The 228,925-nt window shown below is 47.0% G+C and overlaps 6 protein-coding genes, 2 long non-coding RNA genes and 2 pseudogenes across 11 annotated transcripts in view; 5 read left to right on the top strand and 5 right to left on the bottom strand.

Moving 5' to 3' along the window:
* Positions 1-17,462: 17,462 nt before the first annotated feature.
* LOC139273614 (uncharacterized) lies at positions 17,463-19,293 on the top strand. Its single transcript, XR_011595251.1, has 2 exons — positions 17,463-17,530; positions 18,784-19,293. It is a non-coding gene; the product is annotated as an uncharacterized lncRNA (long non-coding RNA).
* Positions 19,294-22,135: 2,842 nt separating this feature from the next.
* LOC139274123 (zinc finger protein 665-like) lies at positions 22,136-100,422 on the bottom strand. Its single transcript, XM_070891166.1, has 8 exons — positions 99,928-100,422; positions 84,867-85,778; positions 76,588-76,861; positions 62,389-62,581; positions 45,919-46,016; positions 42,333-42,454; positions 40,496-40,772; positions 22,136-26,819 (listed from the first exon to the last, which is right to left on the bottom strand). The coding sequence occupies exons 2-8, from the start codon at positions 85,437-85,439 to the stop codon at positions 25,942-25,944; spliced, it is 2,415 nt and encodes an 804-aa protein (XP_070747267.1). The 5' UTR covers positions 85,440-85,778; positions 99,928-100,422; the 3' UTR covers positions 22,136-25,941.
* On the bottom strand, positions 30,196-36,955 carry LOC139273695 (uncharacterized). Its single transcript, XR_011595303.1, has 3 exons — positions 36,896-36,955; positions 36,037-36,122; positions 30,196-30,231 (listed from the first exon to the last, which is right to left on the bottom strand). It is a non-coding gene; the product is annotated as an uncharacterized lncRNA (long non-coding RNA).
* LOC139273666 (histone H4-like) lies at positions 46,013-46,323 on the top strand (annotated as a pseudogene).
* On the top strand, positions 76,619-76,987 carry LOC139273659 (histone H4-like). The gene has a single exon (XM_070890697.1). It carries the CDS (start codon positions 76,673-76,675, stop codon positions 76,985-76,987), a length of 315 nt encoding a protein of 104 aa, XP_070746798.1. The 5' UTR covers positions 76,619-76,672.
* An 8,334-nt stretch (positions 100,423-108,756) lies between the features above and the next one.
* On the top strand, positions 108,757-179,095 carry LOC139273627 (gastrula zinc finger protein XlCGF57.1-like). 4 transcript variants are annotated; one of them, XR_011595259.1, is made up of 5 exons: positions 108,757-108,864; positions 116,178-117,019; positions 159,158-159,345; positions 174,935-176,345; positions 178,098-179,095. XR_011595259.1 is itself a non-coding variant. In XM_070890599.1 (4 exons), exon 4 carries the CDS (start codon positions 175,299-175,301, stop codon positions 176,082-176,084), a length of 786 nt encoding a protein of 261 aa, XP_070746700.1. In that variant the 5' UTR covers positions 108,757-108,864; positions 116,178-117,019; positions 159,158-159,345; positions 174,935-175,298; the 3' UTR covers positions 176,085-179,095. The 4 variants fall into 4 exon arrangements, 3 of the variants coding, with proteins under 3 accessions (XP_070746700.1, XP_070746701.1, XP_070746702.1); XM_070890599.1 differs by having other exon boundaries at positions 174,935-179,095; XM_070890600.1 differs by lacking the exons at positions 108,757-108,864; positions 116,178-117,019 and adding an exon at positions 142,651-142,706 and having other exon boundaries at positions 174,935-179,095.
* LOC139274122 (zinc finger protein 774-like) lies at positions 141,354-141,902 on the bottom strand. Its single transcript, XM_070891165.1, has one exon. It carries the CDS (start codon positions 141,900-141,902, stop codon positions 141,354-141,356), a length of 549 nt encoding a protein of 182 aa, XP_070747266.1.
* Positions 179,096-192,612: 13,517 nt separating the features above from the next.
* LOC139274121 (zinc finger protein 239-like) lies at positions 192,613-193,251 on the top strand (the record flags this gene model as incomplete). The annotated part of the gene is made up of 1 exon (XM_070891164.1): positions 192,613-193,251. A coding segment is annotated over one exon (597 nt), but the record flags the coding sequence as incomplete, so codon positions are not given.
* An 8,688-nt stretch (positions 193,252-201,939) lies between these two features.
* On the bottom strand, positions 201,940-212,617 carry LOC139273615 (histone acetyltransferase p300-like; annotated as a pseudogene).
* Positions 212,618-225,355: 12,738 nt separating this feature from the next.
* Positions 225,356-228,925, bottom strand: part of LOC139273645 (EEF1A lysine methyltransferase 3-like) — an 8,793-nt gene continuing 5,223 nt past the window's right edge. The window contains exons 3-4 of the mRNA XM_070890659.1: positions 225,977-226,357; positions 225,356-225,366 (exon numbers count right to left, since the gene is read on the bottom strand). Of these exons, the coding sequence (XP_070746760.1) occupies positions 225,356-225,366; positions 225,977-226,357 (392 nt within the window). The remainder of the gene's footprint in view (positions 225,367-225,976; positions 226,358-228,925) is intronic.

Genomic DNA, 228,925 nt, shown 5'->3' with positions numbered 1-228,925 from the left:
GGTAATAGGGCATTACGGACTAAGGAGACATCAAGGAAAAATAGAAGAAAGTCAAAGCTAAAGGCACTATATTTTAATGGACAAAGAATTCTCAACAGAATAGATGAATTAGTAGAACAGATAGAAATTAATAGGTTTGATCTAATAGCCATTACGGAGATGTGGTTGCAAAGTGACCACGGTTGGGAACTAAATATTTCAGGATACATAACTTTTAGAAGAGATGGCAAAATAGAAAAGGAGAAGAGGAAGCCCTGATAGTAAAGGATGGGATAAAGACAGTAGAGGGAAAGGATCTTAGCTCAGAAAATCAAGAATCAGTTTGGGTGGAGCTAAGAAACAGCAAGGGGCAGAAAACATTGGTCGGAGTTGTTTGTCGGCCCCCAAACCGTAGTGGTAATGTAGGGCACAGTATAAATCAGGAAATTAGAGGTGCATGTAACAAAGGTAATACAATAATCATGGGGGACTTTAATCTGCATATAGACTGGGGAAACCAAATTTGCAGTAATAGTGTGGAGGACGAATTCATGAAAAGTATACAAGATGGTTTTCTAGATCAGTATGTTGAGGAACCAACTAGAGAACAGGTTATTTTAGATCTAGTATTGTTCAATAAGAAAGGGTTAATTAATAACGTTATAGTAAAGGGGCCCTTAGGGAAGAGTGACTATAATATGATAGAATTTTACATTAAGTTTGAAAGTGATTTAGTTAAATCTGAAACTTGGGTCTTAAATCTAAACAAAGGAAATTATGTAGGTATGAGGGGAGAGTTGGTTAAGGTAGATTGGGAAACTACATTAAAAGGTATGATGGTAGAAAAGCAATGGCTATCACTTGAAGAATTAATACATAATTTACAACAAACACACATTCCTTTTTGGCACAAAAATCCCACAGGAATAGTCGTCCAACTGTGGCCAACAAGAGAAGTTAAAGATAGTATTAGATGACAGAAAGATGCTTAGAATGTTGCCAAAAAGAGCAGTAAGCCTGAGGATTGGGAAGATTTTGGAATTCAGCAAAGGAGGACCAGGAAATTGTTAAGAAAGGGAAAATAGAATATGAAAGTAAACTAGTGAGAGACAAAATAACAGACTTCAAATGCTTCTATGGGTATGTAAAAAGGAAAAGTTTAGTAAAAGTAAATGTGTTTCCCCTACAGGAGACAGGAGAAATTATAATGTGAACAAGGAAATGGCAGAGAAATTAAATGCATATTTTATGTCTGTCTTCATGGAAAGTGGTGCAAAAAACTTGCTGGATCTACTGGAGAACCCAGGGTCTAGCGAGAATGAGGAACTGAAAGAAATTAATATTCATCAAAAAATGGTACTGGAGAAATTAATGGGACTGGAAGCCGATAAAATCCCTGGACCTGATAGCCTACATCCTAGGGTATTGAAAAGGGTAGCTATAGAACTAGTGGATGCATTGGTTGTCATCTTCCAAAATTCCAGAGTCTAGAATGGTTCCTGTGGTTTGGAAGATAGCAAATGTAACTGAGCTATTTAAGAAAGGAGGGAAGAGAGAAAGCGGGGAACTACAGAGCAGTTAACCTGACATCAGTAGTATGGAAAATGCTCGATTCTATTATTAACAACATGGTAACATGCACTTAGAGAATAATAAGATTGGGCAGAGTCAACAATTCGGTAGGCTGCAGCGATCTTCCAGAGAAACATGGAGAGCCTACTCAAGTCGGTACCAAGCACGGTGGTTTTTCAGGACGAAATATTGGTCATGGGTCAGGACACCGTCGAGCACCTACAAAACCTGGAGGAGGTCCTCCAGCGACTGGATCGCGTAGGGCTGCAGCTGAAGAGGTCAAAATGCATCTTCATGGCAACAGAAGTCAGTTTTTGGGGAGAAAGATTGCGGCGGATGGCATTCGGCCCACATACGCCAAGACAGAGGCTATCAGAACATCACGGAGCTGCGGTCATTTCTGGGGCTCCTCAACTATTTTGGTAACTTCCTACCGGTGTTAAGCATCCTCTTAGACCCTCTACATGTGTTATTGCATAAAGGTGAGAATTGGATATGGGGAAAAAACAAGTAATTGCTTTTGAGAAAGCCAGAAACATTTTATGCTCCAACAAGCTGCTTGTACTGTATAACCCGTGTAAAAGACTTGTGCTAGCATGTGATGGGTCATCGTACGGAGTCGGGTGTGTATTACAACAAGCTAACGTTGCGGGCAAATTGCAAACAGTCGCATATGCCTCCAGGAGCTTGTCTAAGGACGAGAGGGCCTACAGCATGATTGAGAAAGAGGAATTAGCGTGTGTGTTCGAGGTAAAGAAAATGCATCAGTGGCAGTTTGGCCTCAAATTTGAGCTGGAAACCAATCACAAGCCCCTCATATCCCTGTTCGCTGAAAACAAGGAGATAAATACTAATGCCTCAGCCCACATACAAAGGTGGGCACTCACGCTATCAGCGTATAACTATACCATCCACCACAGGCCAGGCATCGAGAACTGTGCAGGTGTTCTCGGTTGGCTACCATTGTCCACCACGGGGGTGAAAATGGCGCAACCTGCAAACTTGTTGATGGTGGCGCAGCCCGCAGACTTGTTGATGGTCATGGAAGCGTTTGAAAATGATGAATCACCTGTCACATCCCGCCAGATTAGGACTTGGACCAGCCAAGATCCTCTGCTGTCCCTAGTAAAAAAAACTGTGTACTGCATGGGAGCTGGGCCAGCATCCCCGTTGAAATGCAAGAGCTAATCAAGCCATTCCAGCAACAAAAGGACAAGCTGCCCATTCAGCTTGTGGGGTAACCGCGTAGTGCTACCCAAAAAGGGCAGGGAGACGTTCATCTCGGATCTCCACAGCACACACCCGGGTATAGTAATGATGAAAGCGATAGCCAGATCCCACGTGTGGTGGCCCGGTATCGACTCTGACTTAGAGAACTATGTATGGCAATGCCGCATGTGTACTCAGTTGAACAACGTGCCCAGAGAGGCACCACTAAGTTTGTGGTCCTGACCCTCCAGGCCATGGTCGAGGATCCATGTCGACTATGCGGGCCCTTTTCTCGGTAAAACGTTCCTGGTGGTGGTGGATGCTTTTTAAAATGGATTGAATGTGAAATAATGTCGGGAAGCACTGCCACCGCCGCCATTGAAAGCCTGAGGCCCATGTTTGCCATCCACAGCGGGCCATGTTTCACCAGTGCCGAATTTAAAGAATTCATGACCTGCAATGGGATCAAACATGTCACCTGGGCCCTGTTTAAACCAGCCTCCAATGGGCAGGCAGAGCGGGCAGTACAAACAATCAAACAGAGCCTTAAACGAGTCACAGAAGGCTTACTCCAAACCCGCCTGTCCCAAGTACTGCTCAGCTACCGCACGAGACCCCACTCGCTCACGGGGGTGCCCCCGGCTGAGCTACTCAAGAAAAGGATACTTAAAACCAGACTCTCGCTGGTTCACCCCAACCTGCATGATCAGGTAGAGAGCAGACGGCAGCAACTAAATGTAAAAGATGGTCACGCCATTGTGTCACGGGAAATTGATCTGAATGACCCTGTGTATGTGCTAAACTATGGACATGGTCCCAAGTGGATCGCGGGCACAGTGATAGCCAAAGAAGGGAGCAGGGTGTTTGTAGTCAACTTAGACAATGGATAAATTTGCAGAAAGCACCTGGACCAAACGAGGCTGCGGTTCACAGACTGCTCTGAACAGCCCACATCAGGCACCACCTTTTTCGAGCCCACAACACACACCCAAAGGATCAACGACACCACCCCGGACCAGGAAATTGAACCCATCATGCCCAACAGCCCAGCAAGGCCAGGCTCACCCAGCAGCCCTGCAGGGCCAACAACATGCCAGCCCAGCGAGGGCACAGCCAACACACCAGAACAGACATTTGTACCGAGGCGGTCCACCAGGGAAAGAAAGGCTCCCGACCGCCTCACCTTGTAAATAGTTTTCACTTTGACTTTGGGGAGGAGTGATGTTGTATATCTGTAAAGCATGCACTCCCATGTTCCGCCACCAGGGAGTGCATCCCCTGAAATCCCAAGGGATCCCAGCATCCCTTTGGAGCACTGTATATAAGCCGGCCCCTAAGGCCTGTTCCTGAATCTGGAGTGTCTTAATAAAGACTGAGGTCACTGTTACTTTAACCTCCCTGTGTGCAGTCTCATCTATGTTAGGAAATGTTTAAGTGCACATCGAAGTATTTTTTAAATGTGGTGAGTGTTCCTGCCTCTACCACCCTTTCAGGCAGTGAGTTCCAGAGCCCCACCACCCTCTGGGCAAATCAATTTCCCCTCATATTTCCTCTAAACCTCATACCAATTACTTTAAATCTATGCCCCCTGGTTGTTGACCACCTCTGCCAAGGGAAACAGATCCTTCCTACCCACTCTATCCAGGCTCCAGATAATTTTATAAACCTCAATCAGGTCTCCCCTCAGCCTCCTCTGTTGCAAAGAAAACAGACCCAGCACCTCCAATATTTCCTCATAGCCAAAATTTTCCAGTCCAGGCAACATTCTTGTAAATCTTCTCCACATCCTTTCCAGTGCACTCACATCTTTCCTGTAATATGGGGCCCAAGTTTCGAGCTGGGCGCCTGTTTTTCGCGCCTAAAACGGCGCCTAAAAAAATCCCCGGTATTCTCCACCTACTTACAGGTCCTCTGGCCCTCGGCGCAGCCAGCATGAGCTGTGGGGGGGGGCGGAGCCAGGTCCCGGCGCTGAAAACAGTGCCGGGACCTCTGCATTTGCACGCTGCAGTCGGCACGCAAGTGCAGTAGCACCAGGCGCCGAACTGTGTGGGAGGGGCCCAAAGCACGCAGCCCCTAGCCCTGGCTGAATGGCCTCACTGGGGCTGCGTGAATGAGGCTCCTCCCACGGCCAGCTCCTGTTCCCCCCCCGACCAGACCCGACACCCACTCCCCCCCCGCCGACCAGACCCGACCCGACACCCGCTCCCCCCCCACCCCGCCGACCAGACCTGACCCGACACCCGCTCCCCGCCCCCCCGCCGACCAGGCACCCGATCCCCCCCGCCGATCAGACCCGACCCGACACCCGCTCCCTCCCCCCCGCCCCGACCCGAGACCCGCTAACCACCCCCCCCACCCTGACCCGAGACCCGACACCCACTCCCCCTCGCCCCGACCGATCGTCCTATCACGAGAGATTAAGTGGATTCGGCCGATATTATCTAGAGCTCAGAAGTATGAGAGGTGATTTCATTGAAACATACAAAATTCTTACAGGGTTTGACAGGGTAAACAACATACAAAATGAACTTACAGTCCGCAAGTGTGACCGAGCTTCCAGTCGCCTGTCACTTTAATTCTCCACTCCACTCCCACTCTGACCTCTCCATCCTTGGTCTCCAGCAAAGCTCAACGCAAGCTCGAGGAACAGCACCTCATCTTTCGTTGAGGCACTTTACAGCCCTCTGGACTTAACATCGAGTTCAACAATTTCACAGTGTAACCGCTGCCAATTTTTGGCTCCCTCCCACCTCCCCCCGTGCCCCACCCCCCACCCAGCCAGAGCCTGTTTTGTTTCCTTTCTCCTTGTCGCTGATTGGATTTTTTGAGGAGGTAACCAAGAGGGTTGATGAGGGTAGTGCATACGATGTAGTACATATGGACTTTAGCAAGGCATTTAATAAGGTCCCACATGGTATACTGGTCATGAAGGTTAAAGTCCATGGGATCCAGGACAAAGAAGCAAGTTGGATCCAAAATTGGCCACCCCGGCCGACAAAGAGCCGCACAGCCCTTGGGCAGCAGCCCTAAAGGTTACATATAAACCTATGAACAATGACAGAAAGGCAAAGAGTACCCAGCCCAATCAGTACACCTCACACAACTGCGCTATCTCTTATACTGAAACATTCCACACTCCACCCCCAACCGGAGCCATGCGATCTCCTGGGAGAGGTGAAAACCAGATAAAAATCCAGGCCAATTTAGGGAAAAAAAATGAGAAAATTCCTCTCCGACCGATCCAGGCGATCGAAACTAGTCCAGATCATCACCCTGGCAGTATTCTATTCCCTGCAGTACTTACCATTATATCTGCACCATCCAACAAAAGGTCATCCAGTGTAATCCCAATTACCAGCTCTAGGTCCGTAACCCTGCAGGTTACTGCACTTTAAGTGCCTATCCAACCATCTCTTAAAAGTGGTGAGGGTTTCTGCATCCACCATTCTTCCAGGCAACGAGTTCCAGATCCCCACAACCCTCTGTGTAAAGAAGCCCCCTCTCAAATCCCCTCCTAAAGCTTCCACTAACCACCTTAAAACTTTACCCTCTCATTATAGACTCCTCCACCAATGGAAATAGGCCCTTACTATCCACTATGTCCAGGCCTCTCAATATTTTGTACACCTCAATGAGGTCTGCTCTCAATCTCCTCTGTTCCAATGAGAACAAACCAACCCAGCCTATCCAATCTGTCCTCATAACTAAGATTCTCCATTCTAGGCAGCATCCTAGTAAATCTCCTCTGCTCCCTCTCTAGTGCAATCACATCCTTCCTATAACACGGCAACCAGAACTGCACGCAATACTCCAGCTGTGGCCTAATCAAAGTATTATACAATTTAAACATAACCTCCCTGCTCTTATATTCTGTGCCTCGACCAATAAAGGCAAGTATTCCATATGCCTTCTTAACCACCTTATCCACCTGGCCTGCTACTTTCAGGGATCTGTGGACCAATGGTGGAGCTTTGGAGGCGCGGCCTATTCAGTTGGAGCTCTGCTGTAGTGAGAGAAGGAACTCCCTGCTGAAGCTCCTGTCTGGAAGGCCTGGAGTGAGCCCTGAGACCAGCCCAGGAAGAGGAGGAAAGGGCTGGCTTACTGCAGTTCAACATCCAGAGGGAGAGGAGGAGAGCAGAAAAATTTATCAACTTTATTACTGCTACAAAGAGTTGGAGAGAGGGGGAAAAGAGCAACAACCTGTATGAAAGGAGGGAGATTCTACAACATTCTACAGGTGGGTGTTGGTGCATTCCCCGAAAGACATTGTTTTATTGGTGGGGGGAGAAAAGAAGATTTTCTTTGAGGCCCGGAACATCGCGGGGGTGTGTGTGTGGAAGTGTGTGGGGGTCTTGCTTACAGCTAGGCCCCACACACCACTGAAGCACCCCTCCCCCATTGCCTAGCCTGGGATAGCTGGAGCTACCTGGCTGAAGATTTACTAATCACCCTATTAAACATCGTTGGGAGTGTGTGCCTGGGTGGCTCCAGCTGTCCCAGGTGAAGACATCTTCTCCTCCCACCCGAAAACCATCCCATAAGACTGTGCCTTGCTTTGTTTTTCCATCATCTAGGGAGTGCGCCCCAGAAAAACACCCACCCATCGCTGTGAGGGGAGACCTGCCCTCACAGCTTCCCTCTCTCTCTGTCACTCTCTCTGTCTCTCCCCTCTCTCTCTGAGAGCCCTTTCCTCCTTAATTGGAAAAACAATTAAGACAACTGAGCAGAGGGAGCAAAGCCCCTCCCCAATTGTCAACTAGGGGAGAGGTGTGCCTCATTGAGAGCTCCTCTGCTCAGAAATTCAAACAAGGCCAATTTAAGACCATTAAGGCCTGTGACTCTGGGGTGGGTGTAGCCCTTAAAGGGACCCCATGATGGCAACTCCATCCACGCTGGTGGCAGGGCCAGCTAAGACTTATGCGCAGGCGGCGTCCACATCCACGGCGCCTCCTGCGCCTCCTGCTGCCCTGCCACCATTCAGACTAATTACTAAGAAACACAGGGTCAAGAGCTACACTCACCCCACAATGAGCATTGAGGAGTGCGTGCGGGCGATGGCTGGGGTAGTCGGCCCCTCGGCCATTGTCGCAGCCTCCAAGATGTCTGGGAAGGCTGTATTCTTCCTGAGGTCGGAGCAGGCGGTGTCCCTGGCCCTTGAAAAGGGGCTCACGGTGGGCGGGACATTCCTGCCGGTGGACCCTCTCGAGGCCACCGTGCAGAGGGTCATCATTTCAAACGTCCCGCCCTTTGTTCCCGCTGAGCTCCTCCTCCCTCACCTGCACCAACTGGGGGAGGTAAGGTTAGGGATCAACCCCATACCGCTCGGCCTCAGGGAGAACAGCCTGCGCCACATCTTCTCCTTCCACCGCCAGCTCTTTGTCCGGCTGGCGCGGGAGGAGACAACAGAGGGATCATTTAATGTGGTGCATGAGGGGACTGCCTACCGCGTCTTCTGGACGTCAGACAGCGTGCGGTGCCATGCCTGTAGGGAGGTGGGGCACGTTCGCAAGAACTGCCCCGCCTCCAAGGCCGCCAAATCACCGAAGGCGGCCAAGGCTGGCGCCGCCGCCACCCCTCCCCCTAGTAGCGTCCGCGTGCCTGGAGCCGTAGGTGCGCGGGCATCATCGGAGGTCTTTGTTTTCACGGCCTCTGGCGGGGGGGAGGGAGAGCGTCCGATCGGAAGGAAGGCACGGAGGAAGGCGAAACATCTTGAGGCGCGCCAGAAAGTTTGACCACCGCGCTCAGCCCAACCCAGTCATCGGCGAGCGCGGGGAGCCCTGAGCCCGTGCCCGAGCCCTTGACCAATACCGCAGAGGGGCTCTGGCGCGGGCAAGATAAGAAAAAGGGGGGTGGCGGAGCGGGAGGCCTCGGCAGACATGGAGGTCTCCCTGCCTCCGCGCACCCCCAGGAACAAAAGGAGGCACCGCTCCAATGAGGCGGAGGGGAAACAACATCCCTCCACGGAGGAGTCGGTGCCCGCCGCATGTCCCGCGTCCCCCACCAGCGCACCCAAACTGCGCCATAGACGGGAGGAATCTGTCCCCGGGGAGGGTGAGGCAGTCGAGGCTGCCCAGCCTCTGCCTCCCGGGGATGGCGTGGAGGATCTGCCTGTCGTGGGGGGCGTGGGGCCAGCGGAGGAATGCATTGCCGCCGGGTCGAGCGTCCCGGGGACTGAGGTGGGCGGGGCCAAAAAGGCCGAACCTGAGCCCGCCCAGCCTTTATCCAACTTCCCCCGGGATTTGCTCGACTTGGCAGAAATAAACAGTATTAACAATTTTAATGAATCTGTACACTGTACACGCTGGGCCGGGAGGTGGCGGCGGGGAGGGGGAAGAACCACAACCCTCGCCCCCGACTTTGGAGCTGGGGTACTTGGAGGACCTGGAACATTACTTTGGCCAGGTCTCTCCGTGTTCCCCGGCTCCTGGGGCGGAGGAGGAACCCCTTCCGCTGTCACTTCCTGACCCAGCACCATTTTTAAAAGAGCCCAGTGGGGACTCCTCTGTCGACGATCCTGGGGGTGGTGATCGGGGCAGAGCCAGGGCCGGATGGAGTGGCCGGGCTGTTTGCCGTACCTCGTGCGGTCGACGGGCCGGCTGCTAGCGGCGACCTCCCGGAGGAGGACGGGGACTCGGTGGAGGACGCGGGTGAAGATCTCGAGTCCGTCGCCAGTGAGGCGGTGGATCTCCTCGTGCCCGCCGCTGAGTCCCCCCTCATTCCCGTAGAGGAACTCCGGGACTTTCTGGTCCAGAGCCAGGGTCGCCGCAACCGAACCCATCTGGCCCGGGAAAGATGGTCCGAGCCGGGGCTGCTCATCGCTTCCGTCCGCGCCGCCGCTAAAACCATGGCCGCGGGCGGGCCCTTATCAAAGGCACAAGGCCTTGAGCTGCGCCGGCTCAAAAAGTTCCTCGCTGGGCTGCTGAAGGAGTGGAGGTCAACAAACGACTCCACTCCACCCCCCACAATAGGTTAGGTAGAGGTTGCACTATGCTCTAGTCATGAAGATAACCATAGCCAGCCTCAACATCAACGGCGGCAGAGAGGCACGCCGTAGATTTAACAATTTTTCGCTCCTGCGGGAGGGGAAATATGCGGTGTGCTTCCTGCAAGAAACCCACACCGTTCCGGGAGACGAAGCCACGTGGCTCCTGGAATGGCAAGGAGAGGTCCGCATGAGCCACCTCACTACCACTTCTTGTGGGGTGGCCATCTTGTTGGCCCCGCATTTTCAGCCGGAGATCTTGGGGGTCGAGGAGCCCATGCCAGGCCGCTTGCTGCACGTAATGGTTCGCCTGGGGGACGTGCCGCTCCATCTCATGAACGTGTGCGCCCCTCAGCCCGGACCGCAGCAAACGCGCTTCTTCGAAGAGGTGTCCGCTTTTCTTGGCTCCGTCGACGTCGGCGACTGCTTTGTCGTCGGGGGGGATTTTAACTGCACCCTCGAGGCGAGGGACCGCTCTGGTGCCCCGCAGAGCATGACGGCGATGGAGAAGTTGAGGGACCTGGTCGGGTCCTTCGACTTGGTGGACGTCTGGCGAAATCTCCATCCCGACTGCAGCGCCTTTACTTGGGTGAGGCCTGGAGTAGGATGGTCCAGAGTCGACCGCATTTACGTGTCTCGGGCGTACGTTTCCTGCATCCCAGCGGCCTCCATGCGGCCGGTGCCGTGTTCGGACCACCACCTGGTGTGGGCGGAGATCGCTTCGCTCCGCGTGAGGACGGGGTCCGCGTACTGGCATTTTAACAACCAGCTGCTGGAGGACGTACGGTTCCAGGACTCGTTCCATCGTTTCTGGGCCGACTGGAGTAGGAAGCAGGGGGGCTTCCCCTCCTTGAGGCTATGGTGGGACGTGGGCAAGGCTCACGTCCGCGTCTTCTGTCAAGAGTATGCGAGGGGGTCGACCAAGAGGCGGGCAGCCAGGGTCGGGCGCCTAGAAAAAGAGGTGCTCGAACTGGAGTCCCGTCTCAGTCAAGTCGTCGAGGACCCGGCCCTGTGGATGGTGTACAAAGCGAAGAAGGCCGCGCTGAAGGACCTGCAGCGCGTCGGGTCCCGAGGCGCATTCGTGAGGTCGCGGATCCGGTTCCTGCGGGATCTGGACCGCGGCTCCCCCTTCTTCTACCAGCTGGAAAAAAGACAGAGTGTCCGTAAGCAGCTCTTGATGCTGCTGGCCGACGACGGCTCTCTCGTCTCGGATCCGGAGGGCGTCAACAACAGGGCCCATGAATATTACGGGGCTCTGTTCTCTCCGGAGCCGTCCAGCGAGGAAGCGCGTAGAGTTTTGTGGGAGGACCTGCCGAAGGTCAGCCCGGAGGGCGCCGAAAATCTGGAAGCTCCGCTAAGCCTGGCGGAGCTGACCGGCGCCCTCGCCCGGCTCTCGAGGGGAAAAGCCCGGGGGCTGGACGGGCTGACCGTGGAGTTCCACAGGGCGTTCTGGGATGTCCTGGGGGGCGACTACGCGTGGGTCCTGGGGGAAAGTCTGGCGACCGGGGAGATGCCCCTCTCTTGGCGCAGGGCAGTCATCGTCCTGCTGCCTAAGAAGGGCGATCTCCGCCTCCTTAAGAACTGGCGCCCGGTCTCCCTCCTCAGCACGGACTACAAAATTTTCGCCAGGGCGATGTCTGCTCGCCTTGGCGCCGTGCTGGACCACATGATCCACCCCGACCAGTCCTACACGGTCCCGGGCCGGACAATCCATGATAACATCCATCTGGTCCGGGACCTTATCCATCATTCCCAGGAGGCTAGTCTGTCGGCCGCCTTCCTATCTCTCGACCAAGAGAAGGCGTTCGACAGGGTGGATCACGACTATCTGTTCGGAAATCTGCGCGCTTTCGGGTTCGGGATGCATTTCGTCGCCCGGATCCGACTTTTGTACACCGCCGCGGAGTGTCTGATAAAGGTTAACGGGTCATTGACGGCGCCCCTTCACTTTGGGAGAGGGGTGCGCCAGGGCTACCCCATGTCCGGCCAGTTATATGCCATCTGCGTGGAGCCTTTCCTGCGCCTCCTGCAGATGAGGTTGACGGGACTGGCTCTGCAAGGGCCGGGCGTGGAGGTCGTCCTCTCGGCTTACGCCGATGACGTGCTCCTCGCGGTAGACGATCCCGCTGACCTGCGGAGGATGCGTGAGTGCCAGGAGATTTACTCGGCCGCATCCTCTGCCAGGATCAACTGGGAGAAATGTTCCGGACTCCTGGTGGGTCAGTGGCGGGTGGACTCCCTGCCGGAGGAGCTCAGGCCTTTTGCCTGGAGCATGACCCATCTCCTCTATCTGGGAGTCTACCTTAGCCCCGACGAGGAAGCCTGGCCAGCGAACTGGCAAGAGCTGGAGGCCAAGGTCGCCGCTCGCCTAGGGCGCTGGACAGGACTGCTCCGAGTGCTGTCCTGCAGGGGTCGAGCGCGAGTCATAAACCAGCTGGTGGCCACCATGTTGTGGTACCAGCTGGTCACTTTGACCCCTCCCCCTGCGTTTGTCACCAAGATACAGAAGAAGCTGGTGGACTTCTTCTGGAACAACAGGAAGCACTGGGTCTCTGCCACCGTCTTGAGTCTCCCGCTTGGGGAGGGCGGTTAGTCGTTGGTGTGCGTCAGCAGCCAGCTCGCGATATTCCATCTTCAGACCCTGCAGAGATACCTTTACGTTGAGCCCCCTCCTAGGTGGCGTGCTCTGGCGACGTATTTCTTCCGCCAGCAGCACGGTCTCAACTACGACACGCAGCTCCTGTTTGTGAGCTTGGGGGGCATCAGGACCGCCTTCCAGGAGCTGCCTGTCTTTTACCAGGAACTCACCAGGGTCTGGAACAAAGTCTCCACCAAGCGCAGCTCTCCACCGGCTGGAATGGCGGCTGTCCTGCAGGAGCCGCTGCTCGGGAATCCGTACCTCCACGACCGAGGTTTTAGGTGGCGGTCGGACGAGAGGGCTGTGGCTGGTGAGGTGACCAGAGTCAGGGACCTGCTCGATGGCGGAGGAGCGGGCTGGATGGCGCCAGACACGCTGGCGCAGCGCCTAAATTCCGCCAACGTCCGCCGCGCGGCCGATGCCATCGAGTCGCTAAAAACAGCTCTAGGCCCTGACTCTGTTAGGTGCATCGAGGAGGCTCATGCACGTGGGGAGATCCCGTCGGAACTGACCCCCGTCCGGACGGAATTCCTCATCGGCGCCAAACCCCGGAACCTCCCTCGGGAGCCGGCACCTCACAACTTGAGCCGCCTCGAGGAAATCCCCTCCGTGCCTTTCAGTTCCGCGCGGAGGGGTTTCCTGTACGGGCTGCTCCTGCACACTCTCACCTTTGAAATCCTCGCCTGCCGTCCGGACACGCCATGGCATACCATCTTGCCGTCCGGAGGAGGCGGGGGTCCCCGATGAAGGGCACTCTACGCGGGAGTCCTCCCAGTATTTATCGGGGACTTGGCCTGGAGGGTGGTGCACGGAGCAGTGCCGTGCAATAAATTTTTAAGCCGGTTCACGGGCTCCCAGGCCGCCTGCAATTTCTGCGGTCTGGAAGAGTCCGTGTTCCATGTTTTTATTGAATGCATGAGGTTGCAGCCCCTGTTTTCTTATTTAAAGGGGCTGCTCCTGAAATTTTGGCTGCACTTCAGTCCCACACTCCTGATCTTTGGGCACCCTGTGCGGAGGGGAGCGGGTAGGTCCGAGGGCCTCCTCGTAGGACTGCTCCTGGGCACGGCCAAGGGTGCCATCAGCCTGTCCAGGCAGCGGGCGGTCGAGAGGGTCGTTCAACCTGACTGCCTGCCTCTCTTCCGCACGTACATCCGCGCCAGGGTGTCCTTGGAGATGGAGCACGCGGTGTCCACCGGTACGCTCGCGGCCTTCCGCGAGAGGTGGGCACCGGAGGGACTGCAGTGCATCATCACGCCCGGCAACCAAATTTTAATTTGACTTTATGTTTTAAAGTTTAATTTGTTTTAATTGCCGGTGTTTTTAGTGTCCCCTCCCTTTTTGTAGGGGGCACTTGTAGGGAAAAATATATATGATTTTAGTGCCCAAAAAAAAACTTTAAAAAAAAAAAAGAAACAAAAAAAAATACAAAAAACAAAAAAGAAGGACCTTGTAAATGTCTGGTGCGTCCCCCAGATCGGGGGGCCACGATTTACTGTTTTCGTTTCCCCCAAAAAAGAGTTCTGTGGACAAGCACTCCAAGGTCCCTTTGTTCATCTACACTATTAAGTGGCCTACCGCTTAATGTTTATAGCCTGTTTATAGAATAAAAGGAAAAGGAGGTGGGGTAGCATTGCTGGTTAAGGAGGAAATTAAAGCAATAGTTCAGAAGGACAATAGCATGGATGATGTGGAATCTATATGGGTAGAGCTGCAGAACACCAAAGGGCAAAAAATGTTAGTGGGAGTTGTGTACAGACCTCCAAACAGTAGTAGTGATGTTGGGGAGGGCATCAAACATGAAATTAGGGGTGCATGCAATAAAGGTGCAGCAGTTATAATGGGTGACTTTAATATGCACATAGATTGGGTTAACCAAACTGGAAGCAATACGGTGGAGGAGGATTTCCTGGAGTACATAAGGGATGGTTTTTTAGACCAATATGTCGAGGAACCAACTAGGGGGGAGGCCATCTTAGACTGGGTGTTGTGTAATGAGAGACGATTAATTAGCAATCTCGTGCGAGGCCCCTTGGGGAAGAGTGACCATAATATGGTGGAATTCTGCATTAGGATGGAGAATGAAACAGTTAATTCAGAGACCATGGTCCAGAAGTTAAAGAAGGGTAACTTTGAAGGTATGAGGTGTGAATTGGCTAGGATAGATTGGCGAATGATACTTAAGGGGTTGACTGTGGATGGGCAATGACAGACATTTAGAGACCACATGGATGAACTACAACAATTGTACATTCCTGTCTGGCGTAAAAATAAAAAAGGTAAGGTGGCTCAACCGTGGCTATCAAGGGAAATCAGGGATAGTATTAAAGCCAAGGAAGTGGCATACAAATTGGCCAGAAATAGCAGCGAACCCGGGGACTGGGAGAAATTTAGAACTCAGCAGAGGAGGACAAAGGGTTTGATTAGGGCAGGGAAAATGGAGTACGAGAAGAAGCTTGCAGGGAACATTAAGGCGGATTGCAAAAGTTTCTATAGATATGTAAAGAGAAAAAGGTTAGTAAAGACAAACATAGGTACCCTGCAGTCAGAATCAGGGGAAGTCATAACGGGGAACAAAGAAATGGCGGACCAATTGAACAAGTACTTTGGTTCGGTATTCACTAAGGAGGACACAAACAACCTTCCGGATAGAAAAGAGGTCAGAGGGTCTAGTAAGGAGGAGGAACTGAGGGAAATCCTTATTAGTCGGGAAATTGTGTTGGGGAAATTGATGGGATTGAAGGCCGATAAATCCCCAGGGCCTGATGGACTGCATCCCAGGGTACTTAAGGAGGTGGCCTTGGAAATAGTGGATGCATTGACAGTCATTTTCCAACATTCTATTGACTCTGGATCAGTTCCTATGGAGTGGAGGGTAGCCAATGTAACCCCACTTATTAAAAAAGGAGGGAGAGAAATAACAGGGAATTATAGACCGGTCAGCCTGACATCGGTAGTGGGTAAAATGATGGAATCAATTATTAAGGATGTCATAGCAGTGCATTTGGAAAGAGGTGACATGAAAGGTCCAAGTCAGCATGGATTTGTGAAAGGGAAATCATGCTTGACAAATCTTCTGGAAATTTTTGAGGATGTTTCCAGTAGAGTGGACAAGGGAGAACCAGTTGATGTGGTATATTTGGACTTTCAGAAGGCTTTCGACAAGGTCCCAAACAAGAGATTAATGTACAAAGTTAAAGCACATAGGATTGGGGGTAGTGTACTGACATGGATTGAGAACTGGTTGTCAGACAGGAAGCAAAGAGTAGGAGTAAATGGGGACTTTTCAGAATGGCAGGCGGTGACTAGTCGGGTACCGCAAGGTTCTGTGCTGGGGCCCTAGCTGTTTACACTGTACATTAATGATTTAGATGAGGGGATTAAATGTAGTATCTCCAAATTTGCGGATGACACTAAGTTGGGTGGCAGTGTGAGCTGCGAGGAGGATGCTATGAGGCTGCAGAGTGACTTGGATAGGTTAGGTGAGTGGGCAAATGCATGGCAGATGAAGTATAATGTGGATAAATGTAAGGTTATCCACTTTGGTGGTAAAAACAGAGAGACAGACTATTATCTGAATGGTGACAGATTAGGAAAAGGGGAGGTGCAAAGAGACCTGGGTGTCATGGTACATCAGTCATTGAAGGTTGGTATGCAGGTACAGCAGGCGGTTAAGAAAGCAAATGGCATGTTGGCCTTCATATCGAGGGGATTTGAGTACAGGGGCAGGGAGGTGTTGCTACAGTTGTACAGGGCCTTGGTGAGGCCACACCTGCAGTATTGTATACAGTTTTGGTCTCCTAACCTGAGGAAGGACATTCTTGCTATTGAGGGAGTGCAGCGAAGGTTCACCAGACTGATTCCCAGGATGGTGGGACTGACCTATCAAGAAAGACTGGATCAACTGGGCTTGTATTCACTGGAGTTCAGAAGAATGAGAGGGAACCTCATAGAAACGTTTAAAATTCTGACGGGGTTAGACAGGTTAGATGCAGGAAGAATGTTCCCAATGTTGGGGAAGTCCAGAACCAGGGGACACAGTCTAAGGATAAGGGGTAAGCCATTTAGGACCGAGATGAGGAGGAATTTCTTCATCCAGAGAGTGGTGAACCTGTGGAATTCTCTACCACAGAAAGTTGTTGAGGCCAATTCACTAAATATATTCAAAAAGGAGTTGGATGAAGACCTTACCACTAGGGGGATCAAGGGGTATGGCGAGAAAGCAGGAATGGGGTACTGAAGTTGCATGTTCAGCCATGAACTCATTGAATGGCGGTGCAGGCTAGAAGGGCCGAATGGCCTACTCCTGCACCTATTTTCTATGTTTCTATGTTTCCTTATTAGCCCTCCAAAAGTACATCACCTCACACTTCTCTGAATTAAATTCCATTTGCCACTGCTCTGCCCACCTGACCAGTAGATTGATATCCTCCTGCAGCCCATGACATTCCTCTTCATTATAACCACACAGCCAATTTTAGTGTTGTCTGCAAACTTCTTAATCATACTCCCTATATTCAAATCTAAATCGTTGATATATAAAGCACAAAAAGCAAGGGACCCAGTACTGAGCCTTGCGAAACCCCACTGGAAACATCATTCCAGTCACAAAAACATCCATCAATCATTACCCTTTGCCACTGGACCAAGACCTAGCTCTGTCAAGCCCGTGTGGTGGCTGGTGTGCAACGTTCAGCACACGTTAATCCACACACAGGCATCTTCCACCCCCTCAATTGGAGTTCAGGACTGGAACATCGGGTCCTTCGTTGAAACATCTGTGACCTCGTGTGGAAGCAAGTTATCCTGGTTCAAGGGACCGCCTATGATGATGATGAAAGGAAAGCTCCGGGTCTGTATGGTGCCATTGTGACACATCGAGACGTACCGCGCATGCGCGTCCATCTGTGCGCAACAACAATGTCTTCCCCGCCCGCGCATGCTCAGACAGTGAGGGAGATCCGGGCTCAGCCCTGCCCACTGGGAGCTGCAAGCTCCGCCCCTCACACACTCCGATTGGTTGGAGGACCACCCGCGCGCTCGGTCCTCCAGTCCCATCCCCGCTCTTCCCATTGGTTGGGAGCTGCCGTCAATCACCCGGGCAGTGTGAGTTGAGCATGTGCGGGCTGCGGGAGGTGGAGTGGCGACAGCGGGTGAGAGATGGGCGGAGGGAGGGAGCAGGTTAATAAACTCCACGGGCTTCACATACACCGAGTGTGGGCCCAGGCCCGAGAGACAACACTCTGCATTATCCGCTTCACACACACCCGGTGCTGGCCTCAGGCCCCGAACAAGAACCTGCGGCTCCGGCCTTTCCCCGAGCGGGGTCCCCGGCAGTTGCGGGGCTTTCTCCCGGTGACAGGCTCCGGGGGGGGCAGCAGGGCGCATGCGCGGCCTTTCCCTGGGCCAGGAACCAGGAGGAGAGAATGTTGAGAGTCTCTATCCTGGACTCTCAGTCAGGGCTTTTGTAAACTGCTGTTCCAGGCTGGGGTTTAACATTCTGCATAAATAGCCGATTGTCTTATCGGGCCGCAGTGTTTGTTTCAGAACCGCTGTCTGATCTGTCCCCTTAATCAAGGGATGGGTGGGGATTAAAAAGAAGATATTCGTGTGGAGGCAGAGGGCATGGTTGAGGTTTTAAATGAGTACATTGCTTCTGTCTTCACTACAGAAGAGGATTCTGCCAATGTAGCAGCAAACAAGATAGTATCGATATTACTTGGGATAAAAATTATCAGATTGTGGGTGCAGGGGATGGATTGGTCCTGTGGGTGGGTTTAGAAGCTTTATAAACACCTGGTGTGGGCCTGAGGTGCCAAATAAGAGCCCACAGGCCCCGTGTTTGCCCCCCGGTGACGGGCCCTGTGAGTGACCGCCCGGGGGAGCGGGCTCACAGGCCGCCAGCCTGGACAGGGCGAGGCTCACTGCGACTGCGCAGTACTTTGGGCAGGAACAAAGAGTGGGCGGGGCTTCAGGATCTCTGTCACTTTGATTGGACGACATGTTTCTCCCCATATTAGTGGCCCCTGAAAGGAAGCCTTGTTCTGATTCTTGTCTGGTGACCCTGGGGCAACACAGTATCACTCTATTGGTCCATGAAAATAAGCCCAGTGTCCAGGAGAGAAAATCATCAGTTCATTGCTTTTATTCTCATTCTGCACACAGGAGCTTTAAGCTGAATCCAGCCAGAGTAGAGCGAGGGAGAAAACTGGGAGCGGAGGATAAAATGATGGAGATGGTGCGATGGGTGTGGAGTTTAGCACAGGGAGGAGGGAGAGTGTGTGGGATGGGGATTTACAGCTTTGGGGGAACAAGAGAGTAAAAAATGTTCTATAGAAACTAAAATTATCTGTTCTGAATTTCTATCAATAATTACAGTGATGTATTTTGTAAACTCCCTTTACAGAGAATCAGAACGGGATGATTTGCAAACGAGAAACACAAACCAAACATCACCTCATGTTCTGACCGAGTCACTCGATTCATCAAGACCTGACTATCATCAGACTTTGCATGTGGAAGAATAAATGGTTGTCTGTGGGAAAAGATTTCAAAGATCAGTGTGACTGGAAAAGCACCGAGACACACATACCCGAGTGAGAGTGTTCCAGTGCACTGACTGTGGAAGGAGCTTTTACCAGTTACACAGCCTGAAAAACAGCGCACCATTTACAGCGGGAGAAACTGTACACGTGTTGTGTGTGTGGACGAGGCTTCAACTGATCGTCCAACCTGAGACACAAGGACACCCGCACCACGGAGAAACCGTGGAAATGTGGGGACCGTGGGAAGGGATTCAATTAACAAAACGCTGAAAACTAGGGAGAGGCTGTTCAACTGCCCTTATGTTGAATGTGATTCAATTGTCTAGCATGCTGACATGCCAGCGAGCTCGCAATAAAGACCATTTACCTGCTCCGTGTGTGGGAAGAGATTCACTTGTTCATCCCAACTCACTACAGACCAACTTGATCACACTGATGAGAGACCTTTTAAATGTTCTGACTGTGGGCACTCCACTTTCCTGCCTGCTCCTCATAACCCTTGATTCCTCTATCGTTCAGAAATATGTCTATCTCAATCTTAAATATATTCAATGACCCAGCCTCCACAGTTCTCTGGGGCAGAGAATTCCAAAGATTCAAGACCCTCAGAGAAGAAATTCCTCCCCATCTCTGTTTCAAATATCCGACCCCTTACTCTGAAACTATGCCCCTTAGTTCTAGATTCCCTACGAGGGAAAACATTTTGTGAAGCCCCCTCAGAATCTTATATGGTTCAATAAGATCACCTCTCATTCTTCTAATCTTCAATGAGTATAAACCCAACCTGCCCAACATTTCATCATAAGACAATCCCTTCATCTCGGGAATTAACCTAGTGAACCTTGTCTGAATTGCCTCCAATGCAAGTATATCCCTCCTTAAATAAGGAGACTAAAACCGTACACAGTACTGCAGGTGTGGTCTCACCAATGCCCTATACAGTTGTAGCAGGACTTCCGTGCTTTTATACTCCATCCCCTTGCAATAAAGGTGAACATTCCATTTGCCTTCCGAATTAATTGCTGTATCTGCAGGTGAGCTTTTTGTGTTTCATGTAGAAGGACCTCCAGATCCCTCTGTACCGCTGCATTTTGTAGTCTCCATTAAAATAATAATTTTTATTCTTCCGACCAAAGTGGATAACTTCACATTTTCCCACATTATACCCCAGCTGCCAAATTTTTGCCCACTCACTTAACCTATCTATATCCCTTTGCAGATTCTTTGTGTCCTCTTCACAACTTGCTTTCCCACCTGTCTTTGTATCATCGTCAAATTTGGCTACATTACACACGGTCCCTTCATCCAAGTCATTAACATAAAGTGTAAATAGTTGAGCTCCCAGCAGTGATCCCTGTGGCACTCCACGAGTTACAATTTGCCCATCTGAAAATGACCCATTTATCTGGACTATTCTGGGGTGAGGGGGTACACTGACCACGAATAGATTCTGCTAACTATAATGAGGTTTGTTTACTCTTTACAGTGTTTTGAATTGTGTGTTTAACTGAAGTCAGACGTTGAGTGCAGTTACCCGCGGGCACTGGGCTGTTTCTGGTGAATGAATGTGGACAGTGTTAGTGGGGAATAGATTTGTGTGGGATCATTCTGTGCTAAACGCTTTGCTGGGCTGTGGGTTTGCCTCAGTCCCAGTGAAGAAGTGCTGTTGAATCACAAACCCGCCAGAGATTTAAACCCTATGGTCAATCTGTGTGACGTCATTGTGGCTGGGGGAAAGATTCCTTCTAGTCTGTCTAGGACCACTTACACTGAGACACAACATCCAGGGACCACTTACACTGAGACACAAAATCCAGGGACCACTTACACTGAGACACCAAATCCAGGGACCACTTACACTGAGACACCAAATCGAGGACCACTTAACTGAGACACCAAATCGAGGACCACTTACACTGAGACACCAAATCGAGGACCACTTACACTGAGACACCAAATCGAGGACCACTTAACTGAGACACCAAATCGAGGACCACTTAACTGAGACACTAAATCCAGGGACCACTTACACAGACACCAAATCCAGGGACCACTTACACTGAGACACCAAATCCAGGGACCACTTACACTGAGACACCAAATCCAGGACCACTTACAGTGAGACACCAAATCCAGGGACCACTTACACTGAGACACCAAATCCAGGGACCACTTACACAGAGACACCAAATCCAGGGACCACTTACACAGACTACAAAATGGGAATGGGAGAGCCTCAGTATGGGGAATGGTTGTGGTTGTGAATCCAGCTGTAGTGAGGGCGGAAGGTGGGTAATGGACGAAGTTGTGACGGTGGAATTAGACGGGGACTGGTGGGGCCTGGTGACAGGTTATTGTCAGAAGCCCTTTTCAGACAGGCCAATAATTGGATGTAACCAGCACAACATCTGGATCTGACTGTTCTTGTCCCAAAATCCCAAAGTCTAATGTCCCTGATGTTTTTTTCTGTCGGAAATGTTGAGATGTGAAAGAATTGGAGGAAAGTGGACTCGGTCAGAAAGAAGGTTCCTGGAATGAACAATTCATGAGGCTGTTTTGTGACTTGTCTGCGTGTGGTTTAAAAAAAATGAAATTAAAATCGACGCGTCTAGTAACACGGTGTTGTCAATTGTAGTTTCTAACCTTAATCACTAACTCATAAACCGAACATCGTATTGACTATCCACAAATAGCCCCAACCACTAACCCTAAACCTACACCCAAACCCCAGCCTGAACCAAAGTTTATTGACATGGGTCAATGGAGGATCTAATGAACTGATAAAGGAAGTATTTGAAACAATGATCTTGATTAAAGAAATAGTGCAAGGTATGTTAGCAACAAGAGATTCAATCAACGAGATCAGCAATGAGAGTTACAAAGATCAGAACATTTCAAAGGGTCTCACATGCAATATGTGTGGAGGAGTTTAAAAAAAAATCAGATCCAAAAAGGGTTAAATGGTACAGAAAATAACAGATTTAAAATCTTATGCAAGATAGGTCTATAAAGGATGGGTCAACAGAACTTCAGAGAAGTGTAAAGTGAGACACTACATCACACCCACAACAAGCTTGGGATTTGATGTGGTAGAATGAGAACTAGATGAGAACTGAAATAATCTAGAGTAAGAAAAGGCCCAAAAATGGAACAGTGGGTAACAGAACATCAATTAGTCTCTTATCATGGAGAAATCAAATATTCAACACACTGTGTTTGAAAAAAAGCTGATTTATTTAATATTTATCCAGAATATTAAACTCAAGCCCAGTTATAGGGGTTATTAATATCAGCAGAAATAAAGCATGATTTCCATAGTGAACATGATTCAGTCCAGGATGTGGTTAACAGCAGCAAAAACAGCAGAATCCAAAATGCTGCAGTTAGTTGTGAACTCGCTGGTGTCTCAGCAGAGAGCATGTTTGAGTGAATCCCTTCCCACACTCAGTGCAGGTGAACAGTCTCCTCCGCGTGAATTCGCTGGTGTCTGAACAGAGAGCATGACTGAGTGAATCCTTTCCCACACTCTGCAGGTGAATGGTCTCTTCAGTGTGAGTACGTGGTGCGTCAGCTGATCCTTTGTGCTTTTAAAGCTCTTCTCACAGTCAGAACATTGAAATGAAGTCTCAACAGTGTGAATAAGTTGGTGTGTCAGAAGATGGGATGATTGAAGTCATCCCTTCCCACACTCAATGCATGTGATCGGTCTCTCCCCCATGTGAACTCGCTTGTGCGTCTGGAGCTTGGATAACAGAGTGAATCCCTTCCTGCACATGGACCAAGTGAGTGGCCTCTCCCCAGTGTGAATACGTCACTGAATATCCAGCTGGGATGGGTAATTAAATCCCTTTCCACATTCCCACGGTTTCCCTGTGGTACGGGAGTCCTTGTCTCCAGATTGGATGATCAGTTGAAGCCTCATTTTTGTCAGGCTGCGTAACTGGTTAAAGCTCTTTCCACAGTCAGTGCATTGGAACAATCTCACTCGGTGCTTTTCCAGTCACACTGATGTTTGAAATTTTTTGCCATGGACAGAACAGGCAAACATTTCTCCTTCCACATTCAAAGACCGATAATGTTCAGGTCCTGCTCAATGGAGTGACTGTCAGATCTTGACGTGATGTTTGGTTTGATTGTAGCTAATACCATGTTTAGTTAATTAGTAGGTTTGAGACTGTCAGCAACATTAATACCTTATTAAGAAATATAAGATGAACAGATTCTCTGTCCTCTTCCATATCTTATATTGATCCATCAATCAGAGTAAACATGCAAGTCCCGCATGTCCACAGTAACTGACACGAGGTCAGCCCACTGGATGGAACCTCGGGCGCCCTGAGCTTGATCTCTGGTGTCTCCAGTCCTGACTGCTCCCTTACATCAGTCTCCCCTCACTTTTATACCCTGCAATGATCCATCTCTGGCACCGGACTCTTCTGTGTCTTCTCTGCTGGGTTTTGGCAGGAAGCTGGGAAAGGACAGCTGGAACTTCTCTAATCTGTGATTTGCAAGGACATTTCCCTGGTTCCCAGCAGTTACTTTTCTTCAGTAATTTTCTCATTAACCCTAAACTACTCTGCCTGCTGTTAGTTGTTATTTCTTATAGTTTCACAATTATAGATCTACACATCACACATTCTAATCTAACCTATTCTATTCCTCACTCTGGCTTAAGCTTATATTGTGGTTACTAACAGACAGACCTGTTCTTTCCCCTGATCTGATTACAGATTCCAACAAATGGGTTCAGTAAATGGAATGTCTTATCAGTGTTGCCATGGTGACCTGTCTTCAGTGAATCGATTGTTTGAGTTTCTAACTTAGACTAAACTTCTCTTTCCTATAATACATATTTAAGTCAATGTATTTTAGCCATTTTATGTTGATAAAGTGGTTAAAAAAGCACATGATCCTAGGTTTTATACATAAGGGTGTAGTGTATAAATGGGCAGAGGATATGTAAACCTGAACAAATCATTGGTTAGGCTGCAGTTGGAATATTGTGTTAGCTTTTGGACATCTTATACCAGAGGGATGACGAGGCCATGGAGAGGATGCCGAGAGATTCACTGAGATGTTACCAGGGAAGAGAGGCTTTAGTTATCGGGAGAGATTGGAGAAACTGGGATCTTTTCATTAGAACAAAGGTTACTCTCATGTACAAAGCCCAGCTCCCCATACCTTCCCAGAGTGCCTCTCCTAGCCTTGGTATCCAGGAAAGGTATTGGTAACAAGTCCCTGATAACTAAATAACTTAATTTGTGATCTGAGGGAGGTGTTCAAGATGTAATCAGGTAAATGAGGAAAAACTATTTCCACCAGTCGGTGAGTCAGTAACTCGAGGGCATCAAATTCAAATCATCACCAAAAGGCTCAGACCCAGGGAGGAACTATCGAGCACACTGTACAACAATGTTCGGGACACTCACTGTTCCTCCGGATCTGTGTCCGGGGGAGGAACTGATGGGTTTCTCTTATCTTTGGGTTAAATGATGTTCTCATCGAGGTGGTGGATATCAGCATTGGAGATTGGGGTATTCTGAGCACCTAGTGTCTGCCTGAGGCACTCTCCAGTCAGGTACAGCATGGGGTAGATACAGATTAAAGCTCCCTTTACACTGTCTCATCAAACACTCCCAGGGCAGGTACAGCACGGGTTAGATACATAGTAAAGCTCCCTTCACACTGTCTCATCAAACACTCCCAGGGCAGGTACAGCAAGAGTTAGATACAGAGTAAAGCTCCCTCAACACTGTCCCATCAAATACTCCCAGGGCAGGTATAGCATGGGTTAGATACAGAGTAAAGCTCCCTCCACACTGTCTCATCAAGCACTCCCAGGGCGGGTACAGCACGGGTTAGATACAGATAAAGTTCCCTCTATACTGTCCCATCAAACACTCCCAGGGCAGGTATAGCATGGGTTAGATACAGAGTAAAGCTCCCTCCACACTGTCTCATCAAGCACTCCCAGGGCGGGTACAGCACGGGTTAGATACAGATAAAGTTCCCTCTATACTGTCCCATCAAACACTCCCAGGGCAGGTACAGCACGGGTTAGATACAGAGTAAAGCTCCCTCCACACTGTCTCATCAAGCACTCCCAGGGCGGGTACAGCACGGGTTAGATACAGATAAAGTTCCCTCTATACTGTCCCATCAAACACTCCCAGGGCAGGTACAGCACGGGTTAGATACAGAGTAAAGATCCCTCCACACTGTCCCATCAAACACTCCCAGGGCAGGTACCTGGATGTCTTACCGATACCTTCCCTGGATACCAAGGCTAGGAGTGACAATCTGAAAGATATAGAAATCTAGGGTTTGTCCATGAGAGTAACCGAAGGAATGCGAACTGAAATAATCGTGAGTAATGATCGGGTGTCAGTTGTGGCTCAGTGGTAGCACTCTCATCTCTGAGTCAGTAGGTTGTGGGTTCAAGTCCACCTGTAGATACTTGAGCACAAAATCTAGGCTGACATTCCAATGCAGTACTGAGGGATTGCTGCACTGTCTGTGTTGCCATCTTTTAGATGAATCGCTCAATTGAGGCTCCATCATCCCTCAACCAATATCACTAAAACAGATTATCTGGCCAGTATCACATCGCTGTTCGTGGCAGCTTGCTGTGTGCAAATTGTCTGCTGCACTTCCTACATTGCAACAGTGAATGCACTTCAAATGTACTTTGACGTTGTTGTATCCTATTGGCTGTAAAGCACGAGGTCCTGAGGTCATGTGAGGTGCTACATAAGGACAAGTCTTTATTGAACAAAGGAGATAAGGCCCAAAAATGGAACAGTCGGTAACAGGATATCGATTAGTCTCCTCTTATCTTGGAGACATCAAGGAATCAGCACAATGTGTGCTTGAACCAAAGCTGATTTATTTGTCAGATATCCATAAAATTAACCTCCAGCTCAGTTACAGGGAAAACAAAGCCCAACAATCAGAATGAACATGGTTCAGTCCTGGATGTGATTAACAGCTGCAGTAAGAGCAGAATCCAACCCCTGCAGTCACTTGTGAACTCGCTGGTGTCTCAGTAGGTGGGACGATCGAGCGAATCCCTTCCCACACATGGAGCAGGTGAATGGCCTCTCTCCAGTGTGAGTGCGTTTGTGTCTCATCAGATCATTTCTGCTTTTAAATCTCTTCTCACAGTCAGAACATTTAAACGGTCTCTCATTGGTGTGAACAACTTGGTGTGCAGTGAGGCTGGCTGCCACAGAGAATCCCTTCCCACACACAGAGCAGGTGAACGGCCTCTCCCCAGTGTGAGTGCGTTGGTGGGTCAGCAGGTTGGATGAACTAGTAAATCCCTTCCCACACATGGAGCAGGTGAACGGCCTCTCCCCAGTGTGAATGCGTTGGTGTACCATCAGATAATTTCTGCTTTTAAAGCTCTTCTCACAGACAGAACATTTAAACGGTCTCCTATTGGTGTGAACAAGTTGGTGTGCAGTGAAGTGGGATGACTGAGTGAATCCCTTCCCACACTCAGAGCAGGTAAACGGCCTCTCGACAGTGTGAACTCGCTGGTGAGCCAGAAGGTGGGGTGAATTAGTGAATCCCTTTCCACACACGGAGCCGGTGAATGGCCTCTCGACAGTGTGAGTGCGCTGGTGTCTCAGGTGGTGAGATGATTTCATGAATCCTTTCCCACACACAGAGCAGACGAACGGTCTCTCTCTGGCGTGATCTCGCTGGTGATCAGTGAGGTGAGATGAACAAGTGAATCCCTTCCCACACATGGAGCAGGTGAACGGCCTCTCCCCAGTGTGACTGCGTCGATGAATTTCCAGTTGAGATGGGTAATGGAATTCCTTCCCACAATCCCCACATTTCCACAGTTTCTCTGTGGTGCGGATGACCTTGTGTCTCTCCAGGTTGGATGATCAGTTGAAGCCTTTCACACACAGAACACGTGTACGGTTTCTTCCCGCTATGAATGGTGTGATATTTTTTCAGGCTGTGTAACTAGTTAAAGCTCTACAGTCAGTGCACTGGAACACTCTCACTCGGTTGTGTGCGTCTCGGTGCTTTTCCAGTCACACTGATGTTTGAAATCTTTTCCCACAGACAGAACAGACAAACATTTCTCCTTCCACATTCAAAGGATGATGATATTCAGGTTGTGGTGAATCGAGTGACTGTTACATCTTGATGTGATGCTTGGTTCGAGTTTCCCATCTGCAAACCCTCCCCTTCTAATACCTTGTAAAAGGAGTTTCCAAAATCATCACTAAGGACAGGATAGAAATTCAGATCGGACAATTCTAGTTTCTATGGTACACACATTCCTCTCTGGTTTCTCCACAGCTGTAAATCACCGTCTCACACTCTCCCTACTCCCTGTGCTAAAATTCAAACCCATTATACCACCTCCAACATTTTTTCCTTCTCACTGAAGATGCTGACTCTGGCTGGGTTCAGTTCTACACTCACTGGTTCCCCTCCATCGCCCTCTCCTCCCTTGAAAGTGCTGACTCTGGCTGGGTTCAGTTCTACACTCACTGGTTCCCCTCCCTCTCCTCCCCTGAAGGTGCTGACTCTGGCTGGGTTCAGTTCTACACTCACTGGTTCCCCTCCCTCTCCTCCCCTGAAGGTGCTGACTCTGGCTGGGTTCAGTTCTACACTCACTGGTTCCCCTCCCTCTCCTCCCCTGAAGGTGCTGACTCTGGCTGGGTTCAGTTCTACACTCACTGGTTCCCCTCCCTCTCCTCCCCTGAAGGTGCTGACTCTGGCTGGGTTCAGTTCTACACTCACTGGTTCCCCTCCCCTGAAGGTGCTGACAGTGGCTGGGCTCAGTTCTACACTCACTGATTCCCCTCCCTCTCCTCCCCTGAAGGCGCTGACTCTGGCTGGGTTCAGTTTTACACTCACCAGTTTCTCTCAAATATGTGACCCATGTGCCCAATCTCTACGCGTGAACCTCGACAGTGAGTGTCGACGGGCTATTCCACTGTCCTCACCCGAGGCCTCACACGTGCATTTTCCAGCAGGGTAACTGGAGCCTACTCCCAATGACTCAGTGGGTAAAGGCACCGCCCAATGTGACTGAGTCCTAGGAACAGGAAGGACCCAGGTTTAATCCTGTCTGCATATCCTCCCCTTCCAAAAAGCTGTTTGCAAAAGTCATCACTGTAAGTAGGAACATAGGAACAGGAATAGGCCATTCAGCCCCTGGAGCATGTTCCACCATTCAATTCGATCGTGGCTGATCAGTATTTTAACTCCGTCTACCTGCCTTGGTTCCATCGCCCTTAATACCCTTGCCTAAGAAGAATTCATCAATCTCAGTTTTGGAATTTTCAACTGGCCCCCAGCCTCAATTTTAGGGGAACAGAGTTCCGGATTTCCACTACCCTTTAAGAACATAAGAAATAAGGGAAAGAGTAGGCAATATGGCCCCTCGAGCCAACTCTATCAGTCAATAAGATCAAGGCCGACCTTCGACCTCAACTCTACTTTCCCGCACTATTCCCAGATCCCTTGATTCCTTTAAAATCATAGAACCTTACAGCATGGAACGAGGCCATTTCGGCCCATCGTGTTTGTGCTGGCCAACAAGAGGCTATCCAGCCTAATCCCACTTTCCAGCTCTAGGTCTGCAGGTTACGGCACTTCAAGTGCACATCCAAGTACTTTTTAAATGTGGTGAGGGTTTCTGCCTCTACCATTCTTTCAGGCAGTGAGTTCCAGACCCCCACAACCCTCTGCGGGAAGAAATTTACCCTCAAATCCCCTCTAAACCTTCTAGCAATTACGTTAAATTTATGCCCCCTGGATGTTGACCACTGCCAAGGGAAATAGGCCCTTTTAATGCACTATATCGAGTCCCCTCATAATTTTATACATCTCAATGAGGTCTCCCCTCAGCATCCTCTGTTCCAAGGAAAACAAATCCAGCCTATCCAATCTGTCCTCATAGCTAAGATTCTCCACTCCCAGCAACATCCTCGTAAATCTCCTCTGTACCCTCTCCAGTGCAATCACATCCTTCCTGTAATGTGGTGACCAGAACTGCACGCAGTACTCCAACTGTGGCCTAACTAGTGTTTTATACAGTTCAAGCATAACCCCGTTCTTGTACTCTGTGCCTCGGCTAATAAAGGCAAGCATTCCGTATGCCTTCTTAACTGCCTTATCTACCTGGCCTGCTACTTTCAGGGATCTGTGGACATGCACTCCCAGGTCTCTTTGTTCCTCTACACTTCTCAGTGTCCTACCATTTAATGCGTATTCCCTTTCCTTGCTAGCCCTCCCCAAATGTATTACCTCACACTTCTCTGGATTAAATTCCATTTGCCACTGTTCTGCCCACCTGACCAGTTGATTGATATCTTCCTGCAGTCTGCAGCTTTCTTCTTCATTATCAGCCACACGGCCGATTTTAGTATCATCTGCAAACTTCTTAATCATATCCCCTATATTCAAGTCTAGATCATTGATGTATACCACAAAAATGAAGGGATCTAGTGCTGAGCCCTGGGAGTCCCACATGAAACATCCTTCCAGTCACAAAAACTCCCATCAACCATTACCCTTTGCTTCCTGCCTCTGAGCCAATTTGGATCCAACTTGCCACTTTTCCCTGAATCCCATGGGCTTTTACTTTCATGACTAGTCTGCCATGTGGGACCTTATCAAAGTGTCAAAATGTCTATTGATCTCAGCCCTGTTAATACTCAAAGACTGAGCATCCACAGCCCTCTGGGATAGAGAATTCCAAAGATTCACAGTGAAGAAATTCCTCCTCATCTCAATCTTAAATGACCGACTCCTTATCCTGAGACTATGACCCCCTAGTTCGAGACTCTTCAGTCAGGAGAAACATTTGTGTGAGGAAGTGCTTCATGGCATCACCCTTGATTGGCCTAGCTCTAATTTTAAGGTTCTGTCCCTTTCACCAGAGGAAATCGTTTCTCTATCTACCCTGTTAACTGAACATAAAGGAAATAAATGACTTTTAAACACCTGGTCCACATGGCACTGAAGTGTCTGAAACTCATGATAGGAACTCCAGGAAAACAAAATACTGACAAATGTTAAACTGTTTTGTTCACAAAAGAAATCTCAATTTAACTATTAAAAGATAAATTGTTTAACAGGGGTTCACACTGACTCACCTGTCAGGCCGCCCCTCGAGCACCACGATTAGTTGCAGAACACACCGCTCCCTGAGCCCTCCGGCCTCTGAGCTCTCTTCCTGTTGGTTCCCAGGGCAATCAATCACCCCTCACCAACATTACGCCGCCAGATGAAGTTGAGGGGCTCAGAGGAAGAAATAAAACGAGGCCGTGAATCTGAGTTAATAAATAAATTAGAGAAGCATGACTACATTTATAAATTTAACGATTTAAAGTCAAGTCAAATGAATTGTTACAATTAATATATTCCTTTTGCACCAAGTGGGAAACAAGTGATGTGTGGGCTGTGCAGAGTGTCTGTGCCCAGTTACACAGTGTGTCCCTGTCTCATCGCTCCAAATACACATGTTTCAGCTCACATCCAACTGACTGGATAAACCTCGCCCGTCTAAACTCCATCACAGAAATACCAGCATTTGATGTTTAGTTATACTAAACCTTTATAAAACACTGGTTAGGCCTCAGCTGGCACATTGTGTTCGATTGTGGGCACCACACTTTCAGAAGGATGTATACACTTTAGAGAGGGTGCAGAAGAGATTTACTAGAATGGTACCAAGGATGAGGGACCTCAGTTATGTGGCAATACTGGAGAAGCTGCAGTTATTCTCCTCGGAGCAGAAAAGTTTAAGAGGAGATTTCATTAAAGTGTTCAAAATCATGAACAATTTTAACAAGGAGAAACTTTTCCAGTGGCAGAAGGGTTGGTAACCTGAGGAGACAGAATAAGGTGATTGGCAAAAGAAGCAGAGGCGACATGAGGAAACATTTTATAAGCAGCGAGTTGTTGCAATCTGGAATGCACTGCCTGAAAGGGTGGTGGACGCAGATTCAATAGTAACTTTCAAAAGTGAATTGGATAAATACTAAAGGGACAATATTTGCAGAGCTATTGGGAAAGATCAGGGGAGTGGAACTAACTGGATAGATCTGCCATAGAGGTAACTGGGAGGGTCGATGGGGGTAGTGCATTTGATGGAGTGTATATGTATTTTAACAAGGCTTTTGATGAGGTCCCACATGCCAGACTGGTCACCAAAATAAAAGCCCATGGGATCCAAGGCAAAGTTGGATCCAAAATTGGCTCAGAGGTAGAAAGCAAAGGGTAATGGGCTGCAGGAAGATATCAATGGACTGGTCAGGTGGGCAGAACAGTTACAAATGGAACTTAATCCGGAGAAGTGTGAGGTAGTGCATTTGGGGTGGGCTAACAAGACAAGGGAATTCACATTAATGGTAGGACATTGAGAAGTGTAGAGGAACAGACGGACTTTGGAGTGCATGTCCACAGATCCCTGAAGGTAGCAGCACAGGTGGATAAGCTGGTTAAGAAGGCATTTGCGATACTTGCCTTTATTAGCCTAGGCACAGAATGTAAGAGCAGGGAGGTTATGCTTGAACTGTATAAAATACTATTTAGGCTACAGCAAGAGTACTGCGTGCAGTTCAAGTCACCACATTACAGGAAAGATGTGATTGCACCAGAGAGGGTAAAAACATTTACGAGGATGTTGCCTGGACTGGAGAATTTTAGCTATGAGGAAAGATTGGATAGGCTGGGGTTGTTTTCTTTGGAACACAGGATGTAGAGGTGGAACCTCATTGAGGTGTATAAAATTATGAGGGGTATAAAATTATGAGGGGTCTGGATAGAGTGGATAGCAAGGACCTTTTTCCCTTAGCAGAGGATTCAGCCATGGCTCAGTGGGTAGCACTCTCACCTCTGAGTCAGAAGGTTGAGAGTTCAAGTCCCGCTCCAGGGACTTGAGCACAAAAATCTAGGCTGACACTCCAGTGCAGTGCTGAGGGAGTGCCGCACTGTTGGAGATGCTATCTTTCTGATGAGACATTAAACCAAGGCACCGCCTGTTATCTCTGGTGGACATAAAATATCCCATGGCACTATTTTGAAGGTATCCCCGTTGTCCTGGCAATATTTATCCATCAATCAACATAACAAAAACAGTTTATCTGGTAATTATCACATTAACAACATAAGAACAAGATAAGAAATAGGAGCAGGAGTAGGCCATTTGGCCCCTTGAGCCTGCTCTACCATTTAATAAGATCAAGGCTTTTCTGATCATGGACTCAGCTCCACTTCCCTGCCAGCTCCCCATAACCCTTTATTCCCTTATCGCTCTAAAATCTGTCTATCTCCGCCTTAAATATATTCAATGACCAAGCTTCCACAGCTCTCTGGGGCAAAGAATTCCACAGATTTGCAACCCTCAGACAAGAAATCCCTCCTTATCTCAGTTTTAAATGGGTGGCCTCTTATTCTGAAATTGTGAGTGGAATTATCCTCACTGCATCCACCTTGTCAAGCCCCCTCATTCTCTTATAAGTTTCAATAAGATCACCTCTCATCCGTCTGAACTCCAATGAGTACAGGCCCAACCTACTCAACCTATCTTCATAAGTCAACCCCCTCAGCTCCAGAATCAAACTAGTGAACCTTCTCTGAACTGCCTCCATTGCAAGTATAGCCTTGCTTCAATATGGAGACCAAAACTGTACGCAGTACTCCAGGTGTGGCCTTGTACAGATGTAGCAGGAATTATCTGGTGTACATTTATTGCAAGGGGAATACTATATTCCCCTTGCAATAAATGCCAACATTCCATTTGCCTTCCTGATTACTTGCTGTACCTGCATACTAACTTTTGTGTTTCATGCACAAGGATCCCTAGGTCTTTCTGTACTGCAGCACTTTGCAATTTTTCTCCATTTAAATTATAATTTGCTTTTCTATTTTTTCTGCCAAAATGGATAACCTCATTTCCCACATTATACTCCATCTGCCAAATTTTTGCCCACTCACTTAGCCTGTCCATATCCCTTTGCAGATTTTATGTGTACTCCTCACAACTTGCTTTCCCACCCATTTTTATATCATCAGCAGCAAACTTGGCTACATTGCACTCGGTCTCTTCATCCAAGTCATTAATATAGATTGTAAATAGTTGAGTGTGGGATTAATCATGCTTTAATCGGTATTTGCCACTTAAGGTAAGTGTTGACTTCGTTCAATGTCTGTCAGCTTCTGGTATAGTTTGTGAAGGTGGGCTCATTCTGTATCTCTCAGTCTCCGGTACAGTTTATGGAAGTGGTATTGATTCTGTAACTCTCATTCTCTGGTACGGTGAGTGAGTGTGGGAGTCTCTCTGTATCTCTCAGTATCTGGTACAGTGAGTCTGGGATTCATTCTGTATCTCTCAGTCTCTGGTACAGTGAGTGAGTCTGGGATTCACTCTGTATCTCTCAGTCTCTGGTACAGTTTATGGAGGTGGTATTGATTCTGTAACTCTCAGTCTCTGATACAGTGCATGAGTCTGGGATTCATTCTGTATCTCTCAGTCTCTGATACAGTGAGTGAGTCTGAGATTCATTCTGTATCTCTCAGTCTCTGGTACGGTGAGTGCGGGATTCATTCTGTATTTCTCAGTCTCTGGTACAGTGAGTGAGTCTGAGATTCACTCTGTATCTCTCAGTCTCTGGTACAGTGAGTGAGTCTGGGATTCATTCTGTATCTCAGTCTCTGGTAAGTTAGTGATTGCGGGATACATTCTGTATCTTTCAGTGTCTGGTACAGTGAGTGTGGGATTCACTCTGTATCTATCAGTCTCTGGTACAGTGAGTGTGGGATTCACTCTGTATCTATCAGTCTCTGGTACAGTGAGTGTGGGATTCACTCTGTATCTATCAGTCTCTGGTACAGTGAGTGTGGGATTCACTCTGTATCTATCAGTCTCTGGTACAGTGAGTGTGGGATTCACTCTGTATCGATCAGTCTCTGGTACAGTGAGTGTGGGATTCACTCTGTATCGATCAGTCTCTGGTACAGTGAGTGTGGGATTCACTCTGTATCTCTCAGTCTCTGGTACAGTGAGTGTGGGATTCACTCTGTATCTCTCAGTCTCTGGTACTGTTAGTGATTGCGGGATACATTCTATATCTTTCAGTCTGAACTTTATGATGTGGATTTATTCTATACCTTTCAGATACTATTTGTCTATTCTCTCTGATAGTTAATTTGTCACTATGGCTGCACTATTGTGAGATTAACATTGTGCCTTTCCAGCTGATAATGGGTGTGTATTTTGACTGGGATTGATGTATCTACCTGTGAACAGTACTGAGTTATGGTGAAATGTTAACAACTTCTGTTTGATTGCTGGATTGAAAATGTATATCTGGAAATTGGGATCATTGCGGGACTGACCACTTCTGCTGTCTATGAGTGTGGAATTGATATTAAGAACATAAGAAATAGGAGCAGGAGTAGGCCATGCGGCCCTTCGAGCCTGCTCCACCATTTAATACGATCATGGCTGATCCGATCATGGATTCAGGTCCACTTCCCTGCCCGTGCCCATAACCCCTTATTTCCTTATCGGTTAAGTAACTGTCCATCTCTGTCTTAAATGTATTCAATGACCCAGCTTCCACAGCTCTCTGAGGCAGCAAATTCCATAGATTTATAACCCTCAGAGAAGAAATTTCTCCTCATCTGAGTTTTAAATGGGTGGCCCCTTATTCTAAGATTATGCCCCCTAGTTCTAGTCTCCCCTATCAGTGGAACCATCTTCTCTGCCCCCTCATAATCTTAGATGTTTCGATAAGATCACCTAAATTCCAATGAGTAGAGGCAAACCTACTCAACTATCCTCATAAGTCAATGCCCTCATCTTTGGAATCAACCCAGTGAACTTTCTCTGAACTGCCTCCAAAGCAAGTATATCCTTTCTTAGATATGGAAACCAAAATTGTACACAGTATTCCAGGTATGGCCTCACCACTACCCTGTATAACTGTAGCAAAACTTCACTGCATTTATACTCCATCCCCTTTGCAATAAAGGCCAAGATCCCATTGGCCTTCCTGATCACTTGCTGTACCTACATACTAACCTTGTGTTTCATGCACCAGATCCTGCTGTACTGCAGCACTTTGCAATTGTTCCCCATTTAAATAATAACTTGCTGTTTGATTTTTTTTTGCTAAAGTGCATAACTTCACACTTTCCAACATTATACTCCATCTGCCCAATTTTTGCCCACTCACATAGCCTGTCTATGTCCTCCTCATGCATTGCTTTTCCTCCCATCTTTGTATCATCATCAAACTTGGCTACGTTATATCCAGTCCCTTCTTCCAAGTCGTTAATATAGATTGTAAAAAGTTGGGGTCCCAGCACTGATCCCTGCGGCACCCCACTAATTACGGGTTGCCAACCAGAGAATGACCACTTATCCCAACTCTCACTTTTTTGTTAGTTAGCCAATCCTCTATCCATGCTAATATATTTCCCCCAATCCCATGAACTTTTATCTTGTGCAGTAACCTTTTATGTGGCATCTTGTCAAGTGCCTTCTGGAAGTCCAAATACACCACATCCACTGGTTTCCCTTTATCCACCCTGTTCGTTGCATCCTCAAAGAACTCCAACAAATGTTTCAAACATGACTTCCCCTTCATAAATCCATGCTGACTCTGCCTGACTGAATTATGCTTTTCCAAATGTCCTGGTACTGCTTTAATAATGGACTCCAACATTTTCCCAACCACAGATGTTAGGCTAACTGGTCTACAGTTTCCTGCTTTTTGTCTGCCTCCTTTTTCAAAAAGGGGTGTTACATTTTCAGTTTTCCAATCTGCTGGGACCTCCCCAGAATCCAGGGAATTTTGGTAAATTACAACCAATGAATACACTATCCCTGCCACTACTTCTCTCAAGACCCTAGGATGCAAGCCATCAGGTCTAGGGCATTTACCACCTCATTAGTGATTGTGATATGGCCCCCACCCCCCATAACCCCTTGACTATCCACTGGTGGGATATTTTTTGTCTCTTCTACCATAAAGACTGATGCAAAATATTTGGTCAGAGTTTCTGCCATCTCCATGTACCCCATCACCAATTCCCTGGTTTCGTCCTCTGAGTAATACCGTACCTACTGTGTGTACAAGGAGCCAGTTGCACTGTTCCTTATGTCTCAGGTGGCAGAAACTTCACATTTGTTCCTGTACCTTCAATTCCTTACCTGTAGGAAGAAATGGTATCTCTGATCATTCAAGAACAGGAGAAGTAGAAAATACTAAAGTGATGAATGTAATTGTTCAATTAATATTCGTTCTGAACATTCACAAAGAAAAGCCAGCGATACAAACAGTGTCAGTGTCTGACTCCACTGCAGCACTCAGCTTCTGCACACCAAGTGTGTTGGGCAGATTTACAGCAATTTACTGACATCCAGACACAACCCAACCCCTGCCCTGCTTCAGGAATGGGACTATCCGATGGAGCACGGACTTTTACACAGCTCAGATTGCTACTCCCCTTTCCCAGGGCACTAACCGTTCAACCAGAAACAAAGAGCCGCTGTTTAAAACGTGTCTTTCACATTTCTCACCCAGTGCCTGCAATAGATGCTCCTTGTATAAATCCTCAGTGTCCGGCTCTGCTTCCACTGCTCACTGTCCAATGACAACAAACACGGTGAGACTGGAACTAAAGCAGGAACGTTCACTACTGGTTTACAGGGAGAAAGCAGCAATGACTGTAAACAGCAGATCCTTCCCATTCTGTCTCCCTTACCCGGGACACACGCTGTCCACACACAGCCCGAGAATGGCCTCTCCCTTCCCCCACTCACTCCACGCACTGAGACCAGTTCTTGCTCCACTCCGCCTGTTACACACAGACCCCGACTCCGCCTGAACTTCCCCCGGACTCAGTGCTGATCTCTGAGCCCATCTGCGGACACGCTCCCAAAGCGAGGTGCTGCTGTAAGGAGGCTGCTGCTCGCTGCCTTACCCCGGGGCCGCGGTGTCTCCATTCCCGGCTGTTTAAACCATCTTTCTCCGCTCACTGAGTGAATGGCGCTCACAGGCAGGGCTGGGGGAGGGGAGGGCGCATGCGCTCTTCTGCTCACTGGAAATCGACACGGGGGCGGGGCTTAACCGCGCTTGCACAGCTCTCTGCAATAATTCAGCCTTTAAAAATCAAAGTGAACTTTTCCCGATTTACTTTTATCAGAATCTGAGCAAAGGAACTGGGCCTGGGGGGGGCAAGGACAGAGAATGTTTAAAGCTGGGGGCCTTGCCCCTTTGAGATGCTCAATTTGGGATCATTCCGTGCAGGGTGTTTTTCTCTTCGTGAGCCCGTCCTCACAAAATAATCCTGCAGAAACATCGGAGGGACGGGGGAGTAGGAGTGTTTGCTGGAACTGTGCAGGAGTTAATATCTGACAGAAACTGTCCCAGTTTAATTTAATCAGAGTGAAACATTCGGTCACTGAGAGTAATAACGAACGGCCCTGAGCTGCAAGATTACAGAGAGTACAACAGGCGAACGAGGGTTAAATGTGGGACCTTGTTTCTCTCACTCTCTGACACTGTCCCGCAGTGTGGATTAGTAATGTGTCTGTCTGTGGTACAATATCAGTGAGAGAGGGGACTGCATCTTCTGTCTCTCCAGTTGGATCTTTCAGGATAAAACCGGAGCTCACAGGTCAGTCTGGAACTGATACTGTGCATGTTTCTGTGTCTCACCGCCCTGCCTCGCGCTCCCCTGTCTCTCACTCAGTCCTCTGCCCCACCCCCCGCTCTCCCCACTCCCCCCTCTCCCCATCTCTCTCTGTGTTGCTATCCCCCTTTCTCTTGTACTGCTTGGAAAGGCGGTATACTGTTATTTAGCGTGATGTGGGAACACTATTGGAAGTACAACCCTGATACTGTCTCTATTCTCTCCCTGGTGCTATACATGACAGTGTGGCACTGTTACTGAGTGTAAGACGGGGATACCAATACAAAGTGTAAGATTGATACTGTGCCTGTCTCTCTCTATCTTTCGCTGATACGGTACATGAATGCGTGATACAAGTATTGAGCGTATATGGAGACACAGTTCGCGTATTTAGAGTGTCTATATCTGTCGTTCTCTCAGATAGCAATCTCTGGGTGATAAGGATGGGATGGATAGGGCACCAGTTACTGTTAAATGTCTCTCAGTTTAGGAGAGAGAGTGGGGCAGTGAGCACATAATATATATTTTCAGAAAAATCAAACATATTTCTGCATGCGAACACTATAACAACTTAAAGCAGATATGAGTTTAGCCAGCCTCTGTGGTGATTGTTCCCCAGATTCAGGGGCAGGAACCAAACACTGTAAGGAATGCAAGCCTCAGAGTGTTTAACATTTACTGAGCTGGGAAACTACAACTAACCCCGAGAATCGGCAGCACAAGCTGAGCGGAGAGGAAACCCTGTGCTGGGAGCTGTAAATCTGGGACAGTTTGTGTTACGAATGTGCAGATGTGAACATTGTGTGAGTGATAGTGTGTGTCTACTGTATATGGTCCACGTCTCTGAGCCACACAGGAGGGCGGGTATCACTACAGTCCTGCAGACCATGAGTTTGGTGGCAGATTTGAGGGCCTGATCTTTGAACACTCTTTCCCTCAGGCGGCTGAAGGCTGCACTGGCGCACTGCAGGCGGTGTTGAATCTTGTTGTCAATGTCTGCCCTTGCTGATAATAGGCTCCCAAGGTATGGAAAGCGGTCCACATTGTCCAGTGCTGGACCATTGATCTTGATGGAAATCGCTGGAGAAATGCCACCAATGTCTCCACAAGATCCTGCAAATCCCCTGGGAGGACAGATGCATCAGTGTTAGCGTCCTCGATCAGGCCAACATCCCCAGCATCGAAGCAATGACCACACTCGACCAGCTCCGCTGGGCAGGCTGTTAAGTCCTGACTCTAATGTACTGACTTGCACAAGACATATGCTGAAGTCAAGGTCACTCAATAACCTGCACCTTTAATTCACAGCTCTCCAGTGCTGCACTTGCCTGAGACCTCCCTTTATATACCTCAGTGGGACAGGTATGGAGTGTCTCCTTCAAGTGCACCCCTAGTGGTAAGGTATGCTTATTGTTACAGGTCATATCCAGTTACAGTCATGAATAGCATGGTAAGATACAGTTATATACAGTAATGTGAGATACATGACATCACCCTCCCCCAAGGTCTTATTGCCTTTATAGATTCAGTCTCTCAGGTGGTCTGCACTCTCGCGTGGAGCGTCTTAGTTGTGGTTCAGTTGTTTGCCTTGGTGCCTGTGTTCGTTAGGTGTGATTGCTGGTATCTCGCCTGGGCTGTCTGTTTCATTCGGCGTGATTGCTGGTATCTCACCTGGGCTGTCTGTTCAGACTGTCCTTTCCTCAGGTTGTTCCACCTGTCTGTCCACTAGGTGTGGTGTGAGTTCCACATTGTAGTCTGCCTCTGGTTCTTCAGTGTTATCAGTGAATCTACTTTTTACTTGGTCAACATGCCTCTGGCAGGTTTGGCCATTGTCCATTTGTACAACCAGCAGCCTGTTTCCCTCTTTTTCTGTTACTGTCCCTGCAAGCCATTTGGGACCCCGGCCATAGTTTAGCACAAACACTTTGTCCCCTATCTCATTCCACCTCCCCCTCGAATTTCGGTCATGGTACTCAGTTAGCTTTTGATGCTCAGCCTCAACAATTTCATGCATGTCTGGGAGGACTAACGAGAGCCTGGTCTTTAAGGGTCATTTCATCAATAGTTGCACGAGGGGAACCCCAGTCAACGAATGCGGATGAGATCTGTATGCCAGCAGCAGTCACGACAGGTGGCTCTGCAGCATGGCACCTTGGATTCTGAGCATGCCTTATTTAATGATCTGCACTGCGCACTCCACCTAGCCATTGGAGGCTGGCTTGAAAGGTGCCATCTTAACGTGATTTATACCGTGGTCAACTATAAAATTGTGAAATTCTGTACTGGTGAAGCACAGACCATTATCACTGACCAATATGTCAGGAATGCCGTGCATTACAAACATGGTTCTAAGGCTCTCCACAATGGTGGAGTTGGTGCTCGAGTTTAAAATGGTGCACTCGATCCATTTTGAAAATGCATCAACGACTACAAGGAACATTTTGCCCATGAATGGGCCTGCATAGTCCACATGCACCCGTGACCACGGTTTGGTGGGCCAGGGGCTAAGGGGGGCCTCCTTGGGGGCATTACAGAGTTGGGCACAAATGGTGCACCAACGGACGCAGAGCTCCAAGTCTGCATCAATGCCAGGCCACCAGACATGAGATCTGGCTATGGCCTTCATAAGGACGATCCCCGGGTGTTCACGATGGAGCTCCTGGACAAATGCCTCCCTGCCTCGTAAGGGCATAACTACTCAGCTGCCCCACATCAGGCAGTCTGCCTGTAGTGAGAGTTCATGCATGCGCCTATGGAAGGGTTTGACCTCCTCAGGGCAGGCATCGTGAGCCTCTGCCCAGTCACCAATTAAAACGCATCTTTTAACTAGACATAACGTGGGGTCGCTGGTCGTCTAGGCTCTGATTTGACGAGCCATCATGGGCGAACCTGTGGATTCAAAGGCATTGATTGCCATGACCATCTCACAGTCCTGTGCGTCGGACCCTTCTATGGTCGCCAGGGGTAGCCTGCTAAGCGTGTCGGCACAGTTGTCTGTGCCTGGTCTGTGCCTTATTGTGTAGTCGTAAGCCGTCAGCATGAGTGCCCACCGCTGAATGCGCACCAAGGCGTTGGCGTTGATTGCCTTGTACTCAAATAGTAGGGACTTGAAGGGTTTGTGGTCGGTTTCTAATGCAAACTTGGCCCCGAAAAGGTATTGATGTATCTTTTTGACACCGTACATGCACGCGAGCACCTCCTTCTCAACCATACCATACCCGCGCTCCGCCCGCGAAAGTGACCTGGAGGCATAAGCAACGGGCTGCAAATTATCCGCATCATTGACATGCTGTAAAAATGTACCCGACCCCGTACGCTGATGCATCACAAGTAAGGACTAACTTTTTACCTGGGTCAAAAAAAGCTAAAACACTCTTGGAACATAGAAGGTTGTGTGCCTTATTGAAGGCACGTTCTTGGGTGTCCCCCCAAAACCAATCGCACCCCTTTCTGAGTAGCACATGGAGAGGCTCCAGCAGTGTGCTCAAGTTCTGCATAAAGTTCCCAAAGTAATTGAGTAGCCCAGAAAGGCGCGCAGTTCTGAGATATTCCGGGGCCTGGGTACCAGGTGAATCACTTCGGTTTTGGATTCGGTTGGGCAGATTCCATCAGCGGCAATCCTTCTGCCCAAAAATTCAACCTCAGGTGTGAGAAACAGACACTTGGGTTTCTTAACTCTTAGGCCTAGCTGATCCAATCAACTTAGTACTTCCTCAAGATTGCGGAGATGAGAGTCGGTGTCCCTGCCCGTGATGAGTATGTCATCTTGAAACACAACCGTCCCCGGGATGGACTTGCGCAGACTCTCCATGTTGCGCTGGAATATAGCAACTGCTGACCTGATGCCGAATGGGCATCGATTGTACCCAAAAAGGCCTCGATGTGTGTTGATGGTGGTGAGTAACCTAGACTCTTCGGTCAGTTCTTGTGTCATATACGCAGATGTGAGGGCAAGTTTCGAGAAAAGTTTTCCTCCAGCCAACGTGGCAAATAGGTCCTCCGCTCTGGGAAGTGGGTTTTGGTCCTGTACGGAGACTTTGTTTATGGTAGACTTGTAATCCCCACAGATTCACACGGATCCATCAGGCTTCATGACGGGGATGATGGGGCTTGCCCAGTCGCTGAATTCCACAGGAGAAATTATGCCTTCCCGCAGAAGCTGGTCCAGGTCATTTTCAATCTTTTCCCTCATCACATAAGGTACAGTTCTAGCCTTGTGATGGACCAGTCTGGCATTCTGTGTGATGTAGATTCTAACTTTAGCCCCTTTGAAGGTGCCCACACCCGGCTGAAAGAGATGTTCAAAACGGCTTAGAACTGTTGAGCAGGAGGTTCGTTCCTCTGACGACATGGCGTGAACATCATCCCATTTCCAATTAAGTTCTGCTAGCCAGCTTCTCCCTAACAAGGCTGGGAGATCCCCGGGGACAATCCACTGGGAAAGTCGGTTCACCATCCCTTTGTGTGTGACCGAGTGCATGGCGCTGGAAAGGACTGGGATGATTTCTTTACAATAGGTCCTTAGTTTGGTGTCGATCTTTGTGAGTTTTGGTCTGTTGCTTTTGTGTGGCCACAGCTGTTCAAATTGTTGAACGCTCATGAGGGACTGACTGGCCCCTGTGTCCAGCTCCATGTTGACGGGTATCCCGTTGAGTAGAACCCTCATCGTAATTGGAGGCAACTTGGTGTAAGAACAGTGGACATTGATCGTGTTAACCCGCTGTACCTCGGTGTCCCGTGCACTGTTCCAACCATCTTCTGGTCTGCTTTTCGACTCTTCCGATTCGTATACCAGCTGAGCTGCTGTTTTTCTGACATGCGAGCCAATGCCCTGTGTAGTTGCAGTTTCTGAAAACGGCATGCTGAAATCGACACATCCTGGTTGAGTGCCTTCCCCCACATCTCCAACACAGACCGTTTCCATTGTTTCTGAAGGATGAGCTGCGTCTGGCTGATCTCCCTTGAGCTTCTCTCAATCTGTTGTTGATTGCTTGCATTGTGGGTTGATGAGGTGTGATCGGCCGTTCAAGTGGCCCTTGATTTTGATGGCTTCTGGCACCACTGTCTGCTGTTGAAGACCTACTCTCATGCCTTTGTGTGTGGGGGTAGCGGTTTGTTTCACAATGTGAATCCCTTGTTCCGATGCCTCGTTGGTTGTACTACCCGAAGTATAGATCAGCTTTGTTTCTTCTTCGCCTGCCAACAATGTCTATGAGACCAGTGTTGCTGCCTCTAGAGTCAAGTTCTTAGTCTCTATAAGCTTTCGGAATATGCCTGCATGGCCTATTCCTTCAATAAAAAAGTCTCTCAGTACTTCTCTCCTTAGTTCATCAGGGAACTCACATGAACTAGCCAGCCTCCGAAGTTCCGCCATCAAGTCGGGTATGTTTTGGTCCACACAGCATCTGTAGTTGTAGAACCTGTGTCTGGCCATGTGTAGGCTGCTCGCTGGCTTCAGGTGGTCTCGCACCAGTGTGCTCAACTCCTCAAACAACTTGCTTGCTGGTTTCTTGGGTGCCAGCAGGTTTTTCATTAAAGCATATGTTTTCGAGCCACAGCTGGTCAAGAGATGGGCTCTTCTCTTGTCTGCCTTATCGTCGCCCAGCCAGTCTTTGGTCACAAAGCTTTGCTGGAGCCTTCTATAAAGTCATCCCAATTGTCTCCAGCATTGTATTTCTCATCTGAGCTGTTGGTAGCCATTCTGTGGATTCTGTGATCCCGTAACTCATCGCCACTGTTAAGTCCTGACTCTAATGTATTGACTTGTACGAGACGCATGCTAAAGCCAAGATCACTCAGGACCTGCACCTTTAATTCACAGCTCTCCAGTGCTGCACATGCCTGAGACCTCCCTTTATATACCTCAGTGGGACAGGTATGGAGTGTCTCCTGCAAGTGCACCCCTGGTGGTAAGGTATGCTTATTGTTACAGGTCATATCCAGTTACAGTCATGTATAGCATGGTAAGATACAGTTATATACAGTAATGTGAGATACATGACAGAGGCCACATTGTTCGCATGCCTGACACAAGACTCCCAAAGCAAGCGCTCTACTCAGAACTCCTACACGGCAAGCAAGCCCAAGGTGGGCAGAAGAAACGTTACAAGGACACCCTCAAAACCTCTCTGATAAAGTGCAACATCCCCACCGACACCTGGGAGTCCCTGGCCAAAGACCGCCCTAAGTTGAGGAAGTGCATCCGGGAGGGCGCTGAGCGGTCGAGTCTCATCGCCGAGAGCGTGCAGAAAATAAGCGCAGGCAGCGGAAAGAGCGTGCGGCAAACTAGTCCCACCCTCCCTTACCGTCAAAGACTAACTGTCCCACCTGTGACAGAGACTGTAATTCCCGTATTGGACTGTTCAGTCACCTAACAACTCACTTTCAGAGTGTGATGAGAGTGTGTTAAAGGGGCGGGCCGGGTGAGACTAATGTCACTGTGTTTGTGTGTCCGTCTCATCCCCGGATTCCAGAGTCCCTCTTGTGTAAAATTCAAAGATTTCCCTGTCACAGGATCGCCCTGCTCCCCTGCTCAGGTCTAAAATGGGAATTAAACGTCAAGTTTGATGTGATTTCAAATTTTAGTCGAAAAACAGAGAAAATGTCCGCGATCGGGTGAGAGAGCGCGATCAGTGCAGCAATGAAACCGGTTTAAATCCAAATTGCTGCCTTCAATTCGGATGAAACTTTCTCGACAGCAAACATCCCGGTGTTCGGGACAGAAAGAGGCCAGTCTGGGAATCTGGAGGGCCCGGATTGAATTAGAATCGGACAGTTAATGAGGAGAGAGAAACACAGAGAGGCTGGAGGGGCGGGGAGCTGATAGCAGGATGTCTCCGCCCCGTCCGCTCGCTGCCTTTAAGTTGCTCTGTGCCGCCGCTTCCCGTTTCATTTCTGACTGAGCTCTGACTGTCAGAGAGATTTTCCACAGAGTCGCCGACATGACTGACACTGCAGCCGCCGAAACGGCTCCTCCTGCCGCCGCCGCTCAAACCAAGGCTCACAGTAAGAAAAAGGCGGCGGCTCCCCGCTCCAAGCCAGCCGGCCCCACGTTGGGCGAATAGATCCTTAAGGTTGTGGCCGATGGCAGCGATCGCAAGGGGATGTCTCTGGCCGCGATAAAGAAGGCTCTGGCGGCCAAAGGCGTGGATGTGGAGAAGCGCAGGTCCCAGATCAGGTTCAGTATCAAGAGGAATGTGACAAATGGCTTCCTGGTGCAGACCAAAGGCACGGGCGCCTCGGGCTCCTTCAAAGTCGCTAAGAAGGAAAACCAGGGGAAAGTGGGAAGCGAGGTGAAGAAACCAGCAGTCAAGAAATCTCCAGCTAAGAAACCATCAGTCAAGACATCTCTGACCAAGAAACCAGCAGCCAAGAAATCTCCCGCCAAGAAAACGAGCACCAAGAAGGCGCCAACAGTAAAAAAGACAGCGAAAGCGGCGGCTGGGAAGAAGGCAGCGGCGCAGAAGCCCAAGGGCCCCAAGAAGGCCTCGGGCGCAAAGGTGAAGGCGGCCAAAAAGGTGAAAAAACCGAGGGCCAAGGCCAAATCAGCAAAACCCAAGAAAGCAGCATCCAAAAAGTAAATAAAAAGTGCAACTTGTAAACACCTGGACCCAAAGGCTCTTCTCAGAGCCACCCACGCCTCTCAGAAAAGAGTTGATCCCCGAATCAAATGCTCCCTGTCCCGGGGCCGGGCTCAGATTTCAGACAGAAGTCATTGAACATGAAGCCAGGATCCCTTTTGACCCGCTGACATTGGCTGCACCCACCCCTCCCCCAGTGTCTGCAATAAAACACACAGAGAATGGGATGTCCGGCCCGGGCCTCACTGTAACTGGGGATGTGTTCAGCTCCAGTCTCAGTTCCTGGTCATTGTTATTTCACAGATTTAGGGGGAGAGTCTGTGAGACGGTGATACTGGCGGAGATACCCCGCCTCACAACTCAAACCCCAAACACCACATTCTCCAAATCAGCTGGAATACGGTGTTTGTAAACTGCTGAACCTGTGAGAGGAAGTGTGGGGAGATGATACAAGGTCTGAGATTAACAGGGAAGGGTCTGTATATAGGCGGGAATATTCGTGATTGTTAATTGTAACTGGACATTTAAAAGCTTCTGATTCATGGAAGCCTTGAAGATGAATTCCGAGTCTGTAAGAGTTTGTGCGGAGCGCTGTGTTTCGGTTCTATTGTCGGAAAACGGATTGAAATTGGCGGCTGCAGAAAGCTGGAGGCGGAGCTGGAAGATCAGAGGCTGCTCTCTGCTCTGTCTGTCAATCTTAACTCTGTCTCCTCCCCTTCCCGCCTCTCTCACTCTGCGCGTTCTCAGTCAGGTCGGCTCCGGCTCTAAAAAAAAGAGCCGGGAGCAGCTCCGTCTTATTCAGCGGCTGTTTAAGTGAAGAATCATTATGTCTGGTCGAGGTAAAGGAGGCAAAGGATTGGGTAAAGGCGGAGCCAAACGTCACCGTAAAGTGCTCCGTGATAACATCCAGGGCATCACCAAACCAGCTATCCGCCGCCTGGCTCGCCGTGGCGGTGTCAAGCGGATCTCAGGCCTGATCTACGAGGAGACCCGCGGGGTGTTAAAAGTTTTCCTGAGAATGTGATCAGGGATGCGGTCACCTACACTGAGCACGCCAAGCGCAAGACGGTCACTGCCATGGATGTGGTGTACGCTCTGAAACGGCAGGGCCGCACACTCTATGGATTCGGCGGCTGAATAACTTGACCCTTCCCCCAAACACAACACAAAGGCTCTTCTAAGAGCCACCCACCGCCTCACAGAGAGAGCAGCGACCTGGGGATGGGAGCGCGTACAGTTTGGTTGGGAAATGGTTTCGGCTGTTTAATTCATGGAAATAAATATTTGGATTTATATAGCGCCTTTCACGACCACCGAACGTCTCAAGACCAATGAAGTACTTTTGGAGTGTAGTCGCTGTAGGAATATGGGAATTATTAAATATTTTACAACTATTGTAAATATGAGAGATCAAAAACTCCGGCTGACAGTCACAATTACCACCGGGCGGGATACACCGTCCCCTTTACCCAAACATTACAGTCTCCCCTCACAGATAATTCCTGTCATGTTGTGAGGTTCGGTTAAACGGGACTCTGGCGGGATCAATGCGGGAATTTGTGTTCACAGGAAGCAGTGACCGGAGATTTATTCCCGCCTGGTACAGACCGATCAGGGAATGGAACAGAATTCAAACCGGAATGTTGCAGAGAGTGGGATTGGTGACTTATAATGGGGCACAATCGCCGTTATAAAGAGCGGATTTTTAAATTGCTGGCGGGAAATTAGAGTTTCTTTAATCTCTGTTGGTTGATATTCTGAAATTGGCGGGCTTTTTGAAATTGACCAACTGTCAGTTTCAGTTCAGCCAATCAGGGCCCAGTAATCCCTGCCCTTCATTTTCACTCTCGGTGCTTGGTTCAAACTTGATTGGCGCCGGGCTGCAGCCAATCACAGCCCCGGGGCGGACCCTCACACACTTTAAAAGGAGGCCCCAGAGGAGTCTCCGCATTAACAATCCGTGTGTCCTAGATTGTGTTGAGATCCGTTTAGATAATGGCCAGGACCAAACAGACAGCGCGCAAATCCACCGGAGGGAAAGCTCCTCGCAAACAGCTGGCGACTAAAGCGGCCCGGAAGAGCGCTCCGGCCACGGGCGGAGTGAAGAAGCCTCATCGCTACCGACCCGGCACCGTGGCTCTGAGGGAGATCCGCCGCTACCAGAAATCCACCGAGCTGCTGATCCGCAAACTGCCCTTCCAGCGCCTGGTGCGGGAGATCGCTCAGGACTTCAAGACCGACCTGCGCTTCCAGAGCTCCGCCGTCATGGCCCTGCAGGAGGCCAGTGAGGCTTACCTGGTGGGGCTCTTTGAGGACACCAACCTGTGCGCCATCCACGCCAAGCGAGTCACCATCATGCCGAAAGACATCCAGCTGGCCCGCCGCATCCGCGGGGAGCGCGCCTAGACTTCCCCTGCCCCGATTCGAAGCTTCAGCACCAAGTGCAACAACGGCTCTTTTCAGAGCCACCAAATCAGCAAAGGAAAGAGCTGCGATCTCCTGTAACCAGAGCTTCGTGTTGTTCATTAACCCATTGTAGGGACGGGCAGGTGTGTGGGACTGATTACTGATCGTGTGTTCATATACCAGCTCCGTTCACATGGGAGTTATTGACTAGTGAGCCCTTTAATATTTTCAGAAACTGACATCGGCTTTGCGTCGCTCTGACCCCAAATTCCCCGGGGCAGAGCACAGATTTCCCCATTCGGTGTTGTCGGAGAATGGGGGCAGGCAGATCTGGGAAGCACTGCAATGGATCCGGGTCCTGTGTGTGTACATCGCTCGCTGATGCAATGCGGTCTGAACTGGCTGGCTTAGCAGAGATATATACAGCCTGGGAACAGAAGCAGCATTCAAATTATATCAAACCAGACCAGAATTAAACTAGGCTCTTTGATTACTATATTAATTCATCACCGCCAACTCTCTAGTTTTCATAGACAGATTAAAGAACATTTAAGGAACCTGTGGCGGTATTTATACAATTGTTGAGTGACAACTGTAGTTCAGTTATTCGCTGTTAACTGGAAGAGTGTATGTGTGAGCAGAGAACCGTAATGCAGAGAACGGGAACTGAAAACTCCCCCATACGGATAAGGGGTAAGCCATTTGGGACTGAGATGAGGAGAAACTTCTTCACTCAAGAGTTGTTAACCTGTGGAATTCCCTACGGCAGAGTTGTTGATGCCAGTTCGTTAGATATATACAAGAGGGAGTTCGATGTGGCCCTTATGGCTAAAGAGATCAAGGGTGTGGAGAGAAAGCAGGAAAAGGGTACTGAGGTGAAAGATCAGCCATGATCTTACTGAATGGTGGTGCAGGCTCGAAGGGCCGAATGGCTTACTCCTGTACCTATTTTCTATGTTTACAGGTCTGAAATAAGCCAATCTATCGGTACATGAATTCAAGGGCTCTGACTCAATTAAGTCAGTAAGCAGCCCTTCCACAGATACTGTGGTCGGCTCTGAAAAGAGCCTTTGGGTTATTAGATTAAATCTTGTCCGCTTTACTTGCTCTTGGACGAAGTGGTGGTTTTCTTGGGCAGCAGCACAGCCTGGATATTCGGCAGCACCCCGCCCTGATCGATGGTCACCTTTCCCAGCAGCTTATTGAGCTCCTCGTCGTTGCGGATGGCCAGCTGCAGGTATCTGGGGATGATGCGGGTCTTCTTGTTGTCGCGGGCCGCATTGCCGGCCAGCTCCAGGATTTCAGCGGTCAGATACTCGAGTACAGCAGCCATGTAGACCGGGGCTCCGGCACCCACACGCTGAGCGTAGTTCCCCTTTCGCAGGAGTCTGTGAACACGGCCCACAGGGAACTGCAGTCCGGCCCGGGAGGAACGAGCCTTGGCCCGAGCTTTACCGCCGGTTTTTCCTCTTCCAGACATTTCCACAATCCACAGGTTCAGAAAAAGAATGCAAAACTCCTCCTTCATCTGCTCTTCTTATACATTCTGGAGGGATACAGGGAGTGAACTTGTGATTGGTCGCTCTGCGGTGCATTTCATTGGTCTTTTCCGATGACCAATCACCATCTGCTTAGCCTGCCACTGAAAAGAGGGCGAAAATTATTGTTCGATTTCCAACGAATCTTCAATTTCAAAAACCCCGCCAATAATTTTTACAATGCGGATTATGTTAATAAATTCATCATTAGCCAAAGATTTCCAAACACATTTTATTCCATATTGCCTTCCAAATTCCAGGATGTTACAATCAGGATTAAATTAGGGTTCACTTTCAAACATTCTGTTACGGGACACATTCCAGCTCATTCTTTGTACAATTTGGGAATCACAGATCATGGATCGATCCTCCGCACAGGCGGGAGTGAGACCAGAACTGGAAGTCCTTCTGTGAAAAGAGAAGAGGGACAGAGTGTTCCAACTGCCCCGTTCTGGTCTCTGTAAGAACTTCCATTCTGAGTTGTTGCACACGCAGGCTCCGGGTAATAAGCGGGTTGACTAACTAGATTTTTTTTTTGAAAAGGGCTTGAGAGAGAATGAGGTGAGTAAAGTCTAAAACAAGACCATAATTCGTCGGCAGGCGACCAGGGAGTGTTTATATTTTACTGGGAGGGAACTTCATCAACGAAGCTAAGGCTGAACCGGACAGTAAAACCGATTATCTGAAAATTCGTATCTAAATCTACCCTGGATCTTTAAATGTTGTCAAAAACACTTGCTCAGGAAATAATTACAGTAAATTGAGATTAAAGGATGACGCGTTTGTGCAGCTTTTTCAGAGAGGTTGTGGGTGGCTCTTAAAAGAGCCGTTGTGTTTGGGGTTTGTTTCGTCAGCGTTTTACTTGGAGCTGGTGTACTTGGTCACCGCCTTTGTCCCTTCCGACACGGCGTGCTTGGCCAGCTCCCCGGGCAGCAGCAGGCGCACGGCGGTCTGGATTTCCCGGGAGCTGATGGTGCAGCGCTTATTGTAATGGGCCAGGCGGGAAGCCTCACCCGCGATGCGCTCGAAAATATCGTTCACAAACGAGTTCATGATGCCCATAGCCTTGGAGGAGATACCGGTGTCGGGATGAACCTGCTTCATCACTTTGTAGATGTAGATGGAGTAACTCTCCTTCCTCGACTTTCTGCGCCTCTTGCCGCCCTTCGGTGGTGTTTTCTTGATCACTTTCTTGGCGCCTTTCTTGGCAGTAAGTGATTTCTTCTCTTCAGGCATCGTCTTGTTCAATCCGACCCAAACATGACGTAAACTCAGCTCGGAGCTCGTATTATATAGGCAGCCCCACACTCCGCCCACAGCCCTATGCTAATGAGGGATGGGTGAAGGCAACGATTGTGATTGGTGCATTCGCTGTGTTGTCAATTTCCATTGTTCTGTAATTCTCTGATTGGTCTCTTTAAATATCCAATCAGATTTACTGCTCGCCACAATCTCAAATTCTTGAATTAGGTCATCAGTTACATCCCCTCCCGAGCCATACTCTGTTCTTTATCGATCGAGATATCTACATGTTCGACAGACATTGACCGGTTTGTATCCGAGATTGCCTGAGGGTCATTTCTAGTCAGGACTTGGAGTCCTTCTGTGAGGGCAAAAGACCCTCACTGACCTTCCGCCCTGATGCTGCCTTCCTCCCACCGTTTAATTCAACATCTTTCTTATCTGTCACTGCTATAACTACATTAGTTGTTTCAGTGTTACCTTCACTGGAATATGCTGTACCTTCTGTGCCGTAAACGGCCTATTTCCCTTAGCACAGGGGACAGAAATTTAAAGTAATTGGCAGAAGGTTTAGAGGGGAAATTTCTTCACGCAGAGGGTGGGGGTCTGGAACTCACTGCCTGAATGGGTGGTCGAAGCAGAACCCCTCCCCCCCGAAGACCACCTAATAAGACTGTTATTTTGCCATCTGGGGAGTGCACCCCAGCAAAACACCCACCCAGCACTGTGAGGGGAGACCTGCCCTCACAGCTTCCATCTTTCCCACCCCCCCATCTCTCTCTCTCTCTCTGTCACTCTCTCTGTCTCTCCCCTCTCTCCCTGAGAGCTCTTTCCTCCTAATTAAAAAATCAAGACAACTGAGCAGAGGGAGCAAGGCCCCTCCCCAGTCGTTAACTAGGGGAGAGGTGTGCCTCATTAAGAGCTCCCTCTGCTCCCACATTTAACGAGGCCTATTAAGACCATTAAGGCCTGTGACTTTGGGGTGAGTGTAACCCTTAAAGGGACCCCGTGATGGCGACCACATCTATGTCGGTGGCAGGGCCAGTTAAGACTTACGCGCAGGCGGCTTCCACAGCCACTGCGCCTCCTGCTGCCCTGCTACCATTTAGATTAATAACTAAAAAACACGGGGTCAAGAGCTACACTCACCTCACTATGAGCATCAAGGACTGCGTGTGGGCAATGGCTGGGGTATTCGGCCCCTCGGCTATTGTCGTGGCCTTCAAGATGTCCAAGAAGGCTGTGTTCTTCCTGGGGTTGGAGCGGGTGGTGTCCCTGGCCCTTGAAAAGGGGCTCACGGTGGGCGGGACATTCCAGCCGGTGGACCCTCTCGAGGCCACCACGCATAGGATCATTCTTTCGAATGTCCCACCCTTTGTTCCCGCTGAGCTCCTGCTCCCCCACCTATATCAACTGGGGGAGGTAAGGTCGGGGATTAACCAGATACCGCTCGGTCTCAGGGAGACCAGCCTGCATCATGTGTTCTCCTTCCATCGCCAGCTTTTTGTCCGGCTGGCGCGGGAGGAGATGACAGAGGGCACCTTTAACGTGATGCAGGAGGGGACGTTGGACGGCGTGCGGTGCCATGCCTGTAGGGAGGTGGGGCATTTTCGTAAGAACTGCCCCACCTCCAAGGCCACCAAAACACCAAAGGCTGCCAAGGCTGGCACCGTCGCCACCCCTCCCCCTAGTAGCATCCACGTGGATGCGCGGACATTGTTGGAGGCCTTTGTCTTCATGGCCTCCGGCGGTGAGGAGGGAGAGCATCCGGGTGGAAGGAAGGCGAAATACCTCGAGGCGGGTCCCCTGAGCACCGGACAGCCCCATCACCACACCCGGCCTACCTCTGTCACCTGCCCTGAGCCCGTGCCCAAGCCCTCGACCAATACAGCAGAGGGGCTCGGGCGTGGGCAAGAAAAACAAAAGGGGGGAGTGGAGTGGGAGGCCTCGGCAGTCATGGAGGTCTCCCTGTCTCTGCGCCCCCTCCCCCAGACAAAAAAGGAGGCACCGCTCCAATGAGGTGGAGGGGGAACAATATCGCTCCACGGAGGAGTTGGTGCCTGCCACATGTCCCGCATCCCCCACCAGCACCCCCAAACCACGCCGTAGGTGGGGGGGAATCTGTCCCCGGGGAGGGTCAGACAGTCGAGGCTGCCCAGCCTCTGCCTCCCGGGGATGGCGAGGAAGATCTGCCTGTTGTGGGGGGCGTGGGGCCGGCGGAGGAATGCGTCGCCGCCGGGTCGGGCATCCCAGGGACTGAGGTGGGCAGGGCTGAAATGGCCGAACCTGAGCCCGCTCAGCCAATATACAACATCTCCCGGGATCTGCTTGATCTGGCAGATAAATAAAATTTTAATAATTTTAAAGAACCGACACACACTGGGCTGGGGGGTGGCGGCGGGAACGGGGAAGAACACCAACCCTCGCCCCCAACTTTGGAGGTGGGGGACTTGGAGGACCTGGAGCAGTTCTTCGACCAGGTCTCTCCATGTTCCCCGGTGCCTGGGGCTGAGGAGGAACCCCTTCCGCTGCTGCTTCCTGACCCAGCACCACAATTAAAATAGCCCAGTGGGGACTCGTCTGCCGACGATCATGGTGGTGGGATCGGGGCAGAGCCAGGGCCGGATGGAGTGCCGGGCCGTTTGTCGCACCTCGGGTGGTCGATGGACCGGCTGCTAGCGGTGAACTCCCGGAGGGGGATGGGGACTCGGTGGAGGGTGCGGGAGAAGATCTGGAGTCCATCGCCAGTGAGGCGGTGGATCTCCTCGTGCCCGCTGCTGAGTCCCCCCTCATTCCTGTAAAGGAACTCCGGGACTTTATGGTCCAGAGCCAGGGTCGCCACAACTGAGCCCATCTGGCCCTGGAAAAATGGTCCGAGCCGGCGCTCCTCATCAGGTCCATCTGCGCTGCCACTAAAACCATGGCCGCGGGTGGTCCCTTATCAAAGGCGTAAAGCCTTGAGCTGCGTCGGCTCAAAACATTGCTCGCTGGGTTGCTGAGGGAGTGGAGGTCAACAAACGACTCCACTCCCCCCCCCCCCCACAATAGGTTAAGTAGAGGTTGTCATGAAGATAACCATAGCCAGGCTCAACATCAACGGCGGCAGAGAGGCACGCCGTAGATTTAACAATTTTTTGCTCCTGCGGGAGGGGAAATACGCGGTGTGCTTCCTGCAAGAAACCCACACCGTTCCGGGAGACGAACGTGGCTCCTGGAATGGTAAGGAGAGGTCCGCATGAGTCACCACACTGCCACTTCTTGTGGGGTGGCCATTTTGCCGCTTGCTGCACGTCACGGTTCACCTGGGGGACGTGCCGCTCCATCTCATGAATGTGTACGCACCTCAGCCCGGCCCGCAGCAAACGCTCTTCTTGGTTCTGTCGCTGTCGGCAACTGCATTGTCCTCAGAGGGGATTTCAACTGCACCCTCGAGGTGAGGGACCGCTCCGGTGCCCCGCAGAGCATGACGGTGATCGAGAAGTTGAGGGACCTGGTCGGGTCCTTCGACTTGGTGGACGTCTGGCGAAATCGCCATCCCAACTCCAGCGCCTTTACTTGGGTGAGGCCTGGAAGAGGATGGTCCAGAATCGACTGCCTTTACGTGTCTCGGGCATACGTTTCCTGTGTTCCGGCGGCCTCCATGTGGCTGGTGCTGTGTTCAGACCAGCACCTGGTGTGGGCAGAGCTCGCTTCGCTCCATGCGAGGACGGGATCTGCGTACTGGCATTTTAACAACCAGCTGCTGGAGGACGAGTGGTTCCAGGACTTGTTCCGTCATTTCTGGGCCGACTGGAGAAGGAAGCAGGGGGACTTCCCCTCCTTGAGGTTATGGTGGGACATGGGCAAGGTTCACGTCCGTGTCTTCTACCAAGAGTATGCGAGGGGGTCGACCAAGGTGCGGGCAGCTAGGGTCGGGCACCTAGAAAAAGAGGTGCTCGACCTGGAATCCCGTCTCAGTCAAGTCGTCGAGGACCTGGCCCTGCGGATGGTGTACGAAGCGTAGAAGGCCGCGCTGAAGGACTGCAGTTCGTCAGGTCCCGAGGCGCATTCGTGAGGTCGCGGATCCGGTTCCTGCGGGATCTGGACCGTGGCTCCCCCTTCTTCTACTCGCTGGAAAAAAGACAGGGTGTCCGTAAGCAGCTCTTGATGTTGCTGGCCGATGACGGCTCTCTGTCTCAGATCTGGAGGGCGTCAGCAACGGGGCCCGAGGATATTATGGGGCTCTGTTCTCTCCGGAGCCGTCCAGCTAGGAAGTGCGTAGAGTTTTGTGGGAGGACCTACCGAAGGTCGGCCCGGAGGGCGCCGAAAATCTGGAAGCTCCGCTAAGCCTGGCGCCCTCCACTGGCTATCGAGGGGAAAAGCCCCAGGGCTGGACGGGCTGACCCATGGAGTTCCACAGGGCATTCTGGGACGTCCTGGGGGGTGACAACGTGCGGGTCCTGGGGGAAAGTCTGGCAACCGGGGAGATGCAGGGCAGTCATCGTCCTGCTGCCTAAGAAGGGCGATCTCCGCCTACTTAAGAACTGGCGCTCAGTCTCCCTCCTCAGCACGGACTACAAAATCTTTGGCAGGGTGATGTCTGCTCGCCTGGGCACTGTGCTGGACCACATGATCCACCCCGACCAGTCCTACACAGTCCCGGGCCGGACAATCCACGATAACATCCATCTGGTCCGGGACCTCATCCATCATTCCCAGGAGGCTGGTCTGTCGGTCGCCTTCCTATCTCTCGACCAAGAGAAGGCGTTCGACAGGGTGGATCACGACTATCTGTTCGGAACTCTGCGCGCTTTCGGGTTCGGGACGCATTTCGTCGTCCGGATCCGACTTTTGTATGCCACCGCAGAGTGTCTGATTAAGGTTAATGGGTCCTTGATGGCGCCCCTTCGCTTTAGGAGTAGGGTGCGCCAGGGATGCCCCATGTCCAGCCAGTTATATGCCATCTGCGTGGAGCCTTTTCTGTGCCTCCTGCGGACGAGGTTGACAGGACTGGCTCTGCAAGGGCTGGGCATGGAGGTCGTCCTCTCGGCTTACGCCGATGATGTGCTCCTCACGGTAGAGGATCCCACTGACCTGCGGAGGATGCGTGAGTGCCAGCAGATTTACTCACCCGCATCCTTCGCCAGTATCAACTGGGAGAAATGTTCCGGACTCCTGGTGGGTCAGTGGTGAGTGGACTCCCTGCCAGAGGAGCTCAGGCCTTTTGCCTGGAGCACGACCCATCTCCTCTATCTGGAAGTCTACCTGAGCCCTGACGAGGAAGCCTGACCAGCGAACTGGCAAGAGCTGGAGGCCAAGGTCGCCGTTCGCCTCGGGCGCTGGACAGGACTGCTCGAAGTGCTATCCTACAGCGGTCGAGTGCCAGCTGGTGGCCGCTATGCTGTGGTACCGGCTGGTCACTTTGCCCCCTCCCCCTGCGTTTGTCGCCAAGATACAGAAGAAGCTGGTGGACTTCTTCTGGAACAACAGGAAGCACTGGGTCTCTGCGGCGGTCTTGAGTCTCCCGCTTAGGGAGGGCGGTCAGTTGTTGGTGTGCGTCAGCACCCAGCTAGCGACTTTCCGTCTTCAGACCCTGCAGAGATACCTTTACGTTGAGCCCCCTCCCAGGTGCCGTGCACTGGTGACGCATTTCTTCCGCCAGCAGCACAGCCTCAACTACGACATGCAGCTCCTGTTTGTGAGCTTGGGGGGCATCAGGACCACCGTCGAGGGGCTGCCTGTCTTTTACCAGGAGCTCATCAGGGTCTGGAACAAAGTCTCCACCAAGCGCAGCTCTCCACCGGCTGGAGTGGCAGCTGTCCTGCAGGAGCCGCTGCTCAGGAATCCGTACCTCCACGACCGAGGTTTCAGGTGGCAGTCGAACGAGAGGGCTGCAGCTGGCGAGGTGACCAGGGTCAGGGACCTGCTCAATGATGGAGGAGCAGGCTGGATGACGCCAGACATGCTGGCTTGGCACCTAAATTCGGCCGAAGTCCGCCGCATGGCCAATGCCATTGAGTCGCTAAAAACAGCTCTGGGCCCTGACTCCATTAGGTGTGTCGAGGCGGCTCAAGCACGTGAGGAGATCCCGTCCGAACTGCCCCCCGTCCGGACAGAATTCCTCATCGGTGCCAAACCGCGGAACCTCCCTTGGGAGCCGGCGCCTCACAACTTGAGCCACCTCGGGGAAATCCCCTCCGTGCCTTTCAGTTCTGCATGGAGGGGTTTCCTGTACAGGCTGCTCCTGCACACTCTCAACTTTGCCATCCTCGTCTGCCATCCGGACACGCCATGGCGTACCATCTTGCCATCTGGTGGAGGCGGGGGTCCCCGATGGAATGCACTCTATGCGGGAGTTCTCCCATTATTTATCGGGGACTTGGCCTGGAAGGTGGTACACGGAGCAGTCCCATGCAATAAATGTTTAAGTTGGTTCACGGGCTCCCAGGCCGCCTGCAATTTCTGCGGTCTGGAAGAGTCCGTGTTCCACGTTTTTAGTGAATGTACAAGGTTGCACCCCCTGTTCCATTATTTAAAGGGGCTGCTCCTCAATTTCTGGCTGCACTTCAGTCCCACATTCCTGATCTTTGGGCACCCTGTGCGGAGGGGAGCGGGTAGGTCCGAAGGCCTTCTTGTAGGACTGCTCCTGGGCACGGTCAAGGGTGCCATCAGCCGGTCCAGGCAGCGGGCGGTCGAGGGGGTCGTTCAGCCTGACCGCCTGCCTTTCTTCCGTGCTTACATCCGGGCCATGGTGTCCCTAGAGATGGAGCACGCGGTGTCCACCGGTACGCTCGCGGCCTTCTGAGAGAGGTAGGTGCCGGAGGGACTGGAGTGCATTGTCACCCCCGGCACCAAATTTTAATATGATTTTATATGTTTTGAAGTTTGATTTGTTTTAATTGCTGGGTTTTAGTGTCCCCCTTCCCTTTTATAGGGGACACTTGTAAATTATGGTTTTTCTGCCCCAAAAAAACCCCACAAAAATAACCAAAAAAAAAATGGCACAGAAAAGTGTTTGGAGTGTCTCCCAGATCTGGGGGCACTTGGATTAATTTATTATGTTTTCCCCAAAAGAGTTGTGCCGTAAAGGGCCTATTTCCCTTAGCACAGGGGACAGAAATTTAAAGTAATTGGCAGAAGGTTTAGAGGGGAAATTTCTTCACGCAGAGGGTGGGGGTCTGGAACTCACTGCCTGAATGGGTGGTCGAGGCAGAAACCCTCACCACATTTAAAACTACTTGGATGTGCACTTGAAGTGCCATAACCTGCAGGGTTACGGACCTAGAGCTGGAAAGTGGGATTAGGCTGGATAACCTTTTGTTGGCTGGCACGGACACGATAGGCCGAAGTGGCATCCTTCCGTCCTGGAAGCTTCGATGATAAATGTCTATAATTCTGAACTAAAAGGATATACCATCCATCGTGCATATGCTGATTTAAAACATATAGACCTTGGCGAAAATATCTATCTATACAGAACAAAATATAAATTAACGATATCTCCCTCCAGCTCCCCGCCCCTCCCCCACTCCCTGTGAGGCGGTGGTTGGCACTGAGACGAGCCTTTGCTTTGTGCTTGGGGGAGAGGGTCGCGTTGAATCCATAGAAAGTGCGGCCCTGCCGTTTCAGAGTGTACACCACATCCATGGCAGTGACCGTCTTGCGCTTGGCTGCTCAGTGTAGGTCTAAACTGGCCGGCTAAGGAAGAGAAATACACAGCCCGGGAACGGCCGGAGCTCCCGGGAACAGAACCTGCATTCAAACTCTCAAACCAGACCATAATTAAACTAGGCCCTTTTAATAACAGCCGACTCTCTTCATACAGCTTTCATTGATAGACTAAAGAATATTTAAGGAACCAGTTGCAGTATTTATACAAGTTTTGAGGCTCTGACAACTGTAGTTTAATTATTAGCTGCTAACTCGAACAGTTTGGGTGAGCAGAGAACCGTAATGCAGATACCAGGAACTGAAAACTCCCGCACACAGGTCTGAAACAGACCAATTTATCGGTACCTGAACTGAAGGTCTCCAATAATACAGTAAGCAGCCCTTTCAGATACTGTGAGTGGCTCTGAAAAAAGCCTTTGGGTTATTAGATTAAATCTTATCCGCTTTACTTGCTCTTGGACGAAGTGGTGGCTTTCTTGGGCAGCAGCACAGCCTGGATACTAGGCAGCACCCCACCCTGAGCGATGGTCACCTTTCCCAGCAGCTTGTTGAGCTCCTCGTCGTTGCAGGTGTCTGGGGATGATGCGGGTCTTCTCGTTGTCGCGGGCCGCGTTGCCGGCCAGCTCCAGGATTTCAGCGGTCAGATACTCGAGCACAGCAGCCATGTAGACCGGGGCTCCGGCACCCACACGCTGAGCGTAGTTCCCCTTTCGCAGGAGCCTGTGAACACGGCCCACAGGGAACTGCAGTCCGGCCCGGGAGGAGCGAGACTTGGCTTTGGCCCGAGCTTTACCACTGGTTTTTCCTCTTCCAGACATTTCCACAATCCGCAGGTTCAGACAAGGAATGAGAAACTCCTCCCATATCTGCCCTTCTTATACCTTCTGGAGGGATGCAGGGAGCCAACTTGTGATTGGTCACTCTGTCGTGGATTTCATTGGCCGTTTCCGATGACCAATCACAGCCTGTTTAGTCCACCAATGAAAGGAGGGCGGAAATTACTGCTTCCCAACAATCAGAATCTAACGATTTTTAAAATTCAAAAATCCCGCCAATAATTGTTAAAATTGCGGATTATGTTAGTAACTTCACCGTTAGCCATATATTTCTAAACAATTTGTTTCCTTTTGTCTTATTCCATGTTTGCCTTGCAAATTCCAGCCTGTTACAATCAAGATTAAATTCGGCTTCAGCTTCAAACTGTCTGTAACGGGCGGGACTCAGTCCCCACTGATTCTGCAACGGGACACATTCCAGCTCCATCTTTGTAAAAGTGAACTTGTTTTCACAGGAGCTGCTGTGGGGGTGAGACCAGAACGGAGAGTCCTTCTGTGAAAAAAGAGGGACAGAGTGTTCAAACTGCCCCTGTTCTAGTCTCTAAGAACTCCCATTCTGGGTTGTTACACTGCGGGGAGTCTCGGGTTAATAAACAGACTGAGCGCAATGGAATAAAACAAAACGTGAAAAGGGCTTGAGTGAGAATGTGACTGAAATCGGAGTTTCCTCGCCCCCCCAAAATAAATTCGTCGGCAGGCGCTGTTAATGAACGGGTCTGAGAACAAAGTGAAAGCGACCAGGAACGTGTTTGTAGTTGACTCTGCAGGAAATTCCAGCGACACCAAGGTCGAACCCCTCAGTGAAGCTGCTTATGAGAATTCAAAACTAAATCTACAGCTGGAACTGTAAAGGTTCTCATACACAGTTGTTCGGGAAATAATTATAGTAAATTCAGTCTAAAGGGAGATGTATTTGTGCAGCTCTTTCAATGATGTTGTGGGTGGCTCTTAAAAGAGCCGTTGTGTTTGGGGTTTGTTCTGTCAGGACAGCGTGGAGTTTTACTTGGAGCTGGTGTATTTGGTCACCGCCTTTGTCCCTTCCGACACGGCGTGCTTGGCCAGCTCCCCGGGCAGCAGCAGGCGCACGGCGGTCTGGATCTCCCGGGAGCTGATGGTGCGGCGCTTGTTGTAATGGGCCAGGCGGGAAGCCTCACCCGCGATGCGCTCGAAAATATCGTTCACAAACGAGTTCATAATGCCCATGGCCTTGGAGGAGATGCCGGTGTCGGGATGAACCTGCTTCATCACTTTGTAGATGTAGATGGAGTAACTCTCCTTCCTCGACTTTCGGCGCTTCTTGCCGCCCTTTGGTGGTGTTTTCTTGATAACTTTCTTGGCACCCTTTTTTGAAGCTGGTTTCTTTTCCTCAGGCATCGTCTTGTTCAGTTGGGCACAGATATGAAGCAAATTCTGCTCCAAGCTAGCATTATATAGGCAGCCCCACACTCCGCCCACAGCCCTATGCTAATGAGGGATTGGTGAAGGCAATGACTATGATTGGTTCATTGGCTGCGTTGTCAATTTCCATTGTTCTGTATCTCTCTGATTGGTCTCTTTAAACATCCAATCAGATTTATTGCTCGCCACAATCTCAAATTCTTAAATGAGGTCATCAATTGCATCCCCTCCCGATTTGTACTCTGTTCTTTATGTTTCTGTTCTGCTCTCAGGTAAAAATGGTTAATGACGGCCGGACTTATGAGCAAGTTTCATTCACATTTTTTCCTATATATATATCTGAACAGCAAACTCGCTGCTGTGTTTGTCGATCTAGATTTTTATATGTTCGAGACATTGACCGGTTTGTAACCGAGATTGCCTGAGGGTCACTTCTGATCAGGACTTGGGAGTCCTTCTCTGAGGGCAAGGGGCCCTCACTGTCTTTCCGCCCTGATGCTACCTTTCTCCCATCGTTTAATTCAACACCTTTCTTATCTGCCACTGCTGTAACATGGATGTAACAGCACGAATTTATGAAGGGGAAGTCATGTTGGACAAATTTGCTGCAATTCTTTGAGGATGTAACGAACAGGGTGGATAAAGGAGAAGCAGTAGATGAAGTGTATTTGGACTTCCAGAAGGCATTTGGCAAGGTGCCACATAAAAGGTTACTCACTGCACAAGATAAAAGTTCATGGGGTTGGGGGTAATATATTAGCATGGATAGAGGATTGGCTAACGAACAGAAACCAGAGAGTCGGGCTAAATGGTTCATTCTCACGTTGGCAATCAGTACCCAATGGGATGCCACAGGGATCAGTGCTGGGACCCCATCTATTTATGATCTATATTAACGACTTGGAAGAAGGGACCGAGTGTAACACAGCCAAGTTTGCTGATGATACATAGATGGGAGGAAAAGCAATGTGTGAGGACACAAACATTCTGCAAAAGGACATAGACAGGCTAAGTGAGTGAGCAAGAATTTGGCAGATGGAGTATAATATTGGAAAGTGTGAGGTCATGCACTTTGGCAGAAAAAAATCAAAGAGCAAGTTATTATTTCAATGGCAAAAGATTGCAAAGTGCTGCAGTACAGCAGGATCTGGGGGTACTTGTGCATGAAACACAAAAGGTCAGTATGCAGGTACAGCAAGTGATCAGGAAGGCCAATGGAATCTTGGCTTTTATTGCAAATGGGATGGAGTATAAAAGCAGGGAAGTCTTGCTACAGTTGTACAGGGTATTGGTGAGGCTACACCTGGAATACTGCATGCAATTTTGGTTTCCATATTTACAAAAGGATATACTTGCTTTGGAGGCAGTTCAGAGAAGGTTCACAAGGTTGATTCCGGAATGAGGGAGTTGACTTTTGGGGAAAGGTTGAGTAGGTTGGGCCTCGACTCATTGGAATTCAGAAGATTGAGAGGTGATCTTATCGAAACATATAAGATTATGAGGGGGCTTGACAAGGTGAACGAGAGAGGACGTTCCCACTGCTAGGGGAGACTAGAACTAGAGGTCTTTATCTTAGAATAAGAGGCCGCCCATTTAAAACTGAGATGAGGAGAAATTTCTTCTCTGAGGGTTGTGAATCTGTGGAATTCGCTGCCTCAGAGAGCTGTGGAAGCTGAAACATTGAATAAATTTAAGACAGAAACAGACAGTTTCTTAAACGATAAGTGAATAAGGGTTTATGGGGCAGGGAAGTAGTCCATGATCGTATTAAATGACGGAGCAGGTTCGAGGGGCCGTATGGCCTACACCTGCTCCTATTTCTTATGTTTTTATGTTCTTATATTCTAACTACATTAGTTGTTTCAGTATTACCTTCATCTGGAATGCCCCGTAAATGTCTATGATTCGAAAACTAAAAGGACATTCTGTCCATCGTGTATATGCTGATTTAAAACACCTAACACCACAATATCGATTTTGGCAAAAAAACATATCTATGCAGAATAAAATGTAAATCAACTATCTCGCCCCCGTTCCCCGGGTCACTGCTCTCTCTGTGAGGCGGTGGGTGGCTCTGAGAAGAGCCTTTGTGTTGTGCTTGGGGGAAAGGTCGCGTTGTTCAGCCGCCGAACCCATCGAGAGTGGGGCCCTGCTGTTTCAGAGCGTAGACCACATCCATGGCAGTGACCGTCTTGCGCTTGGCGTGCTCAGTGTCGGTGACCGCATCGCGGATCACATTCTCCAGGAAAACCTTCAGTATCACGCGGGTCTTCTCGTAGATCAGGCCCGAGATTCGCTTGACTTTGCCTTTACCCAATCCTTTGCCTCCTCATCCAGTCATGGTGATTCTTTACTCAAACCGCCGCTGAATATTAATCTCTCGCCTTACCCATTGTCAGTTGAGACCACCAATGAAACGAGGGCGGAAATTCCTGTCAACAGTCAGGCCTCGAACGATTTTTAATTTCAAAAACACCGCCAATAATTTTTTTAAGTGCGGATTATGTTAATAAATTCACCATTAACCAAAGGTTTACAAACAGGTTTTACTTCCTTTTATTTTATTCCATATTTCCCTGACAAATTCCAGGCTGTTCCAATCAGGATTAAATTCGCGTTCACTGTCAATCTGTCTGTAACGGACGGCAATCAATCCCCACTGACTCTGTAACGGGACACATTCCAGCTCAAACTGTGTAAAAGTTGGGAATCACAGATCATGGATCGATCCTCCGCACAGGGGGAAGTGAGACCAGAACTGGAAGTCCTTCTGTGAAAAGGGAAGAGGGACAGTGTTCACACTGCTCCCGTTCTGGTCTCTGTACGAACTCCCATTCTCGGTTTTTACACTGCGGGGAGTCCCGGGTTAATACACGGATTGACCTGCAACAGGAATTGAAAAATAAATTCGAAAGGGGCTTGCGAATGAGGTGACTGAAATGTGAGTCTCATCCCCTAAACAAGCTCCTAATTCCTCGACAGGCGCTGTAAATGGGAACGAGCGACAAGGAACCGTGTTTGTAGCTTGAATGGCGTGAAATTCAACAGCGGCCTAACGTCGAACCGGACAGTGAAGCTGCTTATGAGAAATCAAAACTAAATCCACAGCTGGAACTGCAAAGGTTCTCAAACACACATGTTCAGGAAATAATTACAGTAAATTGAGTCTAAAGGGTGATGCGCTTGTGCAGCTCTTTCAGAGAGGCTGTGGGTGGCTCTTAAAAGAGCCGTTGTGTTTGGGGTTTGTTCTGTCAGGACAGCGTGGAGTTTTACTTGGAGCTGGTGTACTTGGTCACCGCCTTTGTCCCTTCCGACACGGCGTGCTTGACCAGCTCCCCGGGCAGCAGCAGGCGCACGGCGGTCTGGATCTCCCGGGAACTGATGGTGTCAGATTCTGGTATGTGAGTGTGTATTTAATTCTGTACCTATCTATCTCTGGTATATGAGTGTGGCGTTTAATCTGTACCCGTCAGTTACTGGTATATGATTGTGGGGGTTATTCTGTACCTCTCAGTTTCGGTTATGTGATTGTGGGTTTTAATCGATACCTGTCACTCTCTAATATGAGTGTGGTGTTTATTCTGTACCTTGTACATGGCCTTCTTCGACCTTACAAAGGCCTTTGACAATATCAACCACGAGGGTCTATGGAGCGTCCTCCTTTGTTTCGGATGCCCCCAAAAGTTAGTCACCATCCTCTGTCTGCTCCACGGCGAGATGCAGGCCGTGATCCTTACCAACAGATCCATCACAGAGCCAATCCATGTCCAAACTGGGGTCAAACAGGGCTGGGACTTCAACCCAACCCTCTTCTCAATCTTTCTCGCTGCCATGCTCCACCTCACAGTCAACAAGCTTACCACTAGAGTGGAACTAAACTACAGAACCAGTGGGAACCTGTTCAACCTTCGTCGACTCCAGGTCAGGTCCAACATAAGAATTAGGAACAGGAGTCGGCCATCTAGCCCTTCGAGCCTGCTCCGCCATTCAACAAGATCATGGCTGATCTGGCCGTGGACTCAGCTCCACTTACCCGCCCGCTTCCCATAACCCTTAATTCCCTTATTGTTTAAAAATCTATCTATCTGTGATTTGAATACATTCAATGAGCTAGCCTCAACTGCTTCCTTGGGCAAAGAATTCCACAGATTCACAACCCTCTGGGAGAAGAAATTCCTTCTCCCAGAGGGTTGTGAATCTGTGGAATTCTGTGTCTGGCATGCGAATCCAAGATCACCCCAACCTCTGTCATCAAGCTACAGTACGCAGACGACGCCTGCATCTGCGTACATACAGAGGCTGAACTCCAGGACATAGTCGACGTATTCACTGAGGAGTACGAAAGTATGGGCCTTACACTAAACATCCGTAAGACAAAAGGTCCTCCACCAACCTGTCCCCACTGCACATCACTGCCCCTCAGTCATCAAGATCTACGGTGTGACCCTGGACAACATGGACCATTTCCCATACCTCGGAAGCCTCATATCAACAAGAGTAGACATTGACGATGAGATTCAACACCGTCTCCAGTGCACCCATGCAGCCTTCGGCTGTCTGAAGAAGAGTGTTCAAAGACCAGGCCCTCAAATCTGCCACAAAGCTCATGGTCTACAGGGCTGTAGTAATACCTGCCCTCCTGTATGGCTCAGAGACATGGACCATGTACAGTAGACACCTCAAGTCGCTGGAGAAATATCGCCAACTATGTCTCCACAAGATCCTGCAGGTCCCCTGGGAGGACAGACTCACCAACGTTAATGTCCTTGACTGGGCCAATATCCCCAGCATTGAAGCACTGACCACACTTTATCAGCTCCGCTGGGCAGGCCACATTGTTCGCATGCCAGACACAAGATTCCCAAAGCAAGCGCTCTACTCAGAATGTCTTCATGGCAAACGAGCCAAAGGCGGACAAAGGGAACATTACAAGGACACCCTCAAAGCCTCCCTGATAAAGTGCAACATCCCCACTGACACCTGGGAGTCCCTGGCCAAAGACGGCCCTAAGTGGAGTACCTCGAGTCTCATCGCCGAGAGCATGCAGAAATCAAGCGCAGGCAGCGGAAAGAGCATGTGGCAAACCAGTCCCATCCATCGTTTCCCACAATGACTATCTGTCCCACCTGTGACAGGGACTGTGGTTCTCGTATTGTATTGTTCAGTCACCTAAGGACACATTTTTAGAGTGGAAGCAAGTCTTCTTCGATTCCGAGGGACTGCCTATGAATAAATATTCTGTACCTGTTAGTCTCTGGTATGGCTGTGGGGTTAATCTGCACCTGTCAGCTGCTTTGTGAGTGTGGATTTTATTCTGTTCCTCTTGGTTCTGGTATATGAATGTGGGTTTAATATCTAACTGTCAGTTTTTGATATGTGAATGTGAGATTTAATCTATACATATCAGTTTCTGGTATGCGAGTGTGGTCTTTAATCTGTACCTGTCAATTTCTGATGTATGACTGTGGGGTTAATCTGGAACTGTCAGTTTCTGGTATGTGAGTGTGGGTTTCTATTCTGCAACTGTCGGTTTCTGCCATATGTGTGTGGGTTTAATCTGTACCTGTCAGTATCTGATGTGTGAGTGTAGGTTTTAACCTGTACTTGTCAGTGTCTGGTATGTGAGTGTGGGGTGTAATCTGTACATATCAGATTCTAATATGCGAGTGGGTATTTTAATCTGTACCTGTCAGTTTCTGGTATATGAGTGTAGGGTGTAATCTGTACCTGTCAGTATCTGCTATATGAGTGTGGGTTACTATTCTGTACCCGTCAGTTTCTGGTATATGAGTGCGTGTTTGTTCTGTACCTGTCAGTTTCTGATATATTAATGTGTATTTTATTCTGTACCTGTCAGTCTCTGGTATGTGAGTGTGTTCTTTTTTTCTGTAACTGTCAGTTTATGATATGTGAGTGTGCATTTTATTCTATACATTTCAATCTCTGGTATGTGAGTGTGGGGTTTAATCTGTACCTACCAGTTTCTGGTATGCGAGTGTGTATTTTATTCTGTACCTGTCAGTTTCTGGTATATGAGTGTGTATTTTATTACCTGCCCATCTCTGGGATGTGAGTGTGTGTTTAATCTATACCTGTCAGTTTCTGGTATGTGAGTGTGTGTTTTAATTTGGACCTGTCAGTTTCTGGAATATGTATGTGTATTTTATTCGATACCTGTCAGTTTCTGATATGAGTGTGAGGTTTAATCTGTACCTGGCAGTTTCTGTATGTGAGTGTGCATGATATTCTGTACCTGTCAGTTTCTGATATATGAATGTGGGTTTAACCTGTACCTGTCAGTTTTTGGTAAATGAGTGTGTGTTTAATCTGTACCTGTCAGTTTCTGGTATATGAGTGTGGGTCTAACCTGTACCTGTCAGTTTCTGGTATACGAGTGTGGGTTTAATCTGTACCTGTCATTTCTGTATATGAGTGTGGGTTTTATTCTGTATCTGTCAGTTTCTGGTAAAAAAAAATGTGGGATTAATCTGTACCTGTTAGTTTCTGGTATTGGAGTGTTGGTTTTATCCCATAGCTGTCAGTTTCTGGTATATGAGTGTGGGTTTAATATGTAACCATCAGTTTCTGCTAAAAAGTGTGTGGTTTAATCTGTACCTGACAGTTTCTGGTCTATGAGTGTGGGTTTTAATCTATACCTATCAGCTTCTGGTGTGCAAGTGTGGGTTTTATTCTGTATATTTCAGTATCTCATATATGAATCTGATCTGTTTCAATGGTGAAACAGCGTTGGATCCGACCGCTCCAGTGGCCGTAAGATTCACAATGTAACTCAGCCACTTCGGATCACTGTTGGAGTGACAGCTTCTGCTGCCTGTGATAATAGGATTGAGGCCAGTTCTGTGCCTCTGCGCTCTGTGAATGATAATGCACTCACTGTGAGAAGGAGCTGCTTGTACTTTTCCTTGTATTCCAGGTGAAGGAAATATCAGATTTATACTGGCTCAATGAAGTATTTTGCTTTGTGAATAATAATACCAGAAAAATATTAGTTATGATATGGACGACTGAGGCAGAGAATATAAAATAAAGTTGTAATGAATGGAAATGTTTATAATAAAGTAAAGTATCTGGAGAGAGGAAACCATGATACAAACAGTGTCCTTGTCACAGTTAACTCAGAGACTAGGGTCCTGAACTTAAAGATAGGTAACTTCGATGGTATGAGACGTGAATTGGCTAGGATAGACTGGCAAATGATACTTAAAGGGTTGACGGTGGATAGGCAATGGCAGACACTTAAAGATCACATGGATGACCTTCAACAGTTGTACATCCCTGTCTAGCATAAATATAAAATGGGGAAGGTGGCTCAACCGTGGCTAACAAGGGAAATTAGGGATAGTTTTAAAACCAAGGAAGAGGCATATAAATTGGCCAGAAAAAGCAGCAAACCTGAGGACTGGGAAAAATTTAGAATTCAGCAGAGAAGGACAAAGGGTTTAATTAGGAGGGGGAAAATAGAGTATGAGAGTAAGCTTGCTGGGAACATAAAAAGTGACTGAAAAAGCTTCTATAGATATGTGAAGAGAAAAAGATTAATGAAGACAAATGTAAGTCCCTTGCAGTCAGAATCAGGTGAATTTATAATGGGGAACAAAGAAATGGCAGAACAATTGACCAAATACTTTGGTTCTGTCTTCACTGAGGAAGACACAAATAACCTTTCGGAAATACTGGGGGACCGAGGGTCTAGCAAGAAAGAGGAACTGAAGTAAATCCTGTACCATGTGGGAACTCAGGGACACTTCCGGTGTCCCTGGCGACTACGTGTGCAGGAAGTGTATCCGCCTCGAGCTCCTGACGGTCCGCGTTGCGGAATTGGAGCTGAGGGTGGATTCACTCTGGAGCATCCACGATGCTGAGAATGACGTGAGTATCACGTGTAGTGAGTTGGTCTTACCGCAGGAGAAGGGTCCACAGCCAGATAGGGAATGGAAGACCAGCAGGAAGAGTAGTGCAAGGAAGGTGGTGCAGGGGTCCCCTGTGGTCATCCCCCTGCAAAACAGATACACCGCTTTGAGTACTGTTGGGGGGGATGACTCATCAGGGGAGGGCAGCAGCAGCAGCCAAGTTCATGGCACCGTGGCTGGCTCTGCTGCACAGGAAGGCAGGAAAAAGAGTAGGAGCGCGATAGTGATAGGGGATTCAATGGTGAGGGGAATAGATAGACGTTTCTGCGGCCGCAACCGAGACTCCAGGATGGTATGTTGCCTCCCTGGTGCAAGGGTCAAGGATGTCTTGGAGCGGGTGCAGGACATTCTGAAATGGGAGGGAGAACAGCCAGTTGTCGTGGTGCACATTGGTACCAACGACATAGGTAAAAAAAGGGATGAGGTCCTACGAAACGAATTTAAGGAGCTAGGAGCTAAATTAAAAAGTAGGACCTCAAAAGTAGTAATCTCGGGATTGCTACCAGTGCCACGTGCTAGTCAGAGTAGGAATCGCAGGATAGCGCAGAAGAATACGTGGCTTGAGCAGTGGTGCAGCAGGGAGGGATTCAAATTCCTGGGGCATTGGATCCGGTTCTGGGGGAGGTGGGACCAGTACAAACCGGACGGTCTGCGCCTGGGCAGGACCGGAACCAATGTCCTAGGGGGAGTGTTTGCTAGTGCTGTTGGGGAGGAGTTAAACTAAGATGGCAGGGGGATGGGAACCAATGCAGTGAGACAAAAAGGAGGCAAAAGCAAAAGACAGAAAGGAGATGAGGAAAAGTGGAGGGCAGAAAAGCCTAAGGCAAAGAACAAAAAGGGCCACTGTACAGCAAAATTCTAAAAGGACAAAGGGTGTTAAAAAAACAAGCCTGAAGGCTTTCTGTCTTAATGCAAGGAGTATCCGCAATAAGGTGGATGAATTAACTGTGCAAGTAGACGTTAACAAATATGATGTGATTGGGATTACGGAGACGTGGCTCCAGGATGATCAGGGCTGGGAACTCAACAACCAGGGTATTCAACATTCAGGAAGGATAGAATAAAAGGAACAGGAGGTGGGGTAGCATTGCTGGTTAAAGAGGAGATTAATGCAATAGTTAGGAAAGACATTAGCTTGGATGATGTGGAATCTATATGGGTAGAGCTGCAGAACACCAAAGGGCAAAAAACGTTAGTGGGAGTTGTGTACAGACCTCCAAACAGTAGTAGTGATGTTGGGGAGGGCATCAAACAGGAAATTAGGGGTGCATGCAATAAAGGTGTAGCAGTTATAATGGGTGACTTTAATATGCACATAGATTGGGCTAGCCAAACTGGAAGCAATACGGTGGAGGAGGCTTTCCTGGAGTGCATAAGGGATGGTTTTCTAGACCAATATGTCGAGGAACCAACTAGGGGGGAGGCCATCTTAGACTGGGTGTTGTGTAATGAGAGAGGATTCATTAGCAATCTCATTGTGCGAGGCCCCTTGGGGAAGAGTGACCATAATATGGTGGAATTCTGCATTAGGATGGAGAATGAAACAGTTAATTCAGAGACCATGGTCCAGAACTTAAAGAAGGGTAACTTTGAAGCTATGAGGCGTGAATTGGCTAGGATAGATTGGCGAATGATACTTAAGGGGTTGACTGTGGATGGGCAATGGCAGACATTTAGAGACCGCATGGATGAATTACAACAATTGTGCATTCCTGTCTGGCGTAAAAATAAAAAAGGGAAGGTGCCTCAACCGTGGCTATCAAGGGAAATCAGGGATAGTATTAAAGCCAAGGAAGTGGCATACAAATTGGCCAGAAATAGCAGCGAACCCGGGGACTGGGAGAAATTTAGAACTCAGCAGAGGAGGATAAAGGGTTTGATTAGGGCAGGGAAAATGGAGTACGAGAAGAAGCTTGCAGCGAACATTAAGGCGGATTGCAAAAGTTTCTATAGGTATGTAAAGAGAAAAAGGTTAGTAAAGACAAACGTAGGTCCCCTGCAGTCAGAATCAGGGGACGTCATAACGGGGAACAAAGAAATGGCAGACCAATCGAACAAGTACTTTGGTTCAGTATTCACTAAGGAGGACACAAACAACCTTCCGGATATAAAAGGGGTCAGAGGGTCTAGTAAGGAGGAGGAACTGAGGGAAATCTTTATTAGTCGGGAAATTGTGTTGGGGAAATTGATGGGATTGAAGGCCGATAAATCCCCAGGGCCTGATGGACTGCATCCCAGAGTACTTAAGGAGGTGGCCTTGGAAATAGCGGATGCATTGAGTCATTTCCCAACATTCCATTGACTCTGGATCAGTTCCTATCGAGTGGAGGGTAGCCAATGTAACCCCACTTTTTAAAAAAGGAGGGAGAGAGAAAACAGGGAATTATAGACCGGTCAGCCTGACCTCAGTAGTGGGTAAAATGATGGAATCAATTATTAAGGATGTCATAGCAGCGCATTTGGAAAATGGTGACATGATAGGTCCAAGTCAGCATGGATTTGTGAAAGGGAAATCATGCTTGACAAATCTTCTGGAATTTTTTGAGGATGTTTCCAGTAAAGTAGACAAAGGAGAACCAGTTGATGTTGTATATTTGGACTTTCAGAAGGCTTTCGACAAGGTCCCACACAAGAGATTAATGTGCAAAGTTAAAGCACATGGGATTGGGGGTAGTGTGCTGACGTGGATTGAGAACTGGTTGTCAGACAGGAAGCAAAGAGTAGGAGTAAATGGGTACTTTTCAGAATGGCAGGCAGTGACTAGTGGGGTAACGCAAGGTTCTGTGCTGGGGCCCCAACTGTTTACATTGTACATTAATGATTTAGACGAGGGGATTAAATGTAGTATCTCCAAATTTGCGGATGACACTAAGTTGGGTGGCAGTGTGAGCTGCGAGGAGGATGCTATGAGGCTGCAGAGTGACTTGGACAGGTTAGGTGAGTGGGCAAATGCATGGCAGATGAAGTATAATGTGGATAAATGTGAGGTTATACACTTTGGTGGTAAAAACAGAGAGACAGACTATTATCTGAATGGTGACAGATTAGGAAAAGGGAAGGTGCAACGAGACCTGGGTGTCATGGTACATCATTCATTGAAGGTTGGCATGCAGGTACAGCAGGCGGTTAAGAAAGCAAATGGCATGTTGGCCTTCATAGCGAGGGGATTTGAGTACAGAGGCAGGGAGGTGTTGCTACAGTTGTACAGGGCCTTGGTGAGGCCACACCTGGAGTATTGTGTACAGTTTTGGTCTCCTAACTTGAGGAAGGACATTCTTGCTATTGAGGGAGTGCAGCAAAGATTCACCAGACTGATTCCCGGGATGGTGGGACTGACCTATCAAGAAAGACTGGATCAACTGGGCTTGTATTCACTGGAGTTCAGAAGAATGAGAGGGGACCTCATAGAAATGTTTAAAATTCTGACGGGTTTAGACAGGTTAGATGCAGAAAGAATGTTCCCAATGTTGGGGAAGTCCAGAACCAGGGGTCACAGTCTGAGGATAAGGGGTAAGCCATTTCGGACCGAGATGAGGAGAAACTTCTTCACCCAGAGAGTGGTGAACCTGTGGAATTCTCTACCACAGAAAGTAGTTGAGGCCAATTCACTAAATATATTCAAAAGGGAGTTAGATGAAGTCCTTACTACTCGAGGGATCAAGGGGTATGGCGAGAAAGCAGGAGGCGGGTACTGAAGTTTCATGTTCAGCCATGAACTCGTTGAATGGTGGTGCAGGCTGGAGGGACTGAATGGCCTACTCCTGCACCTATTTTCTATGTTTCTATGTTTCTAGTCAGGAAATTGTGTTAGGGAAATTGATGGGATTGAAGGCCGAGAAATCCCCAGGGCCTGATAATCTGCATCCCAGAGTACTGAAGGAAATGGCCCTAGAAATAGTGGATGCATTGGTGGTCATTTTCCAACATTTTATAGACTCTCAATCAGTTCCTATGGATTGGAGGGTAGCTAATGTAACCCCAATTTTTAAAAAAGGAGGGAGAGAGAAAACACGGAATTATAGACCGGTTAGCCTGACATCGGTAGTGGGGAAAATGTTGAAATCAATTATTAAAGACGTAATAGCAGCGCATTTCAAAGCAGTGACAGGATCGGTCCAAGACAGCATGGATTTATGAAAGGGAAATCAGGCTTGACAAATCTTCTAGAATTTTTTGAGGATGTAACTAGTAGAGTGGACAAGGGAGAACCAGTGGATATGGTGTATTTGGACTTTCAAAAAGCTTTTGACAAGGTCCCATACAAGAGATTAGTGTGCAAAATTAAAGCACATTGTATTGGGGCTAATATATTGACATGATAGAGAACTGGTTTGCAGACAGGAAGCAAAGAGTAGGAATGAACGGGTCCTTTTCAGAATGGCAGGCAGTGACAAGTGGGGTACCGCAAAGTTCAGTGCTGGGACCCCAGCTATTTACAATATACATTAATGATTTGGACGAAGGAATTGAATGTAATATCTCCACGTTTCCAGATGACACTAAGCTGGGTGGCAGTGTGAGCTTTGAGGCGGAAGCTAAGAGGCTGCAGGGTGACTTGGACAGGTTAGGTGAGTGGGCAAAATAATGCAGTAGAATGTAGATAAATGTGAAGTTATCCACTTTGGTGGCAAAAACAGGAAGGCAGAATATTATTTGAATGGTGACAGATTAGGAAAAGGGGAGGTGCAACGAGACCTGAGTGTCATGGTGCATCAGTCATTGAAAGTTGGCATGCAGGTACAGCAGACGGTGAAGAAGGCAAATGGCATGTTAGCCTTCATAGCGAGAGGATTTGAGTATAGGAGCAGGGAGGTCTTACTGCAGTTGTACAGGGCCTTGGTGAGGCCACACCTTGGGGAGGGCATCAAACAGGAAATTAGGGGTGCATGCAATAAAGGTGCAGCAGTTATTATGGGTGACTTTGATATGCATATAGATTGGGCTAACCAAGCTGGAAGCAATACGATGGAGGAAGATTTCCTGGAGTGCATTAGGGATGGTTTTCTAGACCAATATGTCGAGGAACCAACTCGGGGGGGAGGCCATCTTAGACTGGGTGTTGTGCAATGAGAGAGGATTAATTAGCAATCTCGTTGTGCAGGGCCCCTCGGGGAAGAGTGACCATAATATGGTGGAATTCTACATTAGGATGGAGAATGAAACAGTTAATTCAGAGACTATGGTCCAGAACTTAAAGAAGGGTAACTTTGAAGGTATGAGGCGTGAATTGTATAGGATAGATTGGCGAATGATACTTAAGGGGTTGACAGTGGATGGGCAATGACAGACATTTAGAGACCGCATGGATGAACTACAACAATTGTACATTCCTGTCTGGCGTAAAAATAAAAAAGGGAAGGTGGCTCAACCGTGGCTATCAAGGGAAATCAGGGATAGTATTAAAGCCAAGGAAGTGGCATACAAATTGGCCAGAATAGCAGCGAACCCGGGGACTGGGAGAAATTTAGAACTCAGCAGAGGAGGACAAAGGGTTTGATTAGGGGAGGGAAAATAGAGTACGAGAGGAAGCTTGCAGGGAACATTAAAATGGACTGCAAAAGCTTCTATAGATATGTAAAGAGAAAAAGGTTAGTAAAGACAAACGTAGGTCCCCTGCAGTCAGAATCAGGGGAAGTCATAACGGGGAACAAAGAAATGGCAGACCAATTGAACAAGTACTTTGGTTCGGTATTCACTAAGGAGGACACAAACAAACTTCTGGATATAAAAGGGGTCAGAGGGTCTAGTAAGAAGGAGGAACTGAGGGAAATCCTTATTAGTCGGGAAATTTGGTTGGGGAAATTGATGGGATTAAAGGTCGATAAATCCCCAGGGCCTGATGGTCTGCATCCTAGAGTACTTAAGGAGGTGGCCTTGGAAATAGCAGATGCATTGACAGTCATTTTCCAACTCTCCATGGAGTCTGGATCAGTTCCGATGGAGTGGAGGGTAGCCAATGTAACCCCACTTTTTAAAAAAGGAGGGAGAGAGAAAACAGAGATTTATAGACCGGTCAGCCTGACATCGGTAGTGGGTAAAATGATGGAATCAATTATTAAGGATGTCATAGCAGCGCATTTGGAAAGAGGTGACATGATAGGTCCAAGTCAGCATGGATTTGTGAAAGGGAAATCATGCTTGACAAATCTTCTGGAATTTTTTGAGGATGTTTCCAGTAGAGTGGACAAGGGAGAACCAGTTGATGTGGTGTATTTGGACTTTCAGAAGGCTTTCGACAAGGTCCCACACAAGAGATTAATATACAAAGTTAAAGCACATGGGATTGGGGGTAGTATGCTGACGTGGAATGAGAACTGATTGGCAGACAGGAAGCAAAGAGTAGGAGTAAATGGGTACTTTTCAGAATGGCAGGCAGTGACTAGTGGGACACCGCAAGATTCTGTTCTGGGGCCCCAGCTGTTTACATTGTACATTAATAATTTAGACGAGGGGATTAAATGTAGCATCTCCAAATTTGCGGATGACACTAAGTTGGGTGGCAGTGTGAGCTGCGAGGAGGATGCTATGAGGCTGCAGAGTGACTTGGATAGGTTAGGTGAGTGGGCAAATGCATGGCAGATGAAGTATAATGTGGATAAATGTTTGTTTTTACCACCAAAAGTGGATAACCTAAGAGACAGTCTATTATCTGAATGGTTACAGATTAAGAAAAGGGAAGGTGCAATGAGACCTGGGAGTCATGGTACATCAGTCATTGAAGGTTGGCATGCAGGTACAGCAGGCAGTTAAGAAAGCAAATGGCATGTTGGCCTTCATAGTGAGGGGATTTGAGTACGGGGCAGGGAGGTGTTACTACAGTTGTACAGGGCCTTGGTGAGGCCACACCTGGTGTATTGTGTACAGTTTTGGTCTCCTAACTTGAGGAAGGACATTCTTGCTATTGAGGGAGTGCAGCGAAGGTTCACCAAACTGATTCCCGGGATGGCAGAACTGACATATGAAGAAAGACTGGACCGACTAGGTATTCACTGGAATTTAAAGAATGAGAGGGGATCTCATAGAAACATATAAAATTCTGACAGGATTGGACAGGTTAGATGCAGGAAGAATATTTCTGATGCTGGGGAAGTCCAGAACCAGGGGTCACAGTCTCAGGATTAGGGATAAGCCATTTAGGACTGAGAAGAGAACTTCTTCGCTCAGAGAATTGTGAACCTGTGGAATTCTCTACCACAGAAAGTTGTTGAGGCCAGTTCGTTCGATATATTCAAAAGGGAGTTAGATGTGGCCCTTACGGCTAAAGGGATCAAGGGGTATGGAGAGAAAGCAGGAATGGGGTACTGAAGTTGCATGATCAGACTTGATCATATTGAATGGCGGTGCAGGCTCGAAGGACCGTATGGCCTACTCCTGCACCTACTTTCTATGTTTCTATGTTTCTGACCTCACTGCAGTACAGCGGCACTCAGATTTTCCACACCAGTTGTGTAGGGTAGTTTTATAGAAAGTTTTCAGCATCCAGTCACAATACAAATCCGGCACTGGTTCATGAATGGGATCACCCGATTGATACAGTCGAGATTTATAACTTCCTCTCCCACAGGGCAACCTGTAAAATTCTGAATCGCTTTCTGGATTATATCCACAGGTACCTGGGCTGTACCACAATTGTTCTCAGTCTATGAGAACCAAGTTAAGGGCCTGTTCTCGATCACCTTCAACACTGTTCTGGAGAGCTCAATGCACCGAAACAAAATTACCAAATTTGAAATGTCCACTTTCACACTTCTGTCTTGGTGCCTTCAATAGATGCACTTTGTGACACTCCTCACATCCTCACTGTCAAGCTGTGTTTCCACTGTTCAATGTCCAAGAGCAGACACGGTGAGATTGGGAATCAGGAACATTTACTACTGATTTGTGAAAGAAAGCAGCAATGACGTGAAAGAGTGCGGTGATTAACTTTCTCTGTTGCCTTGCACTGTACACACACAACCCGGGATATCTCCGCTCCCTTCCCCCACTCATTCCATGTTCCCAAACTACTTCCTGCTCCACTCTGCCTCTTACAAACAGCCCCCGATACCCCGACACAAAGCCCATTTATGGACATAGTCTCAATGTGATGAGCTGCTGGAAGGAGGCTGCTGTTTGCTCTCTTACTCGGGCCCAGGATATCTCCGCTCCCTGATGTGTTCAACGATCATCAGCCAAGCACAGAGGAAACGGCAGCCGCTGGCAGAGCTGGGGGAGGGGAGGTCACAAGGGCCCTTCCCGTCGGGTTAAACACTGGGCGGGGAGAGGGTGCCGGGAAGGAGCAGGCAAGTATTTCAATGCTGGAGCGTGAAGTCTGGAGGCAGATCTGGAAGTTCAGAGGCTGCTGTCTCTGCTCAACCTGTCACCCTGATTCTGGTTCCTCCTTGCCTCTCTCACACTCGCCTTCCTCAACCAGGTCTGGGCTGGCTTCATAAACACATCTGGATGGCGAGAGTTTATCATTCAATTTATGTTCCTGTGAAGAATTATGATGTCTGGCCGAGGTAAAGGAGGCAAAGGACTGGGTAAAGGCGGAGCCAAACACCACTGTAAAGTGCTCAGTGATAACATCCAGGGCATCACCAAACCTGCCATCTGCCACCTGGCTCGCCGTGGCGGTGTCAAGTGGATCTCGGGCCTGATCTACGAGGAGACCCGCGGGGTGCTGAAGGTTTTCCTGGAGAATGTGATTAGGGATGTGGTCACCTACACTGAGCACACCAAACGCAAAATGGTCACAGCCATGGATATGGTGTACGCTCTGAAGCGGCAGGGCCGCACTCTCTATGGATTCGGCGGCTGAACAACGTGACCCTGGGGCAGTTTGACTATTTTTCTGATCATTTACTCACCAGATTGACGCACATAGAATCATGGAAATTTACAGCACGGAAGGAGGCCATGTCCATGCCAGCCAACAGGAGGCTATCCGACCTAATCCCACTTCCCAGCTCTAGGTCCGCAAGTTACAGCGCCTCAAGTGCTGTTTAAAAACGTGGTGAGGGTTTCTGCCTCAGCCACCCTTTCAGGCAGTGAGCTCCAGACCCCCAACACCGTCTGGGTGGAGAAATCTCCCCTCAAATCACCTCTAAACCTTCTACCAATTACTTTAAATTTATGCACCTAGTTGTTGACCCCTCTGCTCGGAAATAGGCCCTTTCTATTCACTATATCTAGGGCCCTCATAATTTTATACACCTCAGTCTCCTCTGTTTCAAGGAAAACAAACCCAGTCTATCCAATCTGTCCTCATAGCTAAGATTCTCCACTCCTGGCAACATCCTCGTAAATCTCCTCTGTACTCTCTCCAGTGCAATCACATCCTTCCTGTAATGCGGTGACCAGAACTGCACGCAGTACTCTAACTGTGGCCTAACTAGTATTTTATACAGTTCAAGCATAATCATCTCTGCTCTTGTATTCTATGCCTCAGCTAATAAAAACAAGCATTCCGTATGCCTTCTTATCCACCTTATCTACCTGGCCTGCCAGCTTCAGGGATTTGTGGACATGCACTTGCTTTGTTCTTCTACACTTTTCAGTGACCTACCATTTAATGTGTATTCCCTTTTCTTGTTAGCCCTCCCCAAATGTATTACCTCACACTTCTCTGGATGGAATTCCATTTGCCACTGTTGTGCTCACCTGTGCTCAATAAGATCACCTCACATTCTTCTAAACTCCAATGAATATAGGCCTAAACTGCTCAACCTTTCTTCATAACCCCCTCATCTCACGAATCAACCTCGTGAACCTTCTCTGAACTGCCTCCAATGCAAAGAGACCAAAACTGTATAAAGTACTCCAGGTGTGGTGTCACCAACACCCTGTACAGTTGTAGCAGGTCTTCCCTACTTTTATATTCCATCCCCCTTGCAAAAGAGGCCAACATTCCATTTGCCTTCTTAATTACTTGCTGTACCTGCATGCTAACTTTTTGTGTTTCATGTACAAGGACGCGCAGATCCCTCTGTACTGCAGCATTTTCTAATCTTTCCCCATTTATATTTTTCATTTGCTTTTATATTTTTCATACCAAAGTGGATAACCTCACATTTTCCCACATTATACTCCATCTCCCAAATTTTTGCTCACTCACTTAGCTTATCCATATCCCTTTGTAGATTCTTTGCGTCCTCCTCACAAATTGCTTTTCCACCTATCTTTGTATAATCAGCAAATTAAACTACATTACTCTCGGTCCCTTCATCCAAGTCATTAATATAGATTGTAAATAGTTGAGGTCCCAGCACTGATCCCTGTGGCACCCCACTAGTTAGTTTGACAACCTGAAAATAACCTATTTATCCCAATTCTGTTTTCTGTTAGTTAGCCAATCCTCTATCCATGCCAATATATTACTTCCAATTCCGTGAGCTCTTATCTTGTGCAGTAACCTTTTATGTGGCACCTTATTGAATGCCTTCTAGAAATCCAAATACATGACACCTATTGGTTCCCCTTTATCCACCCTGCTCATTACATCCTCAAAGAACACCAATAAATTTGTCAAGCATGATTTCCCTTTCATAAAACCATACTGACTCTGCTTGACTGTACCATGATCTTCTAAATGTCCTGCTGCTACTTCATCAATAATGGACTCCAGCATTTTCCCAATAACTGATGTTAGGCTAACAGTTTCCTGCTTTCTGTCTCCCTCCTTTCTTAAATAGGGGAATTACATTTGCTGTTTTCCAATCAAAAATCCAGGATCCAGGGATTTTTGGCAGATTACAACCAATGTAGCTACCATCTCTGTAACCACTTCTTTTAATACCATAGGATGCAGGCCATTAGGTCTAGGGGACTTGTCCATCTTGTCCCCTCCCATAGCCCCTTGATTATCAATTATTGGGATGCTTTTAGTGTCTTCTACAGTGAAGACCGATACAAAATATTTGTTCAAATTCTCTGCCACTTCCGTTTTCCATTATTAATTCACCGGTCTCATCCTCTAAGGGACCAACTTAGCTACTCTCTTCCTTTTTATATACCTATAGAATCTCTTACTGTCTCTTTTTATATTTCTTGCTAGTTTACTCTCAATCTATCTCCTTTCCCTTTTTTAGTCGTCTTTTGCTCTTTTCTAAAAAGTTCCCAATCTTCTGGCCTTCCACTAATCTTCGCAACATTGTATGCTTTTGTTTTCAATTTGATGCCATCCATTACTTCTTAGAAACATAGAAAATAGGTGCAGGAGTAGACCATTCAGCCCTTCGAGCCTGCACCACCATTCGATAAGATCATGGCTGATCATTCACCTCAGTACCCTTGTCCTGCTTTCTCTCCATACCCCTTGATCCCTTTAGTCGTAAGGGCCATATCTAACTCCCTCTTGAATATATCCAATGAACTGGCATCAACAACTCTGCAGTAGGGAATTCCACAGGTTAACAACTCTCTGAGTGAAGAAGTTTATCCTCATCTCAGTCTTAAATGGCTTACCCCTTATCCGTAGACTATGTCCCCTGGTCCTGGACTTCCCCAACATCTGGAACATTCTTCCTTCATCCAACCTGTCCAGTCCAATCAGACTGTTATATGTTTCTATGAGATCCCCTCTCATCCTTCTAAACTCCAGTGAATACAGGCCCAGTCGATCCAGTATCTTCTCATATGTCAGTCCAGCTATCCCGGGAATCAGTCTGGTGAACCTTCGCTGCACTCCCGCAATAGCAAGAACGTCCTTTCTCAGATTAGGAGACCAAAACTGAATACAATATTCCAGGTGAGGCATCACTAAGGCCCTGTACAACTGCAGTAAGACCTCCCTGCTCCTATACTCAAACCCCCTAGCTATGAAGGCCAACATACCATTTGCCTTCTTCAGCACCTGCTGTACCTGCATGCCAACTTTCAATGACTGATGTACCATGACACCCAGGTCTCGTTGCACCTCCCCTTTTCCTAATCTGCCGCCATTCAGATAATATTCTGCCTTCGTGTTTTTGCCACCAAAGTGGATAACCTCACATTTATCCACATTATACTGCATCTGCCACGCGTTTGCCCACTCACCTAACCTGTCCAAGTCACCCTGCAGCCTTTTAGCGTCCTCCTCACAGCTCACACTGCCACCCAGCTTAGTGTCATTTGCAAACTTGGAGATATTACACTCAATTCCCCCATCTAAATCATTAATTTATACTGTAAATAGCTGGAGTCCCAGTATTGAGCCCTGCGGCACACCACTAGTCACTGCCTGCCATTCTGAAAAGGACCCGTTTATCCCAACTCTCTGCTACCTGTCTACCAACCAGTCCTCTATCCACGTCAGTATATTACCCCCAATACCATGTGCTTTAATTTTGCACACCAGTCTCTTGTGTGGGATTTGTCAAAAGCCTTTTGAAAGTCCAAATACACCACATCCACTGGTTCTCCCTTGTCCACTCTACCAGTTACATCCTCAAAAAACTCTTAGTTCGTCATGGCTGGTTCTTCTTTAGAGTCTTTCTTTCTCACTGGAATATATCTTTGCTGAGAGTTATAAAATATCTCCTTAAATGTCTGTCACTGCTTATCTACCATCTTACCCTTCCTTTGTAATTGCCTTTATTTAAGTTCAGGGCACGAGTACGAGACCCAAGTTTCTCAGCCTCAAACTGAATTTGAAATTATACCATGTTATGATCACTCTTCCCAAGAGGATCCTTTATTACGAGATCATTAATTACACATTACCAGATCTAAAATAGTCTGCTCCCTGGTTGGCTCCACATCATATTGTTCTAAGAACATCCCGAATACACTCTATGAACTCTTCCTTAAGGCTATCTTTGCCAATTTGATTTGTCCAATCAAAAGATTTAAATCGCCCATGATTATTGCAGTATTTCTTACAAGCCTCCATGTGTTGTTGATTTATATGCTGTCCTGCAGTGTAGCTACTGTTAGGGGGCCTATACACTACTCCCACCAGTGATTTATTTCCCTTATTATTTCTTATCTTGACACAAACTGATTCTACATCTTGATCTTCTGAGAAGAAAAGGCTGGTGTTTACAACCATCTTCAGCCAGACGTGCCGTGAGGATGATCCACATCGGCCTCCTCCTAAGGAAGCCAGTCTTCAGCCAATTCGATTCACTCCATGTGATGTCAAGAAACAGCTGAATGCATTGGATACAGCAAAGGCTATGGGTTCCGACAACACACCGGCTGTTGTACTGAAGACTTGTGCTCCAGAACTAGCCGCGCCTCTAGCCAGGCTGTTCGAGTACAGTTAGAACACTGGCATCGATGCGACAATGTGGAAAACTGCCACAAAAAGCAGGACAAATCCAATCTGGTCAATTACCGCCCCATCAGTCTATTCTCAATCATTAGCAAAGTGATGGAAGTTATCACCAACAGTGGTATCAAGCGGCACTTACTCACCAATAACCTGCTCACCGATACCCAGTTTGGGTTCCGCCAGGACCACTCAGCTCCAGACCGCATCACATCCTTGGTCCAAACATGGTCAAAAGAGCTCAATTCCAGAGGCAAAGTGAGAGTGACTGCCCTCGACATCAGGGCAGCATTTGACCGAGTGCGGCATCAAGGAGCTGTAGTAAAACTGAAGTCAATGGGAATCTGGGGGAAAACTCTACGCTGGCTGGAGTCATACCTAGCACAAAGGAAGATAGTTGTGGTAGTTGGAGGTCAATCATCACAGCCCCAGGACATCGCTGCAGGAGTTCCTCAGGGCAGTGTCCTCGGCCCAACCATCTTCAGTTGCTTCATCAATGACCTTCCTTCCATTATAAGGTCAGAAGTGGGAATGTTCGCTGATGACTGCACAGTGTTCAGTTCCATTCGCAACTCCTCAGATAATGGAGCAGTCCATGCCTGCGTACAGCAAGACCTGGACAACATTCAGGCTTGGGCTGATAAGTGGCAAGTAACATTCACGCCACAAGTGCCAGGCAATGACTATCTCCAACAAGCAAGAGTCTAACCACCACCCCATAACATTCAATGGCATTACCATAACCGAATCCCCTACCATCAACATCCTTGGGGTTACCATTGACCAGAAACTTAACTGGAACAGCCACATAAATACTGTGGCAACAAGAGCAAGTCAGAGGCTGGGTATTGTATGGTGAGTGTCTCACCTCCTGACTCCCCAGAGCCTTTCCACCATCTACAAGGCATAAGTCAGGAGTGTGATGGAATACTCTCCACTTGCTTGGATGAATGCAACTGCGACAACACTCAAGAAGCTCGACACCATCCATGACAAAGCAGCCCGCTTTATTGGCACCCATCCACCACCTTAAACATCCACTCCCTCCCATCATCAACGTACCGTGGCTGTAGTGTTTACCATGTACAAGATACACTGCAGCAACTCACCAAGGCTTCTTCGGCAGTACCTCCCAAACCCACGACCTCTACCAACTAGAAGGACAGGGCAGCAGGTGCATGGGAACACCACCACCTCCACGTTTCCTTCCAAGTCACACACTATCCTGGTTTGGAAGCATATCGCCATTCCTTCATTATCACTGGGTCAAAATCCTGGAACTCCCTCCCTAACAATACTGTGGGAGTACCATCACCACACGCACTGCAGCAGTTCAAGAAGATGGCTCCCCCCCATCTTCTCAAGGGCAATTATGGATGGACAATAAATTCTGGCCTTACCAGCGACGCCCACATTCCGTGAATGAATGAAAAAAAAGAATCAGAACCATCTGACCTCTCAAGTTGGCGTTAAAGAGTCCATGATGTTATTTCGAAGAAAAGCGAGATCTCCGGTGTCCTGGCTAACATTTATCCCTCAACCAGGGATAGACAAGATAGAGGCAGAGAGGCTGTTTCCACTGGTCGGGGAGACTAGAACTAGGGGGCACAGCCTCAAAATATGGGGGAGCCAATTTAAAACTGAGTTGAGAAGCAATTTCTTCTCCCAGAGGGTTGTGAATCTGTGGAATTCTCTGCCCAAGGAAGCAGTTGAGGCTAGCTCATTGAACGTATTCAAGTCACAGATAGACAGATTTTTAACCAATAAGGGAATTAAGGGTTACGGGGAGCGGGCGGGTAAGTGGAGCTGAGTCCACGGCCAGATCAGTCACGATCTTGTTAAATGGCAGAGCAGGCTCGAGGGGCTAGATGGCCTACTTCTGTTCCTAATTCTTATGTTCTTAACCAACATCACTAAAACAGAAGCCGTGAAAAGGCTCAAAAATGGAACAGTCGGTAAAAGGACATCAATTAGTCTCCTCTTGGAGAAATCAAGGAATCGACTCATTGTATGTAGGAAACAAAGCTGATTTATTTGACAGAGGGTACAGAAAAGATTTACAAGAATGATTCCAGGGATGAGGGACTTCAGTTACAATGGATAGAATGGTGAAGCTGGGGTTGTTCTTCTTAGAACAGAGAAGGTTGAGAGGAGATTTGATAGAGGTGCTCTAAAATCATGAGGGATCTGGAGAGTAGAGAGAAAATATTCGCATTCGCGGAAGGGTTGAGAACCAGAGGACACAAATTCAAGGTGATTGGCAAAAGAACCAAAGGTGACATGAGAAAAAACTTTTCTTTAAGCAGCGAGTGGTTAGGATCTGGAATGCACGGCCTGAAAGGGTGGTGGAGGCAGATTCAATTGTGGCTTTTAAAAAGGGAATTGATAAGTACATGAAATAAAACATTTGCAGGGCCACGGGGAAAGGGCGGGGATTGGGACTATTTACAATCTATATTAACGACTTGGAAGAAGGGACTGAGTGTAATGTAGCCAAGTTTGCCGATGATACAAAGATGAGAGGAAAAGCAATGTGTGAGGAGGACACAAAAAATTTGCAAAAGGAATAGACAGGCTAAGTGAGTGGGCAAAAATTTGGCAGATGGAGTGTAATGTTGGAAAGTGTGAGGTCATGCACTTTGGCAGAAAAAAATCAAAGAGCAAGTTATTATTTAAATGGAGAAAGATTGCAAAGTGCTGCAGTACAGCAGGACCTATGGGTACTTTGGAGGCAGTTCAGCGAAGTTTCACTAAGTTGATTCCGGAGATGAGGGGATTGACTTATGAGGAAAGGTTGAGTAGGTTGGGTCTCCACTTATTGGAATTCAGACGAATGAGAGGTGATCTTATCAAAACGTATATGAGGGGGCTTGACAAGGTGGATGCAGAGAGGATGTTTCCACTGATGCGGGAGACTAGAACTAGAGGCCACCGATTTAAAACAGAGATGAGGAGAAATTTCTTCTCTCAGAGGGTTGTAAACCTGTGGACTTCGCTGCCTCAGAGAGATGTGGAAGCTGGGACATTGAATAAATTTAAGACAGAAATAGACAGTTTCTTAAACGATAAAGGGTTATGGAGAGTGGGCAGGGAAGTGGAGCTGAGTCCATGATCAGACCAGCCATGATCTTATTGAATGGCGGAGCAGACTCGAGGGGTGGTGTGGACTACTCCTGCTCCTATTTCTTATGTTCTTATGACTAGCTGAAGTGCTCTTGCAGAGAGCCGGCATGGGTTCGATGGTCCAAAAGGCCTCCTACTGTGCTGTGACCATTCTATGATTCAATGATATCCAGAAAATTAAACTCCAGCCCAGTTATAGGGATTAATTATACCAGCGGCAACAAACCCCAACAGTCTGAGTGAACATGGTTCAGTCCTGGACGTGATGAACGGCAACAATAACAGCAGAGTCCAACCCCTGCAGTCATTTGTGAATTCATTGGTGTTTCAGCAAGCTGGATGACTGAGTGAATCCCTTCCCACACTCAGGGCAGGTGAACGGTCTCTCCCCAGTGTGAATGCATTGGTGTGTCAGCAGGTTGGATGACTGAGTGAATCCCTTCCCACACTCAGGGCAGGTGAACGGCCTCTCCCCAGTGTGAACTCGCTGGTGTGTCAGCAGGTGGGATGATCGAGTGAAATGCTTCTCACACTCGGAGCAGGTGAACAGCCTCTCCCCAATGTGAACTCGCTGGTGTGCTAGTAGGTAAGATGATCGAGTGAAACCCTTCCCACAATCAGAGCAGATGAACAGCCTCTCCCCAGTATGAATGCGTTGGTGTGCCAGCAGGTGGGATGATCGAGTGAAACCCTTCCCACATTCAGAGCAGATGAATATTCTCTCCCCAGTGTGAATTCGCTTGTGTACCAGCAAGTTGGATGACTGAGTGAATCCCTTCCCACACATGGGGCAGGTGAATGGCCTCTCTCCGTTGTGATGCCGTCGATGAGTTTCCAGCGCAGAGGGGCAATTGAATCTCTTCCCACAGTCTCCACATTCCCACGGTTTCTCCATGGTGTGGGTGTCCTTGTGTCTCTCCAGGTTGGATGATCAATTGAAACTTCACCCACATACACAGTATGTGAACGGTTTCTCCCCGCTGTGAATGGTGCGATGTTTTTTCAGGCTGTGTAACTGGTTAAAGCTCTTTCCACAGTCAGTGCACTGGAACACTCTCACTCGGGTGTGTGTGTCTCGGTGCTTTACCAGTCACACTAATGTTTAATATCTTTTCTCACAGACAGAACAGACAACCGTTTCTCCTTCCACATTCAAAGGCTGATGATTACAGGTGAATCGAGTGACTGTGATTGGTTCGAGTTTCCCATCTGTAAATCCTCCTTTTCTAATATTCTGTTAAAGGAGTTTACAAAAGTCAGCACTGAGGACAGACAATCCTAGTTTCTATGGAGCATTCTTTCCTCTTTTGTTCCCCAAAGCTGTAAATTCTCATCCCACACACTCTCCCTCCACCCTGTGCTGAAATCCAAACTCATCACACCACCTCTATCATTTCTTTCCTCCATATGCAGTTTTCTCACTCTCTCTTCTCTGGTTGAGTTCAGTTCTACATCCCTAGTGCGCACTGAGAATAAACAAGGAAATTATTTTCTCTCCTGGTCACTGGGACCCTAAACCCCACCCACCCTCTGCTCCTGTACCAAGATGGCCACACAGGCGCCCTGATCCTGTCCAAGAATTCAGCTAGTTACCCCGAGTGGTCGGGTCTCTCACCGCGGGTCAAACATGGAGCCTGCAGGCTCATATTTGGGGCCTGAGGCCTACACCAGGTGTTTATGAAGCTGCCCAGCCCACCCAGGGGTCCAATTCGACTGCTGAGCCCACAAGCTCCTACCGACTCGTGGAACGTCTCTTCTGCCTCAGACCACCTCCACCACTGGCACTGCGCCTGCTCAGAGCACAGCCTGGTCCCGTGTCTGGGCTCCTGGTGTCATTGATAGAGCGCTTTACCCCTGCGTGGGGGATTTTAACTTCAGAAGTAAACATTGCAACATTTGGTAGTGATTCAGGACAGACAGCAGGGATTATTGCAGGAAATAACACAGTGCAGTGAGAAAGGAAATACAGTGGATGTTGTGCAGATGGATTGTCAAAAGGTGTATGATAAGGTGCCGGACAGGAGGCTTGTTGATCAAATTAAGGCTCACGGTATTAAAGGGAGTGGGGCCGCGTGGAGAGGAAGTTGGGTAAAGGGCAGAAAACAGAGAGTAGTGGTTAATGGATGTTCTTCAGACTGGAGGGATGTAAACAGTGGTGTCCCCAGGGTCAGTGTTGGGACCATTGCTCTTAATATAAAGACAGGATCTGGGCTAGGGAATAAGCACATAAGAATTAGAAACAGGAGTAGGCCATTTGGCCCCTCGAGCCTTCTCCGCCATTCAATAAAATCATATTGATTCATCAATTGATCCACCGCTATGAAAAACAATAAGAATAAAACCGGACGGACCACCCGGCATCGACCTCCGCACCCAGCCCAGTCTTTCTCACCAACATCTGGGGACTTGTGCCAAAATTGGGAGAGATGTCCCAGACTAGTCAAGCAACAGCCTGACATAGTCATACTCACAGAATCATACCTTTCAGCCAATGTCCCAAACTCCTCCATCACCATCCCTGGGTATGTCCTGTCCCACCGGTGGCGATACAGTAGTATACAGTCGGGAGAGTGTGGCCCTGGGAGTTCTCAATACTGACTCCGGACCCCATGAAGTCTCCTGGCTTCAGGTCAAGCATGGACAAGGAAACCTCCTGTTGATTACCACTTAGCGCCCTCACTCAGCTGATGAATCAGTGCTCCTCCATGTTGAACACCACTTGGAAGAAGCACTGAGAGTAGCAAGGTGCACAGAATGTACTCTGGGTGGGGGACTTCAATGTCCATCAAGACTGTCTCGGTAGCACCACTACTAATCGATCTGGCAAAGTCCTGAAGGACATAGCTGCCAGACTGGGCCTGCAGCAGGTAGTGAGAGAACCAACGCGTGGGGAAAAACCTACTTGCGCCCATCCCTTCGGAAAGGGCGCGAGAGCGGGAGCAGCGGCAAGCCTACAAAGGACATGAGTCAGCCGAGCAGCGGGACTCGGAAAGGGTGCGAGAGCGGGAGCAGCGGTAAGCCTACAAAGGGCGTGAGTCAGCCGAGCAGCGGGACTTCGGAAAGGGCGCGAGAGCGGGAGCAGCGGCAATCCTACAAAGGGCGTGAGTCAGCCGAGCAGACAGCCGAAACAGCACCAAGTGACCTGGGAGGATAAGAAGTAAAAAGATTCAAAATGTGATGTCACAGGAAAGCAGGGAAATGATTGGTTATAGAAACATAGAAAATAGGTGCAGGAGTAGGCCATTCGGCCCTTCGAGCCGGCACCGCCATTCAATAAGATCATGGCTGATCATTCCCTCAGTACCCCTTTCCTGAACGTATCTTCCATTGCTTGGCCTGGAGCAGGAAGAGGGAGTTCGGCTACAGTGGGTACACTTGTCCTCACAGCCAACCAAGTCCAGATGAATGGTAACACCCTCGCTGCGTATTAACTAGGGGCCTTAACAAATTCAGGAAAACCCATTGTATCTTTACAGATCGCTTGTAACTGACCAGATCTTGATTAACCCGATGGCGACAATGCATACAAGACCGTAAACACTGCCAAGCATCAGCCAGTAACGGGGGACCCCCTGACTTGGGGGACCCGCTGAAACCATGCGCAAGGAGGCTGGAGAAATTAAAACCCCTGGAGAGGCTGCCACACAGAGACCCGGGAGTGGGGGGTATCACTTTTACCAAACTCGCCGGGCAGGAATCACCACGGGATGGGATGGGACGCCATTATTACCCCACTCCCGATACTGACTCCAGGCTGTAAAGTCAGCGCTGGCCCCCCATTCACCCATCCCGGCAGTTCCCTGCGTGGGTAGGGCGGCTCAGGATAAAGTTGCCCCCCCCCCCCCCCACACTGTTCAAAGTCTTGTCAGGCTATGTCACCAATTGCTTTGGTAATCAATATGAGAACAATTCATGGGAAAATACTCCAGCAGATCAAAGGGGCTGTATTAACTTTGGGGCAGTTTTTGGGATCGGCTCCTCTAAACAGTCTGTTGCCAAAACTGTTGCCGTCACAGTCGACATCTCTCCAGTTCCATCAAAGGTTAGTCGTAAAGACAAATATGTCAGTATGGCACTGACTGGGTCATCAAGGACCCTTAGGTCGACACAGTGACAAACCTTAAATCTCTTACCTGGCATTACTCAATTGGGCACATTCAAAGCCTTACTTCCAACTGGCAGGGTGGGGGGGGAAAGAGAGCCAAACAGTTCTTTAGCTCAGAGTAAGTGCTACGCAAGCATTAACATTTGACACAGATCACACATGGCATAATTCTGTTCAGGAACTATGGTTACAAGCTGCCCTGGCTGTAAGTAGCTAGGTAACGCTAATGACCCCTCTCCTCAAACATTCACATTCCATCCTGGCCAAGTTTAGAACTGTTTCAAAAAAATTCATTCACGGGATGTGGGCGTCGCCGGCAAGGTTTCTCTCTTTTCTTGGGCATTGGTTTAAATTAAGAGCTAGCATTAAAAATTAATTAAATACATTAGAGATGTCAGGGCAAGCGATGTATAAACATAGAAAATAGGTGCAGGAGTAGGCCAATCGGCCCTTCGAGCCTGCACCACCATTCAATAAGATCATGGCTGAACATTCCTTCAGTACCCCGTTCCTGCTTTCTCTCCATACCCCTTGATCCCTTTAGATGCAAGGGCCATATCTAACTCCCTCTTGAATATATCCAATGAACTGACATCAACAACTCTCTGCGGTAAGGAATTCCATAGGTTAATAACTCTCTGAGTGAAGAAGTTCCTCCTCATCTCAGTCCTAAATGGCTTACCCCTTATCCTTAAGACTGTGACCCCTGGTTCTGGACTTCATCAACATTGGGAACATTCTTCCTGCATCTAACCTGTCCAGTCCTGTCGGAATTTTACATGTTTCTATGAGATCCCCTCTCATTCTTCTAAACTCCAGTGAATACAGGCCCAGTCGATCCAGTATCTCCTCATATGTCAGTCCTGCCATCCCAGGAATCAATCTGGTGAACCTTCGCTGCACTCCCTCAATAGCAAGAATGTCCTTCCTCTGATTAGGAGACCAAAACTGAACACAATATTCCAGGTGGGGCCTCACCAAGGCCCTGTACAACTGCAGTAAGACTTCCCTGCTCCTCTACTCAAATCCCCTAGCTCTGAAGGCCAACATACAATTTGCCTTCTTCACCGCCTGCTGTACCTGCATGCTAACATTCAATGACTGATGAATCATGACACCCAGGTCTCGCTGTACCTCCCCTTTTCCTAATCTGCCGCCATTCAGATAATATTCTGCCTTCGTGTTTTTATCCCCAAAGTTGATAACCTCACATTTATCCACATTATCCGCATCTGCCATGTATTTGCCCACTCGCTTAACCTGTCCAAATCACCCTGCAGCCTCTTAGCATCCTCTTCACAGCTCACACCGCCACTCAGTTTAGTGTCATCTGCAAACTTGGAGATATTACACTCAATTCCATGATCCAAATCATTAATATACATTGTAAAGAGCTGGGGTCCCAGCACTGAGCCCTGCGGAATTCCACTAGTCACTGCCTGCCATTCTGAAAAGGACCCATTAATCCCGACTCTCTGCTTCCTGTCTGCCAACCAGTTCTCTATCCATGTCAGTACATTACCCACAATACAATGTGCTTTAATTTTGCACACCAATCTCTTGTGTGGGACATTGTCAAAAGCCTTTTGAAAGTCCAAATATACCACATCCACTGGTTCTCCCCTGTCCACTCTACTAGTTACATCCTCAAAAAAGTCCAGAAGATTTGTCAAGCATGATTTCCCCTTCATAAATCCATGCTGACTTGGACCAATCCTATCACTGCTTTTCAAATGTGCTGCTATTTCATCCTTAATGATTGATTCCAACATTTTCCCCACTACTGATGTCAGGCTAACTGGTCTATAATTACCCATTTTCTCTCTCCCTCCTTTTTTAAAAAGTGGTGTTACATTAGCAACTCTCCAGTCCATAGGAACTCATCCAGAGTCGATAGACTGCTGGAAAATGATCACCAATGCATCCACTATATCTAGGGCCACTTCCTTAAATACTCTGGGATGCAGACGATCAGGCCCTGGGGATTTATCGGCCCTTCAATCCCATCAATTTTCCTACCACAATTTCCCCACCTAATAAGGATATCCTTCAGTTCCTCCTTCTCACTAGACCTTCGGACCCCTAGTACATCCGGAAGCTTATTTGTGTCTTCCTTTGTGAAGGCAGAACCAAAGTTCTTGTTCAATTGATCTGCCATTTCTTTGTTCCCCATTATAAATTCACCTGAATCTGACTGTGTTACTGCTGCTGCAGGTGGGAGCTGGTTGACCCCATTGAGGTCCACGGCGACCACATCTGCAGCAAGTGTTGGCTGCTCGAGGAACTTCGGCTCCACGTTGATGAACTGGAGTCCGAGCTGCAGACACTGCGACACATCAGGGAGGGGCAGAGTTACCTGGACGCTGTGTTCCAGGAGGCAGTCACACCCCTTAGATTAATTCATTCAAATTTGGTCCGTGGTTAGGGACAGGAGTGTGTGACTACGAGCGAGGCAGCTGTGGGGACCTAGGAGGTAGTGATGGAGGAGCTTCAGCTCTTGCAATTGCCCAACAGGTACGAGATTCGTGCTCCCTGCTTGGACGCGGGCAGGGACTGCAAGGAGGATGAACAAACTGACCACAGCGCCGTGCTACAGGAGGCCATTCAAGTGGGGGGGAAGGGAGTAAAAAGAAATGTTGTAGTGGTAAGAAACAGTCTTGGTTCGGAGACAGATACTGTTTTCTGCAGCCGAGAGCGTGAGTCCGCAAGGCTGTGATGCCTGCGAATTGCCAAGTTTCAGGACATCTCCTCTGGGCTGGAGAGGAACTTGGAGTGGGAGGGGGAAGATCCAGTTGTCGTGGGCCACGTAGTTACCAATGACATAGGTAGAACAAAGAAAGAGGTTCTGTTGAGGGAGTTTGAGTAGCTAGGGGCTAAATTAAAAAGCAGAACCACGAAGGCAATAATCTCTGGATTACTACATGAGCCACGGGCAAATGTGCATAGGGTAAATAAGATCAGAAAGATGAACACATGGCTCAAAAATTGGTGTGGGAGAAATGGGTTTCGATTCATGGGGCACTGGCACCAGTACTGGGGCAAGAGGGAGCTGAACTGTTGGGACGGGCTTCACTTGAACCAGGCTGGTGCTAGTGCCCTGGCGAAGCGAATAACTAGGGCTGTAAAGAGGGCTTTAAACTAAATAGTGGGTGGTTGGCGGGGAGCGGGGGGGGGGAGGGTTCAGGTGAGAGGAAATTTAAAAAGTCAAAGAGCAAAGAGAAGGCAATAGAGCAGGGTTGCACTGTGGGAAATGAGAATCAGACTGTATGTATAAAAATAAGAGTGTAACAGAAAGTAGGGTCAAAGCAGGGAAAAATGGTAAAAAGTCAAAATTAAAAGTTCTTTATCTGAATGCACGCAGCAGTCGTAACAAGATAGATGAGTTGACGGCACAAATAGATACAAATGGGTATGATCTGATAGCCATTACAGAGACGTGGTTGCAAGGTGACCAAGGCGGGGAACTAAATATTCAGGGGTATTTAACAATTCAGAAGGATAGACAGAAAGGAAAAGGTGGGATAGTTTTGTTAATAACCAATGAGATCAGTGCAGTGGTGAGAAATGATTTTGGCTCAGAAGATCAAGATGTAGAATCAGTTTGGGTGAAGATAAGAATTAATAAGGGGAAGAAGTCACTGGTGGGTGTAGTCTATAGGCCCCCTAACAGTAGCTACACTGTTGGATGGAGTATAAATCAAGAAACAATGGAGGCTTGTAAGAAAGGTACGGCAATAATCATGGGCGATTTTAAGCTTCATATTGATTAGACAAATCAAATTGGCCAAGGTAGACTTGAGGAAGAGTTTATAAGAGTGTATCTGGGATGGTCTCCTTGAACAGTACGTTGCAGAACCAACCAGGGAGCAGGCTATCTTAGATCTGGTATTGTGTAATGAGAGAAGATTAATAAATGACCTCATAGTGAAGGATCCTCTAGGAAAAAGTGAACATAACATGGTTGAATTTCAAATTCAGTTGGAGAGTGAGAAAGTCAGATCTCAAACCAGTGTCCTGATTCTAAATAAAGGCGACTGAAAAACTATGAAAGCAGAACTAGGGATGTTCGCTGATGACGCCACAGTATTCAGTTCCATTTGCAACTCCTCAGATAATGCAGCAGTCCATGCCCGCTTACAGCAAGACCTGGACAACATTCAGGCTGGGGCTAATAAGTGACACAGAAACATAGAAAATAGGTGCAGGAGTAGACCATTCGGCCCTTCGAGCCTGCACCACCATTCAATAAGATCATGGCTGATCATTCCCTCAGTACCCCTTTCCTGCTTTCTCTCCATACCCCTTGATCCCTTTAGCCGTAAGGGCCATATCTAACTCTCCCTTGAACATATCCAATGAACTGGCATCAATAACTCTCTGCGGTAGGGAATTCCACAGGTTAACGACTCTCTGAGTGAAGAAGTTTCTCCTCATCTCGGTCCTAAATGGCTTACCCCTTATCTTTAAGTCTGTGACCCCTGGTTCTGGACTTCCCCAACATCGGGAACATTCTTCCTGCATCTAACCTGTCCAATCGTCAGAATTTTATTTGCTTCAATGAGATCCCCTCTCATTCTTCTAAATTCCAGTGAATATAAGCCTAGTCGATCCAGTCTTTCTTCATACGTCAGTCCTACCATCCCGGTAATCAGTCTGGTGAACCTTCGCTGCACTCCCTCAATAGCAAGTATAAAAGAAGATAGCCATCCGTGGCTAACTAAAGAAATAAAGGACGGTATCCAACTAAAAACAAGGGCATACAAAGTGGCCAAAACTAGTGGGAGGACAGAAGACTGGGAAGCTTTTAAAAGTCAGCAAAGAATGATTAAACAATGATTAAGGAAGGGAAGATAGACTATGAAAGTAAACGAGCACAAACTATAAAAACAGTCTCTATTGGTATATAAAAAGGAAAAGAGTGGCTAAAGTAAATGTTGGTGCCTTAGAGGACGAGACCGGGGAATTAGTAATGGGGAACATGGAGATGGTAGAAACTTTGAACAGATATTTTCTATCAGTCTTTACGATAGAGGACACTAACAATATTCCAACAGTGGATAGTCAAGGAGCTATATGGGGGGAGGAACTTAACACAATCACAATCACTAAGAAGGTGGTACTCAGTAAGATAATGGGACTAAAGGCAGATAAATCCCCTGGACCTGATGGCTTGCATCTGTGGGTCTTAAGAGAAGTAGTGGCAGGGATTGTGGATGCATTGGTTGTAATTTACCAAAATTCCCTGGATTCTGGGGAGGTCCCAGCAGATTGAAAACTGCAAATGTAACACCCCTATTTGAAAAAGGAGGCAGACAAAAAGCAGGAAACTATAGACCAGTTAGCCTAACATCTGTGGTTAGGAAAATGTTGGAGTCCATTGTTAAAGAAGCAGTAGCAGTTCAGTTGGATGAGCAAAATTGGTCAGGCAGAATCAGCATGGATTTATGAAGGGGAAGTCATGTTTGACAAATTTGCTGGAGTAAGGAACAGGGTGGATAAAGGGGAACCAGTGGATGTGGTGTATTTGGACTTCCAGAAGGCATTTGACAAGGTGTCACGTAAAAAGTTACTGCACAAGATAAAAGTTCACGGTGTTGGGAGTAATATATTAGCATGGATAGAGGATTGGCTAACTAACAGAACAGAGTCAGGATAAATGGTTCATTCTCTGGTTGGCAACCAGTAACTAGTGGGGTGACACAGGGATCAGTGCTGTGACCCTAACTATTTACAATTTATATTAACGACTTGGAGGAAGGGATCGAGTGTAACGTAGCCAAGTTTGCTGACGATACAAAGATGGGAGGAAAAGCAACGTGTGAGGAGGACACAAAAAATCGGAGAAGGATATAGACAGGCTAAGTGAGTGGGCAAAAATTTGGCAGATGGAGTATAATGTTGAAAAGTGTGAGGTCATGCACTTTGGCAGAAAAAAAATCAAAGAGCAAGTTATTATTTAAATGGAGAAAGATTGCCAAGTGCCGCAGTATAGCGGGACCTGGGGATACTTGTGCATTAAACACAAAAGGGTAGTATGCAGGTACAGCAAGTGATCAGGAAGGCCAATGGTATCTTGGCCTTTATTGCAAAGGGGATGGAGTATAAAAGCAGGTAAGTCTTGCTACAGCTATACAAGGTATTGGTGAGGCCACACCTGGAATAGTGTGTGCAGTTTTGGTTTCCATATTTACGAAAGGATATACTTGCTTTGGAGGCAGTTCAGAGAAGGTTCACAAGGTTGATTGTGGGGCTGAGGGCGGGGGGGGGGGGGGGGGTTGACTTATGAGGAAAGGTTGAGTAGGTTGGGCCTCTACTCATTGGAGTTCAGAAGAATGAGAGGCGATCTTATCGAAACTTTTAAGACTTTGAGGGGGCTCGACAAGGTGGATGCACAGGGGATGTTTCCACTGATGGGGGAGACTAGAACTAGAGGTCATGATCTTAGAATAAGGGGCCGCCCATTTAAAAAGGAGATTAGGAGAAATTTGTTCTCTGAGGATTGTAAATCTGTGGAATTCGCTGCCTCAGAGAGCTGGGACATTGAATAAATTTAAGACAGAAATAGACAGTTCCTTAAACGATAAGGGGATAAGGGGTTATGGGGAGTAGGCGGGGAAGTGGGCGGGGAAGTGGAGCTGAGTCCATGATCAGATCAGCCATAATCTTATTGAATGGCGGAGCAGGCTCGAGGGGCCGTATGGCCTACTCCTGTTTCTATTTCTTATGTACACTGTCTAACGAAACGCTCCCAGGGCAGGTGCAGCATGGGTTAGATACAGAGTAAACCTCCACCTACACTGTCCCATCAGAGACTCCAAGGGCAGGTACAGCAAGTATTAAGTACAGAGCAAATTTCCCTCTACACTGTCCCATAAAACACTCCAAGGGCAGGAACATAAGAAATAGGAGCAGAGTAGACCATTTGACCCCTCGAGCCTGCTCCGCCATTCAATAAGATCATGGCTGATCAGATCCAGGCCTCAACTCCACTTCCCCGCCCACTCCCCATAATCCTTGACTCCCTTATCATTCAAAAATCTGTCTATCCCTATCTTAAATACATTCAATGACCCAGCCCCCACAGCTCTCTGAGGTAATGAATTCCAAAGATTCACAACCCTCAGAGAAAAAATTGCTCCTAATTTCCCTTTTAAATGAGCGACCCCTTATTCTGAAACTATGCCCCCTGGTGTTAGATTCCCCCATGTGGGGAAACATCCTCTCTGTATCTACCCTGTCAAGCCCCCTCAGAATCTTATACGTTTCAATAAGATCACCTCTACGTCTTCTAAACTCCAATGAGTACAGGCCCAACCTGCTCAATCTTTCTCATTATGACAACCCCTTCATCTCAGCAATCAACCTCGTGAACCTTCTCTGAACTGCCTCCAGTGCAAGTATATCCTTCCTGAAATAAGGAGACCAAAACTGTATGTAGTACTCCAAGTGTGGTCTTACCAATGCCATGTACATTTGCAGCAGGACTTCCCTACTTTTATATTCCATCCCCCTTGCAATAAAGGCCAACATTCCATTTGCCTTCCTAATTAATTGCTGTAACTGCATGCTAAATTCTTGTGTTTCATGTACAAGGATCCCCAGATCCCGCTGTACACGGCATTTTGTATTCTCTCCCCATTTAAATAATAATTAGCTTTTTTATTTCTCCCAGCAAAGTGAATAAGCTCACATTTTCCCACATTATACTCCATCTGCCAAAGTATTGCCCACTCACTGAGCCTATCTATATCCCTTTGTAGATTATTGGAGTCCTCGTCACAACTTGCTAGGTTAGCACAGTTTAGATACACAGTAAATCTCCGTCTACATTATCCCATCAAACACTCCCAGAGCAGGTACAGCACGGGTTAGTTACAGAGAAAAGCTCCCTCCAAACTGTTCCATCAAACACTCTCAGGGCAGGTAGAGCAAGAGTTAGATACAGTGTAAATCTCCCTCTAAACTGTCCCATCAAACACTCTCAGGGCAGGTAGAGCAAGAGTTAGATACAGTGTAAATCTCCCTCTAAACTGTCCCATCAAACACTCTCAGGGCAGGTACAGCACGGATTAGATAAATTGTAAAGTTCCCACTACACTCTCCCATCAAATACTCCCAAGGCAATTACAGTATGGGTTAGATACAGAGATACAAACTCTGCCTGAACAGGTACAACATGGGTTAGATACTGCGTAAAGCTCCCTTTACATTGTCCCGTCAAATACTCCCAGGGCAGGTATGGTACTGGTTAGATACAGAGTAAAGCTCCCTCTACACTGACCCAACAAACACTTCCAGGGGAGGTACAGCATAGGTTAGATACAGAGTAAAGCTCCCTATGCATTGTCCCATCAAACAGACCCAGGGGCAGGTACAGCACAGGACAAATACAGAGGAAATCTTCCTCTACACTGTCCCATCAAACACTCGCAGGGAAGGTACAGCATGGGTTAGATACACTGTAAATCTTCCTCTACACTGTCCCATCAAACACACCCAGGGCAGGTACAGCATGGGTTAGATACAAAGTAAAGTCCCCTCTGCACTGTCCCATCAAATACTTGCAGGACAGGTAAAGCACAGGTCAGATACAGAGTAAAACTCTATCGACATTATCCCATCAAACACTCCCAGGACAGGTACAGCACGGGTTAGATGCAGAGTAAATCTCCCTTATTACAACAGTGGCTACAATCCAAAAGTACTTCATTGGCTGTAAAGCGCTTTGAGAGGTCCGGTGGTCGTGAAATGCACCAAATAAATCCAAGTCTTTCTCCCTCTACACTGTCCCATCAGATGCTGCCAGCCCATAATGAGCTGGGGTCAGTGAGGTTAGTCGCTAGGCATTGCAGTGATGTCATAAAGCAGGGCCATTTAAAGGTGGAGAGCTGGGACATCCTGTCTCAACACACATCCCGCTGTTCATACTGAGAATCCCTGGGGAAGGGCCAGGGCCAGGGCCCAGAGTGTGGAACACAACCAAGGGGGAAAGAGGAGGAGACACGTTGCAGTGTGGGAGATGAGGGAGGAGTCTGCTCATTCCCAGGGCAGGTCAGACAAAGTGCTTTGAGTGGTGGGTCCAGCACTGAAACTGAAAACAAACCAAAGGGAATAAATAAAGATCCAATCCAAAGGAACAAGCAACGGGTCATTGGGCAGAAATCACAACCGGCCCAAAGTTATTCAATGGGCGAGCATCGATTGCTTATTGTGGGAAGTTCCACACTTCAACCATCCATTGAGTGAAGAAAGGTTTCCTAACATCTCTCTTGAATGGCCTGACTCTGATTTTAAGGTTATGTCCCTTGTCCTAGACACCCCAAGCAGCAGAATAAATTTCTCGCTATCTACCCTAGCAATTGCTTTCAAATTCACATTAAATTCCCAGAGACTAGGTGGAGTATGGGTTGGATACAAAGTAAGTTTCCTCTATACTGCCACTGGGCGAACTTCAGTGTCCACCCTGAGCGCACTGGGCAGCTTATCAATTAAAATTCAGCAGCAGTACAAAACTTTCCACCTGCAGCTCCTGATCAGTTTCAGGTTAAAGCTCCCTCTAAACTGTCCCAGGGCAGGGACAGCACGAATTAGATACACAGTAAATCTGTGTCAGAGGAACTGTACCCCAGTGAGAGTCAGTGCCAGAGGAAACTGTACCCCAGTGAGTCAGTGCCAGAGGCTAAACTGTACCCTAGTGAGAGTCATGACAATTCGAAATATCTTCAGTTATCAGCAACAAATTGCATTAATATCGTGCCTTAAAAGTAGTAAAATGTCCCAAGGCAATTCAAAGGACCGTTATCAAACAAAATTTGACATCCAGTCACGTAAGGAAATATTAGCACAAGTGACTAAAAGCTTGTTCAAAACGATAGGTATTAAGGAGTGTAATAAAGAGGTTTAGGGAGGGAATTCCAGAGCTTATGGCCTCAGCAGCTGAAGGTACGACCACCAATATTGGAGGTATGAAAATTGGGGCTGCTCAAGAGGCCAGAATTGGAGGATTGTAGGGTTGGAGGAGGTTACAGCAATAAGGAGGGACAAGGTCCTGGTCAGATGCCAAAACAAGGATTTGAATTTTGAAATTGAGGCACTGATGGAGCAGGAGCCAATGTAGTTCAGCGAGCTCAGGGGTGATGGGTGAAGGGAAATTGATACAAGTTGGGATGAGAGGGCTGAGGACAGATTGATTAGAATAGGCCTATATTCTCTGGAGTTTAGAAGAATGGAAGGTGATATCATTGAAACATAAAATTCTTAGAAGAATTGACAAGGGCCGGATAGTCTCGAACTAGGGATCGATCCTAGTATTAGGATGAGATCGCCTATTTAAGACTGAAATGAGAAGATATTTCTTCACTTAAGAGTTGTGAATCTTTGAAATTCTCTATCGAATAGAGATCTTACTATATGGCAGAGTAGATGGGAGGGGTCGTATGGCCTACGCCTGCTATTTCTTGTGTTCCTGAGTAAGGATACGGGCAGGAGTGTTTTTGATAAGATTAAGTTTACGGAGAGTACATGGTGTGAGGCCGATCAGGAGAATATTGGAATAGTCCAATGTCATGATAACAGAGGCATGGATGAGGAAGGGGCAGATACCGGCGATGTTATGGAGCTGGAAGTAAGTGTACTCGGTGATTGAGAGAATATGGGTTCAGAAGCTCATCTCGGGGTCAAGTTCAACGCCAATAAATAAATTGCAACTCTCCGTATCTCTATCTCACTATATTAGAATACTACATATCTCTAGTGATCAATTAATCGTAAATGCTTCAATATTAGTAGTTATCAATATATTTTCTTATAATTCTAAATGTTCATGAATGAATAATTGATTCTGTCAGTGATAGGCCGTGCTGGTATTTCAGATTGGTCTGTGCATCGTGATCTCTGAATTGACGACGTGCTTCCGGTTCAATCTTTCCATTGGCTTCCTCACCAGATGGGAAATATTTGAACATTGAGATCTGATGGTGTCGGTGTGAGTTCAGCCCCACCTAATGTACAGAGACTGGTCCATCTGCTGGGCTCTGCCTCAAACTGGAGTCACCTCTTAGATCAAAGCCCTTTACTCTAAAACACACACAAGATTCACTGTGATTGTGTGTTTACAGACAGAAAGTGATCTCACTTCACATCCCATTGCACGACCTCATGCTGGATAATTGTGCTCGGTGGTCAGACTCTCCCAGTCTCATTTCCTGTCTTACCTTGTAACCTGTGTGTACTGTCTACAGGACCGGTGTGTATCTGAGTAAATGGCACTTTCTCTTACCTTTCTCCCCAGTCGATCTATTGAAGCACTTTCAATCGGAAGGGGCTCCCTGGTTGGTGCTCTCACAATCCTGTGCTGGTTCACCTGCTGTTGTTCCTCAGTCCACAATCCCTGTTTCCTTCCAGCTGTGGAACTTTCTCAAACACTCCGCCATTTACTGGGAGATCTAATTATGACAGATCACAAAATTAGAAGAATATTAATGTTGTGAAGTGGAATGTAGTGTAAAGTGTTTTTCCAACGTTTCAGAAAAGTATATGTCCAGTATTTCTGTTTGATTTTATCCTTTTCCTCAAGATTCCTGAGCCGCCCGTCTGGACTGACAGAAAATCACCAGAATTCTCCCCGGCTTACACGCTGTCTGATATCACTGGGCCCCCAAGTTACACACTGTCTCATCCCACTGGACCCCCGGGTTACAGAGTCTGATCTCATTGAGCCTCCGGATTACACACTGAGCTAACTGGGCCCCCGGGTTACACACCGTCTGATCTCACTGGGCCCCCGGGTAACACACCGTCTGATCTCACTGGGCCCCCGGGTTACACACTGTCTGAGCTCACTGGGTCCCGGGTCACACACTGTCTGATCTCACTGGGCCCCCGGGTTACACACTGTCTGAGCTCACTGGGCCCCCGGGTCACACACTGTCTGATCTCACTGGGCCCCCGGGTCACACACTGTCTGATCTCACTGGGCCCCCGGGTTACACACTGTCTGATCTCACTGGGCCCCCGGGTTACACACTGTCTGATCTCACTGGGCCCCCGGGTTACACACTGTCTGATCTCACTGGGCCCCCGGGTTACACACTGTCTGATCTCACTGGGCCCCCGGGTTACACACTGTCTGAGCTCACTGGGCCCCCGGGTTACACACTGTCTGAGCTCACTGGAAGTTTCAGTCTATCTCCCGCATGTCCCCAAACCCTGAGCTCCGGGGCTGTGTTCAGTCCGGTGTTTTCCCTCACAGACTCACCGCACCCTCCCCGCCCGCCCGCCGGACGAGCGCTCTGCCCCGGCCCCAGCCGCCCACCAGTCCGGTTCCCCACATTGTCCAACCGCTCGTTACAGCAAACTGCTCAGCATCCGGGGACTGGGGGTGGGGAGTGCGGAGTGCGGCACCGAGCATGCGCACTGCGGAATTCGCGGCCGACTATTGGTTAAACGAAGCAGATTGCCAGCCACTCCCACCAGTAGGAGCCGGCAGCGCCTCAGAGCCCCGCCCACTGTGTTGAAGGGGCGGGCAGCTCGGGGGGCACGTGGCTCCTGATTTGAAAAGCATTCAACCGCCTCACCACGCGCCGGCCGGGTGACGTCACATCAGGCGTCGGTGGTGAGGGGCACGACTGCTCGCAGTGCGCCTGCGCCAGACTCCCTACTCTGTCAATCCCTCACTCCTGCAGTATTAACAATAACTTTTCTTTATAGAGCGCCTTTAACGTAGTAAAACGTCCCAAGGCGCTTCACAGCAGTGTTACAGGACACAACACATACATTTGACACCGAGCCACAAAAGCAGAAATTACGGCAGATGACCAAAAGCTGGGTCAAAGAGGTAGGTTTTAAGGAGGGTCTGAAAGTAGGAAAGAGGCGGAGAGGTTTAGGGAGGGAGTTCCAGAGCTCGGGGCCCAGGCAGCTGAAGGGCCGGACACCGATGGTGGAGCGATTATAATCAGGGATGGTCAAAAGGGCAGAATTTGAGGAGTGCAGACATCTTGTGGGCTGCAACAGATTCCAGAGATCGGGAGGGGCGAGGCCCTGGAGTGATTTGTAAAAAGTGATGTGTGATTATTAACAGCAACAACTTTTAACAGTGAGTCTTGTTTATTTTGTTTATTTGTACATGGGACGTGCTGGCAACGGAAGAATGACCATAATATGATAGAATGCTACATTAACTTTGAAAGTGATTTTGTTAAATCCAAAACTAGGATCTTAAATTTAAACAAAGCAAACTTTTTAGGTATGAGGGGTGAGTTGGCTAAGATAGATTAGGAAACTGCATTAAAAGGTATCAAGATAGATAAGCAATGGCTCGCTTTAAGAATGAATACACAATTTGCAACAATTAATACCTTTTAAGGCACAAAACCCCCACAGGAAAGATGGTCCAACCGTGGCTAACAAGTGAAGATAGCTTTAGATCAAAGGAAGAAGCTTATAATGTTGCCAAAAAGAGCAGTAAGCCTGGGGATTTGGAGCATTTTAGCATTCAGCAAAGGAGAACCAAGAAACTGATGAAGAAAGGGAAAATAGAAAATGAGAGTAAACTAGCGAGAGACATAAAAGCAGACAGTAAAAGCTTCTGTAGGTATGTTAAAAAGGAAAAATTAGCAAAAGTAAACATAAGTCCCCTACAGGCTGAGAAATTATAATGGGGAATAAGGAAATAGCGGAGAAATTAAACCAATACTTTGGGCGGAAATTTGCGGTTGGAAGCTTCTTTTGGGTGAACGCATCCGACCAGAATTTAAAAAAAAAAATTGCCTGATGGTTTCAGAGGAACATAGGATTGTGAGTCTGAGTTTCGTAGTGCAGTGTACAGGAACATGTCTTCCAGGTATGTATTCGTATCCTGGGATCACGTGGGCCTGGACCACCAATGAACATCTAGTATTCTCATTGGTAATAATGGGAGCTCCGGTTGTACGAGCTCCCATTGCTATCAACAGCAACAACTTTATTTATATACCGCTTTTAATGTAGTAAAATGTCCCAAGGCACTTCAGTGTTATGAGACAAAGCAAATAAATTTGACACCGAGCCACATAAGAAGAAATTACAGCAGATGACAAAGTTGGCCAAAGAGTAGCTTTAAGGGGCATCTTAAAGGGGGAAAGAAATGTGAGGCAGAGAGGTTTAGGGAGGGAGTTCCAGAGCTTCGGGCCCAGGCAGCTGAAGGCTGTTGAACAGTTCTAATCAGGAATGCTCAAGAGAGCTAATTTTGAAGAATGCAGACATCACATGGCATTATGAGGCTGAAAGAGATTACAGAGATAGGGAGGGGCAAGGCCATGGAGGGATTTGTAAACAAGGATGAGAATTTTGAAATCGAGATGTTGCTTAACTGGGAGCCAATGTAGGTCAGCGGGCACAGGGGTGATAGGTGATCGGGACTTGGTGCAAGTTAGGACATGGGCTGCTGAGTTTTGGATGACCTCAAATTTACATAAGAACATAAGAAATAGGAGCAAAAGTATGGCCATACGGCCCCTCGAGCCTGCTCCGCCATTTAATACGATCATGGCTGATCTGATCATGGACACAAGTCCACTTTCCAGCCCGCTCCCCATAACCCTTTATTGCCTTCTCAGTTAAGAAACTGTCTCTCTCTGTTTTAAATTTATTCAATGTCCCAGTTTTCACAGCTCTCTGAGGCAGTGAATTCTACAGATTTACAACCCTCTGAGAAGAAATTTCTCCTCATCTCAGTTTTAAATGAGTGGCCCCTTATTCTAAGGTTATGCCCCCTAGTTCTAGTCTTCCCTATCAGTGGAAACATCCTCTCTGCATCGATCTTGTCAAGCCCCCTCATAATCTTATTCGTTTCGATAAGATCACCTCTCAATCTTCTGAATTCCAATGCATCGAGGCTCAACCTATTCATCCTTTCCTCATAAGTCAGCCCCCTCATCTCCAGAATCAACCTCGTGCACCTTCTCTGAGCAGCCTCCAAAGCAAGTATATCCTTTCATAAATAAGGAAACCAAAACTGTACGCAGTATTCCAGGTGTGGCCTCACCAATAGCCTGTATAACTGTAGCAAGACTTCCCTGCTTTTGTACTCCATCCCCTTTGCAATAAAGGCCAAGATTTCAATGGCCTTCCTGATTACTTGCTGTGCCTGCATACTAACCTTTTGTGTTTCATGCACAAGTACCCCCAGGTCCTGCTGTACTGCAGCACTTTGCAATTTTTCTCCATTTATAAAATAACTTGCTCTTTGATTTTTTTTTCTGCTAAAGTGCATGACTTCACAAATTCCATCATTATACTCCATCTGCCAAATTTTTGCCCACTTACTTAGCCTGTCTATATCCTTTTGCAGATTTTTTGTGTCCTCCTCACACATTGCTTTTCCTCCCATCTTTGTATCATCAGCAAACTTGGCTTCGTTACACTTGGTCCTTTCTTCCAAGTTGTTAATATAGATTGTAAATAGTTGGGGTCCCAGCACTGATCCCTGCGGCACGCCACTGGTTACTGATTGCCAACCAGAGCATGAACTATTTATCCAACTCTCTGTTTTCTGTTAGTTAGCCAAGCCTCTATCCATGCTAATATATTACCCTCAACCCCGTGAACTTTTATCTTGTGCAGTAATGTTTTATGTGGCACCTTGTCAAATGCCTTCTGGAAGTCCAAATACATTACATCCACTGGTTCCCCTTAATCCAACCTTCTTGTTACATCCTCAAAGGATTCTAGCAAATTTGTCAAACATTACTTCCCCTTCATATATGCAAATATGTTTGATTAACGTGAAAATATAAATTGCGTTCAACGCCCTACTAGCCTCTCTTTGTCTGTCTCTCTCTCCTCCTAAACTGAGGGACATTTAACAGTGATCTATCCATCCCATCCTCATCACCCAGAGATGACTATCAGAGTGAGCGGCAGAGAGACAGGCATAGTATCAGCCTTAAACACCCTAACTGTGTCTGCATATTAGGGTCAATACTAGTATCACACATTCATGTATAACACCAATGGGGGGAGAGAGCACACACATTATCAGTCTTATACTTGGCATCAGTGTCTCCATATTACGCTGAGTAACAGTGCCTCACTGTCATGTATAGCACCAGAGAGAGAAACAGTGTCTGACATATCAAGAAAGACTGGATCAACTGGGCTTGTATTCACTGGAGTTCAGAAGAATGAGAAGGGATCTCATAGAAACGTTTAAAATTCTGACGGGTTTATACAGGTTAGATGGAGGAAGAATGTTCCCAATGTTGGGGAAGTCGAGAGCCAGGGGTCACAGGCTCAGGATAAGGGGTAAGCCATTTAGGACTGAGATGAGGAGAAACTTCTTCATTTAGAGAGTGGTGAACCTGTGGAATTCTCTACCACAGAAAGTTGTTCAGGCCAATTCACTAAATATATTCAAAAAGGAGTTAGCTGTAGTCCTTACTACCAGGGGGATTAAGGGGTATGGCGAGAAAGCAGGAATGGGGTACTGAAGTTGCATGTTCAGTCATGAACTCATTGAATGGCGGTGAAGGCTCGAAGGGCCGAATGGCCTACTCCTGCACCTATTTTCTTTGTTTCTATGTGCCAGTGTTGTACTCACAAGTGTGTCCACATCACGTGAAATAACAGTATCCCGCCTTCACAAACAGTAAGAGATCGAGAGAGAGAGATCGAGATCGAGGCAGGACGGTGAGACACAGAAACATGCACAGTATCAGTTCCAGACTGACCTGTGAAGTCTGCTTTTATCCTGAAAGTCCCCATTGGAGGGACAGAAGTTAAAGTCTCTCACTGATAATTGTACTACAGACAGACACATTATTAATCCCACACTGCAGGACAGTGTCAGAGAGTGAAAAAAACAACGTCTCACATTTAACCCTCGCTTGCCTGTTGTACTCTCTGCAATCTTGCAGCTCAGGGCCGTTCGGTATTACTCTGACCCAGTGTTTCACTCTGATTAAATTAATCTGGGACTGTGTCTGTCAGATATTAACTCCTGCACGGTCCCAGCAAACACTCCTACTCCCCCGTCCCTCCGATGTTTCTGCAGGATTGCTTTGTGAGGACAGGCTCATGAATGGAAAAACAATGTGCACGGAATGATCCCAAATTGAGCATCTCAAAGGGACTTTAAACAATCTCTATCCTTGCTCCCCAGGCCCAGTTCCTTTGCTCATATTCTTATTAAAGTGAATTGGGCAAGTTCACTTTGCTGATTATAAGACTGCGCATGTGCGGATCAGCCCCGTCCCTTGAGTGGATTTCCAGGAAGCAGAAGAGCACATGCGCCCTCCCCTCCTCCAGCCCTGCCTGTGAGCACCATTCACTCAGTGAGCGGAAGAAGATGGTTTAAACAACCGGAATGGAGACACCGCGGCCCCGGGGTAAGGCAGCGAGCAGCAGCCTCCTTACAGCAGCACATCGCTTTGGGAGCGTGTCCGCAGATGGGCTCAGAGATCGGCACTGAGTCCGGGGGAAGTTCAGGGGAGTCGGAGGTTGTGTGTAACAGGCGGAGTGGAGCAAGAACTGGTCTCAGTGTGTGGAGTGAGTGGGGGAAGGGAGAGGCCATTCTTGGGCTGTGTGTGGACAGCATGTGTCCCGGGTAAGGGAGACAGAATGGGAAGGATCTGCTGTTTACAATCATTGCTGCTTTCTCCCTGCAAACCAGTAGTGAACGTTCCTGCTTTAGTTCCAGTCTCAGTCTGTTTGTTGTCAGAGACTCTCAAAGCAAGTGCTCTACTCGGAACTCCTTCAACCCAAACGAACCAAAGGTGGGCAGCGGAAACATCACAAGTACACCCTCAAAGCCTCCCTGATAAAGTGCGATATCCCCACTGACACCTGGGAGGCCCTGGCCCAAGACCGTTCTAAGTGGAGGAAGTGCATCCGGGAGTGCACTGAGCACCTCGAGTCTCATTGCCAAGAGCCTTCAGAAATCACGCGCAGGCAGCGGAAAGAGAGTGCGGCAAACCAGTCCCGCCCCCCCCACCCCACTTCCCTCAACGACTATCTGCTCCATCTGTGACAGGGACTCTGGCTCTCGTATTGGACTGTTCAGCAACCAAAGAACTCACTTCAGGAGTGGAAGCAAGTCTTCCTCGATTCCGAGGGACTGCCTATGATGATGATCATTGGACAGTGAGCGGTGGAAGCAGAGCCGGACACAGGATTTATACAAGGAGCATCTATTGCAGGCACTGGGTGAGAAATGTGAAGGACATGTTTTAAACAGCGGCTCTTTGTTTTTGGTTGAACGGTTAGTGCCCTGGGAGAGTAGAGCAGCAATCTGAGCTGTGTAAAAGTCCGTGCTCCATCGGGTCGTCCCATTCCTGAAGCAGGGCAGGGGTTGAGTTGTGTCTGGATGTCAGTAAATTGCTGTAAATCTGCCCAACACACTTGGTGTGCAGAAGCTGAGTGCTGCAGTACTGCAGTGGAGTCAGACACTGACACTGTTTGTATCGCTGGCTTCCCTTTGTGAATGTTCATAATGATTACTAATTGAACGATTACATTCATCACTTTAGTCTTTTCTACCCCTCTTATTCTTGAATGATCAGAGATACCTTCTCCTCCGACAGGCAAGGAATTGAAGGAACCGGAGCAAATGTGAGGTTTCCACCACCTGAGACATCAGGAACAGTGCAACCAGCTCCTCCTCACACACAGTAGGTACGGTACCTATCACAGTGTGCGGATACACAGACAGGTTGTCCAAATTAAATATGTTTATGGTGCTGAATGGCTTCCTTCTATTCCTGTGTAACAGGCCTGAGGGGGCTGATGGCCACCTCCTGTTGCTAGTGTAACAGACTGGAGATACTGAGTAACCTTCTCGTGTTCTTAATGTAATAAACACGAGGTTCTTAAAGGCTTCCTCTTTCATATGTAACAAGCTCTCGGGGCAGAATGACCTTCCCCTGTACCTATGTATCAGGCTAGAATGGGATGGAATAGAATAGCCTCCTTTAGTTCTTATGTAACAGGTTCCAGGGGCTGAATAACCACTTCTATTCCTGTGTAACAGACTCCAGGGGCTGAATGGCCTCCTCCAGTTCCAATGTAACAAGCTCGAGGGGCTGAATGCCATTCTCCTGTTCCCATGAAACAGTCCCGGGGGATGAATGCCCTTGTCCTATTCCTAATGTAACAGACCTGAGGGGCAGAATTGCTTCCTCCTATTGCTTTCTAACTCCAATGGCTGAATGACTCTCTCCAGTTCCTAATGTAACAGGCTCAAGGAGCAGAATGGCCCTCTCCAGTTCCTAGAACTTTCTCGGAGGGGGTGAATAGCCTCCTCCAGTTCCTACGTAACATGCTTGAGGGTCTGAATGGCCTACTCCTGTTCCGATGTGAAAGGCTCGAGGTGGCTGAATGGCCTCCTCCTGTTCGAAAGTAAAAGGCTCCAGAGGATGAATGGCCTCCTCTATTCCTGTGTAACAGTATCCAGTCGATGCATTGCCACCACTAATTCCTTTTCGCAAGGCTGAGGTGCTGAATGCTCACCTCCTGTTTCAATGCAACAAATACGAGGGCTGAAGGGCCTCCTATTCATTTGTAACAGGTTTGAGGGGCTGAATGGTGTCCATCTATTCCTGTAAAGCAGACTCCAGGGCTGAATGGCCCACTCCAGTTCCTAATGTAACAGAGTCGAGGGGCAGAATGGCTGACTGTTCCTATGTAACAGGATCCAGGGACTGAACGGGCCTCCTCCTGTTCTGTATGTAACACGCTCGAAGGGATGATTTGCCTTTTTTTAATTTGTTCACTGGATGTCGGTGTTGCTGGTAAGGCCAGCATTTATTGCCCATCCCTAATTGCTCTGGAGAAGATGGTGGTGAGCCACCTTCATCAATGGCTGCAGTTCGTGTGATGATGGTACTCCCACAGTACTGTGAGGGAGGGAGTTCTGTTCCTCTAACAGATTCCATGTGCTGAAAGGCCTCCTCAAGTTCCCAGATCCAGGGACTGTTCTTCTCCGTTGTTTTGGAAATAGCATCGGCAGTAAACAGGAGCTCAATACTTCTTGTGCACCAGCTCTCTGATCGGCGCTCCTCGCGCTGATTATGTTTTATCATCTCGCTCAAATGTCCCAAAATGTTGCTTTCTTTTCCATCACCTCTTGGGTTATTAGCCAAGTTTGCATCAAGCAAATCGTGATCTCACCAGTAACAGCACTTTCCCGACTGTTATCCAAGAGGCTGCTTCTGACATTTTCTTCTGCTTAAATGTTAACCACGTAAGTAACTGAAAATCTTCATTTCTACAGCAACAACAAACACTAGCATTTATGTTAGATACAGAGTGAATCGAACACTCACTCACTGTACGACAGACTGACAGATACAGAGTGAATCCCACACTCACTGCATCACTGAGAGATATGGTTTATATTATGCACTAATAGCTCGTCTCTACTCCAAATGTTTCTGAATCGCATTCGTCCAATATAATGTGCAAAACTTTTGTCTGTTGGGGTCATCTCTGATCTGTAAATTTCACAAATATCGGATAAAACCCACTCTCTCATACCAGAAACTGACAGGTACAGAATAAATCCCACACTCTCATACCAGAAACTAACAGGTACAGAGGAAACACACACTCGCTTACCCCAGAATGAGAGATCCAGAATGAATCCCACATTCACATTGCACAAACTGACATGTAAAGGTAAAAATCCACACTCAGATACCAGAAACTGACACCCCACACATCTACCACAAACTGAGTACAGAAAAAAAAACACAATCACATCCCAGAAACTGACAGGTACATATTAATTCCTACACTCACACAGCAGGAACTGACAAGTACAGAATAAAACCCACATTCACAAAGCAGAAACTGACAGGTACAGAATACAATCAACACCCAGATTCCAGAAACTGACAGGTACAGAATGCAATCCTCACTTAGATACCAGAAAGTGACTGGTACAGATTAAAACCACAGTCACATATCAGAAACTGACAGGTACCGATTCAACCCCATACTCTCATACCGGAATCTGATAGGTACTGAATAAAATCCATACTCCAATCCGAAAAATTGACATACTGGTCAATATCCACTCACATACCAGAAGCTGATGATATAGGTTAAAGGACACACATAACAGAAACTGACAGGTACAGATAAAGATTCGCTTAGATACCAGAAACTGACAGATACAGAATAAAATCTACACTCCCATCAAAACTTGACAGGTACAGAATAAATCCCACATTCACATAGCAGAAACTGACAGGTACAGTATGAAACCCACACCCACGTATCTGAGCAATAATATGCAAGTAAAACCCATACTCGCCTATTGGAAACTGACAGGGAAACACACACGCACCAGAGACTGATGGAACGAGTAGAACAGTTTAGGCACCCTTTCTCCAGTGTCAGGCTCACACACTCGTTTTTTCAATGTGGCCCATTTAATTAGTGACAAAAGCAACTTGTGAAACAATCCCATTTTTGCTAATTTAATTTGTGACAAAAAGATGGTCTGAGCATGCGCTAAATACTCCTCCCCTCCGCACACAGTGTTTAAACTGACAGGAAGGGCCCATGCGAGCTCCCCTCCTCCAGCTCTGTCAGCGGCTGCCGTTTCCTCTGTGCTGGGCTGATGATCGTTGAACACATCAGGGAGCGGAGATATCCAAGCCCGAGTAAGGGAGCAAACAGCGGCCTCCTTACAGCAGCTCATCACATTGGAATTGTGTCCGCAGATGGGTTTTGAGTCGGGGTAAGTTCAGCGGCAGTCGGGGGCTGTTTGTAAGAGGCAGAGTGGAGTAGGAACTAGTTCTGGAACATGGAGTGAGTGGGGAAAGGGGGAGCCCATTCTCGGGCTGTGTGTGTACGGTGTAAGGTAACAGAGAAAGTAAATCACCTCGCTCTTTCAAATCATTGTTGCTTTCTTTCCCCAAATCAGTAGTGAATGTTCCTGATTCAGTTCCAATCTCACAGTGTCTGTTGTTCTTGGACATTGAACAGTGGAAACACAGCCTGAGAGTGAGGATGTGAGGAGTGTCACAAAGTGCATCTATTGCAGGCACCAGAAGAGGAATGTGATCGGAGACATTTCAAAAATGGGTTATTTTGTTTTGGTGCATTGAATTCTTCAGAACCATGTTGCTGGTGATCGAGCGATACTTTATCGCCCCCTCAGATACATCAGCATCTGGTAACTGTGACATTCTGCTAATGACACAGGCCGTTAACTCTGTTTCAATAGGCTGAGAACAATTGTTGTACAGCCCAGGTACCTGTGGTTATATTCCAGGAAGCAATTCAGAATTTTACAGGTAGTCCCATGGAAGCGGGAGATACCAACCTGAATTGTGCCCACCGGGTGGTCCCATTCATAGACCAGTGCTGGGTTTGGGTTGTGTCTGGATGCTGATAACTTTCTATAGAACTGTCCTATACACCTGGTGTGGGGAATCTGAGTGTCGCTGTACTGCAGTGAGATCAGACAATGACACTGTTTGTATCGCAGATTCCTCTCTCCAGATACTTTACTTTATTGAACACAAACACATGAATTATAACTTTATTTTTATATTCTCTCCATTGGCTGTCCATATCATAACTAATAGTGTTTTCCTATTATTATTCTCAGAGCAAAATACTTCACCAAGCCAGATTAAATTTGATCTTTTCTCAACCCGGAACACAAGGAACAGTGCAGGCAGCTCCTTCTCACACACAGAAAGTACATTATCACTCAGAGCGCAGAGACACAGAACTGACCTCAATCATATTGTCACAGGCAGCAGAAGCTGTCAGTCCCACAGTGATCCAAATTCCCAGAGTTATATTATGAATCCCACAGTCACTTGGAGCAGTACAATAAAGTGTTGTTTCAAAGTCCAATCATATCGCATTGAAAGGCAGATCCAATTTCACTCCCTTACACACACGAACGGCTAGACACTGACACAGTGTCAATTCACACTCGTGTCTAAACAATGACTCTCAAACCCAACAGCTCACATACAAGAACAGAGAAACGGAGGTAATGGACTGAACCAAATCTCCTTCTGAGACAGTCATCTATAATCGCAAACTATCATCCGCCTACAGCAGGTGGAGAAGGAACCAAATCCAACAGTCACACAGAGCAAGAATAGCTCAGTACAAGAGACTGTCAATTACATAATGAATCTCTCACTCACACACATCACCAGTCTAACAGATACATAATCAATCCCTCACTCACACATCACCAGTCTAACAGATACATAATCAATCCCACACTCTCACACATCACCAGTCGAACAGATACATAATCAATCCCACACTCACACATCACCAGTCTAACAGATACATAATCAATCCCACACTCACACATCACCAGTCTAACAGATACATCATCAATCCCACACTCGCACACATCACCAGCCTAACAGATACATCATCAATCCCACACTCAAACAGTACCAGAGACTGAGAGAAACATAATGATTCATATACTCAGACACATTGAATGACAGATTGAGAGAGAATCACAATCGCTTCCAGTACCTGAGATTGACTGACTGACTGACAGTGAAACCCGCACTCCCATACCAGGCCATTACAGCTACAGACAAATACTCACACTCACATACCAGAGACAGATAGTTAGAGAGTGAACTCCACAGTCACTCACCAGAAACTGACAGGTACAGAAAAAAAACACTTTTGCATTCCAGAGATTGATAGATAGAGTAATACCCACACTCACATTCCAGAGACTGATAGCTAGAGTAATACCCACACTCACATTCCAGAGACTGATAGATACAGAGTAATACCAACACTCACACTCCAGAGACTGACAAATACAGACTAAAAACCACACTCCTGTAACAGAATCTTACAGGTACTGATTAAAACTCTTACTCAAATATCAGAAACTGATAGATACAGAATGAAACCCACACTCACTTCTCAGAGACGGACAGATACAGAATAAAACACATATCAGAGAGTGACAGAGCAAAATCAACACTCACCTGAAAGTGACTGACTGATTCAATGTCAAACCCACAATACCACAGCTGTACCAGACACTTAAAGGCACAGAATGAAATCAACATTCATATAATAGCAACTGACGGGTACAGAAAACATACACACATTAACATACCAGTGGCAGACAGGTAGAATGTGGTAAACTGCACACTCACATAACAGAAACTGTGACATATAGAACATAACCCCACTCATAACAGAAACAGACACGTACAGCTAAAAAGTGCCACACTCACACACAAGAGACTGACAGGTACAGTGTGAAATCCACATTCACACACTTGAATAAAACGTTCACATAACAGAAACTGACAGGAGGAAACCCCACATACACATACCATAGACTGACATTCACAGAATAATACCCACACTCACATACCATAGACTGATGGATACAGAGAAAACCCCATACTCACACCAAAGACTAATAGATACAGAGTGAAGATCACACTCACATCCCAGAGAATGACCACTGTAGAGTAAAATCCACACGCTCATAAAAGTGAGTGACAGATAAAGATTAAAACCTGCACTCACATCCCAGAGAGTGAAAGAGTGAAAGATAGACAAAAAGACACAATCATGTTACCGAGATTGATACATACAGATAATACCCAAATACATATACCAGAAACTGACAGATATAGAGAAAAACCACACTCAAATCTCAGATACTGACAGATAAAGAATAAAACTCTCACACACATCCTCGAGAGTGATAGATACAGACTTAAATATGCACTCCCTTACCAGAAACTGGGAGTTATTGTACTGATTGAACACTTACTCATGTAACACAAACTGACAGGTACAGTGTAAAACCCCACACTCCCATTCCTGAAACTGACAGGTACAGCGCTAAAACCCACATTCACATCAGAGAAACTGAAAGTTGCAAAATGAAGCCCCACTCAAAAACCAGAAACAGACAGATACAGACAAAAGCCCACATTACCTGAAACTGACCGAGAGTAAAACCCACACTCGCCTTCCAGAGATTGAAATTTACAGATACAATCCACACATATGCCAGAGACTGAAAGGTAGAGAGTGAAAGCTACACACACACACACACACACACACACACACACACACCGGTAACTGACGGATACAGATTACAACCCATACTCACATATCAAACACTGACAAACAAAGAGTAAAACCGCACTCACGAAGAAAATCAACACTCAAATACCAAAAATTTACAGTGCTGGAGGAAAACCCACAATCACAGAGTTGAAACAGACATGAACAGAGTAAAATGCACACTCACATTTCAGAAACCGATGGGTACAGAATACAGCTCGCATTCACATAACAGAAACTGGGATAGAGAAATCGCAAACTAACATACCAGAGACTGACAAGTAGAGTGAAATCCACACACACACACCAAAAACTGTTATATACAGGGTAAAATTTACACTCATATACCAAAGAATGAAAGATACAGAATGAAACCCACACTCACTTACCAGTAATTGACAGGTACAGAGTGAAAACCTCTCTTCCATACCATAAACTTACAGGTATAAAGGAAAAGCCACACTCGCTAACCAAAGACTGACAGATACAGAATAAATACTACACTCACTGGTGGGTGTAGTCTATAGGCCCCCTAACAGTAGCTACACTGTTGGATGGAGTATAAATTAAGAAATAATGGAGGCTTGTAAAAAAGGAACAGGAATAATCATGGGCAATTTTAATCTTCATATTGATTGACCAAATCAAATTGGCCAAGGTAGCCTTGAGGAAGAATTCACAGTGTGTATCCGGGATAATTTCCTTGAACAGTACTTTGCAGAACCAACCAGGGAGCAGGCTATCTTAGATCTGGTACTGTGTGATGAGAACATAAGAAATAGGAGCACGCCATTTGGCCCCTCGAGCCTGCTCTGCCATTTAGTAAGAACGTGGCTGGTCTGATCATGGACTCACCTCCACTTCCCTGTCCGCTCCCCATAATCCTTTATTCCCTTAACGCTCAAAAGTCTGTCTATCTCCACCTTAAGTATATTTAATGGCCCAGCCGCCACAGCTCTCTGGGACAGAGAATTCCACAGATTTACAACCACCTGAGAGAATAAATTCCTCTCATCTCAGTTTTAAATGGGTGACCCCTTATTCTGAAACTATGTCCTATAGTTCTCGTTTCCCCCTATGAGTGGAAATAACCTCATTGCATCTACCTTGTCGAGCCCCCTCATTATCTTTTATGTTTCAATAAGACCGCCTCTCATTCTTCTGAATTCCAATGCGTATAGGCCCAACCTACTCAACCTATCTTCATAATCAACCCCCTCATCTCCGGAATAAACCTAGTGAACCTTCTCTGAACTGCCTCCAATCCTTCCTTAAATACAGAGGTTAAAACTGTATACAATACTCCAGGTGTAACCTCACCAATACCCTGTACAGTTGTAGCAGGACTTCTCTGCTTTTATACTTCAACCCCTTGCAATAAAGGCCAACATTCGATTTGCCTTCCTGATTACTTGCTGTACCTGCATGCTAACTTTTTGTGTTTCATGCACAAGTACCCCCAGGTCCCTCTGCACTGCAGCACTTTGCAATTTTTCTCCATTTAAATAATAATTTGCTTTTTTATTTTTTGCCAAAGTTGACAACCTCACATTTTCCCCACATTATATTAGGGATGGACTCCACTTGGAATGTGCTGGGGCTAGGGTCTTGGCGAACCGAATAACTGCGGCTGCAGAGAGAGCTTTAACTAATCAGGCGGGGGGAGGGGGTGGGGGCAGGGCGCGGTGGGGGGAGGGTTCAGGTGAGCAGAAACCTAAAAGCTTAAAGGACAAGGTGAAGGCAATAGAGCAGGGTAGCATTGGGGGAAATGAAAACCAAAGCGTGACGGGAAGGGACAGAATCTATAAACATAAGAGTGTATCCGGAAACTGGGGCCGTAGCAGGAGCAAAGCCATGCTGACTCTGCTTGACTGAATTATGCTTTTCCAAATGTCCTGCGACAGATGTTAGGGTAACTGGTCTTGTGACACTGTCGTGAAGCGCCTTGAGACATTGTACTATGTTAAAGCTGCTATATAAATAAAAATTATTATTATTAACAAAAGGAAAGCTGCAGGTTTGTGCGTCACCATCACGATTCATCGAGACGTAGAGTGCATGTATGGCCATCTTTGCAGAGGAGCAAAGTGTGGGCGTGGCTACAGGGTCCCACTGAACCCAGCCAGGGTCAGCACCTTCAAGGGAGGAGAGGGGGGAACCAGTGAGTGTAGAACTGAACCCAGCCAGAGGCAGCACCTTCAGGGGAGGTTAGGGGAACCAGTGAGTGTAGAACTGAACCTAGACAAAGTAGATGGTGAAAACTGGGAGCGGAGGACATGTTGTTTTCAGACGTACGATGTGTTTGAATTTCAGGACAGAGAGTGTATGGGACAGGGATTTACAGCTTTGGAGGAACGAGAGAGGAAAGAATGTTCCATGGAATCTAGAATTGTCTGTTTTGAATTTGTGTCTGGTATTTGCAGTAATGATTTTTGTAAACTCCTTTTGCAGGGTATAAGAAGGGCAGGATTTGCAGATGGGAAAATCAAACCAAACATCACGTCAAGATCTGACAGAATAACACGATTCCTCAGGACCTGAATGTCATCAGCCTTTGACTGTGCAAGGAGAAATGTTTGCCTGTTCTGTCTGTGGGAAAAGATTTCAAACATCAGTGTGACTGGAAAAGCACCGAGACACACACCCAAGTGAGAGTGTTCCAGTGCACTGCCTGTTGAAAGAGCTTTAACCAGTTACACAGCCTGAAAAAACATCGCACCATTCACAGCGGTGAGAAACCGTACACGTGTTGTGTGTGTGGACGAGGCTTCAATTGATCGTCCAACCTGGAGAGACACAAGGATAACCGCACCATGGAGAAACCGTGGGAATGTGGGGACTGTGGGAAGAGATTTAATTACCCTTCAGAGCTGGAAAAACATCAGCGAAGTCACACTGCGAAGAGGCTGTTCATCTGCTCCGTGTGTGGGGATCGATTCACTCAGTCAAGCCACCTGATGGGACACCAGCGAATTCACACCGGGGAGAGGCCGTACACTTGCACCGTGTGTGGGGAGGGATTCACTTGTTGTTCCAAGCTTCTAACTCACCAGCGAGTTCACACTGGGAACAGGCTGTTCACCTGCTCTGAATGTGGGGAGGAATTCACTTGTTCATCCAACCTTCTAACTCACCAGCGAGTTCACATTGGGAACAGGCTGTTCACCTGCTCTGTGTGTGGGGAGGGATTCGCTCGGTCATCCCATCTGCTAGTACACTAGCGAGTTCACACGAGGGAGAAGCCGTTCACCTGCTCTGTGTGTGGGAAGGGATACGCTCGGTCATCCAACCTGGTAAGACATCAGCGAGTTCACAAGTGACTGCAGGGTTTGGATTCTGCTGTTACCCTAGACTGAATCGTGTCCATTCTGACAGTTGGGGTTTCTTTCTGCTGATAGTGATTTCACCCTCTAACTGGGCTGGAGTTTAATATTCTGGATATTTGACCAATTAATCAATGGGAAAAGGGTCAGATAAAAATAATTCTAATTGTGTTTGCATCCATACTTAACTCTTTAAAGGGATTCTTCAAATACTGAAAGCTGCATCAAATGGAGCTAAATGTTGTTAACAATTGATAATAAAATGAATTGAATCTGCAGGTTGATTTTGGATTTCTCTGGGAGGTAGCCGGACGTGATGTGCCTTGAAATACCGCTGGTATCCAGTGAATGATGTGGTCCCTCCTATTAACTCCAACTGAGAGGAGCGTGACTGCCCCCTAGAGCAGGAGGAATGAGGGCAGCTCAGGGTCAGACACTGAAAATACTGCACCCCACAGGGGCATCACACACTGTCCCCACCTTGGGGCAGCTCAGAGTCAGACACTGAAAAACTGCATCCCACAGGGACATCACACACTTCCCCCACCCTGGGGCAGATCAGAGGCAGAACATGGAATGGAAAGGGGAGGTTCCAGTTGTTGTGGACCATGTAGGAACCAATGACATAGGTAGTACTAGGAATGAGGTTCTGCTGGAAAAAGATGGAGGTGTTGAGTTTCAAATGAAAAAGCTGAACCTGAAAGGTAATAATCTCTGGATTGTTACCTGAGCCCCATATCAATTGTTACAGGGATAAGAAGATTAGAACAGTAAATGCATGGCTCAAAGAGTGGTGTGGGAGGCAGGGGTTTTTCTTTACGGGCACTGGCACCAGCACTGGGCAAAGAGGGAGCTGTTCCCTTGCCATGGGCTCCACTTGAGCTGGGCAGGAACCAGTGTCCTGGCGAATCGAATAACTAGGACAGTAAACAGGGCTTTAAACTATTGAAGGCTGGGTGGAGAGATCCAGGAAAGTACAGCACGGTTTAGATAGAGAGAAAAAGCAACAAGAGACATGTCAAGGCTCTAGAGCAGAGTTTTGAATAAAAATAAGCAGAGTGGGTCAGGAAGGGACAGAGAGAGTAACAAAGGTAATAGGGCATTACTGACTAAGGAAAAATAGAAAAAAGCCAAAGCTAAAGGCACTATATCTGAGCGCATGAAGTATTTGCAAGAAAATAGATGAATTGATAGCGCAGATAGAAATTAATAGGTTTAATCTGATAACCATTATGGAGCTGTGGTTGCAAAGTGACCACGGTTGAGAACTAAGTATTACGGGATACATAACTTTTAGAAGAGATAGCAAAATTGAAAAGGAGAAGTGGTAGCCCTGATAAAGGATGGGATAAAGAATACTGTCTTAGCTCGGAAAATCAAGGAATAGGAGAAGTTTGGGTGAGGCTTAGAAACAGCAAGGGCAGAAAACATTGGTGGGAGTTGTTTATAGGCCCCTAAACTGTAGTGGTAATGTAAGGCACTGTATAAATCAAGGAATTAGAGGTGCATGTAACAAAGGTAATACAATAATTATGGGGGACTTTAATCTGCATATAGACTGGGCAAACCAAATTTACAGTAATAGTGTGGAGGACGAATTAATGGAAGGTATACAAGATGGTTTTCTAGATCAGTATTTTGAGGAACCAACGAGAGAACAGGCTATTTTTGATCTAGTATTGTGCAACAAGAAAGGATTAATTAATAATCATGTAGGAAAGTTGCCCTTGGGGAAGAGTAGCCATAACATGATAGAATTTTGCATTAAATTTGAAAGTGATTTAGTTAAATCAAAACTATGGTCTTACATCTAAACAAAGGAAACTATGTAGCTATGAGGGGAGAGATGGCTAAGTAGATTGGGAAACTATATCAAAAGGTATGATGGTAGAAAAGGAATGGCTAGCATTTAAAGAATTAAGTTATAATTTACAACAAACATACATTCATTTAAGGTACAAAAACCCCACAGGAATAGTTATCCAACCGTGGCCAACAAGAGAAGTTAAAGATAGTATTAAATGAAAGGAAGATGCTTATAATGTTGCCAAAAAGAGCAGTAAGCCTGGGAAGATTTTAGAATTCAGCAAAGGAGGACCAAGAAATTGATAAAGAAACGGAAACTAGAATATGAGAGTAAACTATCGAGACAAAATAACAGACTGCAAAAGCTTCCATAGGTCTGTGAAAAGGAAAAGATTAGCAAAAGTAAATGTGGGTCCCTTACAGGCCGAGACAGGAGAAATTATAATGGGAAACAATGAAATGGCAGAGAAATTAAATGCATACTTTGTGTCTGTCTTAATGGAAGAAAGCACAAAAAATTTGCCAGCACTACTGGAGAACCCAGGGTCCAGTGAGAATGAAGAACTGAAAGAAATTAGTGTTAGTAAAAAAAAAATGGTACTGGAGAAAATAATGAGACTGAAAGCCAATAAATCATTTGGACCTGATGGCCCACATCCGAGGGTATTGAAAAAGTTAGCTATAGAAATAGTGGATGCATTGGTTGTCACCTTCCAAAATTCCATAGATTCTACAATGGTTCCCGTGGTTTGGAAGGTGGCAAATGTAACTGGACTATTTAAGAAAGGAGGGAGAGAAAACGGTGAACTACAGAGCAGTTAGCCTGACATCAGTAGTAGGGAAAATGCACAATTCTATTATTAAGGATGTGGTAACAGGCACTCCGAGAAAAATAATAAGATTGGGCAGAGTCAACACTGCTTTATGAAAGGGAAATTATGTTTGACAAATCTGAGACTTTTTTGAGATTGTAACTAGCAGAATAGATAAGGAGGAATCAGTGGATGTGGTGTATTTAGATTTTCAGAAGGCATTCGATAAGGTGTCACACAAGGTTATTGAACAAAATTAGGGCTCAAGGGATTGGGGGTTAATATACTAGCATGGATTGAGGATTGGTTAATGGACTGAAAACAGAGTAGGAATAAACGGTTCATTTTCAGGTTGGCAGGCTGTACTGGTCGGGTACTCCAAGGATGGTGCTTGGGCCTCAGCTATTCACAATATATATCAGTGATTTGGATGAGGGGGCCAAATGTTATACAGTTGGACGTCTCTGGTCCGGCATCCTTGGGACCGGGCCGGTGCCAGACCAGAGAATTTTCCGGAACTCGGGAGGTCAGCTGCTGACAGCAACCCGGACATGTCCTGTGCATGCATGGGGAGAGAAATGGCGGGGAGGGGAGAGAAGCTGCGAGATAGGGAGAGAGCTCAGCCACAGAGACAGAGACAGAGACAGAGACAGAGACAGAGACAGAGACAGAGACAGAGACAGAGACAACTGATGCCGGACCAAGGTTGTTTCCAGACGAAAGAGACCCAGACTGGAGAGTACAACCTGTATATCTACATTTGCTAATGATACAAAGCTAGGTGGGAATACAATTTGTGAGGAGGGTACAAAGAGGCTTCAAGGGGATGTCGACAGGCTAAGTTAGTGGGCAAGAACATGATAAATGGAATATAGTGGAGAAATATGAAGATATCCAGTTTGGTAGGAAAAATAGAAAACAGAGGAAGGAGAGGGACCTGGGTACAAAAATCACAAAGTTAACATCAATTAACAAGCAATCAATTAAGAGAGCAAATTGTATGTTGGTCTTTATTACAAGATGATTAAAGTAGAAGAGGAAAGGCTTACTGCAGTTATATAGGGCCCTGGTGAGACCACACCTGGAGTATTGTGTACAGTTTTGATCTCTTTACCTAAAGACGGATATACTTACCATAGAAGGGGTGCAATGAAGGTTCATCAGACTGTTTCAGGGATGGGGGTGATTGTCCTATGAGAGATTGAGTAGACTAGGCCTACATTCTCTACAGTTTAGAAGAATGAAAGGTGATTGCATTGAAACCAGCAAAATTCTTACAGGGTTTGATAGGATAAATGTAGGGAGGATGTTTCCCCAGGCTCAGGAGTCTGGAACCAGGTGCCTTAGTCTCAGAACAAGGGGTCAGCTATTTAGAACTGAGATGAGGAGAAATTTCTTTGCTCAGAAAGTGGTGAATCTTTGGAATTCTCTCTCCCAGAGGGCTGTGGATGTTCAGAAGTTATGTATATTCAAGACAGACATCAATATATTTTTGGATATTAAGGGAATCGAGGGATTATGGGGATAGTGCAGAAAAATGAAGTTGAGGTAGAAGATCAGCCATGATCTCATTGAAGGCTCAAGGAGTCAAATGGCCTACTCCTGTTCCTATTTATTATCTTATGGTGACAGTAAGTAACAGGATAGGTCAAGTCAAACTGCAGGTGTACAGGTACAACCCAGGGGTCAGTCTGCCCAGTGACCAGAGGACACAGCAGGTTTACAGGTACAAACCCAGGGTCAGTCTGCCCAGTGACCAGAGGACACAGGTGGACATCACAAATTATCCATTCTGCCATCGACATCAGCATTGTGTTGGATCAATTGTTAAAAATGGTTCCTCATTGGTTATCTGTCAGAAATGGAAAACAAAAGCTATACCTGGTCATGAAATAGTCTGTGACTGATTCTATGGTGAAGTGCAGATCTCCACTCCCATTATATGAAGAGAGCTCGATGTGATGTAACCGAGTACTTTGAATCTCATTGATGCCACAATAGAAACAGTCTGTAATTTATAGAGAGCCAAAATGTGGAAGGAAAAAGATCTGGCTATTTCTATTTTTGTGTTTTCCATCCCTCCTGTCATCTCTCCTCGACACCTCCGCCCCTTCTCCCCCTCTATCTGCTTCCTTTGTTTTTTGTTCCTTTTTCTGATCAGCCAGCTCTCTCTGACAGTTATCCACTTTCTATCTATCTGTCCCCCTCTACCTTTCCTCCTTTCTCCCTATGGTCTCTCCCTAGCACGTGGCCCGATTTCTCTAACACAGCCATACCAGTCCACAGTCCCTCAAAAAGGCAATGCCAGGGCGGTGAGGGATCTTCCAAAAGAAACATAAGCAGGAGTAGGCCATTTAGCTCCTGGAGTCTGCTCCACCATTCAATACGATCATGGCTGATCTGATCTTGGGCTCAGCCTCACTTCCCTGCCTGCCCCCCCATAACCTTTTACTCCCTTATTGCTCAAAAATCTGTCTATCTCCGCCTTAAATATATTCAATGACCCAGCCTGCACAGGTCTCTGGGGCAGAGAATTCCACAAATTTACAACCCTCAGAGAAAAAATGTCTCCACATCTCAGTTTTAAATGGGCAGCCCCTTATTCTAAGACTATGTCCCCTAGTTTTAGTTTCCCCTATGAATGTAAATATCCTCTCTGCATCCACCTTGTCAAGCCCCTCGCTATCTTATAAGTTTCAGTAAGATCACCTCTCATTCTTCTGAACTCCAATGTGTATAGGCTCAACCGATCCTCATAAGTCAACCCCCTCATCTCTGGAATCGACCTAGTTAACCTTCTCTGAACAGCCTTCAATGCCAAGTATATCCTTCATTAAATACGGAGACCAAAACTGTACAGAGTGCTCCAGGTGTGGCCTCACCAATACCCTGTATAGTTGTAGCAGGACTTCTCTGCTTTTATACTCTATCCCTCTTGAAATAAAGGCCAACATTCCATTTGCCTTCCTGATTACTTGCTCTACCTGCATACTAACTTTTTGTGTTTCATGCACAAGGACTCCCAGATCTCTGTACTGCAGCACTTTGCAATTTTTCTCCGTTTAAAGGATAATTTGCTTTTCTATTATTTCTGCCAAAGTGGATAACCTCACATTTTCCTACATTATACTCCAGCTGCCAAATTTTTGCCCACTCACTTAGCCTGTCTATATCACTTTGCAGATTTTTTGTGTCCTCCTCACAATTTGCTTTCCCACCCATCTTTGTACCATCAGCAAACTTGGCTACATTACACTCTGTCCCTTCATCCAAGTCATTAATATAGATTGTAAGTAGTTGAGGACCCAGCACCGATCCCTGCAGAACACCACGAGTCACTGTTTGCCAATCCTCTATCCATGCTAATTATATTACCCCCAACCCCGTGAGCTTTTATCTTGTGCAGTAACTTTTTATGTGGCACCTTATCGAATGCCTTCTAGAAATCCAAATACACCACATCCACTGGTTCCCCCTTATCCACCCTGCTCGTTACATCCTCAAAGAACTCCAGCAAATTTGTCCAACATGATTACCTTTGCCATGCTCCTCCTTTGCTGTGTGGGAAATCGGGGACGCTTCCAGTGTCCCTGACTACGATGTGTGCAGGAAGTATGTCCAGCTGCAGCTCCTGACAGACCGCATTGCGGCACTGGAGCTGCGCATGGATTCACTCTGGAGCATCTGGAGCGATGCTGATGATGTCATGAATAGCATGTTGAGTGAGTTGGTCACACCGCAGGTAAAGGTTACACAGGCAGATAGGGAATGGGTGACCAGCTGGAAGAGCAGTGGAAGGAAGGTAGTGCAGGGATCCCCTGTGGTCATCTCTCTCCAAAACAGATATACCGTTTTGGGTACTGTTGGGGGAGATGGGGGGCTCATCAGGGGAAGGCAGCAGCAGCCAAGTTCATGGCACCATGGGTGGCTCTGCTGCACAGGAGGGCAAGAAAAAGAGTGGGAGAGCTATAGTGGTAGGGGATTCTATTGTAAGGGGAATAGATAGTGTTTCTGCGGCCACAATCGAGACTCCAGGATGGTATGTTGCCTCCTGGTGCAAGGGTCAAAGATGTCTTGAAGCGGCTGCAGGGCATTCTGGAGGGGGAGGGTGAACAGCCAGTTGTCGTGGTGCATATAGGTACCAACGATATAGGTAAAAAAACGCGATGAGGTCCTACAAGCTGAATTTAGGGAGCTAGGAGTTAAATTAAAAAGTAGGACCTCGAAGGTAGTAATCTCAGGATTGCTACCGGTGCCACGTGCTCGTCAGAGTAGGAATTACAGGATAGTTAAGATGAATACGTGGCTTGAGGAATGGTGCAAGAGGGAGTGATTCAAATTCCTGGGACATTGGAACTGGTTCTGGGGGAGGTGAGACCAGTACAAACCGGACTGCCTGCACCTGGGCAGGACCGGGGGAGTGTTTGCTCGGGGTGTTGGGGAGGAGTTAAACTAATATGTTAGGGGAATGGCAATCTGTGCAGGAAGACAGAGGGAAGTAAAATGGGGGCAGAACCAAAAGGTAGAAAGGAGATGAGGAAAAGTGGAGGGCAGAGAAATCAAAGGCAAAAATCAAAAAGGGCCACATTACAACATAATTCTAAAAGGACAAAGAGTGTTTTAAAAAAAAACAAGCCTGAAGGCTCTGTGTCTCAATGTGAGGAGCATTCGTAATAAGGTGGATGAATTAATTGCGCAGATGGCTGTTAACGGATATGATGTAATTGGAATTACGGAGACGATGCTCCAGGGTGACCAAGGCTGGGAACTCAACATCCAAGGGTATTCAATATTCAGGAAGGATTGACAGAAAGGAAAAGGAGGTGGGGTAGCATTGCTGGTTAAAGAGGAGATTAACACAATAGTAAGGAAGGACATTAGCTTGGATGATGTGGAATCTGTATGGGTAGAGCTGTGGAACGCCAAAGGGCAGAAAACACTAGTGGGAGTTGTGAATAGACTACCAAACAATAGTAGTGAGTTGGGGATGGCATCAAACAGGAAATTTGGGATGTGTGCAATAAAGCTACAGCAGTTATCATGGGTGGCTTTAATCTACATATAGATTGGGTTAACCAAACTGATAGCAATACGGTGGAGGAGGATTTCCTGGAGTGTATAAGGGATGGTTTTTGTTAGCGTGAATGTTTTTTCGGAAGAATCACTCTTCACTCAAAGTCGGTTCCAACGCCAATGCGGCCTTTATTTTCGCTAGTGGGGAGGAAGCCTCAGGACTGGATCCAGGCACTTGTCTCCGACGAACAAAGAAACTCATCGATATTTATATGTTTTACAATAGTTCTTTACAGTTACTCAGCCCACTTCGGCTGGACACAATCCAATCATAACGATTATAGATTACATATAGGTTTCTTTAACCCAATAGAATTCCCCTGATACCTCAGGGGCTGTATGTTCGGTTTTTGTCAGCTCGGGCTGATTAATGACCTCGTTATGTGAGGCAGGTTCTCCCCTTATCTCTATTCCTCGGGGTTCGGCTGTGTGAAGTCACTGATTATACCAGTGTACTATAATAGTTCGTTATAAGTATCTTGTATCCAAGGCATTCCTGATAGTGGGCCTCACAGGGTCATTGCTCGGTCATTGCTCGATCAGCCCCAGTTCATTACTTGACTAACGGGGTTCTCATCATGCTTGGGCAGCCATTTTATATGTGGCCACTTTAAACTTATATGAGTTTAGATATATTCAGCAGGTGCCTAATGCCGACAACAGTTTTCTAGACGAATATGTCAAGGAAACAACTAGAGAGCTGGCCATCCTGGACTGGGTCTTGTGCAATGAGAGAGGATCAATTAGCAATCTTGTTGTGCAAGGTCCCTTGGGGAAGAGTCACCATATTATGGTAGAATTCTTCATTAAGATGGAGAGTGACACAGTTAATTTAGAGACTAGGATCCTGAAGTTCAGGAAAGGTAACTTCGATGGTATGAGACGTGAATTGGCTAGGATAGACTGGTGAATGATACTTAAAGGGTTAATGGCGGATGGCAGTGGCAGACATTTAAAGATCACATGGATGAACTTCAATAATTGTACATCTCTGTCTGGCGTAAAAATAAAACTGGGAAGGTGGCTCAACCGTGGCTAACAAGGGAGATTAGGGACAGTGTTAAATCCAAGGAATAGGCATATAAATTGGCCAGAAAAAGCAGCAATCCTGAGGACTGGGAGAAATTTAGAATTTATTATAGGCGGACAAAGGGTTTAATTAGGAGGGGGAAATTAGAGTATGGGAGTAAGCTTGCAGGGAACATAAAAACTGACTGCAAAAGCTTCTATAGATATGTGAAGAGAGAAAGATTAGTCCCTTGCAGTCAGAATCAGGTGAATTTATAATGGGGAACAAAGAAATAGCTAACCAATTGAACAAATACTTTGGTTCTGTTTTCATTAATAAAGACACAAATAACCTTCCGGAAATACGAGGGGACCGAGGGTCTAGTGAGAAGGAGGAACTGAAGGAAATCCTTATTAGTCAGGAAATTGTTTTAGGGAAATTGATGGGATTGAAGGCTGATAAATCCTCTCGCTATGAAGGCCAACATATCATTTGCCGCCTTCACCGCCTGCTGAACCTGCATGCCTACTTTCAATGACTGATGAACCATGACACCCAGGTCTCATTTCACCTCCCCTTTTCCTAATCTGTCACCATTCAGATAATATTCTGCCTTCCTGTTTTTGCCACCAAAGTGGATAACCTCACATTTATCCACATTATACTGCATCCGCCATGCATTTGCCCACTCACCTAACCTGTCCAAGTAACCCTGCAGCCTCTTAACATTCTCCTCACAGCTCACTCTGTCACCCAGCTTAGTGTCATCTGCAAACTTGGAGATATTACTCAATTCCTTCATTCAAATCATTAATGTATATTGTAAATAGCTGGGGTCCCAGCACTGAGCCCTGCGGCACCCCACTAGTCACTGCCTGCTATTCTGAAAAGGACCCGTTTATCCCGACTCTCTGCTTCCTGTCTGCCAACCAGTTCTCTATCCACGTCAGTACATTACCCCCAATACCATGTGCTTTAATTTTGCACACCAATCTCTTGTGTGGAACCTTGTCAAAAGCCTTTTGAAAGTCCAAATACACCACATCCATTGGTTCCCCCTTGTCCCACTCTACTAGTTACATCCTCAAAAAATTTTAGAAGATTTGTCAAGCATGATTTCTCTTTCATAAATCCATGCTGACTTGGACCGATCCTGTCACTGCTTTCCAAATGTGCTGTTATTTCATCTTTAATAATTGATTCCAACATTTTCCCCACTAGTGATGTCAGGCTAACCAGTCTATAATTCCCCGTTTTCTCCCTCCTTTTTTAAAAAGTGGTGTTACATTAGCTACCCTCCAGTCCATAGGAACTGATCCAGTGTCGATAGACTGTTGGAAAATGATCACCAATGCATCCACTATTTCTAGGGCCACTTCCCTAAGTACTCTGGGACACAGACGATCAGACCCTGGGGAGTTATCGGCCTTCAATCCCATCAATTTCCCTAACACAATTTCCTGACTAATGAGGATTTCCTTCAGTTCCTCCTTTTCGCTAGACCCTCGGTCCCTTAGTACTTCCAGAAGGTTATTTGTGTCTTCCTTTGTGAAGACAGAACCAAAGTATTTGTTCAACTGGTCTGCCATTTCTTTGTTCCTCATTATAAATTCACCTGAATTTGACTGTAAGGGACCTATGTTTGTCTTCGCTAATCTTTTTCTCTTCACATATCTAAAGAAGCTTTTGCAGTCAGTTTTTATGTTCCCGGCAAGCTTCCCCTCCTAATTAAACCCGTTGTCCTCCTCTGCTGAATTCTAAATTTCTCGCAGTCCTCAGGTTTGCTGCTTTTTCTGGCCAATTTATATACCTCTTCCTTGGATTTAACAATATCCTAAATTTCCCTTGTTAGCCAAGGTTGAGCCACCTTCCCCGTTTTATTTTTACTCCAGACAGGGATGTACAATTGTTGAAAATCATCCATGTGATATTTAAATGTTTGCCATTGCCTATCCACCGTCAACACTTTAAGTATCATTTGCCAGTCTATTCTAGCCAATTCACGTCTCATACCATCGAAATTATCTTTCCTTAAGTTCGGGATCCTAGTCTCTGACTTAACTGTGTCACTCTCCATCTTAATAAAGAATTCTACCATATTATGATCACTCTTCCCAAAGAAGCCTCGCACAGCTAGATTGCTAATTATCCTCTCTCATTACACAACACCCAGTCTAGGATGGCCAGCCCTCTAGTTCGTTCCTTGATATATTGATCCAGAAAATCATCCCTAATACACTCCAGAAAATCCTCCTCCATCGTATTGTTACCAGTTTGGTTAGCCCAATCTATATGTAGATTAATTTCGTCCATGATAAATGCTCTTCCTTTATTGCACGCATCCCTAATTTCTTGTTTGATGCTGGCCGCAACCTCACTATTACTGTTTGGTGGTCTGTGCACAACTCCCACTAGCGTTTTCTGCCTCTTGGTATTCCGCAGCTCCATTCTTTGCCCTCCACTTTTACTTTTCTTCTTTCTATCTTTTGCTTCTGCCCCCATTCTACTTCCCTCTCTCTCCCTGCAGAGGTTCCCACCCACCTGCCATATTAGTTTAACCCCTCCCCAACTTCATTAGTACCTATAGCCCCTTGATTATCCACTATTGGGATGTTCTTCGTGTCTTCTACCATGAAGACCGATACAAAATATTTGTTCAACATCATTTCCCTATTCTCCATTATTAATTCCCCAATCTTATTCATTTATGGAATGAGGATATCGCTGGCAAGGCCAGCATTTATTGGCCATCCCTAATTGCCTGTTGTTGTGTATAGAAGAACTCCACGAGGCTGAGTACTGTGAGCTAAACTTAGTGTGGCCTTAGTCTTCTTTATTACAACTTCAGAATGCTTAAACAGTATGGCAACCAAGCCTTTATACTGGCCCTGCACGTATGTGCAGGTGACCATTAGAATGCCAACAGTCGCACCCTCTGATGGCAAGTATTACATTTACATATATAACATCACTCCCCCACCCCCCCGCCCCAAAAAGTCTTCAGTCAAGTTATATACAAGTTGAGGCGATCCTGAGCTCTTCGCTCCCTGGTTAATCATCTAAGTTCAAACCCTGGCGTGTGTGAGTTGGTCAGACCATTAACGCACTGCACTGTAGCTGGTCTGACCGGACTGTCAGGAATGGTGGATTCATCCTTGTGATTGACAGAGAGGTCGATTGCTGGTTGGGTGTGTGTTAGTGGAACTTCGCTGGTGATGTCCTCTTCATGTCGTTCCTGGTTGTCAGTAAATCGTAATTTGGTCTGATTTAAATGCTTTCTGCACGTTTGGCCATTTAACAGTTTGATTATAAACACCCTATTCCCTTCCTTGGCCAAAACAGTGCCAGCAACCCACTTGGGACCATGACCGTAATTCAGGACAAACACAAGGTCGTTGACATCAATGTCACGTGAAACAGCCGCGCGATCGTGGTACATGTTCTGCTGGTGGTCACTGGGTTTCCACATGATCATTAAGTTGTACAGGGCCTTGGTGAGGCCACACCTGGAGTATTGTGTACAGTTTTGGTCTCCTAACTTGAGGAAGGACATTCTTGCTATTGAGGGAGTGCAGCGAAGGTTCACAAGTCTGATTCCCGGGATGGTGGGACTGACCTATCAAGAAAGACTGGATCAACTGGGCTTGTATTCACTGGAGTTCAGAAGAATGAGAGGGTACTTCATAGAAACGTTTAAAATTCTGACGGGTTAAGACAGGTTAGATGCAGGAAGAATGTTCCCAATGTTGGGGAAGTTCAGAACCAGGGGTCACGGTCTAAGGATAAGGTGTAAGCCATTTAGGACCGAGATGAGGAGAAACTTCTTCACCCAGAGAGTGGTGAACCTGTGGAATTCTCTACCACAGAAAGTCGTTGAGGCCAATTCACTAAATATGTTCAAAAGGGAGTTAGATGAAGTCCTGACTACTAGGGGGGTTAAGAAGGAAGGGGGTACTGAATTTGCATGTTCAACCATGAACTCATTGAATGGCGGTGCAGGCTAGAAGGGCCGAATGGCCTACTCCTGCACCTATTTTCTATGTTTCTAAGATCCGGGAGAACAAGAGAGAGCCTGGTTTTGAGGGCTCTCTTCATTAACAATTCTGCCGGGGGAACCCCGGTAAGCAACTGATGTTGCGTCTGGTAACTGAGCAGAATGCGATACAAGCGGGTCTGCAGGGAACTGTCTGTCACGCGTTTCATGCTATGCTTGATTGTTTGGACTGCCCGCTCCGCTTGACCATTAGACGCGGGCTTAAACGGAGCAGACCTGACATGGTTGATGCCATTGCGGGTCATAAACTCATTGAATTCCAAGCTGGTGAAACATGGTCCATTGTCGCTGACAAGGACGTCTGGCAAGCCATGGGTGGCGATCATGGCCCAGAGGCTTTCAATGGTGGCTGTGGACGTGCTGGGTGACATGATTACGCATTCAATCCATTTGGAGTAAGCGTATACTACTACTAAAAACATCTTTCCTTGAAAGGGGCCGGCAAAATCTATGTGGGTTCTGGACCACGGTTTGGAGGGCCATGATCACAGACTCAGTGGAGCCTCCCTTGGTGCATTGCTCAGTTGTGAACAAGTGTTGCACTGATGCATGCATGACTCCAAGTCCAAGTCAATGCCGGGCCACCAAACATGCAACCTGGCAATTGCCTTCATCATGACAATGCCTGGGTGGGTACTGTGTAGGTCGCGTATAAACGTTTCTCTGCCTTTTTTGGGCAAAATTACGCGATTACCCCATACGAGACAATCCGACTGGCTTAATTTCATCTTGCATTTCCCTGGGAACGGCCGACCAGTTCCCATTTAGGATGCAACTCTTTACTAACGATAGCACAGGATCCTGGTGACCCCTCGCTCTCAAAAGCATCCATGACCAATAGTAAGTCTGTGGGCTGCGCCATTTCAACCCCAGTGGTGGGTAATGGTAGCCGGCTGAGAGCATTGGCACAGTTTTCAGTGCCTGGTCTGTGGTGGATAACATAGTCATAAGCAAATAATGTTAGTGCCCATCTTTGGATGCGGGACGAAGCATTGGTGTTTATACCTTTGCTCTCTGAAAACAGCGAAATGAGCAGCTTGTGGTTAGTTTCAAGCTCAAACCGAAGTCCAAATAGGTATTGGTGCATTTTCTTAACCCCATATACACATGCTAACACCTCTTTCTTGACCATACTATAGGCTCTCTCAGCCTTAAACGGAGTTCTAAACGTGTATGCAACCGGTTGGAGGTTGCCTGATACATTGGCTTCCTGTAACACACAGCCGACCCTGTACGATGAGGCGTCACAAGCTAGCACTAAACGTTTACATGGGTCATAGTGTACAAGTAACTTATTTGAACATAGCAGGTTCCTGGCCTTCTCAAAAGCTGTGTCTTGATTTTTGCCCCAAACCCAGTCATCACCCTTACATAGCCACATGTGCAAAGGTTCTAACAACGTGCTCAAGCCAGGTAGAAAGTTACTGAAATAGTTGAGGAGTCCCAGGAACGAACGCAGCTCCATCACATTCTGTAGTCTGGGTGCATTCTTGATGACCTCTGTCTTTGAGTCCGTGGATCTGATGCCGTCTACTGCAGTCTTTCTCCCCAAAAATTCGACTTCTGGCGCTAGGTAAACAAACTTGGAGCGTTTCAGCCTGAGTCCCACTCTGTCTAGGCGACTCAGAACATCTTCCAGGTTGTGTCGGTGTTCAATGGTGTCACGATCGGTGATCAACATTTCGTCTTGAAACACAACAGTGTGCGACACAGATTTCAGCAAACTCTCCATGTTTCTCTGGAAAATGGCTGCAGTTGAGCGAATCCTGAAAGGGCATCTGTGGTATATACACAGCCCTTTGTGTGTGTTGATGCACGTCAGTCTTTTCGAAGATTTAGCCAGCTCCTGTATCATGTAGGCAGAGGTTAGGTCCCCCCCTCCCCCGCTTAAGTTGCAAACAGGTCATCCGCCTAGGGCAGCGGCTACTGGTCCTGGAGTGAGATTCACTTATTCGTTACCTTGTAGTCTCCGCAAATTCTGACCGTGCCATCGTTTTTCAACACAGGAACAATTGGACTGGCTCACTCATTGAACTCGACTGCCGATATGATTCCATCGAGTTCGATCTCGACTTTCTCCCTCATCATGGATGGATCTGCCTGAGCCTTGTGATGGACGGGCCGTGCATTGGGGCCTAGATGGATTTGTACCTTGGAGCCTGTGAAGTTGCCGATGCCTGGTTCGAATAGCGACGGAAACTTGCTCAGCGTCATCCACTCAAGATAGTGCTTTGATGTCGTTCCAATTCCATCTAATCTTTTCTAGCCAGCTTCTGCCGTAGAGCGATGGGCCATTGCCTGGAATAATCCACAGTGATACGTCATGCGCAGCTCCATCATACGAGACCTTCACTGCCGCACTTCCAATTACTGGAATGAGCTCTTTGGTGTCGGTACGCAGCTTTGCATTAATCAGGCTCAGTTTGGGCCTTTGTGCCTTATTGTCCCACAGTTTCTCGAAAGCCTACTGGCTCATTATTGACTGACTTGCACCCGTGTCCAACTCCATAGATACTGGAACTCCATTTAATTTGACTTCCAGCATTATAGGAGGGCTCTTGGTGGTGAAGGTATGTACTCCATACACTTATTCCTTGGGTTGAGTTGCCTGTGCTGCGTGATCGGTGCCGGATCAATCATCATCTGCCACGTGGTGTGTCGCAGCACGTTTGCACATTTGCTGGAGGTGCCCCATTGTTGCGCAGCCTTTGCACACGTAGTGCTTGAACCGACATTGATGGGCCCGATGATTACCCCCGCAGCGCCAACACGGTGCTAATGGATTCACATTCACCCCCGATGGCAGACTCTGAGTCATCACGGGTGTTGCAGCCGCAGACGTATAGGCCCTGCCATATGCAGTTCAGCCTGCTGGCAACGTCATTTTATGCACTTGTCGGTGAGCTTCAATGTTGAGAAGATATCTGTTTGGTGTTATCGTCCATGGCCATGCATGCCTGGGCGATCGCGAAGGCCCTGCTCAGGTCTAGGGTTTCGGCAGCCAGCAGCTTTCGAAGAATGACCTCGTGGCTGGTGCCCAGCATGAAAAAGTCCCACAGCATTTCCCCCAACGCAGCTCCAAAATCGCAAGGTCCCGCGAGGCATCTCAGGTCGGCAACATAATCCACCACGTCCTGGCCCCCGGAGCGATGGTGCGTGTAAAAACGATACCTGGTCATGAGGATACTCTCCTTCGACTTGAGGTGGTCCCGAACTAGAGTGCACAACTCTGTATATTCCTCTCCGTTGGTTTTGTCGGTGCGAGCAGATTCTTGATGAGGCCGTATATTTTAGGCCCACAGCTGGTGAGGAGAACCGCCCTGCACTTCACCGCATTAGTGTCTCCTTCCAGCTCGTTGGCCATGAAGTACTGGTCGAGATGCTCGATGAGGGCTTCCCAATCATCACCCTCTATGAATCTCTCTAATATTCCAACGGCAGCCATGGTTGCGTGAAGGTTCGTATTCTATTACTTGTCGCCAATTGTGTAGAAGAACTCCACGAGGGTGAGTACTGTGAGCTAAACTTAGTGTGACCTTAGTCATCTTTATTACAACTCCAGCGTGCCTAAACAATATGGCAGCCAAACTTTTATACTGGCCCTGCTCATGTGTGCAGGTGACCATTAGGACTCCAACAGTCGCGCCCTCTGGTGGCAAGTATTACATAGTTACATACATAACACCGGTGAGAAGATGGTGGTGAGCCACCTCCTTGAACAACTGCAGTCCGTTTAGTGACCATATTCCCATAGTGCTGTTAGTTAGGGAGTTACAGGATTTTGAACCAGCGACCATGAAGGAACAGTGATCTATTTCCCAGTCAGAATGGTGTGAAACTTGGAGGAGATGATGTTCCCATGCGCCTGCTGCCCTTGTCCCTCTAGGTGCTGGAAGCCTTGGGTCGTTTCTGCATCTTGTAGATGGTACACACTGCAGCCAAGGTACACTGGTGGAATATTACCGAATAGAAAAAACTGGTCTGTTAAAACATTTAAACAGCAACCAACAACAATCCCAGTTTATAACTGATACGCTCATAATAAAGGATGAAACTGAGTACTTTGTATAATGACCTTAGCTCCTTTAATAAGACTCCAGAGTGCAGGTACCTCATGGGTGGCCTGCTTATATACCGTGCTCCCAAGGGATGCTGGGATCCCTTGGGACTCCAACAGGTAGGCCCTCTGGTGGTAGTGTAATACAGGTTACAAGGGGTTAAATACATAACATCGCTCCCCCCGTGAAGTCAACCCAGTCGCACGGCCTGCCTGACTAGGACCTCAGGCAGGCCGTGCATAGCAAACATGGGTTCGTAGGCTTTCAATAGTGGCGCTGGACGTGCTTGCAGACGTTATTGCACATTCAATCCATTTTGAGTAAGCGTCCATGACAACCAAAAACATTTTGCCTAGAAATGGGCCCGCATATTTCACATGGATCCTAGACCACAGTTTGGAGGGCCACGACCACAAACTTAGCGGTGCCTCTCTGGGTGCATTGCTCAGCTGAGAGCAAGTGTTGCACTGGCGCACACATGACTCTAAATCTGAGTCGATGCCAGACCACCACACATGGGATCTGGCTATGGTTTTCATCATTACAATGCCTGGGTGGGTGCTGTGCAGTTCACAAATGAACGTATCTGCCTTTCTTTGGCAAGACCACGCGATTGCCCCACAACAGACAGTCTGCCTGAAGGGACATTTCGTCTTTGCACCTGTGGAACGGCTTAATTGCTTCCTGCATCTCCGCTGAGATGCTGGACCAGCTCCCGTGGAGGACACAGTTTTTTTTACCAAGAACAGTAAAGGATCCTGGCTGGTCCTGGCTGGGACTTTTCATTTTCGAATGCATCCATTATCATGAGCAAGTCCGCAGGCTGTGCCATTTCCACCCCGGTGGTGGGCAATGGCAGCTGACTGAGAGCATCTGTGCAGTTCTCTGTGCCCGGTCTGTGTGAGCGGCATCTTTGGATGCGGGCAGAGGCATTGGTGTTAATCCCTTTGCTCTCAGAGAACAACGATATGAGCGGCTTGTGGTCAGTTTCAAGCTCAAACTTGACGCCAAATAAGTACTGGTGCATTTTCTTTATCCCATAAACGCACACCAGAGTCTCTTTCAATCATGCTGTAGGCCCTTTTGGCCTTGGACAAATTCCTGGACACATAAGCGACCGGTTGCAAAATCCCTGATTCATTAGACTGTTGTAACACACACCCGACCCCGTATGACGACGCATCGCAAGCAAGCACTAATCTTTTACAAGGGCCATACAGAACACAACAGATTTCTGGCTTTCTTAAAGGCAGCCTCTTGTGAATTCCCCCATACCCAGTCATTTCCCTAGCAGGGTGCTTAAACCAGGTCGGAAATTACTCAATTAATTAAGGAGTCCCAGGAACGATCGCAGCTCCATCACATTCTGTGGTCTCGGCGCGTTCTTGATGGCCTCCGTCTTGACGTCGGTGGGTCTGATGCCGTCTGCTGCGATTCTTCTTCCCAGGAAAACACACTTCGAGTGTTTCAACGTGAGCCCCACGCGATCCAACCGATTAAGAACCTCTTCCAGAATCTTCAAGTGCTCAATGGTGTCCCGGCCTGTAACCAGTATGTCACCTGATAGTCTGCATCCCAGAGTACTTAAGGAAGAGGCCCTAGAAATAGTGGCTGCATTGGTGATCATTTTCCAACAGTCTATCGACTCTGGATCAGTTCCTATGGACCGGAGGGTAGCTAATGTAACACCACTTTTTAAAAAGGGAGGGAGAAAGCGGGTAATTGTAGACCGGTTAGCTTGATATCAGTGGTGGGGAAAATGTTGGAATCAATCATTAAGGATGAAATAGCAGCGCATTTGGCAAGCAGTGACAGGATCGGTCCAAGTCAGCATGGATTTATGAAAGGGAAATCATACTCGACAAATCTTCTGGAATTTTTTGAGGATGTAACTAGTAGAGTGGACAAGGGAGAACCAATGGATGTGGTGTATTTGGACTTTCAAAAGGCTTTTGACAAGATCCCACACAAGAGATTGGTGTGCAAAATCAAAGCACATGGTATTGGGGGTAATATACTGATGTGGATAGAGAACTGGTTGGCAGACAAGAAGCAGAGACTCGGGATAAACGGATCCTTTTCAGAGTGACTAGTGGAGTGCCGCCGGGCTCAGTGCTGGGACCCCAGCTCTTTACAATATACATCAATGATTTGGATAAAGGAATTGAGTGTAATATCTCCAAGTTTGCAGATGACACTAAACGGGGTGGCGGTGTGAGCTGTGAGGGGGACGCTAAGAGGCTGCAGGGTGACTTAGACAGGTTAGGTGAGTGGGAAAATGCATGGCAGATGCAGTATAATGTGGATAAATGTGAGGTTATCCAATTTGGGGGCAAAAACGCAAAGACAGAATATTATCTGAATGGTGGCAGATTAGGAAAAGGGGAGGTGCAATGAGACCTGGGTGTCATGGTTCATTAGTCATTGAAAGTTGGCATGCAGGTTCAGCAAGCGGTAAAGAAGGCAAATGGTATGTTGGCCTTCATAACTAGGGATTTGAGTATATAAGCAGGGGGGTCTTACTGCAGCTGTTTCGGGCCTTGGTGAGGCATCACCTGGAATATTGTGTTCAATTTTGGTCTCCTAATCTGAGGAAGGATGTTCTTGCTATTGAGGGAGTGCAGCGAAGGTCCACCAGACTGATTCCCGGGATGGCCGGACTGACATATGAGGGGAGACTGGATCAACTGGGCCTTTATACATTGGAGTTTGGAAGGATGAGAGGGGATCTCATAGAAACATACAAAATTCTGATGGGACGGGACAGGTTAGATGCGGGTAGATTGTTCCCGATGTTGGAAGTCCAGAACCAGACGACACAGTCTTAGGATAAGGGGTAGGCTATTTAGAACTGATATGAGGAGAAACTTCTTCACTCAGAGAGTTGTTAACCTGTAGAATTCTCCAGTTCATTGGATATATTCAAGAGGGAGTTCGATATGGCCCTTACAGCTAAGGGGATCAACGAGTATGGAGAGAAAGCAGGAAAGGGGTACTGAGGGAATGATCAGCCATGATCTTATTGAATGGTGGTGCAGGCTCGAATGGCCAAATGGCCTACTCCTGCACTTATTTTCTATGTTTCTATGAGGCGCCTTAGTTTGGCGACATAGCTCGCCACTTCCTGGCCCTCTGCTCATTAACACATGTAGAACTGATATCTCGCATCAAAACGCTTTCCTTAGGATTTAGGTGCTCTCGGACCACCATACACAATTTTTCATAGGATTTAGCTGTTGGTTTTGCCGGTGCTAGGAGATTCTTCATGAGGCCATAGGTTGTTGTCCCACAGCCAGTTAGGAGGATCGCCCTTCGTTTGGCAGCGTTCTCGTCTCCTTCCAACTCGTTGGCCACAAAGTATTGGTCGAGTCTCTCCACGAAGACCTCCCAATCGTCCCGTTCTGAGTACTTCTCCAGGATACCAGTTGTTCCTTGCATTTTCACGCTGTTGTTCATTACCTCGTCGCCAATTGATACGTTTATAATAAAGGATGAAACTGAGTACTGTGTACAATGAGCAAGTGTGACCTTAGCTCTTTCAATAAAACTCCAGACTGCAGGTACTTCGTGAGTGGCCTGCTTATATACCGTGCTCCCAAGGGATGCTGGGATCCCTTGGGACTCCAACAGGTAGACCCTCGGGTGGTAGTGTAATACAGGTTACAAGGGGTTAAATACATAACAGTAATGGTTCACATTAAGAACACACATGAGATAATAACAAGGCATTGTTGTGTGTATTGTACCACATTGTAATGCCAGAATCCCGGAGAGTTTGGAGGGAACATGATGAATGGTCTGAGAATAATTGTGTTCAAGGCAGGAGGTTAAGAGTGACCAATGGCTATGCTCCCGGAAGTGCAAATACACCCCGCTAATACAGCTCTGCGGGACAGAGGGAACAGACAGAAGGGCAGACATAGATTGACAGACTTTCCAATCTGGTGTCCATTCCATTATAACCACATATCGCGACCGCTACTGCAGACCCGGGATCCCAGGATGGAGAAAATAACAACCTTCGCAAATAAATGAAGGGACACCTGATCAGTGAACTCCTGGTAAACTAGGGGAAGGAGTAAGAGCTGGAACTCCAAATAGAGAAATGCCACTGACTAAAAAGGATTACATTCCAGAACTTACTGTCCATAAAGTTAAACCTGTGGGCTGAGGACACAGGAGTTAATCTATCAGTAAATCTTTGATGGTTGTGATGGCCCCCGTGAGACACCACAGTGGATCCCAGCAGAGGATCCGGCTGTCGATCCACACAGACCATGCAGGGAGTGCAAGGTACGGATGAATTATTTCATGGCTCTTTAAAGAGAGGAAACATCCCCCTATCGCAGAGGACTTGTCGTGTTGTAATTATCTTTTTCTGTTGCATAGTGTCAGAAACAGAAATCAACGGGAGATGATGTCCCACTCTGTAAATGAACTCTTTGACACATTTCCATGCATTTCCTTTCTTAATTTACAAAGATCACAACTCCATTAGTCAACAGTCTGCCAGTTTTTAGTGAGGCTTGAAAGGTTTTACTGTGAAGCTACACTTGCCCATCTCTCTATGTGTCACTGTATTTGGATTGTGTTAAACAACAGTCCTAATATCTCGCCGACATCCATTATAATTTTTGAAATGTTAGATTGTACTTGAAAAAAGTTGAGTTTGAATCTGACAATTCTGAATTTGGGAGCTGTTAAATGATTTTTGTTTTGCACATAACTCTATGGTGATGTGATCAGTCATAGCAAATCAAAAGATGCTGCTATTTACTTAACACAACTAAATAATTCTACAAGGATGCTATCACAGTCTTCCTCATTATTAACTACACCACCCAATTTTGTGCCATCTGCAAATTTTGAAATTGTACCTCTGATTCTCAAGTCCAAATCAATTATGTAAATGGTGAACAGTGATCCTAGCAGCGATCCCTGTGGAACACCACTTCCCATCACCCGCCCATCTGAGTAAATATCTTTAACTCATCCCATTACTTCGACTGGACATAGAAACATAGAAACATAGAAAATAGGTGCAGGAGCAGGCCATTCAGCCTTTCTAGCCTGCACCGCCATTCAATGAGTTCATGGCTGAACATGAAACTTCAGTACCCACTTCCTGTTTTCACGCCATACCCCTTGATCCCCCGAGTAGTAAGGACTTCATCTAACTCCCTTTTGAATATATTTAGTGAATTGGCCTCAACTACTTCCTGTGGTAGAGAATTCCACAGGTTCACCACTCTCTGGGTGAAGAAGTTTCTCCTTATCTCGGTCCTAAATGGCTTACCCCTTATCCTTAGACTGTGACCCCTGGTTCTGGACTTCCCCAACATTGGGAACATTCTTCCTGCATCCAACCTGTCCAAACCCGTCAGAATTTTAAACGTTTCTATGAGGTCTCCTCTCACTCTTCTGAACTCCAGTGAATACAAGCCCAGTTGATCCAGTCTTTCTTGATAGGTCAGTCGCACCATCCCGGGAATCAGTCTGGTGAATCTTCGCTGCACTCCCTCAATAGCAAGTATGTCCTTCCTCAAGTTAGGAGACCAAAACTGTACACAATACTCCAGGTGTGGCCTCACCAAGGCCCTGTACAACTGTAGCAACACCTCCCTGCCCCTGTACTCAAATCCCCTCGCTATGAAGGCCAACATGCCATTTGCTTTCTTAACCGCCTGCTGTACCTGCATGCCAACCTTCAATGACTGATGTACCATGACACCCAGGTCTCGTTGCACCTTCCCTTTTCCTAATCTGTCACCATTCAGATAATAGTCTGTCTCTCTGTTTTTACCACCAAAATGGATAACCTCACATTTATCCACATTATACTTCATCTGCCACGCATTTGCCCACTCACCTAACCTATCCAAGTCACTCTGTAGCCTTATAGCATCCTCCTCGCAGCTCACACTGCCACCCAACTTAGTGTCATCCGCAAATTTGGAGATACTACATTTAATCCCCTCGTCTAAATCATTAATGTACAATGTAAACAGCTGGGGCCCCAGCACAGAACCCTGCGGTACCCCACTAGTCACTGCCTGCCATTCCGAAAAGTACCCATTTACTCCTACTCTTTGCTTCCTGTCTGACAACCAGTTCTCAATCCACGTCAGCACACTACCCCCAATTCCATGTGCTTTAACTTTGCACATTAATCTCCTGTGTGGGACCTTGTCGAAAGCCTTCTGAAAGTCCAAATATACCACATCAACTGGTACTCCTTTGTCCACTTTATTGGAAACATCCTCAAAAAATTCCAGAAGATTTGTCAAGCATGATCTCCCTTTCACAAATCCATGCTGACTTGGACCTATCATGTCACCATTTTCCAAATGCGCTGCTATGACATCCTTAATAATTGATTCCATCATTTTACCCACTGCTGAGGTCAGGCTGACCGGTCTATAATTCCCTGCTTTCTCTCTCCCTCCTTTTTTAAAAAGTGGGGTTACATTGGCTACCCTCCACTCGATAGGAACTGATCCAGAGTCAATGGAATGTTGGAAAATGACTGTCAATGCATCCGCTATTTCCAAGGCCACCTCCTTAAGTACTCTGGGATGCAGTCCATCAGGCCCTGGGGATTTATCGGCCTTCAATCCCATCAATTTCCCCAACACAATTTCCCGACTAATAAAGATTTCCCTCAGTTCCTCCTCCTTAATAGACCCTCTGACCACTTTTATATCCGGAAGGTTGTTTGTGTCCTCCTTAGTGAATACTGAACCAAAGTACTTGTTCAATTGGTCTGCCATTTCTTTGTTCCCCGTTATGACTTCCCCTGATTCTGACTGCAGGGGACCTACGTTTGTCTTTACTAACCTTTTTCTCTTTACATACCTATAGAAACTTTTGCAATCCGCCTTAATGTTCCCTGCAAGCTTCTTCTCGTACTCCATTTTCCCTGCCCTAATCAAACCCTTTGTCCTCCTCTGCTGAGTTCTAAATTTCTCCCAGTCCCCAGGTTCGCTGCTATTTCTGGCCAATTTGTATGCCATTCCCTTGGCTTTAATACTATCCCTGATTTCCCTAGATAGCCTTCATTCCCGTGCCAACAGGATTGCTGTACCAGACAGGAGGGGCAACACTTAAGGGTCTCTGATTCCCATTTCCCTTCTTTCTGGTGGATGATGGAGGTGCCACTGTGTGTAATGTGCATGTCAGTAAGAATTGTCTGCAAAGGATTAATCAGCACTTTCTCATTGGAGATGTTAATCAATGGAACCTTTTAGACACGGAATTATAGATTTTGTACCAAAGATCAATTTAGGATTGAAGTAAAAGGTCATAATTTTATTGTAAAATAATTCAGGGACTCTCATCAGAAATTACGGGGAAAGACCAGACAGTGGTTCTTAAAGGAACACAGCAGCCCGACAAGTCAAACAGCTATTTATCCAGAATATTAAACTCCAACCCAGTTATAAGGTTATTAATATCAGCAAAAACAAAACCCAACTGTCATAATGAAGATGGTTCAGTCTTGGATGTGACTAAGAGCAGAATCCAACCCCTGCAGACACAGGTGAACTCGCTGGTGTGTCAACAGGTTATATAATCGATTAAATCCCTTTTCACACACGGAGCAGGTGAACGGCCTCTCCCCAGTGTGAATTCGATGGTGGGCCAGCAGGTTCGATGATCGATTAAATCCCTTTTCACACACGGAGCAGGTGAACGGCCTCTCCCCAGTTTGAATTCGCTGGTGTTTGAGAAGGTCGGATGTACGAGTGAATCCCTTTCCACACACGGAGCAGGTGAATGGCCTCTCCCCAGTGTGAACTCGATGGTGTGTCAGAAGGTTGGATGAATGAGTGAATCCCTTCTGACACACGGAGCAGGTGAATGGCCTCTCCCCGATGTGAACTTGGTGGTGTGTCAGCAGGTGGGATGACCGAGTGAATCCCTTCCCACACACAGAGCAGATGAATGGCCTCTCCCCGGTGTGACTGCGTTGATGATTTATCAGGTCAGATGAATAATTAAATGCCTTTGCACAGTCCCCACATTCCCACGGTTTCTCCATGGTGCAGGTGTTCTTGTGTCTCTCCAGGTTGGACGATCAGTTGAAGCCTCGTCCACACACAGAACACGTGTACGGTTTCTCCCCGCTGTGAATGGTGCGATGTTTTTTCAGGCTGTGTAACTAGTTAAAGCTCTTTCCACAGTCAGTGCACTGGAACACTCTCACTCGAGTGTGTGTGTGTCTTGGTGCTTTTCCAGTCACACTGATGTTTGAAATCTTTTCCCACAGACACAACAGACAAACATTTCTCCTTCCACATTGAAAGGCCGATGATATTGGGTTCCTGATGAATGGAGTGAGTGTGTCAGACCTGGATGTGATGTTGGGTGTGAGTTTGCGGCCTGTAAATGCTGCCCGCCTTCTCTCACAGCCTGGAACAGCAGTTTACAAAAGCCCTGACTGTGAGTCCAGGATAGAAATTCACAACATTCTCTCCTCCTGGCCCAGGGAAAGTACCGCGCATGCGCCCTGCTGCCCCCTCAGCCTCCCAAGATGGCGGACGTCCCCCGGATTGTCACCGGGAGAAAGCCCCGCAGCTGCCCCCCCCCCGCCCGGGGAAAGGCCGGAGCCGCAGGTTCTTGTTCGGGGCCTGGGCCCGCACCGTCCGCGCATGCACAGCTCACACTGCCTGGGTGATTGACGGCAGCTCTCAACCAATAGGAAGAGCGGGGGCGGGACTGGAGGACCGAGCGGGCGGTGGGTCCTCCAACCAATCAGAGTGTGCGAGGGGCGGGGCTGAGCCCGGGTCTCCCTCACTGAGCATGCGCGGGCGGTGAAGACGGAGCTCGGTGCTTCCGGAAGGCGGTAGGAGATTATGGGCGCTGCGGGGAGATATGGACCCGGGGGTGGGCTGGGAATCTTCATAAACACCCGGTGTAGGCCTCAGGCGTAGAATCAGAGCCCGCAGCCCCCCTGTTTGTCCCGCAGTGACAGGCCCGGGTCAGCGGGGTCACTGGCCGCCATCTTCCACAGGCGGAGTTACGGCGCATGCGCGGCCCTTGGCCAGGAAGAATGAGTGGGCGGGGCTTCAGGGTTCCAGTCACGTCACAGACAGACCCTCGGAGCGAGGGAGACTTGGTCCACTCAGTGTGTTCTCACGTGACTGAACAGTCCAATCTGGGAATTACAGTCTCTGTCACAGGTGGGACAGACAGTGGGTGGGCAGTCTGGTTTGCCGCATACTGGTTCCGCTTGATTTCTGCATGCTCTCGGTGACGAGACTCGAGGTGCTCAGCGTCCTCCTAGATGCATAGAAAATAGGGTGCAGGAGTAGGCCATTTGACCCTTCGAGCCTGCATCACCATTCAATGTGATCATTCACCTCAGTACCCTTTTCCTGCTTTCACTCCATACCCCTTGATCCCTTTAGCAGTCGGGGCCACATCTAACTCCCTCTTGAATATATCCACTGAACTGGCATCAACAACTCTCTGCAGTAGAGAATTCCACAGGTTAACAACTCTCTGAGTGAAGAAGTTTCTCCTCATCTCACCCCTTATCCTTAGACTGTGTCCCCTGGTTCTGGACTTCCCCAACATCGGGAACATTCTTCCTGCATCTAACCTGTCCCGTCCCATCAGAATTTTACCTGTTTCTATGAGATCCCCTCTCATCCTTCTACACTCCAGTGAATACAGGCCCAGTCGATCCAGTCTCTCCTCATATGTCAGTCCTGTCATCCCGGGAATCAGTCTGATGACCATTCGCTGCACTCCCTGAATAGCAAGAACGTCCTTCCTCAGATTAGGAGACCAAAACTGGACACAATATTCCAGTTGAGGCCTCACCAAGGCCCTGTACAACTGCAGGAGGACCTCCTTGTTCCTATACACAAATTCTGTAGCTATAAAGGCCACCATGCCATTTGCCTTCTTCACCGCCTGCTGTACTTGCATGCCAAATTTCAATGACTGATGTACCATGTCACCCAGGTCTCGTACCTCCCCGTTTCCTAATCTACCGCCATTCGGGTAATATTCTGCCTTTGTGTTTTTGCCAGCAAAGTGGATAACCTCACATTTATCCACATTATACTGTATCTGCCATGCATTTGCCCACTCACCTAACCTGTCCAAGTCACTCTGCAGCTTCTTAGCATCCTCCCCACAGCTCACACCGCCACTCACTTAGGGTGGTCTTTGGCCAGGGACTCCCAGGTGTCGGTGGGGATGTTGCACTTTATCAGGGAGACTTTGAGGGTGTCCTTGAAACATTTCATCTGCCCACCTGGGGCTCGCTTGCTGTGTCGGAGTTCCGAGTAGAGCGCTTGCTTTGGAAGTGTTGTGTCAGGCATGCGAACAATGTGGTCTGCCCAAAGGAGCTGGTCGAGTGTGGTCATTGCTTCAATGCTGGGGATGTTGGCTTGATGGAGAAGACTGACATTGGTACGTCGGAAGGAAGCCAGCATCGCGAGACCTGAGCGGGCGCGGGAGCACAAAGGGCAGCGGCAGCTTGGAGCAGCGGCCAGCTGCAGCAGGGGCAGAAAGTAATAAAAGAAGTAAAAAGAAATCGAAGTGTGACATCACAGCCAAGCGCGTAAGTGATTGGTGATTGGCTGGTGGATTGGTGGGTAATTTATCTCTTTCTTTTCTTAAAAGTAGGTAACCTTTGGCATTGTTGCCAAATTAAGTTAATTTAAGGATTAAGGCATGGCAGGAGAGCCCAGACCCATGTCATGCTCCTCCTGTGCTATTTGGGAAATCAGGGACACTGGAAGTGCTCCCTGACTATGTGTGCGGGATGTGTATCCAGCTGAAGCTCCTATCAGACCGCATTGTGGCACTGGAGCTGCGTATGGATTCACTCTGGAGCATCTGCGATGCTGAGGATATCATGAATAGCACGTTTAGTGAGTTGGTCACATCACAGGTAAAGATTACAAAGGCAGATAGGAAATGGGTGACCATCAGGCAGAGCAGCAGTAGGAAGGTAGTACAGGGGTTCCCTGTGGTCATCTCCCTCCAAAACAGTACCACTTTGGATACTGTTGGGGGAGATGGCTCATCAGGGGAAGGCAGCAGCAGCCAAGTTCATGGCACCATGGGTGGCTCTGCTGCACAGGAGGGCAGGAAAAAGAGTGGGAGAGCTATAGTGGTAGGGGATACTATTGTAAGTGGAATAGATGGTCGTTTCTGCGGCCGCAATTGAGACTCCAGGATGGTATGTTGCCTCCCTGGTGCAAGAGTCAAGGATGTCTCGGAGCGACTGCAGGGCATGCTGGAGGGGGAGGATGAACAGCCAATTGTCGTGATGCATATAGGTACCAATGATATGGGTAAAAAAAACGGGATGAGGTCCTACAAGCTGAATTTAGGGAGCTAGGAGTTAAAACAAAAAGTAGGACCTCAACGGTAATAATCTCAGGATTGCTACCAGTACCACGTGCTAGTCAGAGTAGAAATAGCAGGACAGTTAAGATGAATACGTGGCTTGAGGAATGGTGTAAGAGGGAGGGATTCAAATTCCTATGACAGCGACACTGAAACCGGTTCTGAGGGAGCTGGGACCAGTACAAACCAGACAGTCTGCATCTGGGCAGGACTGGAACCGATGTTTGCTAGTGCTGTTGGGGAGGGCTTAAACTAATATGGCAGGAGGATGGGAATCTATGCAGGGAAACAGAGGGAAGTAAAATGGGGGCAGAAGCAAAAGGTCGAAGGGAGATAAGGAAAAGTGGAGGGCAGAGAAATCAAAGGCAAAAATCAAAAAGGGTCACAGTACAACATAATTCTAAAAAGGACAAAGTGTGTAAAAAAAAAAACAAGCCTGAAGGCTCTGTGTCTCAATGCGAGGAGCATTTGTAATAAGGTAGATGAATTAATTGCACAGATAGCTGTTAACGGATATGATGTAATTGGGATTACGGAGACATGGCTCCAGGGTGACCAAGGCTGGGAACTCAACAACCAGGGATATTCAATATTCAGGAAGGATAGACAGAAAGGAAAAGGAGGTAGAAACATAGAAAATAGGTGCAGGAGTAGGCCAATATGCCCTTCTAGCCTGCACCGCCATTCAATGAGTTCATGGCTGAACATGCAACTTCAGTACCCCATTTCTGCTTTCTCACCATACCCCTTGATCCCCTTAGTAGTAAGGACTACATCGAACTCTTTTTTGAATATATTTAGTGAATTGGCCTCAACAACTTTCTGTGGTAGAGAATTCCACAGGTTCACCACTCTCTGGGTGAAGAAGTTCCTCCTCATCTCGATCCTAAATGGTTTACCCCTTCTCCTTAGACTGTGACCCCTGGTTCTGGACTTCCCCAACATTGGGAACATTTTTCCTGCATCTAACCTGTCTAAACCCATCAGAATTTTAAACGTTTCTATGAGGTCCCCTATCATTCTTCTGAACTCCAGTGAATACAAGTCCAGTTGATCCAGTCTTTATTGATAGGTCAGTCCCGCCATCCTGGGAATCAGTCTGGTGAACCTTCGCTGCACTCCCTCAATAGCAAGAATGTCCTTCCTCAGGTTAGGAGACCAAAACTGTATACAATACTCCAGGTGTGGCCTCACCAATGCCCTGTACTCAAATCCCCTCGCTATGAAGGCCAACATGCCATTTGCTTTCTTAACCGCCTGCTGTACCTGCATGCCAACCTTCAATGACTGATGTACCATGACACCCAGGTCTTGTTGCACCTCCCCTTTTCCTAATCTGTCACCATTCAGATAATAGTCTGTCTCTCTGTTTTTACCACCAAAGTGGATAACCTCACATTTATCCACATTATACTTCATCTGCCATGCATTTGCCCACTCACCTAACCTATCCAAGTCGCTCTGCAGCCTCATAGCATCCTCCTCGCAGCTCACACTGCCACCTAACTTAGTGTCATCCGCAAATTTGGAGCTCCTACATTTAATCCTCTCGTCTAAATCATTAATGTACAGTGTAAACAGCTGGGGTCCCAGCACAGAACCATGCGGTACCCCACTAGTCACTGCCTGCCATTCTGAAAAGTACCCATTTACTACTACTCTTTGCTTCCTGTCTGACAACCAGTTCTCAATCCATGTCAGCACACTACCCCCAATCCCATGTGCTTTAACTTTGCACATTAATCTTTTGTGTGGGACCTTGTCGAAAGCCTTCTGAAAGTCCAAATATACCACATCAACTGGTTCTCCCTTGTCCTCAAAAAATTCTAGAAGATTTGTCAAGCATGATTTCCCTTTCACAAATCCATGTTGACTTGGACCTATCATGTCACCTCTTTCCAAATGCGCTGCTATGACATCCTTAATAATTGATTCCATCATCTTACCCACTACCGATGTCAGGCTTACCGGTCTATAATTCCCTGTTTCCTCTCTCCCTTTTTTAAAAAGTAGGGATACATTGGCTACCCTCCACTCAATAGGAACTGATCCAGAGTCAATGGAATGTTGGAAAATGACTGTCAATGCATCCGCTATTTCCAAGGCCACCTCCTTAAGTACTCTGGGATGCAGTCCATCAGGCCCTGGGGATTTATCGGCCTTCAATCTCATTAATTTCCCCAACACAATTTCCCGACTAAGAAGGATTTCCCTCAGTTCCTCCTCCTTACTAGACCCTCTGACCCCTCTTGTATCCGGAAGGTTGTTAGTGTCCTCCTTAGTGAATACCGAACCAAAGTACTTGTTCAATTGGTCCGCCATTTCTTTGTTCCCCGTTATGACTTCCCCTGATTCTGACTGCAGGGGACCTTTTTCTCTTTACTAACCTTTTTCTCTTTACATATCAATAGAAACTTTTGCAATCCGTCTTAATGTTCCCTGCAAGCTTCGTCTCGTACTCCATTTTCCCTGCCCTAATCAAACCCTTTATCCTCCTCTGCTAAATTTCTCCCAGTCTCCAGGTTCACTGCTATTTCTGGCCAATTTGTATGCCACTTCCTTGGCTTTAATACTATCCCTGATTTCCCTTGATTGCCACGGTTGATCCACCTTCCCTTTTTTATTTTTACGACAGACAGGAATGTACAATTGTTGTAGTTCATCCATGAGGTCTCTAAATGTCTGCCATTGCCCATCCACAGTCAACCCCTTAAGTATCATTCGCCAATCAATCCTTGCTAATTCACACCTCATACTTTCAAAGTTACCCTTCTTTAAGTTCTGGACCATGGTCTCTGAATTAACTGTTTCAATCTCCATCCTAATGCAGAATTCCACCATATTATGGTCACTCTTCCCCAAGGAGCCTCGCACAATGAGATTGCGAATTAATCATCTCTCATTACACAACACCCAGTCTAAGATGGCCTCCCCTCTAGTTGGTTCCTCGACATATTGGTCTAGAAAACCATCCCTTATGCACTCCAGGAAATCCTCCTCCACCGTATTGCTTCCAGTTTGGTTAGCCCAATCTATGTGCATATTAAAGTCACCCATTATAACTGCTGCACCCTTATTGCATGCACCCCTAATTTCCTGTTTGATGCCCTCCCCAACATTACTACTACTGTTTGGAGGTCTGTACACAACTCCCACTAACGTTTTTTTCCCTTTGGTGTTCTGCAGTTCTACCCATATAGATTCCACATCATCCAAGCTAATGTCCATTCTAACTATTGCATTAATCTCTTCTTTAACCAGCAATGCTACCCCACCTCCTTTTCCTTTTATTCTACCCTTCCTGAATGTTGAATACCCCTGGATGTTGAGTTCCCAGCCCTGATCATCCTGGAGCCACGTCTCCGTAATCCCAATCACATCATATTTGTTAACATCTATTTGCACAGTTAATTCATCCACCTTATTACGGATACTCCTTGCATTAAGACACAAAGCCTTCAGGCTTGTTTTTTTAACACCCTTTTTCCTTTTAGAATTTTGCTGTACAGTGGCCCTTTTTGTTTTTTGTCTTGGGTTTCTCTGCCCTCCACTTTTCCTCTTCTCCTTTCTGTCTTTTGCTTTTGTCTCCTTTTTGTTTCCCTCTGTCTCCCTGCATTGATTCCCATCCCCCTGCCATATTAGTTTAACTCCTCCCCAACAGCACTAGCAAACACTCCCCCTAGGACATTGGTTCCGGTCCTGCCCAGGTGCAGACCGTCCGCTTTGTACTGGTCCCACCTCCCCCAGAACCGGTTCCAATGCCCCAGGAATTTGAATCCCTCCCTGCTGCACCACTGCTCAAGCCATGTATTCATCTGCGCTATCCTGCGATTCCTACTCTGACTAGCACGTGGCACTGGTAGCAATCCCGAGATTACTACTTTTGAGGTCCTACTTTTTAATTTAGCTCCTAGCTCCTTAAATTCGTTTCGTAGGACCTCATCCCTTTTTTTTTACCTATGTCGTTGGTACCAATGTGCACCATGACAACTGGCTGTTCTCCCTCCTTTTTTACAATGTCCTGCACCCGCTCAGAGACATCCTTGACCCTTGCACCAGGGAGACAACATACCATCCTGGAGTCTCGGTTGCGGCCGCAGAAACGCCTATCTATTCCCCTTACAATTGAATCCCCTATCACTATCGCTCTCCCACTCTTCTTCCTCCCCTCCTGTTCAACAGAGCCAGCCACGGTGCCATGAACTTGGCTGCTGCTGCCCTCCCCTGATGAGTCATCCCCCTCAACAGTACTCAAAGCAGTGTATCTGTTTTGCAGGGGGATGACCACAGGGGACCCCTGCACTACCTTCCTTGCACTGTTCTTCCTGCTGGTCTTCCATTCCCTATCTGGCTGTGGACCCTTCACCTGCGGTAAGGCCAACTCGCTACACGTGCTACTCACGTCATTCTTAGCATCGTGGATGCTCCAGAGTGAATCCACCCTCGGCTCCAACTCCGCAATGCGGTCCGTCAGGAGCTGGAGGCGGACACACTTCCCACACACGTCGTCGTCAGGAACACTGGAGTCGTCCCTGAGTTCCCACATGTTACAGGAGGAGCATAACACACGACCAAGCTGTCCTGTCATGATTTAACCCTTAGATAGGCAACAACAATGCTAAAGTTTACTTACTGTTATAGAAGAGAAGAGAAGAAAAACTACTCACCAATCACCAGCCAATCATTTACCCCCTTGGCTGTGACATCACCTTTCTGTTTCTTTCTACTTCTTTTTTGCCTTCTCCCTGTAGCTGCACAAGTACGCCTCTCGCTGCCGCTGGGCCTTTTATAGGCCTCCGACCCCGGACTCGCGCCTCACCAACTGCCGCCGAATCTCGTGGGGTAGCGTTGCTGGTTAAAGAGTAGATTAATGCAATAGAGTAAGGAAGGACATTAGCTTGGATGATTTGGAATCTATAATGGGTAGAGCTGTGGAACACCAAAGGGCAGAAAACGCTAGTGGGAGTTGTGTATGGACCACCAAACGTAATAGTGAGGTTGGGGATGGCATCAAACAGGAAATTAGGGATGTGTGCAATAAAGGTACAGCAGTTATCATGGGTGACTTTAATCTACATATAGATTGGGCTAATCAAACTGGTAGCAATATGGTGGAGGAGGATTCCCTGGAGTGTATAAGGGATGGTTTTCTAGACCAATATATCAAGAGCCAACTAGAGAGCTGGCCACCCTGGACTGGGTGATGTGTAATGTGTAAAGAGACGGTCTGTGTATGGAGATGTAAAACAAGGAAACGGTGTCTGTGTGTGATAGAGACACAGCCATGTGGTCACAGTCAGAACAATGCACAGATATCCTGGTTATGGTTTGAGCAGGGTCAGATCATGAATGTAGTAAACATAAATATCACCAGTGTAGCCGCAGCTTGTTAGAACAGACCTGGGGAGCAGAGAGCTCTGAATTCACTGTATTATCCCCGTTCTCCGGATCAGGTAACTATACTGTCTGTATTTTGCAGTGCTGTTAATAACATCAGTAAAAGACAATCTATTATGAGCTTGATTATCTTGTGTCTGAAACCACAAGATTAAATATTTAGAGACAATAAGATGAACAAGTAAACACATCATGGCCCAATACTCCAGCTTTTTATTCACAGGAGAAAATTGTTTATCTAACTCCTCGAGTGGACAGAATAAAGAAAGATCCAAACTCTAAAAGCCCCTCGATGCATTTGTAAATATCTTTCAAATTCTGACAGATATCAATTGTCAGTATACGATCCATTCATGTCAATGGAAGACGAGAGAGGAGTTGGGGTGAGGGGGTTGGAGAGTAGGAGTGAATGAGGAGTTGGGGTGAGGGGGGGTTGGAGAGTAGGGGTGAATGAGGAGTTGGGGTGAAGGGTTCACTGCTCATGAATAGACTGTTGAACTATAATGAGGTTTGTTTTCTCTTTACAATGTTTTGAGTTGTGTGTTTAACTGAAGTCAGACACAGAGCTGCAATTACTCGCGGGCACTGGGCTGTTTCTAGTGAATGAATGTGGAAAGTGTTAGTGGGGAATAGATTTGTGTGGGATCATTCTGTGCTGAACACATTGCTGGGCTGCGAGTTTTTTATTCGATCATGGGATGTGGGTGTCACTGGCAAGGCCAGCATTTATTGCCCATCACTAATTGCCCTTGAGAAGATGGTGGTAAGCCACCTTCATGAACCGCTGCAGTCCGTGTGGTGAAGGTACTCCCACAGTGCTGTTAGGGAGGGAGTTCCAGGAATTTGACCCAGCGACAATCAAGGAATGGCAATATACTTCCAAATCAGGATGGTGTATGACTTGGAGGGGAACGTGGAGGTGGTGGTGTTCCCACGTGCTTGCTGCCCTTGTCCTTCTAGGTGGTAGAGTTCGCGGGTTTGGAAGGTGCTGCTGAAGAAGCCTTGGCGAGTTGCTGCAGTGTATCTTGTAGATGGTACACACTGCAGCCACGTTGCGCCGGTGGTGGAGGGAGTGGATGTTTAAAGTGGTGGATGGGGTGTCAATCAAGTGGGCTGCTTTGTCCTGGATGGTGTTGAGCTTCATTCATCCAGGCAAGTGGAGAGAATTCCATCACACTCCTGACTTATGCCTTGTAGATGATGGAGAGGCTTTGGGGAGTCAGGAGGTGAGACACTCACTGCAGAATACCCAGCCTCTTACCTGCTCTTGTTGTCACAGTATTTATGTGGCTGATCCAGTTAAGTTTCTGGTCAATGGTGACCCCCAGGATGTTAATGGTAGAGGATTCGGCGAGGGTAATGCCATTGAATGTTAAGGGGCGGTGGTTAGACTCTCGCTTGTTGGAGATAGTCATTGCCTGGCACTTGTGTGGCACAAATTTTATTTGCCACATATCAGCCCAAGCCTGAATGTTGTCCAGGTCTTGCTGTATGCGGGCATGGACTGCTCCATTATCTGAGGAGTTGCGAATGGAATTGAACACTCTGCAGTCATCAGCAAACATCCCCACTTCTGACCTTATGATGGAAGGAAGGTCATTGATGAAACAACTGATGATGGTTGGGCCTAGGACACTGCCCTGAGGAACTCCTGCAGCGATGTCCTGGGGCTGTGATGATTGACCTCCAACCACCACAACTATCTTCCTTCGTACTAGGTATGACTCCAGCCAGTGGAAAATGTTTCCCCTGATTCCCATTGACTTCAGTTTTACTAGGGCTCCTTGATGCCACACTCGGTCAAATGCCTTGACGTCGAGGGCAGTCACTCTCACCTCACCTTTGGAATTCAGCTCTTTTGTCCATGTTTGGACCAAGGCTGTAATGAGGTCTGGAACTGAGTGGTCTTGGCAGAACCCAAACTGGGTATCAGTGAGCAGGTTGTTGCTGAGTAAGTGCTGCTTGATAAAACTGTTGACACCTTCCATCACTTTGCTGATGATTGAGAGTAGACTGATGGGGCGGTAATTGGCTGGATTGGATTTGTCCTTTTTGTGGACCAGACATACCTGAGCAGTTTTCTATATGTTGGGTAAATGCCAGTGTTGTAGCTGTACTGGAACAGCTTGGCTAGAGTTGCAGCTCGTTCTGGAGCACGTCCTCAACACAACAGCCGGGATGTTGTCGGGGCCCATAACCTTTGCTGTATCAGTGCATTCAGCCGTTTCTTGATATCGTGGTGAATCGAATTGGCTGAAGACTGGCTTCTGTGATGGTGGGGACCTCGGGAGGAAGCCGATATGGATCACTTGACACTTCTGGCTGAAGATGGTTGTAAACACTTCAGCCTTTTTTCTTTTGCACTTATTTGCTAGGCTCCGCCATCATTGAGGATGGGGATATTCATGGAGCCTCCTCCTCCCGTTAACTGTTTAATGGACCACCACCATTCACGACTGGATGTGGCAGGACTAGAGCTTTTATCTGATCCGATGGTTGTGGGATTGCTTAGCCTTGTCTATAGTATGCTGCTTCTGCTTTTTAGCATGCATGTAGTCCTGTGTTGCAGCTTCCCCAGGTTGGCACCTTATTTTCAGGTGTGCCTGGTACTGTTCCTGGCATGCTCTTCTACACTCTTCATTGAACCAGGGTTGGTCCCCAGGCTTGATAGTAATGGTAGAGTGAGGGATATGCCGGGCCTTGAGGTTACAGATTGTGATGGAATACAATTCTGCTGCTGCTGATGGCCCACAGCGCCTCATGGATGCCCAGTTTTGAACTGCTAGATATGTTTTGCATCTATCCCATTTAGCACGGTGGTAGTGCCACACAACACAATGGAGGGTGTCCTCCGTATCTAGACGGGACTTCATCTCCACAATGACTCTGCAGTGGTCGCTGCTACCAGTGCTGTCATGGACAGATGCATCTGCAACAAGTAGATTGGTAAGGACGACATCAAGTAGGTTTTTCCTCTCGAGTTGGTTCTCACCATCTGCTGCAGGCCCAGTCGAGCAGTTATGTCCTTCAGGACTCGGCCAGCAGTGGTGCTACCGAGCCACTCGATGATGGACATTGAAGTCCCTCACCCAGAGTACATTCTGTGTCCTTGCTACTCTCAGTGCCTCTTCCACGTGGTGTTCAACATGGAGGAGTACCGATTCATCAGCTGAGGGAGGGCGGTAGGTGGTAATCAGAAGGATATTTCCTTATCCATGCTTGACCTGAAGCCATGAGACTTCATGGGGTCCGGAGTTTTATCTATTACTGATGTCAAACTGATGGGCCTATAGCTACCCGGGTCTGCATTGTCTCCTTTTTTAAAAATGGGGACTACATTAGTCTCCTTCCAATCTGTAGGAACCATTCCAGAGTGCAGTGAGCAATTAAAAATACAGGCAATTACCGATAATTAATCCCTGCCCGTCAGCTTGGTCCACTTGAACCCAGATCGCTTCAGCTATGCCTAATGAGGCAATATCAAGTCTCTCTAGCTGTTCGATTCTCACTGATTGAAATAGCAACCCCAGCTCCCCTTTGACCTACACTATCCTTTCTCAAACCATTGTAGACCTTTAGGTGAATGTCTGCCATCATTGTCATCTAGTCATGTCTCAGAAATACACAATACATCTAAATTCTCCAACACAGCACAGGATTACAATTCTAACAATTTGCTTCCAATACTCCTTGCATTTACATAAAGGCAATTTAAAAGTCTCCCATCTATTTCTTAGTTATTAATTCTTGTTTGCTTCCTAACTGGTTTAACTTCATGCTTTGCTTCTATGTAATTATCACGTGCAATAAGGCTAACTTTGAACTTATCTACACTATCCCCTTGCTGAACTCTGGGATAATTCAGCACCCTCTGCCAACCTTTTAGCTCCCAAGAAGTTAAGATGGAGGTTGTCTCTCCTAAACAACTTACCTTGTCCAGCGAAAACCTCCCAATTATTGATGAAGTGAAGCTGCTTCTTTTTGCAGAGGTCCTGAAGCCAGATGTTGAATCCCAAGGTTTTGGCTATTTCTCTCCATCGATCGGGACATGACTGGTAACGTAGAAACATAGAAAATAAGTGCAGGAGTAGGCCATTCGGCCCTTCGAGCCTGCACCACCATTCAATAAGATCATGGCTGATCATTCACCTCAGTACCCCTTTCCCCCCTCAGCCCGGAGACTACTAACCTTGCATCCCTTTGCTGAAGGACATTTATGAGGCTTTTGTAGGAATCCTGTATCACAAATGGACTTCTATCCATGATACCATTAGTTCCAATATGTAAACCTACTAAATATCTTGACATTCCCCTTTCATTAGTTCTTCCACACAATGCTGGAGATCAGTTACCTTGGTCTCTGGAAAACAGAAGACTGCTCTTGACAGAGCCTTACCTCTACATAGGCTGCTGCCTGTGTGCCTGATGGTGGAGTCCCCAATGAGGATTGCCCATTGCCTCTTGCTCTTGCTCTGGCTGTTCAAACAACGTCCTCTTGGACTTTTCAGCCTTCCTCTTACCTTTTCCAAGATGCTAATATTAGGATTGAGGTTTGGTATCACTGTTGCTGACCTCACTGCCTGTCGTGTTCTCCAAATCACAAAGCGGGGCATACCGGTTTGAAGTAATAAGAGAATCCAAAGAAACTGTCCCTTTAAATGGACACAGAGACTCTCTCCCTTTAAACAGGCACAGAGACTATGTGAAACTAAGAAAGAAGCATTATTGGCCAACTAAAAGTAAACCAGATGCTGGGGCCTGTAAGTAGCGCTCCACCAGCTGACATCCGACTGAAGCCCGACTGCTATCATCATCAGTGCCAGGCACAGGACCAGGGGGCGAGGGACAATTTTTGTTCCGGGGCACTGTGCATGATGATGACGTCAGCCTCACTGAGCACAGCAGAGCGGGGTGCAACGTCTTACCGTCGCTGCAAAACTCCCGGCAAATTTAGCGGAAAGCGCTGTTCTCACTGCGCCCAGTCGCAAACTCATTTGCATCCCATTTCACCAGCTGGGAATGTTAATGGGAGATACAAAGTAGCAAAATTTCACCCCCTCTCCCTTTAAACAGGCACAGATTCACTGCAAATTTAAACAAACGCAGATACACTTCCCCTTTAAACATGTACAGAGACACTGCCCATTTAAACAGGCACAGGGACACTGCACCTTTGTGAGTCTCAGAGACACTGCCCCTTTAAACCGTCCCAGGGACACCGCCTCTTTAAAAACAGGCAGTGACACCCTCAAAGCCTCATCAAGTGCATCATCATCATCATCATCATAGGCAGTCCCTCGAAATCGAGAAAGATTTGCTTCCACTCTAAAAGTGAGTTCTTAGATGACTGAACAGTCTAATATGGGTATTACAGTCTCTGTCACAGGTGGGACAGACAATCGTTGAAGGAATGGGTGGGTGGGACTGGTTTGCCGCACGTTCTTTCCGTTGCCCGAGTTTGTTTTCTGCATGCTCTAGGCGACGAGACTCGAGGTGCTCAGCACCCTCCCGGATGCACTTCCTCCACTTAGGATGGTCTTTGGCCAGAGACTCCCAGGTGTTGGTGGGGATGTTCCATTTTATCACGGAGGCTTTGAGGGTGTTACTGAAATGCTTCCTCTGCCCACCTGAGGCTCGCTTGCCATGTAGGAGTTCTGAGTAGAGCGCTTGCTTTGGGAGTCTTGTGTCAGGCATGTGAACGATGTGGCCCACGCAGCAGAGCTGGTCGAGTGTGGTCAGTGCTTCGATGCTGGGGATGTTGGCCTGATCGAGGACGCTAACGTTGGTGTGTCTGTCCTTCCAGGGGATTTGTAGGATCTTGCGGAGACATCGTTGGTGGTAATTCTCCAGCGATTTGAGATGTCTACTGAATACGGTCCACGTCTCAGCCATACAGGAGGGCAGGTATCACTATGGCCCTGTAGATCATGATCTTGATGACAGATTTGAGGGCATGATCTTCGAACACTCTTTTCCTCAGGCGCTCGAAGGCTGCGCTGGCGCACTGAAGGCGGTGTTGAATCTCATTGTCGGTGTCTGCCCTTGCTTCTAATAGGCTCCCGAGGTATGGAAAGTAAGTGGTCCATGTTGTCCAGGGCCGCACCATAGATCTTGATGACTGGGGGGGGGGCGGGGAGGGGCAGTGCTGTGTGGTGGGGTCACGTTGGTGGAGGACCTTTGTCTTACGGATGTTTCGTGTCAGGCCGATGCTTTCGTAGGCCTCAGTGAAGATGTTGACTATGACTTGGAGTTCAGTCTCTGAATGTGCGCCGATGCAGAACAAGTGCAACATCCCCCACCGACACCTGGGAATCCCTGGCCCAAGACCGCCCTAAGTGGAGGAAAAGCATCCGGGAAGACGCTGAGCACCTCGAGTCTCTTCGCCGGGAGCAAGCTGAAGCCAAGAGTCGACAGTGACACCCGTTCCTTCAACCACCATCTGTTCCCACCTGTGACAGGGACTGTAAGTCCCGCATTGGATTCTTCAGTCACCTGAGAATGTGGAAGCAAGTCATCCTCGACTCTGAGGAACTGCCTCAGAAGAGAAGCCCCAGCCCCTTTAAACAGGCACAGTGACCCTGCCCCTTTAAACAGGCACAGTGACCCTGCCCCTTTAAACAGGTTCTGCTCACACAATCAGAGAATGGAAGAAGCCCATTTAGCCCGTCGAGCCCGTGCCGGCTCCCAGCTCGTCCCACACTCTCACCCTTTCCCCCGATCTTTGCAAATGTTTTTCTTTCAGATACTTATCCAATTCCCTTTTGGAAGTTGTGATTGAGTCTGCCTCCACCACCCTTTCAGGCCGTGCATTCCAGATCCTAACCACTCTCTGCGTACAAAAGTTTTTTCTTGCATCGCCTTTGGTTCATTTGCCACTAAGGGTGGGGGGTGGCGGTGTTTGGGGTGTGTTGTGGTCTCTATGAGGGGGTCAGGTTCCCTTCTGACCAACTTGAGCAGTTTTGAATCGCTCCCTCTCTCTTGGGTTCTGTACTCTGGATTTATTTGGGGGTGTGACAAAAGTGCAGGGGACACTGGTTTGATGCAAAGAATTTTGGTTTTATTACAGTCCAGGTAATACAGGCTTATTACTCTAGTAAGAAAATACACAGCCAAACTTAACAATTACTCTAACAAAGAACAATACAAGGAAAGGTACAAGGTCAAACTTATAATCACTCTAATAAAGTACCTTACACTACACATTCAAAGGGGGCTGCAGTAAAATTATACCTCCCACCTCCCAATACCTAATTCTAGCTAGGTTAGACTCCAGGGCAGGGACTTATGCTTACCAATCCTTTTGATAGTTAATGGTAGATGGTGATGTTCTTCCTTCCTTCAGGACTTCAAGCCTTCGAGGCTGGAGAAGTTAGTTTTACAACTGTCATGTTGGTTTCGCTCCTTGTCTTGATGAGGTAGTAGCGAACACCCCTCTCCCCACCAACCTCTGTTGGAAACAGTGGCCAGTTATACGATTTCAGTGTTCTAATCTTGCCACCAAATCTCTTCACAATCCTTTGTATAATTTTGGCGGGCTTGGTTCTTCTTTGTAATATTTTGTCGGGCTTGTTAAAGTTGATATGTCTTGGGTGGGTTGATCTTCGAAAAACTGTTTCCTGATGGAAATATTAATTTGGTAATTGCAATGTCCTTTTGTGCTTAGTCTTTCGCATACAGGCTGGATTGGGCCTCTTTGTGATGTTTCTGCTGAAAATGGTTTGTCCAGACCCATGTTGATGGGGAGCTATCTCTGGGTGATACTGTGATGGTAATGTCTCTTGTGGAGGAAGATTTCCAAATACTCATTCATCCAGACAGGTTAACCCAGTCCTCACATCCAGACAGTCCCAATAATCAAGTGGGCTTCTTTAGTTCCCTAGGTCTGCCCACAGGCTTGAATTTGTCTTGTAAAAGTTCATAATTCTATTAAAGTTCGTAGTTTCTTCCATAAGCACTTTAGAATTCCAAACTTTTTGGCAGATAGTCCCAACTTAAATTTCCTTTCGAATGAGCCCAAACACAGGGAGGGAGGGGTTCTGGTGAATTTTGCTCTCTGCTGTCTCCTCAGTTTCTCTCTCTACCCTGTCCAGACCCCTCATGATTTTGAATACCTCAATCTAATCACCTCTTAACCTTTTCTGCTCCAAGGAGAACAACTCCAGTTTCTTTAGTCTACCCATGTAACTGAAATCCCTCATCTCGTGAATCATTCTTGTAAATCTTTTCCGCACCCTCTAAGGCCTTAACATCCTAATGTGCGATGCCCAGAATTGGACACAATACCCCAGTTGAGGCTGAACCAGTGTTTTATAAAGGTTCATCATAACCGCCTTGCTTTTGTACTCCATGATGCCCAGGATTCCGTAAGCTTTATTAACTGATTTCTCAACCACTCCTGTCACCTTCAGAGATTTGTGCACATATACCCGCAAATCTCACTGTTCATGCACCTCCTTTTGGATTGTACTCTTTAGTTTATTTTGCCTCTCCTCGTTCATTTAATCATGCTTCTCCAATTTTATTTCTCAGATTCACGGCCTCATTTTATTTCTTCCTCTGAGCACTTAACTCAATCTGGCAGCATGATGTTGGCGAGTGGTGATTAATTGCCCTGGAAACCAACAGGAAGAGAGCTCAGAGGCCGGAGGGCCCAGGGAGCAGAATGTTCTGCAACCAATCGCGGTGCTTGAGGGTTGGATCCTGAGTCAGCCAGTCAGGTGAGTCAGTGTGAACCCCTGTTAAACTATTTATCTTTTAAAAGTTAGATCGCAATTTCTTTTCTCAACAAAACAGTTTAACATTTGTCAGTATTTTGGGTCCCTCGAGTTCCTATTATGAGTTTCAGGTACTTCAGTGCCAAGTGGACTAGGTGTTTAAAGGTCATTCAATTCCCTCTTTCCACTTTGCTGTTAGTTAAATGTACAGTGATTGATTTCTTCTCATTATGCATTTGTAGTAGTTAAGGTAACATCCTTCCTGTTGGCAGTGAGTCACATTCTGTGCTGGGCGAGATGGCTGGTGGCACCAGCCTTTAAAATTGTCATCCTCTTGTTCAAATCTCTCCAGGGTCTCGCCCCTCCCTATCTCTGCAACCTCCTCCTGCCCACCAACCTGCTTAATAGGCTGGGTTTGTTTTCTTTGAAACAGAGGAGTATATGGGGAGAACTTAATGAGGTCTATAAAATTATGAGGGGCCTAGATAGAGCGGATAGGAAGGACCTGTTTCCCTCAGCACAGGGGTCAACAACGAGGGTGTATAGGGTTAAAGTAATTGGGGGGGAGGTTTAGAAGCGATTTGAGGGGAAATTTCTTCATCCAGAAGGTGGTGGGGGTCTGGAACTCACTGCCTGAAAGGGTGGTAGAAGCAAAAACCCTCACCACAGTGCGTCCGTGAGGCTGAGAACTTTGTTGATAGCATGTTTCGGGGGGTGTTCACCCTGCAGCTTAAGTGAGTGCAGGTATAGGAGGGAATGGGTGACCGCCAGACAGACAAGGAGGACCAGGCAGGTGGGGCAGGAGTCCCCTGACTCACTAACGGTTTTCAGTTCCGGATACTGGTGAGCCCGATGTTTGCACTGGGGAGTGCAACCAATGCCAAGTCCACAGTACCACGGGTTGCTCAGCTGCAGGCAGATTTTAGGGAGCTACGAAAGCGATTAAAAGCACGACCTCAAAGGTCATAATCTCTTGATTACTCCTGGTGCCACGTACTAGTGAGTACAGAAATAGGAAGATAGAACAGATGAATGCACAGCTGGAGAGATAGTGCAGGAGGGAAGTCTTTAGATTCCTGAGACTTTGGGACCATTTCTGGAGGAGATGGGACCTGTACGTGCCGGGCCGGTTGCCCCTCAACAGGACCGGGACTGATATCCTCACCGGGGATTTTGCTAATGTTTGGAAGGCAGAAGAAACAAAGGCTAGAAAATAGACAACAAGGGAGTTTGGCAGTGCTAAATGCCAGTGCCAGTATGTTTCAGTGAGATCGCCCCTCATTCTTCTAAACTCTAAAGTGTATAGGCCCATTCTACACACTCTCTAATCATAAGACAGCCCTCTTCAGAAACACTTCAATGCCAGTGCAAGGAGTCTAGGGAATGATGGCAGATGAGATGAGGGCACTGATGGACATGTGTGAGTATGATATTGTAGCTATTAGTGAGACATGGCTAAAAGAACTACAGGAATGACAGCTCAACATTCCTGGTTACAGCGTTGCCAGTGACACCCACATCCCATGAATGAATAATAACGATGAATTTGAAATATTAGATGAAATAAACAGGTCTAGTTGCACCTCCCCTTTTCCTAATCTGTCACCATTCAGATAATAGTCTGTCTCTCTGTTTTTACCACCAAAGTGGATAACCTCACATTTATCCACAAAGGGCCTCACACAACGAGATTGCTAATTAATCCTCTCTCATTACACAACACCCAGCCTAAGGTGGCCTCCCCACCCCCCCCCCCAGTTGGTTCCTCGACATATTGGTCCAGAAAACCATCCCTTACGCACTCCAGGAAATCCTCCTCCATCGTATTGCTTCCAGTTTGGTTAGCCCAATCGATATGCATGTTAAAGTCACCCATGATAACTGCTGCACCTTTATTGCACGCACCCCTAATTTCCTGTTTGATGCCCTCCCCAACATCACTACTACTGTTTGGAGGTCTGTACACAACTCCCACTAATGTTTTTTGCCCTTTGGTGTTCTGCAGCTCTACCCATATAGATTCCACATCATCCAAGCTAATGTCCTTCCTAACTATTGCATTAATTTCTTCTTTAACCAGCAATGCTACCCCACCTCCTTTTCCTTTTATTCTATCCTTCCTAAAGCAAGGCTTTTGATAAGGTCCTATTGGCAGACTGGTCACAAAAGTTAAAGCTCATGGGATCCAGAACATAGTGACAAGTTGCATCCAAAATTGGCTAAGGCAGGAAGCAAAGTGTAATGGTCGATGGGTGTTTTTGTGACTGGGAGGATGTTTCCAGTGGGATTTTACAGGGCTCTACTTTAGTCCTTTTCTTTTTGTGGTATATAATCAATGATTTGGACTTGAATGTAGGGGTTTTGATTAAGAAGCTTGCAGATGATATGAAAATTGGTCGTGTGGTTGATAATGAAGAAGAAAGCTGTAGACTGCAGGAAGATATCAATGGACTGGTCAGGTGGGCACAACAGTGGCAAATGGAATTCAATCTGCAGAAATGTGAGGTAATGCATTTGTGAAGGGCTAACTAGACAAGTAAATACACAATAAATGGTAGGATACTGAGAAGTGTAGAGGAACAGAGGGACCTTGGAGTGCATGTCCATAGATCCCTGAAGGAACTAGGACGGGTAGATAAGGTGGTTATTAGCCGAGGCATAGAATATAAAAGCAGGGAGGTTATGCTTGAACTATATAAAATTCCAGTTACGCCACAGTTAGAGTACTGCGTGCAGTTAGAGTCACCACATTACAGGAAAGATGTGCAGTAAAGAGGGTACAGAGGAGATTTACGAGGATGCTGCCTCAACTGGAGAATTTTAACTGAGGAAAGATTGGATAGGCTGGGGTTGTTGTCTTTGGAATAGAGGAGGCTGAGGGGAGCCCTATTTGAGGTCTATAGAATTAAGAAGGGCCTAGATAGAGTGGATATGAAGGACCTATTTCCCTTAGCAGAGTGGTCAATAACCAGGGGGCATAGATTTAAAGTAATTAGTAGAAGGTTCAGATGGGATTTGAGGAGACAATTTTTCACGCAGTGGGTGGTGGGGGTCTGGAACTCACGCCTGAAAGGGAGGCAGAAACACTCATCACATACTCAACGTACTTTGATGCGCACATAAAGTGCCGTAACCTATAAGGTTACGGACCAAGAACTGGAAAGTGGGATTAGGCGGACATGGCTTCCTTCTGTGCTGTAAATTTCTGTAATTCTATGATCCTGTACTTGCAGTGGTGACTTTTGTAAATTATGAGGACAGGTTGCACAGACTAGGCTTGTATTCCTTTGAATTTCGAAGATTAATGGTTGACCTAATTAAGATGTTTAAGATGATTAAAGGAAAAACTATTTCCTCTGGTGAGGGCGTCCACCGCAAGATGGTTCAGGGGTGATGTCAGGAAGCACTCCCTCACACAAATGCTGAGAGGCTGTTTCTCGTGGCTCGAGAGTCTAGAACTCGGGGTCAGAGGGGCCAATATTCCTCATTGCCTTTAATTCTTCCTGCATCTAACCTGTCCAATCCCGTCAGAATTTTATATGTTTCTATGAGATCCCCTCTCATCCTTATAAACTCCAGTGAATACAGTCGATCCAGTCTCTCCTCATATGTCAGTCCTTCCATCCCGGAAATCAGTCTGGTGAACCTTCGCTGCACTCCCTCAAGAGCAAGAATGTCCTTCCTCAGATTAGGTGACCAAAACTGAACACAATATTCCAGGTGAGACCTCACCAAGGCCCTGTACAACTGCAGTAAGACCTCCCTGCTCCTATACTCAAATGCCCTAGCAATGAAGGCCAACATACCTTTGCCGCCTTCACCACCTACTGTACCTGCATGCCAACTTTCAATGACTGACGTACCATAACACCCAGGTCTCGTTGCACCTCCCCTTTTCCGAATCTGCCACCATTCAGATAATATTCTGCCTTCGTGTTATTGCCACCAAAGTGGATAACCTCACATTTATCCACATTATACTGCATCTGCCATGCATTTGCCCACTCACCTAACCTGTCCAAGTCACCCTGCAGCCTCTTAGCATCCTCCTCACAGCTCACACCGCCACCCAGCTTAATGTCATCTGCAAACTTGGAGATATTACACTCAATTCCCTTGTCCAAATCATTAATGTATATTGTAAATAGCTGGGGTCCCATCACTGAGCCCTTCGGAACCCCACTAGTCACTGCCTGCCATTCTGAAAAGCACCCATTTATCCCGACTCTCTGCTTCCTGTCTGCCAACCAGTTCTCTATCACGTCAGTACATTACCCCCCAATACAATGTGCTTTAATTTTGCACACCAATCTCTTGTGTGGGACCTTGTCAAAAGCCTTTTGAAAGTTCAAATACACCACATCCACTTGTTTACTCTACCAGTTACATCCTCAAAAAAATCTAGATTTGTCAAGCAGGATTTCCCTTTCATAAATCCATGCTGACTTGGACCGATCCCGTCACTGCTTTCCAAATGTGCTGCTATTTCATCTTCAATAATTGATTCCAACATTTTCCCCACTACTGATGTCAGGCTAACTGGTCTATAATTACCCCTTTTCTCTCTCCCTCGTTTCTTAAAAAGCGGTGTTACATTAGCTACCTTCCAGTCCATAGGAACTGATCCAGAGTCGATAGACTGTTGGAAAATGATCATCAATGCATCCACTATTTCTAGGGCTACTTCCTTAAGTACTCTGGGATGCAGACCATCAGGCCCTGGGGACATATCGGCCTTCAATCCCATCAATTTCCCGCCTAATAAGAATTTCCTTCAGTTCCTCCTTCTCACTAGACCCTTGGTCCCCTAGTATTTCCAGAAGGTTATTTGTGTCTTCCTTCGTAAAGACAGAACCAAAGTATTTGTTTAACTGGTCCGCCATTTCTTTGTTCCCCATTCTAAATTCACCTGAATCTGACTGCAAGGGACCTACATTTGTTTTCACTAATCTTTTTCTCTTCACATATCTGTAGAAGGTTTTGCAGTCACTTTTTATGTTCCCAGCAAGCTTCTCTCATACTCTATTTTCCCCCTTCTAATTAAACCCTTTGTCCTCCTCTGCTGTATTATAACATTCTCCCAGTTCTCAGGTTTGCTGCTTTTTCTGGCCAATTTATATGCCTCTTCCTTGGATTTAACACAATCCTTAATTTCCTTTGTTAGCCACGGTTGAGCCACCTTCCCTGTTTTATTTTTACCCCATACAGGGATGTACAATTGTTGAAGTTCATCCATGTGGTCTTTAAATATTTGCCATTGCCTGTCCACCGTCAACCCTTTTTAAGTATCACTTGCCAGTCTATTCTAGCCAATTCACATCTCATACCATCGAAGTTACCGTTCCTTAAGTTCAGGACCCTAGTCTCTGAATTAACTGTGTCACTCTCCATCTTCATAAAGAATTCTACCATATTATGGTCACTCTTCCCCAAGGGGCCTCGCACAACAAGATTGCTAATTAGTCCTTTCTCATTACACATCACCCAGTCTAGGATGGCGAGCCCTCTAGTTGGTTCCTCAACATATTGGCCGAGAAAACCATCCCTAATACACTCCAGAAAATCCTTCTCCACCGCATTGCTACCAGTTTGGTTAGCCCAATCAATATGTAGGTTAAAGTCGCCCATGATGATTGCTGTACCTTTATTGCACACATCCCTAATTTCTTGTTTGATGCTGTCCCCAACCTCACTACTACTGTTTGGTGGTCTGTACACAACTCCCACTAGCGTCTTCTGCCCTTTGGTATTCCGTAGCTCCACCCATACCGATTCCATATCATCCAAGCTAATGTCCTTCCTTACTATTGCATTAATTTCCTCTTTAATCAACAATGCCACCCCACCTCCTTTTCCTTTCTGTCTATCCTTCCTGAATGTTGAATATCTCTGGATGTTGAGTTCCCAGCATTGGTCACCCTGGAGCCATGTCTCCGTGATCCCAAAATCTCTGCTCCTCCGCTTCTTTTAAAGTTTTACTATTTAATGTTCATTTCCTCCATTTTTCTTCCTGCCAAAATGTATCTCATCAGATTTCTCTGCACTAAATTTCATCTGACATCTACCTGCCCCATTTACAAACCTGTGCATTCAGACTGAACTCACTTACAGTCATCTTCACAGTTCCCCACGCTCCCCATTTTTGGCGTCATCTGGAGATCCGATCTTTTGCCCCATATACCCAAGTCCAGATCATTTCTCTCTATTGAGGAGCAATGGTCCCCACATTGACCCTGGGGGACACCACTGTTTACATCTCTCCAGTCTGAAGAACATCCATTAACCACTACTCTCTGTTTTCTGCTCTTTACCTAGCTTCCTCTCCACGTGGCCCTACTCCCTCTAATACTGTGAGCCTTAATTTGATCAACAAGCCTCCTGTACGGCATCTTATCAAACATTGTTTGACAATCCATCTACACAACATCCACTGCATTTCCTTTCTCACTGCACTGTGTTATTTCCTGAAATAATCCCTGCTGTGTGTCCTGAATGAACCCATTTCACTACCAAATGTTGCAATGTTTGCTCCACCCCAGAGTTCCATCTGTCTAAAGCCACAACAAAAGGTCCAATTTTTGCTGGAGTTTGACAGAAACCTGCTTTAAAAATGGGGCAGAGTTTCAGCAATCAGGGACGATCCAGCCTCAGCCCCGCCCACTGGATGTCACAAGCCCCGCCCCCTCACACTCCCATTGTTTGGAGGACCAGTCGCCCGCTCGGTCCTCCAGCCCCTCCCCCGCTCTTCCTATTGGTCTGGAGCTCCCGTCAATTACCCGGGCTGAATTAATGCTCAGTCTGGGGGTCTGGAGCTAATGTTGTGGTGTATTAAAAATATAACACTCACACGAAAGGGTTTTTGTAGAGAAAAGAGTTGTTTATTAAAAGCTGATTAATCAAGGGAGATCCGGCCTCATCAGTACCGTTACTGAGTGCTCTCAACGCCGATCTCACAGGACAAGCTGTGTAATTACATTTTTATACAGTTGATACAGTCAGCATGGTGGAACTACGTGGGGAAGTGTTCCATTGGTTAATACAGGTTACAACAATTTCATTGGGTGCAACAGTTACATTAATTTTATTGATTACAGTAATTTCTAATGATTCCATTGGTACATTCAGTTCTGACGACTGTTGCTAGGGAATAGCTGCCTACAGGTTATGTGTTACATTTCTAGGAACGTCTTCCCAGGCTAATTCTCAGACTAATGTCCTTGGCAGACATATGGCTACCCTCTGCTTAAAAGAGGCATTGTCCCTGTTATCTCCTGTGGTTGGAACATCGTGGCGGCCTCTCATTATTTCTGTGAGCTGTTTACATAAATCTTGTGGGTGTTCTTATCTCCTAAGAGAATTTCTCTGACCTTAGTGTTTCTGCCTAATTCAGCTATTCTACCATGAATGCATTTTAAACCTTACTCTCAGTCTTACTTTATTTTAATTACACCGAATTACTTTATCCCTAATTAAGGTTTTTTGCTCTTACAATCCCCCATTTGATCAGGTGGTAACCCCTAATACCCACCACGAACAACAATTTTCCTTTCCCTGCCTTTTCCTGTCTTGATTCGTGTGTCTCTCGCCTCGGTTTCGTTGATCAGGCGATAGGATTGGGACACTCACGACTCATATCAGGTATTCATGCCGTCTTTGTGTTTGATTACATCTTTTTGGATCTAACAAAGGCTTTCTGCGTTCTTGGTTACGGGCCTTGGCCAACGTCTTTGCTCTGCGTCTCTTGTATCTGCCTGCACATTCTCCCCGGAGTATCAGCACCACTATCAGCTGCACTCGGACTAACACATGGGATATAATTCTAATCCCTATCTTGTAACTTTGCTCGGGTATGCCTCTCCTGTTTTTGCATTTGTTACATAACATCACCAACCAACTCAAGGCTATTACTATCTACTGCCACTAGGGCATGTGAAAAGATCCTTATCCATGGATGTATAATCTCAAGTATCAAGGTGGGTTTTTCAGGTTATCCTTTATTTCACTGTCCAGTTCTTTGCCTTTATCCTTTAACTCATAATATCTTATAATGTAATTTCTTAACAGTCCTTTGAGCTCAGTTAAATCTTCAAGTAACGGGAATTGGTGGTGCTTGCTCTTCCATGTAATCATCAATATCTTGCTTAATCTCATCGCTTATATTGCCTTCCTGGCGTTTATATAGGTCATGTGTGCTCTTCCCACTACCACCGACACTCTGGGAGTAAAGCAAAAGTTAGGCATTGTAATGTTACAAGTCAAGCCTCCATCATCGTAAGTTCCCAGGCTAGTTACCACACAATATTCTCCTCACCCTTGATAGGCTTAATGTGTGGGTTCGGTTCGGGCAGGGCTTATTCCAATGACACATCCTTCTGTAGTATTGTCAAACCCACAGCTATCCTTGCTCCAGTCTCCCACTGGGTGAGTACATATAGTTAAGCTTCCTTCTCTCCGGCATCCGCATAAAGATATTCCCCTTATATTTCCATTCTTTTTGATCTCATACTGGTCCATCGCAGATGTACTCTTCCCCTCGTATTATGTTTGTTTCTCCTCCCATCCTCCTGTAACCGCATACACCCTAGTCATTCCTTTCAGGGTGCAGGCGTCTAATGGCCCAGTGTGCTGTACCATTTCTTTCAACTGGGTGCTATTTATCCAATCTGGAACTCGCCGCCCAGTTTGTATCTGATCCATATTGTGTCTCACCTGACCGATCATCCGTCTCCCATTGGCATGATGTGTCTCTTTTCCTGCCCTCGGCATCGTCCTCTCATTCCTGCTTATTTAGCTCGTTAATTGTTTGTGCATGGCCTTCCAATACGGATATACCCTCCAGCAGTATTTTGGATGTTTTAGATCCTAACTCTGAAGATTCTATCCCTATCCCGGCCTGTTTCCTCATCGTACCTCCATCGTTCTCCTCAAACTATCTGCTCCTGCTTGGATCACCTGTATAGCTAGTGCATCTACTAGCGAGGTCCCTGTACTTACTCCCTAAAGATGATCTCTGTCTTCCTCCTTTGTGTCTCAGCTGCTTATGATACTCCCTTGCTCCTGATGTGTCACTAGCTTTTCTCAGGATTGTGTCTAGCAATCGTGTGCACAGCACTTTAGTCTTGGGGCTAAACTTTTCTGGCAGGTATAGGTCTGTTAAATTTATGCTCACAGGTAACATTTCATGCTGCACATTGTCAAATAACAACATTCCCTCCGATCTCGTCACCAACCCGCCAGGCGGGCCTTCAGTAAGGGGATGTCAAGTAATTGGTGGTAGTGTTGTTGGTCCTGGGGTCGTGACTATTAATCATCACTGCTGGACCTGAATACTTTCTCTCTTCCTCACATATGACCTATTAACGAGGACGGCCCTAAGATCATGTCCCTCTCTGGGTCCAGACAATGTACTATTGCTTCTGTTCCAGGTTTAACTATCACGTGCTTTCCCAAGGTTAATTCGTTGGTTTACAATATTCAGGTAACATTTTATTACCCACTTATCTTGTGGCTTCAAGATAAACGTTCCTGCCACTCAGATGCCGCCCCCTAGGGGCTGCTTTATGTAGTTGTTGTACCCTCTGGTGTGAGTATATGCTTCTGGGCGCCCTAGGGGCAGCCTTGTAGCTTGTCCTTGTAGAATCGGAAGGACGGTGGTGATCACGTTTATATTCTGTTGATAAAACACATCCTGCATATTCCAGGTTTTTAGTTTGTCTTACCATTTCTATTTCAACTGGATTGTTTGCACCGTTTCTCCGGGCATGTGCCCTTTTCCAGATCCACTTTATTATAGCCAGTATCCCTAATATTGCAAATATACATCCTAATCCTCTTTAAAAAGTCCATCTATCGTACCTTTATATTCTTTCAGCTGAGACCAGTGTTTCCATCGACCCCTACTTTTCATATCAATGCAAGCACATGTATCTCCACTAATTAATACCTCATATCGTCCGCTCCCCTAGGTGCGAACCCTGGTTTCTCTGCCACTTCCTTAACCATTACCTTCGCCCCCACCTCAGGGATTATAGCCGAGGCGGCTATCTCACTGTCTTCGTCCTCCTCCTTCTGCCTTTCTCGGACCTCATGTCGCATACCTTTCAACTGCTCACTCAATTCCCTCACATACTTTCTGATTCTGTCTCGTAGGCGGCTTAATACCGAATATTCTACAAGTTTCTTTCATCACTTGATCCGTGAAATGAGTCCCTTGATCCAAGCCAATCATGTGGTAATAGGACTGCCTCCCATTTAGCATTTCCACCAGTGTGTGTTTTGTGTGCAGTATTATTTCTCCTATCATTATGACAGACTCACTAATTTTGACTGCCTAAGTGGCACAATCCAGTGCGGCCAGGCATCTGGACAGACCGGCAGCCGCTGGAGATTGCTGTGACGAGTAGTAAGCTACGGGTCTCATCCTATCCCCATGCATTTGTGTCACCGCGGCTCCATAGAAGCCTCCCTGGTTCTCACAATATATGTGGATCGGGAGATCCATGTTCGGGAGTCCCAGCCCTGGAGCTGACATTAGGGCTTCCTTCAGATTACCGTATGCTGCTTCTTGTTCGGGGCCCACTCTACAGTTTCTAAGGATGGTTTTCCCACTTTCACGAGCAGCTGTATTGGTTCTGCGATTGCCACAAAGTTAGGTACAAAATTCCTGCAAATAGTTAAAGAGCCCCAGTACCTTACGCACCCCTCGGACTGTTTTTGGTTGGGGCATAATCCTAATGGCCTCCTTCCTGTCAGTGAACATGGTCCTAGTTCCTTGGGATATTTCGTGTCCCAGGTACTATACCACAGCTTGTCCGATTTGTGCCTTTTTTGGGATTTACTTTGAATCCTGTGTCCTGCAGGACTTCCAGTATTTCTATACGTGCTCCTGTATGCCCCCTATCATCCTCGGATGTTATTAGTAAGATCATCTATGTATTGTAGTGTAGTACTCCTATACAGGGTTAAATCCACCTTTTCTATGGCTCAACTCATAGTCCGGTGGAATATAGCCGGGCTATTGTGGAACCCTTGTGGGACCCGTGTCCAGGTGTACTGATGGTCGCTGACTGTGAAGGCAAACTTATCTTGGGACTCTTTTGCCAGGGGTATGGACCAGAATCCATTGGCTATGTCTAATACAGTGAAGATCTTATGCTCTGGTTTTAATCCATTAAATGTGGTGGCTGGGCTGGCCACGATGGGATGTTGACGGGGAGTCACCTTATTGAGGGCAGTATAATCAATAGTTAACCGATATGATCCGTCCGGCTTTTGCATGGGCCAGACAGGGGCATTTGTTGTTCCCTCTACCTCTAAGTATACCGCTTTCCAGTAACTTCCTCCACTATCTGTCTCACAGCCTGTGCAGCTTCTGGTTTTATCAGGTAGTTGGACACTTCCCACATTAGCATGCCTGTCAAAATTACTCTGGTTCCCCCAAGGTATTTCTAGATTGTTTCCAAACCTTTTAGTTTTATTTCTTTTTTTAAGAGATCAGATTTAACATTTTATTTTGAATGTATCTCAGTATTTTGTTGTGCCTTCTCTTAACCCGTGGTACTTGAAACCTTCACAACAAAATGAGCTCTTCACTGTTCCCATCCTAATCTCTGCTCCCCTTTTGTAATATTTGTATTTATTGTTGGATTACAAAATGTCAAATATGGTAATACTGTGTTTTTTGATCGGACTTCTCATTTATGCTTATAGTGATTCACAGATCACAGAATGCAAAGTACTTGTTTTATAATTGTGTGCCCAATTTCTGTTTTAGAAGCTGAACATCAAAAACTCTAATCTTTTGCTCTGTAGCTTCAATTTTGTGATACAGTATTTCATAAATTACATCTTTTTAAGCTGCAGCTTCTGATGCAGTAGTTGTGTAATTTTATTAAAAAGGCTTCCAAACTCAAGATTTTCCAATACAACCAAAATGTTTATCAAGGAGAATCACCTGAAATATCTCAATCACAATTCAAATATTGTACTGCCAATCTTTTATTTAAAACTCTTTTTACTGAGCTAGAAGTTTTCATGTCAAGGTTTTATACAAAGGAAAATGGGAGCGTACTTCCCCAGTCCGCAGGCTTTTTTTGAAGGCATTACAATTTCCCTTCTCCGTTCTTTATCTCATTCCTAGACTAAATTTATTGTCTTTCAACCCAATGTAATCAATGATTATATGTTTCTTTTGACAAGTAAATGAGCGTGTCGAAATTCTTTTTAAAAACCAACGGGACCACGCATTTTTGAACTTTTGCTCAACAAACCTATCTTTTGTGAATTTCCTAGCTCTGTAACTTATCATCCGAATAAATCCGCACCTGTGCTTCTACCTTAAAATGTAATTCAATTCTAGGTTCACACTTTCTTAAAACTTCCCACATACAGGACAACACTACAAAGGGTTTAAAAAAAAAACTTTCACTGTCCGAAAAAGTGGGTGGAGCGAAAACAAACAGACAGCTCCACCATTTTTTCCAAACAGGCTTTCAGACACATGAAAAATTCATTAATTCCCACCTCAAATATTCCGCAGTCAAAAATCACACAAGCACTTTCATTCAAAGACAAACGTTCACCAAAGTCTCTCTTCATTCAACAAAGCTTATTAATTGTTTGGTCAGCTCTATTTTTGGATCTATACGTCACTTAAGATAGTCACTATCAGGTTTTTTATGGTCATCCGAAAAATATCCTAGCCCCCCATAAGAGAGCAGTGTCCAGCATATCTTTACACGTCATACTCAGTTTTTGATACGTCTACCCTTATATCGGTTTCACTGTATTCTCAGATGCTGACTGTCTTCCCACTTGTATCACCTAACCCCAGTGTCTACAGTCCCACTGACTTCTTATCGATTAAACTGTATTCTAGATACTGACTGTCCCTCCAGTCAGTTTCCCCTACCCCTAGAGCCTGCAATCCCATCGACACCTTATCGATTTATCTGTATTCTAGATACTAATGGTTCCTCTACCCGGTTCCCCTTGAACTTAGAGGCCATATCCACATCGATGCCTTCTGATAGTGTCTATCGTGACTTCCCAATTCGCCAAAGTCTTTAACACCATAACAGACTTTTCACAGATTCAAGTACCCCGGGCAAAAGACACGTCTCATAACGGCTCACGTCGGATTATGAGGTAGTTGAAGATACTCACTCATGATGGATTCGTATACGTTTGTCTGTCGGCTGCCCATTGTAACCCTGCTTGCAGCGCCATAATGTTGTGGGGTATTAAAAATATAACACTCACACAAAAGGTTTTTTTATAGAGAAAAGAGTTGTTTATTAAAACCTGATTAATCAAGGGCGATCTGGCCTCATCAGTACCGTTACTGAGTGCTCTCAACATCGATCTCATAGAACAAGCTGTGTAATTACATTTTTATACAGTTTAGATACAGTCAAAATGGTGGAACTACGCGGGGAAGTGTTCCATTGGTTAATACAGGTTACAACAATTTCATTGGGTGCTACAGTTACATTAATTTTATTGGTTTCAGTAATTTCTAATGATTCCATTGGTACAATCAGTTCTGACGACTGTTGCTAGAGAATAGCAGGTTACGTGTTACATTTCTGGGAACGTCTTCCCAGACTAATTCTCAGACTGATGTCCTTGGCAGACATATGGCTACCCTCTGCTTAAAAGAGGCATTGTCCCTGTTATCTCCTGTGGCTGGAACATTGTGGCCTCCTCTCATTATTTCTGTGAGCTGTCTACATAAATCTTGTGGGTGTTCTTATCTCCCAAGAGAATTTCTCTGACCTTAGTGTTTCTGCCTAATTCAGCTATTGTACCATGAACGCATTTTAAACCTTACTCTCAGTCTTTCTTACTTAATTTTAATTACAACGATTTACTTTACCCCTAATTAAAGTTTTTCGCTCTTACAAGCTGCATTTGGAAAATAAACATTAATTGAACCTGTCAGTTACGGCATTCATTAAATTGTAATTAATAAAAATCACCAGAAAAAATATCTTCTGGAGTTTACTCAATGGGGTGTGAGTCTCCGCTGAGGGTTTGTTACAGTTTTGGTCTCCAAATCCAATCAAAACGGCCTGATTTTGGTCAGCTTGAATAGTGAACATACTGCAGACCTGTCTGCTCACCGATTTTTAAAATAATTTATTAATATTATTTATTGTCCCTCTGCCCCCAATCTTGATGGGGTGACAAAATACAATTCATTTCCCCAAATTTGTCTTTCAATTATTGGAAAAAATCCTGAGGGACAGGATAAATTTTCATTCAGAAAGACACGAATTAATCAGGGACAGTCAGCATGGATTTGTTAAGGGAAGGTCGTGTCTGACTAACTTGATTGAAGTTTTTAAGAAGATAACATGGAGGGTTGATGAGGGTGGTGCGTTTGATGTAGTCTATAAGGATTTTAGCAAGGCTTTTGATAAGGTCCCACATGGCAGACTGGTCACGAAAGTAAAAGCCGATGGGATCCGAGGCAAAGTGGCAAGTTGATCCAAAATTGGCTGAGGCAGGAAGCAAAGGGTAATGGTTGATGGGTGTTTTTGTGACTGGAAGGCTGTTTCCAGTGGGGTTCCACAGGGCTCAGTACTTGGTCCCTTGCTTTTTGTGGTATATAATCAATGATGTAGACTTGAATGTAGGGGGTATGATTAAGAAGTTTGCAGATGATACAAAAATTGACTGTGTAGTTGATGAGACAAAGCTGCAGACTGCAGGAAGATATCAATGAACTGGTCAGGTGGTAGAACAGTGGCAAATGGAATTCAAGAAGTGTGAGGTAATGCAGTGAGGTAATGGGGAGGTCTAACAAGATGAGGGAATACACAATAAATGGTAGGACATTGAAGTGTAGAGGAACAGAGGGACATTGGTGTGCAAGTCCACAAATCCTTGAAGGAAGCAGGACAGATAGAATAAGGTGGTTAAAAGGCAGAAGGCATACGGAATACTTGCCGAGGCATGGAATACAAGAGCAGGGAGGTTGTGTTTGAAGTGTATAAAACACGAGTTAGGCCACAGCTAGAGTACTGCGTGCAGTTCTGGTCACCACATTACAGGAACGAGAGGGTACAGAAGAGATATGAGGATGTTGCCTGTACTGGTGAATTTTTAGCTATGAGGAAAGATTGGCTAGGCTGGGGTTGTTTTCTTTCGAACAGCGGAGGCTGAGGTGCATAAAATTGAGGGTTATAGATCGAGTGGCTAGGAGGGACCTATTCACCTTAGCAGAGGGAAAATAACCAGGAGGCATAGATTTAAAGTAATTGGTAGAAGGTATAGAGGGGATTTCAGGAGAATTTTTTCGCACAGGTTGGAGGGGGTCTGGAACACTCTGCCTGAAAAGGTGGAAGAGGCAGAAACCCTCATAGCATTTAAAACGTACTTGGATATGCACTTGAAATGCCATAACCTACAAGGCTACGGACCAAGAGCTGGAAAGTGGGATTAGACTGTACAGCTGTTTGTCAGCCAGCACACACACACTGGGTTGAATGGCCTCCTTCTGTGATGTAAATTTCTATGAAAACTAGAATTGTCTGTTCTGAATTTCTATCTTGCATTCAGTGATGGTTTTTCTAAACTCCTTTTACAGGGCTTTAGAAGGGAAGGATTTGCAGACGGGAAACTCAAACGAGATATCACATCAAGATCTGACAGAGTTACTCCATTCATCAGGACCTGAATATCATCTGCCTTTGAATGTGGAAGAAGAAATGTTTGTCTATTCTGTCTGTGGGAAATGATTTCAAACATCAGTGTGACTGGAAAAGCACCAGACACACACACACCCGAGTGAGAGTGTTCTAGTGAACTGCCTGTGGAAAGAGCTTTAACCAGTTACACAGCCTGAAAAACATCGCACCATTCACAGCAGGGAGAAACCGTACACGTCTTCTGTGTGTGGACGAGGCTTCAACTGATCGTCCAACCTGGAGAGACACAAGGACACCCACACCATGGAGAAACCATGGGAATGTGGGGACTGTGGGAAGAGATTCAATTCTCTGTCTGAGCTGGAAACTCATCGATGCAGTTACACTGGGGAGAAGCCGTTCAACTGCTCCGAGTGTGGGAAGGGATTCACACTGACATCCCACCTGCTGACACACCAGCGAGTTCACACTGGGGAGAGACCGTTCACCTGCACCGAGTGTGGGAAGGGATTCACTTACCCATCCCACCTGCTGACACACCAGCGAGTTCACACTGGGGAGAGGCCGTTCACCTGCTCCGTGTGTGGGAAGGGATTCGCTCAGTCATCCAACCTGCTGACACACCAGCGAATTCACACTGGGGAGAGACCGTTCACCTGCTCCGTGTGTGGGGAGGGATTCACTCAGTCATGCAATCTGCTGACACACCAGCGAATGCATACTGGGGAAAGACCGTTCACTTGCTCGGTGTGTGGGAAGGGATTCTCATTGTCGTCCCTACTGTTGAGACACCAGCGGGTTCACACCGGGGAGAGGCCGTTCAGCTGCTCAATGTGTGGGAAGAGATTCACTCAGTCATCCCACCTGTTGACACACCAGCGAGTTCACACCGGGGAGAGGCCGTTCAGCTGCTCTGACTGTGGGAAGGGATTCACTAATTCATCCTACCTGCTGAAACACCAGCGAGTTCACACTGGGGAGAGGCCGTTCATCTGCTCCGAATGTGGGAAGGGATTCACTGATTCATCCAACCTGCTGACACACCAATATACTCACCGGAGAAAGACTGTTCCCCTGCTCAGTGTGTGAGAAGAGATTGACTTGGTCATATACCCTGCGGAGACACCAGGGAGTTCACACCGGGGAGAGGCCGTTCACCTGCTCCCTGTGTGGGAAGATTGGACCTGTTCATCCCACCTGCTGAGACACCATCAAATTCACTGCAGGGGTTGGATTCTGCTGTTAATCACATCCAGGACTGAACCATGTTCATTCTGACAGTTGGAGTTTGTTTCTGCTGATGTTAATAACCCCAAAACTGGGCTGGAGTTTAATATTTTGATATGTCAAGTAAATCAGCTTTCTTTCAAACACACTGTCGAGCATTTGATATCTCCAAGATAAGAGAAAACTACCTGATGTCCGATTACAGACTGTTCCATTTTTGGGCCTTTCCTGCTTTCTAACTCTAGATTATTTCAGTTCTCACACCTTCGGTTACTCTCGGGGACATGTTCCAGCTTGTGTGATGAAGTGCTTCCTGTCATCACCATGAATGGCCTAGCTCTAATTTTAAGGTTATGACCTCTTGTTTTGGACTCCCCCACCATAGGAAATAGTTTCTTTATCTACCCTACCATCTCTTTTAATCATAAAACACCTCAATTAGATCACCCTTTAATCTTCTATATTCAAGGGAATACAAGCCTCGTCTCCACAACCTGCCCTCATAATTTACAAAAGTCATCACTAAGTACAGGGTAGAAATTCTGAACACAGTTCTAGTTTCTCTGAAACATTCTTTCGTTTCTAGTCCCTAAGCTGCAAGTCCCCCATCCAACGCACTCTCCTCGTCACATCCTCTCTGTTTGAAATCCAGATTCAATGCATGCTCTGATTTCTCCATTTCACTCCTGAAGGTGCTGCGTGATGTTGGGGTTCGGTCCCAGTCACTATTTGCCCTCAAACAGATACATAATGAGGGGAAATCAATCTCTACCTTTAACTCTCAGCGATATGGAAAGAGGGAAATGAATGATCTTTTAAACACCTGGTCCACTTGGCACTGAAGTGTCTGAAACTCCACTGCCTGTGGAAAGAGCTTTAACATCGCACCAGGGAAACAAAATAGTGACAAATGTTAAACTGTTTTATTGACAAAAGAAATCTTGCGTGAGTTTTTAAACCATAAATTGTTTAATGGCTTCACACTGACTCACCAGACTGTCCGACTCAGGTTACACCCCTCAAGCTCCACGATTGGTTGCAGAACATGCTGCTCCCTGGGACTCCGGCCTCTCTCCCTGTTGGTTCCCAGGGCAATCAATCACCACTCGCCAACATTATACTTCCAGATGAGGTTCAGGGGCTCAGAGGAAGGAAATAAATGAGGCTTTGAAACTGAGATGGGAAATGCAATTAGAGAAACGTGATTCAATATATTAACAAAACTATTTAAAATCAAATGAAATGAATTATAATTTCATGCCAAGTGGAAACAAGTGATGTCTGGACTGTGCAGGAGTGTTTGCGCCTGGTTACAGAATGTGTCACTGGCTCTCCGCTCCAAATGAAGTTCTTCCAGTTTTGCTAGAGTAAATAAGGAGCAACTGTTTCCATTGGCAGAATGATTGGTCTCCAGGGGACACAGATTTAAGGCGATTGGCAAAAGAACTAGAGACAACATGAGGAAACTTTCACACAGCGAGTTGTGATCTGGAATGCACTCATGATGGCTCAAGTGTCCACCTTCTGTGCTGTCCCATTCTATGATTATGGCGGATGTCCATACACAGAGTGCTCCACGTGGTGGAATATTCCCTATCTCCATCAGCTGGGTGGGGGTGGGGGGGTACAGTACTTCTGAGCCCAGTAGGACCACCAATTTCCCATGTGGGACTGTCGAGGGAGGTGGGTTCCCTTCCCTGAAGGACATTAGTGAACCAGTTGGGTTTTAAGACAATCCGGCAGCTTTCATGGTCACTTTTTCTAGTGCAGGCCCCACATATGACCAGATTCTTTCAGCTCAATTTCATAAACTGTCTATGCTTTTGTGGGTTCTCTCTCTCACTCCATTTTTCCTGTTTGGAATTCATTTTACAGGTATTAAAATGGGACAATTTGTGGACTGGAAGCTCAAATCAAACATCACATCGAGATCTGACGGTGTAACTCAATACATCAGGATCTGAATATCATTTGAACATGGAATCAAAAAGCACCATTCACAGCGGGAGAAACGGTACATGTGCTCTCTGTGGACAAGGCTTCAACCGATCCTCTGACCCGTCGAGACACCAACGAGTTCACACTGGGGAGAGACTGTTCACCTGCTCAGAGTGTGGGAAGTGATTCACTCGGTCATCCTCACTAAACACCAGCGAGTTCACACTTGAGAGAGGCTAGTCACCTGCTCAGAGTGTGGGAAGTGATTCACTCGGTCATCCTCACTAAACACCAACGAGTTCACACTGGGGAGAGACTGTTCACCTGCTCAGAGTGTGGGAAGTGATTCACTCGGTCATCCTCACTAAACACCAGCGAGTTCACACTGGGGAGAGATTGTTCACCTGCTCATGTAGAGTGTGGGAAGGGACTCACTCGGTTATCCTCACTAAACACCAGCGAGTTCACACTTGAGAGAGGCTAGTCACCTGCTCAGAGTGTGGGAAGGGATTCACTTGGTCATCCATCCTGCTGACACACCAGCGAGTTCACACTGTGGGGAGAGCCTTTTAAATGCCCGGATTGTGGGAGTGCGATAAAAGTTCCAGGGAACTGACGTGCCATCCACGTGTTCACACTGAATAGAGACTATTCAGGTGGGCTTTTATCTGACCTCACTGTACACCAGTGCACTCACTGGGAAGAGACCGTTCATCTGGTCCGAGTGTGGGAAGGGAGCCTCAGTGATCCAGCCTGCTGACTCACCAATGAGTTCACAAGTGATTGCAGGAGTTGGATTCTGCTGTTAATCAAATCCAGGATTGAATTGTGTTCATTCTGCCAGTTGGGGTTTGTTTCTGCTGATAATACTCCTGTAACTGGACTGGACTTTACTATTTGGGATATAGGTAAATAAATCAGTGTTACTTTCAACACATTGCTGCAGATTTTTGTCTTTCCCACCTGAGTGTTTAGCATCATCTGGTTGGAGCTCAGAGAGGACAATCTGGAGGGAGGATTGTACGCTGGGAACAGAGCTTCAGCCTGGACACAGTCCTTCAGGGCCACACTGAGAGGGGCAAATGGCACTTTGGTCCTTCTCGTCTTTCTTCACTGACAGCAAACTCTCTGTTTAGGTTAATCTTGATGTGTTTAAGGACCAGATGATATTCACTCAAGGGTGTTTAAAGAGATGGGACGCGTGCTCTGTGAACCCCTTGCCCATATCTTCAACAGCTCAATAGAGTCAGGGATTGTGCCCTGAGATTGGAAGGCAGCTCACGTAGCTCCCATTTTCCAGATTGGGAACAAATCCGAGCCAGGGAACTAAAGGCGCATCAATGTGACCTCGATCACTGGGAAGATGTTTGAAGGGATTCCAGGAGATGCTGTTTTCGATCATGGGGAACGGGAAGGGGCCCATTAGAGATACTGAACACGGCTTCCACAAAACAAGGTCACGTCTTACAAACTAGCTTGAGTTTGTAAAGAAGTTGTTAGGTTGGTGGATGGGGGGAATCCGGTTGACATTGTCGACCTCAGGGGTGTCAAACTCATTTCTTATGGTGGGTCTGATCCAATATCCTGGCACTTGGCGTGGGCCACATTCAACAAAAGTTATTAACATAGGAATAAATGGAGATAAACTATCGGAATTTACATTTAGATTTTATTTACTGCTGTTGCTCACAATCCCTGGCACCCCTTAGCTTGAGCATTTGTGTACTGACCCTGGTAAAACCATAACCACAAGGATATCTGTGCATTGCTCTGACTGTGACCACAAGGCTGTGTCACTATCCCACATACACATACCGTTGCCTTGTTTCACATCTCCATACAAACACCATCTCTTTACACATCCCCTTTCTATACAATTACAACAGACATGAACAAGGGCCTGAGGCTGATTAAAAGAAATAAGAACATAAGATAATAGGAGCAGGAGTAGGGCATTTGGCCCCTCGAGCCTGCTCCGCCATTCCACAAGATCCTGGCCTCAACTCCACTTCCCTGCCCGCTTCTGATAACCCTCGACACCTTTATTGTTCAAAAATCTGCCTATCTCCACCTTAAATACATTCAATGACCCAGCCTCCACAGCTCTCTGGGGCAGAGAATTCCAGATTCACGAGGCTCTGAGAAAAAATTCCTCCACATCTCAGTTCTAAATGGCCGACCCCTTATTCTGAAACTATGCCCCCTAGTTCTAGATTCCCCCACGAGGGAAAACATCCTCTCTGCATCTACCCTGTCAAGCCCCATCAGAATTTTATACGTTTCAATAAGATTACCTCTCAGTCTTCTAAACTCCAATGGGTAATAGGCCCAACTTGCTTAACCTATCTTCATAAGGCAACCCCTTCATCTCAGAAATCAACCTCGTGAACCTTCTCTGAACTGCTTCCAATGTAAGTATATCCTTCCTTAAATAAGGAGACCAAAACTGTACACAGTCAGGTTGAACCTTTCTTATCCAGGACTCCCTTATCCAGGTGGTGCATGCACAGAACACGACCCATTCACCCCGCCCCCCAGGTTTCCCATTCCTTTTTTTAGGCACAACGGTTATACCTTTCCTTTATGATTTAATTAAATCATTCACCTAAACAGAAAATCAACACACAAAAGCAAGTGATCAGCAGCAGCAGAAGCCCCTCAATATAGAACACCTCGGAGCCTACCTACAGCTCGGGGCCCGCTGGTCCCACTGGACACCTCTTGATCCGCCGACATCTCTGGGCCCGCTTGTCCCACCGACACCTCTGGGCCCGCTGATCACCGACACCTCTGGGCCCGCTGATCACCGACACCTCTGGGCCCGCTGATCACCGACACCTCTGGGTCCGCTGGATCCGCCGACACCTCTGGGCCCGCTGGATCCGCCGATGCCTCGTGGTATGCTCGGCTCACTGACACTTCAGTGCCCAACCTCGGGCAACCTCCTCCCCCCGACCTTGGGTGACTTCCTCCCATCCCTCGGGCCGATGACCTCCCCTTATCTGACAAAACCCCTCATCCGGCACAGGCCAGGTCCCAAGGATGCTGGATAAGGGAGGGTCCACCTGTACTCCAGGTGTGGCCTCACCAATGCCCTATACAGTTGTAGCAAGACTTCCTGACTTTTATCTCCCTTGCAATAAACGCCAATATTCCATTTGCCACACATTTCATTGCAGCAAAGGTTACACTGGGAGAAATGTTCAGTTAGTTTCCATTACAGGCAAAATGCAGAGCAAAAGAGCAGCACACTGGCATCTTAACAGTGTCTCATTGGCCTACAGGCTTTTGTTAAATACATTTGCTGAGTGGATATAAATGGAAACTAGCTTTGCAAGTGTGATGCTCTATTCACCCATCGAAGGTGAGAGAGATGCTGTTGGAGCACACGCTAAGTCCAGTAGCTGAAAGTGATTAACCGACTGGGTTTTATATTTTGTGATCCTGGATCTGTTACCAATACCAGCAAAATTAAAGCCCATGGAATATAATGGACAGTGGCAGCATGGATACGAAATTGGCTAAGTGACAGGAAACAGAGTAGTGGGGAAAGGTTGTTTTTCAGACTGTAGAAGGAATGCAGTGGTGTTCCCCAGGGGTCGGCACTAGGTACCACTGCTTTTCTTGATATATATTAATGACTTAGACTTGGGTCTAAGTCATTAATATATCCAAATTTGCAGATGACACAAAACTTGGAAGTATAGTGAATAGTGAGGAGGATAGTGAAAGACTTCAGGAAGACAGACAGGCTGGTGAAATGAACGGACACGTGACAGATGAAATTTAATGCAGAAAGGTTCAAAGTGATACATTTTGGTGGGAAGAACTAGGAGAGGAAATATAAATGAAAAGGTACAATTTTAAATGGGTGCATGAACAGAGAGACCTGGGGGTATACGTGCACAAATCTTTGAAGGTGGCAGCGTGGGTTGAGAATGCAGTTAAAGAAACTTACGGGATCTTGGGCTTCAAGAATAGAGGTATAGAGTACAATGACAGAGAATGGGACGAACTTGGATCTGGACTGAAGGCAATGGAGATTGAACAGTTTCCCGTTTGTTCTGTAGACTAGCTCCACTCCAGTGGGGAGCTTACTGAGGGTGTGATGCAGCTCTGCAGTAAGGAAGAACGAGAAGAACGAGAAGAGCGTTGGTGCGATGACACAGCCTTTCTTGACCCCGGTCCGAACGTGGATTGGGTCTGTGGTGGATCCGTTGGTCAGGACCACAGCTTGCATGTCATCATGGAGCAGGCAGAGGATGGTGACAAACTTGGAGGGCAGCTGAATTTGAGGAGGCACCTCCATAATACTTCACGGTTGACAGTATCGAAAGCATTTGTGAGGTCAAAGAAGGCCATGTACAGAGGTTGGTATTGTTTCCTGTATTTCTCTTGAATTTGACTCGCGGTGAAGATCACATTCCTTGTTCCCCTTAGTGGGCGGAATCTGCATTGCAACTCTGGGAGGAGCTCTTCAATCACAGGGAGAAGGCGATTGAGGAGGATACTTGTCATTGAATTACAGTACGCAGATGACGCTTGCATCTGCGCATACTCAGAGGCCGAACACCAAACCATCGCCAATGCCTTCACAGAAGAGTAGGGGAGCATTGGCCTTACACTAAACATCAGTAAGACAAAAGTCCTCTACCAACCTGCCCCCGATCACACAGTACTGCCCGCCCCCCCCCGCCCCCGATTATCAAAATCCACAATGAGGCCTTGGACAACGTGAACCATTTCCCATACTTTGGGAACCTACTGTCAACAAGGGCAGACATCGATGATAAAGTCCAACACTGCCTTCAGTGCGCCAGTGCAGCCTTCGGTCACCTGAGGAAAAGAATGTTTGAAGACAAGGACCTCTGTGCCGGCACAGAGATCATGGTTTACAGAGCAGTAGTGATACCCGCCCTCCTATATGCTTCAGAGACATGGACAATGTGCAGCAGGCCCCTCAAAGCATGAGAAAAGTATCACCAACGCTGCCTTCGCAAGATCCTGCAAATGTATTGGCAGGATAGGTGCACCAACATCAGTGTTCTCGCTCAGGCCAACGTCCCAAGCATCAAAGCATTGACTATGCTCAATCAGCTCTGATGGATGGACCACATTGTCTGCATGCCCGATACGAGACTCCTGAAACAAGCACTCTACTCAGATCTCTGACGTGGCAAGTGAGCCCCAAGTGGGCAGAGGAAATGCTTCAAGGACACCCTTAAAGCCTCCGAGAAAAGGTGAAACATCCCATGGACACCTGGGAATCCCTGGCACAAGACCGCTCAAAGTGGAGGAAAAACATCCGGGAAGGCGCCAAACACCTCGAGTCTCTTCGCCTGGAGCTAGAGGAAGACAAGCCCAAACAGCGGAAGGAGCGCACGACAACCCAAGCACCCCACCCACCTGTCCCTTCAAACAAAATCCCATCAACCACCATCTGCCCCACCTGTGACAGAGACTGTAGGTCCCGCATTGGACTCATAAGTCACCTGAGAACTCATTAGTGCAGAAGCAAGTCATCCTCGACTCCGAGGGACTGCCTAAGAAGAAGATAGCGTACAAAAGTGTGGATATTATGATGAACCTGTATAAAATACTGGTTCGGCCTCAACTGGAGTATTGTGTCCAAAGGCAACATAAGAAAAACATTTTTACGCAGTGAGTTGGTCCAGACCTGCAGTAATCACCGGGCAGTGTGAGCTGAGAGTGCGCTGTGGGGCAGCAGCGCCAGGCGGTAACACGGGAGGTGAGTGAGCTCCAGGGAGAGGGTTAGAGAAACTCTGGGAGAAAAGCACCGAGTGCGGCCCCGAGCCCCATTATCCACATTATCCACTTTACAAACATCTGGTGTGGTGGGCCTCAGCCCCGAACAAGATCCTACGGGTTCGGCGAGTTCACAAGTGACTGCAGGGGCTGTGTTCTACTGTTATTGCTGCTGTTAATTACATCGTGCTCATTTTGACAGTTGGGGATTGTTTCAGCTGATGTTAACAACCCCTATAACTGGGCAGGAGTTTAATATTTTGATATTTCAAATAACACAATGTGTTGGTATTTGATTTCACCAAGATAAGAGGAGACTAATTGATGTCCTGTTACCGACTGCTCCAATTTTAGGCCTTTTCTCCTTTCTAACGTGATATTATTTCTGTTCTCATACCTTGTAACTCACATGGACAAGTCCCAATTCCTCATTCCTTCCACAGTGCCTCTCCTCATCTTGGTATCCAGGGTTGGTATTGGTAACATGCCCAGAATCACTAAACACAGAACGCAGTCTGTTGATCACTTTCAGCTACTGGACTTAGCGTGTGCCTCACTCACAGCATCTCTCTCACCTTCGATGTGTCAACAGAGCATCACAACTGCAAACATGGTTTCAATTTAAATTTGATTCCACTCGGGAAATGTATTAAAAAAATAAAGACGTAAAAGTAAATTGATCACATCAAATAATTGGCAAAGGTTTAGAGTCATGAAGATGAACAAGTAAACACATCACGGCCCAATAACCCAGCTCTATATTCACAGGAGAATCTGTTATCAAACTCCTCAAGTGGACAGATTAGAGAACAATGCTAATTCTAAGAACATCTAAAATCTGTTGTAAATATCTTTCAAATCCTGACTGGTACAATCTGTCGGTTTCTTTTCAGTTGCAGTGAATGGAAGATTAGAGGGATGTTGGCATATGGAACTCGGTTAATTCAGCTTCTGAAAGGTGTTCATGTTAAGTTCATTTGACAGAGGGAAAATGTGGTTGGTATCATTAGAGAGAGGGAGAGAGAAAGAGAGAGAGACAGAGTTCACTGAGCAACAGTTGGTGTTTGCAACCAACTGGCTGTAGATATTTCCATCGTAGAATGTTTAGATTATAAATATTATGTTGGGATCAGAAATAGAAACATAGAAACATAGAAAATAGGTGCAGGAGTAGGCCATTCGGCCCTTCTAGCCTGCACCACCATTCAATGAGTTCATGGCTGAATATGCAACTTCAGTACCCCATTCCTGCTTTCTCACCATACCCCTTGATTCCCCTAGTAGTAAGGACTTCATCTAACTCCTTTTTGAATATATTTAGTGAATTGGCCTCAACAACTTTCTGTGGTAGAGAATTCCACAGGTTCACCACTCTCTGGGTGAAGAAATTCCTCATCATCTCGGTCCTAAATGGCTTCCCCCTTATCCTTAGACTGTGTCCCCTGGTTCTGGACTTCCCCAACATTGGGAACATTCTTCCTGCATCTAACCTGTCTAACCCCGTCAGAATTTTATATGTTTCTATGAGGTCCCCTCTCATTCTTCTGAACTCCAGTGAATACAAGCCCAGTTGATCCAGTCTTTCTTGATAGGTCAGTCCCGCCATCCCGGGAATCAGTCTGGTAAACCTTCGCTGCACTCCCTCAATAGCAAGAATGTCCTTCCTCAGGTTAGGAGACCAAAACTGTACACAATACTCCAGGTGTGGCCTCACCAAGGCCCTGTACAATTGTAGCAACACCTCCCTGCCCTTGTACTCAAATCCCCTCGCTATGAAGGCCAACATGCCATTTGCTTTCTTAACCGCCTGCTGTACCTGCATGCCAACCTTCAATGACTGATATACCATGACACCCAGGTCTCTTTGCACCTGCCCTTTTCCTAATCTGTCACCATTCAGATAATAGTCTGTCTCTCTGTTTTTACCACCAAAGTGGATAACCTCACATTTATCCACATTATACTTCATCTGCCATGCATTTGCCCACTCACCTAACCTATCCAAGTCGCTCTGCAGCCTCATAGAATCCTCCTTGCAGCTCACACTGCCACCCAACACTACATTTAATCCCCTCGTCTAAATCATTAATGTACAGTGTAAACAGCCGGGGCCCCAGCACAGAACCTTGCGGTACCCCACTAGTCACTGCCTGCCTTCTGAAAAGTCCCCATTTACTCCTACTCTTTGCTTCCTGTCTGACAACCAGTTCTCAATCCATGTCAGCACACTACCCCCAATCCCATGTGCTTTAACTTTGCACATTAATCTCCTGTGTGGGACCTTGTCAAAAGCCTTCTGAAAGTCCAAATATACCACATCAACTGGTTCTCCCTTGTCCACTCTACTGGAAACATCCTCAAAAAATTCCAGAAGATTTGTCAAGCATGATTTCCCTTTCACAAATCCATGCTGACTTGGACCTATCATGTCACCTCTTTCCAAATGCGCTGTGATGACATCCTTAATAATTGATTCCATCATTTTACCCACTACCGATGTCAGGCTGACCGGTCTGTAATTCCGTGTTTTCTCTCTCCCTCCTTTTTTAAAAAGTGGGGTTACATTGGCTACACTCCACTCCATAGGAACTGATCCAGAGTCAATGGAATGTTGGAAAATGACTGTCAATGCATCCACTATTTCCAAGGCCACCTCCTTAAGTACTCTGGGATGCAGTCCATCAGGCCCTGGGGATTTATCGGCCTTCAATCCCATCAATTTCCCCAACACAATTTCCCGACTAATAAGGATTTCCCTCAGTTCCTCCTCCTTACTAGACCCTCCGACCCCTTTTATATCCGGAAGGTTGTTTGTGTCCTCCTCAGTGAATGTCTAAAGACCAGTGGTTTGTGCCTGACACAGGAAGGCCACAATGTTTTTACTTGCTTCTAATATTGATGCATGTTGAAGAAAATGCAGACTTGTGTCTCTGGACTATGTAATAGCCAGGGACTACTATATTAGGTACTGCTCCAGTTTGATGAGAGGTTGATGGCATAGCAAGAGATCCAGCAGTTTTAAGAATTTATCTCCAGTTATCAGCAGACATCGAATGTCACAGCGTGTTGACAAAATTGAACACACGACTACTCTATTGGGTTAAATTATTGGGATCAATTGTTATAGAACTGTTACAGAATTGAATTCTTGTAGAATGGAAAAGTAGTGAAGTTATGCTTAACCTGTATCAAACATTGGTTAGGCTGTACTTAAGACTACTGAATACAAATCTAGTTGCCATATTAAAAAAAAGATATAGATGCCCTGGAGGGGGTCCAGCGAAGATTTACAAGGATAATAGCAGAAATGAGGGCATATCTATTCTATAAGGAGAGGCTGCGTCTCTTTTCTCTTCAAAGAAAAAGGCTGAATGGTGACCTAATAGAGTTCTTTAAAATGATGAAAGGTTTTGATAGAGTAGGTATAGAGTGAATGTTTCCACTTGTAGGGGAGAGCATAACTAGAGGCCATCATTATACGATAGTCACCAAGAAATCAAATAGGGAATTGAGAAGAAACCCTTTTACCCAAAGATTGGTGAGAATGTGGAACTCGCTACCACAGGAAGTGGTTTAAGCAAATAGTATAGATGTATTTAAGAGGAGACTAGTCAAGCATATGAGGGGGAAGGGAATAGAGAGTTATGCTGATAGAATTAGATGAGGACAGACGGGAGGAGGCTCAAGTGGAGTATAAACACCGGCATGGGCTGATGGGCGGAATGGTATGTTTTGGTGCCGTGTATCCCATGTAATCCTGTTTTCCAAGACACACTGCTTGAAGGTGGAGAAAAATGACTTGCATCAAAATGCAATTGTTACTTAGCTCTTCTTTGTAACATCACAAAGTCTGGGCATAATTTGTTTATGAAATTAAAATTGATGTGCTGTTCAAGCACATGAGGAGGGAAAGTTAGCTGAAATTTAAGGGGATATCAAGTTTGGTTTTTGAAAAGATCCAGTCTATGTGGTCTTGTCCAAACTACATATTCAGAAAGAAGTTTTTGGAGGGAGACTGTTGTGTTAAAAGTAACTAACATCCTTCATCTTGCAGACTGAATTGCTCTCTGGCATATTTTGGGGAATAAAAGGTCCAAGAAGAGTTAATTTAAAATGGTTAAATAAAATTAAACAAACAAAATGGGTTATAACTTGGAGCAAGTGGGAATGTTTGATCTATGTTTTAAAGATATTATAATATTGTATTAGACAGTAAAAATTCCTCTGGGGCTCATGAATGAAATGGTGACTACTGTATCAAAGTCATCGAGAGGAAGTGAGTGAAGATGTAAGATGAAAACAGGAAAATTACACCATCAATTTATATTTTTTCTAAAATCATTGTTCTTGGGTGAATTGGCATAAGTCATCTGGGTGCAATCTGGTATTAATGCAAATTCTTGTGAAAGTCAGGGAAGTGTAGTAAATTGTTAAGATTTCTCTTCAAGATGTTTGTGTCATTGCCTGTACTGAACAATAAGAAAACTGGATTTAATGGCCTGACCACTATGATGGGGTTTATTTTCTCTTTAAAATGTTTTGAATTGTGTGTTTCACTGAAGTTAGGCGCAGTGCTGCAGCTAATTGTGGGTGCTGAGCTGTTTCTGGTCAATTAATGTGGACTGTGTTAATTGGGAATAGATTTGTGTGGGATCATTCTGTGCTGAACACATTGTTGGGCTGAGGGTTTATCCTCAGTCCCAGTTAAGAAATGTTGACACCAAATCCAGGGACGACTTACATTATGACACTAAATCCAGAGTCCACTTATACTGTGACACCAAATGCAGGGACCACATGCATTGTGACACCAAATTCAGGAATCACTTACATTCAGACAGTAAAACCAGGGACCGCTTGCATTGTGATCTCAAATCCAGGGGGCACTTACCCTATGACACCAAATCCATGGACTACTTACACTGATAAACTAGATTCAGGGACCACTTACACCATGATACCAAATCCAGGGAGCACTTACCCTGTGACACCAAATCCATGGACCACTTTCACTGAGAAACTAAATTCAGGGACCACTCACACAGTGACACCAAATCCAGGGATTACCAATACTGTGACACAAAATCCAGGAACCAGTTGCACTGATGCACCAAATCCAGGGACCACTTACACTGAGACACCAATTTATTTAGCGCCTTTCACGACCACCGGACGTCTCAAAGTTTTTTTTAACAACCAATAAAGTACTTTTTGGAGTGTAGTCACTGTTGTAATGTGGGAAACTCGGCGGCCAATTTGCGCACAGCGAGCTCCCACAAACAGCATTGTGATAATGACCTGAAAATCTGTTTTTTTGTTATGTTGACTGAGGGATAAATATTGGCCAGGGCAACGGGGATAACTCCCCCGCTCTTCTTCGAAATAAATGTAGTATCACGGGATCTTTTAGCGCACTTGAAAGAGCAACCGGTGCCTCGGTTTACAGTGCAGTGCTCCCCCGACCTTCTGACTTAGAGGCGAGTGTGCTGCGCAGTGCTGACACTAAGACTACAAAATTACATAGGATATACGGCACATAAACGGGTCATTCGGACTATCCAGTCCATGCCGGCGTTTATGCTCCGCTCGGGAATTATAGAGCCTCAACATGAGGAATGGTAATCTTCAGCCCAAGTATAGGGGTTATCAAGATCAGAAAAAACAAACTCTAGCTGCCAGAATGAACATGGTTCCTGCTCAAAGCAATCACGATAAATCCAGGTCTATTCACGAACGTGGGTTTTCAATGGCGGGTCTTTTCCCCACAATTCACCGCGGGGTAGAATGTGCCGCACCCAGCCTACAGGAGCCCAGCGCGCAAGCGCAGGACCCGCTTTGGTTTGGAGCATGCGCGGTGCGTGTAATGGTGGATAGAGAGAGTATCGAGCGGCTGGGGACAACTCGGTAAGATTCAGCGGGGCGGAGGGGCGTAATGGATCCGCGAGTGGCCGGAGAGGCTTCCTAAACAACTGGTGTATGTCGCAAGCCCGGAATAATAACCTGATCGCCCCACATTTGCAGCTCGCGGCTTTCTCCAGGTCACAGGCCCAGGCTAACGGCCGCCATCTTTGTGCAGGAAGGCCGGTTCAGCGCTCCGCCATCTTGAGACAGTGAGTAACAACGCGCATGCGCGGCTCTCTTGGTACAAAGTGTGGGTGGGGCTTCAGTGTCTGGTCCCAACTGGGTCCCAGTGTCCGTGGAAAGAACGACAGCCTCAGTTACTTTTCTCCTACTCGCCACACATTGGATTTCTCGCCATCTCTCCTAAAGATGCTGCATCTCACACATTTGCAGCAAGAGCCCCAGAGATGGGTCCCCTTCTATAGTACGAGGGCTGGAATGCCCCGTCTACAGTCCCAGTATTAGAATCCCCATGTACAGTCCCAGGGTTAGAATCCCCATGGACAGTCCCAGAGTTAGAATCCGCATGTACAGTCCCAGGGTTAGAATCTCCATAACAGTCACAGGGGTAGAATCCCCATGTACAGTCCCAGGGTTTGAATCCCCATCTGTACAGTCCCAGGGTTTGAATCCCCATGTACAGCCCCTGGTTTGGAATCCCCATGTACAGTCCCAGGGTTAGAATCTCCATGTACAGTCCCAGAATGAGAACCTCCATGTACAGTCCCAGGGTTAGAATCCCCATGTACACTTCCAGGATTGGAATCCCCATGTACAGTCCCAGGATTAGGATCTCCATGTACAGTCCCAAGTTTAGAATTCCCATGTACAGTCCCAGGGTTAGAATGTCCATGTCCAGTCCCAGGTTTGGAATCCACATGTATAGTCCCAGGGTTGGAATCCCCATCTACAGTCCCAGGGTTAGAATCCCCATGTAGAGCCCCAGGGTTGGAATCCTGGGACTGTACACAAACAAAGAAAAAAAGAGAGGCCTTGAATCTGAGTTGGGAAAACAATCATAGAAACATGATTCAGTTTCTATACTAATATATTTGAAATCAAATCCAATGAATTGTTGCAAGCAACATATTCATTTCATGCCAAGTGGGAAACAAGTGATGCCTGGGATGTGCAGAGTGTTTGCGCCTGGTTACACAGTGTGTCTCATGCCCACTCCCCATAACCCCTTATCCCCTTATTGTTTAAGAAACTGTCTATTTCTGTCTTAAATTTATTCAATGTCCCAGCATCCACAGCTCTCTGAGGCAGCAAATTTCACAGATTTACAACCCTCTGAGAGAATAAATTTCTCCTCATCTCTGTTTTAAATGGGCAGCCCCTTATTCTAAGATCATGCCCTCTAGTTCTAGTCTCTCCCATCAGTGGAAACATCCTCTCTGCATCCACCTTGTCAAGCCCCCTCATAATCTTATACGTTTCGATAAGATCACCTCTCATTCTTCTTAATTCCAATGAGTAGAGGTTCAACCTAATCAACCTTTCCTCATAAGTCAACCCGCTCATCTCCGGAATCAACCTAGTGAACTTTCTCTGAACTGCCTCCAAAGCAAGGAGTGGATGAGGAACTTCAGTTATGTGGAGAGACTGGAGAATGTTTTTTTCCGGAGAGCAAAAAAGGATAAAAGGAGATTTGATACAGATGTACAAAAAGAATAAATATGGAGAAAGTGTTTCCAGTGGCAGAAGGGTAGGTAACCAGAGGAGTCAGACTTCAGATGATTGGAAAAAGAACCGGAGGTGAGATGTGGAATAATTTGTTACACAGTGACTAGTTGTGACTTGGAATGCTCTGCCTGAAAGGGTGGTGAAAGCAGATTCAATAGTAACTTTCCAAAGGGAATTGGATAAATATTTGAAGGGGAAAATATACCGTGCTACGGTTAAAGAGCAGAGGAGTGAGACTCGTTGAATAGTTTGACCAAAAGGCTGGCACAGACACGATGGGCTGAATGGTCTCCTTCTGTGCTGTACCACTCTCTGGCAATGGCGGATAGTCTTACCCAGGGTGCCCTGCATAGGGGAATATGTCCTATCTCCATCAGCAGGGGGAGCAGCGCACGGGAAGGGCTGATCCCAGAGAGTGCTTTCCTGCGCAGAGCGGCTCCCAGAGACTGAGCAGAGCGAGCGCGGTCTCAGCAACACCGAGTGCAGGTCTCAGACCCCGAGTCAGAGCCACAGGGCCTGGCAGACATGCGGCCAGGGCTCCGGCACCAGGCAGCCCCTGGGGGCAGCACCTCCCCCACACAAGGAAAACAACAACTTGCATTTATACAGCAGGCCGCTCTGTGTCGGGGTGGGCGCTCGATGCAGAGGTCGGTCCTGGGCCTCCTGTGTGGGTCTGTTTGTTGCATCAGTTTGAGCAGGAGTGGAGATGGAGGAGAAGTTGCTGGGTTTAACCCCCAGTACTTCTGAGCCCAATAATTTCCCATGCGAGACTGTCAAGAGAGGTAGGTTCCCTTCCCTGAAGGACATTAGTGACCAGTTGGGTTTTTAACGACAATCTGGCAGCTTTTATGGTGACATTTCTCCAGTGCCAGCCCTACAAATGACCAGATTCATTAAGCTCAATTTCACAACCTGTCTTTATGTTTTGGTAAGTTCTCTCTCAAGCTTCCTTTATTCCTGTTTGAAATTCATTTTACAGGATGTCAAAAGGGGAGGATTTGCAGACAGGAATCTCAAACCAAATGTCACATCAAGATCTCACAGAGTTACTCGATACATCGGGACGGAAATATGATCGGCCTTTGAACATGAAAGCTAAATCAGCGGGGAGAAATGGTACACATGCTCTGTGTGTGGACAAGGCTTCAGCCTATCGTCTAACCTGGAGAGACACAAGCGCAGTCACACTGGGGAGAGGCCATTCACCTGCTTCGTATGTGGGCAGGGTTTCATTCGGTCATCCAACCTGCTGACACACCAGCGAGTTCACACTGGGGAAAGACCATTTACCTGCACACTGTGTGAGAAGGGATTCACTCAGTCATACCACCTTGTAACTCACCAGCGAATTCACACTGGGGAGAGGCCGTTCACCTGCTCTGTGTGTGGCAAGGGATTCGCTCAGTCATCCGAACTGCTGACACACCAGAGAGTTCACAGTGGGAAGAGAGTGTTCAGTTGCTCTGACTGTGGGAAGGGATTCACTTGGTCATCTCACCTGCTGATACACCAGCGAATTCATACTGGGGAGAGGCCGTTCACCTGCTCTGAACGTGGAAAGGGATTCACTCAGTCATCCGACCTGCTGAGACACCAGCGAGTTCACACTGGGGAGAGACTGTTCACCTGCTCTGAGTGTGGGAAGGGGTTCAATCAGCCATCCCACATGCTGAAACACCAGCGAGTTCATAAGTGACTGCAAGGTTTGGATTCTGCTGTTGCTGCTGTTAATCACATCCTGGATTAAATCATGTTCATTCTGATGTTGGAGTTTGTTTCTGCTGGTGTTGATAATCTTTTAACTGAGGTGGAGTTTAATATTTTGATATTTCAAATAACACAGTTTGTCAATATTTAATGTCTCCAAGATAAGAGGTGACTAATTGATGTCCTGTTACTGACTGCTACATTTTTGGGCCTTTTCTCCTTTCTAACTCTACATTATTTCAGTTATCATACCTTCGGTTACTTCATGGAAAAGTCCCAGCTCCCCATACCTCCCAGTGTGCCTCTCCTAGCCTTGGGATGCAGCGATGATATCGGTAACATGCCTGGGATCATGAAACACAAAACCCAGCCTGTTAATCACTTTCAGCTACTGGACTTTGCGTTTGCCCCACAGCATCTCTCCCACCTTCGATGTGTCAATAGAGCATCATGCCTGCAAACCTCGTCTCGAATTTAAATCCACTCAGAAAATATATTTAACCAAATATAAACAAGTAAATACATCATGGCCCAATAATGCAACTTTATATTCACAGCAAGAAGTTTGTTATCTAACTCCTCGAGTAGATAAAATAAATATCCCAAATGTAAGAGCTCCTCAAATCCTTCAGTACCTTTCAAATCGTGACCCGTTCCTTCTTATTCTAGAATTCCCCATTCCTGTTGGAGTCGATAGTGATCAAAAACTGCTAATTGGAAATTTCTAACATGTTTTCTCTTTCTGGTGTTTAAAGCTGACCAGTTCCTTCTCTCACAGAATCTGCAAGGAGATTCTTTGATTTAAACACAGATCTCCCCTCTCTTATATCTGGGATTAGAGTTACTGGGAATTTGAAAACCTGACCACTCAAAAGGGCCCGTCAGTCATATGCAGACTGAACCGATCACACAGCTCGGTGTCAGTGTGAACTATTCCTCTCTCCAGCCTGTAACCGATGAAACTTGTAACACTGCGACTGAAATTCCACTTCTGTGTGCCAGGGGTGCAGGCAGTGCTGGGCACAGAGGGAGCAGCAAACTGGGTTCAGAGTGGGCACGCTGGTTTTGCCCTTTCCTGGGGTTTCCCCTGAGCATGTGCTGGGGCCCAGTGCGTTCACTGCTCTGGGGTATTTCTGGGCGTGTCCTCACTGCCCCTGGAATTCCCATGCATTGCCCCCTGAGTGTGAGGTCAGAGCTCTGTGCCTTTAAACACTGGAGTAAAGCCGAGTCCTGCAGGCACACAGTCACCAGGAGGAGTTTCTAACTGTCTAGACTGACCTTTTGGGGAAATTAATCCCACTTTTGGGCCAGTTGTGTTTTTTTCCCATTGTTCCGTTTCCTGTTCCTTTGGTTTAAATCTTTATTTGTTCCCTTTGATTTGATTTCACTTTCACTGCTGGGCCTCCCACTAAAAGCACTTTGTCTGAGATGCCCTTGGGAATTAGCAGACCCATGACAACACTGGTAAGACATTCTATTTCACAGAATCTGCTAGTTGGAAACTCTAATCAGATCAGGGTTTGTCTGTTATTGACCACAATATAAGCTTAAACCAGAGTGGGTAATAGATTAGATTTATAATGTGCGATGTTTATACCTATAATTGTGAAACTATAAGAAATAATATAATTAACAGTAGGCAGAGTATTTTAGGGATATTGAGAACATTACTGAAGAAGAGTATCTGCTGGGATCCAGGGAATGTGTTCAAGTTCCAGCTGTCTTTTCCTTGCTTCCTGCCAAAACCCAGCAAAGAAGAGTCCAGTGCCAGAGATGGATCACTGCAGTGTATAAAAGTGAAGGGAGTCTGATGTAAGGGGGCAGTCGGGACTGGAGACATCAGAGATCAAGCTCAGGGTGCCCGAGGTTCCATCCAGCGGGTTGACCTCGTGTCAGTTACTGTGGACATGCGGGACTTACCTGTTTACTCTGATTGATGGATCAATACAAGATACGGTACTGGGCAGAAAATCTGCTCATCTTATATTTCTTATTAAAGTTGCTGACACTGGATTCTCAAACCCGCTAATTAATATCACATGGCATTAGCTAGAATATGACATCTCTTTACTGTTCCACTCTACTCCTTTTACATTTTTACCATTAAATCTACTTTTCCGACTATTGTCTTCTCCCAAAATATATCACCTCATATTTCTCTGCATTAAATTTCATCTGACATCTACCGGACAAATTTACTAACCTGTGTATTCACACAGAAGTCACTTGCAGTCCTCACAGTTGGTCATGGTCCCAGATTTGGTGTCATCTGGAAAGTTTGATTGTGTGCCCCACATACCTAAGTCCAGATCCTGTCTCTTTATTAAGAGCAATGGTCCCAACACTGACCCTGGGGACACTACTGTTTACATCCCTCCAGTCTGAAGAACATCCATTAACCACTACTCTCTGTTTTCTGCCCTTTACCCAACTTCCTGTCCACACTGCCCCATTCCCTTTAATATCATGAGCCTTCATTTGATTAACAAGCCTCCTGTCCGGCATCTTATTAAACACGTTTTGCCAACCCATCTGCACAACATCCACTGCCTTTCCTTTCTCACTGCACTCTGTTATTTTCTGAAATAATCCCTGCTGTGTCTCCTGAATGAATCCATTTCACTACAAAATGTTGCAATAGGGTTTCATCTGCTTAAAGCCAAAACATAAAGGTCCACAAAGCATCCCCGCGGCAAACTCTAGGAAAGGGAGGAAATGAGCGTCTGTAAATGAAGGAGACCGTGAGGGAGTGTCTGTAAATGGAGAATTGTTGACTGGTCAGGGAGTGTCTGGAAATGGTGACTGGTGAGGGAGCATCTATAAATGAAGGAAAAATGGAAAACAGTCAGGGAGTGTCTGTAAATGGAGGAGAAATGGTGACTGGTCAGGGAGCGTCTGTAAATGAAGAAATGGGGACGGTTCAGGGAGCATCTGCAAATGAAGGAAGAATGGGGACTGGTTAGGGAGTGTCTAAATGAAGGAAAAGTCGTGACTGGACAGGGAGTGTCTGTAAATGAAAGAGAAATAGTGACTGGATTCAGTTGTGCACTCACTGGTTCCTCTCTCTAACCTGTCATATGCAATATTTGTGGAGGATTTTTACTAAATCAGATTAAAAAAATGATAAATGATACAGAAAGTAACTGATTTCACATCTTATGTCGAGGGCGCTTTACGCTGTATCTAGCCCGTGTTTTACCTGCCCTGGGAGTATTTGATAGGAGTTTGTAGAGGGACCTTTACCTGACCTGGGAGGGTTCCATGGGGCAGATTAGAGGGAGCTTTACTCAGTATCAATCTGGTGCTGGACTTGACGTGGGAGTGTTTTATGGCCACTTTAAATATGCTTTACACTGTATCTAACACATACTGTACCTGACGTGGGAGTTTTGATGCGTAGTTTAAATATGCTTTACACTGTATGTAAGCCAAGCTGTACATGACCTGGGAGTGTTTGATGGGACAGTGTAGAGCAGTGGTGGGCAAAATACGGTCCGTGGGCCATATCCTGCCCGCCAAGACATTCTATCCGTCCCGCTGAATGGGACAGAAATAGAACCGCGAGCCGGAGCTCGAGCTGCATATTCGTCTATTCACTTTCATTTCTCATGGGTCAGAGACAGAACCGAACTGCAGCCAAAGAAAAGGATCCATTCCGTGAGTCTGGGCCCCAATGGCGGATGCACGTACCCAGAATGCACTGCGTACTAGAATATGCCCTATCCAATTTAGAGTGGGGTCATGGCTGCTCATCTCCACAGATCTTTTACTGAAGAAAGTGACCGGCGCTGCATCTTTCCTCTCCCGGTATCCATAGTATGACGGCAGGGGAGTTCTCATCTGGCACCAATTGGGACGGCATTAGCAATCTTTGCAGAGGGATATGAGGATGACTGAGGTGGGAAATTGATGCTGACACAGGCTCTAAACAGGGTACAGTTCTATTTCACAGCACTGATTTACAGAGGTTGTGACGGTCTTGGATCTGGCCTGGAGACGAAGAAGGTTGAACAGGTTCCCACTGGTTCTGTAGTTTAGTTCCACTCCAGCGGGGAGCTTGTCGAGTGTGAGGTGGAGCATTGCAACGAAGAAGATGACGCAGCCCTGCTTGACCCCGGTGCGGACTTGGATTGGGTCTGTGATGGATCCGTTGGTCAGGATCATGTCATCGTGGAGCAGGTGGAGGATGGTGACAAACTTTTGGGGGCAGCCGAAGCGGAGGAGGATGCTCCATAGTCCCTTGCGGTTGACAGTGTCAAAGGCCTTTGAAAGGTCAAAGAAGGTCATGTACAAGGGCTGATGCTGTTTCCTGCATTCCTCTTGCAGCTGTCATCGCCAGCATCAAAGCACTGACCACACTCGACCGGCTCCGTTGGGTGGGCCATATTGTCTGCATGCCTGACACAGGACTCCCAAAGCAAACGCTCTACTCGGAATGCTTACACAGCAAGGGAGCCCAAGGTGGGCAGAGGAAACGTTTCAAGGACATCCTCAAAGCCTCCTTGATAAAATGCAACATCCCCACTGACACCAGGGAGTCCCTGGCCAAAGACCACCCTAAGTGAAGGAAGTGCATCTGGGAGGCCGCTGAGCATCTCGAGTCTCGTCGCCGAGAGCATGCAGAAACCAAGCGCAGGCAAACCAGTCCCACCCACCCTTTCCTTCAATGACTGCCTGTCTCACCTGTGACAGAGACTGTAATTCCCATATTGGACTGTTCAATTAGCTAAGAACTCACTTTTAGAGTGGTAACAAGTCTTTCTCGATTTCGAAGGACTGCCTATGATGATGATGATTTACAGAGATCAGAAGATACCACAACATTTTCAACTTTTATCTTTGATTCATTTCTAGGCGGTATCGACTACATGTTGTGTATGTAAGATAGCATCTGACTACTATCTGAATTTATGTTTATGCAATGTTCATGTTTATCAAATGTTCCCTCTAATTTTATTTCCACGCGTGGTCCCTTTAAATTTGCTACTTGACCACGAGGCAGTCATACATGCGCAGTGTCTCTTCCAGCGGCAGGAGCAGGGGATGGCCCTGCGCGGGACGGTGTGATTGTTGCTGACTGTGTGGCCACGTGATTTCGGGCCAACATTGGTGGGCGGCCCTCAACAGCTCAACAAAACTTGTTAAGTGGCCCTCCAGCCCAAATAATTGCCCACCCCAGGTCTAGGTGATGGAAGCCATGGCGAGTTGCTGCATCTTGTAGATGGTACACACTGCAGCCATGGTACACTGGTGGAATGTTATCAAATAAACAAAAACAGGTCTGTTAACAAATATAAACAGTAATCCCAAGCGCCCAGATCAGGTATAACTGGGTTGTAATGGTTCACATTAAGGACACACATGAGATAATAACAAGGCATTGTTGTGTGTATTGTACCACATTGTAATGCCAGAGTCCCGGAGAGTTTGGAGGGAACTTGATGAATGATCTGAGAATAATTGTGTTATGGGCAGGAGGGTAAGACTGACCAATGGCTGTGTTCCTGGAAGTGCAAATACATCCCGCTCATACAGCTGTGCGGGGCAGAGGAAACAGACAGAAGGGCGGATATAGAATGACAGACTTTCCAATCTGGTCTCCATTCCATTATAACCACATACCATGATCTCTGCTGCAGACCCGGAATCACAGGATGGGGAAAATAACCATCGCAAAGAAATGAAGGGACACCTGATCGGTGAACTCCTGGTAAACTAGGGAGTGAGTAGGAGCTGGAACTCCAAATAGAGGAATACTACCGATTAAAAAGGATTACATCCCAGAACTTACTGTTCATAGAGTTAAACCTGTGGGGCTGAGGGCACAGGAGTAAAACTGGGAGTAAATCCTTGATGGTTGTGACTGCTCCCGTGAGACGCTGCAGTGGATCCCAGCAGAGGATCCGGCTGTAGATCCCCACAGAACATTTAGGGAGTGCAAGGTACTGAAGGATTCTTTCACGGCTCTTTAAAGAGAGGAAATATCCCCAATAAACCATTATACACAAACGGATAGTCCCGGAGATTCAGAACACATGGAACAGCTCTTGCAGTATGTCCACAGGTGAATGGGACTTTGAGGTCCAGTGTTGATTGGTGGAAATTCAGCGCCAGGATCAATTGGTCACAGACACCCTTCACCAAATTCACTGATCTCTGGCCACTCTGAGCAAAGCTGAGCTGCTCCCCACCATGGCCAGTGATTCCGGCAGAGGAATGTCGCTTTTACAGCCCGGAGCAAAGTGCTTTCACCCACTGCTGGACTTTGTGAGTTTACTGGTTCCAGTCAATCAGCAATAATCTGAATCTACCCAGGGTGTAATTTTCAAACTGTGCTGGGACGGCATTGCAATATCAGCCAAAGGCAGCACAATGGCCTCAGACACAGACCCAGAGAGCCTGTCAGTACAACTTGGTTTCATGCCCCACACTAGCCCCATTGTGGTCTCTCTCAGGGGGATTTCCTGCCCATTTTGCAGGGTCGGGAGTATTTTCTGTAGTATGGGTCGATAATATAAAGAACTGCCGCTGAGTTTATGAGAAAATAAAACAAGAGGGAGGGAGCTTACCAATCCCAACACAACATGTCTCCTCTATACAGTGCGGGGAGACATGGGGCAGATACCGGGACTTCCTTCATGTGGACCGTGGTGATAACTGATGTAACCGGGGAGACAATGGGTTCTGTTCGATTCTAAAACATGGAACGGTTCATTGTTTTGATTCTCAATGATGTATTATTGGAGAAGGTTAAATTGGAATTATGATTAAAATGTTCCTTGTTAAAGATTTTGGATCTTTGATGCTGGCAGTTCTGCCGTAATGGAGCAGGAAGATGATCCGAGCCAGGCTTGGTCCAGATTTAGTTTCACAGCAGGACTTCAGACTGGTTCCAGGAACAGCTCCTGCTCCCAGTCTCTGAGACACTGGCTCCTCACATTTGGACACTGTGTGTCCATAGTCTCATCCAGTCTCCGAGACACTGCCTCCTCACACTTAGGCCCCAATTGTTATTTACTGTCACTGTTTATATTCCTCTATCCCCCGCTGCTGGAGTTCTCTCACCACTCGGCAGGTTGCTGTTTGCGAGGAGATTTCCATCCGGAGGTTTAGTGGGATGTCTGCTCAGTCCTGGCCATTTCTGATGGCTCATTATCTGCAAGGCGCTGTGAGACCTCCAGCCACTGGAGGCGGTGTGGACAAGAGGCAGAGGCTAATGCTGGTGTCAAAAGACTGAGGTTTGAGATAGACTGGGGAAACATGGGCTTCACAAACTGAAAAGGAGAAGCTGGAAGGAGCTCGGAACAAGGTGGTTATGCGAAACTTTGAAACATCACTTTAAGTTAAATTGTGAGAGAAGGACTCTGGGACACGGGGTAACACTGAGCGAAGATAAACTCAGGACCAATATCAGGAATTCCTCTCCACCCAGAGAGTGACCAACACTTGGAGCGGACTCCAGGTGGAGCTGGGGGTGACACTCACTGCCAAGGACAACCTCCTCCTACTGGTCCTGGGCTGTGTTCTCCATCGGTCTTTTGTCCTCAGGTGGTCCTGGGTTGTATTTCACACAATGAGAACAAGCTGAAGAGTGTGTGAATGTGAGGCTTCAGTGTGAGAGGAATCAGCTTCCTCAGACAGTGCTGTGGTCCAGAAAGTTTCACAAACGAAATGCAGTTTGCCCATGTCATTGCTGCAGTGATTTCACCGCCAGATTCCCCGCCCCGCCCCCACCCAAGGCGGGATACCAATATCGGGCGGTAACTGGACCGTGTGCTTCCGCCACATATTAGATTCAGGAAACCCGGAGAAAACTCTGCTGGGATCACGGCATGGTCACTCTGGATGTCTATGAGCCAACGGATGAAATACAGCCCCCGGGACAGATGTTTGTCTTTCGGGAGTAAAGTAGCGCCTACACAGAACGCACAGAGCAAAACAGGTTGAGCAGGATCCAAATGGAGCAACGGAACTCGCCCAATGTTCCCTCCATTCATTGTTCTCTCTCCACACCGCCTAGGCCCTATAAGGGTTGATCCGCCCTCGGGGTCTTTCCCTGCCGCTGGGTCACTGCACTTGTGGCAGGCGAGGCTCTCTGGCGCCATCTGCTGGTAAGGACTCAACCGCCCTCGTGCTCTTTCCCCACCGTTGGGTCTCTGCACCTGCCTCGGGCCGGCGCGGCTCTCTGGCGCCCTCCCTTGGCCCGCTATATATTGTAAGATTGGTCTTTCCCCAGCGAAGTGTCTCTTTTTTTTCGCTGTTGCACACAGTTTATTCAACAATATGGTAAATAAGAAAGAAATAAATTTTAGCAGTCTATACAGTGATCTAAAGCTCATATTTATAAGTAATTATCAATAAATTGTATGGATAGGTTTTTTTCTCCTTTTTTCTGCTTGCCCATTTTTCAATTTTTACACAGAAGTCTGAAAGAGGAAAAACCAAGGGATGTGTTCAATAAAATCAGCCACACAGTCTCTTTAAAGAATCCTTCGATAGTATCACCAAAAAAAAAGTGAAATGTCACCATTAAACTGAAAAACCCCACAATATTCTACAACCGCAGGACGATTTTGGCAGCTGCCAGTTTGTGCAATAGTCTCTCATTCTACCTGTACAAATTATTAATACTTCGAAATTTCTGCTCAAACCCTTGTATAGAAGTGAAAAAAAATTAAGGGAAGAAGGGGCTACATAAGAGGAGGTATTGTAATCCTTTGCTGTCAAAAAAACAGATGCATACGGTAACACAGGCTGTTTCTCTCTTCTGTGAAATGCTTCGCGTTAATGGACAAACGCTTACAAGATTCTTTGAAGTTAGAAAATAAAAATGTGAATTCAACTCTCCCTTTCTTAAAAAAATGTAGGTATCGGCTATCTACAATTGAAACAACAGAACAGGAAAACAAAAAAAAACAAAGGACTGACTGTACACCAGTCATAACAAAAAATATATTCTTTGTATAATATCATCCCTCAGTTTTTTTCTCAATAAATTGCAGTTCACTGAATTCTGGGAAAATAGTCCTCCCTAGAAATTTCAAAATTGTTTTCCAGTACAAAAAACCCTAAGTAAAGACGGATAATGAGAATTTGCTCCCAAAATGCTACAAGATGTCTAGTGTATTGTGATTAATGTTTGTGCCTGTTAAGTCTGGGTTGTCAGAACCCAAGCCAAGGTCACTGGTGGCACCATGTAAGCCTGCCATTCCAGGGTTAGCAAGTTGAGAAAGCATTGCACTCTGGTCTGGAGCAGCAAAGTGTCCTTGATCCATGGGGTTTGCCTGGACAGCTACCATTCCCGGATATGGGGAGATAGTCTGTGGCGAGACATGGTGTGGAGATGGCTGAGGCTGCATCCTGGGCGAGGGGCTGGAATGAGGTGGCTGGGACTGCGGGCGCCGTGACTGCATGGGTTGTGGGGACCATACCTGGTTGCTGAGAGAAGATGGGTATTGGCCCTGGAGGTGTGGTAACTGGGCCTGGCCAGGGAGCATGTGCTGCTGTGAACTCATGGAGTTGGACTGGGCTGGCGAACCCATCTGCTGTTGCTGCTGCTGGAGAATCCGCTGCTGGAGGGCCTGATGGAGACTGGAACTGCCCTCGGCTCCCATTCCGGCTTGTGGAAGCTGGCCCATCTGCCCTATCGTTTGTCCCACTTGTCCCATGGCTCCCTGCTGCATGCGCATATGATGCTGTATCCTCTGCTGTTATTGCTGCTGCTGCTGCATGGGATAACCAGAGCTTTGAGGCTGTTGAAACTGGCTAGCCATGCCAGCAACCATGCCAGGGTTTGATTGCTGTTGTTGTTGCTGTTGCTGTTTCTGCTGCTGTTGCAAGAGCTGACGTCGCATCAAAAGCTCCCTGAAGTGGGAGTTCATGGTGGGGTGGTTCATGTTCATGGGCTGTCCCTGTGCATTGATCCCACCCATACTTTGTTGTTGCTGCTGCTGTTGATGCTGAGGGATGTTGGGCTGCTGAACTCCAAGCTGCATGGGGCTCATGTTCTGCATGCCTGGGTTGCCATGCATGCCTTGCTGTTCCTGAAGAACTGGCTGAGCCTGCATTCCTGGCTGTGGTTGCATTCCAGGCTGTCCCTGCATACCTGGCTGACCTTGGCCTCTTTGATACCTGGCTGCCCTTTGCTTGATGAAAGCAGCCATAAGCTGGGGGTTGGAGCGGAGGATAGCGAGCACTTGCTGCTGCTGCATAGGGGAGCTCGGAGACCTGAGAGTCCGCAATAAGTCCTGCAGGGCTCCTTGGGGAATGGCACCTCTGTTGGGCTGAGGTGCCCCTGATGTAACTTGGCACATGGGCGGCAGCGGTTGGAGCAGCATGTTCATTTGCAGGGCTTGCTGGGCTATCTGCATGACTGGTCTTTGCATTCCTTGTGGATGCTGCTGAGTCTGGGCCATTCCAGCTTGTGCCCACTGTGCCTGCTGCATGCTGGTTGGTCCCATTGCCTGATCCGTGTGAGTGTGGCCTCGCTGCGACTGTTGTGGGTTCATGCTCATTCCGGGCATTTGATTCATGGGTGCTATATGAGGATTCATAACGCCAAGCCGCTAGAATGATTGCTGCTGTGCCATCAGTCGCTGGGCATCGGCTGCTCGGTGAATCTGCATAGCTATTTCCACTGCAGCTGGTGGCGGTGGTCGCTGAACAGGAGGTGGAACCTGGGCAGCAGACACCACCTGTCCAGTTGGCTTGCCTTGCAGTATAGGAGCTTGTGGCTGACTTCTGGTCATGTTGCTGTATGAAGGCATGTTAGTTGGTGGTGGTGGCTGGGGCTGGGGCTGTGGCTGAGCTGGGGGTTGGGGCTGAGGAGTCTGCGGGGTGGTCGCTTGCTGCCCTGGTGGAGTAGTGGGCGCCGTGCCACTTGGGGATGGCAGGCTTTGTTTTCCAACACCACCCCGCTGCATTGTGGCCATCCTCCTGCGTAGCAGCTGGGCTTGTTGCAGATGGTGCTGCAGCTGTTGCTGTCGAAGCTTGTGCTTGATGTTGAGACAGAATGGCACGGGGCACTTGGTCTCTTGGCAGTGCTTGGTATGGTAGCAACAGAGCGCAATACGCTGCTTGCAGATTGGGAAGCCACCGTTGGTCTTGCGTTTGCACGCTTTGTTGTGCTGGACCATCCTCTTCATCCTCTGGCAGGAAGGCAGAGAACAGTTGGCATTGCGACACTGGCAGGCATGGAGCAGTGATTGAATGCAGCGCTGAATGCTGAGGCACGTCGAATCTCCAGTACTGGCCTCTGACCCTTGTGAGTTGCTCTCATCATCCAGACCAAGGCCTAGCTTCTCCATCTTGTGCTCATGTCCCTTAGCGTTAAAGCAGTTGACACAGAGGTCATAATCCTCATAGACAGTGCAATGCCACCGGGTCTCCACATACTGCTTGAACTCGTTACATGTATATACAAAGCGATCCTGGCCCTGGTTGTGAAGTTCCACCAGCATGCACGTGGTTGACCACTTAGCCTGTCTCAGTGACGAAAACTCCATGTGTTTGTCCCTTGCCAGCGTGAGAAAGGCATCACGCCCATCCATCAGGTCGCATGCGATGAGCGGGTCAGGATCTAGGATGGTTGGCAGTGAGTTTGAGTTAGGACCCGCAATCAGACGGATCACGAAAAACACCTCCTTGTGCTTTTCCATTGTGGCAGAGAGTTTCTGGGAGAGGTAGTTGGACACGTTGGGCATTTCCGGTTTCTTCTTGTGACCTCGGCTCAGGCTGCTCTTATTCTTACTCGTTTTCTTCTTATTTTTTTTTCTTGGCACTCTTGCTGTCCCCCTTTTCCATCAGTGCTCTCACCAGGGGTGTTGTTTTCCTCTCTCTTACGTTCCTCTTCTTCCTGCTCCAGCTCTTTGATGCTTTCCTCCAACACATTCGGCCAGAAGTCACCTTCAAAATATGGCAACTCCTTTGCGCTGGTCAATCTATTCTCTGTTGCCTGCTTAAATATATCCTTATAATCAAGAATTATTCGCTCTGTCACTGCCTTGTCCAACATCTTTTTGTACCACTCCTGCAGTCTTTTGGGCTTAGAGATTTTCTGGTCCAGCGGATGGCAGTGAAAACTGTAATCATCACCTTCACTTGGAGGACAAGTCTAAATATGGCCCTCTGTGTATCCCAATTTCCTTATGTATTCTAAGTATCCAATCAGGATTTCATGATAGACGGCTGTTCGCAGACATCGAGGGCGGAAGAAATGTACACTGTCAAGGTATGATATGTACACACGTCTCTGATTGGGCGGAGGACAGTCTGAACCGTACTCCTGCACATGTATGCCAAAGAAACACACGTCCACACCATCAATCTCTTCAAAGGCAAACAAAGCTTTTGTTCGATAAGGTTAAGACTCTGCCATCTCTCCATTATCAACAAACCTCGTCTTCATCCCTGGCTTGACTTCCACAGTTTTATCTGAACTGTGCACCATAAGAACATAAGAACATAAGAATTAGGAACAGGAGTAGGCCATCTAGCCCCTCGAGCCTGCTCCGCCATTCAATAAGATCATGGCTGATCTGGCCGTGGTCTCAGCTCCACTTACCCGCCCGCTCCCCGTAATCCTTAATTCCCTTATTGGTTAAAAATCTATCTATCTGTGACTTGAATACATTTAATGAGCTAGCCTCAACTGCTTCCTTGAGCAGAGAATTCCACAGATTCACAACCCTCTGGGAGAAGAAATTCCTTCTCAACTCGGTTTTAAATTGGCTCCCCCGTATTTTGAGGCTGTGCCCCCTAGTTCTAGTCTCCCCTACCAGTGGAAACAACCTCTCTGCCTCTATCTTGTCTATCCCTTTCATTATTTTAAATGTTTCTAAAAAATCACCCCTCATCCTTCTGAACTCCAACGAGTAAAGACCCAGTCTACTCGAACCATGCACTCGCCAGCCTCCGGCTGATTCTGTCTGCGGAGGAATTCGTTAATACGAGTTTCCAGATAAATACCCAGCTTAGTGGTTGGTAACCTTTTTGCACAGAATTTATTTTCTTTCCTCGTTTTCCCAGTTTCCTTTAAACAGGGATCACAAACAAAACCTGAGGGCCAAATAAGTTCATGGTGAAGGACACAGATCTGATGCATTTTCCGACCACATTCAGTACATTCAACAAATATTTCAGGGTCCAGTGTATCATTTTTCTTCTTCGAGAACTGTTCCTTTGAAATAGTCGTTTGAGGCTGTGAAGGATCATCACCCAGGGAGACAGTCTCTCCCTGGATCTCATTGAAACATTTCTCACAGAAGTGATATTTGTTTTGATAACTGTAATAGGTAGCATCCCGAGGGATTGTACATAACTGTTTTCCATTGCAACAGAGGGTCTGCGGAGAAAATTCCATCTTTCTACCACAGCAATATCCCAGATTTTGCATGACAGGGTCGATCTCCAGCTCGAAGACCTCTGCCAGCTTCGGACAGTAGTTATACACACGCGACGACTTGCAGTCAGAATCAGGGGAAGTCATAACGGGGAACAAAGAAATGGCAGACCATTGAACAAGTACTTTGGTTCGGTATTCACTAAGGAGGACACAAACAACCTTCTGGATATAAAAGGGGTCAGAGGGTCTAGTAAGAAGGAGGAACTGAGGGAAATCCTTATTATAGTCGTGAAATTGTGTTGGGAAAATTGATGGGATTGAAGGCCGATAAATCACCAGGGCCTGATGGACAGCATGCCAGAGTATTTAAGGAGGTGGCCTTGGAAATAGCGGATGCATTGACAGTCATTTTCCAACATTTCATAGACTCTGGATCAGTTCCTATGGAGTGGAGGGTAGCCAATGTAACCCCACTTTTTAAAAAAGGAGGGAGAGAGAAAACAGGGAATTATAGACCGGTCAGCCTGACATCGGTAGTGGGTAAAATGATGGAATCAATTATTAAGGATGTCATAGCAGCGCATTTGGAAAGGAGGTGACATGATAGGTCCAAGTCAGCATGGATTTATGAAAGGGAAATCATGCTTGACAAATCTTCTGGAATTTTTTGAGGATGTTTCCAGTAAAGTGGACAAGGGAGAACCAGTTGATTTGGTGTATTTGGACTTTCAGAAGGCTTTCGACAAGGTCCCACACAAGAGATTAATGTGCAAAGTTAAAGCACATGGGATTGGTGATAGTGTGCTGACATGGATTGAGGACTGGTTAGCAGACAGGAAGCAAAGAGTAGGAGTAAATGGGAAATTTTCAGAATGGCAGGCAGTGACTAGTGGGGTACCGCAAGGTTCTGTGCTGGGGCCCCAGCTGTTTACATTGTACATTAATGATTTAGACGAGGGGATTAAATGTAGTATCTTCAACTGTGCGGATGACACTAAGTTGGGTGGCAGTGTGAGCTACGAGGAGGATGCTACGAGGCTGCAGAATGACTTGGATAGGTTAGGTGAGTGGGCAAAATAATGGCAGATGAAGTATAATGTGGATAAATGTGAGGTTATCCACTTTGGTGGTAAAAACAGAGAGACAGACTATTATCTGAATGGTGACAGATTAGGAAAAGGGGAGGTGCAACGAGACCTGGGTGTCATGGTACATCAGTCATTGAAGATTGGCATGCAGGTACAGCAGGCGGTTAAGAAAGCAAATGGCTTGTTGGCCTTCATAGCGAGGGGATTTGAGTACAGGGGCAGGGAGGTGTTACTACAGTTGTACAGGGCCTTGGTGAGGCCACATCTGGAGTATTGTGTACAGTTTTGGTCTCCTAACTTGAGGAAGGACATTCTTGCTATTGAGGGAGTGCAGCGAAGATTCACCAGACTGATTCCCGGGATGGCGGGACTGACATATCAAGAAAGACTGGATCAACTGGGCTTGTATTCACTGGAGTTCAGAAGAATGAGAGGGGATCTTATAGAAACATTTAAAATTCTGACGGGTTTAGACAGGTTAGATGCAGGAAGAATGTTCCCAATGTTGGAGAAGTCCAGAACCAGGGATCACAGTCTAAGGATAAGGGGTAAGCCATTTAGGACTGAGATGAGGAGAAACTTCTTCACCCAGAGAGTGGTGAATCTGTGGAATTCTCTGCCACAGAAAGTTGTTGAGGCCAATTCACTAAATATATTCAAAAATGAGTTAGATATAGTCCTTACTACTAGGGGGATCAAGGGGTATGGCGATAAAGCAGGAATGGGGTACTGAAATTGCATGTTCAGCCATGAACTCATTGAATGGCGGTGCAGGCTCGAAGGGCCGAATGGTCTACTCCTGCACCTATTTTCTATGTTTCTATGTTTCTATACAGCCAGGCATTGTTGAACATTAACCAAATGTCATCCACATACTGCCATGTCTCCTGGTACCGGCCAGTGTCCAGCTTGCGCTTGATTGTAGACAAATCCATTGGCGTCTTTACGATATCAAAGTAGTCAGGAATACCCAGGAGTTGGGGATCTACAGGTTGCCGGAAAGGATGTGACTCAGGGTCCTGACGGTAAAGTGCTTCCAGTGTCAGCATTAGCCTGCCGCAACTCTTCTGGCTTGAAAATCTTCTTACGTGACTGTCCACTCGCAGGGGATGATTGAGTCGCCAAGCTTGTGCTAACTTCTTCCTCTTTTGCTTCACCTTTCACCTCTGGTTTCTTCTCACCAGCCTCCATTGGCTCCTGTTTACACTCTTCGGTTGTGGGTTCTTCCTTTACCTTCTGTTTGATTTCCTGCTTTGGTGCCACAGTTTTTGGCTCAGTTTCTTCCTTCTCTTGCTTTTCCTCCATCTTTACATCAGACACTGGTGCTTCAGGAGCTGGCTGCTGAGAGTTGGGATCTGTACTGCTGACTGATGCTGGAGTCGATACTCGACCATCGGCACTCACTGCCGACTGTGAAAGTGGAGTACTGGGATGCTGAGACTGTATCGGTGCAGATGGTTGTAGGGGTTGTTGGGGTTGTATTTTGCTGCTGTGCTGATGGGGGTCGAGGTGGCGGTCGCTGCTGCTGCTGTTCCCGCTCACGTTGCTGCTGTTCCCGCTCCCACTGCTCCCACTCACGTTGCTGCTGCTCCCGCTCCCACTGCTCCCGCTCACGTTGCTGCTGTTCCCGCTCCCACTGCTCCCGCTCACGTTGCTGCTGCTCCCACTCCCACTGCTCCCGCTCACGTTGCTGCTGCTCCCGCTCCCACTGCTCCCGCTCACGTTGCTGCTGTTCCCGCTCCCGCTGCTCCCGCTCACGTTGCTGCTGCTCCCGCTCCCACTGCTCCCGCTCACGTTGCTGCTGTTCCCGCTCCCACTGCTCCCGCTCACGTTGCTGCTGCTCCCGCTCCCACTGCTCCCGCTCACGTTGCTGCTGTTCCCGCTCCCACTGCTCCCGCTCACGTTGCTGCTGCTCCCACTCACGTTGCTGCTGCTCCCGCTCCCACTGCTCCCACTCACGTTGCTGCTGCTCCCGCTCCCACTGCTCCCGCTCACGTTGCTGCTGTTCCCGCTCCCACTGCTCCCGCTCACGTTGCTGCTGTTCCCGCTCCCACTGCTCCCACTCACGTTGCTGCTGTTCCCGCTCCCACTGCTCCCACTCACGTTGCTGCTGTTCCCGCTCCCGCTGCTCCCACTCTCGTTGCTCCCACTCCCGTTCTCGTTGCTGCTGCTCCTGCTCCCACTGCTCCCTCTCCCGATGCTGCTTCTGTCCAGCGGTCACCTGGGTCTGTGGGGAGACTGGTGGAGGAGGAGGAAGCTGCGTTTGTGGCGGTGTCTGGACTTGTGAAGGAGGGGGAGGCATTGTCTGGGGCCACGAGTTTGGTGATGGTGTCTGTTGCCGCGGTTGGGGAGGAATGCTAGGTGGTGGCTGGTGAGGGGTGGGTGGGAGGCTTCTTGGCCCAGGGGATGGGGAATTCTGATGAAATGAAGACTGAGAAAGAGGTGGTGGGCAGTTGAATTGGGCACTCTGGGCTCTTGGCTGCATGGAAGCGGAACTGTTTACAGGTCGTGAGGGGTTTTGAGCCGCAGACATGACAGGCTGGTTGCTGGCCTGTGTCATGGTGGTGCTGCCAGTGTTCATTCCAGGAGAGGATACGGGAAACTGATTCGGCGATAGGAATTGATTCTAAGCAGGATGCTGTGCAACCATAGGCCGTTCCATTCGGGAAGTGGTTAATCCCATCTGGTTCATAGGTCCTGTTTGGGTCATCTGTCCTGGGTGTACTAGTGGAGGATTTAAGCATTGTCCCAGACCAGTTATCTGCATGCTGGTCATCGGTGGAAATGGGCTCATTCCACTTGGGGTCTGCATCCTGTTTATGATCGGGCTTGGCACATTTGGCCACATAAAGGTCGGGTCAGAGAGTGGGCCATTTGGCGGGAGTCCAGCCTGCAGTTGAGCCATGCTTGGGGCTGGGCTGCTCCTGTAGGTAACATACCACTTTGGTTTGGCATCACGCCCTGTTTCTGAAGCCTAGTCCGATGCTTTCCCTCCAGTTCCTTCTGAATCTTGTAGATCTTCTCAGCTAGCAGATGGTAGTACTCTGCTCTGCTGTTGGCAGACTCATACATGTCTCCTTCCACCTTTCGTGCATAAGCCACCAGGTTTTCCTTCCATCTGTCTTTTAATGCTGCTGGGTCAGGTGTTGGGAATATGGCTTGAACTAGTTTGTGAACAAGGTGATTGCGTAGGTCCTGAGTAACGTCATCGTGCCATGACTTCCGAATGCCAGTACTCGAGGGGGGCGTTGCTGTTGGCACTGCATTTAGATTACTAACACTGGTGCCATCACTTAGCATTGGGTTGGCTGAGATCATGGATGACAGCAGCATAGCATCATGCAGTAAGCTGGACTGCTGGTTGGGGGTCTGCACACCCACATTACTTCCATTCACACCCATTTGGCTGGTACCCATAGCATTCATAGACTGCAGAGATTGGTGCCCCGGTGAAGATTGAGATGATTGCTGGTTCTGCATCTGAGGTTGAGGCATCTGGTTACCCTGATACGTGAGTCCAAGCGCCGCATAGGCACTCTCTATCGAGCTCGGGTCGATCTGACTGGTAGTGTTTAAACTTGGCGTGTTCTGCTGTCCAACCCCAACTGACCCTAATGAGTTTCCGAATCCTACAGCTGCCCCAGCTAGTAATGATTGCTGGTTATGCTAGTCCCCAGCATTTTTCAAAGGGAGACAGACAGGACAGTCATTCCTTGTGCAATTCTTCCAGTGGGAGATGATCTGGCGTGATGAAGCACAGTGTGCAACCTGACAGGATTTGTCAGCCTGACAGTGGGTCATATGATTCAGGACATTCTTCATGGTTTGGCAGTGCTGCAGGTTGTAGGGCTGCACCTCACCATTGGTTTGCTCCCGACGCTGATATTTGTGTGCATGCAGAAGCAGAACTAGTTGTTGCTGGATGAGTTTCCGTTTCTCGGGATCTGCTGTGGGTGCAGAACCCATTCCCTGCCCTGGGAGCTGCCCCATTCCTCCCTGCTGCACTGGAGAAGGCTGCTGCGGCAGGTTTGGCATCCCAGCACCACCAGCAGGTTTCTTATCCATTGTAAACTGAGGCAGGCTGTTCCCTAAGCACCCATCTGCTGCCCACGTCTGCTGGTGTCCAGCGTCTGACCAGCGCTCTGCCCATATGGCTGTCCATAAGGGCTAGGGGTTCCCATCATTCCCATCTTGCTCATTGCTCCAGGTTGGGGTCCTTTGAGACCTGCTGCCATCTGAGGAGATCCCTGGGATAACGTTGGACATGCCTGGGCTTGAGTACTGTATGTTAGGTCTGCCCCTTCCAGCACCAAGAAAGCCATTCATCACTTGTCCCTGCACCATGCCCTGAATATTGCCACTGTTCATCAGGGCTGGATTGATATTAGCATTCATGCTCATCCCAGCCTGGTTGGTTGGGCTGTTTACACCAGACATTAGACCTGTTGCTGACGTATGAAGCTGATCATGTTTCTGTGGATTCACAGACTGTGGTGTTGGAAGACTCTGGTTTGCTCCATTTGCTCCCATCCCCATATTAGGAAGGGATGTAAGACCACCTTGAGTTAGGGGGCTCTTGATCGTACTACTTAAGCTTCCTATACTGGGACTGTTCTGTTGATTTTGGCTGCCTACTGATTGCACTGGACTATCCATGGATCGTGATGAGGCACCACCAGAGCTGACTGCCCCATGTCCCACATTGATACAGGAACCGCTGCCTCGCAGAAGTTCTGACAGTTGTTTGTGCTTTGAGGCTGCATCTTGCACCATGCCAACCCCCGTAAGCTGAGCCAGGTCACCACCGTTGGTCAGTCTAATGGATCTGAACAGATCAGTTCATCTGGCAAGTCATTCTCAAGGTCAAATAAGGATCCAGAATCTGTGCCATCGCTGGCTGAGAGAGCCGGGGAGGAGGTTTTAAGCCGCTTGGCTGAAGGCGGTCCATCCAAGAGATTCTCTGCCATTTCTTCCCCCGAATTTTAAAAATTACGCCTTTCAACTGTGTGTGTGTGTGTGTTTTTTTCTCTCTCTCCCCACCTCCCTCTCCTCCCCAAGCAAACCAAAACAAGCAAAAACAACAAGAAAAACTGCGAATTAATCGATTGATCTTTCTGCTTTTCTCTTCCCCCCCACCCTCCCTCCCTCCCGCAGAATTATTATTTAAAACAATTATATTTTCGCTCTCTCTCTCTCACACACACACACACAAAGCCTAAGGCCTAATGCCGGGCCCAGGTTTCTCAGGTCGATCATCCATGGGCAGCAACAACAAAAAATAACACGAAGGGGGAGGGAGGGGAGAAAAAGAGGGGAGAGAGAGAGAGAGTGAAGAAGAAAAAAAAATAAAAAATGAAAATGAAAGATGAGCATGGCGGCTTCTCCGACGAAAACCACATCATGATCGCTTCACGACCCGCTTTCCTTCCACATTCCCCGCAAAATAATGAAGGGGGAAAAAACCCTTCTCTGTCAGAGGGGAGAGGGGGAAAAAAACTTTTATTTACCCCCCTTTCGATCTAATAGAGAAAACGATTCTCTCTCCTCTCTCTCTCTCTCGAGAAAAGCCTCAGTTCTTCACAGGGGGAAAAAAATGTGAGTTAACCGTTTTTTTAAATTTACAGAAAATGTTTACATTTTTTTTTCCAAATAACGGACGGTGGAAGCCAGCCAAAAGATGAGTTTTTCCACACACACAAAAAACACACTACTTTTTTTTCCTGTATTGCTGATATAGTGTTAGTTTTCTTTGCTTTTTCCCCTCCCACCCGCTCTCTTCTCCCTTTTTTGGCATTGTCTTGTCCCTTTTTTCCCCCCTTGCTCTCTCTCTCTCCTCTCTCGATCCATACAAGCCGAGCGTGTGTGTGTGTGTGTTTTGTGTGTTTTGTCTCTCTCTCCCCCTCTTCTTTTTTATCATCCCACCCACCCCCTTCTTTCTCTGTACCTGCCTCGGGCCGGCGTGGCTCTCTGGCGCCCTCTCCTGGCCTGCTGTATATTGTAAGATTGGTCTTTCCCCACCGGTGGGTCTCTGTACCTGCCTCGGGCCGGCACAGCTCTCTGACGCCCTCTCCTGGCCCGCTGTATATTGTACGATTGCTGGTTGAGAGTCTTTCTTTAGTTTGCTCACCACATCCTCCCAACCCGACGGCCGCCGACTCAATGCCTATTTTATTGTATTGTTTGGATTGCCGGAAAGCACGTTCCGAGTTTTATGGATTCACTGAACATTGGACTAGATTCTCGTGAATGAATTGGGCACGTTTCATCACGACATGTAATTGACCAATAAAATTTGAGCTGACGGTTTTTTAACTCCCAGGCGGGGTTTCAGTGTCAACTCATTCTTTCGCCCTGGCAGCTGAAGGGCATGCGCTCTTTTTACAGGACAGTCGAATATTCAGCAAAACCCCACGAGCTGGAGCTGGCACCATCCAAAGGGGAAATATTCTCCACCTCTGCATCCTTCCCATCACGCTCCCGTTTGTGGTCAGGGCTCTCATCGCTCCGGCGGTCAATCAGTTGTTTATTCTCTCCCAGCAAGGCAGATAATCTGCTCTGTGGGATATTAAAGCGATGCGTCACATCCCTCGCTCTTGTGTTTACCATTACCACAACCCCTTTCGGAGCCACCACATCCTGACTCCTGACTTCTCTCCAGCACAGACCGAGTCCGGCCTGACATGGTGAACTCTGCAGGGAGCAGCTGAGGGCCCATTAGTTCAGAACAGTCCCTGAGCTGTTTACAGATGAACACGTTGTGAATCACGGTTGGATTTCTTTCCTGTGCTGCACCAGTGGACTGTGATGATCAGCGGTTCAGTACCACTAATGGATTCAGTACAGCCCAACCCTGATCAGTGTAAATGGATCGAACCACCTAGATACATGTGGGAGACTGACCAGGAGAGTCTGATCAATAAAATAGAGGGATTGCCACAGCGAAACCCACCTGATCTTTATAAATGCACCAAACCATCTAACTACATATGGGGAGGGGATTGGCCAGGATGGACTGCTCATTACAACAACAACTACCACGCTCATTTACATAGCGCCATTAACTTAGTAAATTGCCCCAAGTCGCTTCACATGAACGTAATTAGACAAAACAATATACTGAGGCAAAGAAGGAGACATGAGTACGGGTTACCAAAAGTGTGGTCAGAGATAGGTCCTGAGGATGATCTTAAATGAGGAGTGAAATGGAGAGGTTTAAGAAAGGAATACCAGAGATTGGGGCCTAGACAAGTAAAGGTACAGCCGCCAATGATGAGGTGAAGAAAGTGGAGGATGCACAATCAGCAATGCAGAGTTCATAAAATCATAGAAATTTACAGCACAGAAGGAGGCCATTCGGCCCATCATGTCCATGCTGGCTGACAAAGAGCTATCCAACCTAGTCCTACTTTCCAGCTCTTGGTCCGTAGCTCTGTAGGTTACAGCACTTCAAGTGCATATCCAAGTATTTGTTAAATGTGGTCAGAATTTCTGCCTCCACCACCATTTCATGCAATGAGTTCCAGATCCCTACCACCTTCTGAGTGAAATAATTTGCCCATAAACCCCCACTAAACCTCCTAGCAATTACTTTAAATCTATGCCCCCTGGTTGTTGACCCATCTGCTAAGGGAAATAGGTCCTTCCTATTCACTCTATCTCGGCCCCTCATAATTTTATACTCCTCAATTAGGTCTCCCATCAGCCTTCCCTGTTCCAAAGAAAACAGACCCAACTTATCCAATCTTTCCTCATAGCTAAGATTCTCCAGTTCTGGCAACATCCTCGTAAATCTTCTTTGCACCCGTTCTGGTGCAATCACATCTTTCCTGTAGTGTGGTGACCAGAACTGCATGCAGTAATTACCTAAGTAATGTTTCATACTGTTCAAGCATAACATCCCTGCTCTTATATTCTATGCCTCGGCTAATAAAGGCAAGTATACCATATTCTTTTAATTACCATATCCACCTGGTCTGCTACTTTCAGGGATCTATGGACATGCACTCCAAGGTCCCTTTGTTTCTCTACACTTCTCAGTATCCTACCATTTAATGTGTATTCCCTTGCCTTCTTAGCCCTCGCCAAATACATTACCTTTCACTTCTCTTGATTGAATTCTATTTGCCACTATTCTACCCACCAGACCAGTCCAGTCCCTTGCTTTCTTCCTGCAGTCTGAACTGCACGGCCAATTTTTGTATCACCTGCAATCTTATTCATACCCCCGACATTCAAGTCTAAATCATTAATATATACCACAAAAAGCAAGGGAGTTCTGGGAGGTTCGTAAGGCTGGAGGAGTTTTCATGGATGGGGCAGGGCCAACGAAATGGAGGGATTTGAACACGAGAATGAGAATTTAAAAATCTAGATTTTGCTGGACAGAGAGCCAATGTAGTTTAACAAGCAAGGGGTGACATGTGAAAGGGACTTGGTGCGAGTTAGGTTATGGGCAGCAGAGTTTGAATGAGTTTAAGTTTATGGAGGGAGCAAGATGGGAGTCGGGACGGGACAGCATTGGATCGGTCCCGCCTGGAAGTGACAAAAACATGGAGGGTTTTAGTGGCAGAAGTGGCGGAGCATGTCGAGGGAGCCTTAACTCTGTGTCTTATCCGTGCTGTAGCTGCCCTGGGAGTGTTTGATGGGACAGTGTAGAGGGAGCTTTACGCTGTATCTAACCCGTGCTGTAACTGCCCAGGGAGTGTTTGATGGGAGAGTGTAGAGGGAGGTTTAGTGTGCATCTGAGCCATTTTGTACCTGCCTCTGGGAGTGTTCGATGGGATGGTGTAGAGGGAGCTTTACTCGGTATCTGACCCGTGCTGCACCTGCCCTGGGAGTGTTTGATGGGACAGTGTCGAGAGAGCTTTACTCGGTATCTGACCAGTGCTGTACCTGCCCTGGGAGTGTTTGATGGGACAGTGTAGAGGGAGATTTACTCTGTATGTGACCCATGTTGTACCTGCCTTGATAGTGTTTGACAGGACAGTGTAGCGGGAGCTTTACTCGATATCTGACCTGTGCTGTACCAGGAAAAAGAAAATGAAAGGGAAAGAAAAAGGGAGAATCGCCCTTCTCCTCTCTTAACAAGCCTGGCTTCAGCAGACAGATACCTTAGATAAGTTTCAACGATCTTTTATTCCAGCACATGCAGGCAGAGCAGCTCACGTCTCAGCAAACTGAGAGAGGATCTCCACCGAACTGTTCAGCTTTCCCCTTAATTGTACAAGTTTTGGCATATGAGTGTCCTCGTGGACGGACCTTAACAGTGACGTGATTGGTTGTACCAAGGCATGATCGAATATCCATTTGTTCCCTTCTTCCAGCTATCACTTGCCTGATATTGTTATATGGTTATATTAGTTCCTCTTTGGATGTTCTTTATTGCTCCCTTGAGCCCGAGCTCAACAAGTGGTCATCTCGTGGCTCTATTGTGTTTTATGCGTATGTGTGGTTTTAACCATACCTCTTGTTTAGCCAGCTCAATGCCTTCACAATAGCCAGATAACATCTTTGATAATCAGTCTTGCCCTTACACCCACAGAGCCATACTGTTTTGTCCGCCTTCGAAACCACAGCTACCGGGGTGGCTCAGTCACTCCTATCAGTCTTCACTAAAACTCCATTTTTTTCCCAACTTATCAAACTCTCATTCAACCGGCAATTTTAATGCATATGGTATCAGCGTTGGTATAGCAAAAATAGGTTTGACATATGACTGAATCCGAATATGTGCATTGTATCCCTTGATGCCTTAGTATGAGTCCTCAAACATGTTCGCATATTTCTCCAGCAGAGTATCTAACCGAGACTTAGCCATTTCTGTATTACAAATGCTGTACCAATCCAAACAAATTACTTTTAGCCAATCTTCGCTCAATTTATGTTTTTTGCTATTATAATAGGTAATCTTGCTTGTTGACTTTGGTAACGTACTATATATTCCAGTTGTCCAAGTGTCTGCAGTTTTTCCCCTGAATATGTTTTCAGCTTTACTGAGCTCGCTTTTAGTGGTATGCCCCTGAAATTCTTGTAATTCACATCCTGACTCATTATTGAGCAATCCACCGCTGAATCTATTGTCATATTAATGCATTGATTATTAACTTTCTGAAATGCTAACACAATGGATGTACTGGCATCCTCTTCACTGCATATACAGTAAAACCTACACTGTTTTGATTGGTTTCCACACAGTGAAGTCTTTGATTATCATTGTGCCTGTCCTTGGATTTAAATGCGGCTTGCTTGGCACCGGTAGCATCCTGCCCACTTGAACTGACACTGTTGTGCGGTATGAATGTCATTACACCTCTGACATCTATTCTTCTTGGTTTCATAACTCTCCCTCCGACTTGGGCTCACCCTTTTCTGCATTTCCACAGCCTGTGAACTGCTACTACTGCCGGTAATGGATGAAATTCCTTAATATTTATCTCTGCCATCTCCATGGAGGTGGCTATCTTGCAAGCTTTCTCAAAAGATAGATCATCCATACCAATAATTTTGATTGGATGCGTTCATCCGTTAGTCCATATATAAATTCATCTCAAAGAGCCCTATCTAGGAATCCTGCAAAATTGCAGTGTCGCGATAATCTTCTTATGGCAACAACGTATTCACTGATGGCTTGATAACATCTTTGCTTTCTCATTGCAAACTTATAGCTCTCCGCTACTTCTAAAAGCTGTGGATCAAAATTATTCTCCAATATCGGTAGTATGTCTGAGAATGAAGCATCCTTAACCTTTCTCGGCATTAAAACATTCACTAAGGTAAATCTCTGCACCAATCATGACTGACAGAATAGCTTTCATCTTCTCGTGCACTTCTTGATTCTTTATTTGTGAATTTTCTACAAGTTCATTGACATTATTAGCTCTAAAAAAACATTTGCAATCTTTCACTGTAGGATCTAAACGATTCCTTATCCTTGTCAATGGCTCTCAAATTATGGACAGAACTCATTGTCATATCCATATCGCCTTCTTAGCTTAAAAGCCGTTAATCACTCTCATTAATCTTGAATTATTTTTCAATGACTCTTTTTGTCAGTCCAACACTGTTCAGTACACACAAAAAAGATGTTACTACCACATTTTCATTTGGGAAACACGCTGCCAGTACATCTTCTTGTTGTGTTCCACTTGCATTTGCCTTCTCGTCAAAGTAAATTCCTCTAAAAAGTCTTCATGAAGAAACTCCCATCTTCATCGCCATTTGGTAATATATTTGCTTCAAGGGTTCATTGCTTAAGAATTCATAGCAACACATTGCTATTATGAACTAATTGGTTTATTTGGAAAAGGGATAACAATCCCACAACACATTACCAGTTCATCCACCGGCTCACAACAACCTGCCTTGTCGTTGATCCCTGAGCTCAACTGGCTGGTGTTTTACTGAGTCTTGTGAACATCACATGACTGGCTAAGCCACTCCCAACTCATGTGAGCATACAAATGCATACATTACCGTCGTTAAGAAGGTATATAGAATGCTTTCCTGTATTGCTGAGGTATAGAGACCAGGACTGTATATAGCACTAGTTAGGCCACATCTGGAGTACTGCGTGCAGTTCTGGTCACCACATTACAGGAAATATGTGATAGCACTAGAAAGGGTGCAGATGAGATTTACGAGGTGTATCCATATACCTGCTGCCCTTGTCCTTCTAGATGGTAGAGGTCGCGGGTTTGGGAAGTGCTGCTGAAGAAGCCTTGGCGAATTGCTGCAGTGCATCTTATAGATGGTACACACTGCAGCCACGGTACGCCAGTGGTGGAGGGAGTGAATGTTTAAGGTGGGGTGCTGATCAAGTGGGCTGCTTGATCGAGGATGTGAGAATGTGAATTGTAGGGCTGGAGGAGGTGACAGAAATAGGGAGGCAGCGAGGATCACGGAAGGAGTTGAACAGGGGGACCAGAATTGTTGGACTGGAGGAGGTTACAGAGATAGTGGTCGAGGGCCATGGAGGGATTTCAACAGGAGGATCAGAATAGTTGGGCTGGAGAAGGTTATGGAGATAGGAAGGGGGCGAGGGACATGGAGGAATTTAAATGGGAGGATGAGAATTGTAGGACCTGCAGGAGGTTGCAGAGATAAGGAGGGGGCGAGGGACATGGAGGAATTTGATTAGGAGGATGAGAATTGTAGGGCCTGCAGGAGGTTGCAGAGATAGGGAAGGGGCGAGGGACCAGGGAGGAATTTGAACAGGAGCATGAGAATTGCAGGACTGGAGAAGGTTAGAGGTAGGGAGGGGGCGAGGCCCATGGAGGGATTTGAATGGGAGGATGAGAATTGTTGGGCTGGAGGAGGTTACAGAGATAGGAAGGGGGCGAGGGACATGGAGGGGTTTGAACAGGAGGATGAGAATTCCACAAAGGAGGTGACTGAGTCTGTGAACTAATAGTCACCGTTCACGGTTGCATGCAGTGACAGCTTTGATGAAATTATGGTTGTGTGAGCTGATCACCTAATTCCAGAGATGCCTGTGAATGTGTAGGCTGGAGTGTCCATAATTGAGCTGTGTAGCCTGATTGGGATGAGAATCAGGTGTTCAATTGTGGGCAGCTGTCAGCTCCTCGAGATCACAAGGAGAGGTTGGTGGATAGATGTCCTTTATTGAAGAAACTGGAAACTAAGTTGTAACTCAGTCGAGATGATAGAGTGCAGCAATTGGTTTAGGGCATTCCTGAGAAGTGCAGAGGAACAGAGGGACCTTGGAATGCATGACCACAGCTCCTTGAAGGTCGCAGACCAGGTAGATAAGGTAGTTAAGAAGGCATACGGAATACTTTCCTTTATTAGCCGAGGCATGGAATACAAGAGCAGGGAGGTTATGCTTGAACTGTATAAAACACTGGTTAGGCCGCAGCTGGAGTACTGCATGCAGTTCTGGTCACCTCATTACAGGAACGGTGTGATTGTACTGGAGAGGGTACAGAAGAGATTTACATGGGTGTTGCCAGGACGTGAGAATTATAGCTATGAGGAAAGATTCGATAGGCTGTGATTGTTTCCTTTGGAACAGAGGAATCTGAACGAAGACTTAATTGAGGTGTATAAAATTACGAGGGGCCTAGACTGAATGGACAGGAAAGCCTATTTCCCTGAGCAGAGGGGTAAATAACCAGGCGGCCTAGATTGAAAGTAATTGGTAAAAGGATTAGGGGGGATTTGAGGAGAAGAATTTCTTTACCCAGAGGGCAGTGGGGATCTGGAACTCACTGTCTGAAAGGGTGGTAGAGGCAAAAATCCTCATCATATTTAAAAGGTAATTGGATGTGCACTGGAAGTGTTGTAATCTACAGGGCTACGGGCCTAGAGCTGGAAAGTGAGATTAGGCTGGATAGCTCTTTATCGCCCAGCACAGACACGATGGGCTGAATGGCCTCCTTCTGCACCATATATTTTGGGCAGGAACGTGCAGTCGAGTTTGAAGATCAGCCATAATCTTATTGAATGGGGGCAGGCTCTAGGGGTCGAAAAGGCTACTCCTGCTCCTAATTCTTATGTTCTTTAGCAGCAGATATACAGAGAAATAAACAATATTACTGTGATTTCCCCGCATGGAGATGTAACCGAGTCGATCCTTTTTGATTCTGACTCTCCACAACTGGTTAGGAAAAGCTGAAGTGTCAGCTGTGGCTCAGTAGGTAGCACTCTTGCCTCTGAGTCATAAGGTTGTGGTTTCAAGTCCAACTCCTTGAACCAAAAAAGCTCGGAACACTCAGTGCAATGCAGAGGGAGCACTGCATTGTCGGAGGTGCCATGTTTCAGATGAGACGTTAAACGCAGGCCCCTTCTGCTCTCTCAGGTGGATGTAGAAGATGCCACGGCACAAGAGCAGGGGAGTTATACCGGGTGTCGTGGGCAACATTTATCCCTCAGTCAACATCACTTAAAAAAACAGATTATATGCTCATTGTCACATTGCTGTTTGTGGGAGCTTGCTTGTGTGAAAATTGGCTGTCGCGTTTCCGTGTTACTTCATTGACTGTAAAGGGCTTAAGAAATGTGTGTCTTTCTTTTTTCAAGTTGGGGGAGAGTGAAGTCATTCACTTTGGACATAAGAAAGATAGATGTTTCTAAATGCTGAGACGCTGGAGAATGTGTAAGTGATGAGAGATTTACGGGTCCAAGTACATAATTCAATGAAAGTTAGTGAGCAGGTACAATGAATAATTAAGTTTCTAATAGAATGTTGGTCTTTATCCAGAGACGTTTGAAGAGCAAAGGGCTGGAAATTCACCCTCTGGGACCAGGGCGCAAATTGTGGAGAGGAGCGGAAAGAGTAACCATGCCAGTCATATATGTCCAGCTTGAGCCTGCTAAGATTGACCCTAGTCTCATAGAATCGTAGAATGGTTACAGCATGGAAAAAGGCCTTTCGGTCTGTCAATCCCGTGCTGACTCTCTGCAAGAGCACTTCAGCTCGTCCCACTACCCCTGCCCTTTCCCCATAGCCCTGTATTTTCTTCCTTCAGATATTTATCCAATTCCCTTTTGAAAGCCAAAATTGAGTCTGCCTCCACCACCCATTCCAGATCCTAACCACTCGCTGCATATAAAAAATTTCTCCGTGTCACCTTTGGTTCTTCTGCCAATCATCTTAAATCTGTGTCTTCTAGTTCTCGACCCTTCTGCCAATGCGAACAGTTTCTCTCTATCTACTCTGTCTACATGCCTCATGATTTGAATACCTCTATCAAATCTTCTCTCTCTCTTCTCTGCTCTGAGGTGTACAACACCAGCTACTCCAGTCTGTCCAAGGAAGTGAAGTCCTTCATCCCTCGGCTCAATCTCGTAAATCTTTTCTAAACCCTCTCTAAGGCCTTCACACCCTTCATAAAGTGCCCAGAACTGGACACAATACTCCAGTTGAGGCCGAACAAGTGCTTTACAAAGGCTTATCATAACTCCCTTGCTTTTGTACTCTATGCCTCTATTTATAAAGCCCAGGATTGTGTAAGTTTTTTTAACTGCTTTCTCAACCTGCTCTGCCACCTTCAGTGGTTTGTGCACATAAAACTCCAGGTCTCGCTGTCCCTGCATCCCCTTTAGAATTGTACCCTTTAGTTTATATTTCCTTTCCTCATTCTTTCTAACAAAGTGTATCAATTCCACTTTTCTGTGTTAAATTTCATCTGCCACGTGTCCGCCCATTTCACCAGCCTGTCTATGTCCTCTTGAAGTCTATCACTATCTCCTCACTGTTCACTATACTGCCAAGTATAGTTTCATCTGCAAATTTTGAAATTGTGACCTGTATATCCGCATCCAAGTCATTAATATATATCAAGAAAAGCAGTGGTCCTGGAAGCGACCCCTGGGGAAACACCACTGTATATTGATGAATGATTGATGCTTCTATATTGAAGTCCACTGCAAAATGCGGCAAAGGGAAGGAATCGAATCAGAGAACATCACCAGTTTATTTTATGTACTTGAATTCATTCTCCGAATGTGAGCGTCGTTGGCAAGGACGAGATTTTATTGTTTATCCCTGGTTGTCCTTGAGAAAGTGGTTAGCTGTGCTCCACACTGTTACAATTGAGTTAGATACAGGCTAAGGGAAGTTCATGTCTAACTAACTTAATTGAACTAACGAGGTGGATCGATATGAGCAGCGCAGTTTAGGTTGTCTATGTCGATTTTAGCAAGACCTTTGACAGGATCCCACATGGCAGGCTGATCAAAAAAGTAAAGATCCTAGGGATCCAATGGAAAGTGGCAAGTTGGATCCAAAATTGGCTCAGTGGCAGGTAACAAAGGGTAATGGTCGATGGATACTTTTGTGACTGGAAGGCTGTTTCCAGTGGTGTTCCGCAGGGCTCAGTACTAGGTCCCCTGATTTTTCTGGTATATATCAATGAATTAGACTTCAATGTAAGGGGCATGATGGAGAAGTTTGAAGATGATACAACATTGGCCAAGCTGTTGATAGTGAAGAAGAAAGCTGTAGACGGCAGGAAGATGTCAATGGACTCGTCAGGTGGGCAGAAAAGTGGCAATTGGAATTCAATCCAGAGAAATGTGAGGTAATGCATTGGGGGAGAGCTAACAGGGCAAGGGAATTCACAAAAATGGTAGGATACTGAACAATGTAGAGGAATAAAGGGACCTTGGAGTGCATGTCTACAGATCACTGAAGGTAGCAGGCCAGGTAGATAAGGTGGTTAAGAAGGCATACTGAATGCTTGCCTATATTAGCCGAAGCATAGAATACAAGAGCAGTGAGGTTATGCTTGAACTGTATAAAACACTAGTTAGGCCACAGCTGAAGTACTGCATACAGTTCTGGTCACCATATTACAAGAAAGATGTGATTCCATTAAAGAGGGTACAGAGGAGATTTACCAGGATGTTGCCAGAATTCTAACTATGATGAAAGATTGGATAAGCTGGGGTTGTTTTCTTTGGAACAGAGAAGGCTGAGGGGAGACTTGATTGAGGTGTATAAAATTACGAGGGACCTTGATAGAGTGTACAGGAAGGACCCATTTCGCTTAGCAGAAAGGTCAATAAGCTGGGGGCATAGATTTAAAATAATTGGTAGCAGGATTAAAGGGGAGTTGAGGAGAAATATTTTCACTCAGAGAATGCTGTGGGTCTGGATATCACTGCCTGAAAGAAGCAGACCACCCTCAATGCAATTAGAAAGTAATTGGATGTGCGCTTGAAGTGCTGTACCTACATGGCTATGGACCAAGAGCTGGAAAGTGGGATTAGGCTGGATAGTTCTTTATCAGCTGGCGTGGGCACGATGGGCTGAATGGCCACCTTCTATGCCATGACTTTATATGATTCTGTGATGAAGCAGACTCTGTGACCTGGTCTGTAACTGTTACCCTAACCCAGCCTGTTATCATTACTCTTGTCTGATTGCAGTGATATTTATAGGGTTATGGTCGCTGCATAAGGTTCAGAGCTATGGCTAGAGCTAAGGCTAACTGAGAATCTTACTGTCTCGCCCTTCCTCCAACGTACTGCGACATCATTCAGTCCTCTGACTCTGGCATGTTATCTCCCTGTCCCCCTTGTATCTTTTCATAGTTTTCGGTCCCCGCCACAAACTCCATTCCCTAGCCACTGACTCCATCCCTCTTCCAACTTCTGTGTAAGGCTGAACCAGACTGTTTGCAACTTTGGTGTCATATTTTGCCCTGAAATGAGCTACTGACCACATCGCCGCTGCATAACTAAGACCACCTATTTCAACCTATGTAGCATCGCCGTCTCCACCCCTGCCTTAAATAATCCACTGCAGAAGCCCTCATCCATGTCTTTGTTAACTTTAGACTTGACTATTCCAACACACTGCTGGGTGGCATCCCATGTTTTACCCTATGGAATCTAGATGTAATACAAATCTCGGCTGCCCATGTCCTAACTCACACCAAGTCCCGCTCACCCATCACCCCTGTGCTCGCTGACCTACTTTGGCTTCCTGTTAAGCAATGCATCGATTTCAAAATTCTCATCCTTATTTTCAAATCACTCCATGCCCTCGCGCCTCTCTATCTCTGTAATCTCCTCCAGCCCTATAAGCCCCCTGAGATATCTCTGCTGCTCTAATTCTGCCCTCTTGAGCATCCTTGATTGTAATCGCTTAACCATTGGTGGGCGAGCCTTCTGTTGCCTCGGCCCCAAGCTCTGGAACTCCCTCCCTAAACTTTTCCACCTCTCTACCTCTCTTTCCTCCTTCAAGACACTTCTTAAAACCTACCTCTTTGACGGAGCTTCTGGTTATCTGCACTAATTCCTACTTATGTGGCTTGGTGTCAGTTTAAAAAAAAAACTCATAATACTCCTGTGAAGCACCGTGGGACGTTTCACTATGTTAAAGGTGCTATATAAATACAAGTTGTTGTTGTTGGTTCCATTGTGAGACTTTTACCTGTATCCACCCTATTAACATCATAGAATCATAGAATGGTTATAGCACAGAAGGAAGTCATTCGGCCCGTCGAGCCCGTGCCACTCACTGCAAGAGCATTTCAGCTAATCCCACTCACCTGTCCTTTCCCCATAGCCCTGTAAATATGTTCCCTTAAGCTACTCATCCAATTTCCTTTTGAAAGCCACAATTGAGTCTGCCTCCACCAGCCTATCAGGCCGTGCATTCCAGATCCCAAAAACTCGCTGCGTAAATCAAAGTTCTTACTCGTGCTGCCTTTGGTTCTTCTGCCAACCACCTTCCATCTATGTCCTCTGGTTCTCGACCCTTCCACCAATGGGGACAGTTTCTCTCTATCTACTCTGTCTAGACCCCCTTCATAACCCCTCATTATTCTTCTCACTGCCCTCCCATTGAGCTTCAGGGCCTCTTTTGGTGATCCTGTAAATGTTGATTTCTTGTTTCGGCACTCTGTGAATAATCTTAGAGTTAAAATGCAGTGGAATGAGTTTCTCGTGGAACTCCAGTGCCCCCATGGGTTCACACATCCTGGAAGATAAGTAGATGACTGTCTTGTGGTTGCTCAGGTATTGAAGGGTTTTGATTAGTGAGAGGGCTTCACGAGGCTGGTAGACGATGTCTGAACCTAAGATGATGTCGTAGTCTGTGGGAAACTGCTCCTGGTCCTTACCCCATGAGAGAGCAGAGACCTTTGAGCGCTGGATAATGTCACTGGGGATGTTGCTGGCGATGTTGTATTCAATCTGATGCAGAACGATTGGCTGATCTGTCAATGTTACATCGCCACCTGCCCAAAGAATATGAAAGAATAATTTTTTTTATTCGTTCCTGGGATGTGGGCGCCGCTGGTAGGGCTGGCATTTATTGGCCATCACCTTAATGGATTACATAGGATATACGGCGCAGAAACATGGGATTTGGCCCAACCAGCCCATGCTGCAGTTTATGCTCTACTCGAGCCTCCTCCCATCTTTCCTCATCTAAATCTATCAGCATAACCATAATATCCCCATATCCTTTGATTCCTTTAATATCTATCAATCTCAGCCTTGAATTTACACAGCGATTGAGACTCCCCAGCCCTCTGGGGTAGAGAATTCCAAAGATTCACAACCCTCTGAGTTAAGAAGTTTCCTCTTGTCTCAGTCCTAAATGGCCGACTCCTTATTCTGAGACTGTGACCCCTGGAACTAGACTCTCCAGCCAGGGGAAACATCCTCCCTGCATCTACCCTGTCAAGCCTGTCAGAATTTTATATGTTTAAGTCAGACTACTGCTAATGCAGCACCCTTGTTTAAGAAGGGAGAAAGGGATAGGCCAAGTAATTACAGGCCTGTCAGCGTAATGTCAGTGGTAGGAAAATTATTGGAAAACATCCTGAAAGACAGGATAAATCTACATTTGAAAAGACAAGGATTAATTAGGGACAGTCAGCACGGATTTTTTAAGGGAAGATCATGTTTGACTAACCTGATTGAATTTTTTGAGGAGGTAACCAGGAGGGTTAATGAGGGTAGTGCATACGATGTAGTGTATATGGACTTTAGCAAAGCTTTTGATAAGGTCCCACATGGTAGACTGGTCACGAAGTTTAAAACCCATGGGATCCAGGGCAAAGTGGCTAGTTGTATCCAAAATTAGCTTAGAGGTAGGAAGCACAGGAAATCATTGATGGATGTTTTTGTGACTGGAAGGATGTTACCAGTGGGGTTATGCAGGGCTCAGTACTGGGTGCCTTGCTTTTTGTGGTTATACATCAATGATCTAGATTTGAATGTAGGGAGTATGATTAAGAAGTTTTCAGATGACATTAAAATGGCTGTGTGGTTGATAATGAAAACGAAAGTCATGGAATGCAAGAGGATATCAATCTACTGGTCAGGTGGCCAGAGCAGTGGCAAATGGAACTTTATTTGGAGAAGTGTGAGATAATGCACTTTGGAAGGGCTAATAAGGAAAGGGTATACACATTAAGCGGTAGGCCATTTAAAAGTGTAGACGAACAAAGGGACCTTGGAGTGCTTGTCTACAGATCCCTGAATGTAGCAGGCCAGGTAGATAAGGTAGTTAAGAAAGCATATGGAATGCTTGCCTTCATTGGCTGGGGCATTGAATATAAGAGCAGGGAGGTTATGCTTAAATTGTATAATACTTTGGTTAGGCCACAGCTGGAGTACCGCGTGCAAAAAGCAAGGACGTGATTGCACTAGAGATGATGCAGAGTAGATTTACTAGGATGATGCCTGGAATGGAGAATCTTAGCTATGGGGACAGATTGGATAGGCGGGGTTTGTTCTCATTGGAGCAGAGGAGGTTGAGAGGATACCTCATTGAGGTGTACAAAATTTTGAGGGCCTGGATATAGTGGATAGCAAGAGCCTATTTCCCTTGGTGGAGCGGTCAATTACGAGGGGGCATAGTTTTAAGGTGGGTGGTGGAAGGTTCAGAGGGGATTTGAGGGGAGGTTTCTTCACGCAAAGGGTTGTGGGGGTCTGGAACTCACTGCCTGGAAGTGTGGGGGGTGCAGAAACCCTCATCACATTTAAAAGGTGCTTGGATGGGCACGTAAAATGCCGTAACTTGCAGGGTTACGGACCGAGAGCCGGTAAGTGGGATTAGACTGGATACCTCTTGTTGGCTGGTGTCGATACGATGGTAAGTACTGCAGGGAATCGAATACGGCCAGGGTGATCTCCTGGACTAGTTTTGATCGCTTGGATGGGTTGGAGTGGAATTTTCCCAGATTTTTTTCCCTCTGTTGGCTTGAGTTTTAATCTGTTTTTTGCCTCTCCCAGGAGATCACATGGCTTCAGTTGGGGTGGAGTGTAGAGTGTAGAGTGTTTCGGTGCAATGGATGTTGCAGTTGTGTGGGGCGGACTGGTTGGGCTGGGTGCTTTTTACCTTTCCGCCATTGTTCATTGTTCAAAGGTTTATATGTAACCTTCAGGACTGCTGATTGAGGGCCATGTGGTTATTTTTCAGCTGACACAGACACGATGGCTCCGTCCGTGCTGTAGATTTCTATGTTTCTTCTATTTTTCTACTTCTCGTTCTTCTAAACTCTAAAGAATATAGGCCTAGTCTACTCATCTAACTCTCTCAGCATAATCCTCTATTCTCTTCTCCCTCATATACTTGTCCAGCCTCCTCATTAATGGATCTATATTATCTACTTCAACCACTCCCCATGGTAGTGAGTTCCACATTCTCACCACTCTCTGTGTAAAGAAACGTCTTCTGAATTCCCTCTTGGATTTCTTGGTGACTGTCTTATATTGATGCCCTGTAGTTATGCTCTTCCCCACAAATGGAAACATTCTCTCTGTATCCGCTCTACCAAAACCTTTCACAATTT

The sequence above is a fragment of the Pristiophorus japonicus genome, chromosome 9 (genome assembly GCF_044704955.1).
Source record: "Pristiophorus japonicus isolate sPriJap1 chromosome 9, sPriJap1.hap1, whole genome shotgun sequence".
Taxonomy (NCBI): domain Eukaryota; kingdom Metazoa; phylum Chordata; class Chondrichthyes; family Pristiophoridae; genus Pristiophorus; species Pristiophorus japonicus.
Note: the sequence above shows the minus strand (reverse complement) of the source record. Positions and strands in the feature narration are given on the sequence as shown.

Bases quoted from the DNA above. Each gene is read 5' to 3' on its own strand.
- LOC139273659 (XM_070890697.1), top strand. From the start codon at position 76,673: ATGATGTCTGGCCGAGGTAAAGGAGGCAAAGGACTGGGTAAAGGCGGA.
- LOC139273627 (XM_070890599.1), top strand. From the start codon at position 175,299: ATGGAGAAACCATGGGAATGTGGGGACTGTGGGAAGAGATTCAATTCT.
- LOC139274123 (XM_070891166.1), bottom strand. From the start codon at position 85,439: ATGGAGAAACCGTGGGAATGTGGAGACTGTGGGAAGAGATTCAATTGC. The intron at 46,017-62,388 runs GTTCGGCGGCTG...TACCTCGACCAG, and splicing joins CAGGGCCCCACTCTCGATGG to ACATAATGATTCTTCACTTA. The intron at 40,773-42,332 runs GTACAGCGGGTT...GGTGTCAAAAAG, and splicing joins ACAGTGCACGGGACACCGAG to ATACATCAATACCTTTTCGG.
- LOC139274122 (XM_070891165.1), bottom strand. From the start codon at position 141,902: ATGGAGAAACCGTGGGAATGTGGGGACTGTGCAAAGGCATTTAATTAT.